The 288358-nt window shown below is 45.9% G+C and overlaps 7 protein-coding genes and 1 pseudogene across 15 annotated transcripts in view; 4 read left to right on the top strand and 4 right to left on the bottom strand.

The window, feature by feature from the left end:
* Positions 1-19985, top strand: part of LOC142578845 (lysosome membrane protein 2-like) — a 68141-nt gene extending 48156 nt beyond the window's left edge. Inside the window, exons 4-12 of the mRNA XM_075688479.1 lie at positions 3161-3400; positions 8148-8239; positions 8768-8817; positions 9881-9950; positions 15111-15408; positions 17312-17385; positions 17844-17895; positions 18293-18445; positions 19035-19985. Of these exons, the coding sequence (XP_075544594.1) occupies positions 3161-3400; positions 8148-8239; positions 8768-8817; positions 9881-9950; positions 15111-15408; positions 17312-17385; positions 17844-17895; positions 18293-18445; positions 19035-19103 (1098 nt within the window). The 3' untranslated portion in view covers positions 19104-19985. The remainder of the gene's footprint in view (positions 1-3160; positions 3401-8147; positions 8240-8767; positions 8818-9880; positions 9951-15110; positions 15409-17311; positions 17386-17843; positions 17896-18292; positions 18446-19034) is intronic.
* Positions 19986-59852: 39867 nt separating this feature from the next.
* LOC142578166 (anoctamin-7-like) lies at positions 59853-154099 on the top strand. Its single transcript, XM_075687566.1, has 20 exons — positions 59853-60239; positions 67757-67773; positions 71605-71732; positions 71976-72313; positions 88159-88243; positions 90402-90502; positions 93057-93132; positions 94443-94833; positions 96199-96252; positions 97194-97288; positions 105214-105425; positions 110110-110262; positions 110540-110576; positions 110811-110920; positions 113099-113250; positions 114613-114775; positions 121654-121783; positions 129069-129205; positions 148438-148518; positions 152491-154099. Exons 1-20 carry the CDS (start codon positions 59853-59855, stop codon positions 152674-152676), a joined length of 3033 nt encoding a protein of 1010 aa, XP_075543681.1. The 3' UTR covers positions 152677-154099.
* On the top strand, positions 71266-71447 carry LOC142580583 (U2 spliceosomal RNA; annotated as a pseudogene).
* Positions 154100-156234: 2135 nt separating the features above from the next.
* On the bottom strand, positions 156235-185022 carry LOC142578844 (uncharacterized). Its single transcript, XM_075688477.1, has 5 exons — positions 183642-185022; positions 182883-183015; positions 177747-177853; positions 170907-171003; positions 156235-161028 (listed from the first exon to the last, which is right to left on the bottom strand). Exons 1-5 carry the CDS (start codon positions 184712-184714, stop codon positions 160915-160917), a joined length of 1524 nt encoding a protein of 507 aa, XP_075544592.1. The 5' UTR covers positions 184715-185022; the 3' UTR covers positions 156235-160914.
* Positions 185023-202838: 17816 nt separating this feature from the next.
* LOC142578843 (beta-1,4-glucuronyltransferase 1-like) lies at positions 202839-225489 on the bottom strand. 4 transcript variants are annotated; one of them, XM_075688474.1, is made up of 6 exons: positions 225051-225487; positions 214591-214650; positions 213911-213969; positions 208880-209793; positions 207859-208084; positions 202839-203101 (listed from the first exon to the last, which is right to left on the bottom strand). In XM_075688474.1, exons 4-6 carry the CDS (start codon positions 209707-209709, stop codon positions 202910-202912), a joined length of 1248 nt encoding a protein of 415 aa, XP_075544589.1. In that variant the 5' UTR covers positions 209710-209793; positions 213911-213969; positions 214591-214650; positions 225051-225487; the 3' UTR covers positions 202839-202909. The 4 variants fall into 4 exon arrangements, with proteins under 4 accessions (XP_075544589.1, XP_075544588.1, XP_075544590.1 ...); XM_075688473.1 differs by lacking the exon at positions 214591-214650; XM_075688476.1 differs by lacking the exons at positions 202839-203101; positions 214591-214650 and adding an exon at positions 206494-207696 and having other exon boundaries at positions 225051-225489.
* A 27433-nt stretch (positions 225490-252922) lies between these two features.
* Positions 252923-264659, bottom strand: LOC142578842 (protein THEM6-like). 2 transcript variants are annotated; one of them, XM_075688472.1, is made up of 4 exons: positions 264535-264659; positions 264259-264337; positions 263084-263295; positions 252923-253206 (listed from the first exon to the last, which is right to left on the bottom strand). In XM_075688472.1, exons 1-4 carry the CDS (start codon positions 264562-264564, stop codon positions 252940-252942), a joined length of 588 nt encoding a protein of 195 aa, XP_075544587.1. In that variant the 5' UTR covers positions 264565-264659; the 3' UTR covers positions 252923-252939. The 2 variants fall into 2 exon arrangements, with proteins under 2 accessions (XP_075544587.1, XP_075544586.1); XM_075688471.1 differs by having other exon boundaries at positions 264259-264659.
* Positions 264660-267827: 3168 nt separating this feature from the next.
* On the top strand, positions 267828-272527 carry LOC142578841 (MIT domain-containing protein 1-like). 2 transcript variants are annotated; one of them, XM_075688468.1, is made up of 6 exons: positions 267830-267998; positions 268073-268174; positions 268259-268395; positions 268483-268569; positions 269783-269895; positions 272305-272527. In XM_075688468.1, the coding sequence occupies exons 1-6, from the start codon at positions 267854-267856 to the stop codon at positions 272459-272461; spliced, it is 741 nt and encodes a 246-aa protein (XP_075544583.1). In that variant the 5' UTR covers positions 267830-267853; the 3' UTR covers positions 272462-272527. The 2 variants fall into 2 exon arrangements, with proteins under 2 accessions (XP_075544585.1, XP_075544583.1); XM_075688470.1 differs by lacking the exon at positions 268483-268569 and having other exon boundaries at positions 267828-267998.
* A 120-nt stretch (positions 272528-272647) lies between these two features.
* LOC142578839 (uncharacterized) overlaps positions 272648-288358 on the bottom strand; it is a 332468-nt gene continuing 316757 nt past the window's right edge. For all 4 annotated transcript variants that reach the window (XM_075688466.1, XM_075688465.1, XM_075688464.1 and 1 more), the window contains one exon: positions 272648-278974. In XM_075688466.1, the coding sequence (XP_075544581.1) occupies positions 276846-278897 (2052 nt within the window). In that variant the 5' untranslated portion in view covers positions 278898-278974 and the 3' untranslated portion in view covers positions 272648-276845. The remainder of the gene's footprint in view (positions 278975-288358) is intronic.

Below are 288358 nucleotides of genomic sequence, written 5' to 3'. Positions count from 1 at the left end.
TGGCGAAGTGTTATTTAAAAAAATTATTGTTATGACCATGGTGCTCAGGGTACAATCATATTTCAGTTTTTTCTTATTTGCGATATTTGACATCCGCTTGTGCACAGGATTAGATCGATAAAATAATATAAATAAGTTATTTTCTTAACTGCGGAGTATATATATCTCGTTCTGTTTAGAAATAAGAAAACAATTTATATTTATTCTTATATTGCAAGGCAGCATTCCTCGAACATTCTCGATTTCATTCGGAAATTTCGCTTTTCAAACATCATTACATCTCAAGGTTATTCTAGCGTGCCAGGTTAAAAAAGAAAAGAAAAAGGAACGACGATTCAATAATACGCTATGTCTGACGTAAGTTCTGTTACACGTGTTTGACAGCAAGTTGGCAGAATCCCCTAGCCACAAAACGATTCTGCTCGGCGCAATTTTCACGTCCCACAGTTGTCGAGTGCATTGACAACAGAGACAGCAGAAACGCCATGACGACAGCGAATACACGTCACCGTTGTGAGGCGCGCAGAATTGTACTTCAATCAAGGGGGAAATTATCAAGCGACAGAAAGCACAGCTTCCTGTTTCAAAACTACTCTGGCTTGAACAGTGACACTTAAAAATTTATAAATATAAATTCTCGGGTTTTACGTGCCAGAACCACGGTATGATTATGAGATATGCCGCAGTGGAGGACTGCGGATTAATTTTGATCACCTGGGGTTCTTCAACGTACACCCAATGCACGGTACTCGGGCGTTACTGCATTTCGACCCCATCTAAATTCGGCCGCCGCGGCCGGGGCTTAATCACGTGCCCTCGAGCTTAGCGGCGCAACGCCAAAGCCACTATAGGTGCCACCTCAGCGGGTCAGTGATATTTTCTAGGTTAGTTGAACTATGTAGATTATATGTAGTTTGTCTGCCAATGAAACAGAGAACTGCAAACGTTCCGTGAGTGGCAGCAATGAGCTGGAAGGGCTTTAACGGTAGCAGAAGTTTTGTTAATACACTGAAGGCGCAATACTGTACCAGCTGTAAATTGTACAGGTACGCAAAGAAGGAGAGCAAGCTTAAATAAATTAACACCAAGAAGTACATATGGTATACCAAATTTCGCCGAAGATCTGCATGACTGAATAAAAAACAAATTCCATTGGCACACTTCAACACTCGCATTGACATTGCATACTCATCTGAGAAAAAAAAAAAGTTATACCGCCACACTGACGTATGGCTATAACTGCTGACACGCGAAAGAATGATGCACAGTTAAGCATGATGCTTTATTGACTCAACGTCTTATATAGGTGTTCCGTGTGCAGTTTACGATGAGTCTCATTTATACATGTAAAAACCAAACAGAGACACTGGATACTGCGCTAACACTCACTGAAGGTTCGTTGAGCACGAAACTGTGTTTTGGTTCAAATAGAACGTCAACATTCAGTTTTAAATTAAAGGACAGACACCGAAAACCCATTTTGACGTTTGACGAAGTCATAGACGGTGTCTTCCTGGGAATTCAATTAAGATGTGAAGGGGAGACACAGAATGGCCATTTCTTCCACAAGTCACCACTGCATAGACACAAGATCTGCGTCTTGGTAGGAATTCCACGTACACGCGATGTCGAGCCTATCATTGAAAGGTATTCGTATAGCGCTATGCAGATACCTTTCAATAATGACCGACCAACAAGCCCATATCGCCACCATCGTCGAGCCTATCGCCTCTTCTGAGACAGTGGAGTCACACAGATAACGGCGACGACAGCCGCTATTCTTCCATTGCGCAGGTGATTAAAGACGAAACTGCCAAGGTCGACTTTGATCAGGATGACGCCACGTCATCCTGCCTGCACTTAGGGTAGGATTGTATCAGTTCGCTTTCCGCAGGCAGCATTATTTCGATTAACATTCCTTCCTGCTAGGCGTCGTAATATCGCACCATTTGGTTGGTAACAACTTTATTTATAGGCCTGCAGAGCTTTCGCCGACGAGGCCTTAAGTCCCCCACGTGGGGACGTCGAGGTGTTGCGTCGTCGCCATCTCGAGGGCCTGCTGGACGGCCCAGAGTGGGTCGCCGAGGCTGGGGCTGCGCGAGGCAGCGGCCCACTTCGGCGGCAGGGTTCCGGAGTTTTCACCGTGCGGGTTCAGTCTCGAACTATTCAATTTATTTGTCCACGATGTGATAAGGATTTCAGTATGCTCAGAAGAACTGGTTGAGAAAGTTGGCTGAAACTTATTTCGTAGAAGACATGCTAAGGCGAATAAAACGGTAACAAGGAGCAGTACCGTCTTCTGTTTTTGTGACCGTCTTATCTGCCCTACGACGGCTTCTTCAGCATACCCTGGCGATGTACGAACTGAGGGTTGTTAGAACACAATACTTTGAGAATATGCGCACTTAGATTCTGATTAGGGCGCTCAGTAAAAATAATTGGACGCGTTTATACATATGTAAATACGTGTGCGGTAAACACTGATCACATTAGCAAGTTTTGTCACTGCTTGTTGTATTTCTTGTAGCGTTTTTATGAGCTGTGCATAAAGGTTTGTTAATACTATATTTTCCTCTTAAACTCGTGGTTAGGGTCGAATTCAAAGGGTCAGCAACAATGGTCTTCCACTTCGACCGTTGCTCTTTCTCAACACGTTCTTATTAGACAATGACAGGAAACTAAAAATTCGGCCTCTTTTCGTGTGCGCGGCACGGGCACAGCGCCATTGCCCCTGCGCGCAACCGCGTCGCACTCGTCGGCGCTTGCGCAGTATAGCTTTGTGCTCCTCACTGCGCCACGACCGACTCAGGGCTTTCTACAACCCTCTGCGCACCACGAGAATGCTATTAAAGTACTATCACCGCCATTCTTGACGTGATTTTACCTTTTTCTTGTGTTTGACATCATAACCAACATCATGACCATCGTCGCATGCCCCAGCCCTTAATAATTTATTTAAAACAAATTATCATTGCATCTAATTCTCTCGTCCGCAAGCACGCTTCTCAGTTTGGCATTACGCACTGATATTCGAACTTCGCACAGTGTGCGTGCGTGCGTGTGTGCGTGTGTGTGCGTGACTATGTGTGTGTGCAAGAGAGAGAGAGAGCAGATCCCACGATGTTCTTACGAACGGGGTGCACCCTTCTGCGGCATGCAGGCGATCGCAGCGCTGACCCGGAAGAAGGTTCCCGAGGTGGCCGCGCCGCTGATCATGCCCGTCCTGGACTCCATGATGCGCAAACACAACGAGACGCTAGCCACCAGGCGCAGCATTCGCGAGATTCTCTTCGAAGGCTACCAGGTGGGGCTCATGCGGGATCTGATCCGGTTGGCCAAGGCCTTCCTGCCCAAACTGGAGAATCCACTCAAGAACAACACGTTCGGACTTTTCTTCGAGGTGAGCGCTTATTGCCACTACGTGTCGTCGCCGTGTACGTCAGCCACAGCGTGTATGTCAGCCGCCTGTCCATTATGAGGTTACTGCAGTCTTTTTCATGAGGCCTACCTCAGAAGCTAGGTTATCAGCCGGGTGACAATTTAGCAACTTGAAAGGGTCACGAATACAATCGTTCAAATACTCTGCAGCTACGAAGTGCGAGATGTTCCTGAACGAAAAAGAGATAGCGAAGGTTTAAAGAAGAAATCTACAGGGATGAAGGCTTTTAAGAGCAAAAATACAAGTGCGCCTGTAATGAGCGTTATGATATGCATAATGCATAGACATTATGACTATGCATTATGACTGTGAGTGCAGAAGGAGAAGCAAGGCTCATTTATGTTCTTCAAAACACAATGCCGCTAACAAGCAAAGGGGCCTGAAAATGCTCTCGGTTAGCATGCACGTAAGGGATCCATAATAAAATGTACATAAATTTGTGATGACCATTTCATTTCCTCATCTTAATGCCAGCTCCAGTAATGTTACGGGAGCCGCATGTTTGAGTACAAGCGAATCGAGTATCTCGATCGCGAATACAATGCGGATCGAACAACACGAAGCATACTATGCTTATTGGAAACCTCGAATACGCACACATCATACTCAATGAATAGCTTGCGGGAAAGCTTGATGCTGTGAAATTCAGGGCAGCACTGAATCTTTATGCATTTTTGTTGTGTCCGCGATAACCGTCAGTGTCTCCTCTCACGCGCTGCTTAACTGGCGCTAATAGCTGCGTGCATGCAAGCACTGTGGTGCTAGAGGACACCCTCTATAGTAGCAGCGAATGAGGCAAATTAAGTGCGCCCAGAAACTTGTTGCCTGCATCAGCCTTTAAACCATTGCTTTCGTGTGTGATTATGTGCCGGACCGAATCGACGTATCGTTCCTGGCGGTGTTATCTTCCGCGTAAGTTACAGACATAGACAGCATTGGTAAGATGTATTTTTAATATGCGTTTATTGTATTTTGCCATGTTAAGTGTACATCGATTTGTTCGTGGCTTGATGATGATTCATATTCAAGAAGGCAGCAGCTTCACCAACTTGCCTAGCAGTGGCTATTTCTTTCAGTCTTTCTGTTGTATACAATACATTAAGTAAGCTACCATCGCTGGTTCTACAATATTTATTCCTGGTGCGTAGCCTAAAAAAGCGCATCCATGGAGCTTTTGCTTGAAACCAATGAAATAAGTTGCATTTAAGAGCGCAAGCTCATTACTGAAGAGTACAGTGAGTGTGTCAGCGATGACTGTTTCTGTTTATCTAAGAGCTTTGTGCCCTCCCACTCTGTGAAGAAGGATGACCAGCGAAGCTTTGTATTTGGGCCCCTTAATGGGGAATTGCATCCCCGCCGCGAGTCGACCCGGTATTGTACTATCTTCCCGATGGGCCCACCTATGGGGAATTCTTAACGCCTGCTTCACGTCCGCCGCGGGTCGGCCCGGCATTGCACTGTCTTCGGGATCGGCCCACGTACGGGGAGTGTTTAACGCCTGCTTCACCTCCGCCGCGGGTCGGCCTGGTATCGCCCTATCTTCGTGTTCGGCAGACGTAAGAAAAATTGTTGGTCTACGCGCAGACACGACCTTCTGGATCCTAGCCATAGACAGGTTCGCTGTAAAACAGCTCATGCGAGGCAAAAATGAAAAGTTTTGCCGGCTTAATTTTCAAGCTGCGTCGGACGTCCGAGAGTGCGGGAATCGCCAATGAAGTGACAAGTTAACATGATTCCAGCATATGGCTTTTCAGTTGTGCATTGGAGCCGACATGCTTCAATCGCTGAACTCAAGCCGTTTGATGAGTGCTTAATGTATCTCCACTTGAGTGCAACCTGAGGATTAGCACCGGTTTACTTGGCAACTGTTCGGTTAACGTCCAACCGACTCTTTTTCCACCATTTTCACCCTTGAAAATTGTTGTAGGTTTAACGTAGCAATCCACCTTTCAGCGTCTACGCTATAGAAAGGCGTGATAGCTATCGGTTGCGACGCATGCTGTTGTGCCATTACCACAAGCCCGGATTCCGAATCTGCAAGGTGCAGAATTTATCCTGCGAGTGCCCTTTGGACAAACCCGGGGCTGCGCCGAAAGGCACAGCGCCCTAATTCTCCCTTGACAAGTCAAGATGCTGAGCCGTCAGGCAGTGGTGTCCTCCGGAGAAGCATCGGCGGGCAACATGTTCAAACGTGTCGTCAAGTGCCAGACAGCCCGGCGCCGTACCTCCCCTTCCCTGGAGGTCACCGCGCCCGCCAACTTTGAACGGGGTGGCCAGCGTGGTCGCTGGTTGGATCCCTCCGACGACCGTCGAGTGCTCACTTTGTATTGGGCCGTTTGAGTGACAATGGTTTCTGGGGGCTTATAAGCCGCGGCGCGCCGCCTGGAAAACCGGATCCGCCGACCCACCGGGAGCAGAGTGCCGCTCTCGACTGGAGTGAGATGTGTCACGCGTTTTCGCCGGACGTCGCCGTGCGGGAACAGTCGCGTTTGCTGTGAGCTCTCGGCCCCAGTGCCGATCCCTTCATGTCCTGTATAATGACCTGTATATAGTGTATAAAGTCCCTTTTGTTATTCTCACCGACGCCTGACTCGGAGTCTTCGCTACCAACGCTCTGTCACGAAACGGGTGACGAGCGCTACGGGACCACCTCAAAGTCGTAACAATGCATAAATGAAATAGAAAGTTCATACAAGCACTTATCCCTCATCTTCGTGAAGGTGTTTTCCCTCTTGTGTTTCGCTGCGCATTTTGCACGCGTTGCATGTTGAAAAACTGTGAGAATAAAACCATTCGCAATGGCCAAATCGTGAAGAGACAATGAATTGTGTGCTCGAACATCAGTTTTTCATGCTGCTGTTCACAAGCATCGTAAATTTCCACTGCCACCCTTGTTGGCAATCTCAGCAGGATGGTGAATGCGTGCGACACGCAAGCGCCGGGCGAAGCCACAATCAAGACGCATCTAAAGTGCCGACCTTTAGTGACAGCCACGAAGCCACCGCTGACACCCGCTCAAGGCCGCCGTCGACCTGGCGGTCGTGTGTGGCAATAGGTAGTTTTTCTCCGGCTATAGAAGGAGACAGCCGACATACATTTCGCGGGCTGCAGCCGGCGCCCATCACTGCTCTTCGCCGCGCCGGGTAAGAGTGAGGTCGAATCCGCCGAATGCACGCGTTCGAATCCTTGGCTTCTGCGGGGGGGCGTCGCGCTCGGCGACGGCTAATCCACGCCGTCTTTAGAAGGTTGCCTCTCCTCGCTGCTGCGTCACGTATTGGAAGAATTACGTGGCCAGACGCAGCAGCCCCGAATTGCACGCTTTGTCGTCCCTGAGCACCGGTCGCCTGTGACGATCGCCACCGAATCGCCCTTGAGGCTAGAGTGCGCCCCGCCACGAAGGTTACGTACGAAAAAATAAAAAAAAAAAGGACGCGCACCACCCGATGGGCACTCGCCGCTTTTTGTGCCAATGCGCGTTACGAACCAAAGCGTGGCTTGCCGTGCCCGTTGCGATGAGACGGGTACGGGAAAGCATGACTGTTCTGCTTGTAGGACAGCCGATGGCGGCGCGCGATCAACGTATACATAAATACGAGATGGTCGCTTGAGTCTCGCACTTACACGCTTGATCTCCGGATGACCTTCGAGAAAAAGGTTGCTTCCGCGCAGTCTCCAGCAGTCGACAGCTGTATTACAAAATCTCCTTGCGCAACCCTGATGTGTCAGTAATAGAAGGAAGGCAAGAAAGGCAAGCGTTGTGAAGCAGCGATACGTAAGAATTCGCTCTCCTTTTTTTTTTTCTCAGAGGCACAGAACGCTTCCGGTCCCTACTTCGCCACACGTGTACAGTGTGAAGAATTACGGGGATTCGTTAGAATGTACGAATGGGCATGTTGGGGGGGGGGGGGGGTGATATATACCGAATTGAACAGTTTGAACCGAGGACGGGACGTGACAAGGCCAAGTGCTTCGTCTCTTGCCACCTGCACATCCTCGTCTTCTGTTGGCGCTGTTCAATTCAGCACCTCGATATATTAGGCATTTATTAATACATTGACTTGCGTTTAATGCTCGAAGGCTACACGTACTTGCGTATCGCGTCCATTAAAATGCGACCCCGGCTGCCTTGAGTTGAACCGTCGACTTTGTGCTCTACGGAAGAACGCCGTAGCCTCTAAGCTAGCGCAGCGGGTTCTTAGTAGATAGAGGGAACATTTATTGCAACTTTAAAAAATTTCAGCGCCTGCCGTTGCAACAGCTCAGTTCAGACGTCTTATGTTTTTTTTTTCTACTGTGGAGAATTTCTTCCATGTAAAAATTGCTCTATGCTCACTTTGCGCGGAAATGAAGGCATGTGTCCAAGTTTTACAGGTAAAGGTGTTTTTTTTTTTACAAATAACAGGGAAATATATGCGTAATTTCTCGACTATTATCCTCTATGGCTAGCTGTCGCTCGAACTTGATGTATGTATTTTCCAGTCGCAAAAGAGTACGAACAGCGGATACAAATAACTGTCTTAAAGTAAAGAATTGCCCCCTATTGTTGCGCACGAATACAGAAGATGATAATGTTCCTAATTCTACAATAAACTAAACAATGTTTCATACAACATCTAACAACGTCTGAAAAACACGCGCGGAGGAAAAAGAAAGTGCTAGGCATAGCAAGCGTAACTTAACATTCCATTTTTTTATTTCGTCCAAACAGAGGAACAACAGCCATGACGGCCTGTACTCCGTGTACACCGGTGAAGACGATCCTGCGAAATTCGCCAAGCTGGAACAGTGGAACAACCATAGGTGCGCTATTGATGATGAACCACTTTTGCTCGCGTGCTTTGCTGCCCCTGTTCTGTTAGCTTACAATAAATTGACATGTGACCTTGTACAGCGAATGGACGCAACTGGTGACGTGTCCCTTCTGGGCACGCGTCGAGGCATCGTCATTAGAGAGAACAATTAATGAGAAAAAAGAATGTTATAAAGGAGAAGAAACGTCGTCCATCGGGGCACACACTGCAGAGCTTGTTTGATGGCGTTAAAATTCAAACCTGTGCGATAATCTCTGGGTCAATACTTCAGTATATTCGCAGCTTTTGGAAGTAAACTATAGGAATAATATGAAAAATCGTGTGCGAATGCCTTATCTCTATAGGTGCGCCAGTAGTGTAACATATTTTACACTCATTTATGCGTAAATTGAGAGCAACCGGCTATTTGATGGCAAAATTTTCCTATGTTGCTAGGGTGTTATTTCTGCTCTAGTGCGGTCTTGGAGTGTTCGTCGTGACAAAAATTTATACATGTGTTCACCCTATAACCGCGCAGGTCTCTCAACTACTGGGCCGGTCCCACCTGCAACATGATCAACGGGACCGGTGAGTAGCCACGTTTTGAATATTGTAAACGTTTAATATTTTGGTGTCGGTTTCACGAAATCAGACCATTTTCTGTACGGCGGAATTATTTTACGGAAGTTTCTTCCAGCGCCAAACCTATACCTTGGCATTTGTGTTTAATTACACCATCGAAACATGTAAGCAAGCCTCGCGCCTATGGACGGTGAGAAGAGAGAGAGAGAGAGAGATAGCAAAGAGAGGAAAGGCAGGGAGGTCAACCAGACGAGCGTTCGGTTTGCTACCCTACACTGTGGGAAGGGAAAGGGGGAACAGAAAGAGGAAAGCGGGATAGAGGGAACACTGTCTGTGCACGTAGCAAAGTGCTTGCAAATAAGTCAAGTCAAAGCAAGTGCTCCGTCGATACGTTCATAGCTGGTGATGCACGTTGAAGGTACCAGTGAAGACCTAAGATCCGGTGGGCGTCAGCAGTACGTTGCAGTGCGTGGTAGTATATTTTTAAGCTAAACCCCAGCCGTTCTGACTTCAATGCGAATATAATGATGCGGGTGAGCCACGATGCTTACTCAAGAGTTGCAAGTGCTGAATTGAGAGCACCTAGCACTTGCATTGCACTTCGCGCTGACGGAGTGTGCAGGTTATTTAAGAGTACTCGAAGGGTATTCATCAGAGACCGGAGCATCATAACGACTTGCCGGTCTTCTTCAGGCAATTCAGGTGAGAAGAGATGTTCGTAGGAGAATAGGAGGTTCAATTTCATAGTCGCAGTCAGAAACGCCACGAACTGTGGTGTTTTTGCACAAGTAGAGTGTTTCGGCGCTGGGGACACCGAGAAGTGAGGATCAGGACGACGCAAGTGGAAGCCAAGATAGCCTAACGCCGTCTGCGATATTAGCGAAAACCATGCTCATGATTTAGCGTTTGCGAATAGCCGTTAAAAGGCGTTTTCTAATGCGCTACTTTTTCTTTCAGCGTTTGAAAGCTCTTTAAGCTTGATGTGACGTCACAATGTACTGATCTGGTGCCAAGGGAATGCGGTAAGAGAGTGGAATCGTTCATTATCGTTATTTATTTTTTCGCACAGATGGGGGCCAGTTCGCACCTTTCCTTTCCAAGGACAGCACACTGTACGTGTTCTCGACGGATCTGTGCCGGTGAGTTTTGCACCGACCACTCTCCGCTGCAGTAGACTTCAGACGGCTAAGATGAAAGTGTTAGCAATAAGATAATAAATAATCGAGGTATAGCGCACGCGCCTTCATTCTTTCCCAGGCAACGAGTCGAGTGAATGTCACATTACCGCAACACTAAGCGCTCCCCGTCATTCATTTATTGTACAAATATTAAAGCTTAAAAACGCAGCCGGCTTCCTGAGGATTTCCGAGCAAGCTTTCGCTCTAAAGGAATCGCAGACCGTCAATCCAAGGAAATCTTTGCGTGTCGCCCAAGATGGCCACAGCTGACGTGACAGGAACACCAAAAATTAGATGACGACGAAGACATCAAGGCGGCTACACGTCGTTGTAGCAGGTTCGAATCATGGATGGCAGCAAATACATCTTCTTCTTTTGACGAATTCGCCCAATGAATAACGTTGTCTGCGACTGACACTGCGAAATCTGGATGAAGCACCATTAGCAGTTGTAAACCGTGAAAACCTGTTGCCTGCGGTGGAGTGCGTCTTTCCATTCTTAAAAGGAAGCCTTGCCAAGAGCTCGTGTCTGAACAAGTAGGAATAAAAGACTGGCTTTAATGATATTCACTCAATTAATTTCGATGAAGATTGTTGCATTTAAAAGAAAGCGACGAACTCCCAACTGTCGAGACCGGATTTTTATTTCAGGTCATCAGTTCTTTTTTTTTTACCTTGGCAAAAATTATCGAAGGCTAGAAGTGAAAAGAAAGAGTGAAACATCACGTTGTCGGCTCAGTAACTCAGAAGCAAAAGATGCCATTGCGATCTGTGAACGGCAAGACTCCGTACATACAAAGTGGACTAAACTAATATATCTTATACACCGCTCTGCAGTGCACCACGATTTCTGAACAAGACCTTTGAGGCGGTCGTGTGAACGATATTATAATTGCACGTGAGCTGCAAACTAATGCATCGCACTTGTGCGCTTTGGGATAGCTTACCGACAGAGTCGCGATGTTTTCTTTTTCTGCTTTTTTTCTTTTAGTGTGCGTTGTTAGAGCTTTAATTTCCGTGCTTATTTCTAATTGTTACAATTTCCGTAAACATCTCCGGGCCGCAATAAAGATTCTAATTCCTTAATATCAACACGATGTTATTTTCTTTCTTAAACGCAACGCATTTCATTCAAATCAGTTTTCTGCGTTTAACGTGTACTTTTATTGAAAAACCAGCGTTGGGCCCAGTGTTTGTATAGCTGCCTCCTAATATTTGTCTGTCTCACTAGTGCTAGTCAGCATCATTTAAATACGGCGAGGTCCGCAAATAACGTGCGTTCAGAATCGTAAAGCCTCTGGCCGTCTTGTTGCTAAATAAGCTTGACAAGGAAATATAATTAATGCGCTATATGTAAGTCATGAAAAAAAAACAGCGGGGGGGGGGGGGGGGGGAGCAAGGAAGCGGAAAGGAGTCGCGCGCGCCGCTCATCAGCGATGCCTTCAAGGCGACAGCACTTCAAGGAGTCCTGCCCCGAAAAGTGCGAGGCACGCGCCCAGCTATCGAGGACGTTTGCGCACCTTGCGAGGCAACCCCCGCTGCCCTTGAAGCGTCGCGGTATAGGCGTCAACGCCATCAGTCTCTCGTCTCTTCTTGCTGCTGGCCGTGGCAAAGTGAGCGCTCGCATAAGTGAGCGGATGGAGTGCAGCCCTTTATGTGTGTGTGTGTGTGTATATATATATACATATATATATATATATATATATATATATATATATATATATATATATATATATATATATATATATATATATATATATATATGTATATATATATATATATATAGTCTTGCAGTTAGCTAGGAAAAAAAAAAGACAGCAAAGCTAGTCCCCGTGTGTCCTCTATCGCTACCAGAAAATGTGAATGGGAAACTGAATATATAAAATCATGCACTAATGTGCGGAGCATATTAAAGCAACAAAACATACTAATAATGTCCTCTGTACAGTATATCTACCTGCGTTGAAGGCTATTTTATTCGTATATGCGCGTCTTTTTTGTCTTGATATTAGGCAGGTACTAGGAAGATTCTCTCTTGCCTAGTGTATCTGAATATCTCAAGGCTCTCTCTCAAATGACACGCATACATTCTTGTCTTTCTACGTGACAAACGAATAAATGGTTTGTTACGCGTGTAAGGACAAACTATGGTAATAGAGCCTATATATACATGTATTGCCTACGGCGTTAACTAAATATGATGCCTAGCGTATTTTCTTTCTTTCTTTATTTATTTATTTATTTATTTATTTATTTATTTACACATACTGTCAATCCCAATGGGGATTACAGCAGGAGAGCGAACAGTCAGAGAATGGGAATGTATGCAATATCAGTGGCGGTATTGCAAAGAGGTGCAGTTATTAAGTCTACACCAGCAGAAATATCTTCTATTGCTGTAAAGTGTAATGCAATAGTCAAAGCTTTAACATAATCAAAGTGTAGGACGCAGCCTTGAAAACATTAAAAGGCAAATGGTCTCGAGTTCCCGGCTGCAAGGTATGCAATTAATTCATTTCAAAACACAAGAATAAAAACACTTTCTGTCACTAGCAGTGAACTGGATATAAATAACAACAAAAGAAAAAAAGGTAATACAGAGCTTTGCCATACAGAGTTTGCCTAGTAATACATACCTTGCATCCCGCATACTTTAAGCTATATTGTATTAAAAGTGTCGAACAATACTGCTTTCTGAAACTTATTTTTTTTTTTACATGCATTCACAGTGTGCGGTCTTGCTATAGATCTTTAATTTTCCAATATTTATTATTAAATGTTGTGTCCTTTTGAAGTTTTATTTCGTCATTTCCTGCTGACATAAACTGGACCTGCGTGCCGCCCTTGTATGATGTATGCAAACTTGTTTTCAGGTCCCCGGATGTACTCAAGCTACTTTCTTGTCTTTTATCCGGGGTCCGCTCCGTAATTGGCCAGGACAAATAAAACATTAATTAATTGATTTGCGTCTTCTCAGACCTACAAACGACGCAGCTATTTATATTGTTTTAGCACGGTGTTGCCGGCGCGGATTCAGTCCAGTCATGGCGCGCCACAGCGATGGTATTTGTCATGAAACGGGTCATCCGAATAGTCGCAACGACCATTCTTACGATCATTGGCGGTTTACATGAACACATTGCAGAGCACACGCGAAAGAGTGGCCATGGGTGCGTTACAGTTCTTGTTCGCCTTTTGACATGTCGCACTTAATTAGCCTTGGAAGGCCATTTGTAAAGTTACAATTTACTGAAAGGCTAATTTAGAACATGCTACTTATTGATTTTCTTGTTTTTCAAGACCAGTGAGCGCCAGGAGTCTCGAATTTGTGTTGTTTCCTTCGAAGTCATGACAGGTATCTCAAATTTGTGCTGTAACAAGTTGACACAACAGCTACGCACAGAGATTGCTAAAAAAATAAAAGAATGAATCAAGTTGAAGGGAGAATTTCAATCACTCCCATCAGCGAACACCTCCCATCTTCTAAATCAGTAGCAAGCAAGTAGTAATAAAACAAAAACAAAACCTATCAAGATTATGGGATGCTTCCTATTATCTCATTTGTTTTATATTCCAGCTCGTTTTTTTCTTTTCTTCAAGACACAATACAAACTTGTTATTTTAGGCTCTTTCCGTGAATGCCATGACACCTTGCATCGCTTGGGACGTGGACTCGTGAGAGATTCCGTGAATTCCCTCTTCTTATCGACGACGGATATAGAGAATTGAATCAGAATTAGGAACTAAATTATTGGCTGTTCTCGTTTCTGACGAAAACGCTGAGTTAAGACAAGTAAGCAGGGTCGCATATTTCGTCACGCGTTCATCTTCACCGAAGACGGGGTGCGATAAAACAAGATCGCGTTTAACAGAAAATTACTATTAAGACTGCGCATACATGTGCTTGAAGCGTTATCAACCATGTATTTTGACGCATGAGAAATGCCCTTTTCATTTGCGTGAAAAATGAGTCGGACGTTCGGGGGTCCAGTCGCCTACTATCTGCCCTCACTGCCTCTTCATGCATGGTGGCGTAGGAAGAGTGTGCGAGGTTAACGCATTGTAAGAAGCTGCACGGCAGCAGACCACATATTTTCTCGGTGATTTATTGATGTGCCTTAGTATGTGAACATGCGATTGCATGTGATTCAATAAGGACTTCGTTAATCTTGAAAAAACATTTGGAGCCACTACTGAAGCATCCTGCAAGTATTTCGAACGAAACTGTCAACCAATTCCGCAGTTTTCAGTGCTTGTATGGCTATAAATAGACAAAAATTCTTGATTATGCGTGGAAAATGTAACAACAACAACAACAAAAAAAAAGAAACAACACAGGGGGAGGCGAGACTTAGCGCTGAGTCATGTCGCTGTGTTTGTCTCATCGCTGCCCCTGCGCCGTCGCATAGCCTTCTCTACCTTGTTTATTTTGTAACTGTTGATCGAATTGCGAACAGGTCTTTCTTTGCCGCGCTGACTAAAGTGCGATAGTGAATACGCGAGCGCGTGTCATTCTGCATCGGCGGTGTAAGCTGACAGTGGCTGTTCGCAAAGCCGTTGACACGCTCCCTCGCGCCGTGACGTAGCGGCTTGCAACTTGCGCATGGATGAATGTGCTCGCCGATGCGCGGTCGCCTTCCCGTGTAACCTGACGGACACGCTGAGTCATGCCGCCATCGACGCGCGCTCACGTGCCGTCTTCTCCGCGGGCGGCCAAGCTAATGCGTCATCTTCTTGTGGGAAGAGCCTCTGGTTCAGGAACAGCCACTGACGGGTTGGTGTTTCGGGCAATTAAGTTATCGTTAGTAGCCGCGATCATGCTCCAGCATCTTGTCAATTTCGTGCATCTTGTCTTCTCTGATTGGCTCCAATTTCGGTCATATCATCACTGATCGGCTCAGATTAGCTAAGCAGAATACGTTGTTGGGCAAGTTGGTTCATTGTATTTGGAAAGTTTGGATGCGCTTTGTAGACGATCACAAGGGACAGGCCTGTCCCGTCTGATCGTCTACAAAGGGCATCCAATCTTTCCGAAAAATCAGATTAGCTAGCATGACCGATTTTGAGAGCACTCACAGTACCGCCCCAGGCAGAAAATAAAGGCGCTTTAATGGCGCCGCAGGTCCATGTACTTCCGCTACGAGAAGGAAACCGAGGTTCACGGCATCCGTGCCTGGCGCTTCACCATCCCGGCGTCGCTGTTCGAGTCTGCGGACATCCGCGAGGAGAACCGCTGCTTCTGCCTCACGGCACCCGTGTGCCCCAAGAGCGGCATCACGCACGTGGCCGCCTGCCGCAAGGGGGCACCCATCGTGCTCTCTTCGCCGCACTTCTACAACGGCGACGAGGGCTTTGTGCGTGCCGTTCACGGACTCAGGCCCGTCAAGGAGATGCACGAGACCTTCCTCGACATACACCCGGTGAGCTGGCTGCTGCAACAGATCGAGGCACCGCGCCTTCTTCGCTGAGCTATGAGTCACGCTACATGGCGTGTCCTTGACGAGTGTCTTCCACTTTGGACGGGAGGCTGGATGGTGCGGCCACAGGAATTGCGGTCGCTTACCTCTCTACTCATAGTGTTTAGTAACGCATGCAAGAAAATAAAGGGAAGAGGCGCTTCTTGCATATATTGTACGGTGGATCGGTAAAGCAAACCACCTTCAAGCAATCGTAGAAAGTGTGAAAGCCTTGGCCCACCAGCTTCACGCTTCGTGGTGCGTGGTGCCCAGCAGGGGCTTTGCATCGTTCACTGTCCTGTGTGGCAACGTCTAAGAGTTCTTCTCTGATGTTTGCATCTGCCGACTTGTCATAAAGCACTAAGATCTTAACACGTACGCAATACTGTGTGGTACGTGCAGCGTTCACGCATGGTTGCCGTGGCAGTACCCAGTGGAAACAAAACAAAACCACGGCAACAAAACAACAACATTTGCCAGTGCAGGACAACACGGGTCGCGTAAGGCCTCGCGTGAACAGTGTCCAGAGAGCTCTTAGCCGTTGGTATACTTGGTATTGCATGCACCGACTTGGAAACTGCTCTAGGATGATGTTGCATTTCTCTCACAAAGAGAGAGCAATGTCGGTCGCATGACGTAGGGTACCGCGAACTTGGTGTTTGCACATAAAGCTTTGTGAGAAATTGTTGAAGCCTGCTATATTTGCGATGAGCGCGACAGTTTCTTTGGCGGTCCTCTGCGTAACCGGTCGTTGCATCGAAAAAAGTGATCATTCAGTTCCCGGTAGGAAAAACGGCAGCGATCGCCTTTCCCCTTAGTTTTGGATGCTGGCGTGAGACGTTTTTAGATAGCTTCATTACGCTTTCATATATGCTGTGTTTCTACGCGAACAACCACCGTCCTCAAGTTGACGCGTTTTTTCGCACACAGGGTAACACTCGCTTGTCTTGGTAAGGGTTAACCTCCCTGCCTTTCTATGCATCATTTATTTCTCTCTATCTTGGTAAGCGCTTGCTAGAAAAGAAAAAAGAAAACGCTTAGCTCTTGGTGTCCTGCTGGTCTCCTCTGCATTACAGCGGTGAGCCACCGTGTTGATACCAAAACATTACGAGTTTCGTAGTGATCAATTACGTACCTACCGGAAAAGTCAGTGTCAGTCGGCAGGGTGGTTTATGCCACTGCACTAGCTTAGAAAGCAGCGGTTGCTGGCAGGGGCTAACTGGCGAACACAGGAGCCATATTCTCGATCACCTCAATGCCTAAAAAATCATCGACCCAGAATGCGGACATTGGGCGAGTGCAATGAGGCAACGTTGGGTCAACTCTGATTTACGGCGATGCATATAATGACCACCGTCGTTTACCAGGAACGACGCTGGAGTCACATCTTTTACATGCACGGAACGGCACTGGTTCCAATAGAACTGCGCGTAGTTCCTTGACATACTAGAGAAATAGCGCCTGCCTGACACCAACAACAGTTTCGGTATAACAAAATGCAAGAGCGTTCTCATCTATGCAGTGTGATGCCACTGCGAGAATCGTACAGACGGTGAACTACAGAGAGATCGTGGAGCTATTGTCAGCCGGTGCTCAGCCTTTGTCGTACTCGGCGTTCGTACGCTTCTCTGCTCAGTAGAGAATTTTTGTAGTGGAAGGGCTCAGCAAGGCGCGAACGCTGGTTTGAAGAAGTGCGCGGTTTCCCCCAAAACGAATGCATCGCGCAGAAAGGCAGGCCATTTATTTTCGGTAAGGTTCTGACGCTGGAAGAAGTAGTACCAAATGAGTCATTTTATCTCTTTCTTACAATTAAGTAGCTACGCTTGATGTCAATTGATCACCGACATTGTTTCTTTTGCTCCCGCAGCTGACGGGCCTTGTAATGCGGGCATCGAAGAGGCTTCAAATCAACGTGGATCTCAGGAGCAACGAGAGACTGGCGTAAGTGACGACGAAGCCGTGCATGTGACCTGAACGCATGCCAAGTGCCCGGTTTCGGGCCGCACTCATGAGCGTGTGTTGTGTGTGTGCCGGGTTCAGCGTCCGGGATCAGCGGAGGGTCGCAGGGGTGGTGATGCACTGCGTGACAAACAAAAATAAGTAAAGCTTCGCGAAACAGACTAACGTGCGAGGGGGCGTCACCGCATACGATCTCTAAAATGCATCCGCCCCGGCCGGAAATCGAGCCCACGAACCAACGGGAGCGCAGTGACCCGAATGCTGCGCGACAAGAATATACACGCGCGAGGAGCGACCGGCGCTCCTTGACGTGAGCGTCTTGCTCTGCAGAAGGAAACTTTCGATTAAAAAGTGTTAGATATGACAAATACCATTCTCTCTTTTATTTGTAGGAGATCAGAACTGGCTGAATTACATATGTTGATGCGGTCTTTCCGCAGGTTGTTGAAAAACGTGCAAGACACCATATTTCCAGTCGTCTGGATTGAAGAGGTAAGGAAAAGGGAGACGTGCGTCCATTTTTGTTCGTGCTGGTTCGTGAATGCTAAAATATTTCACGAATAACCAAATGAATGCATCGGCGCCAAAAAAACCTTTACAGAAGCAAATTTAATTGAGCCACGAATGCAGTTTGCAATCAGCCTGAAATTTGAACTTTACTTTTGCACTTGTATATGCGACGAACACATCGCACCACGCGATCTTGGGCCACTTCCGTAGTCCACATTAAAAGTCAGCCTTTTCGCGAACCTCGCAGCCGGCAAGGTTTCTCGCCTATAATACAATCCCCATTCTCCTAGGTGAATTAACTTCGCGCAATCCTGGTTAACTTCTCTGCCTTCGTCCGCTTCCTCTCGCGTTAAATTATTCCTCATTTGCTTCTGTGCAGCGGGCAGAGCTTGCACCTTCCATGGCAGAAGAGTTCCGGCAGAAGGTGGAGTTCCCGCAGAAAGTGGGCAACGCAACGATCGCATCTGGCCTCATCATTGGTGGCATCGGCTCGTGCATCTGCGCCATCATGGTGTTCATCTTTTACATGCAGGTGAGGTAGCGACTGCTGGAAACTAATGCGCCCTGTAAGCCCCAGCTAACCTCTGTTGCACTGGGAAGGTTTTAACACCTATAGCTATATAAGGAACGTAAAGATATAGTGCTCGAAGTGCCATATTTGGGGAAGCGTGCATCTTACATATAATCAAAAGCTTTATGGCAATATGCATAGCGGATACGTACTAGTGTATCCGGATATTGGAATACACAGACCATATATATACAAACGACTGCGCTGACGCTGTTCAACAAAACTACGCATAATCTTTGTTTTAAAGACGGACTTATACTACTAGTGTTAACATGTCGGCAGCGACGCACTAGTCGCGAAAGTATTTTTGAATGCCTTCTTTCCAGAAGAGTCGTGTAATTAACAGATAAATGGCTATAAGGTGTTGTGGTGTCAACATCACACGATGTCGCCATCAAGAAGAGATGGCACTTAATATGTCTTCCGACATCTTTGTTATAAGTTTGCACTAGTAAGTGACCACCGTGCTAAAATTTCCTAATGTCTTGTAAACCCGGACACAACTGACTGTGTCGGCGACCGATTCTTATGTGTGATCTTCGTTATGCAGGGCAAATCCAGGACGGCTGGCATCAATTCCGCACAGATGAAAGGACTGAAGAAAGCTCCACGCGCGTAGCTTCTATAATTTTCTTCTTTCGACGTGTTCACGTGACTGTGTGACAAGCCTCACTGTAGTGCAGCACACCGTCAACTTGGTCGTCAGCTCGTTGCCCCACCACCGGATGGACGGCTGTAGACTTTGTCACTAGTGAGGGGACACTAGCACGTTTCATCGCAGTATGTGCGACTGCTCATTTTACATAGTTCAAATATGCGCGAAGACGCCCATGCCAGAGTGTAAACTTAGTCAACGCATCACACTACGAGCTTGTGAGAATATTTTATTTCATGTTTGCGATGAACCACCGCCGTCCAAAATGCACCGTGGGAGTAAAAACGAATGAGATTCATCACGTCAAGCATCCAGAAGACTTTGAAGCCATGCGCCCACTGCTTACAAGTGAACCGACCCAACGACTTCGTGGCACGCTGACGACGTTTTGTGAACTCTTGACGGGCACGGCAGAGTCGCTGCGCTCAACGGCAGCGATCTTCCGCTGTTCCTCACCGCACTCATCGCCCCTTCACGAAGCTAGCTAGTAACCTTACGGCTGAGCCCCAGCCTTACGTCCTATGGCTCAGCCTTATGGCTGAGCTGAGGCTAGTAGCCTTATGGCGGGGACCAACACTTCAAGATATCTGTACAGGATAACAGTGACCATTATGCACCGTTCAATGGTACTCAATGGTCGTATTGTGATCACTGCTCGTGATAGCATTTCCCTCAGCCAAGTTGGATATGTACGGGAAGACTGCGCGTGTCATCAGGCATGGCGAGTTTACACCGCGCTCTGACCTCAGTGAACTCGCACAGCATTCAGCTGCTGAGCAGTCAGTTCTTGCAAGCATGTCGTTATTTTCGTTAATGATGATGGCAATAAACTTGTTATCGTTTGGACTTGTTATTCAAGGCTATTCGGGGAAAACAACTTTTTCTGAGGCAACCGCGAAAAAGATAGTGGCAAATGAAACTTTCGTTGTCTCCTTTCGCTGTCTTTCAGTGATGTGCCTGTTTCAAATTTTGGTGGTTTCAAGAGACATTCTAACGCCCGCTACCTGCCGTGTAGCTAACTGTAGAACAAAACGCAGTTGAGGTGAGTGAGCTGGCTAGGTCATGCACACTCGCGCAAAGCTTGTGGTATTTCCTACCAGCCTGCTTCTGGCTAACAACCCTAATTATAAAGAATTGCAAGGGGTCACTCACAATAAAACAGTCTTAAGTGCAACCGAAAACAACAAGAGCTGGCGTGACGAGAACGACGAGATAACGTCGTTACGGTGACAGTGGTGGCGCAAAGAAAACGATGGCGTGCCGACTGTGTATTAGTTTGTGCAAGCTGTTTCTCATTAGACGTGGCTGTGACTACAACGAACGCTGATGACAGTTCGACGGTGCGGGTTTACACTTTGCGGATTGATTACTAGGTGGGTTTAAAAAAATGCTAATCTGGGAGTGCCCACCGCAATAGAAGCTAGCAGCGCAAATAACGAGATAACATGGATGCTATTAGTCTCATGGTACTTCACGTACTTGCAACGTCCGACTAACCAGCCAAAAATAGATTTTTTACAGTATCGTACAAATGTTCAATGTACGGCAGCTCATTCAGTCGCAAGATTGCCAAATTCAATTGGTTGGCGGAGATATTTCAATTTCCTGAAATTTATGTTGTGTTAGGTCAAGGTAGTCTGGACAAGATTACGCTTCATAATGTGGGGGCCTAAAGGGGCCAGTAAGCAGCCAGCCATTCATTGTACCAGGATGTTCGCATGGACGATGGAACGAATACATTGAATAGCAGTATTCGTTGCATTCAGTTACGCGAGAGTATTCAAGAGAGATAGATAGATTATGAAATTGCTGTATATCCAATTCTCTGTTTGAATGCGGTTCAAATAACATCATGTGTTCGTGTACACTTTGGCTCTCTCTTATATCGATGACGTTTCTTCATGGTCACGACACCAAAATTTTGTCAATCTTAACGCAATATCTATGCAACAAAAGCTTTCCCCAGGCAAGCTTTAATGTGAGAATTTGGCTCCGATTCCCGCGCATCGCATCCTTACGTAAAACTTAGAAATTCCTGTAACATCACAAACACTGACGTATAGATCAGTCTGTTTAATCAGTCGATGGACGTAATCAACGACGCGGTGCAAAGGTGAGAGCCCTGTATCGCGACAAGACTAATTGACTGTAGTTCGCGTTATCACAATATTAGCAGTAAGTGAAACCGTCCGGCCACAAATTATTGTAAAATGCAAGGAGAAAAACATTCAAGAAAGACAAAACGTTTACTATTTGTCTTGGCATTCAATATTAAGGCGTACACCTTTTTACTTACGTCAGAGCGAAGTCATTTGCACGTGTGCTTGTTTCAGTGCGCACTGCCTGTTAAGCCGAAAAAAGGAAACGCTAGAGAGAGGCCAATTATCGCAGCCGCATTTCTCAGTTAATCATTCTTTAAAATATTGATTATGTGCGCCTCTTGACTGTGTCTGTGGAAGTGGGCGTGACGAAGGAAAAGTGTCGGCAGGTATATTTTGCGTCAGCGTTGATATCGCGTCACACCATTCACGTCGTTTCGTTCGATGTGCTGACAGGATTGGAAGCAGAGAAGTCACGACGACAACGGGTGTTCTTAGCTGGCAATCGGCATCGTGTGTTGTGTTAAGGAACACTGCCTCGATATATTTCTTAGATCATTAAAGTTATGCAGTTCTAGAAATCGGCGCACATCCTATAGTCCAGTCTGCACAAGTTAGCTGCCGACGTTCTACCACCGAGCAACGAAATCAAAACCACGTTCATGGGTTGTGGCTTATTGCCTTGTAAGAATTCGAAATGGCAAGGCTGGATAGAGAGGGTAACCAGGAATATTTATTCAGGGCAGATAGTTGATGTGGGGTGGTAGCAGCTACTGCTGAGAGGGAGTAGCATATGAACGAAGTTTTCAGTGCGTTCACGGCGCTTGTATTCGGTGCTTAGTTCTCTCATGCACAGCGCTGCCAGGACAGACTTGACTGTTCTTTGAGTCTGTCTACTCTGCTTTTATAATATATAAATTTTGCACACCGTTATTCGAGTCGGACGTACTGTGGCCGTAGGTGGCCGAGGTACGTCAGGTATCGTATTTAACTTGTATGAGAACGAGAGAAGTGGGAACCGGAGGGGTCATCGTCGCAACCATATGACGCCAACAGATAATGAAGCCAAGGAATCCATAGGAGAAATACTTGTTTCTAATTGAAATGAAAACGTAAAAATCGCAAGTGTAGAACCACAGAAAGTTGAGCTTGCTGGCAGGGATTCATTTTGAAAGAAGGCAGGCGTGCAAACACGGACACAAGAGATTCAGATAACGAACGCCGACTATCAATTGAAGGGTGCACTGTGGCGGAAATACCTGAGCATGCGCAGATAAGTTTTGTGTCTACTTTCTTTTGCGCCACAGTGCGCCCTTCAATTGATAGTCGGCGTTTGTGTTGTATGGTTCTTTTGTGTCCGTGTTTGCACGCCTTACCTTCTTGAAGATGCAAGGTAAGTTGTAAGGCTTCATTATCTGTTCGCTTTGTATACATTTGTATGAGATGTGTGAATGGTGCTCAGCTGTGACTACGCGCACGTCTGCTCACGCGACCGGAGGTAAACTACCTCCTGGCGAAGATTTCGATGACGTTTTGTTGATGTCTACCCGTGAGGTGTGCGCGTACTGTTTGGATCGCACCGCTGGCGCGAGTTGTTGTGGTCGCACCGATGGTACGATCTGTTGGGAACTCGGCGCTGACGCCCGTGGTTGTACCTGGGTCGCAAGCCCCAAGGGTAGCGTTGGCCTGGCGGCCTGGGGTACAACTGGAAGCATCCGAAGGTCCCGGCAAAGCATGAGTCGACTGGTAACAACAAAACAACTTGTTTATTTTAACATTGCAAAGAGTTGGCGGTCAGGTTGACCGAAGTAGAGAGACGGGAGAGCACTTTACTCAACAGAAGAAATCGGAGCCCTCCCTTTTTGGCGTCCGGGGGCAGCTGTTTTTATACTCTCGCAGTTGAGGGCAAGAAGGAACCCCTCAATAGACGAGCACGTGATTGTACAATGGGCTAATGGTGACGCACACTGTCGTAGCGCCGCCGGTCGGGCACAAAGACTGGGAGGAGAAGGTAACTTCGGCTCTCGTAGCGCCTCTGGTCGGGCACAATGACTGGAAGGAGAGGGTGACCCCCTGCTGTCGCATCGCCGCCGTTCGGGCACAATGGCACATACACTCACACACGCACATGAAGACACGTGGCATCGGAACATGCCTGGAAACGCCTGGAAACGCCTGGAAATGCCTGGAAACGCCTGGAAACGCCTGGCGGGGAGCGTTGCGGCGACGCCGAACGGGCCAAAATGTCTGCCGCCCCGCCGCAGTCGCGCCGGCAAAACCGCGCGTCGCAGGCGAAACGCAACAGACCGCCCCGCCGGGGGAAGGAGATCCCGATGGACAGGGGACTGCATCCGCTGTCCGGAGGGATGTCGCTCGATGATGCTCATAACCGAAGTCGGGCGTCCCTCGACGTTTCTTGAGCGCAGCGCGCAGAGAAGGCCTCGTTCTCTCGTTCAGGTTCGCACAGGACACTGCAAAGTGACTTGGGAGAGTTCACATTTTTGTTCTCGTTCCCGGCAAGCGTTAGAACTACGCTGAAACTCAACCGCTCAGTCAGCAAGCACGGCACAACCCTCACTAAGCCCTGCCAGGCTCTTTCCCCTTTTATACCACTGCCTAGTTCCTTACAGTAGTCTAGCATCACTCAGAACGCGTCCACAAATTGGAAAATTGCACTAGAAAGCATATCATCACTTTGAAACACTAAACAAAAGCAATATGTTAAACAATCCTGCCTCAGGAAGAAAAACATCAGTAACAAACAATTTTGAGGCTGATTCCTACGTTAGGGGCTTCGACTTAAGCCATCGGCGTTACCGTTGAGACTCCCCTTTTTGTAACACACCTCAAAGGAATATTGTTGCAAAGCGAGGCTCCAGCGCAGGAGGCGGCCATTTTTGGGAGAGATGGTCTGCAGCCATTGGAGAGGGCAGTGATCCGTCTCAATGATAAACCTCGAGCCGGCTAGATAGCATGACAATTTCTGAACGGCCCACACGAGACATGCACACTCTTTCTCGGTGGCGCTATACGCCTGCTCACGACTGGTCAGCTTACGACTAGCATACAGGACGGGGTGTTCTACTTCTCCCTTTTCCCGTTGGCACAGTACAACGCCCATGCCTCGCTCACTAGCATCGCACTGAACAACGAACCCTTTTGTATAGTCTGGCGATCGTAGCACAGGCTGGCTTGTTAGGGCACTCTTTAGGGCGCTAAAAGCTCTTTCCTTTGTCTCGTCCCAGACGACTGTTTGGGGCTCTGTCTTTCTTAGAGCATCCGTCAGGGGAGCCGCGATATCAGAGTACCTGGGGATGTACCTCTGATAGTAGCCGGCGACACCTAAGAACGACCGAATATCGGTCTTCGTGCGCGGTTGCGGGAAGTCTCGCACAGCGGCCACCTTTATTTCAGAGGGGCGGCGACGACCCTGACCAATCACGTGACCGAGGTAGACAACCTCGGCCTGTGCTAACTGGCACTTAGGAGCCTTTACTGTCAAGCCCGCTTCGCGCAGGCGGGTTAGCACTGCCCGCAAGTGTGCCATATGCTCAGACCAGGATGCGGAGAATATCGCTACGTCGTCTAGATACAGTAAAGCGAATTCTTGCTGTCCCCGCAACACTTTATCCATGAGGCTTGAAAAACAGTATGGCGCGTTCTTCAAACCAAAACTCAACACTTTAGGACGGAATGTTCCCATTGGTGAAATGAACGCCGCATACCTACTAGCCTCTTTTGTAAGTGGAACCTGCCAATAACCCCTGACAAGATCTAGGGTGGAAATAAACTGAGCGCTACTAACTTTCTCAAGGCGCTCCTCGATGTTAGGGATCGGATAAATTTGATCCTTAGTGATGGAATTAAGCCTGCGGTAGTCGACGCAAGGACGAGGTTCCTTGCCCGGTACCTCAACTAAAATCAAAGGGGAGGTATAATCACTCTCACCTGCCTCAATAACACCGAGCTGTAGCATTTTCTTTACCTCAGCCTCCATAATATCGCTCTGGCGGGGTGACACCCGATACGCCTTGGATCGTACTGGCTCTGGGGAGGTAAGTTCTATATCATGAGTAAGGACAGAAGTCCTACCAGGCCTCTCAGAGAACAGACCTTGAAACTCTTGTAATAGCTGGTGTAGTTCGGTTTTCTGCTCAGGCGACAGCGATGCTCCACTGACTAAGTCACTAATGACTTGACCGGTGTCTTCCCTGTTCGTCACTGAGCCTAGTCCCGGAAGCTCGACCGGAAGCTCTTCAGGAACGTTTACCATCATGCACACCACTGCTTCCCTTTGTCTATAAGGTTTGAGCAGATTACAGTGGTAAACTTGCTGTGCTTTCCACTTTCCTGGCAGACTTACTACGTAGTTAACGTCCGACAGTTTCTGAACAATTCGTGCTGGGCCCTCCCACTGCACGTCTAGTTTGTTGTTTAGCGATGTGCGCAATATCATGACCTCATCGCCCACCTCAAAACGACGGGCCCTGGCGGTCCGATCATAATAAACCTTGGCCCTCTGCTGGGCCTTTGTCATTGCTTCACCTGACAACTCCTGTGCCCTTCTTAAGCGTTCGAGGAGCTTAAGCACGTACTCCACCACGACTGGGTCGTCGCCCCTGCCTTCCCACGATTCTCGAAGCATGCGAAGCGGAGACCGAAGCGAGCGACCGTACACCAGCTCAGCTGGCGAAACCCCGTAGCTGCATGCGGCGCGGTCCTTAAAGCAAACATCACCCCAGGCAGACACAGCTCCCAGTCAGTTCGATGTTCAAAACACAAGGCTCTCAACACGCGCTTCATGACGGCGTGGAGCTTCTCAACGGAATTCGACTGTGGGTGGTACACTCAGCTGTGTAGCAGCTTTACCCCACACCTTTCGAGAAAAGTTGTCGTCAAAGCGCTAGTAAACACTGTGCCCTGATCTGATTGGATTTCCGCAGGAAAACCAACTCGCGCAAATATGGACAGTAGTGCATTGACTATCTCAACTGAGCTGAGTTCTTTAAGCGGCACTGCTTCAGGGAACTTTGTCGCTGGGCAGATCACAGTCAAAATGTGTCTGTACCCCGTGGCTGTTACCGGCAGAGGTCCCACTGTATCAATAACGAGCCGTCTAAAAGGCTCCGTAATGATAGGTACCAATTTCAACGGCGCCCTCGATTTGTCCCCTGGTTTGCCCACCCGCTGACAGGTGTCACATGACCTCACGAAGTGGTCTGCGTCCCGAAAACACCCTGGCCAATAGTACTCTTGCAAGAGACGGTCCTTAGTTTTCTTAACTCCTAGGTGTCCGGACCACGAACCCCCATGCGTCAAGCGCAACAGATCCTGACGATAGCATTGAGGCACGATCAGCTGATCGAACTCCACTCCTCTGCGGTCTAGATACTTCCGGTACAGGACTCCACCTCTTTCCACAAAACGCGCATTTTTCCTGGCGATACCTTCCTTGACATTGCAGCGTATGTTTTCTAGGCTACCATCCTTCTTTTGCTCGGCTATCAAAGCCGACCGGCTGACTTTTAGCAACCTATCAAGTCCGTCTGACGTAGGCGTGATGAGCAAATCAGTAGATAGCTCTTCTAACTTTCCCGAATCGGGATTTTCCTCTCCAGTATCTGGCGCCTTCAACGCTACAGGCTCAATTTTATTCAGTTCGGGCGTGCTCTGAATATCGGCTTGCTGCGCCTCTGACCCTTTTTCGTTGTTTGATAACATCGGCCCCGCAACTACCGCCTTTGCAGCGAGCTCCCGAACCTTCGATCTGGTTAAGGCCTGAACGGTAGCCTCACCAAACAAAAGCCCCTTCTCGCGCAGGAGGTGATCGGACCTGTTTGAAAATAGGTACGGGTACTGGGGGGGCAGCATAGATGACACTGCCGCCTCCGTCTCAAGCGCTCCGAAAGGTCCTTCAATAAGCACTTTTGCTACCGGCAGACACACGCTATGAGCTTCCACGGCTTGCTTGATCCACGCGCACTCGCCCGTGAGCATATGGGGTTCTACGTAAGAGGGGTGAACTACATCCATCGTAGCTGCGGAATCGCGAAGCACTCGGCACTCTTTCCCGTTCACGAGGAGGTCTCGCATGTAAGGCTCGAGAAGCTTCATGTTCTCGTCAGTGCTGCCTATTGAAAAAAAACACAACTTTTGGTGTTGTTTCCGGACACTGCGCCGAAAAGTGACCCGGCTTCTGGCACGTATAACAAACGCGCGCTCGCCTCATCTCGAACCGCTTTCTGCGTTTGGCTTCGGCTGCCGCCGTCTCTTTACGTTTGGTCGGACTGCTTTCACTCGCATCCTCACTACGCGTGTCCCTCTTTAATCTCATGGGCGTGAATTTCGGCCTCTCAAACTTCGAGCCAAATTCACCCTTTTGACCGTCCTTAGCTCCGCGAGCCCGACGCGTCACAAACTCCTCGGCTAGCTCAGCGGCTTTAGCCACCGTACAAACGTCTGGCCTATCCAAGACCCAGTACCGCACGTTCTCCGGTAACCGACTATAAAACTGTTCTAGCCCGAAACACTGCAGAACTTTATCGTGGTCACCAAACGCTTTCTCTTCTTTGAGCCACTCCTGCATGTTTGACATTAGCCTGTACGCAAACTCTGTGTATGACTCACTTCTGCCTTTCTCATTTTCCCGAAACTTCCGACGGAACGCCTCCGCAGACAGCCGGTACTTTTTTAGCAGACTCGATTTCACTTTGTCGAAATCCTCTGCCTCCTCTCTATCCAAGCGAGCGACTACGTCGGCCGCCTCGCCGGGTAACAAAGTGAGCAAGCGCTGTGGCCACGTTTCCCGAGAGAACCCCTGCTTCTCGCACGTTCGCTCAAAGTTAACCAGGAACAAACCAATGTCCTCTCCAAGCTTAAACGGCCGCATCAGGTCAGTCATTTTGAACAATACGCGTTCTCCTGCACCGTGTGCCTGACTTCCATTACGAGCGCGTTCCATCTCTATCTCGAGACGCTTCATTTCCAAAGCGTGTTGACGGTCACGCTCTTCTTTTTTCTCTTGTTGCTCTCGCTCTTTCTGTTCTTTACTTTCGCGCTCTTCTTTTTCTTTCTGTTCTTTAAGTTCGCGCTCCTGTCTTTTTGCAGTCTCCCTTTCCTCAATGGTCTCAAGGCATTCCGACAGCTCGTCATCCTCAGCTTCTAACTCAAGAATAGCCTTTAGCAGTTCCGGTTTTCTGAGTTTGTCTGAGACATCCAGACCCAACTCTCTTGCAAGCTCCAACAATTTCGGTTTGCGCAACGACTTCAAATCCATGGCTGCTCTGAATGCTGCTTTCTCTACTGCCTATTATTGTCTTGCCGCAAACTAACCCGGCAGCAACGACAACCACAATTACCAGCTCTGTTTCTAACACTAACAAAAGCCTGGCAAAGCTCAGAAGAAGAAAGTCCCGCACTCACCAAACCTCGCAGCCAAGAGTTCAGCGCAGTCGTTCCGCTGCAGGCAACCAGTCATCACACAGGGCTCGTTGCACTGCTCCCGGATCGTTGTTGAGCTGTTCAGCATACAGTCAACTGCATCTCTTCGTTGCTGGCCTCCGTTGTCGCGATCTCATCGCTGGCAGACAGTTGTTTTGAATCGCACCGCTGGCGCGAGTTGTTGTGGTCGCACCGATGGTACGATCTGTTGGGAACTCGGCGCTGACGCCCGTGGTTGTACCTGGGTCGCAAGCCCCAAGGGTAGCGTTGGCCTGGCGGCCTGGGGTACAACTGGAAGCATCCGAAGGTCCCGGCAAAGCATGAGTCGACTGGTAACAACAAAACAACTTGTTTATTTTAACATTGCAAAGAGTTGGCGGTCAGGTTGACCGAAGTAGAGAGACGGGAGAGCACTTTACTCAACAGAAGAAATCGGAGCCCTCCCTTTTTGGCGTCCGGGGGCAGCTGTTTTTATACTCTCGCAGTTGAGGGCAAGAAGGAACCCCTCAATAGACGAGCACGTGATTGTACAATGGGCTAATGGTGACGCACACTGTCGTAGCGCCGCCGGTCGGGCACAAAGACTGGGAGGAGAAGGTAACTTCGGCTCTCGTAGCGCCTCTGGTCGGGCACAATGACTGGAAGGAGAGGGTGACCCCCTGCTGTCGCATCGCCGCCGTTCGGGCACAATGGCACATACACTCACACACGCACATGAAGACACGTGGCATCGGAACATGCCTGGAAACGCCTGGAAACGCCTGGAAATGCCTGGAAACGCCTGGAAACGCCTGGCGGGGAGCGTTGCGGCGACGCCGAACGGGCCAAAATGTCTGCCGCCCCGCCGCAGTCGCGCCGGCAAAACCGCGCGTCGCAGGCGAAACGCAACAGTACGCTTTCTCTTGCGAGCTGAGCAGATCAGCAGGATGAGGTTGGCGCGCTTCGCTGCAATATTTTCTGCGAGTGTCTGCACCACGGTGCACTACTGTAATACGTCATTGTAGCGAAGCCTACCTGCAGGAGAAAGGAGGATGTGGAGAAAGTGTCTATAAAAAGAGGGAAACCGTGGTAACGGTCTCATACACTGGTGGACACCTCAAGGACGGTTTTGGGGAAAGGGAATGGTGAAAGAATAAGAGTAGAAGGAGATGAGCAAAGTAGTAGTAGTATAAGACTTTTATTCAGCCCAAAATTACAGGCCGAGCATATCGACCGCCTGGTTACCCGGCCAGTCGACGCTGTTCTTCTTCGCCTTCAGCGCCAAGCCAGTCGAGTCAGGTGGTGATGGAAAGGGAAGGGGGAGGATAGGAACTTGATTGCTGAGCAGCCGGACAGTAGAATAGGCAATGGGATAGGTCCGCATAAATAGAGGGGCAGTTGGGACAGGGGAGGTCGGAACGACAGCGATAGAGAAAGAGTCGGGAAGGGGTAACCAGTGCATTCATTTGGATGTGCCGCAGAAGGCGAGCCTCTGGCACAGTGAGTGATGAATTAGGGGGAGGGTAGAGTCGCTTGTCGAGACGGAGCTGCAGGTAAACTTCCGAACCGCACCCTACCACATTCACTCCAACAGGAGGTCGAACAAGCGGTCTCCGCACTTCAACTTTCCACCATTTTCCTCCTCTGGGTCCCAGGGCATTCGGGGATTGACGGTAATGAGCTGGCCCATCAGCTCGCTGGTGACGCTTTTAACCGGGCACCGTTGATCCCCTGGTCCCGGCCCTCGGAGGATTCTGGGGGTCTCGCCGTACTATGAGATGAACAAACATAAGTGCGGCTCGTGGCCAGCTCGACGACAAGGAACATCGCAGACTAGTAGAGAGAGAAAAGAATGTAGAAAAGACAGGGAGGTTAGCCAGTGTAAGTGCCAGCTGGCTACCCTGTGCTGGGGAAACAGGTAAATTGAACAAAATGTGATAAAAGAAACAAAAAAATAAAGAGAAAATTTCAGACACTAACGCGATGCGACATGCTACGATCTCGAAAGTCAGTAGCAGAATTCACAAGCCCTTAAGAACTTGACCAGAGCACTTGAGACCTTGAGTGCCGAAACCCGTCTGGACCAGTGTCATATAACTTTTTCCTCTGTTAAGGGGCGATCGCCCAGTTTTTCTAGCGTGGTCGCGAGCACTTTTCTTTCCACATTGTAACGGGGGCACTCACAGAGGAGGTGCCTGATCGCCTCTTCGCAGCCAAAGTTGTCGCAAGCAGGGCTGGCAGCCATTCCAATGCGGAATGAATAGGAGTTCGTGAATGCCACGCCGAGCCACAGGTGGCACAGAAGTGTTGCTTCCGCTTGCGGTATCCCTGGTGGAAGACAAGGTTGGAGACATGGATCCAGTTTGCGGAGACGTGCCTTGGTGAATTCACTGGGGTTCCACAGAGCCTGTGTAAGCTCACGTGCGGGACAGTGAAACCCTGTGGACGCATCTGGTTCTCAACGATGGTATTGGCATAGTATGGGCATCGTGGTAGGCCAATCGGGCAGCATCATCCGCACTGTGATTTCCCGAAATTCCGCAGTGACCCGGTACCCAGTGGTAGATGTTGTTGTGCCTCTTGTCGATTGCGTGATGGTGAAGTAGTCGGATGCCTGCGACTAATTGCGCGTTAGATCCTTGGCTGAAAGGGGACGGCAGACACTGGAGAGCTGCCTTCTAGTCCATGTACCATGACTGAGATGATTCGTGACCAATAAACTCCGGAGCAGCACGGATAGCTGCGAGTTCTGCCGCCGTCGATGATGTAGTGTGAGACGTCTTGAACTGAATGATGACGAGTGGAGTTGGGGTAGGGGCAAGGGGACCGCAAGAGTGGAGCGCGCCACGAGGCTGCTCACTGTATCCGTTAACATCGCCACATAGTGGTGGCGGCGCTGCTAAGAGACACAGATATCTTACTGAATCTCGCCAGCAGCTGTGGCTCAGCGGCTATGGCGTTATGCTGTTGAGCACGCGGTCACGTGTCCTAATCTCGACCGTGGCGGCGACACTTAGATAGGTACATGGTGCAGAAATGCTCCTGTACCCGTACTTTGGGCAGTGGCGTAGCAACAGGGGGGGCCGGGGGCCCCGGGTGCACGGGGCCAGTAGGGGGGGGGGGGTTGTCATATACGTCTGAAGACACCCGAAAATTGTCGATATCCTCGCCTTCCTCGACTACACCCGGGGAGGGGGGTGACAGAAGAGCTAAGGGCCCCGGGTGCCAGACGACCTAGCTACGCAACTGACTTTGGGTACACGTTAAAATGAACACGGTCGAAATAAACCCGGTGTTCCCCACAACATCGTCTCTGCTAGAGCCTTTGAGTTGATTTTGGACGTTAAGCACGGTAACGTTTTTACTCATCTCTTCGGCTTTTGAAAGTTATTGGCGGCGGCTACTGTAAGCGTAGTTAGGACAGTCTTTAATCGAATGGTCTTCTTTTCCTCACTCTCGTTATCATCATGAAAATATAGTTCAGTGTCAAGCCACGTCCTCGTTATTAATACATGCACCTTTCGAAGACTGCCCCTCTTTTCGAACCTACGCACAAAAGAAACAATGTGACAATTTTATTATTATTATTATTATTATTATTATTATTATTATTATTATTATTATTATTATTATTATTATTATTATTATTATTATTATTATTATTATTATTATTATTATTATTATTATTATTATTATTATTATGTTAGTACTACGCTATGCTTTTCTCGCCGCTGCCCTTATCGCTCTCTCTGCCGAAGCACATCTGAACGGCAAGAAAATGACGCCGTTCTCTGCCTGGTTTCACTCGCCAATGCGCGCTTCGCGTGTTGAATCCTTGTGCTGTTCGCGTGGTCCGCACACACATTAGCGCTGCTGCTGAGCCGCTCTGTGCATATATCGCACCCTGGTGCGTCTGAGGGGAAATGACAGTGAAGGCCAAAGTAAATCTATACCTAATCCTTTCATTGGGCGCAGGTTTAGGTGCACGTTAAAGAACCCCAGGTAGTCTAAATTTCCCGAGTCCCCCATTACGGCACGCCTCATAAGCAGATCGTGGTTTTGGTACTATAACCCCATAATTTAATTATTTTTTGACAAACGGAGGCGGTCTTCCGTCAGTCTCAACTTGTGTACCACCGAGTTGCGACGCCAGCGTTGTAACATGCCATGGTATCAGCCTGGGCGCCGTGCTGCAGAGCAGCAGGTGCATCGGGCCATGTTCTCTCCACTTATTGTCGGAACATCGTGCGAGGAGCTCGAAGGCAACGCTAAATCTTGGTATGGCTTTAAATGCTTTTCTTTTTCTTTTTTAATTTTCTCTTGTTTTCTTGTCTTTTCTGCCCCTTACCACATCCCCCTGTGCAGAGTAGCCAACCGGACACTTCAGCTGGTTAACCTCTCTGCCTTAGACCTCTTGTTTTCCTTCCTTCTTTGGCCTTAGGTGAAAGTGCCAATTTTTTAATGACTAGGCCTGAATGTTTTCACGTGATGCTTTTTCTAACGTTTTTCTTTTTCTCTGTGAAACGACCAATCAAATTCGATGTCTCAGCCACTTCCGCTTCTCACGGCCAGTGAAGCTAGACGCGGCGACCGTATTGACAGTTGAGATTAACGGTAACTGAGGCACACTGTTGCCAACAATAGAACAATTTTCGTAAATAAAGCAATTTTAGACCTTATTCGGGAAATATTTTTCAAACCTAAGGTAAATTTGTGCTGATAAGTGGAGGAAGAAAGAAACGTGAGAAACCACTGATGCTAACCTGCGATGACCGATGCGTGTAACTGCTGACGTGACTGCGTGTTTTGATATCAGTCAGCGCAGGTTACCTTCGCACTAGCATGCAAACTATTACTTGCGGTCGTACTGCCGGTGTTGCAAATGCCTCTCGCCAAGCAAATGACAAAGTGTGGACGTTTTGGGCTCGGTAATGGAGCACATGCAGCTATGCTGCCAGTTTAGACGCCCTTTTAATGAAATATTTATCTGTAACCGGCAAAACAAACGAGCTGCAATATAAAACATCGCAGCAGATGCAAATCTCGACATAAGTGTACACAATTACCCCGCGCTCAACATGACAAGACGGTCGGCGATCTGCGTTCTCATGAATGCATGTAAATGTATCCTCAACCGTCTATAGGCTGATCAACTTCGTACAGAGTCGCATAGCAGAGCTCCAGTGCTCATGTTTGGGTGAGTTTCGGCAAGGAGGAAAGGAAAAAAAAGAAGAACGTGTATCTGCAGGCTACGCCAGTAAACCACGACATGCAAGCAAATCTACTTCATATACCTTATATTGGTGTCGTGAAGTGGCACACTCTTTTGACACTGTTGCACTATGGTCGTTCAGTGCCAGCTCCTTCAAAATTCGGTCAATCTTCCCTGTGAATATTTCCATTTTGCTGCTGCCCAAGTTAGTTTTGCACGTTTAGAGAAGTATAAATATGCTGATGTCATATTTCGTGCGAGCAGAAGGCAGTGTTGTTGACGTGAGAAGAGAAACTGCGGTTAGCACAACTTGCACTGCAACATCATTTCAGCTTGAGTGCAGTGATTTCATATCTAAATTCATAAAAACGAGCTTGGAAATAAATTTAAACTAAGTTTGCGCTCCGTTTTTATCACAAATAAGCGTACCTTTACAAAACCACACTGACAAATTGAACAATGTCTTACAAAATCTGGAAAAATGTGGGGTTTTCTTATTTGAATTGGGGAAAACAGACTTCGCAGGTTAGCACCACTGCCGAGGGACGCCGTTCATCGAGCCACACCCAAGGTTTTTTATCACTGTGTCCCGAGAAATATCCCAGTGAACAAGATTACAACGAAAGCGCCAAATAACAGAACGGACGAAGGAAGGCGACGCGGGACAACCACGTAGGCGCCGTGTCGCCTTCCTTCGTCCGTTGTGTTATTTGGCGCCTTCGTTGTAATCATGTGTAACCTACTCGCCCATCAACACGTGTGCCCAATGAACAAGGCAGGCTGCCTCTTTCTTTCTTTCTTTCTTTCTTTCTTTCTTTCTTTCTTTCTTTCTTTCTTTCTTTCTTTCTTTCTTTCTTTCTTTCTTTCTTTCTTTCTTTCTTTCTTTCTTTCTTTCTTTTCATGTACTGCGCTGTTCTTTGTTGAGCCATTAATGGAACACGAAAAGACACACTCAATTCTTTCCCAAGCAAAAATCTTGCATGACATTATGTTGCATCTCAACCGCCATGGTTGCTTAGTGGCTATGGTGTCGGGCTGCTGTTGGGCTGCTATGGTGGCAGGTCGCAGGATCGAATGCCGACCACGGCGGCCGTATTTCAATAGGGGCGAAATGCGATGACACCCACGAACTTGGATTTAGGGGTACGTTAAAGAACCCCTGGTGGCCCAAATTTCCGGAGCCCTCCACTACGGCGTGCCTCACAATCAGATCGGGGTTTCGGCCCGTAAAACCCCATTATTTTAATTATGTTGCATCTACACGAAATATTTACTGAGGACAAAATAACGTCAATAGGTGGTCAACAAATTATTATTTGTAATTTGTAACATTTATAAAGGCGTGCGAAGTGCATTTCACAGGTATCTCGTGCTTACCTCACAACTGCGATTTGACAACATAGAGAGAAAGCGAGGCCGAGATGCATTTAAAAAAAAATGCCGGGAATGTTTGCCCGGCCTTACGCCCAGCAAGCTACGGTGAAAATTGTTGTTCATATGACATTTCATGCGCTCGTGATAACATAGTTCACAGCTGAATCCTGCTAACATTACGGTGGACAGCAGATGGCCAGACTACGCATCATGATCAGTATGCATGATCATCATGATCAGGCATCATGCGTGAAGCATGAGGTAATGCGTCACGGCAACTCGACTTGTAGACAGCGCATTGCTGTCTTATTTCCCGCCACAAATGTTAATGCAAGGTTAAACATTTCTGAAAACAACATAAGAAGGCTTTCTTCAAGACCCTTGACGTCGCTAAATAGAATTGAAACTTATGAGGCAGTGGCAAAGAAACAAGATCAAGTTTGGTAAGAAAGCTGCGATGCAGAAAAATTGAGAGAAGAGGAAATATTGTTAACGGTAAGAGTAGATTTTCATATGAAAGTCTATTGATGCAATCCAAACGAGGCAGGTGATTAAGAGGAGATGGAAACTTCATGCGATCAGCAGTGGTCGAACCAAAGAATCTCTCAAGCCGGAGCCCCAAATGTACCAGGCCTTGTTCGACCGCTGTTAATCTATTGCAGTTAGAAGTGAATGGCGGCATAGAAAAACCGAGATTATTGCAAAAGTTGGCGCTATTCGATAAAGCCTAGAGAAAACGTACGTCAAAGTAGAAATGACTTATGGAAGGAGCAATTTCATAGTATAATAATTCTACATGCGGAGCTGCTTGGAAATTGAGTTTCAGGTCAACCAGCTAAGGACAATAAATGTAAAGCATTCGGCTATTAAGGGATATATTTTTTTTAATATCCCGCGCTTCGAAAGTTTTCTGGCTCGCATAACAGGTGGCGTTGATTGCATGGTGTTCCCGTCATGAGGATCGATCGGTAATACAGGCTCAATGGACATTACGTGTTTCATACTTCGGGCATTCGGGCAACACGTTTGTACATAGCGTATGTACCAGAGCTACGTTTTTCGTTATCTCACTTGCCAGCTTCATTACGATATAGGAGAATAAACCGGCCTTGTGTGGCGTACGTCTAGCGCTGAATTTTGTCTACCAAATCTGTGCGTGGGCGCGCGCGCGCGCGTGTGTGTTTGCGCGTCACTTTAGTTAGAACACATTTTTCATAAATCCCGTGTAAGAAATAGCGCTGTGCCGCTTTTTAGGTGGATTGCTGAAAGAGGCGTTAATAATCTGCATGAGAAATTGTAATGTACAGAGATAGCCAATAACACATTATGTTAATTGGTGATTTAACTATTCATGATAGGGCCCATGTTGCAACAGTGAAAAAATGGCGAGCAGTACTGCAGTCACGCACGGCTCAGCAGAAATGATAAGATTACAGCCCTTTTCGAGGTATTTACCCACAAATTCTGCTATAAAACGCGGTGATGTTCAAATTATAATCATCTCGAACCGTTGAGTAGTGGTACTGAGGAACTCTTAAATGGAACGTGAATATACTTTGTATGTTATAGAAAAGCATGTTATAAACACGAATTTTGAAACACGAATTGGGAAGAATTGGGGATAGAAGTTTATGGAGAATACCTTAGTAACTTGCGATTCGCTGATGATATTGCGTTGCTTAGTAACTCAGGGGACCAATTGCAATGCATGCTCACTGACCTGGAGTGGCAAAGCAGAAGAGTGGGTCTGAAAATTAATCTGCAGAAAACTAAAGTAATGTTTAACAGTCTCGGAAGAGAACAGCAATTTACAATAGGTAGCGAGGCACTGGAAGTGGTAAGGGAATACATCTACTTAGGGCAGGTAGTGACGGCGGATCCGGATCATGAGACGGAAATAATCAGAAGAATAAGAATGGGCTGGGGTGCGTTTGGCAGACATTCTCAGATCATGAACAGCAGGTTACCATTATCCCTCAAGAGAAAAGTGTATAATAGCTGTGTCTTACCAGTACTCACCTACGGGGCAGAAGCCTGGAGGCTTGCGAAAAGGGTTCTACTTAAACTCAGGACGACGCAACGAGCTATGGAAAGAAGAATGATGGCTGTAACGTTAAGGGTAAGAAACGATAAGAAAAGAGCAGATTGGGTGAGGGAGCAAACGCGAGTTAATGACATCTTAGTTGAAATCAAGAAAAAGAAATGGGGCATGGGCAGGACATGTAATGAGGAGGGAAGATAACCGATGGTCATTAAGGGTTACGGACTGGATGCCAAGGGAAGGGAAGCGTAGCAGGGGGCGACAGAAAGTTAGGTGGGCGGATGAGATTAAAAAGTTTGCAGGGACGACATGGCCACAATTAGTACATGACCGGGGTTGTTGGAGAAGTATGGGAGAGGCCTTTGCCCTGCAGTGGGCGTAACCAGGCTGATGATGATGGTGATGATGATGATGATGATGATGACTTTAGATGACGAGTGGAAGTGTGCGCTGCGGTATTGCAAAGCCAAAGTGTTATGCACCACGTGTGCAGAGAAATGTCACGCGTGTTTTAAAACTGTTAAAATTGAGAAGACACGTACGTACGCGTGTCCAACGCGTTTTTCTTGTGCACGTACTCTGATGTGTTCGCTGGTACCCCCCGTTTTTGGTTTCATCATGCACCAACTGGTCCAAGAGTTTGCACTAATGAAAACTTTTAGGTACGCTTGTCACGTTATTCGAGCTCCCTGCCGAGCAGTTGGCTAATAAATGTGAGAAAAATCTTTCTGCAACGCGAACAGTTTGTAGTCGAATTGCACTGCAAATGTTAGGAAGGAAAAATACTCGTCAGGTAGACAAGACGCATGTCTTCTTTTGTGAGCAAAAAAGCAGCATGACACAGAAACTTTTCCGGAGCGCTAGTTCATAAAATGTCACAAGATGTCGCCGCAAGTGGTCCTACATGTTTCCGGATACACGTAAACTCTATTAAATTAAATCTTGACATTTGTGGAATGCGTAGATGTAATGGAGGTATCTATTTTGAACAGCGTGAAATAAAGTAACGTGCAGAAGTGCGACGGGAGACAGTACTTACTATCAATTGACAATTTTATTGAAGGAAACAGAAAATGAAAGCTGATTTCCTGTAGGTGGTAATAGCTGCAACAGCAAACCAAACCAAACCAAACGTAACAAATAGCTAGCTTAAAAATCAAGACAAATCTATAAATTACATTTCATCTTTTGATATAGTGAAACGGAGTTAGTTTACAGAAATTTCAGCTTTTTTTTTCTATGTGATATGCCTCAATGATTTCGCATGTGGGCTGGTGGAGATCCACTCGCAAATGATATTGTTATTTGATGGGATGTTTAACGTGTTGTTTAAGGATCGTCTTTGCTGAATGCAGAACCATAAATCCAGAAAACTACTCTTGAGATTACTGCTGGGCGATTATAAACTGATAAAGCACGGTGTCGCAACATCCTGTGTCCCGTGTTCGCTAGATCAAGCATGAAGAATTGCAAGATAGTTTCAGTTCTCAGACGACAAGTCAGTGGTCGTCTGAATACTCAGAATACGTGATAGCTCAGTTGTGCGAGAAGCTAACCAAGTAAGCCAATATAAACGGAAGGCAACCGTAGAAAGAGAGAAAGCAAATAAAATACTAAGGCTGCGATCCCATACGTGCATAGATTTTCATAGAGCATTAAGAAGTTTGCAGAGCGTTTTGTCGTCGATGTGGTTTTTTCGGCAAGTGTTCATCTACGAAAAGTATGCCGGCTCGACGAACGAAGAAAAGCAAAATATGGCAGGGATGTGCGTGAGTGCACGGTGAATCACAGAAATAAGTGCGTTACTCAGTATTCAGTGTAAGTGTTGTCCATAGAATTCCGCCACCATGTTGCTATGGATGCAATCTTTTGTGTTCGCACACGGCGCTCTTCGACAATCTCATGTTTGGCGACCGGCTATACGCAGAGAGAAGGTGTTAATCCATTTATACCTATTCCTGTTTGAATTCAGGAAATTACATTAGCATAACTAGTTTGCTGTTTGTGTGCGCCTACTTGCACCATGCGCTAGGTAAGCATACTAGAAAAGTAGCTTACGTATGTTGAACCTGCTCAAGAAAGCGGCACATAAGAAGCAGTAAATGAAATGAAAACACACCATTATACCTATATTGCTCCAAAACGTCTTATACTGTATTTTATTACACATGACACGGCAAAGGGCGGATTCATTATATACGGGCTCTGGCAGCTGAGGGATAAAGTTAGTCCAGCCCGTGCTACATATGGTTAGCGAGCCGTGACAGGTGTTTTGAAGAATCGCAATTTCTTTCTTCTCTTTTCTTTCTGTCAAATATACTTTCAGCTCGACCTGAGCACAGTACAAGTTAATTTCGGGGAGCGTTCGACGTCGTCATGACAACAACGCAGTGGCGACACAAAGCTGTCACGTCAGTTTCTATACTGCTCAAAACCGCGCGTGACATGACAGTAATTAAAGCTCGTGTCGTCCCGCAGCGCAGTTGTGCCGTTGAACGCGGTTAAATATGCAGCCACACATCTGAAGTTGGCTTTCGTAGTTGGCACGAGCTTTCTTGACCGAGAAAATCAATGTTTAAAGCAATAATCAGGCTTTTTGTCCGACGGCGGGATAACAAAGCAGGTCAGATGTAGCATGGCGCACAGCTGCATGTGTTGAACAAAGGGGTTAGTTATTATCGATCGTGCTAGTGCTGTTTCAAAGCAGCTTTCTTTTTCTGTTCTTCAACGGACATCTGAATATTTGTAGACTGTATAAGCCGCTTACATCTAGCGGCACGGCGCTTGGAGATTGGTTCTGAATGTCCAGCAGTTTGATATAGTGGAATCTGAATAAACGACCCTCTCCTTCTTCGGTCACAACGAAAAGGTTTGTCTGATAACAAAAGCAAACCGAAAAACGCTCTTTGCACTCTTCGAAGAGCTGAACCAATAAATCAAACTTGCCATACCATCAAACAGCACCATCAACCTTGCCATCAATCAGCACTATCAAACTTGCCATAAATCTGCACTGTTGTTCCACTTATTTCTTTAACAAAACGCTCTTTTATGCACTGAAGCACAAACAAAAGTAACTGGAACAGCGTACGTCCGGAATCTGGTGTCATCCTGGAAATTAAGGTCAATACGTCTTGCAAGTTCGCCGGCTACCATTCGTAAATTGTTACCTGTGCCGTAAATTAACAAAGGGAAAATCAGACATCCACCCATTCGTAGCATTTGCTACAAAGGAAACAAACCACTACGGGTTCCTCGAAAGAAAAGCCTCGCCGTTGAAGAATAAAAATTCATCCTGGTCCTGGACGAATTTTCCTTCAACTGCAACGCTTTTCTTTCGAGGAAACTGTATGGGTTTTCCTTGTAGCAGTTACTAGGAACGAGTGGATGTCTGATTTTCTCTTTATTAATTACTCCTCCCCAACGTGCGGGTTTCCGCAGAACTATTACATCAAACTCATGTGCCGTTAAGTATTGAATTCAAAAGATGCTTAGTGGTTTTTCATTAAGTAATTGAATGTGTGTTTCAATTTCTTGTGCCAGTAACGTCCGCCTCTTCACGTAATCCAGCTCAAGGACAAGAATTATGCTGCCACAGGCAATTCTTAAAAATTCAATAAAACTTAAAAATAATTATCCTGTAGGAAGTATTTTTGCCGCATTGCAACTGGCATCCAGTAGATCATTATCAAACACTTACCTAACGTGGACACGTGTTCTCGATATAAATTTATCTGTTCATACCTGTACCATTGTTAATCACACACATTGGCTTTCTACCCTTTTCCTCTTTCTATTCCCCCTTCCCCCACCCCCAGTGTAGGGTAGCAAACCGGATGCTCTCCTGGTTGACCTCCCTGCCTTTCCTATCCTTGCTTTCTTTTTCTCTCTCTCTCTTGGCTGTTAATGCCAGTGTTCACGAATTTGTGCCGGTGTTCCCATCCCACGTGAGCAGGTCTTTTGCGTTTACTCTTAGATACTTCTGCCACTGAACGTTTTTCGCTTGCGCATCTGTTTGGTTCACCATGCGTCTTCAGACATGATTGTTATAACAGTATTGGAGCCAAGCTTTAATTGGTTTTAGCAGTAACGAGTACATACTGTGTTACTTTCAGTTTCAGTAATTTCGTAATGTACTGTTTCCAGGTGGTTCGAATACCGTCCCGAATATTTTTTGGCTTCGAAATTGGAATTCGGCAATCTCTGCAAAGAGACCCAGGTAGTCCGCCAAAACTTTCCAAGTTATTGGGCTTAGGACGACAGCCATCGAAGAATCGCATACTAGCTTATGGTTCTCCAAAGCTGTGTAAGGGGGACAGTTTCTCTCACTCTTCGGAATTTTGGAGCCTCCGTCAAGAGTACCGTACCAGTCTCGCTGCATGACCCGAGGACACCTTTTATCCCTCAGGCAAATGAAACCTTCTAGCAGTAGAGAGGGAAGGAGAAGCAGGGAGGTCAGCCAGACGCGCGTCTGGTTTGCTACCCTTCACTGGGCGAAAGGAGTAAAAGGAGTGAGACAGAGAAAGAAGGGAAGAGTCGTACGCACACTCGAAGGAGCCCACCAAGCGTGCAAAGAGTTGCAGATACCTGTCGACTTCAAGTACTGCAACAACGCCTTCGTTGCTTTCTGCGCAAGTGACGCGCATGGCCATGGTCCAATTCTCTTGGCTTCTGGTAACGGTATTGAGTCTAGTCGGTTGAATGCTGTCCGGAGAGGGCGGAGCTGGACGTCAAAGCGAGAACAAAAGCACAGTACGTCTTCAGTATTGTCTCGATACCGCAGCAGTAGCACGTAGTGTGTCAGATATTCCACTGGAGAACGAGCATGCTTTCGCGAATGCAACTCCGATCCGGAGGCGGCACAACAACGTTGCATTAGAGCGGGAAGTTTTTCACGGTAATTGCAGCTTTAACGAAAGATGAATTTTATGTAGGCGACACTTCTGGGAACTAGAAGGCGTCCAATAAGCGTACGTGATAGCCTGAGCGAGGAAATAAGGTCGCCTTGCAGTGTCCGCTCCTGATAGTGGAATCGGAACGACACGAGTCTCCTCATGGGAGGACCGGGCTGCGTCATCGGAGAAGTCGTTACCAGTGATACCGTTATGTCCTGGCAGCCACTGAAATACTATGCCGTGCCTATTCTCACGAGCTTTTTTCCACCAAGACTTCCCCGAAGAGACGCGACCCTTTTGTGTAGACTGTGGTTGGGCGTCACGTTTACCAATGCCTACGCGTTTCGCATAGGGATGGCCAACACCGCATCATGCGGCGATTGCGGCGACGCGGAAGCAATTCGTCATGTTCCTTGCCAGTGCCCACAGTACAGTGTGCAGAGACAATCGCTTTCCGTTGTGCTGAACCAGTTTGACGACCAGCCTCTGTCGCAAGAAAGAAAGCTGAAACATCGACGCGACTTAACATCGTATCGGAAGGCCGTGCAAGCGCTGCTGCGCTTCTTGAAATCGACAGACCTGTGTGGACGCCTGTGATCGGAACGCCTTTTCTGTTACCTGCTTTTAGTTTATTTTCTCTTATTTCTTTATTTTTTCTTGTTCTTTTTCTCATCTCACTTTTTGTCGTCTTTACAACCTCTATACCCCCCGCCCCACTGCAGGGTAGCAAACCGGAAACTCGTCTCTATAGTTAACCTCCTCTCTCTCTCTCTTTCTCTCGCTTGGTGGTGATCATTTCTTATCTCCTGTGCCAGTGGACCGCGACCTCCTAGCAAAGAGCCTGACCAACTGTCTAAACGAAATACTCCCGTCCATGAGTCTTACAGCTACTGCAGGTTCCCCATCTGCTCTCTGAGCCTTGCTCATTCACTGACATCGGGAGGTGTTGTGGCAGTGCAGATGTCGACCCTTTGATTTCGTGCCCATAAAATCGTGCATGGTTGACTCTATACTATTGCCCCGTGTTCCTGTATCCGATCCCTCCTACGGGAGCCTACACCGCGACATTATAGCGTTGCCATAAGCGGCATGCCGCCGCTTATACTCACAGTGGAAAAATCAATTGTACACGAGTTATCATAGATGCGATCGAGCTTCGGTGCACCGCAAACGTGTACGTATGCACAATCGACGTATCTGCTCCTGAGTTCGGTCACGCTGGTCGGACACAAACCAGGTTTGGTTAATGTAAGCGATTGTGCGACGCTTACCAGAAACGACTATTGACATACTGGAACGCCTTACTAGTTACCCGATCAGTCCTCGGCGGACATAAAACTTGCATTAGTCAAGGACAAGTCTACCGCACCGTTGTTCTTGGCCTGAAAATGAACGATCGACTTAGTTACTTCATAGGTTATTAGGAGGCTTATTTTGGGGCCCTCACCATAACGATACCCTATGACCGTATGTCCTTTCTGCTGCTATGTTATTATTTCAGCTTAATAGAAATTACGTATGTGTGTCAAAAAGAAGGAAAGTAAACCGAAATATTTGGTCTGGAGCGACCACTTTCACGTACGCGTCCAGGCATTGATACCTGCAGGACGCACGCATGACGTTATAAAACTTGAAAAAACTTGATAATTAACTCTTGGCGTCCGTCCAAACGAGAAGAGAGCAAAGAAAGTAGAACGTGACGGACGCTCTCTTTCTTTTTATCTCTGTGTGACCGCGTCTTTCTCTGTAGCGTTTATTCCTGAGCTTTATCCACGATTGTCACTGTCTAAACGAAATCATATTACGCATTCACAATCTAATCCGTGAATGTTTAATCTTCTGGCTCTCTCCCCTGACTCTCCTCACTGAGCACCACCCGATCGCCGTGGCCAGGAGAGTACAAGTGGATTCGCAAAAAAGGATTCGCTTTAAGAAGTGAACGCACTCATATTCTAGATTACGATGCACGTTCGTCGCCGAAATTAGCTGCGCGTCTTTCATCATACGGTGGCGCTGGACGCGTTTCTACAAAATAAAGCACGTCGTGTCATTTTATTCAACACGTTTTGATGCCTAATAAAAGTTACACTTTCTCTGCAAGGTCCACAATGGTGGCGGAGGGACGTGTTCGTTATGGAAACCTGCAGCATGCCTGTTGTCGTAGTACGCAATTTTGCCTTGCTGGCTCATGAAGGCTTACCAGCCGGTATTTACACTGGCTAACCTCCCTGTCTTTCCTTCCCTTTTGTCTCTCTCTCTTTCGCTTACTTTGATCCCCACAGTGCGTGGTGGTCTGCATAATTTTTTTTTCTTTCTACTAGCTTTTATTACACGCGCCTTGTAGCCGCGGTAACAGGCTTTTAAATATTCAAAAGCAGGACTACATTTGCCAGTGATTCAATATTCGTCTTTCTGAAGAGCGACTTTTGTGAATGACAGTCTGCCAACTGTTAAAAAAATGCGAGTATATCAGCTCTCATTCTGGTCACAACCATATACTTAGGAATCAGTATGGTCAAAATATGCAGGCATGGAACATGCAAAACAGGCTGCTAGTGCAAGAGAAAAATGCAAATATTTTCTTTTCTTCCAATAACGTCACGCAATCGACGAAAGACGTTTCAATACTAAAATATCCTTCGATATTTTCCCGGTGTTTAACTTCAGGATCGGCTTCTCAGTCCTTTTGTGTGCCTGTAGGCGGGAGAGCAGGAACCAGGGGAATTTCTCTCGCCAGTTTGTCTAAACCAACATAGTTTTTCAAGTTTGCAAAAACTCCATGTCCTGCGTTCTTATTGCTCAAAGGGGTCACGTATATTCGCTTTTCGATTAGCACTAGAAACACGCGCGAAAGTGACCAGGAAGGCTCCTCTCCGTGGATTAAAAAATTAATTAAGTTCTGGAGTTTTACGTGCCAAACCACAATCTCATTATGAGGCACGCCACTCTGGATTAGTTTCGACCACCTGGGATTCTTTAGCATGCACCCAATGCACAGTACATGGGTGTCCTTGCATTTCGCCACCATATAAATGCAAAAACGCCCAGTCTACTGTGCATTGGGTGCAGATCCCGGCCACGGCCCCTCGTGCTTAGTGTGCATGACCCTTCGTGCGTGATCGCGACCCCTCGTGCTTAGCAGTGCAGCATCATAGCCACTAGGCCACCACGTCGGCTGCCGCTCTTTGGATGCCGCATGGAGTGCGGAGAACTCTGGCGCGAGCCTCGAATGGTAGACCTGTCCAATCGGCAATATCGTGTCGTGTTCCCATCAGCATTCCTGGCTTTAGCAGAGCGTTCTTTTTCCTTCTTGGAAATCTCATAAAGTTTCGCCAAACAACGTTCGCCACTGGTCACTTGTTCAAAAACAAGAAAGCGAACGGCACAGAAACAAAGCTCATGTGCCTTACTCATTGAGCCAAAAATCGAATACACCCCTACAACAGAAAGTTTAAGCAGGCCTCTTTATACCTTTCTTAGACTGGCTTGCCCTTCTTTATATATATATAAAAAATTTATTTTTTCAGACATCCAAACTGTTAACATGTTAACATGCCAAAGTTATTAACAAGGCTGTTTCATTTGGTGCATAGTGGTACAAAGACTTCCAAATGGTTTCCTTACAGAAAGTTTGTAGGCATCAACCGAGAGGCAATGTAAGGTCATAAGTTCAGATGATGTTTATAGAAAGGTATGGACCTTATATAGAGTGCATAAGCAAAATTTTGTAAGCGTAGGTGCCTAGAGCGCGAATTCTTCAATGTCATGGGGTCACGTGAGGAGAGCAAGGTGGATAGTGCATTTAACGCGTAAAACAGCGTATAACATGTGCCCTGTGGTATGTTAGCCTAAAAGATAGATGGCAGTGAGAAAAAGCGTAGTCGAGGCAGATAATTGCATTGGGTGAAGTGATTAGGAAGTCAGCAGGTATAAGACAATTTCAGTTTGTGCTATGCAAGAATGAGTCCATTGAAAAGTGTTTTCTGCAGTACGATTAATTAGGCTAGCGGTCATTATGATGAAGATGGCGAAGATGACCTTGGCTGTGAGCCAGACGCTCGACCAGTTGAGCCCCAAGCTCAACAACCGTAGTACATGCTTGGAGAAGATACTGATGCTTGCAGCAACATTTTTCATGAGGTGGTTGGTATGTTGCGAATAGCAAGAATGCGACAAAAAGAAAGAAAGATGTAGCGACGAAGAAATACAAAGCAAAAACGTCCTGTGCAAGATGTTCATGTCTTCCTTCTTTTGTTAGGTGTACTGCGGTTTTCGTCAGTTGCCTCTTGCAAAAGCTCCAGGTGCGTGCTGGATGATGAAGGCGTACCTAAACCATAGCACTACGAAAATCAGGAGTAATCATGAGGGTGGAAAGAGGATGAAGAAGACTCAACAAACAAACAAATTATGCATAAAAAGTACCCCTCAGTGCAGTGTGCGGTAAGGAAGGCATTGCATTATGTTTTCATTGGGAACTTTGGGCGATCCCCCTCGTGGGTAAATGCCATGTGCTAAAGACAACAAAACGGCAAATGCTTATGTACAGTTTGAGATCATCATCACCATAATCAACTGCCGTTGTAAGAAAGCCCTATAGGCTGTCTCAAGGAAGCACCAGCGAGTGTCGTCGTCTCCGTCTGAAAAGCAGCCAAATCCTGCAGGGCAACAGCTGAAGAACCGACTGCCTTCCTTAAACGCTAATCTTGTGCTGATACCTTGGCGCAGACTGGATGCATGATTTCAGCATAAATGGGAACTAAGGTGTTCGAGTTGATCATGTAATAAGCATAATTTCATGACGACATACACTCACAGCATGAGCAATAGTCTTCACTGATTGAAAAGTTTCATTGCTTTATTCATTTTATTGCGAATCATTCTTTGCCACATTCCATGAAATCTGTGGTGGGTATAGGAAGGTATACGTAGAGGGGTAGATTCCTGTTTAACCTTATTTTGAACCACTCTAATGAAAGGACAGTGGAATCGAGCCTTGGAGCAGAGCAGCTCAATACTCTAATCAATGTTTTCCTGTTAACGCGCTCGAATTATTAGACTACGATATCTTTTTCCTCTCGTGCCAGAGCAGAGGCTAGCTCTTTGAGACGTTAGGTGCGTGCACCAAGTGCCAGTTTTCGTGTTCTTTCATCATGACAGCTGGAGCTTTGAGACGTCACCGTGTATTTTAGACTGCACACCCGTATTCGATATCGGCCCACAATCTCCAGTAGTTTCCTCGTAGCCGCTTACGCTACGTACAAATAGTGCGACGTTGTATCATCTTCATGATAGGCCCTGGTTGAACACTTTCTAACGTTTCTTCGCTGGAGTACCAACGCCATTACCGTTTTAAGACAGACCACATGACATAGACTTAGGCACGCGCCATCGTACAAAACTAAGTAGAACATCACGTCACAATCCATGCATATGTCGCTTAACACCGTTCAACACCTGTTCAGAACCCAGCAACCGGTACGTCGTATAAAGTCGCGTCGAACGGGTGCAGTAGGAATCATGACGTTGCCGTCATGCGATCGTCGTACTTCTGCTGTCATCACACACAGGTCCGTTCGCATCACATACGCGACTACTCGATTTAAATAAACGCGTCGGTCCACCTGGTAAGGTTTTGCGGGAACACAAGCAATGCTGGATAGCCAACTACCTGCAAAATGCTTCGCATAACATTGATTCCCACAGTGCGCCGGATCTGTGCAGTCTTTTCAAGCTTGAAGACAGTCAGCAATTTGTTACCTTTAATTTCTTCTTTCTCTTTATCTCAGTATTTTTTTTTTCACTCATGCAACCAAGGGCTCTTGCGGGCACGTGGAGTTAGGTCGTAACGTATTACTCCTAACGCGTCACCACCCGCCTCCTTCTCCTCTCCGCCGCCCTCTTCTTTCTAATTTATTCTGAATCAGAATCAGATGGCAATTAAAATCATGGGAGCGTTCACTTTATTATAGTCCCTGTTTATCCATTCCTACTACTAACTTTCTTTCCACTTCTGTGGCTCATATCAGTGGAAGAGCAATGCGAGCTTTAAAGTAGGATGACATCTTTAGTCACGATCAGAGCTTCCTTTTCTTCTAGTAGAGGGTATGGCATTTTGAAAACCTTTTCAATGATCCTAATCAAACGCCGGCAAGTCTGAAGGCCACGAGCTGAACATGCCAATTCCCGCATCGACCAGGTTGCAAGTATAGCTTCGCAGCTGGCGATCTCGTGGTGATAAAGGCACCATGTCAGTTCGCGACGGACACAGAATTTTCTCTTCCTGCCGCTGAGCTGTGCACGTCCCGTTCCTATAGGGACGCTTGAGGAGCTGTTTTATCGTTGGGCCACCTTTGAATAAGAGCAGCAAATAATGGATCGACCGCAAGGCGGTATAGTTACGAGGCGGAGTGATTGAGTGAGTGAGTGAGTGAGTGAGTGAGTGAGTGAGTGAGTGAGTGAGTGAGTGAGTGAGTGAGTGAGTGAGTGAGTGAGTGAGTGAGTGAGTGAGTGAGTGAGTGAGTGAGTGAGTGAGTGAGTGAGTGAGTGAGTGAGTGAGTGAGTGAGTGAGTGAGTGAGCGAGCGAGCTTTTGGAACTCCTGTCAATCAACTGGATGCCTGGATGACAAATCAGCCGGATGCCTCCATGGACACTTTCACTGTTCGTGTGTTCCTGTTCCTCGCGTTCTGTCCTTGAACAAGCATTCTCGAAGCTCTGACGCAGACTCTTGTTCGTAACTTGAAATATCCAATCAAGAAAGGAAGAAATGCGCGGTTCAAAGTACTTTTGTTTGGTGTGCTTTTTTGGTCAACAGTAATTTCAAGCTCTACCGCCAAGGGGTCGTTCTGCTTGAATAATCATGGATGCGAAAAGGGTACGCGATATTGCTTAAAAGCGGACGACTGCTCATTAAGGTGTTCCCATCACAGTGGTCTAGACGGCGCACGACAGCCTGGCGATATTCCAGAATAAGAGCGTATTGATAAGTCTGTGTTTCACAGTGATTTTTTAAAGCAAAGCTTTCTTTGCCTCTTGCTCTGCTCGCTGCTGCTGCTACGGGTGGCTCTCTTGCCGAGTAGACACAAGCCCCTTACCCACTATCCATTACCAAACTACAGAAGTGGAAACCAAAATAAATTTTTTATTCAGGAACCTACGTCGCCCAACTGGGCCTCATTGTAGGGGGTCGAAAGAAAAGCAGGAATGAAAAAGAAACGCAAACAAACAGGCACAGTTATCACTTGGGCATTGAACTAAAACATAGATTTTGAAAGGATGCGCAAAACATATTTGCGGGAACATCCACAGTACTCGCATCCAACTGATTCCACTTGCAAATCGTAAAAGAAAAAAAAAAGAATGCGCAAATACATCCGTGCGACATTATATTTCTCGAACCATTTTAGCGTGATAATTTTTGTGCGATAAGTAGTATGAGCTCATCATGTAGGAAGGTTTATCAATGCCAGTTTCATCGTGAAAAATCGAATGAAAGAAATTTCTTGCTAATGTTTTCTTCGTTGCTGAACAACTTTCCAACGTACTTCATTCTCAATGTGACTTATACTGGAAATAATGTTATAACGACAACACAGAAAGTGTGCAGCATGGTTTTATAGGTGTTCAAGTTTATATATTTAATATTTGGCCATGAGGATTGCTACTGTACAAGCATATTCAAGGGTTGGTCATACATATTGATAACGTAGAGCCCCTTTAGCAATTTTTGGGACAGATTTGATTTTATGTTCAAGAAAATTACACACCATTGCCTTTGACAGTTATATCAGCTGTATGTTTATTCCAAGATAAGTCAGAAGATAGACACCAAGGTATTTAAAATGTTCAACGCGGTTAAGGAGGGTACCAGAGAGGGTATAACAAGAATTGAAGGGCTTGCGTTTTCTGATAAAACTGATAAAGCAACACTTAATTACATTCAAGCGCATTTTTCATTTTTTGCATCATCAAACCACAGTGTCAAGATCACTTTGTAAGACATCAATATCATCCATACCGTGTATGGATTTATAGATGAAACAGTCAACCCCGCAGAGCCTGACATTTGAAGTTAACAGCTCTCTCTCTCTCTCTCTATATATATATATATATATATATATATACATATATATATATATATATATAAAAGGGACCCTGCAACGATTTTGACGATTTTCTACAAACGTACTGAATCGTTAGAGTAGGTCCTTCTGATCATAAATTGAGACGTCTAAGTGCTCCACGTAAAGCGTGTAATTTATTATAAAGGTTTTAAAAATGCACATCGCTGCCGATTGCAGCGCACTGCTCGGCGGAATCTTAAGCCGCTCCTACCCATATGACGGAAATCTCCCATATGACGTCAGTGGGGCGAGCTATCCGATTAGCTGACCAGGGCGCGTGATCGATAAATTTTCCAACTTTATGGTAAACAAATGATGTTCGTAATATTTGGAATGTTAGTTAACTTGTTTTTATAAAAAGAAAGTAACATAAAGAGAATGCACAAGAACAATTTTTCAGTACACTTAAGCACTTCCGGCGCACAGCAAGTGTCGTCTGCTTGTGTTACAACGTGCTCCGTTCTTGGCAAGAGCTCCGCCGTCAGTGTCGGTCTGTCTTTTCGCGAGCGCTATGGTTCGACTTTGTTGCGTTGTGGACTGCAAAAGTAGGGACTGGCTATATGCCCAGCTGCGACATCGTGTCTCTCTGCAAGCCAGTAGACGAGCGGACTGGCTGCAGCGCATCGGAGTGCCGCTATCCGATCGGCGCCAGGATTTGCGCGATTGCGGCCGTCACTTTACACCGGAAGATTACTAAAGCAATTACTAACTAACTAACTAACTAACTAACTAAGATTACTAACGTTTCGCGAGTCCGGTATTAGGGCAAACGCAAGCGCAAGGGGACAGGGCCTGGCCTCTTGACTGTGCCGTTTAACGGGTGAGCAGAAGCGCAAATGTGAATGGTCTGCACGGTGCAGCCACCTGGTGGCATACAGCTCAACCACACACAGTAGCAGTAACAAAACGTATTCTTCCTTGCTGGTGGTGTAAATTTTTCGCAGGAGTGTAATCATCAACACGTTGTTTTTGTAATGTTTAAAATGTTTTACACTTGGTTAGAGCAATATTAGCTCTTCGTTTGGCTGGTTAAGCTCTGCGCCAACAAGTGGCTGGACCGTGCAGACCGATCAGGCCGCTCACGTACGTCTATGCTAAAGTTCCTTCATCAGCTTGAGTTTATGCCTACAGCCATCTGCCGAAACACCCAGCTTGCCTGTGGTTACCAGAATACCAGACACGGTCGGCGCTACGACAGAATGCTCGCAACGCACGCTGCTTCGATAGCTCTCGTTTGGGGTCGACGGCCAAGCGGCTAGCGGAGAGGTTTCGCGCGGGCGGGGGCGGGCTCCAAAACAACCGGAAGTGGACGATGTCACGTCGCATCGTTACGCAGAACCAGTGAAGGCGGAGCTCAGCCCCGATCGCTCGGCGAACGAGTTGAGGAGGAAAAGCATGGCTAGGGAGGAGGGTAACTTGTAGTAACTTGTAGCTCCATTAATACGTAACGCTTCACTTAAATTGCGGTGTTAATGTTCTACTTAAGCTCTACCCTATGCGTCTGCACAATTTATCCGAACTGTTTCAAGGGCCCTTTAAGAAGTAGCGGTCCTAGCAGTGCATCTTGGGGCAGCCTGGAAGTCACGCCAACATACGAAGAAGAAGAACGATTTATGACAACAGACTGCGTTCTATAAGATAGATAATCCCTCAAACAACAAAGAAGGAGGCAGGCCTAAATGTGAAACTTTATGTAATAAAGGAGTATCCGGAACAGCATCGGATGCCTTCTGAACATCCAGTACATGAGCGAAACGTGAAGAAGGTGAATGCAGGAGCCAACGTTTCGACAAGTGGACTTGTCTTCTTCAAGGCGACGTATGCTTTCCTCGCCGCAGTATATATAGGTGGGGTTCTTCGAAAAGGGAGAGGGCGTGAGGCGGGAGGATGCGGAAACGAGGGAAAATGTGTTAGCGTGTCGAATTGAGAATAAAGGAACGCTGTGTACAAGGTCAAAGCCAGGGCACCCTCCCCCCCCCCCCCCCAACCCCGGTCTGTCAATGCACGGGAATTAGCCGGCGTGTTAAGGGCATCTGACACGCCAGCTGACAAAAAAAAAAGAAAGAAAGAAAAGGGAAGGGAAGGGAAGGAAAGGAAAAAAAAGGGGGGGGGGCATACGCCAAGAAATCAAACTAAGTGTTGTTGCCTATAGCTTGAAGTTTGTCATAGCGAATAGATTCTAAAGCTCCCTTTGAAACATTTATGGCTATTGGTTGCAATGTCTTGAACTTATGGGTAAGTACGTATGATTCTCTGTATTTCCTTTCTCGTTCCGAACGGAAATTCGACTGTAAGACGTAAAGTTTAAGTTCATCAAAGTTATGAACTGGTTGGTTGAAATGCTCGGCGACGGCTTTGGGAAGTTTTTTAGCTGTGTCCGCGCGATGTCCGTTTAATCTGACGTTCATTTATTGTCCTGTTTCACCGATATATTGTTTCTTACAGGAGGAACATTCAAGCATATAAATCACATCCGAACTTGTACAAGTGAAGCTAGATTTCACTTCATGTGTATAACTATTTGCGGTGCTTTTCATTTTAATGTCACTTTGAAGGTGCCTGCAGGTTTTGCACCTAGGGCGACAACATGCTTTTATTACGGGGGAATTCTGTTGGCTGACTTTTGCGTGCACTAACATGTCTTTAAAGTTCTTGTTTCGGTGATAGGTAACCCTGGGTACATCCGGGAACGCTTTTCCCAGACGCTCGTTACTTGATAATATTGGGTGGCATTTTCTTAGGATGTTGTTTATGTTTGGGATTGCATTAGAATATTTTGTTATAAAGGCCGGCGGTCTGTCAGATTCTAATGTGGGCTGTCTCTTCGCCAATTCCGACTGTCTCTCCAATTTTGAAGTGGCATCATAAGCTCTATCGAGAGCAACTTGGGGATAGTTCCTTTCCTCTAGCGTTGATTTAAGGTCATTTAGGTGGTGGATGTAATCGTGGTCTTCGCTGCAGATTCTTCTTATACGTTTCGCTTGTCCGACAAAAATTCCTTGCTTCCAATGTCGTGGGTGATGACTGTTGTAGTCTAAATATTGCTGGTATCTGTAGGCTTCCGGTAAAGTGTCGTTCTCAGTTTTCCGTTTTCTATGTAGACCGTCGTGTCCAGGAAGTTGATCTGACTAGGAGAGTGGTGAGCAGTAAATTTAATACTCGGGTGAAAGCGATTGAAATGGCTAATTAAGTCGATTAAGGCGCTTGTGCCGTGTTCCCATATTATAAGTATGTCGTCAATGTAACGAAGATAGGTGTGGGATTTTAAAGGGTAGAATTTCAGCAGGTCTGCTTCAAGCTGTCCCATGAAAATGTTCGCCTGCGTGGGAGCGAATGGCGTACCCATGCTAGTGCCGAAAATTTGCAGGTAGTGTATAGAATCGAATTCGAAATGGTTGAGCGTGAGAACTAACCTAAGGAGCGATAAGTAAACTTCAGGAGCGTGCGCTTGGGGATTGATTGCGAGGGATCTAGAAACGGCTTCAATTCCTTCACTCATGGGAATGTTGGTGTAAAGGGCAGAAACATCCAAAGTGACTAGAATAGCGGGGTCGGAAAGGATTTGGTTGGCGTTGATGCCGTCGATAATCCGAAGGAAGTGCGGCGTGTCTTGAACGAAAGGTGGGAGGGCGGTGCGTATGTTTGACAGGTGGGGATTTAAGAATTTAGATAGTGACTCAGTAAGTGTGTTGTTATTAGACACAATAGACCGACCTGGGATTTCTGCTGTAAATATTTCTTTGACCGGAACTTTGTGTATTTTAGGATGAAGATAAAAACGGCCTGCTGTTTTGTTTTTGGGCATCATGAAGCGATATTCAGATTGCGTGATTAGTTCCCTGGACAGGAGTTCCGCTATTGTGCTTATCACAATATTGCTGTAATCTGAAGTTGGGTTAGGGTCGAGTTTTCTGTAATGAGTGTGGTTGCTCATTTGTTTAGAGGCCTCATTCTTGTACTTTTCTATAGGCCAGATCACGATACTGCCGCCTTTGTCTGCTGGTTTTATTACAATATCATTCCTTTTCGCAAGTTCTTTAAGGATTTGGTGTTGAGCGGGGGTCAAATTTTTGCGTTTCCGGCAATGCCGCGTCGACTCTAGAATTTCCTTTGATATCAGTTTGGACGGCCGTGGTAGATCCAGCCACGGCCCTCTGGACGGCCGTGGCTGGATGTTGAGTTCGGTACTTGAGGTGGCCTCGTCTCAGTCCTGCTCGCTGGTGAGTGTCGTATCCCGTTATGCAGGACACTGCCAAGTACATTTTTTTTTCTTTGAAGGAACAAATTTTTGGTACAATGCGTCTCTTCCTTGTTGCAAAAAGACGAACTGTCCTGTGTGCGTGCTCAATAACTCTTGTCACCTGGACACCCAAATGATCTGCACAAACCGACAGCACTTGACGCTCACAATCTTCCCAAGCCTCACTCGATGTGGGACCATGACGAACGTGCCAGTAAGCGGCGAAGACCGGCTCCCGCTTCTGAAAATGATTTCGGTGATTTAATTTGAGCCCAGTTCGAAGATTTTGCTACCAACGAACTCGTTAAGTTGTGGCGATCCCGTAGACACCCGACTCTTGAAGGTGGGTGGTCTTGTTGCGATTTTATCGGCCTTTTCCGTCAAGACCACGCCGCTGCGACGCTAACCCTAGCGGCGCTTGGGTTAGCGCGGCGAAGTGCTGCTGCGGCACCAGCTTTTCTCGCCTGTGTCTGCAGTGATGGAATGTGAAGTGGAAGGGGAGCTTCTGACTCCCGAGGAATTTTCCAAGGATCTCGGATGGCAAACAGTTGCTGCCAGGCGCTCCGGAGCCAAATCAGCGCACATCGATCGAGTTGGTGCCATTTGTACCGGCGCTAAGCCAAATGACAACGTGACTGCAAAGGGTCGCCGAGACCACGGCAGCGCTAAAGCGAAAATTATTCGGGGTGGAAGGATGCCTCCGCTGCCCAAAGAAGACGCGAAGATCATCGTCAGGCCGAAGGGAGGTCTGAACATCAGCAAGGTGGGGCCTACATTTGTGGCCGAGGCCATTTCGAACGCTGTCGGTTTCAACGCGGCGAAGCGGGACTCGGACATGATGTGCCCGAATTTCAAACAAAATATCATGGTCATCAGCACCCCCAAAAGAGAGAATGCGACCCGCTACGTCAAAGTCGAGTGCACCACTGTTGGTGGTCAGCAGCATGAGGTGAACGCGTACGAAGCAGCGCCCAACTATACGTGCAAAGGCGTCATCCGCGGCATCGCACCGAGTGACGGCCCGGAGGAGCTCGACCGCAAGATTGTCAACTCGAAGAACCCGCTGGCCTTGGGAGCCAAACGAATCAAGAGCACGGGCACCGTGGTTGTGGTCTTCGATGGCTACAAGGTGCCAAACTACGTGTCGTACGGCGGTACACTTCTCAGGTGTGCATCACATAAGAATCAAGTGGAGGTCTGCTACGCCTGTGGCCGCCTCGGGCATCGAGCGGACGTCTGCCCCTCGCCGGACGAAACTATGTGCAGGGGATGCGGCATCGCCAACCCGGACGAACAACACAAGTGCGACCCCAAATGCAGGCAGTGCGGAGGCCGACACTTCACCGCTGCCAAGGAGTACAAGCAGAGGTACCAGACGCCGCACCTCGTCAGATGCAGGCGCGGGGACCGATCCCGAGCCAATAGAAGCAAGTCTCCGGCCCACGCCATGGGCGAGCGACAACTCCTGGCCGTCGCCGGTCGTTCCGCGGCTCGCGGGAGCTCTAAATCCAGGAGCCAGGAAGATCCGTGTCCAGGAAAATCCAGGAAGATCCGTGTCCAGGGGCAGATCTATGTCCAGGGGCAGATCCGGAAGACACTCCAGGAGCCGCTCTGTCTCCAGGGCCCGGTATGGGTCCAGTGCCGGCCAGCAGAGGAAGAGAAAGTCGACGCTATCGTGGACAGATACGGTTGCTGGTGGCGCCGACGCGAGGACCTCCCGGGGCCCACGCAACCCGCTTCCAGAGCAAGCCAGGGGCGCCGAGGTAGATCGCCTTCGGAAGAAAACGCGGACTTAAAGGAAATAGTCAGAAAGATGGCTAGCGAAATGATAGAGATTAAGAAATTGGTAATCAATCAGAGTGCTGCGTCCAACGCCTCGGCGCCGACCGCCACAGAAGCACCAGTTCCGGCCTGCGACTCGGCCGGCGCCGCCAAGCGTAGGGCAGTTTCCAGTAAAGACGTTTCAGATTCGCAAACTTATGAGATCAAAGGCATGCTGGCCACGCTCACTAAGAGCGTGCAGCAGTTCTAGGGCCCAGCAGCAGACCTCGATCTGGGCCCCAGACTATATAACTACGTCCGCTCGTTCCTGACGGGGAGGAAAGCGAAGCTGCGGATCGGCGACTTTTTCTCCGACGAGGTGCTCCTGGGCTCACGGGGCACGCCGCAAGGCTCGGTCATTTCGCCTGCTCTCTTCAACATATGCATGATCGGCCTCTCGAGGAATCTGGTCCAAGTTGAAGGTATCAATCGCACCATCTATGCAGATGACATCACGATCTGGTGCACCGGCGGTAGCGAAAAGCAAGTGGAAAGCGCCATGCAAGAGGCGGTAGACGTCACGGAGCAGTACTTGCTACCCACTGAACTCGTATGCTCCCCGACCAAATCTGAGCTTCTGCTTTATAGAAAAGAAAAAGGCCGCAGACCCAAGGGCTGGAAACTGGTCTCGGAAAGTGACATTCGCCTGTTCACTTGGAGCGGTGACCCGATACCCAGGGTCGACACCATCAGAGTCTTGGATATGTTCATCGAATCACGCGGCGGCAACGGCACTGCGTTACGCAAGATAATTGCGAAAACCGACAATGCTTTTCGCCTCGTCCGAAGGGTCACGAACGGACATCGTGGCCTCAAGGAGGACGACGTGCTTCGGCTCATCAACGCCTTTGTGCTGTGTCCCTTCACCTACACGGTGTTCATGCACAACTGACTCAGAGCCGAGCGGGACAAGCTTAATGCCCTTATTAGAAAATTTGTCAAGAGAGCCCTCGGGCTGCCCGTCAGAACGCATACCGAGGACCTCCTTGGGCTCGGCATACACAATACAATGGAGGAGATAGCCGAGGCTCAGGAACGCGCCTAGTTAACTCGGCTGTCCACCACGCCGGCCGGCAGGCGTATCCTCCAGGAGATCGGACTCGCGCCCACCAAGAACTTGGCTGAAAACACCCAAATCCCCAGATAAATAGGTTAGAAGATCGTGGTCACCCCTTTGCCCCGCAACGTTCATCCCGTTCACAACGCAGGTCGTAGCAAGGCAAGAGCATTGAATATACTAAAGCAAATAAACAACGACAAGATCGAAGCAAGCTTCGTGGACGTAGCTGCATACCGAGACGGCAAGGCTTTTGCGGTTTCCGTCGTGGACACGATGGGCAAAGTCATCAACCATGCTTCCGTACGACGGACGACGAACCCAGAGGTGGCCGAGCAAGTGGTCATAACACTCGTCATGCAAGACGGTCGGAGATACAGGGTGTATAGTGATTCGAAAGCCGCCGTTAGGGCATTCCAGAAAGGCCGGGTAGCTCAGCAGGTAGTTCAAATTCTTAACGGCGCCAAACACGGCAACACCTCCATACACTCGATCCTTTGGTTCCCTGCACGCGTCGGGGCGATAGGGGGGGTGGGGGGCGGGTGTTCCTCTGAACCTCAACGAGTCTGCCAACGAGGCTGCGCGTGGCTTTACCGGCCGCGCTGCCCTCGGATCGGGCGACTCTCTCCCCGGACACAGAGAGGCTACTATCACGCACAACGAAATCACTAAATTATTTTACTTAGAGAGAAGGTTTTTCCCGCCGCCTCACTCCAAGCTAAGCAGGCCGCAGGCGGTCACACTCAGACTCCTACAAACGAACTCCTACCCAAATCCGGCGTCCCTTAATAATATATATCCCGAAATTTATCCGAATTGTTCTTGCGTGGCCTGTGGTGAGGTGGCTACGTTGCCTCATATGCTCTGGGAGTGCGGGTCGCTGGGCCCGAAGTTCACCAAGGAAGATTGGGACGCGCTCCTGCGAAGTCCCGTCTTTGAAGACCAAATCCTGGCCGTCCAGCGCGCCCGCGATCGGGCCGGCAGACTAGATTTGTCAGTGCCGTCGTGGGATTAGCAGGGTGCGCGTTTTATCGCGTTTTGCTGGACCAAATAAAAGTTTATTCACTCACTCACTCACTCACTCACTCACTCACTCACTCACTCACTCACTCACTCACTCACTCACTCACTCACTCACTCACTCACTCACTCACTCACTCACTCACTCACTCACTCACTCACTCACTCACTCACTCACTCACTCACTCGATGTGTCCCTTAAGCCCGAAATGACCAAGTTGTTTCTGCGTGGCCTATATTCAAGGTCATCCTGGTGCCTTACGACTTTGTCCAACTGCGCTGTTAACAAGCAGTTCTCATATTTGAGCTCGTGCAAATCGACTTCCAACTGATAATTTATTGAAGGCGAGACCCCTAAGCGGCTCCTTGCAATGGCTCATAACCCCCCAAAAAGCGGTGTTTGGTCCAATGACACTACAAAAAATATTATCATCAGCAATGACCGATACCCCTCCTCCCCCCTCCCTCCGAAAAGAAAAATCTGGAATGGCGCATATCTCCGTAAGGAAGCAAAGATAGAATGGCTGAATATGAAAGAAGTAACGAAACAAAGAAAGAACAAAAGCAGGAACGAAACAAACAACGAACGAAAGAAGAAAGAAAGAGAATAAAGAGAAAAAAGAATCATAGAATGAAACAGGAAGGAAGAAAACGAAAGAAAGAACAGAAGAACCTTTAGATAGTGCTCGCATGTGTCGCTGAGGAGATCGACCTACAACGCAACACGTTTACTTCCCACTGCGCAGCTCGTTTTGCCATGCAAGCAGTTTGACCCCTACGATCGGATAACTTAATGCATTACCACGCGTGCAGCAGGCTTTCACCTTCACCTGTTACAGGAGTGTAACGTGCTGCCAATCTTGTTTTTTAGGGCATGAGCCATTGCCGATGATATTTTTTGTACCACTCGTCAACTTATTTTGTGTCCCTGGACAAGATGCCGCTTTTTTCGGGTAAGAGCCATTGTAACGAGCTACTTAAGGCTTTAGCCATAAAATATGAAAATTGGAACCAACTGCTCGCACGCGCTTCTGTCCAGCCACATTGCGCATGTCACAGCAGCTGGCGTTACGCGATGACATCTGAGATTAAGCCAGTCAGCAACCGTACAGTCGCTTGCACGTAAATCAGCGTAAACAATTTATCACGACTTCTTTGCCGTTCGTACATTGACTTTGACGCCATTCGTAAGGCAGCACAGCTAAAGAACTTCTGAAATGAGAGTTTCATATGGCGCCGCTCCCAAGTTTTAAATGTCGCGATGAAGACCAAGTGAGCAGCGGCTTGATAGGGTGCTGCCATCATTCTCGATACGCGAAGGAGCGGACCACAAAGGAGTGGGGTCAGCAGATCTTTCATCCTTTATGATAACTTCACCGCAGCGCCCACGTTAGCTGACCATCGCACGTTGACAATGGGTGGTTCTCTCTCGGTGTCGGTGAAGAAGTACGCGCCGTGTTTCAACCCCAGCGGCGACGCGGGTCCGCCTGGCGGCGTCGTCAAGTGGTCTGGCGCTTTCGGCCGACAGGCTGCCCAGCGGCCAGTCGTCAGATCGATGCGGGGCCCCATACGCGGCCGCTGCTCAGAGCTGGCGGCGGTGCCGGGTGCCGGCGGAAGCCCGAGCCGTTGCAGCCCCGATGCCTGTCGGCGGCACCACGTGCTGGGAAGAGACCTCACAGTGGGCACTGGAGGCGCGCTCCAAGGTCACGCTGCCTGCGGCCTCTGCCGCCGCCGCGGCAGCCAAGCGCAAGAACTCGCTGGCCAGCGTGCTACGCGACGCAGAAGTGGCTCTCAACCACAGGTGACATTTGCGTGACGCCTTGCGTGGCTGCATCACGCTCGTGGGTCGATGAGCGTCTGAAAGCTCTTCAGTGCGCGTCGAGGCACGCAACCGTGAAAGCGGTGTGACGCCATGCGCCCTGATCGGGATACTATCCGGGAGCAGCGAAGCCCGTCCGTGTTTCCGCTGTAAGAGCGCCTCGCCCATAGCAAACAGCGCGTTGATTTGGCGGCGACGTGCTCCGCTTAGTTGTGACATCGTGCGTACCCCTTTGCTAAATGGGCAGCCAACTTGTTGCACAGGCGGGAAGCAGCAGTCGAGCAGGCTGGTATGTCTGAGGCGCGGTGATAGAGAATGCTGCTGCTGCTACTGCTGCTGATGGCGATTTCTGTTACTGTGTTGTCTACGTCGCTCCCTCGCTGTCATGAGCTGTATACCGCATACCACATAACAAAATCAGGTCTACGCGCCTTCATCTTTACGTGTACACAGCAAACACAATGACTTCGTACCGAAGTGAGCTCTTCCGAAAACAACTTCCGGTATATATATATGTGTGAGGCCGATTGCGAGAACATTGGTGTTCCACTGGGATGAACCTGTTGCTTATGTCTGGAACTTGGTTGCGCCGGTGCTTAGGGTGCCCTTCCACTTAGTACGTGTAGAGTTAAATCACCTGTCCAAGACCACAACTGGCGGTATGGATAGAGTCATGCAAGGAAGCGGGAACGACGTGATGCAAAACAAGCAGCTGAGACAATAATAATTGGTGACTGAGACATTGTGCAAGGCACTATACACATAACGTACTCGCAGTGCGTTTGGGATAGGTCCGTGCCGCGCTACATCACAATCACCAGCATTGTAACGTACAAGTAGACTTGTACGTTACAATGCCTACTTTTTCATTCATTGTATTGCAATACTCCCCGCACCACCGAATTGCCTGTCCTGAGGAGTGGGCTGAATTGGACTGGCTGGTTGGTTCATGACGAAGGGGGTAAAAACAGCGGGAAGGACTGGACGAAACCAGAGACGACGTACACAGCGCTGACTGACGACCACTCTTTAATACATTTTCATTTGCAATATATTCAATTCCTACATCGCAGCAAAATGCGTGACTTATGAAATGTATGATAAACTGCAGACAACAGTGGTATGTCACATATACATATTTGTAACTTTCTGCGCGAATTCCAACCCAACTTTCTGAATTCCAACGCAACGTGACTTTCTACGCAACTGAAAATACAATAAAGACTGATTGTCAGTCAGCGCTGCCTACGTTGTCTTTGCGTTAGTCCTATCCTTCGCGCTGTTTTTACCCCAGAAAGCTAGCGCTCCGTCCTGTCCCACCCATTTTATCGTTAATCTTGTTCGCGCTAGTAACTATGTCACATAACTGCTTTTAGCCCCTTTGGCTATCCTGGCAGCGTTACAGACAAGGCACCGCTCAAGCCATTAAAGAGGGCGCCATTATTTAGAATAGGAAAACGATCATAGTGTCATCAGGCCCTCGTTGCCATGACCTGAACTCGCGCTTTTGTTTTTGCATAAGGCTCAACATATCAGACCAATTACCATAGGCGCCGACTACGGGGGGGGGGGGCGGCAGAGCTACCCCCTCCCCCTCACACACATAAGGTGTCATTACTATAGCTTTTTCAACCACACCATTTGAGGTTTCTTTTGACTCGCCTCTACCTTTTCACTTAAAATATTATTCTGGCTAATAGCTTACAACATCGTTTCTGGCGCCGACGTTCATGGCTTTTGATTCATAATTTCGCTTTATTTCTTCAAATCCTTACAATAGGAGGACAAGCTTATTAAAAGCACCAGCGGTGGCTGCCCCATCTGTATTTTCTCCATTCAACATTGTTTTAAATTTACGCTGTAAACACTCTGCACATACACAATATATTTAAATACATCCACAGGGAAAAATTCATTATATGTTTGAAAGAGAAGGAGGTAGCCAATTAACAATTACTTCTAGAGGTACGCACAGCTTATGCCTAGAGAATGAACATGTTGGTGTATGTTCACCTCGCTTCAAGTTGCTTTGTGTGCTTTTTTTTGGCCCTGAAAAAAGACTATAGACATCAGTGACCCCCTTCGGCAGAGCCTTTATTAAATGGCGCGCTAAATGCGCGGGAATATTGATCTGTGTCTCAGTATCACTTCTCTTTCCAATAAACAATGCTAACGACTCATCAAAAATACCTAATAATTTATAACATTTATTAGGGATGGAAACATCGTCACTTGCATGCAGAGGTCATAAACATATAAAGGGTGCCCAATGAACTATCATTCATCAAGATTAAAAAAAAAACAATGCGTTACTCGAAGAAAGCCTAGTGCACATTGTTTCCAGTACAGTGGAGTAGCTGCCTTTTGGTACTGACATTTAATTAGGCCATTGTAATTAATTATCTAACTAGAGACGTACTATCCTAATTATCAAAGTGTCAATGAGGCATTTGTAGGCACAGCTAAGGGACATCTAACTGAGGTATATTCAGCGACGTCCTAATTTCGTACTAATCCTTTACGAGTGATAAGTAAACACTGCGAAATATGGAGAACACCACGTGACTGCGCTCCCACCCGCATCATAAAGCAGCTCCCTCGAGCATGCTCCCTCTGAATTAGCAAGGACGCAATCAAGGAAATAAAGGAAAACATCGTGATCGAGCTAGTGCCTTATCTGCCGCGCCCGGGCCGAAGTAACACGTCACGTTTGGTGTTAGTTGGAAAGGAGCTGTGATAGCTGTTGCCTTGGCGTAAAGTGCGCAGTTTTTTTTTTTTTTTTTGCCACGAATCACCACAAAAGCGAATTGACAACGTCAGTGCAAATGTTTAGGGTTGCGTTTTGTTTCGTCCCAGTCGCCATGTCTGTCTTTAATGAGCAGAAGGAAAAAATTGGCAGTGGCTTAGCTCGGCTATGCCAGGATATACGTAGCGAAAGCTATGGGATAGCATGGTTAGCCTTGGTTAATCTTGATTGCAGTACAGGTTAGTTTGGTTGTCTAGCTATGTTGCGGCGTTTAGCCAGTCGTTCGGTGCGCTGTTCGTCTGTTTCTTGGGCGATTCGTTTCCTCTTCAACCAAACCGTTCGCTACTGGGGGTAGCAAACCCCTGTGCTGCAATGAAGTGCAAAGCAGTGCTCCAGGCCTCCTCCTGCTTATCAGAATTGTCGCCGTCCATACTGCCGTCTTAATTCTGGTTGCGGCGCACACGAGCTCTCATTTTCAATGCTCCGACATGTTATCAGGCATGCGACGCAGCTGGCGAGCGAGCGGAGGCGAGCGCAATGACGAGGAACGCGGTGTGACGTCATACCAAACGGCAGTAGCGGTAAGGCGCGGCGTTGCGCAGCGGCGGAACACCTGTGGCTCGATGCTACTAGTGGCGCATGCGCAGTGGTGAATAGGGAGTGAGAGAGAGAGAAATATCCGCGACGAGGCGCGCGTTGTGACGTCATGTGTCTCCTCGGAGCACCGCCACAGCGAAATTGCAAGTTCGCGGCCAGTAAGGCTTTCGCTTTAAAAGCATGACCCTTGCAAATGGTAACAAGAGGAAGGCCGCAAGTATATATCAGTCATAGAAGTGTGACTGACCTAACGCGTCGAATATCATAAGAAATTATGAAAACCTCAGACAAACCCGCAGCTTCAAAAAGCAGTGATAGCCGACCACGGATGTTCTACCCTTCATGGCCTCAAACCCTCATGCTAGCGTGCGGGACGTGGCCGCCCAAGTACCAATTCCCAAGTCATCAATTTGGGGGATTCTAAATGACGGCCTTTCAGCGTACCATCTTAAACAGCACCACTGCTTGGAAGAAATAGAATCCCCTAGATTTCTCGAATTGGGTCCTCACAAAAGCCGATGCGTCACTGGACTTTTTGAGCAACATCGTGTACACAGATTAAGCCAACTTTCGCAGACATGCCCAGATAAATTTGCATAATGCATACTATTAAATTAAATTATGCGGTTTTAGGTGCCAAAACCACTTTCTGATTATGAGGCACGCAGTAGTGGAGGATTCCGGAACGACCACCTGGGATTCTTTAACGTGCACCTAAATCTAACTACAGGGGCGTTTTCGCATTTCGCACCCATCGAAATGCGGCCGCCGTGGCCGGGATTCGATCCCACGACCTCGTGCTCAGCAGCCCAACACCATAGCCACTGAGCCACAGCGGGTATAATGCATACTATTGGAGTGACTCCAATCCATACTGGATAAAGCGCAATTGGCACCAGTACCAGTGGTCGTTCAATGTGTGGTGCGGAATTTAGGCCGGTGCCATAATCGGTCCCCTCGTCTTCGATCCCACACTGAGTGGACAACGTTACATGGATGGTATCCTTGAAGGAGTGCATGGTGGATGAGTTTCTCAGCGAAGTCCGATGTGAAGTCGTCCATTTCTGTGGCATCAGCAAGATGGGGCACCCACACACAGCAGCAGCCGAGCACGAAAGTGACTGGATGCGGCTTTTCATGCGCAATAGATTATAGAAGACACGGGCCTGTAAATTGGCCGGCTAGGTCACCTGACCTCCCTCCACTCGATTTCTTTCTTTGGCGTTATGTGAAAGATCGCGCCTACATGACCAAACGAACGTCAGATTAGCTCAAGGCAAGGATAACGGATGCCTGCCGTAGAATTCCAGCGTCAGTCATCAAGAAAGTCACTGAAGATGCGATAAAGCATACTCAGTACTGCTTAGCTGCAGAAGGAGGCCTATTCGAACACGTCCTCTAAACAATAGCTGGTGTTCAACTGGGCTTACGATTTGATATATAATAAGGGTACACTGAAACCCGCCGTGGTTGCTCAGTGGCTATGGTGTTGGGCTGCTGAGCACGAGGTCGCGGGATCAGATCCCGAACACGGCGGCCGCATTTCGATGGGGGCGAAAACACCCGTGTACTTAGATTTTAGGTGCACGTTAAAGAACTCCACGTGGTCGTAATTTCCGGAGTCCTCCCCTACGGCGTGCCTCATTATCAGAAAGTGGTTTTGGCACGTAAAAACCTGTAATTTTAAAAATGTCATTTTAAATTGGCTTCAGTCCGAAGCAAGTTTCTGGCGCACAATGTAGCTGTGCGTGCAGTGTTTCGATGCGGTGCGAGCAAAGCAGAGATTTTAAAGCATTCCAAGCCTATTCCATTGTTTTTCGCGTTTCGTGCATGGTCAGAGCGGCCCCTCGCACGCGTTATCAAGGGGCTTTTGTTATCAATGTGATCAGTCGGCCTTGAGAGACAGATATTAAGTGTGCCGTAGAAACGATAGCAATGAATAGCTGCAAAACCTGCTGTGGATGCTCCTTTCGTGCCATTATCAAGGTGATGCGCTGTCTCTTCGGGTTTGCGGCAGGCAAAGCAGTTGCTTTCAATCCGCTTATTTTAAAGCGCTGCTTTATGATGTGGGTGGGAGCCCAGTGACGTGGTATCTTTATATTTCGTGAGGTTTCTTTGCCAGCCGGAAAGTATCATACGCAATTAGCACGTCGCTGGAAACACCGCAGTTAGATGTCATTTGGGGGTGCCTACAAAAGTCCCATTGTGCACTTTGATAATTAGGACAGTACTTGTCGAGTTAAATAAATAATTGTAATTACCGAAATAAATCTTAGTAACAAAAAATTACTGGTGGCTGCGGTAACGCTACTGCTCTTTTTTTAAGTCTTGGTGCATGATAGTTGGAGCACACTGTATAATTTACTCAGTAACTGAGATGAGGCCAAGCCGGATTCACAGGAAATCAGAATCAACAGCAGCCCCCAAGCGCAGCAGCGCTTATACTCTAACTTAAAGAAAGAAAGAAAGAAAGAAAGAAAGAAAGAAAGAAAGAAAGAAAGAAAGAAAGAAAGAAAGAAAGAAAGAAAGAAAGAAAGAAAGAAAGGCTGCAGTTTCGCCGGAAAAGCGCAGCAGTATTAATGATAGCGAAGTATCCGACAAGAACACGAAGGCAGATTACACCACCGAGAGACGCCAGATTCTTGGTGGCGCGAGAGGACTCAGGCTATGAAAAACTGAACTGTCTCTGCTATGATGTCTTGCAGATTCTCATTCTCATATGATCCGACAGGTGATATATATATATATATATATATATATATATATATATCGATAGGAGCTCCTCTCATCTGCGTATGAGGGGCAGTCACATAAGAGATGTTTGGTGGTTCGCTGAACACCACATGTGCTGCAATTGGCACTGTTCACCATTCCAATTAGGTATGAGTACGCATTTGTAACAGAAACTCCTATTCAGAGGCGGCACAGTAATGTTTCTTCCCGTCGATTAAAACCCGGTAAGAGTTGTAATTTCATATGTAGGTCCATGGCATATAGGCGCAAATAGGTAATCTCCAGTGTGTTCCATTTTCTTAGAGTTATAATACAGGAAAGACCACTGAGGTGCTACGCTGCACCCGTTCTCGACAATGGTGTCGAGGTTATTTCACATTCTCCATGTGCCTCATGAGCAGCTTTGTTGGCACAATCATTGCCAGTGATGTTGCAGTTCCCTGGTAGACATTGAAATACAATGTCGTGGCCTCTGCCCACCGATTGATGATAGCGTAATCGTATCTCTGCTACCAATAGTTTACGTGGGCCGTGACGCAGCTGCGCTACGGAGGGCGACAAGTTCAGACCCTGTCGATGTTGTGACGTGGCTGATCTTGAACTTCCTGCAGAATGATGTGGACGGAATAACTACTGCACCAGTGGAGCTGATTAGAGAGGAAATGGTTATTAACGTGAATTCAATTGGAATAGGGATCATGCAGTAGACGTAAAGTGGCTTGATTCAGGGCACAAGTTGGCAAATCGGACTTCTTTGCAACTCCTGGAATGGAACGCCGCACTCGTTGCTGCCGGAGGCACCCTAAAGGACAAGGTGATCTTGCTGCAGGTGCGAAATCGGATGGAAGGTAGGATTGGTACGAGGCTAAAATTCCCCAAAAAGTTGTATATGGTGTACTTTCCGAGAAAGAAGCAAGGCGTTGAGACTGTAATCGGAAAAGGCGTCGAAGATTATTTCTAAGGATGTCTATGGCGACATACGTACTGATGGGATGTTCCCTAGCGATGGCAATTGCAGCTGTTGAAGCGCATCGCGGTAGACCAAGACCGGTTCTAAGTGTTTGAGCTTGCCTGCTCTCAAGCACTCTAAGATTTGTTCTCCGGTTGCTAGACAGCACCGGAGCCCTCTAACGCAAGGAACCCACGAAGAGCGCTTGTACAGTTGAAACATAGAGCACACCGAGGGTACCCATGCTTTTCCAGCGATGGCTTTGGAAAGGTGACTGATCGATAAGTGTCTTTTTCTTAGGTAGGATACATGGGGGCTCAGGAGAGGTCGCGGTCAACAAGGATCCCTAAAAATCGGTGCGTTTTTTTTGTACAGGATAGGCTGGATGTAGAAGACCAAACAGTAATGTCATTTAAAGGTAGTTCAAAAAACTAGAGTCCACAAAAAAATTCAGTTCCATTACACCCTGTGCAGGTAGATGACCAGCGAAGGTGAGTGAGTGAAGTAACTTTATTTCGGTCCAAAGAAGACGCAGGGGAGACCCCGCGCCACCCCGCTAGTCCCAGCTATAGGGACCGCCAAACCGAGCTTGACGGTCCGATCGCGGGCACTCTGGACGGCCAGGGTTTGGTCGTTGAGTTCGGGGCTGCCCAAGAGCGCAGCCCACCTATCCTCGCTGAAGGAGGAGCCGATGGGCTTCACACTCCCACAAATTTGGTCCAATGTTGCCATTCGTCCACGGGCAGGGCAGTCCGCACTGGGATATCTTTCGGGGTATATGGCATGAAGAACCGCAAGGTTAGGGTACGCACGGGCTTGTAAACGTCGAAGAGTAACCGCCTGCGCCCTGCATAAGGCGGGGTGCGGGAGGGGGAATACCCGTCTTGACAGATAGTAGTGTGTGGTGATTTCACTAAACGTGAGCAAGGGTTCCTCGAGGGGCAGGGGGACTGCTGAGGCGCCGCGGTCAGTGAGTCCTCGCGCGGCCTCGTGCGCGCCCTCGTTAGGGTTTGAGGGAAAACCCTCAATCGACCCCAAGTGAGCGGGAAACCCAATGAGAGCATGCGGAGAGATACTTTTGGCGCTTCGGAGAATGCGTAGGGCCTGGGCGGAGACCATACCGGTTTGGTAGGCCTTAATGGCTGCCTTGGAATCCCTATATATTGTCTCTCTGCGACCATCGAGCACAGCCAGCGCGACTGTAACCTGTTCGGCTACCACGGGCCTCGAAGTGCGTACCGTAGCACAGCAAGTGAGCCTTGAATTGGAGTCGACGCTGGAGACGTCGAATGCCTCTTGTTGGACATATGCCGTGGCATCCACGAAGCTTGCCTCAATGTGGTTATTGCGGACATGCTCGAGTAGAGCTGTACCCTTGGCCCCATGTCTGCCGACGTTGTTTGCGGGGTGCATATTGCGGAGAAGGGGCGCGATGTGCAGTTGAGACCTGATGTCGCTTGGAATCCGCACGGCGTCGGGGCACGGGTCGAAAGGATTGAGGCCCATCTCGTCGAGTATTTTGCGGCCCGTCGGGGTGCCGGATACCCTGAGCAGCTGTGAGTGCTCTTGTGCCTCGATAATTTCTTCGAGCGTGTTGTGGACTCCGAGCTTCAACAGGTTTTCGGTGTGGGTGCTTGCAAGTAAGGCGAGGGCAAGCTTAAAGGCCTTTCTGATGAGTGAATTGAGCTTGTTCCCCTCTGCAAAATGAAAATTATGCATGGCCGCCGAATATGAAAGGTGGCAGAGAACAAAAGCGTGTATAATGCGAATGAGATTGTCTTCCTTGATTCCCCGGTGCCTGTTGGCGATCCTCCGAATGAGGCCGAGAGCACTGTCCGTCTTGGCGGTGATCTTTATGAGTGCGGTTACATTGGCACCGTTATACTCGATATACATCCCCAATACTCGGAGCGAGTCCACTCTGGGCACCGGAGACCCATCACCAGTGAAAAGCCGTATTTCGCTTTCGGACGCCGGTTTCCAATCACGATGGCCGCCACCTCTGGGTCTTTTCTTGTAGAGAAGTAGCTCAGATTTCGATGGAGAACATATGAGCCCAGTGGGGCGGAGGAAGCGCTCGGTCGCATCGATGGCGCTCTGCATGGCGGCTTCAACTTGGCTGAGTATGTGGGTCCCTTCATGGCGAACTGTCCAATGCCGTGCGTCAAACGCCGTATGCACATAAATGGAAAGCGAGGCGCGACTAGTCGCTCCTCTACGATGTTGAACCTCGGAAGATGACGAGGCACCCGGCAGTATGCATACCCGTGTATTGTTGCAAAACGCGGCACGACACCTTTTACTAACGAATCCCGGCACGTAGAACAAAAACGCACCTTGCCGCACTCCTAGGGCTCGCACTGTTTCACCGTAGCCAAGGCTATAGTGCGTTGGTCGACGACCCGCAGTGCAGTAATGGTTGTAAGGTCACTCGAAAGCCACAAGGGGTCACCACAACACAGGCCACACAAAAATGGTTCCCCACAAACTCCCTCTGAAACCTGGCTGTTCCACCGGTGAAACGTTCCTAGTTTGCGGGATCGGGGCCTCATGGACGGTTCGCGTTTCCTAGCACCTCCCGGTCCTGGCGGGTATCACGCTCTCGGGGCCGCCACCACGGGTGAGCGGAAGGATTTAAAGAAAACCTTCGACCCAGTCATTCAGTCCATACTTCTAAAAAAATTACAGGTCTGCGGCTTTAACCCAACTATACTATGAACCTCTTTTCTATCTACTTAAGCGGATGTAAGCAACATGTAAGTCATGGCCCCTTTTCCTCTCAATAAAACACTATTGTTACAAGTTTTCCAAAAAGATCAGTTTTGGGGCCCATACTCTTCTCGCTATATATTAATGACCTTCCATCAGCACTAATATTATCAAAAGCTGTTATTTACGCTGACGATTCCGCGCTAATCTTTTAAGGTAAATCCTTTAAGGAATTGCAGAACAGTATATATAACATATCAACTTGGTTTACGTGGAATAAATTAACATGAAGCGAAATACGTGGTATTACACTCCCGATATTCGCAACGTGGCACAACAGGTATGCAAATTTATGTTGAAGCTAGGTGGTACTATTTAACAATTAGACACCATAAAATATTTAGAAGTGTTATTAGATCGCAACCTAAACTAGAGACTACATGTATCCAGTATATACTCGAAATTAGCCTCTGTTTGCTATGTACTAATTAAATGTAGAGCATGTAGAGTAATCTTAGCATACTTACGATTATCTACTTTTCTCTCTTCCATTGCCACATAATATACTGCTTTTAATCATGGGCTGGTACAAATAAAGCCTAGATAGATCTGTTTATTCGGTTGCAAAAAATGGCCTTGCGTATTGTAACGTACACAGGCCCACATGATAATAACACCATGCTATTCCGCCGTCTCGGCATACTACCATGTTCTCTGGCATCCGAACTGAAAGTTGCGATTCTGATAAACCGCATTATAAGCGGTTTATCATTGCTGCCAGACTTGTTCACTATACCTAATCGTGATACAAGGAATAGAACAAATATAAATTTTAACTTACATTTCTCTCCTATAGCACGTATGATCAACAACTAATTGAGTTTCATGGTGCCGAAATTTCGAATTCAATTCCTCATGAAGTAAGAATGGCACAAAATTTTGTAATCGCTTCCAAAAAGCTGTACCAATCTAAAATTATTTCATTCATTTTTTATAATACACTGTATTTTTTGTTAGTTTCATCTGTTTGTGATCGTTGAAGGGTTTTAAATTTTATCACTAGGAAGTAGATGTGTACTAAATTTTGTAGCTGCTGATATAAGCATATTGACTGTGGGTCGACACGTGCCTTTGGCTACAGGCCCAATAGTTTTTTGTACAATTGGTGTAACAATGAGAAATAAATAAATTAAATGAATGAATGAATGAATGAATGAAAAAGGAGATACGCAAGCGCTTGGAATTCCGCCAAAGAGAGGGCGATGCGAACGTAGATATGGTCGACGCGGGTCAGAGTGTAGTATCTGTTCTTATGAGCTCAATATCTGATATGGGTTGTACTTGGACCTAAGATATTAAACTTATTTTTGCAACTTGGCGGAGTGCTTAAAGCCTGCTTCACCTCCGTCGCAGGTCAGTCCGATATTGCACTATCTTAGGGATTGGCCCACGTATGGGGAGAAATTATTTATCTACACGGCTCGATAGACACGCAATTTTTTCCAGAACCTAGCCATATACAGCTTTGCTGTAAAAATTGCGAAAGGCACTCACGCCATGCACTTGTTTATCAGGGCATGACCACGGTCCAAGCATTTTGCTCCCTGTGACAGGACGTCTCTCAACGGTGTTCAAGTGATAATGCAGATGAACCAGCTGTTGTTCATATTGAGGACACTGAAGCGCCGGAGTTATCCTATTAACTACAATGGCAGAACATTCTTCTTTCGTGCGAGACAAGGTGCGTGGCATGTAGGCTTCGTCTAAGAGTAGGCGCTAGAGGAGCGTGTCGAACATGCATTCGATCTTCTAGCGCGGCCGAAATCGCAGGAATGGATCGCGCCAACACTTGTTATAGTGCAGAAAAATATGCCTGCCACCTATGATTTCCCTGGTTGGCGAACGACTGCAGCACAAGGTATGAAACTCCACCAATTTTAGTATAAAACTGTAGCTGCAAAATTTACAAGCTCATAATGTGTAGTTGTCGGTCACACGAACTCATATCGTAACAGCTTCTACAGAAATCCGAAATTGAGCGCACGAGGAGTTGCGTCAGGAGTTGCGTTCATCGCTCGCAGTGCCAGAGAGGTGGACTACGTGCTGGTCTACGAGTGCGACGATGTGAGTCGGAGCTACCAGGAGGCCGAGTGGGAGTTGCATCGACACTATCGCGAGCTCTACGAGAACGCCATGCGCAGCGAGGGGCTGCAGATGGACCAGGAGCACATCGGCGAGTACGTCTTCCTCAAGGTGCACTGCCCCGTGCAGAGGCTCTGCCAGGAGGCCGAGAACGTGCGCCTGGACCTGCCACTAGACGGCGTGAGTGATGCACTATACTACTCGCATTACTCGTCATCACGTCTACCTGAGTTACGGAGACATCAGTAATCTAACGGACTTAAGAGGCAGACAATAAGACGGTTAGGAAACGAAAAAGATAAAAAGAGTGTAAGTCAGCAGCGCACAAGTTTGGCCTTGTAGATGATCCACGACCGAGTGTACCACACGACAGAACAATGTTAGGTTAAGAAACCACACGGAGAAGCGCTAAGAAAAATAATTGTGCGAGCACACACCACTACACATTAGGCAACCTGCAGCAGCCATTACACAGTGTTCTCGTATTTTCTCGATACAGTAACTCTAATTGTGGCATGTGACGCAGCCGAAGTGTCCACAAAAAGCGCAAAAACGCTTTTAATGCAACCAACGCCAATTTAATGCGTGTTCAGTACCTGAGAACACACTTCTACAACAAGCAGTCATATAGCATATCCAGCACGATGGAAAACAATTTGTTTTTTAAATGCATTCATAAATACAGCCATATATGTGCAGTTGCTCACCAGAGTCACTGGCGATCCGGTGTCAGTTGCAAATAATGGCTGCTCAGTGGTATGAAGACGACGTGAACAGAAAACTCGTCACTGGGGTGTAAGTATGCAACTTCGTGGTAACGTGCGAATGCTACTGACATAGCCACGCGGTAATAACGCTCTATTGGATAAGGTCATTATTAGGTTAACGCCCCATTTACAAGAAAAGACAAAGATATCATCGCACTGGTGCCTCGCTATTTTTGCGAAATATTAACAGCGCGACAAGCAAATTGTATATGAATTGAAAATGACTCTCCCTAGTTTATTCTCCAGCTCCCTAGCACTCCTAGATGCTGCGCCTACTAGTATTTGCCACATGTAGTTCCAAGAATATAGAACGTGAAACTCAATGCCAAGGTATCAGAGCAGCTATCCGCAGGGCTTGCTACTTAAGATGGATATGAATAATGTGAACAGAAAGAAAAGGTACATAAGACAAAAGTCACGCTACACGTAGACAAAAAAATTCACCAATGATTACGATACTCCTTAATGTGAAACTTGAGCGCAGCTCTATACGTGTTTTCATTTCGCGTCATGTTGGCTGGCGCAGAGAATGTGTCTCGTGTGGCACGTTGCAAACGGGGCGAAGTGTGGTGCGACTGCCTCGATAATCGGGGTATCGCGAGAGGCAGCCCGTGGTTGACGTGTGGGCGCGATTCAGAGCAGCCGCTGCAGACAGACCTCCACTCATGCAGTGCTTTCTTTCCATATAAACGACGCGCGTAATTCTGGTGCCATCTCGTAGCCATCGTCGCCGCAGAGACAGTCTTGCGCGGCACCACGGTTTCTTAATCAACAATTAATCAACAAGCGCAAGACAGCTGACATAAGGAAGTATAATATGGAAGGAATTGAGCATGCTCTCATAAACGGAGGAAGCCTAAAAGCAGTGAAGAAGAAACTAGGAATTGGCAAGAATCAGATGTATGCATTAAGAAACAAAGCCGGCAATATCATTACTAATATGGATGAGATAGTTCAAGTGGCTGAGGAGATCTATAGAGATTTATACAGTACCAGTGGTACCCACGACGATAATGGAAGAGAAAATAGTCTAGAGGAATTCGAAATCCCACAGGTAACGCCGGAAGAAGTAAAGAAAGCCTTGGGAGATATGCAAAGGGGGAAGGCAACTGGGGAGGATCAGGTAACAGCAGATTTGTTGAAGGATGGTGGGCAGACTGTTCTAGAAAGACTGGTCACTCTGTATACGCAATGCCTCATGACCTCGAGCGTACCGGATTCTTGGAAGAACGCTAATATATTCCTAATCCATAAGAAAGGGGACGCCAAAGAGTTGAAAAATTATAGACCGATCAGCTTACTGTCAGTTGCCTACGAACTCTTTACTAAGGTAATCTCAAATAGAATCAGGAACACCATAGACTTCCGTCAAGCAAAGGACCAGGCAGGATTCCGTAAAGGCTACTCTACAATAGACCATATTCACACTATCAATCAGGTGATAGAGAAATGTGCGGAATATAACCAACACTTATATATAGCTTTCATTGATTACGAGAAAGCGTTTGATTCTGTCGAAACCTCAGCAGTCATGGAGGCATTACGGAATCAGGGCGTAGACGAGCCGTATGTAAAAATACTGAAAGATATCTATAGCGGCTCCACAGCCACCATAGTCCTCCATAAGCAAAGCAACAAAATCACAATAAAAAAGGCGTCAGGCAGGGAGATACGATCTCTCCAATGCTATTCACAGCGTGTTTACAGGAGGTATTCAGAGACCTGGATTGGGAAGAATTGGGGATAAAAGTTAATGGAGAATACCTTAGTAACTTGCGATTCGCTGATGATATTGCCTTGCCTAGTAACTCAGGGGACCAATTGCAATGCATGCTCACTGACCTGGAGAGGCAAAGCAGAAGAGTGGGTCTAAAAATTAATCTGCAGAAAACTAAAGTAATGTTTAACAGTCTCGGAAGAGAACAGCAATTTACAATAGGTAGCGAGGAACTGGAAGTGGTAAGGGAATACATCTACTTAGGGCAGGTAGTGACGGCGGATCCGGATCATGAGAGGGAAATAATCAGAAGAATAAGAATGCGCTGGGGTGCGTTTGGCAGGCATTCTCAGATCATGAACAGCAGGTTGCCATTATCCCTCAAGACAAAAGTGTATGATAGCTGTGTCTTACCAGTACTCACCTACGGGGCAGAAACCTGGAGGCTTACGAAAAGGGTTCTACTCAAATTGAGGACGACGCAACGAGCTATGGAAAGAAGAATGATGGGTGTAACGTTAAGGGATAAGAAAAGAGCAGATTGGGTGAAGGAACAAACGCGAGGTGATGACATCTTAGTTGAAATCAAGAAAAAGAAATGGGGGCATGGGCAGGACATGCAATGAGGAGGGAAGATAACCGATGGTCGTTAAGAATTACGGACTGGATTCCAAGGGAAGGGAAGCGTAGCAGGGGGCGGCAGAAAGTTAGGTGGGCGGATGAGATTAAGTTTGCAGGGACGACATGGCCACAATTAGTACATGACCGGGGTTGTTGGAGAAGTATGGGAGAGGCCTTTGCCCTGCAGTGGGCGTAACCAGGATGGTGATGATGATGATGATGATGATGATGATGATGATGATGATGATTTTCTTCTCATGCTTCCGCCACACCCTCCCCTTCCAATTTCCGCCTCATAGTTCCGCTTGACCCTCATTATCCGCTTTCCTCCTCGCGCTCTCTTCGCTATCGCCGTCTTTCATCTCCCGCTGCGCTCCCTGTTAGCTTTCTCATGCTTTGCTGTGGTCCTTCGCTCGGTTAAGAGGGACGCCGACGCTCGCCCCAGGAACGGGCGCCTAGGAGCTGCGCTCTAAAATGAAAAAAAGAAGGTTATGCTATTTCCACTGTAAGAATCGATTTCGCTCAAAGCATCTTTTACTGATTATATTTTATGCACATTTCACGGCGCACGACTGCGTATACGCCACCAGCTACAGCGCTTAAAGCCGGATGAACGTGTCCAGAAGTAAGCGTACCCTATACACTAGTCTGTGGCAGTGTTTTGATTCGCCACCGCAGGTCTCTATTGCTTGAGTTACGCAGCGGACGTGTAAATGTAGCCCATCGCTTTCACGGACATGGACATGCGTCGGACACTACAACGGAACGCTTGCGCACTTGCTCTTTGAAGGTCCAGCTTTCCGCAGCTGTGGCTGTGTGCTGCTGAGAACATTCCAGCAACTGAATCTTGCTCTAACTGTGCATAATGATCTATTGTTTACAGAAAGTCGTGCTTGAATTCGATACGATGCTCACAAAGCTGTGCTGGAATGCTTGTCAACCGCGGGGCCAGACTCTCGTCTGTAACGCTCGTGCCCTGCATGTGACTGTGTGATGTGTTGTGGCGTTCGTCTGTCTTTTTTTCCTTTCTTTATCTCCTTCCCCTTCTATTTCCTATTTTATTTGTTTCTCCTCTTCAACGGGATGGGAATGTTGTTCCTATTACGGGACAATTTCTACATCGCTTCTCTTTCTTAGTTTGTGGTGTTTACATATGTTTACATACTAACTGATAATAACTAATAATAACTAATAAGGCTTTTTGCAGTAACTGCTGTTTAGCATAGTTTAGATTTGCGCAATTACCAGATGGTGCTACATGTCATACACAGAAGGTCCCTCGGTTGATGTATGCGGACGACATAGAGCTACTAGCGGACAATGCAAGATATTTACAGACTTGAGAATATAAGTGGCAATGAGGCAACTAATCTAGGCCTTAAGTTTACCACAGAGAAATCATAAATTGTGATCTTTAACGAAGATATGTGTAATAACGTGATTTAAATTCAACAGGAAGTCATATCCATTGACAAGCAATATAAATGCCTGGGTGTAAGCATAAACGAAGGAAATACCTCCTCAAGCTTTCAGCAAGATAATTTAAAAATCAAAGGGAAGCGGAATGCAGCAATAATGAAACATACAGTACTTCGGGGCTACAATAAATACGAGGGGATGAGAGGTAAATATGTTAGGAAGCCAGCGCTAACGTTCGCCAATGCAATTCCGTGCTATAATTCAGAAATCTTGTCGGGGTTGGAGATTAACCAGAGGACGGCGGGCCGACTGGCTTTGGGGGCCCACTGTAAAACCACAAATGAGGCCGTGCAAGGCGATATGGGCTTGTTCTTCCTTTGAAGTCAGAGAAGCGCAGAGCAATATTAGTTTTGAAGAGAGACTAAAGAACATATATGAAAATAAATGGCCGCCTAACGTTCGCGATTTCTCTACCTCAAAAGCGTGACACGGATAGAGGAAGAGGTAAAAAAAAGCTTGGCACCCAGCTACAAAGCAATTTAAAGTTTAAATAGACAAACAGGAGACACAAATAGAAAGTGGGATAAACAGATAGGGCAAACTGGATGTAAATTATGGAAACAAAAAAGACCATTGAGATTTAGAAAAACGGCATCGTACAAATCAGGAGGGAAAATCTATATGATAAGGCAGTGGGGAGTGCCTTAGCGTTTTAGGCTCAAGCTAGCCTCTTGAGCACAAAAACATACAGGAACAAATATGCGCCACATGATGAGGCATGTGCGTGTTGAAAAAAAAAAAGGAAAAGAGAAAGCCCGGTAACGACTCGGCACAGCTTAATGGAATGCCAAGATATTTACCCAGGGAGATGCGTAGGGAGTGTCCGCCTTCCTGAAGCATTGGGATTCAAGGAAGGAAGGAAGGAAAAAGTGAAGAAGGAAAGGCAGGGAGGTTAAGCAGTTTAACTCAACCGGTTTGCTACCCTACACGTGGGAGCGGGATGGGGGGATGAAAGATAGGGAGGAGAGAAAGAGCACATAGCACAGCACACACATCGTCAGTTACAGTCCGTCACTCTTGCGTGGTAGTAGGATTACAAGATAGTAGGATTAGCTGATCAGCAATAGCGATAAGTAAGAGACGATTAGAGTATTGGTGGAAGGAAAACAGGGAATACGTTTATATAACCGGAGTTATTGTAAGTGTAAGTCATGGTACAGTATGGTAGGGATTTTAAATACAAAAGTTAAGATCGATATCAGATAGGAAAAAGGCTAGATATCCATAGATATAGTAAAACTTGATTAAATAAAGCGGGCTAGGTGACTACGTGTCCCCGCCTCGTTTCAAAGTGGATGCCAGTCATCATCATCATGCGAACAATGGTGCGTGACGCGATCTTGTGTGTGACGACAATGGCAAGGTGACGGCACCACTACGACGATGGCATGGCGATTGATTTATTGAGCTCCGGCCAAGAAACACTGGAACTCGTGCCGTTGCGACCTCACTCGATTCCGAAGGCGGTGCAATGACCCGAGGGAAGGAGAGATATAAGGTTGTTACTGTGTCATATTAACACTTTACCCTAAATAGGGCACGGCCCTCTTAGGTCGCCGTGACCCATGTTCAATGGCCGAGCTAAGGAAAAAGTTGAAAACCGCGTTCTTCCGCGACTGTTAGTTCGATGGGAAACCAAAGAAGACCTGTGGGATGTCTAAACATTTATTTGTTGCTGTTGTCATTAAAGAAAGTTTTGTTCATCATTTTCATTGGAAGCATGTACGCCACTTATTCCAAGGCGATGACCTTTCTTGCTCCCGACTCACAAGACTAAGCTCGTATTTGCCCAAATGGAAGACATGGCTAATTCTAGCGATATGATTTATTGTATGGTCTCGAGCCAGAAACTTCTCAGGCGGTGAGATGATTTCCTGTAATAAGGGCACAAGCCCTTCAAGCATGGATACCGCCCAGTCTTGTCGTCAGCAGCGATGGCGGTTGGCTTTCTTAACCTCTCCAACCACTCATAATAATTCCTTCTTAATATTGATAATGCCCATTGTACTTATGCATACATAGCAAGGAGTCGGCTGATAAGGCAACTGGATATCTCAGAAAGAAGCTTTTGTGCTCCAGGCATAACTATGATGAAAATTCAGGATTATTTTCGATTGTCGTCGCAACTCGTAGCTCGTCGTGTTTGCCGAGCTGTTTTCTAGCATTTAACCTATTCTACCATCAGTGCTGACTTTTTTATGAGTTTACATTACACAACTAGCCCGAGCCAACACCTTACTCGTAGCGTGCCGTCTAGTTTAGTAGTACTTCTTGTATTCCACTTGTCACTATGTCCATGCAGAAAGCGACGTATATTCATTCTTAAAAAGAAATCCGCCTTACGCAGCGATTTTCTGGATCGCAAAGCCTCACATGCGGATCACGAGAGATAGATATAAAGACGAGATGTACAAAGCCAGTAGCAACTTCACGAGTAGCCGATAACTCTCTCTACATTCTTCTGGCGTATATGTTGATGACTATACTTACGGCCTTACAGGTTCATGATTCCCATTATTATTCAGAATGAAAAAGAATAAGTCGGCGGATGTGAAGGAAGACTTGGTGTGCTCTGTATTCATGCCTTTGGGAAAAGGTTGCGAAAGGGTGCCGCAGACCGAACGTGTACGAGACACGATGACTCGGCTGAGCTCTGCTATGGCGACGTCAACGTCTTATGCAGTGACTTCATGATGGAAGCACGGCTTCGTTGCTAAGTCAGTCCCGAGATTTTGATCTCAAGGTTTAAACGAGCGGCAACATTCAGTATCGACTGCTTCGTCCGTGTTCCACGAACTCGCGGTGCGCAATCTAGGTTGACGTCGAAACCGTTCGACCCGAACTGTGTGTACCGGGACGCGCGTGTGTGCGTTGCCTGTCCGTGTTGTCCACGTCCGCTCGTCGGGCGGCGTCACACGTTACACTCGAGCGATCGTCACACGTCGCGTTGCTTTGCTTTAGTTTCCCTTCGAAATTTGCGCAGTTTTGCTGGTTGAGCTCTGCAACCAGTGGTTAAACTTACTTCTTTTGGCCCGTTTTCTGGAACCTTCAAGCAGCAAACAATGGTGTCTTGGAAGCACTGTTTGCAAAAGCACTAATTTCGCAAATGTCATCTTGGCAAGTCACCAGGATATTTCATAGGCATGCACAGTAATTACTACGCATTAAGTTGCACTAAAAAGAGCTGAGAATAATTTCCGAGTTACAGAAATTGTTAAAGTGTTTATTTACAGGGCACGAGAGAGAGGGGAGGTCGAACTCGTTGCGGATATTTATCCCTGCGAGCCGCAAGAACTGTCCCCGACCGTAATGTCCCCGAAATGTACTTTTCTTTTACTGCCATGCTGCCTTAGTGAACCGGGGACGTGGGGCTTGTCAAGCTGAGTTTAATGCAGCTTTTTTACCCTCGTCCCAACCACTTATGTGAAACTCCAGGTATATGGTAAATTAATGAACTTGAACTTAAACGTAGGCGATGCGTCTGGGGGACCTAAGCTTCTTGTTAGTTATGTTTGAAACGCTGAAACGCTGGCGACGGCGCCTGCCTGACCGGCAGTTCTTCTTCGTTACAAAGTATAAACATGACGCTTCATTTTAACGCGATAGCGTTAAGGGCCCCGTGTCGTAAAAATCCGGGGTCGACGCCTTGCATCGGACGTCGTATGGCGAAAAATCGTTCCGAACCACAACTGCGTGGCGCAGAGGCGTTACTAAACTCATTGTATTCCTCAAAGTAAGCTGCGTCAGAAAATCGTAAAGTAAGACCTGAACACGACCTACAGACATGACAGCGTCGGATTTTAATTTGAATATACCACAAAACATAATTTTGTTACGTGGAAACTCAAACATAAATCCCTCTTCTAGCGTTTATAGCATTCATAGAGCAGTGCGCCACGCCCGGTTCCTTGCAACAACGTCATTGAGATGGCGCTCGCCTCCCCGCATCCGCCGTCAACGCAAGAGGCCGCGCTTCTACCAGAAAGATCTCTCGCTCGCCTTAATGCATAGCGTTCGCCGCCAGCGTTTCCCGGTAAACATCGCGGTTACATAAGCTAGCTGCAGTTGCCGGAACGCGTGAGAAATAGTCAGAGATCTTCGAACGCTATCGCGTTTCCCTCTTAAAGGCGAAGCTTAAGCGTCATCCAAATTTTACAAGAATTTTTTTCTCTTTAAGGAATTTTTATGAATGAAATAACGGCAAGAAATCTGATCCCAAGAATAAATGAATCTTAAGTTACTCGTTTATATCACACAAAACTTATTATTATTGGTTCCGTCGAGGCTGAGCAAAATTGTGTCTGTTCCTACGAATTTTCGTAGAAGCTCTAAATACAGAACGCCATGTTGAGACTACAAAGATAACTATATTTGGCGCATATATAGCTTGTCTGATATCTTCGCGTCAGTTCTGCCAAGCTCTTCATTGCTCATTCGTGTCCACTGTCAACTAATATTAAAGTGTTCGGTATAAACTGTGTATAAATTAGCAGGGAAATATGCAGAATAACAAAATAAAGGGGGGGGGGGGCACAGGAATAACCAATCCTCACTATATATTTAAAAATAATCATAGCAGATGTTAAAACAGTTGTAAGTGAGGTTCAGCTGTAGTTGGCAATTTCTATGTAATTGGCTAGGACGCGAGATAATTTTCTACCGTGGATTTTGATTTCGAAAAGAAAGAAATAGTTCCACAGAACTAGCGGACCCATTCAAGTGTTACAGACCGGTCTTACAAGCTATCTGTCTGTGCACCAGCGGACTTGTCTTCACGATGTGGCCCAGTCCAACAGTAAACTCGCTGTAGTTAGATAGACTCGCGGACCTTCCTTCCGTTCCCACTTCTTTTTTTTTTCTATGTCCTTAAAGGCTTGCTCACAGGTAAAGAATACGGATAAAAGACATGAAAACCTTCCAACGTGTGATCAGAGCTATCTGACCATGCCACCCGAGACATAAAAGGGGTTGCGATTCCCTCTGTTCTTTGCAAAAGGCAACGTTCGCTGCCTCGCGTTTCTCATTGTGTTTCCGTTGCAAAGCGAACGCGTTGGCCACGAAAAAGGAATTCCTACCGCCTACATCTGCTTGTCTTTTTTGCTTGTCGTCGTGCAGTAGTGCAGTCACGATAGCACACGACATATCGAGATATCGATCCGGCAGATGCGCAAGATTGCGAAACACTGCTAGAGGAAAGCCTCGTCCCTCTCTTTGTGACGACAAAAAAAAGAAAAAGAGGGCAAAAAGACGGCGAAGCACGGGCCGCCTTCATATTTAGTGTCAGCCGGTCGCGGCGTTCTGCGACTTTCCGTGGGTGGCCCGCAGTATTTGCAAAGCACTATGCGAAAGCGAGAAGAGGCGCAAGAATGTGAAGCAAGAAAACAAGAAAGCAGCTTGAGCACGTGCCGTTTGAATCGATCTGTTTGGGCCGACACGCCACGTCAGCTTCGTAGCCATCGCGGGAAAGTTACCCCAGTAAAGCGCCTTCCCAGCAGCGCTTCGTCCATTCGTACACGTTGCACCTGTAGCCCGCGGTCTGTATCGAACGCCGCTCCTCTCTACACAAGCGGCACCTAGACACACACGCCCGCGGTGGCATTTGGGTATACATTGAGTCGTGGTCCCCAGCCCGTACGCCGCGCGCTCGATGCTATCGTCGTAACGAAGAATACATGTCTACGCAGAGGACAGCTACGTATGGTAAAATCTGCGCCATTACAGCAATTGCGAGATTACAGTGACGGGCAAGCGCTGTGTGGCACACGGGGATTTCGATGAAGGACGCTGATGGTCGTCTCCGTGTCTATGCTTGTTTACCTTGAAGTGACAGGAAAACGTCACTTGTGCAAACATATGCAAGCAGCGATGGCTAAACACCTCAGCGACAGAAGAAAATGTCAATCGGAAGTGCGTCGGGCAACACGATGCGAGCTGTTTCTTGTCTCAAAATTTGCAAATGCGTTTGTGACTATGCGTCCTTGGTACCCTTCGAACACAACACGAAAATAAAAAAGATATTGTACTGAACTATAGCGCACAAAAGTGGGTGAAACGTGAAATAAGGGCGGTTCCACGCCGAAACTTAACGACTTGCGGAAATAATAATTGTTCGTGTTCGACATCCCATAGCGAATAGGAGAAAGAACTGGACAATTTAGTATGCCGGTTCGTGGATAAAACTAAAAGCGACGCAGCGAAGACGAAGGCGAGCGATACAACACGAGCGCTGACTATATGCAGCTATCGACCAGATATTTATGCCGGAAAACGACTTAATCTATACACCTTACTGCACGTCTTGCTGCACAGGATAGTCACCACTTCTTTTCTATTGCTTGCCTTTGTCTTTGCCGCGCTGTTAGTTTTTACCATGTCCCAGAACAACACTTTCGAATATTATGGGTGCCATAATAGAGGATTCCGCATTATTAACGCGTTAGCAATAGGTGCTTCAGAGTGCGGAAAAAGTGTATGTATGTCAAGTGTGGGGTTTATTATATATATGCGCCTAAGTCTACCCACACGAGCGTTCTTTATCAGCCTATACATTGCAATGCGGCCGCCGCGATAGGTATTTGCAATATCGAGATTTTGTACTCAGCAGCAAAACGTCCGAACTCCTGCGCCACTCCGGCAGTACATAGACGTAAACTACCACGTACTCGAAATCTTGTTGTCTCCTTCGCTATGAGCAGTTGACAAATAGAAAGCGGAACACGCGCTATTAGCGAGATGTCTTCGGCGTAGTAATGAACATGAGGCTTCGAAATTGGAAGAGGCAAAACAACACAGCTTTCGTCGTAGCTTGACGACGTCGTCGCTGCATGAGGCTTAGTAGTCCTAAACAAGATTCGCTCCAGGATCTGATCAATTCTATTTATCTATTTATTTATTTTTTCCTGCACACACCGTGAAATTATGGGAATCTGGCTTGCATATTGCCTTCCATCTTCGCCGAGGTCACGTTCGCGCCTTATCGCAAATGTGGACCTTAAGTATACAGTCGTTACAGTCGGAACTTTTACTACGACACCTACGCTAGCAGGTCTCTAAGCGGTCAGATTTACGCCTGCACTACCGCAACATTTTGTGGCCATGTTTTCAAAAGCCAGCTTACTGAACTGCGACTATCTGCTTTGGAGGCGACCTGTAACATAAGAAGAAAAAAAATGAGAGCAATTGCTTTTGTATGCTTAAACCCTTCACTTCGTGCGGTACATCCATTCATCGCAAATCGTTCTTTCGTCCGCGTAATTTAACGGGGATGTTTCCGGGATTCTCGTACTTCGCAAGCACTTGCACATAAAATTTGGTAACGAGAGATAGCGCTGCGGCATGTGTGATATAGAGCTGCACGAACAGAATCGATTCCCTCACCTAAACCACGGTATGTTCCGTATTTTATTGCTATTCACGAAAGACAACGTTGCAGTCCTTGTTCCCAGCTCATGGTGGATGAATGCGCTGGCTGTTAATATTCAGAATTTATTCCCATGGATTTTGATATCCATGTCTACATTCTACAGCCCGTCTCCTTGTCGCTTAGGAAGGCATTTGGGTAACACACACGCAACATATATATGTTGGCAACTACGTGAGTTTGCGTATTTCTTTCTTTTATTTTCACTTTAAGGTCTCGAAGCCATTACATTAAAGAGAGGGGGGGAAAGGGGGCTGAGTTCTATGGGAAAGTAATAACTGCAAAAACATGGTAAAAGGCAAGGTAAAGAATAAAAAAGGCAAGCACCATGAGGCACTTATAAATTGTAACAAAGGTAACAGTGTTCACAAGATTCTGTGAAAACAAACTGTACATAAAAAACACAAGATGCATAAAAAGTAATGATTGCCCAGAAAAATGTGTACTAGGTTGGTGCTTGCACTGTAACGGCAAATAACAAGCAATGCGAGGCCTCAGAATGACTGTGACTGATGTGGGAAGATCTGCTTAATGGTTGTTTTAGTAGCGGATTCCGACAGTTTGGGTTATAATAGAAGGCGCGCAAAAGGCGCAGTCGAGAGATGACGCGGTGTGAGGCGATGAGAGGGAGCTAGCGATAAGTTTAATAGTGTGATGCTGGTATCGTTCGCATAGTTCTACGTTGTAAAACGTGCCGCACGGTTCTGAATTGCTTCCAAGTCCGTAGTGAGTTAAGACTGTGATGTATGCCAGACGGATGACACGTACTGTAATTTAGGTCGAATGACCGTCGTGTAGGCAAGTTTCTTAACTTCCGGAGAAGTACTGTGCTCGGTGAAAAGTGATGGTTGTTAGCTGAGAGGAATTGCGTATGGTCAGTAAAAAATGTTGCAGCCAAGACACCAGAATTTAGGGGATACAGAGACACGAAAGTTTGTGAGAAGGCGGTCTTGGAGGACATGGTCAAATATTTCACGAAGTAAAGAAAAATAGTATCTACTCGAAGATGGTCATCCATGTACGTGCGTGAACTCGCCTATCTGGGTGTCGCAGGAAAGAAATATCCTGAAACCGGCGTTAACGAAGTAAAAAGAAGTTCGTTGATTCCAGATGAGTCGTCAGGTTTGATTCAATGACATCTTCAATTAGTTTTGAGGGAATGCTTGTAAGTGATATCACGCGGTAATCACTTGTTAGGGCAGGGTTACCTGCTTTGAAGATTGGCACAGTCGGGGCTTTCTTTCAATCATTAGGAACAGTATCAAATTCTGACTATTAAAGGTTGCTTCTCCATAATTTCCTGTTTTTGCTGTATTTAGGTTGTAAAGATAATTTTGCATTCAGAGTGTTTGTGACATTTATTTTGAAACGTAAAATAATTTTTTTTTAAATTCAGGCTGAAGCTCCTCCGGGAGTTGTCTAAGTATGCCTAAGCATTTTGCCACTTCCTCATTTCCACGCAGCCCGGTGTCATCATCAGTGCTATGGAACTTGGTCCGTCTAGTACAAACGACAGCGCTGTGGCGACACGAACTGGCGCGGATGGCGGCGCGAGGTGCACTGATGACGTTCCGATTAGTATAAGCAGTTATCGCTCTTTAGCTCCTTATTCCTCGGACCAAACGTACCTCCCCCGGCGGCTGCATATGGCGCGGCCGCGCGGACCGTATCTTGAAAGCGATCCGCGATGCCGACAGAGTGCCCACTGCTGATACCTCAGCGCACTGTGCTCTCGCCGCTTACTTAGCGTTGAAGGGAGACGCGCGGTCCCGTATCTTGAAGGCGATCTGCGAAAGGGGCAGAGTGCCGCGTGCGCGAGAGCCCCGTGAGCGCTGTGTTCTCGTCGCTTCGTTCGCGTTGAAGCGACAGGCAGCACGAATGTAAAGTCGCTCGTTGCTGCGGGCTCTATCTTGAAAGCGATCGTCTTACGTGATGGACGGACGGACGGTTTTCTCGTTGGCTAAGCAAAGAAATGCTTACGCATTTGGTAAAACGACTTCACAAAAGTTATTGCGCATGGAAGAATTCTGGGCGTAAAACCATCGGGTGATTGGAAATTCCTCTGGAAAGCGTGCTTTACCGTTAAGTAACAGTGACTTAAGGTGAAGACAACATTCTGCTCCAGGCATTCGTCTAACGCAGATCAACCACGCGCAATTATCGAGCTGCGCAAGCCAGAGTAGTTAAATAGCTGTCGTTTAAATATATTTCAATATATTCATTTTATGCGACAACATTTGCAAACAAATATCACAGGGTAACTATTCACATGCTGAAGTTGCCACGTAGAAGACCCGCACAAACTAAACCTCTTCTGTAGGGGCCATATTTAACAAAAGTACGCGGGGACAGGTTCGAAGCCCTTTCCCGGTCACAACATTGTATTTGTTAGTGGATACGTGAATACAATACCTTAAGCATGTGGAACATGCCAGAACTGAGAAACGTGAGGACTGAAGTGTTATGCATGATTAAACATCAGAGGTGAATACTCTAGAAAGACTAGCAAAACGAGAACAAAGAGAAAAGTAGAGGAACGGTCAGAATTTCCTTTTTTTTTTCAGCATCCTTTACCTTCGGATCTGGCGATTTACTGCGATATGTCGCTTTTGATAGTAGCATATGTAATCGGCGCCATCAACTTGGTAGTGATCTGCTACAAAAGTGAGTAATATACTCAATGAAATGAACGTTAAGAAGGGAAACCGAGGGGGCACGGTTCTTGTTTTTTCCAACCATATGAAGGAAACATACAACGATGCTAAGGAAGGCATATGAGAAACTGTTCGGTGTTTTGATTGAAATGTAAGAAGGTTAAGGTAAAGGGAAATGAAAGTGGACGAATAGACAAGTTGCCGTCGGTGGAATTCAAACCCAAATCTTGGCATTACGCTGGCGATGCTTTACCAATTTATCCACGGAGACGGCTGTTCTTACGTCCAAATACCTTTGTTATGTATGTATGTGTACAAGATCTTACTCTGGTGATGTTAGCCATGCAGCGCTACTCATGGCCATGGCGGAGGATGTGGCACATCCTTAATTATCTTCATATGGCTATGCTCAATGAAAGTGTTTTGCAAGGGCTTAGCGCCGCCTATGCGTTCTTCCTCAAGTGTACAGAGAGCGACGTTGTGGAAGCATAGAAAATGCGGATACCTACGCATACTGTACGCTAACCACAGCACACGAAGTCATTGACGATTGACTGCTGTATGCATACATTCTTAACGTCTCAAAGTAACACAGGGTCTCAGAAGCTCTAAAAATATGCCATAGTAAAGGACTCCGAAACAATCTTAACAACCTTGCGGTCCTTTAGCGAGCAGCTAAATCTAAACAAATACGGGTTTCCGCATTCTGTCCCCATCAAAAAACGGTCGCAGCTAAGATATTGATGTTTAAGAAAGTCACTCTCAACCAGGCTTTCTGTCCCATGTACGCTTTCTTAGCTTTTCGAACCGACACTCACATCATTTGAGCGTTTAGTGGGACAGTTTCCCTTGAGGGAAATTTTCTTCTCATGCCAGACTTGCTTGACTGCAATGTCGCGCACCGGTTGCACAAAGTGGCAGTCGACCTGTGCGCTGATACGGCTCACGTGCTTTTCACTTGTCGGTACTAACAATCTGCGTATGGCACAGTGATAGACCAGGGGCCAAATTCGCTAATTCTTTGTTCGTAAGGGCTATCAGCCATCGGTCGGCCGTCTTCGCTAGTGACATGTGCAACACCCTGATTGGCTGACATTTGCGCTTACTAACAATTCTAGCACATGTACTGTTTCTGAATATACGGGCCGAGATCGGTCTCATACGAATCTATATAGTTAGACGGCTAAGCAGACACGAGAGACATTTTTCTATGCTCTTTTACTTACACACGTACTGTTCATTCGTTCATTTATTTCAGGAATAGGTATGTATTTCTGTGGCTAGGACACGCGCTTAATGGTTACACCCTTTCCGTACCTACATAAAAGAGAAGGAAAATATGAACTCACGTTCGTTTTTCAACGCAGCTTCTCATCGAAGAAACCGAAGACGACGAAGAACAGCAATGGATACACGAGAAAGTAGCGGCAATATTCGACATGGGTGTAAACTGTAAGTAGATGCAACGTTTCTTTTTACCTTGCCTTCAAACAAATAAGACCAACAAGAACGATCACTTTGTTATGCCTAATCTACAGAGTCGTGTATATCGTAGAAGGAAATAACAGCGCGTGTAGACGAGACAGAAGGGAGAAGGCAAAACGGATATCTTGAGGAATCTCCCATAGTGGGTATGAGCCACCAACAGAGAGCAAAAAAAAGAAAGATAAGAAACAGACAAATTGAATTGCCGACTAGCAACTCAATGACTTGGTTGCGCTCGAGGGCTTTTATCGTGGAAGGCACTTCATTTATCGGTGCACATTCGATCGCTCTGCTTGGTAGAGTTACGTGTGAATTCTCGGCTCTGCATTCACGTAATCGGTAGAATCAGCTTCTCTGATAGTCAATCACGTCGTAGTCTGTTGTATTTAACTGCTTTTCTTCTTCCGCTTTTAGATGTTTCCTTCGCATTCGTTGGAATGGCGCCATAAAGCTTTTTATTTGTTATTCAGCGTTTGTGTATTGGCTTTCCCCAGCTGCGCCGTCCTCGCCCGCTGTTATTTTCTTCGAAGATCTGAAACCAGGGGCGCTGTAATGTAAGGCTATGACAAAATTTTTTGTTCTATTTCAGCAACCAGCCCTCCACAGTTGGTTTATTTTTTCGGGACACCCCCAGTTCGCCTGTCTGTCATGCGACGTCAGAAAAACCATGAAAGCTCCTCATCTGATATGACGTATACTCACTGACTATGCATGGGTAAACCGAACAAATGAAAAGTAATTATTTGCGATTGTACACCCTTTTCACCATCAGCCCTCTGCAATAGGTCAATCGTTTTCAGGCTCTGTCCACTTCACCTCTCTGTCACGCGACGTCCCAAAACCGCGTAAACTTATTGCATCAAAGTGACGTATACGCATTAAAGATGCATTAATATGCCAAAAAAACTGCGTTTTAATCAGAATAGTCGGAGACTGCCCCGTTACAAAATGAATAGAACATGGCTGCCAACCTGAAACCTTGACCAATAGCAGAGGGTTAATGGCGAAAAGGCGTCGAATCAGAAACAATTATTTTTCTTTTGCTCGGTCGAATCATACATAATCAGTGCGTACGCGGGATCTCTTGTTGGGAGCTATCGCGGTTTTGGTGACGTCGCATGACATACAGGCGAAGTGGGGTGGTCCAAAAAAAGCTTTTGACCAATCGCGGAGGGCTGATTGCTGAATTGGAATAGAAAAGTTTAGAATAGCTTTACGTTATAGCGCCCTAGTTTTACGTTATCGGGCCCCACCTAAGGACAATTTGTATCATGTACGTCATCCTAACAAGCAAAGAAGAGTATTTCGTATTTTTCTTTCGCAGTGGCTATTTACGGATAGCTTTATTCAGAACGAATATCGAAGGTGGTGAACTGCTTTATAGCGTTTTTTAATATTTCTGACCAGTTTCAGTCTGTGTTAAAACATGACAAGAGTACAACTAGTCGGTCGCAGGCTAAATGTTTACAATATTGGCAGTGTTACGAGGAGATGAATCTAAGTTTCGCTTCAGCACACGATATTGTCTTGTAGGGCATGATTTATTAGGACATAAGGTATGATAATACTGCTGTTACGCACGCCAAATTGAATCTGCTTCATGAATAATTCTCCATGCCAGTCATTTCGCCGGGAAAGCAAGGTGAAAATCGGAGCCACCAGCTAGCGATGACAGTTAGCTCGAAAATTCCCGTGAAAACTGACACATTACATTTTCCTACGTCTGTCACTTACGCTTAGGGCTCGGATTTGATTCCGCTATTTTCTTTACAAATACGCACGTCTCAGTGTATGAAAGCATCATAAGTAAATTTGCTAAGGCTCTTGGTTTTTTCTAAAGCATGTCATTTAGCTGAAGCTGTATTCTATGACCGTTCTTTTTCCGTCTACGGAATCTTTATAAGAATGCATTCAAGATTTTGGTGCCTTATAGGCACAGCTTTACTAAATGCAAAATTAAGTTAGGCATTGTTTTGCTCAGACGGCTCTAGTTCTATATGTTCCTTCATTAATATCGACTATCGAAGCGGCTTTCTTAGCTTCGTGTATAGTTCAATTTTATTCGCTGCAGTGGCTGTTGCTACACAGTAAAACCTGTGTTTTTCTTTTTCTTGTTGTATCACAGCACGGACACTCAGCGCCCCATTCCAATGCCGGTGCAAAGACTGGTTTTTCGGTGGAAAAGAGCAAACGACCTACTTCCGATCATCCGTGCGGTGCCTTTTGGTAAGCGACAGAACGTGCTCGCTGATGCTGCTATCGGCTTTTATACGAATGCACAAATTTTTGAGAGAAGTACCTGTATCTTCAAAAGCGTTAAGACTTGGACAGCGTAAAAGGGAAGCCTTATGTTTTACTAGGACATTTCTACTGAGTATTATGTTGCACATAGGTCAAAAGTGCGCGGCTCTCTCAGTTTGATTTATTATACTCATATAAAAAAAAAACTCGGATGAGGCAACATATTTTTTACCTTTAGGTAATTATAAACTCTATTTTATTGCTTGTGTTCTCAACACAGGTAACAACATCGCACGCTAACGGGCAAACAAGGGAAGCCAGCGAAACACGGTTTCGGTCACAGCTCCACATGTGAACACCGTGCATAATTCCACACCTCAAGTTCCTAATGGTGACCAGCCATTTGACAAAAGCGAACCTATAGAACCTCTTCATACGGGAAGTTGTGTTCCCAGCGAAGCTTCGTAATTCAGGAAGGACGGGAAGTAAAATGGTAATGGTGCTAGGTAACAAGTGTGCGCCTGTAAGGACAAGGCTGCATGTGTTTTCTTTTCTTTCTGAAATGGTTTCAGCGTCTTAACGTAATTGGGCGTTACATCGTGTCTGCCGTGTTGCTGTTCCACACGAGGATTCCTCCGACCGCATGTAGGTATTTGTAGGTGCAGTAAGTGTTGTAGGTGCTGTAGGTGCTGTAAAAAATGTTTGTACGTGAGCTTTTAGGTGAAATAAGTTACCAAGACAGTCTCGTAGAAAATAACCTAAATTGAATTTATTTCACAAGTTATTCCTTAGCAGCCGATACAGCCGCATTTAATACATCGATACATCACATCCGCTGAGGCATTTCCTTTGGTCATAGAACGGGGGAAAAAAAGGATAGACACTTTGGCTGTTTATATGCTGACAGCGAGGCCGACGTTTTTTGTATAGCAGCCTTAAGGCGAAACAATGTATCCAGACAGTTTTATAGAAAATAAACTAAATTGAATTTCTTGGACAATTTATCACTTAGCAGCCGATACGTCGTATTATTTGTTTCCTGCAGCCACAGAACGTAAAGAAGAAAAATACGTTGCCACTGTACATGGCAACACCGATGCTGGAGGAAATAGCACTCATATCTGACAGTTCGTTTTCACACTCTGGTCAATTACCCAGTCATTGGCCTTGGCGTGTCTTCAGCAGAAACGATATGCTGCTATGAATGTATTCAGTGAATTCCCACAGCAATTTGGCTCCGGTTTCACGCAACCATGCGAATTATATGTAGCGTGCCTGTCACGCGAAACTACTGTGACAATATAGAAGCTCCCGAGCCGCGCCGCCCAACAATGAATTTTCTCGCATAAACGAATATCCGAATTCAGAGCTCGCGCAAACAGGGTTTGTTGACTACCACCAGTTCACCGCCCTCATCCAGCAGAGAGTATACCACCTATGCTTTTGCCATGCACGTGCCAAGACAACATCACCTAAATAAACGAAAAGGAGCACCTAAACGCTTTCTCATACATAGTAACGACAATGGGTCGAACCGATCGACCGGCCTTGCGAGCCACCTGGAAACCAAAGGGGATCCACGCAGTGGCGCGCTAAGCGCCCGCTCACTGGCATCGAAGCGCATTTCACGACGTCACCGCATGGCGACTGAATGACGTGCAAACACACCGCTTTCCATATGGGAGAGAGGCGGACCTCTGAATAGGCCTTGTGTATTGCGGGAAATGCTGCTTGATCCTTTTTATAGAAGCAACCCAAGCGCACGCAGGGCGCCTACTGCGCACCCCGCTTCTACGCCACTCATTGTTCCGTGTTCGTTGTTGCAATCGGTGCATAAAAATAGCTCCTAAACTGGGCAGCGCGTCATTTATATTTTTCGTTCCCTCACTTGCACTTACCTTCTTTCCCTGCGCTTGGCAGTGCACTGGGCGCCATCAGATTTTTCATACTTCTCTACCTTGAAAGAAAAGAGACAAGAAAGCTATGCTGATTTGATTGTTGATATCGCAAGCTCCGTTGTGAATGGAAGAGCGAGCGCTGGTTGCGCGCTGGCGTTTACCGCTCCCAGATTCGTCTCTTAATTCAGCAGCCCTGAGCAGTGGCTCAGTAGACGCGACTAAATAAGCGCAACACGTTGCCGGTAATCAGAACGTCGCAGCTCCCACGTGTGGTGGGAGCTTGTAGGAGTCCCACTTGTGGTGGGACTCCCACTTGTGGTGGCCGCATCGAGGAGGCGGCATATCGCAAAATCACAAAACTGCGATTGTGTGAACGTTTTGGTGCATGCTCAGGAACTTTAGCGGGACAAAACGACACCATAACCACTATGTGAAGTCCACCACAGCACTGGCATCGCTTTGCTTTTATGTGTTAAAGCCAACCAGTCAGGCACTCAGGCAAGCTAACACGCTTTTTAAATTGTGCAAAGCGCTCTCTGCCAACGACAACAGGCTCCATAGCGAGCATTTATTTAACCGCATCGCTTTACAAAGACTCGGACATGTGCGTTAGATCTGCACGATTCTTTTTTTTTTTTCAGACTCACCACGTACTTACGAACATCGACATTGCCAAAGACGAAACTTCGAACCCTGCAGAGTTCCACAAAAAGAAAGGTAACTCTTACCCTTTCGGCTGGCCAAACAGCACTGCCAGAATGCCGGGAGGCACCCACAGCGAGGGAACGGGACGAACGCGACATGCACGAAAACAACCCACTCCGCTGAGTAGCGTTACTTCATAGACACCTCATGTTATTTTAGTCACTGTTGTCACAACTTCTAGGGAGCCATATTGTCTCCTTACACCGGCTGCTGCTTGTATTTTCCACTGAACCTTTTAGTTATTTAGAAATGGCACCATTCGACCGAGATTTCGCAAAGATGTTAAGTTATCTCATAGTTATCTACGGTATAAACAAAAGAAATTTCTTACCTTAAGAACTAAATGCGAGAGTAAAGCGATTCCTTTGAGAACGTATTACGGTCTGTTTGCCGACCAAAAAACCTTTTACATTATCTATAATGGCTTCACCGCAGCACATTTGTGTAATGCAATGAAGCATACGCAATGTATCACGTATGCTGCATTGAATGGCGGACGTGAGTGAGTGTGAACAACTTGTCATTACTTGGCATACTTTGGTGGCGCCTCCAGCAAACAAAAGAGGCAACGGGTACACTAAATCTGGGACCGGGGCTGGCCAGTGGGTTGGGGGCTCCCGAAGCAGGATGCGCCGGGGGTTCATAACTGTTGTCCGTTATCGCACATACAAGCTTGATCACAATACATTACGTGAAGATTAATGAAACACGTTCATCATTATTGAACGCATATGAGACCCTTGCCATATTTGCCAGCACCATTACAATTCTGGGAGTGTTAATTTCCTTTGCTTTCCAGTGTCACGCCTTTAAATGGAATTTTGCTTGAAAAATTGCGGGAAATATTTACTCATTGATTCGCGTAGACGTAGATTCGCGCCGAAGTACCCAACCGCAGATTCGAGCAACCTGCTCGAGTCTGCCGGTACAGTGACAGAGTAGAAGTGAATAAGGAAAACATTACACACCTAATGAGAAAAGAGCCATAATTAGGTATAATTATTTCCAGAATATGAAGCCAGATTTCTTAAAGAAAACTTGATATCCATGTGAATCTAGCCAGAATCCACAAGGGAAACCTTTTGCGCTTCTCGCAAAGAAGCTTCCCATTGAAGAAAAAATCATCCTCATCCTGGTGTAGAACGTTGGGCGCCTTCTTGACCATGCAAGTCACTCTCTCAACCGATTTAACCATGAGGGGCCCACACGTGTACCTACACTCACATTCTTTGTAGGTGCATGCTACATTCTGGCGGCTTGCGTACGTAGAGACCGCGCCGTGTACAGTCGACAGCCGGTGAAACTGTGCCCTTCGTTGGCAGGGCTCTCGTACCTGCTGATGAAGAACGTGTACCTGGACGCGTTCGTGGTCCACGAGCGGTCTACGCTGGAGCCCGTGTGGGTGCCGGGCGAGGCGCCGCCTCCTCGGCCGCAGCCCCTGTCCGCCCTCAAAGTGACCGACTCGGTGCATGTCCTCGACGACGACCGCTTCTCGCCCATGGCGCCGGCCGCCGCCGCCGCATCCGGGGACACGCGCGCCGCGCTGGACCACCAGTGGCGCAAGCTGGTGGGCGGCCAGCCGCTGGACAGCATCCGGGACTACTTCGGAGAGAAGATCTCCTTCTACTTCGCGTGGGTGGGCACCTTCATCGCTTCCCTGGTCGTCCCCGCCGTCATCGGCCTCGGCGTCTTCTTCTTCGGCGTCATCGAGAAGTGAGTCGTCTCGCAGGCTTGGGGCGCGCCACAAGGCGAAGCAGTGCCACACTTGACGGCTGCCAACGAGCTTGCGCGGAAACTTTTATGAAGGCGAGCAACTTTTCACGTTTAAAGATGATAGCGGTGCTGTTAGTTTAAACTAAAGGTAGTAGTCGCGCTGCTTTTGAGTAGTAGGTTGCATCCGTTGAAGTAAAAATTACGGTGGGTAAGTTATAGGTAAACGCAACGGGCACGCGCCACGTTATAACGTGCGTGACACGACACGCAGCGCCATAGTTACCGATAAACTGTTGTTATAAATCATCTAACTTTCGGATGATGCTAAACAAAAATAATCTAAATATTCAAACCAGCATGGCTGAAACAAGTTTTTACGTGGCTAGAAAACTGTTGCCTTTAAATCTGAAAAGTTGCTCAGTTTAATATGTTAGCATGATAGCAGCATACAACTTGGAAGCGCAGTGCGTGGTTTACTAGGCTTAGAAATAAATTGGCGCCAGAAATACCATAGAATTTTTTTTTATGATTAAGTAAAGCACATTGTCACGTCTTTTAAAATATTGGAGGAACAAACTTGCCAGCTTGATCACTTCAGTCTATTTGCACTTGATGGGATACTTCTCACTTCATTCGGTGCCCGAGTGCGAATAAGTTTGCAAAGGTTAAACACATACCTCCGAATGCGGAAGTACGCAACCCTGGAGGCCCTCATATGTGCGCGGGAGGGCTTATTTCTTTAATGCGTCATCCCCTCATGTCTCTCTCATCCTTGTCCCGTTTGTTCTCTAATCACTTACTCCAGAACACCAGGATTTTTTATGCAAGTTATATATCCTTCTTATCGTGAATGTTTTGTTCTCTATCGGAAGCCTAATTCGGACTTTCATTTAAGGCCATGTAATTCTGATTAACTTCTGTAAACAGCACTTGTTTGGTGTTCTCATATGACACATCGAACCGTTTTAATGTTTGTTTGTACGTTATCTTTCTTTCTTTCTTTCTTTCTTTCTTTCTTTCTTTCTTTCTTTCTTTCTTTCTTTCTTTCTTTCTTTCTTTCTTTCAGATGCATCCTCTTGGAGCTTGTGTGATGTATTTCACATTCATGTGGTTAAAAAAAACTGTGCAACATATTGCATACAGTAATGAGCCCACATTTATCCTATATTCGCCATTTAAGTTTTCCGTCTTGGTGAATGTATTGTGGTATAGCATTTAGGTTGCTCTTTCAGCTGGCGCACGAAGGGTGCAACTGCTTTTCATGCGTTAAATATATAAACCTGTATTCATCGTCCAGTTTGTGCGCAAAAGCCTACCTTCAAATAAACCTGATATTACTAATATTGCCCTTTGTTATACTGGCAGAGTGACGAGTGATAAGGACGTCCTTAAAAACGACAGCAGCACCGTAAATTACACGTGAGTAAGCAATGACAATACTTTCGTTATCGTAGCTATCTCTCTCTTTTTTATTTGCGGTATATTACACGTGGAAATGCTTCTTTCTTATTAGATTTATTTTCCCGACTGGCAGTACCGCGAAACTCGAACACTCTCTCTATTCATGGCAAATAAGCAGCAGCGCACTGAAAACGAAGACGAAGGAAGACGTAGGCACAACACCAGTACTTGTGTTGTGTCTACGTCTTCCTTCCTCCTCGTCTTCAGTGCGCTGTTGCTCATTTGTCATTAATAAATACCAACTCGCCCAGTTTTCCATCCTCTTCACTCTCTCCAGCTGAGTCGGATGCGTATGATGCAATGAAATTGCTCACACGAAAATTATAATTTCAAGCATTGTTAAAAGCAGCTCCACGCGTAATACCACTTCTTCGTAGTATGTATCTGCATTTATTTCGTTGAACGATCTGCATGCACTATAGCAAAGAACACTTTTGGAGAATTAAACTAGTTGGATGGAATTCAGTAGTCGATCCACGATTGCGTGTGAGACACTGATGCGTCGCTATTGCTAAGCCGCGATATGCCTCAGGCTCCTCTCTTCCAATGTCTGTATCTATATTTCTTTCTGAAAAGAAATGAATTTCGAAGAACAGAGCGAGAGCTCAGTTGCCTGGTTCTTGAAAATCGAAGTACACTGGAAACTGAACAGAAGTGCCGGTCGTTTTGACACTCGGTCATTTTCGCAAGAAATACACGGTAGAAGAATGTCCGATTCGCCACTCCCATTAATCGCACTCAGCTGTGGTAACTCGAGCAGCATATAGACCGTCGACGCAGAAGTGGCGAGTCGTGTAGACGCAGGCCAATACCATGGAAGAGAGAGAGAGAGAGAATAACTAAAGCTGCCGTGTCACGCGGTCAATGCGCTGACGCTCATTCCGTGATTTCGCTCGCAGTGACGTGAACGCCATCATCTACACCGTGGACGTCATCAAGGCTGCCGGTGACACCTTCCTCACACCCTTCTTCGCTTTCACGGTCTGCCTGTGGGGTGAGTGGCTAGCACGGCTTTGTGTTTCCTTCCTCTCGCCCTCTCTCTTTCCTCGATTCCGCCGTGTGTCGAGTCCATTACCGGAGGTGCGCATCGACCGATCCTCCCGACAATTTGTCGAATGCAAGGCCACGGAAAATGGCCAAGTCCCACCGGTCGTTGAAGTGACGCTGCGCTGGTTCTCTCGCCAGCACGTTCGCCGTGAAATCGAGATGTTAGTTTACGGTGCACCCAGCGTGTGAAATATCGCGGTTTCGGCCCGGGTTATTGCTAAGCAAGAGGGAAGGGCCCCGTTAAAACTGTAGCTGTCCTTTTGGACTGCTTGATGACATTCACGTAGAAGGTGAATTACCTGCTTTGTATTGCTTACGCAGCCCTCTAGTGTTTGCGCTTCGGAGCGCAGGTCTGAGTAAACGACACCTATAGACGGGTGCTCCCCGAGTGTCACCGTAATTCGCACTGCACTGTTGCGAGCGTCCGTAAGCACCTACTCGATAGCGCCGGGCAGCTGGCTAGAGCACCTGCCTTCTGAATATGCTCGCAGCGTGCAATACGCACCTGTTCTGATGACCGAATATGCAGTTGCGCGCTCTCAAGCGCCATCATTTCCCCAGGCGCGACAAGAAAGGGGACGTTTCTCCGCAACACCACGTGTTCCAGCGCCTCAATACTTTCACGTGACTACGCGATGCTGTCGAAGCCTTTCAGTCTAAAGGCACGACATGGCTGCGCGTGCGTGTTTCGTGCCACTACAAGGCGTAGGCAGCGCGCTTATGAGAAATCACAAAATAATTATGCGCGCAGGAGAGAGCAACCGCTAGTCCGAACATATATGCGCGCGCGCTCATGCACACAAGCACAAACGCACAGACAGGCACGTGCACTGACATGCACGCAATGTTATGGTTAACATCCGTGCTTCAATGTTCCCATAGAAGTGGTTTATCTGGAGCTTGTGTCAATCTTTCCTTACAAAAAATTACCGTAGTCCATGAAACCGATTCAAGCTTTAGAATATGAACCGTAGCTGGCTGCTAGTGCTGCGAGAGCGTGCCTTTCCTCGCTCAGGGCACTATTAGCGCCTCCATGAATCCAGTGACCCGTAATCAGTAACTTCTTTCGTTGTATGGTGGCGCTGATCACTGTAAGCGAAGGGCCCCTCAGCCACTCGACAATTTCGTTTATTTGGAGACATTGCGCAGACTGAGTGTACATAGCCTTCCACGTGAGAAATCTGGAGTGCCCTCGGACCAAATAATGATTTCTTTTTTTTTCTTTCTTTCATGGTATTTATTACAGTAGTAATCAACCCGACATTCACCATTTGTGCATAGTCAGAGAATGGAGCGCATAATGAAAGTCACACAGAGAAAAGGCATCGTTCATACTGTGGGTAGAAACGTTGGTTTCACTTTAGAAAGGTGGTAAGGATAGGCACCTCACCAAGATGGCGTACCAGTCCGGTTGTGTATCAAGTCCATCATAAACCTGTTTTAGGTGTAGTGTCACTCGGATAAAATGTAACCTTGTAGGTACCACCGTTTCGACGTTTCGGTCCATCATTCGCGTTTTCTATAAACTGTGCATTCCCACGAGAAAAAACGTATCATAAGATGCACTGTTATCAAAGGTCGGCAGCAGGTATCGCACAGTATGACCGTTAATCTCAATGTCTTTTTTTAAAGCCCGTTGGAGGACATCCCAAAATAGGATTGCGTCGGTGCATCTAATAAAACAATGTTCAATTGTCTCTGGCACGTCACAAAGGCGACGGTTGAGAGAATAGACAAAGATACCCTTTTTCTGTAGCCATGTTTTTACCGGTATGGTTTCACTACGAAGTTTATAAAAGAATGTTTTGCAGCAAGGGGATAAATACATTTTGCGAAGCCGCTTTAGTACATCGTGGCCTGGCCATTTAGTGTCTAATTATCGGTAAAATGGAGGCGGAAATAGCATGGACCGTAAATCTTTGTATAAGGTTTTACGCGACACAGAGTACAAGTATTCAGTGGAAAACCGAACTGTCAGGACACGAACCGCCAAATAACCTTCTTGCATGAACCCTCTCACAAGCATAAACGCGAAGAAAAATTGGAAGAAACAATTAAATCAGGTAACGCATTAACAAGTGCGACTTGCATGAATGACCGAATTATAGGATGCGAAGTATCGCGAAAAAAGAAAAAACGAGACACTATTTGCTGCACATAAATATGTACTGAACCCAGCCCACCTTCAATAACGGGCCTGAATATATTGTCTCGCCTCATGGGCTCAAAAGTTGAAGACCATACGAAGGTTGCAAAGGTTCGGTGAAAGCGTTGGATGTAAAGCCTGGCACAATAAATAACTTGCAATACATAGTAAAATTTTGTGGCCAAGAACTTATTGCAGGCCTCGGCTTTACCAAAAATAGAAAGTTGGTGCGGAACGAATGCCTGGGCGTAACTTTGCAGGGCCGAACCCCGTTCTTTCCAATAGTGTGCGCTTAATTTATATGCGTCAAGCGACACGCCAAGAAACTTTGGCGGAACATCAGTCAATTTAACGCCTGCAAACTGTTCTGGTGTATAGCACCATGAGCCAAACCATAAGCCTAATCTTCTTAAGGAGTTCATTCGTGCTCCTGACACGCTGCCGAATTCCTCTGTTGTCGATACTACCTTTTCAACACTGGTCTTATCCGTGCAGAAGAACGCTCAATCATCTCCATAAGCTAAGACTTTTACTTCATTACCCAGTATATTGAAGCCATAAATGTAACTCGACTGAATTACGCTTAAGCATAGCGGTTCCAGGTAAATGGTGAATAGTAATGGGGACATCGGGCAAACTTGTTTTACTGAAGAGCAAATGGAAACGGGCTCAGAGAGTTGGCCATTAATAACTAAACGAGTAGTACAACAGGTGTAGCAAAGCTTAACGCCTTTAAGCACAGCGGAGCCAACACTGGCATGCTCCAGAAGAGAAAATAAATAGGAGTGACTGACACGATCAAAAGCTTTAGCAAGGCCTACCTGGAGCATTGCAAGCTGCTCAGTGGAACCATAACAGTAATGAAGAAGTGTATGGGCGATATGTATGTTGGTTTGAATTGATCGGCCCCTGATTCCACACGTCTGATGGGAACCAATTAGAATTTACATCGCAAATTGCAATCTACTAGATAGAACTTTCGCAAAAATTTTGTAATCCACGTTTGACAATGTGATTGGTCGGTAGCCTTCAACAGAACACAGTTTCTCATAATTTCACGCTTAAGAAGCGGCTTTCTTTTTTACTCTTTTTTTTCACTGACATACAATGAAGGCACTCTGCGATAAATAATAATACAAGCACAATAAGTACTTATATTTTGTTACAGCCCTTCCTGTTCTTGCAGGCAAGCCTAATGTCAAAAAGGAACCTACCAGAGACCACCATTTCCGACCGAAAGGGACGGAAACGGCTTACATGAGCATGGTCGCTGTTATTGTACCCTCTTCGTAATCGATATTTCGTAGAATGGGACCATGTCAAGAGCCCCGTCAATCCTATTTGGCACCGAAGCCATAAATAGGGCACAATAAGATCGAAGAGCGCTGCCGACACAGCATTCAAGGACGCAGATGTAAAAGCGATAGCACGCAGCCTGCTCCTCGAGCTGCTTCTGCTGAACGCAAGCAGGTGGCCCAGTAGTTTTTCATCGCTCGTGGGTGCCATACGCCAAGGCGACATATGCTTTCCTCCGCTCAGTATATATAGGTACAGTTCTAAAGAGGAGAGTGGAATAAGGTGGTTTGGCGAGGCAACGACCGAGGGTGTGTTAGCGGCGAGGGTATAGAATTTAATAGAAAGGTGTGCTATTCAACGTCGCGGGAGGAATGTGAGGTAGCGTCGTGTGTCAGTCGGTTGACGAGTCAACGTGGGTTCCTTTTTTCGTAGAAGGGGCCTGGACGATGACAAGAGGCAGAGAGGGTATTATCTGTTTTGTTAGAAGTCAGTCAACTATCGTGTCTCTGAAAGAGAGAATAAAAGTAGCGGCAGAAAATGGTACTCCTGGAATAAAAAGAAATGAATAAATATATAAATAAAAAAACAAAAAAAAATAAAAATAACTAGGTGCTGTTGTCTGTAATTTGAAATTTATTATAGCAAATAGATTCTAAAGCTCCCTTTGAAACAATGACATTGCAACCTATCGGTTGCACTGTCTTGAACTTGTTCTCTCTATTTTCTGTCTCGCACAGAACGGAAATTTGACTGTAGGATGTAGAGCTTAAGTTCATCAAAGTTATGACCTGATTGGTTGAAATGCTTGGTGACGGCTTTAGGAAGCTTTTTAGCTGTGTCTGCGCGATGTCCGTTGTATTTTTTATTGAAATGAAAATAAAAAGAAAGAGACGGTAGTCACCTTATAATTGTGACGGCTACTCCTTTTCTCATAGCAGAAACAACAATATAAACAAAATATGTTGGAAAATGAAAAAAAAAATAATCACACGATGTCACTAAGACATTCTTCCATTATTTGTAATTATTAGTGCTTGTATATTAAGTGTCATACATTTTTTGTTGTGCGTGAATTATTTTAACACTGTAATTCCTCATCTGTTTATATGCTCATCGAAGTCTACATCATGGCCGTTTGTGTGTGTTTGTGACTGTTTACGAACTCATTGTGGTGCAACTTGCACTTGACTTTTACACTGTTCATAGGCGTATAGGACTGTGCTGTGGCTTTCTCACCCTATGAAGCGATGTCCGTTAAACCTGACGTTCATTGATTTTCCCGTTTCGTCGAGATATTATTTTTTAAAGAAGGACCGTTCAAGCGTACAAATTACATCGGAACTAGCGCAAGGCAACCTAGTTTTCACTTCGTGTGTATAGCTGTTCGCGGTGCTTTTAATTTTAAGGTCACCTTGAAGGTGCCTGCAGGTGTTGCGCCAGGGGCGAGAACATGCTTTTATTACGGGGGAACGATGTCGGCTGACTTTTGCGCGCACTAACATGTCTTTAATGTTTCTGTTGCGGCAACAGGTCGCCCTTGGTACCACTGGGAAGGCTTTTCTCAGACACTCGTTACTTGATAATAGTGGGTGGTATTCTCGTAGGATTTTGTTTATGTTTGGGGGGCACCTGCACGTCAATCAGCGTAGTCTACTGTCTTCAATGTGCCACTTAAAGCAAATAATACATAGGTGGGACTGGACAACAAATTCATGCAAGATTCAACGGCAATCGCGCAGATACAAAACAGAATTTACTTGGAGCAGTAGCCAGCTACTTCAATGAACACGGCCTTATATTTGATAAAGCAAGGCTCTATATACTACAAGCAAATTTCCGTTCACCTTGCGAGAGTAAATATATAGAATCATGCCTCCCACACCCCTTGACACAAGTTTCAACGCCTACGCCCGACGGGGATCAATTTGGCGCATGACAACTTAGAATCGCTAAAAGCTGTAACTTGAACCAGAAATTGCCATATCATTAAAAAAGGCACAAAACACGTTATGCCACCAGCTAACCTAGATTCTCAATCTCACCTATTCCTCCATTTCCAGTTCATCCCCCCTCCCCCCTAACACTGAGTTTATTATCTGTTTCACGCTTTTACGCATCTATCAAACGCACGAGCCCTTTTCCCGTGTACACCTGGCCCCTCCAGTTTTTTGTCCTGTCGTCCTCCTATTTGTACTTTCTTTCATTTTCTTTCCCCTGTTCTTTCTTTCTTTTTCTTTTGCTCTGTTCTTTTATTTATTTTTTGTTTTAAAGACCGGCGCCACCACATTCTTAAGTCTCGGACGCCAGGATACCTTTTTTCGGCGCCTCGATCAAACCGGGTCGTGCCATTTCTGAATGCCGCTGCGACGACGCCTACGCCGAACTACTGAGTCCCTTGTAAGACCAAGCCGCTGCCTTCCAACTACCCTATCCATTTCCCCCAGACTGTGTGCTGCCATTATAGCACCTTGAATATGGCCCGACACATTGCTGCAATGCTACTCAAGTCATTCTTTCAACTCGTCTTTTTGTTACTCGCACACCGGCAGGCTCTTCTAAAACCAGATACGCACGCCACCTGCGATACCGTCGAAGGTTCCCTAACCTCTCGCTCTCCCAGCACCCCACCGTCCTATGTGCTTCTCTTTGTCTATTTTCTTTTTGTTTTATTTTTTTCTAGCGCCTTCCCACTCTCCTGTTCTTGTCCCCTCGTGTGAGAAAAAAATCACGCCTAGAGCCGTCAAACGACATTGCTGATTTTATTTTCAGTCTCCCTTTACAACCAACCGCCACCGACAACGACCGCACCTGACGTCACTCCACTAGCCTGTTAAAACAAACCTGCCGAGGATGACGCGACCGCCTTTGAAGGTCCTCCTATGGAAACGTTGGCCCGCCTTTCTGAGGCACCTTATCCCTGTTTATAACGTACTTAATTGTGAGCGTATCAATAAAGTTGAGCTAAAATATGGTTCTGCACCTATTACTAACACGCTATGAACACGCCAGTGCCAGTCATACCATGGCTATTGAAGTCAGGATAGAAAAAGTTCATAATTCTGACGAAATGGTTCGTGCGCATCGGTTTCACGTGGACTACCGTAACTCCAGTGTCCTGGGTGTAGTGATTAATCCCTTTGACAGAGGTGGCAGGCGACGCATGGTGCTAGTACCCTGGCATGATAATTGTGTATATGCAAGTATTTCAGTTTTATTCCCTCTTCCTGTTTTTCCTTCGTCCCAATTCGTTCTCTCCTTTCGCCGAGCACGCTCCTTACGGATTATATTAGTGCGGCCTTTTAGAATATTTTTTTGCATGCTGATTTATCCCTTTACAGCACACCCATCACTTTTCTAACAATATAAACGAGGACGAATAACTGGTTCAGTTGATCATGTGTGTTTAGTGCGTGGATTTGAAGAGAGTCCCGTGCCAAGACAGCACTGGGGCTGTGAGAGACGCCAGAGCGGAGGACTCTGGCTAAATTTTAGCTACCTGAAATTCTTCAACATACACAAACCTAAATGCACGAGCATTTTTGTATCGCGCATCCATTCTAGTGCGGCTGATGCGGTCGGTAATAAAACCTGCAGCAGGGGCCGCATTCCCAAAACTTTCCTTCGTAAGTATTCTTTGGCATTGGCCGGACACCTTCGCTAATAACATTTCCGACACCAGCATTGGCTGAAATGCTTTCTTACGAACAATTCTAGCGTAGAATTATAGCTTTGCCCATACTGATTCATGCACACAAAAAAAGAAGCCGACACGCCGGCGCGTTTGGTGCCTAATATTTGTTCTTTTACGAGTGACAACGTGGCCTGCAGGAAGATCAATGAACTGCTGGTCGCATTCCAATGTAAACGTTAAGGAAGTACATATGATTTTATGATATAATTGTTAGAAGGCTGACGTTGCGTCTGCGACAGCTTCAAATATCGTGGTACAGGTGGCTGTGAAGAAAGTCGGCTTCGAGGGTACTTGTAGCTTCTTATATTAGCTCTACTGAAGCAAATTTGCAGTCATAAATATGTTATTTTTCCAACTAGGTCAATCTGTACATCATTCCATTTCCCTTCGTTCTTCGTGCAGTGCATCTGAAGAGGCTACTATAGCGCTGCGTCGAGCTCCAATGCCACCCAGATAAAGCAATGTGTACACACCAAAGAATTCGCATTTCTGAAGACCTGTGACAAAACGAGTTGTAATTCTGAGTTGCTGCACAAAAAAATAATAAAAGACACTGCAGTTTAAACAAACAACGAGGTAAAACCCAAGATAATCACGGAAAACGCCATGCTTACGCTAAATGATCAAGCCGTGACAAAGTAAGGGACAAATATTTTTCCCGTGGTTGAGCTGTGCGAAACACTTTGGATGTGTCGTAAACGGCTCGCCTCCTCACCACGTTCTGCGCTCACGGGCACAGGCACCGTATTCCTGGAGATCTGGAAACGGCGCCAGGCGTCGCTGGCCCACCGCTGGAACGTGGACCACTTCTCGGCCGAGGAGCCCGAGATGCCGCAGTACTACGGCACCGTGGCAGTGCGGGACCCCATCACGGGCGAGCTCAGCTGGCATTACCCCATGTCGCACCGTATTGCCAAGTACTGCTGCTCGGTGGGATTCTTCGTGATGATGGTACGTCGGCAACATTGGCCAATGACTCATTGGTCAATGACGCGGGGCGCATTACATTTCGTGTCGTTTGTTCCAGATGTATTCATAATGTTTGTTATTATGTCTCCTTGGATGATGTAGTCACCTGAAAACAAGACTATTCGTCGTCGCACAGGTCTTGATACAGGGCCCGCGGCACTTGAGACATCCTGAGGTCGTCGTCATCGTTATGCCACCGTCAGGAGTCATCGTTGTCCTGTTAGACTTTCTCGTTGGGCTTGCTAATGCTGTTTTCCTTTCAATGACCACACACCTCTCATCCTCTCCCACTTCTCCCTCATCCTTAATTTTTTTTGCGATAGCAAATATATGTACACTTAAGGCACATTTTTGCCGTCGTCGTTGCCGTGATGTTTCGTATAAAGTCCAAGGGCGGTAACACCGTCGCCGTGCGTTGTAGGCTGTATGTGCGAGTGAAAGTACTCGAGGTAAGCCGACGATCGCGGCTCAATCTGGCGCGCGCGAAGGAAGAAAGCGGAAGAAAACGCGCCGTATTCCGTCGCGTTAAATACCATGGAGGGAGGGGGGAGGGGCGGTGCGTTGTGCTGCAGCAGTAATTGCGTATTTCGCGACGGGGTGCAAGGGAAACTGACGATCGCCACTTAATCTCGCGCGCCATATATGGGCGAAACCGCGGAGGCAGGGCGGGAGGGAGGAGGAAGTGGCTTCGACTCCGCCAAGTGCGTACTTTGCACGGCCGCGTGGCCGTATCTTGAAAAGCATCTGCAGACGGCTCATACGTTTGTGCGCGCTGCGTCCTCTTCGTTCTTGCGTTGAAGCGGTAGACCACACGAAAATCACTTCGCTCGCTGCTGCTGCCGTGCTTGCTCGCACCGGCGTTTTGACAGCGAGTATATCCGTGCTCATAGTGTAGGATGTGTTCATGTTCGCTTGTGCGCGCTGACACCATGCTAGTTAATTCACTTCGCAAGCGAATGTTTCCAAGTTATTACGGCGGATAAAACTACTGTCTTAACTTAGTATAGCTGTCTACTGATTTGCTATCGCAATCGATGCTTCGCCTTCCTGGCGAAACTGCGACTCTTTTTTTCACACCAGAGATGATTTTGTGTCGACGTAAGTAACATTTGTAATCCTGGAGACTTTGATCCCTTCGTCATATATAAGCACTCTTTTCATTTAGATCAAGGGGAACAATTCGAACAGCCTTAGTCCCCACTGCGACAGCACGCAACGTTACGTTCTTGGCCGTTCTGTGATTGAGCGGTAAAGAAGATAGAAAAGAGAAAAGAACTTGGGACACTTGCCACACTCCGCATGCAAAGTTTACTGTCTCCATGTTTAGTTCTTCTCTGCTATATTTTCTTCTCACCGAGAGAGCGTAGAGCAGTTCAGTTTTTGACGTCTTGATAGAACCAAATGGGCTACAGCACTTAGAATTGGCCACTGAATAATTTATTGTGGTATCTTTCGCATCGTTCCTTTCCAAGCAACAAAAATAATTTTTTGTCCTAATGCGGCAACGCGCATTCTCCCCCACGGATGGGCCTTATAACACGTGAGCACGAACATCAAATGTACACGGGCTAGTGGTGTGAACTGAAACTCGAACGTATTATTATGAAATATAATCCTACGTTTTCTCGCTTGTCAGTGTTTGTGACATTCGTGTGATCCGGGCTCGGACGCGGAGATGACACGGCATTCACTGATTCTCTGTGTGGAAATTTACAGCTTTCCGTTCTTATGTAAGGGTGCGGGACATGTGCGCGCGTTGTTGTCTTCCCTCTAGCACCGGTTGAATAAAAAAAGAAAAAGAAAGCAGCGGAGAATGTCCCAAAGTACAAGTATTTCTGTAAGCACGGTGCCTTGTCAACGACAGGATGCTAAACTGACTACGGCGACCTAAATGAGATCTTTTGTATATAAACAGACTTTTAACAGATAGAGAGATGAAAGAAAGGAGAAAAGCAGGGAGGTTAACCACAGCATAAAATACGATTTCCTACGTTGCACTGAAGGACAAGGCAAGGGGCTGCAGAAAGATAAGAGGGAAGTAGAGAGATGTAGCGTCAGAGGGCACAGTCACACGATCCCCACAGGAGGCGGTCAACTCAGGCTACCACAGCACATGGCCACGTACAGCACAATAAAGACCAGTTACTGATAAAACCGTTTTCGCAGATTTCTTGTCTTCAAGAATTGTAGCAATGCCTTCGACAACATCTGCTGTGATAGCTTGTGGTATCGGCCTTCAAGAATGGCGTGTTCTGACAATGGTAGTTTTCAAGTTATGGTGGGCGGAGACTTTTATTCCTTTGATATATCCTCTGAAATAGTGCTGCTGGAACTGACGAAAATGAACCATTCTAAAGAAGTATGATGCTTACATCCTCTACGACTCTGTTATGAAGACAGACATCTTAACTCCATAATCAGCTCACAGAGTGCACAGAGCGAGCAAACTTACTTTATTATTTTATGGTTTACTTAAAATACTGTCTTTGTTTGCACGGGTTATGCGATCGTGTTATGTACAAAATGGTAGTATTTGCTGGAGTAATATGAAATAAATAATTTTCTGCCTCTTGAACCATTTGAAACTGCAACATCTTTTTGTTGCAGAGTTAAGAGTTGTTAACTTCATACTCGAATTGTTCACATTTTCTCCGTTTCATCAATTTCTTTATTGAAATGAGTAACGTTTATCACTTTAGTTCGATTAGAGGTTGCCTAAAGAAAGCGTTTATGTGTATAAAACGTAGAACAAATTACAGCTAAACCATCCTTCATACCTCATGTGAGAGCTACGTCAATACGAGAAGTCCTTCCCGCTTTCTTTTTCCCATCCCATCCCATCTCCACTTTGCGTTATTAAGAGGAAGCTTTAGCTCGGGCGCTCCTATGTAAATACGTGTAAAAGGAGAATTCGTCTTTCTGGGCAACCACTGCACAAAATCTGACGAGGTGTGTTGCATTTAAAAGGAAAACCTAAAATCCAATGACTGTTGGTTTCGAATTTTTTATTTAGGTCCTCAATTTTTTATTAAAAGTGGGCGAAAATCGAAAATTTTCAAAAGACGATACTATCAAGTTTACAACACTGTGACTCAACAACGAAAAATGATAATACAATTCTGTAAATTGCGTGTAATAGTACATCTAAAGCGGACAAAATTTATGTGACACAAGAATCTAAAAAAAATTATTAATGTGTAAATGCAGCTTTTGCAGAACCCTTGTACACAACGTAACAAATTCATGTAAGATATAAGATGACATACCGAATGTGTGCGCGTTCAATGGTCTAATGGATGCCGGTTACAGAACCATGATGTCTGTTCTTGATGCAGAGCTATGAATTTGCAAACTTCGTACCGCAAATCTTTTTCAAATTTTCGAATTTTTTAAAATTGCTGTAACAACATTCAGGACCTAAATCGAAATTCCGCTTCCGACAGTCACTAGAATTTAACTTTCTCTCTCAAATGCAACAAATATCATTAAGATCGGTCCAGGGGTCATCTCAGAAAAACGTTTTTGAGTTTTACATATATTTGAATAGGCCGCGTCGGAGTTGGGCCCAAGCTAAAGCTTCCTCTTAAGAGGAAGCTTTAGCTCGGGTGCACCTATAAATACATGTAAAAGGAGAATTCATTTTTCTCGGCAACCACTGCACCAAATTTGACGAGGTTTGCTGCATTTAAAAGAAAAAATTATTATCTAGTGACTGTTGGCTTCCAATTTTTTATTTAGGTCGTAAAGGTTTTATTAAAAATTGGCGAAAATCAAAAATTTTCAAGAAGCAAACTATCAAGTTTACAGCTCTGTAACTCAGCAACGAAAAATGATAATGCAATTCTGTGAATTGCATGTAATAGTAAATCTAAAGCGGAGAAAATTGATAAGTTACAGATGAATCTGGAAAAATTTAGTAATATGGAAATACACCTTTTGCAGAACCCTTGTAAACAGCGTAACAAATTCACGTAAGATATAAAATGACGTATCGAATTTGTCCGCTTTGAATGATCTAACGGATGCCGTTTACAGAACCGCGATATCTGCTCTTGATGTAGAGCTATGAGTTTGTAAACTTCGTGCTTCTATTTCTTTTCCAACTTCCGAATTTTTGAAAATCTGTGTATCAAAATTCAGGATCTAAATCGAAATTCCGCTACCAATAGACACTAGAATTTAACTTTCTCTCTCAACTACAACACATTTAATTAAAATTGGTCCAGGGGTTTATCTCAGAAAAAACGTTCTTGCGTTTTGCATGTATTTGAATAGGCCGCATCGGAGTTTGGCACGAGCTAAAGCTTCCTCTTAACACTATGTAGAAAAAACTAATAACGCAAACCCCGTAACCGGCATATCTAATAATCCGATGAGATCATACATGTTTTGTGCAGGATACGTTATTATTCCACCGGATTACTGAAATTGGGCTTTTGGTGCATTTCCAAGAAGGAACTCTCAGATTTTTCTTCTAATAACTTATTCTTTTTATTTCAAGTACAAGTTAACTCCCGTTCGGTCGCGCTTCTAAATTTCTAAAATAAAATTAAAATGAAGCCTAATCGGGCATTGATAATAACATAGATCCGACTGCTCAGTCAGCATATTAAACAGCCTATCAGCGAGCCTAAATACTACGTTGCCCCATTTTTTTCTCTTTCAGTCCATCGTGGTACTAATCAGCGTGCTGGCCGTAACTTTATATCAAGTATACATGTACAACGCGTACTGCAACGGTGAGACAACTTGTGAAGTTGTGCACGGCTCCATCGTCGCACCGATGCTCAACACCATCTCCATCATGGTTTTGGGAAAGGTACGACGACCACCCAGACGCGCAATTCGCAGCCATTATGCATTTACTTCGCGAGAAGCCACGCTTCTTTCATTGAACTCTAGTAATTGAGTAGCAGTTCTGACAGCAACTAAATGAACTCAAGTATGCGTTTTAGACAATGTTTTTTTTTAAGTATATATAACACAGAAATTGTAATTCCTGCATACGTACAGTATTGTTTAAGCCCAAAAGCACATTATTAAACTTCTGACAATTTCTTACATGTTCTGACTGACTGCGGTTTTTTGTTCGGCAGATATATTCATACGCTGCAATCCAGCTGACAGAGTGGGGTAAGTCCAGCCAAAGTATGCTTAAATGCGTGATATAAGCGGCGTGGTTTTTGCTCGGGCCTAATCACACGCTTATTTAGAATAAATATAGAAACAAACTAAAAAATAAACAAATATTAATACACATTGTTCATGACGCGGACGGCAAATCTTCTGCTCAGACATGCGAGTCTTAAGGCTAAGTTTCACAATTATAAACGCACATTGGACTGAGTATTTCCTTTCATATTTCAGAAAACCACAGAACGAGAAGTATGTACAATGACGCATTGGTCATCAAGCTTTTTGCCTTCCAATTCACCAACACATACGCATCACTTTTCTACACTGCCTTCTTCAGGGAGGTAAGCAAATCTGGGGCGTCGCCATCGCACTTGCTTGACTAGCACGCGATTCATGCGCTATGCACGTGCAATCGTGCACCGTAGTACGAACACTGAAAGATACGCTACATAAGCTCAAAGCCATAGGTGCACTTGTAGCGCTTAGGTTGCCTTTGAATGATAGCCTGATATATGAGTCATAATAATACACGGTGTTATTATTAGATGTCACATTGCGACTAAAACATGTTTGAAAGATGTTCTACCGCAGTATGCAAGTGCTCGCTTTACATCGTTCTTGCAGCCCTCTCCTATACATGTTAATGTGCCATAACATAGCGGCTACGCGCCGTATATGCTGTGGGTGCAAGTGAAAGCGTGTAAGGGTGAGCCGAGAAGCATGGCGTTCGATCTGACGCGCGCAAGGGAGGAAGGTGGGAAGGAAACGCGCCGTCTTGCATCGCGCGCATAGCAGCAGGGGGCGCTCTACTCCGGCAGCGACAAAAAACAGAGACGTACAAAAGCACAGTTCGCAATAGGTGATCAGAAAATTTGGGTGTGGTAGTTCGTAGTGCTCTTTTCTTCTTTTTTATGGTTTAACCTAGGGAGGACACTAGGCAGTATAATAGCAAGAGCTTGGTGGCGCAACCCACCGCCCCGTTCCAAAGGGGACGCTTATAACATCCATCCATCCATCCATCCATCCGGGTTGCGTGTGGCGCGACTAAGCGTGGACGCGCGGGCCCTATCTGGAAAGCCATCTGCTGTGGGTTACAAAGTCCAGGCGAGCCGAGTGCGGTTCGCTCCGTGTGCGCTGTGTTCTCGCTGCTTAGTACACGTTGAAGCGAGAGGCAGCGCGAAGGGCGATTCGCTCGTTGCTGCTCCCACTCTTCCTCATGCCAGCGTCTTTTTTATTATTTATAAAATACTGCAGGCCCTACTTCGGGTCCTTGCAGCGAGTATCTGCGGTTATTGAGTGAGATGTGTTCATGTTTGCCTGTACGCATATGACACCATACTTGTTAATTTACGTATTTAGTAAGCGAATGTTTGCATATAAGGCCCAGAGAACTACAATATATGTTTACTTCGTATAGCTATCTAATAATTTGCTACCTCAATCGATGCTGCGCCTTTCGAGTGAAACTGCGACATTTTTTTAATAGTATGCAGCTTTTTGCATGTGCACGCAGAGGCGCGAAGGCACATGGTTACGGTTGGTTAGAGCAGCGAACCGCACGAAGTACAGCGCACCCCTCTAGCTACTTTTCTGGTAACGCGTTTTGGAGCCCGGCAGCGCGTGTCTGAATGTGGAAAGGGCGACTATAGTTCACGATACGCTTTACCATAAGCTCCGGCGCTCCTTGCTTTTGTCGCCACTATATACAGCCGCATCGAAGTGCGTGAGCAAATTCTCAGGAGGTCCTGCCAACGCACCAAAGCACAGTGCGCAACCCCTACAAGTGCTGGTCAGTGATCCCGTCTACATCCATTGGACAGGCACGCGAACCGCTTTGGCCGCTGTTTGAGCACCACTTGCTCTGGACTCGCACACTATGACTTACCGCCCTGGCACATGCAGACCTGCAGCCACTCGCGCGTCTGGCCGCGTGAGTCGCGTGCAGCACACACGCACTAACGCACACGTACGTATAGCACACAAGTAAAATGACGTAGTAGTTCTTCAGAAACCTGCAAAGGTTTCTCCACCTTGCGAGTTTCCGCAGAGCCTCTCCACCTCCCCACCTTGCGAGTTTCCGCACAACTACTACGTCAAACACTTGCCGCTGCTTCGTGTTGTCGACAAATTCGACTTCGCCCTGCCACCTGCTAGCCGCCTGGTTAGCTCAGATGGTATAGAGCGGCTGCCCCAGAAAGGTGGTGGTCCCGGGTTTGAATCCCGGACCAGGACGAATTTTTCTTCAACTCTGAGGCTTTTCTCTCGAGGAATCCGTATGGGTTTCCTTTGTAGCAATTTCTACGAACGGGTGGACGTCTGATTTTCCGTTTACACACGTACAATGCAGGCGCGTAGCCAGACGCGCACGTAACGCTCTGTGGGGGTAGGACTTAACGCTTGGCTGCGGTTACAGTCACAAGTCGTTTACGCAACACATAACTTCACTGCATGGTGTTTACATTTTCTTCTGCTATTGTATAACCGCCTCCATCTTGTGCGACCACTCCGCTCTCACTCAGGGTCGGTCGGGGCTGTTCGGACTGGGCGACCAGTTCAAAGACCGGTGCGGCCACCCGGGCAGGGACACGTGCATGTCTCTGCTGTCCCTGCAATTGCTCATCCTGATGATCGTCAAGCCCTTCCCCAAGTTCTGCTACGACGTCATCTGGCCGTAAGAACCGAAGCGCGTGCTTCGTGCAGATACGCTCACCCATGTACTGCTTTGTGCGAGCCACTGCACGGCATCGGACGCACGCGCGCACCCGGTCTGGGCGCGGTTGCCATTAGCGGGTCTTCTAGGCATTGATGTGGGCAAAGAAAAAGAAAAGAAGGCGTGGCGGGCAATATGCCAAGAAATAGTTTCAGCAGGCAACGTGTCAGGAGAAAGTCAACGTTCGCTTTCAAGAGGCCACAGCCCCCGGCTGAATTTCTACACCGAAGTAAAGTATTCCACAGCACAGAATATGCAGAGTGAAGCTTATACCATATTTATGATCCATATGCTTATGATCCATATTCACGTTGTCAGGTTCTAAGCAACGCGTCACGATGAATAGTTGCTTGAAAACAAATTTCGTGTTCCCTTTCATACTGCTAGCGAGTGTTACCTGCTTGCACGGCGCCCTTTGTTGAAACGAGTAGAGGTAAATAGTCCTTTTTTTACTTATAAACGAAATTAGGGGAACACGGAAGCTAAGTTCTCATCCTCGCTATTCCGTAGTCCCAGCTAAGGGAGCAAGGTGATTGAAACAGGCGTCAGCAGTGAGGTAAGTTACGCTACTTATTTGACAGCGGATTGTAGGAAACCCAAACACGAAAAATATATTTAACATAATGATAAAAATTATGCCTACCCAACGCATATGTTGGAAGCTACATGAAACGAAGCTTTAGTGCCGCATTTAGTGTCGAGGTGATAGGTAATAGAAGGTGATAGAAGAAGAGGATGAATAAAATATAGATAAAAATTCGCATACTAATGCAGAACTGCGTGAAATCTGACTTCCTATCACAGCGCAAGAAACGAAATGAAAAATCGTTAGAAGTGCCCAAGTGCAGTTTCATTCCACGATACTTTCAAGTTTTGCCAAAATCATGTGGTAACTTTTATAGTAAAGCGGGACCTATGTCGTATGACGTCGAATCAACTTGCAGTAGCATGTGAGGACATTATTCATGCAAGTACAATGGGATCTACTGTTAAAACGAACACTTGGGTGCAGCGCATGTTCAAATTTTGCTCTCCCGCAAAAGCACAATTGCCTGTATCTGCAGCAGATAACTTGCGATCGGTAGCGCTGACTTCTTTCGACGCTCCTGTGCCGAGCACTGATATTGCTTCCGCAACCACTTGCACATGGGGCACCAGCAAAGTAAGAACCGCACATTTGAGTGCTCCTTTCAACAACACTGTACACGGAGACTTAAGTTGAGTCTCAATAACTGCTTACAAGCAACTGCGCTGATCATCGCGCCAAGCGCACCACACAAGTGCAAATGTTTGGTGACACACTGGCGGGCGGCGCCTGTGCAGGCTGATGAAGAAGGTGCTCCGCAAGTGGGGAATCATGTACAGGGTGGCGGACGAGAAGGTCTCCGACCAGCACTTCCTGCTGCGCGAGCTGTACAAGCAAGACGATCCCGAGTTCCGCAGGGATGAGTTCGCCGAGAAGATCATCCAGTACGGATACTTGATGGTGAGCGCCCACTTCCCTTCCGGTTCACAGCGTCGCAGGTCCCGTTCACAAAACTTTTTTTTCTTCCGTAAGAATTATTTCACTTGCCGGCGCCTCTGCTATATTCTTGACTGGCACGGTTGGCCGGCACCAATTCTCACGAAGCAATATTGCGTAAAAACGGCTTTTTATATTTTGACACTCTGTGGAGAAAATGTGACTACCATATATGGTAGTCAAAACCAGAAGAGGAAAGAGCGAGCAGCCGCTGTCATGAGTAAATGCTAAAAGTTTTTTCCCCCTTTTTGTTTATATTGCAATAAAAAAAAGAAGACGTTTTCGCCAAGCAGCAGATACCCCTGGAAGAGTTTAGTTTGTTCAACACACGCTGAGTGGAGACGCTAACGTTTACGCTCTGCGCTTTGTGGGGAAGGAATGTTTTGCTAATTTGTGAGAAGTCTCTAGAGAATGTGTAGAGTTCAACAATCGGTGAGCTAGTGTAGTTGAGTGTGGAATGCTAAAATGTCGGGCTTTCTCTCATTGGAAAACAGAGCGTTCGTGCATCCTAACAAGGACGACAGCCTTGACTAAGATATATAGGACAATAATAAACTGGGCAAGTTGATAGCGGTTCATAAAAAGTCAGCGCCTTGTTCCTGTCGTTCTCGTGTCCTTCTCCGTCCCTGTTTGATTGTACTGTTGTAAATTATGAAGATATGTGCTTTTGCCGAAACGCTAGCACCGGTGTCAGGGTCGTCACTCGTCGTCCTCTATCACCGATCGATGTAGTTCCGCGGAGTGTAAGACGGATGTGCAAGAACACCCTGCTATCGAAACTTCAGCTCACGTGGTCAAAGTTATTCCTAGCGAACCGATGCGGCGTTTTGTTAGAAATAACGCAGAGCACAATATAAGAGAACTGGTGTTTGGTGAGAGCTGTGCTGTACGCAGGAAAGTCCGTGCCAGCATCAATTCTGGGAAAAACATTATGTGAGCTGTATGTTGTGTGCTGGTAACTCTAAGGACACGCTTGAAATAGAAAGAAATGTGACCAGTGCGTGAGTATAGAGCCGCGGGTGAAGAGCTTCATTTCACAGAATTCCCGCAGGATATTCGTAGCCATAATCGAAGAGTATTGGGGTCTAAAAGCTGCTAAGAGAAAATACTGTGAAGTACTTTGAGTTAAAATATCGGCGTATCTTTACCAACGCATGCAAACACGAAATATATAGCATTTAAGGGCACGCGTTTATGGAAACGAAACTTAATTTCAGCGCGCACTTCAGCCGGGCATCGTCATTACGTTGCACGCGCTGTAAGACCGGCCGCCCTGTGTTCACGAGGCCTTGACCATTACCCCCAATATCCCCGCTTCGCTCGAGAACCCGATTTAGTTTGATTGGAAACACTGATTGGGGTCCGCGTCCAGGTGTGTTGGCATTAGCGGCGGCTCCTCTCTCTCGCATGACACGCGGGGCGCATTCGTGAGGCAGAGAGTCCGGAAGTCGGGACCAATCAATGAGCGGCCATGAATCGTCATGGCGACAGCAGCGACCAACTTGCGCATCGACCACCCGAGCGCTTCTGTCCAAGCAGTGGACGACGCCCCCCTGATTTCGCGCCGCGTCGACCACCACTTGCTAGTAAGGTTCGGCGCAGCACGGGGGGAGACCGTCACGGGATGATTTTCCTCTTCGCTCTCATCCTGGCAAAGTGAAGCGTAGAAGGGCTGACTCGGTGTGCAAATAACTAATGGCTCGCACTGCATTCGTTCAACAACGAGTGATAGGGTCGATCAACTTTTAATCAACTTTTTTTTTGACGTAATAGTTCTGCGGAAACCCGTTAGGTGGAGACAAGTAATTAATAAGGGCAAATGAGACATCCACCCAAACCTAGCTAAGTGCTACAAAGGAAAGCCATATGGGTTCCTCGAAAGAAAAGCCTCGCAGTTGAAGGAAAATTCGTCCTGGTCCGGGACTCGAACCCGGGACCACCGCCTTTCCGGGCCAGCCGCTTTACCATCTGAGCTAGCGGCTAGTAGATGGCAGGGCGAAGTCGAATTTGTCACCAACTCGAGGCAAAGACAAGAGTTTGACGAAACAGCTCTGCGGAAACACGCAAGGTGGAGAGAAGTGATTAATAAGAGGAAATGAGACGTCCACCCAAACGTAGTTAGCTGCTACAAAGGAAACCCATACGGGTTCCTCGAAAGAAAAGCCTCGCAGTTGAAGAAAAATATTTCTTCAATTTTTCTTAACGCTGTTGCCCGTCTTTAAGAATGAAATGATGTTTGGGATTCAAATCCTACTGCGCAATTGCTGCGTGGGACACGTACGTAGAGATAAAGACGACGAACGTGGGCTCTTTGCATCCTTGAGTCATCACTTTCTGCGTTAATCAGTTTGACCTTAAGCTGCTTTCGCTAATTCTCCATAGTAAATGAGGCGCACTTATCCGGTGCCTCATCGGGACCTTACCAGAGAGTAGGCCACCGTTCGTCACCGGCTTTAGACAGACTCTTTTCTCAGTCCACATAGACTGGCGATTATCACTAATGGGGAATTTAACCCCACATGTCAAAACTGTAACATGAACGAATTGGCAACACAAGACCACATCCTCTGGGGATGCAGGTGTTCACCTCCCCCAAAAACGCTCTTGCCAGCCCCCTCTAAGTTTACATGGGAGTCCTTACTCAGGACTGCTGCCGAGCTCGGGGAACAACTGAAAATCGTCACTTGGGCCGAGGGAGTCACCCCCAACAGGGGCCACCCTGAGACTCCACCATGATTTTCAACAAAAATGTAACCACCACGAGGAGCTTGCGGAACACTCCTGCTCAATGCTGCGTCGATTCTCTAATATCTTTCTACATGAATTTTGTATTCACCCTGCCATCAAATAATCAATCCTTAGCATATAATTACACTGATATGGACTGCTTCACATGCTTCTGGTATATTTTAATATTTGTTACTCTCTAGATCTCAAACCCCATTTCCGTATCTCTTCCCGTGCACTCTTAACGACCATTCAAAGTTGGCGAAATGAGAGTGACGCCTACGTATACTTTGTGACGCAAAATACATTTCTTGAAAAGGGACAGAAGAAAGGAAGACAGTGAAGCGTAATAGTATCGGTAAGTGTGACAAGGCGCATCTTCCTACGCACTGTAAAGCCTGTCGTTGTACGCCATGCTTTGAACAAGCATTGATTCTTGGCAAAAGTAGGGACCAAACTGCAAGGGAGTTGTTGGAAGCGTTTTATATTAAAAAGAAAGGGTCTGGTTGTGTCAGCGATACATCTATCGCATTATATGCCGCAGAAATGTGCTTTATACAAAGTGTATTATCATGACCATGTTGTTCTGTCACACCTTGGCTCCCTGCGCATGAGCGGAAGTTGTCTTTTCTTCTATACGTTTTTTTCAGACTGTCATTAAACAGTTGGTAGTGTGCCTAGGAAACCTAATCACCAACTTGCCCAAGAAGTCCTTTTTAGAGAGACGCGCTACGTATACGCTATACTTAAGAACCCGATTTCCCGTGACTTAACTGCTTACTTCCGTAAAAGAGAGAATGAAAAAAATTAAGTCTTACGTTTCCGACAGGTCCGTAACGTAGTCTACATGAAAGGGAGACGTCAAAACATGGTAAAAGACAAATGAACATTCGGAGGCACTTTTGTTGTTTTGGTCTAAATTTGCATTTATTTTTCTTTCGCGGCTGAGATTATGCCAGCAAGATTTTGGCGACCATTTTTGTTATTTTACCGGAACCTTAAATGCAAAAGGCCAAGGTGTCAGACATGCTACTAATGGAGCTACTGTGCTCGCCGTTGACATTAACTATTTTGAGCGAGGCGAGACTCTCTCTAACGTTTACGAACGTAAACCGCCACAAAAAGCCTTGAAGCATATGCACAAATTAAGGAACGCTGTAAAAATAAGGAACTTATTTGAAATGAATTTTAATGATAAATGGCGTAGCGATAAAATGGTCTTAGCTCTGTAATCATAATAATAACACTCACGATGACAATCATGACATAATGACAATGTAATTATGAAGTAATGACAGAAAACAATCGTCGCCCGTTCTTCAACGTCTTGCGCCTTTTCGCGCTTCCATAGTCATGAGTGCAAAATCAGGATACTTCAGCGCCAGTGGACGGGCCACTTGAATCGACATATTAAAGCAGCATTGCTTGAAGGACAACGTACACGAGAACGCAAAACGAACGGCACGAGCGCTGAACTAAGAACTGATGTTTATGGTACACACCATAGGGTGTTGTCTTCGGAGGTGCTCGCGTATTTCCGGGGTGTTCATCCATCACTTGGACATGGGAGTAGAATCCTGAGCTCTGCGTGGAAGTACGTACGCCTCTTCCGTGACAATATGCAGCTTCTCCCAGAAGCAACGGACTTACAGTGGCTGCGATTATACTGACGCATCAGCAGGCAGAGAGGAAGCAAGGATTGGAAAGGCAGCGAGACCAACCGAATGAGTCTGCTTTGCTGCTCTACACTTGGCATGAGGGAAAAGGGGAAGAGTGAGAGAGAAATGAGGAGGCAGTGAGCACTGGGTACACGCAGGAGGGTGCACGGATCGGCTGTTATAAAGAGCAACTAAGGCACTTCACAAGGTGCACTGTAGTGTGCGAATAACTTTCTGCACATCACGTTTTCCGCGCAAGCATCAGCACGTAGCTGTGAAACACGAAGCTATGAAAGCCTTCGGCAACCATGCGCGCACAGCGGGTGACGTATGTCCGCATCCCTGACGAAGTGCTCCGTGTCGGCTGCGAGTATTAACCTACAAAGTCCTCTTATGAGCTTCTCGCGCTTGTTCTCAGTTTTACGATTTGACCCCGAGTCTGAGGCCGAGCGCTGCACATAAGGAGTCGACGTTATACTGCGCTGTCAGTTGTATTCGGGAAACTTTTCCCTTAGAGAGACTGTAGCATACTTTTTGCTGGCAGGAGACAATTCCTTGTCAACTGCTATAGCAAGAAAACTGAAACAAGAGGTCGTCCTCCACTGTAAGGCTTCTTTCTATGCTGTTTGAGCCTTAGACTTTGCCTCGTCAACTTATTGTCCAGGTGTTCCGCTGGACGAGGATAACAAAGGCGCAAAAAAGCCACGTAGAAAGTTTCCCGTTGTTAAGCTGTCTCCGTAATTTGATGCACTGTCCAGAACAATTTTTCACTGGTCGAACACGTGAAGTCAACTGTCTCACACACATAATTGTTTGGAAGAATTGGGACAAAAACTCTCGCTATGTTTTTCGAGCAACTTGAACACTTTACACGCAAACGATCCTTTTCATATGAAAAGGCCGGAAGTCTTTATCTTACCTTTTTTGCACGTATCTTTCTTTATGATTTACGTTCTAGAGTGTTTAATAATTTTCATTCGATGTAAAAGATGTTTATTGTTCCATCCCTTATAATGAACTGCCAGTAAGTATGACCAGTATAATTTGCGCACTAACATATTTATCATGTCAAAAAAAATAATAACTTGTGGAGATTATGGTTTCAAAACTTTTTCGCGGTGGGCACTGGTGGTTCTTCTTTTTATTAGTTTTGAAGAGAAACTCAGGAACGGGGATGAAATTAAATGACCGAATAAAATGCACAGATATCTGTACCTGAAAAGCTCGAGCACAGCATGGAAGAAGAGTTCATGAAAGTTGGCAATAGAGTGCAGGGAAACTGAAAGTGTAAATAGACACGAACAGACAAAAAAAAACGAGGCAAACATTTGGGGGAAATAAGCCCTTTAGGCGCAAAATCGCCGTGTGGCTGAGCGCTCCAGGCACTTTGCATTTATTTGCAGGCTTGTTTCACGCTCGAAAAAATACTTTTATTTAGCACGTTTTGAGCAACTTAAACATTATCAAGAGCTTTTCATGTTGCTTTAAAATTTTCTATTTGACACTTGGCATCTAATTGTAATATTCGAGTTGTTTAAGTAATTACGTATAATTATCTAATTAGACGGAATGACAAAAATAATCTGAGTATGTCCAAGCGACGGCAAACAACATTGCCTTGGTTCTGTTCAGCTACGTAGTCATTGCATACTTTTAAAGTTTGGCTCAACTTACGTGGGACACCCTGTATAGCTATGGTCAATGATGCACTTCAATGATGCACAACTGTTACTTGTGCAACGTCTTGTATTTTGAAATTCAAATTGTGGGATTTAACATCCCGAAACTGCAAATTGGGTTATGAGGGATGCTGTAGTTGAGGACTCCGCATTAACTTTGGAGTTGTTTAACCCGCACCCAAAGTACGGTACACGAGCGCTTTTGCATTTTGTCCCCGTTAGAATGCGGCCACTGTGGCTGAGAATCTAACCAGCAGTGTGTTCAGCAGCGCAACGGCGTAGCCATTGAGTCACCATGGCGGGTCTATTGCGAAAGTATATTGAAAATAACAAAATAATTTTATACTATTCCATAACTTTATACTCTACTCACACACTTTTGGGATTTCCTCAGTATTTAGTGTCTGATCCTCATACTTTCTTTGAGTACATTATACGTGTCTGGAATAGATGTTCTCAACCATGATGATTCCTCAAGCCATCTCCTCGAATGTTCGTTGTGGCCAGTCGCACAAAGTCTCTAAAGAAGGCGTCACGGTCATAGTGACGTCAACGCACGGTGAAACACAGGGGCACGATCTGCATCCGGAGAAAAATCACGGACAGGAGACTAAACATGCCCAAAGAACCTTTAACGACTGAGAAGTAACTTTCTAATGCTCATATGTCCTTCCACTACGCTTTTTTTGTTCTTTATTTCGCTATATGTCTCTGACAATGCCTTGCGTACAACACCACGGATGTCAACTTTTGGTATTCGTTTTTGCTTACGTGGCAGCTGTTCGCAGCTTCGTTCCCGCTGGCTCCACTCCTGGCGCTGCTGTACAACATGTTCGATCTTCGGATCGACGGCAACCGGCTTCTCTGGCTCAACCGAAGGCCCGTGCCCTTCAGAGACGACGACATTGGTAAGTTGAAGTCCACGTCACGTGCGGGGCTGTGCTTGCCTTAGCATATCCACACTGGTGCAGACTTCACTACTGGTGATTCACATGATTGCACTTTCACACCTTGCTTCTTGTGAAAACGGGATGCTTCGTGTACAGGGTAGCAAACCAGGCGGAACATGGTTAACCTAAAATTCATGGGGCTCAGATTAACTTCCCAGCCCTCTTTTCCTTTTCTCTCTCTTATTAACGGTTTTTGATTGAAAGATTGGTTTATCCACATATTTTTTGTTTCAGTTATTTTTTTATTATACTTTGACAGACAGACAGACAGACAGACAGACAGACAGACAGACAGACAGACAGACAGACAGACAGACAGACAGACAGACAGACAGACAGACAGACAGACAGACAGATAGATAGATAGATAGATAGATAGATAGATAGATAGATAGATAGATAGACAGACAGACAGACAGACAGACAGACAGACAGACAGACAGACAGACAGACAGACAGACAGACAGACAGACAGACAGACAGACAGACAGACAGACAGACAGATAGATAGATAGATAGATAGATAGATAGATAGATAGATAGATAGATAGATAGATAGATAGATAGATAGATAGATAGATAGATAGTGGGTGACCGGAAGAAAGACAAGGCGATTTACCAAGGCCGCGCATAGTTGACTAGTTGACTACCTAACACTTGGCGTAGGAGAAATCGGGTTAGAAAGGATACTGGACAGTAGGACCGCTTGTGACTGTCAGTTAACATTCCTCCGCGTGTGTTCACAATTACTGCTTCTTTCTTCCCTTTAGTCTGCAGTAATGTACGAAACTTAACTCGAAAAAGCTAGTCAAACTACACGGACACCTGCGGCGACGGCTTTGCTTTGCCCAGTCTTTTGCGCTGTTATTGCAATATTGATTATCTACTGCGAAAGCTCTTCTCACAATGGTCTATAGACTGCCGAACAGCAGTCAGTGTTATGCTCTCCGCCCGGTCTTATTGACTGGTTTCCAGGTTCGCGTATTGGCTGCCGCATACACTCAATTAGGATATCGGAAAATGGCATGGCCTGAATTTTGGCTAACCATCCTGTCCTCAGTATATCTCTGTTTAAAAATATTAATTCTACATGGGCCTAGTGTTAGTCTTGAAACCATCTGCGCCGGGCCACCGTTCTCACGCGTAACACGTCTCTATATCACGGTCCAAATGTTCATCTAATGCCTTTCAATCAAATAAAATCAAAAGAGCGTTTATTATTTACAAAGGTGGTACATATTGGGTTGAATATACAGAAGCAGGTCCTACAGCTTAAGACTGCAAGGGGACCTCCTGTTTTGAGGTGCATGAAGAGAAGTGAGTAAGCAACATTGATTATACATTAGCAACGACTAGCAAGCGCAACTATTAAATATAATTCCCATACAACAAAACAGTACTAGTAAACATGAAAATCGTGAAGTTAACCTTCTATTAGAAACATGATTAGTTTTTTTTCTTTAATGTAATGAAGGATACACATTGTTTTAAATCGTTAGGCAGGTTATTCCAGAATGCTACAGCTGCAAATTGGGCCGTGTGTTTCCCAAAGTTACTGCGTACGTCTGGTAGTGGAAGGTCGTTATTCGAAGCAAACGTGATGTTATTCGAATTATAAAGACATACCTTGTCAAATACATTAATTGGAGTGAGGTTGCTTATACTCTTGAATACTGTGATGCTTAGATGATATTCAACCATAGTGTTAACGGAAGGATCTTATATTCCCATAGGAGTGCAAGGTCGTTGGCGCGGAAAGGACGGAAGGTAATTAACCGGATGGCTTGGTTTTGTAAATGCTGTAATGTAAGTAAATGTGTGGGATACGTGTTACGCCAGAATGATACACAGTAAATAAAATGGCTGTGAATGAAGGCGTAGTATAATGACAGTGAAGTATGACCGCTAAAGTATCCTAGCACGTTTATTATCCCATAGGCCATTTTTGTTTTAGGTGCAAAATGTGCTTAGACTATATTAATTTTGAGTCTAAAACAACGCCTCAGAAGGAACATCGCTTAACAGCATATAATTTAAGTGATTGAAATATAATTGCTGGAGAATAGGTTGAAGTTTTAGAGGTAGAGCTGAACATCGTAAATGTAGTTTTAGAAGGGTTAATCTTACCACTGTCTGCGTAATACGTTTCCCAACAATTGCTTGTCCTTCCTGCAGTTCGATGAAAGAACTTTAAGGATTTTATTGCATGGGCTTGATGCATAAAATTGTAATTTCTTACTTATCTTGGTAGATAAAAAATAAACATGCTGCACAGTGAATGCCAAATGAAAAAGCTTCTGTATACTTGACAGTATACGAGGTGACGGTAGCAAAGAAAAAGAGAGAGAGAGACTCCATGATAATCTATGGACAGACAATGTTAAACATAGAACGTCGATTAGAAAGAACCCCGAATCCGTTAGCCCGCATAAATTTAGCAGCGCATAAAAGTAAGATAGAGAAACTGTGCCCCTGTCTTTACTTGGCCGCGATTGCGCAATAGGTAGCCACCACCCAAGTAGCACAGTGCAGCACATGGAGCAACTACGTCCTTCCGCAGATACTGGTCTGTCCTGGTCAACTACGACATGGGAAATGCACAGAGAAAGAACCCCTCGTAAAAAAATACTAATAAAAACAGATCGGTAAAGATGCACAACATGACTTAATCTGTCGCCATGGTAACGGCATTTCGGTGGCTTGCGTGCCCGGCTAGATCTCCGTCTATGCGCCGTAACGACCTCTGGAGCGCTACTGAGACAAAGCCGGCGGCACCGATAAGAAAGGTATCGATTTGGCGCGTCTCCCCACGGAAAGTCATTGTTTGCCTCGTGGGCCAGTCTCCCCATGCGGGCTCGCGCGTCCCCAGCTGCATGAGCAAATACGCGCGGTGCGTGGTGCGCGCGTGTACATTTCTCTCGTGGTCACGGCAGGACTGCGATCTATTGTGAAAGCCCGAAGCAGGCCGTTCATGCTAGGAAATGCTCGCGACCGGCAGACATGCCGTCTAGCTTGAGTTCTCAAATCAAGACACGTCGCTCCTATGAGGATCTCAAAAGACAAGAACGAGGAAGTCGTTAAAGACTTCCTCGTTTTGGGGAAAAGAAGAGTTCTCATGTGGACCGCAAGGAACGCGTGCTTCGCACCCGCATCGCTTCGCACCCCTCTCCCTTGTTTCTTTCCTTAAAAGGTGATCAAGGCCACGCTAGAAAACACAGTTGCTTCGCTACAGTGGATTTCGAAAAGCACCGGATATAACACCAATGTTCACACTTAGTACGTTCAATTCTCTACGGCGACACATTAATGGCTACAAACTGCGCTATCCAAGCATGTGCGTTATCAACTTAGCAGCAAACTTCTAACGAACAGTCAAAGGTTAAAAATAGATACGTAACGCAGAACGGCCAAATATACGCGACTAGAAACAAGATTACGGTGACATTTCAATTCATGAACGCGAGCTACGCGAAAGTGCATGGGTGCTATATTCCCTTTTTGTGTATTGCGCATCTAATGTTTTTAAAATGTTGTGATTGTGTGTAAGTGTGGCGGTCTTTTCAAGGCAAATTCTTATTTTGTACGCTTTTATTCCTTTTTATTTTAATTTTTACAAAGTTTAAAGTGTCATTTGGAAAGGTGGTAAGACATTGTAAGGAAATGCACAATCTTTATTATTTCAATAAATTTTCTAACGCACTATTCACACTATTCATTTCCCCCTTCTTCTCCTTCTTCTCCTTCTTGCTCTTCTTGTTAAGAGTCTTTGATTAAGGGTCAGTCTGTAGATCACCGAGCATTCTGTGTTTAAAATCGGATATCTTGTCGGGGCTGGAAATTAACCAAAAATCGGTAGGCCGGTTGACTTTGGGAGCCCACGACAAAACCACAAATGAGGTGGTGCAGGGTGACATAGGTTGGGCATCGTTTGAAGTCAGAGAAGCGCAGATAAATATTAGTTTTGAAGAAAGACTTGCGGACATGGATCAAAATAAATGGTGGCTAAAGTGCACAAGTACCTGTACCTGAAAGGCATGGACACAAAATTGAGGGAGAGGTCAAGAAAGTTGGAAACTTAGTACAGTATAATTGAAACTGTAAGTAGACGGCTAGGAGTCATCAGAAAGAAAATCAGACAAACCGAGACAGTGGATTGGGTGCAAAGAATTGAAACAAAAAAAACCATGGAGGTTTACAAGATTATGAAGAAAGAAATTAGAATGGAAAATCGGTAAGATAACACGAAGGGAAGTGCCTAGCTGTTTGAGGCTCAAGCTGGTTGCCTAAGGACAAAAACATACCGGAGCAAGCATTCGCAACTATATGACGCATGCGCCATATAGTTGCAGCAAAAATCCGGAGACCATTCATCGCATCCTAATGGAATGCGAAGGGATTCACCCAGTGAGAACCGTAGGCAACGTACACCTTCCAGAAGCGCTCGAGTTTAAGGTGGACGGAAACATGAACCGGTCAGCAGTCGAAATAAGCAAGAGGCGTTTTGACTATTGAGTGAAGAAAAGCAGGGAAGAGCAGGGAATACGACCGGATTAGTTACAGGAATGCGTGACGGTACCAAGTAGAGAAGTTTTGAGGAAGAGAAAAACTATCAAATAGATATGTACAAAAATGCTAGAATAAAAAGCATGAATAGCATACCTGAGTAACCCATGCGGGCTAGGTGGCTGTTTGTCACCACCTGTATCAAAGGGGATGCCAATAAATCATCATCATCATCATCATCATCATCATCATCATCATCATCATCGTCGCGTTCCGTACTTTCCCCGGCGCGCGGTTCTCTTCTCCACCTCCAGGCGCCTTCCTCCTCCGGCGCTCGCTTCCCTCGCGGCGACACACGTAGTCTCGCCGATTTCACAGACGGGGCATGTACGCGCGCGCGTAAAAATTGCGTTTCGCCCCAAGGGCGAAGCATTGACACATATAGCAAGGTTGAGCGTTGCGGCGACTTGCCGGCGACAAACAGCACGCGAGGCAACTGCTACGGCGCAGCAGAAACATCGCTCTGGGCGCTGTTAGGCGTCTCACAAAGGTGGCGTGAGGAGCCTTCACGCACACTCCCACACGCTCAAGCGATGGGAGTAGGCGTGCGTATGAAGGCTGGCGTAGATTTACTCTACATAACTTTAGGCTGGCTTGATCAGGAGCGCCGCGACCGGCGTCGCACCTCAATGGCGCACGAAACCAGACGGGAGAAAAATAAATTTGGAGGACGCTTAAGCTTCGCCTTTAAGAGTGGAACGCGATAGTATTCGAAGATACCTGACTGCTTCACCATAGTTTCTTTTTCTTTGTGGCTTTGGCTTCACACGCTGCTCACCCCCCCCCCCCCCCCTCAACCCCGGCAGCAGCAACTTATGAACCGTAATGTTTACCGGGAAACGCTGGCTGCGAACGCTATGCACGAAGGCCGATCCCGGAAGTAGTACACAGCCACGCCGAAGAAATTACATCATTTTCAGGTATCTGTTATTGTTTCGCACTATTAATATTTTAGTCTGAGGTGATTTAACACAAAAGGCATCTGCTGTCGGTGTTTTGTTTCATGACGTTTGTTCTTGGGCTGGCATTATCAAAATTCTGAGAAATAACTTTGTCAAGAATGAGAAGAAAGGGGGTTAACCGAGGGGCCCAATTTTTATCAATCATATAAGAAGCCAACAAACAATGACACCAAGGGCAACATAGGGGAAATTACTTGTACTTACCCAATTGAATTAAAGAAATGAAAAAAATTAATGGAAATGAAAGTGGATGAAAAAAAGAACGTGCGCAGCTTGCACTAGTGGTGCAAGGCAGGAGTCAACAGCGGAGCTTGTGATCACCCAGCTTTTACGTGGCTTGCCTAAGTTGCTTGTAGGTCTTGTGAGGTTACGCTAGGTTTTGCTAAGTTGTTGTCTCGACGGGCTTTACACTGGAAGTTTTCGAGCAGTCGCAGGCCGGAATCGCTTTCTCGGTGACATAGAACGTTCAGGCGCTGACTCTCGCGTTCCCTGGGCTGGAACTCGGGATCCTCGATTCGGCGTCGCCTCTTCTCAGCCGCAGCTTCGGCGCGGTGTCCCGGATCAGCTCGGCGGCGACGCATCGCTTCTCGCTTGGCAGTACGGCGCTCTTTTTGGTAAGCCGCTTATTCTTCGGGCGTCCGGAGTTCCTTCGGGGTTCCCATCGCAGCAGCACGTACGCACGGAGTAGAGGAGGCGAGAAGTCTGTCACCGTGCCGGCTGTTCCGAGCTTTTACCCGCCTGTGACGTCGCGACTCCGCCATATGCTCGTGGGGTGAGAGGAGGTTACGTGGCTCGGTGATTTCGCAGGTGATTCCTAGGCAACGCGAGGCGGAGCACAGTTGGGCTGAGTTTTCTGGTAACGCTCCACGGCGGAACTACAAGCTTAAACAGCTCTGCTGTTAAAAACAACTTAGCGCAGGAGGGGAACGATTCCACGTCTTCGCATTACGCGTGCGGTGCTCTGCCAATTGAGCTACCGTGGCGCCGTTTTCCGATCTACTTTCTTGGGTATTTATGTTTTTACTACTACAACCTTGGGAGTTTTAGCCAGCGCCAACACTCACAGACTTTGGCGGCTGATGTGGAACATCCTTTCTGCCGCAGGCGTCACGAGAACGTAATCTTCCACATCCGCCGCCCAGGTATGCGAGTGTTGACGCTGGCTAACACTCCCAAGGTTCTAGTAGTAAAAAATAAATGCCCAAAAAAGTAGATGGGAAAACGGCGCCGCGGTAGTTCAATTGGTAGAGCATCGCACGCGTAATGCGAAGACGTGGAATCGTTCCCCTCCTGCGCTAAGCTGTTTTTTCATCCGCGTTAACTTTCGATAATTTATCATTTCTTTAATTCAATTAGTAAGTGCAAGCAATTTTTCCTATGTTGTCCTTGGTGTCATTGTTTGTTGGCTTCTTATGATATGATTTGTCAAGAATGTGAGACAAGGTATGAGTAACTTTAGCGATAAAATGGTATGGCTATATAACCCGCATATACCGCATGACATAGCAAGGTGTGGCATACACATATACCTAAATATATAGGAAAATTTTTGCTCACGGGGACGCCGTCGCCCGACGCCGACTCCGACACCGGATTTTCTGCTGCACGGGACCATTAACGCTATCGCGTTATAACATCGTGGCAAAAATTACGCATATGAACTGCTTATCGTAATTTCAGCATATACTTGAATGCAATTGAATCTCACGCACTCGCAGGTATGTGGTTCCATCTGTTTGGCTTCATCAATGTTTGCGGTGTCGTCAGCAACGCGTTCCTCATAGCATTCACCTCCACCTTCGGAAGGAACCTCAAGAGCGACTACAGGCGGTTCATCTTCGTCATCGCATTCGAGGTCAGTGGTGAAAGGACAAAGACTTCAATAGGAGATACAACATGCTTCCCAAAAATCGCTACGCAGTGGAACTTGAACCGAAAGGCCCGTATAGTTCATTTGTCTACTACTCGTCGTTGGTGTGTTAGGAACTTGTATTGCGCTGTCACTCCGCGAACAGCGTAAGAAGCTTTTAATGATAATTAAAAAAAAATTGAATTGTATGGTTTTACGGCCCGAAACTGCACAGTGGATTATGAGCGACGCCGTATTGAAAGGCTTGGTTTTTTTTTTTTCATCTTTAAACGTGCGACTAAATCTGTGTACACGAGTCTCGAAGTCTTACTCGCCGAGCTGAGCAAGGAGTGACTTTCATCGGTCAGGAGAACGCGCAGGAGGAGATCAGGAGAGAAAAAGACAGATCAACGAGATTTAGCGATATTATAAAGTTGTATCAAAACCGGAGGCGAATATTACCACCGCCTCACACTAAACTGAACAGAGCTAAGTTTGTTGCTTGGAAGCAATTACCTATACGAGCCCCGTGCAATTAAAGACTTTCTACCCCGAGATATACGAGAACGATATATGCTAGCTATGCATGTGTGCTAGAGCCAACACGTGTTGTGGGGACGTAAAATATATCAAGATAAAATGGCAATCTCCCCGGAAAATCTACGGGCGCGGTGGTCGGCCGCGCTGCTCAGCTGAGAACTCCAAGATCAACTTTGGGCTGTCCAGCGAGCCATCGAGTCCGTACGGGAGCAACAATTCCCAGTGCCCACCTAACGACCCGGGCTTCCCAATCACCGCATTGCAAATAAAGTTATCTGACTCACTTGCTGCGGGATATGTTATAGAGTTCGACGATTACATTGGTGCAGGTTATTGTTCTTTTTTTTTTGCACAGTTTCTACGTTAGCATGTTGGCTGTAGAACGGAATCATGTGGACGACATTGCTGAGAAATCAAGGAAGCCGCATGCCACCGACGTCCTGCGCGATAAGAGACCGATGAAGCAGCAGCTACAACCAAGGCCGGCAGGCGTGCGCGGCAGCTAAGCCCAGTGGGGGTGGGAGAGAGAGATACTGACCGCGTGCCGGCTTCCGAAAGCCAGATGGTGGCACCCGCACGCGCGCGTCATGCGGCTGCCTCGCTGACGACCCGTCTCGCCCCGCGCGGTCGGGTCACCGTGTTTGCTCCGTCGAGGCGCACTGGTGACGTGGCGTCGCGGCGATGCCCTTTCCCTTCACCCAACACCTGGCGCGCCATCGCCCCAGCGAGTGTTCTGATTCGCCCGATCTGCTCCGTCGAGGCGTGCTCGTGACGTGGCGTCGCAGCCAGTGGAAATTTAGGTGCCGTTTCGCTGCTACAGACGCCGGCTTTTTCGCTCAACCGGCCATTTGATGCTCTCGCATGAATTTTTTTTCGCAATTTTTAATATATAATAATGTGATCACCGTAAAATACTCCCCATTAGATACACTCACTCACTGGTTCCATCTCTTCTTCCATTGCTGGAAGCACCCTTGCAAGTCCTTTTCTGTTCAGTGCTTTAGAAACGGTGTAACTTCCTTTTGAATTGTCTTTACATCCCCGAAATGTGATTCCCGGAGCACATGTTTGCACTTTGGGAACACAAAAAAAGTGGCAGGGGGCTGAGTCCCGTGAGTAGGAAGGGTGTTCCAGCACACTGACGGAATGCCGCGCAAAAAACTCACGCACTATTAATGCAGAGTTTTAATAGTGGAGAATTCAGCGCCCCCTCTCTAAACAAATTTAGTCGCACGCGGCGCACGCGATCTTTCAGACGCTTCAAAGCCACCAAGTAAAAAGCTGCATTGACAGTTTGACCTTCAGGTACAGATAGGCGGACCTCAACCACTTGGCAGGAATCCGTCTGACGAAAAGTATTTAACCAACCCCGAAGGCAGTGCAGTCTAACACAGCGTCTCAAAGGTATAGTTGTCATGAGGAAAGAATGCGAGAAAATGCCACGTGACATGCGCCAGACCTGTCAAAGAGCGAATTTGGTACGAAAGAAGCATGCGCTCGATCGTGGACTATAAAGCGGGAGACACACGGTACGATTCGGTGTCCGATCCGGCGTCCGACGCGCCGGAACGGCAGCCGGAATCGAGGTGTTTTGCCGTGCCGAAGCGCCGGATCGGACGTCCGGCGTGCGACGAACCGGGCAGATTTTTGTCTTCCGACGCGTCCGACAACCGCACCGTCGCGTGGCCTCAGCCAATGACAGAGCGGCTGGCATGTGACGTTCTCTGACGTTCCCTCCAAGGAGTCGGCGCTGGCTGGCCGGTTTCTCGCAGTCTTTTTGTTTTTTTTTTCCTTGCCTGCTGCAATTTGTTTCCGACGCGAAATAGTTACGAGTTCAGTAAAATTTATCTCGAACGTGTGCCTGTTATGCATAGCAGTGCCTATTACACTAGCACTAAGCTACTGGCGAGGTCGGGAGCCCCGACGCGAGGGCATTTCGTGGGCAGACATCACACACCGACCGTCTGAGCGAGGCTGCTCGCTTCGCTTCCACGTTTGCCCTTCGCAACGAATGCGTCGAGGAAACCATTTGTATTTAATTACGGGCGACTTAAGTGTACAGTGTTAATTGTTTTGGCAAACATAAGCGCTCTTCGACGAGCTCGGGTTGGATCGTAAGCGCCGTCGGCCTCGGCGTCTGCCTAGCTAGACCTACCGGCCCTATCGCTGGCTGTTAGCGGAGTTGTCAGTGGACAACGCGCCGTCGTGAAGTGTTCTTTATTTAATTTTATTTACAGTGTTCGCGTAAAGCGAAGCAGTGTTGTGCAGAGTCTCTTATATTGCGTTTCTCAACGTGGATATGAAGTCAAGCTGGGGGGGCTGGATATGGGCGGAGCTTACGTGCCGCTCGATCTTTCGGATTCACGCACCGTGCGCCCCGAATCGTCGTATGCCGCATGCCGGAGCATTCAGCATCGCACGTCGGATTGGACGCCGAATCGTACCGTGTGTCTCCTGCTTAATGGTTAGGGCACTGGGCTGCAGTTCTGAAAGATAGAGGTTCCATTTCACCATCGGTCACGCATTTCTTTATATCGGTATAGGCGGACTTCACCAACTTTGCAGGTGTACAACGGAAAACTCGAGTTGTGTTCATCTGAGCGTGCGCGAGCGGGGGCCTCACAGTGTGCACGAAACTGCAAGTTGTGAGAGATACGAAGTATAGAAACGTCACTTATCTAAATTAGAGCGTGCAAGTAGGTCTCTGGTGACGTGCGCGCGCACAGCTGTCGAGACGTCACAATAACCACTATTCTAGGGATGTCCTCGCAGTTAGTTGTGCTAAATAGTTCATTTGGCCCTGGCTCATCTTACTTTTTCGACTTCTTGCTTTGTGTCTTCCTTTCGCTGTCGTATTCGTAAGTCCAAATTTCATCTGCGACCCTTTGAAAGAATTCGTCGCTGTCGTCTAAAGTTTCCCAATCGATGCAGCATTTTTGGTCGTGCAATTTCAGAGCGCAGTTCTTAGGCGCTCGTTCCTGCGGTGAGCATCGGCGTCACTTGTAACCGAGCGGACGAGCACAGCGAAAGATGAGAGCAAATGAAAAAAAGCGGCGTGAGCGAAGAGGCGCGAGGAGGAAGGCGGAGAGTAGGGTTCAGCGAAACCATGAGACGGAAAGCGGAAGAGGGGATGGCGAAATGCTGAGGAGGAGAGGGGAGTGCCAGCGGCCACCAGGCATGCGGCCAGCGCGGAACGAATACGCTGGCACCCGCCGTGGTTGCTCAGTGGCTATCGTGCTGGGCTGCTGACCAAGAGGTCGCGGGATCGAATCCCAGCCACGGCGGCCGCATTTCGATGGGGGCGAAACGCGGAAACACCCGTGTACTTAGATTTAGGTACACGTCAAAGAACCCCAGGTGGTCCGGAGTCCCCCACTACGGCGTGCCTCATAACCAGATCGTGGTTTCGTCACGTAAAACCCTGTAACTTAATTTTTTAAAGCGCTGGAGTGGCCCACTGGCCATGAGCCACTTCGCCTGCAGCGCCGCCGTCGCTTCCCGTGTTCACGCTTTTTTTTTAATGAACAACGAGCGACCCAACCGGTGGAAAGGCTTCGTCTGCCGCTGGTGCTAAGCAAGCTGCCAGATCCCGACCACAGTCTGAGCGCCGCCGCCGAGAGCACCTTGTCCTTCAATATCAAATTATTTGCCACAATATCTCGCGAATTCTTAACACCTAAACAGCTGCATGCGCTCAAAATTCGCTTCATTGAGTATATTAATTGTCGATGAAATTAATTTTATAGAGCGCAGCTCTTAGGTGGCCATTGCTGCGTTGAGCGTCGGCGTGCCTAGGTGTATCTCGGCGTAACCGAGCGCACGAGCACAGGTAAAGATGAAAGCGAGCGCGCGTAGTTGAAAGCATTCGAAGACTTGCTGCGAGGCCTGGAATCCGGCTGCATTGATGCCTTTAGGTAGCATGTGTGGGTTTCCACATTTTCACATTTGGCTTCAAAGCCGCAAGGTGTAGCGCTGGCTAACACTCCTTGGGTTAGTCCCAGTAGATAAGCGTAAATACCCCACAAAAAGTAGACGGGAAATCGGCGCCGCGTTAGCTCTGTTGGTAAAATCGTGGCACGCGCAACGCGAAAACGTGGGTTCGGGCCCCACCTGCGGCCAGTTGATTTTTTTCGTCCACTTTCATTTCTATTAACTTATCATTTCTTTGATTCAATTATAAGTACATTTAATTTCACGTATGTTTTCCATGGTGTCGTTGCTTGTTCGCTTCTTATGATATGACTAATAAGAATTGGGCCCTCGGTTTCCTTTCTTCTCGTTCAATAATCCAAGACGTTACTTGGGAGGTCGTGCACGGTACACATACCTTCATTTAGGACTCTTTTGTTAATGGTCACTCAAGAGGGACACTAAATCAGCTAAGGCTCTTATTCTTTCTGAACTCTATTTTCCTTTATTTGATGCACAGGTGTACAAATGTTTGTAATTGAAAAAAATGAAGGCCGAACTTACTTTCCTTGCCTTCCGCACCGAATCCTCAGTGTCGTCGCGTCAGTGTGACGTCAACACTCTGATGTATATGCGCCAAACCAGAGCTTTCCCAGAAGGTGATTGGAACTAGTTGCGCCAACATCGTAACAGGCTACAGGTTTACCTTTTTTGCACGAAAACCAACCTGCGCATATTCATTTATTCATGGCGTAAATCGGCGTCATCCCGTGCAATAACACGTGGACGGACGCATATATACGCGCCGCACCAGTGGATTCCGAAAAAGTGATTTGAATTGGCTGTGCCGACATTATAGAAAGATGTAGGCTTATCTTTCTTGTGCAAAAAGCAACCTGTGCATATATTCGTTTATCGTTGGCGTAAATCGGTGCCAGCACGTTCAGTAGCACGTGAGGTGAAGTATACGCACCAAACCAGCGCTTTCCCGTAAAGTGATTGGAAAATGATGCGCCGACGTTGTCACAAGCTTAAGGCTCACCTTTTCTTGCGCGTATGCCAACCTGCGCATATTCATTTATTCATGGTGTAAATCGGCGTCAGCGCGTGCAATAGCACGTGGAGAGACGTATACGCGCCGCGCCAGCGCTTTCTGGAAAAGTGATGGGAATTGGCTGCGCCGACATTTTAACAAGCTATAGGCTTACCTTTCTTGTGCAAAAAGCAAGCTGCGCATATATTCGTTTCTTGAAGGTGTAAATCGGCGCCAGCAAGTTCAATAGCATGTAAAGTGACGTATATGCGCCGCGCCAGCGCTTTCTGGAAAAGTGATGGGAATTGGCTGCGCCGACATTTTAACAGGCTATAGGCTTACCTTTTCTTGTGCAAAAAGGAAGCTGCGCATATATTTGTTTATTGATGGCGTAATTAGGAGCCAGCTCATTGAGTAGCACGTGGAATGACGTCTATGCGCCACTCCAGCGCGTTCCCATAAAGTGAGTAGAATTGGCTGCGCCGACATTCTGACAGGCTATAGGCTTACTTTTCTTGTGCAAAAAGCAAGCTGGGCATATATTCGTTTATGGACGTAGTAGTTCTGCGGAAGCCCGCAAGGTGGGGAGAAGTGATTAATAAAGGAAAAATCAGACATCCACCCGTTCGTAGCAAGTGCTACAAACGAAACCCATACGGGTTCCTCGAAAGAAAAGCCGTAGAGTTGAAGAAAAATTCGTCCTGGTCCGGGACTCGAACCCAGAACCACCGCCTCTGCGGGACAGCCGTTCTACCATCTCAGCTAACCACGCGGGCTAGCAGATGGCAGGGCGAAGTCGAATGTGTCGACAAAACACGAAGCAAAGGCAAGTGTTTGACGTAGTAGTTATGCGGAAGCCCGGAAGCGGGGGAGAAGTAATTAATAAACGGAAAATCAGACATCCAGCCGTTCGCAAGTAAGGCTGCCTCGGAAAGGCGGTGGTCCCGTGTTCGAGTCCCGGACCAGGACGAATTTTTCTTCAACTCTGAGGCTTTTCTTTTGGAGGAACCCATATGGGTTTCCTTTGTAGCACTTTGCTTCATGTGTTGTCGACAAATTCGACTTCGCCCTGCCATCGGCTAGCCGCCTGGTTAGCTAAGATGGTAGAACAGCAGTCCCAGAAAGGCGGTGGTCCCGGGTTCGAGTTCCGTACCAGGACGAATTTTTCTTCAACTCTGAGGCTTTTCTTTCGAGGAACCCGGATGTATTTCCTTTGTAGCACTTGCTACGAATGGGCGGATGTCTGATTTTCCCTTTATTAATATTCGTTTATTGATGGCAAAACTAGGAGCCAGCGCGTTCAGTAGCACGTGGAATGACGTATATGCGCCACTCCAGCGCGTTCCCATAAAGTAAGTGGAATTGACTGCGCCGACATTCTAACAGGCTATAGGCTTACCTTTTTTGTGCAGAAAGCAACCTGCGCATATATTCGTTTCTTGAGGGTGTAAATCGGGGCCAGCAAGTTCAATAGCATGTAAGGTGACGTATATGCGCCGCGCCAGCGCTTTCTGGAAAAGTGATGGGAATTGGCTGCGCCGACATTTTAACAGGCTATAGGCTTACCTTTTCTTGTGCAAAAAGGAAGCTGCGCATACATTTCTTTATTGATGGCGTAACTAGTAGCCAGCTCATTCAGTGGCACGTGGAATGACGTCTATGCGCCACTCCAGCGCGTTCCCATAAAGTGAGTGGAATTGGCTGCGCCGACATTCTGACAGGCTATAGCATTACCTTTTTTCCGCGAAAGCCAACCTGTACATATTCGTTTATAGATGGCATAAATAGGCGTCAGCACGTGCTTTAATACGTGGAGTGACGTTTACGCGCAGAAGCAGCGCTTTCACGTAAAGTGATTGGAAATTTCTGCGCCGACGTTCTAACAGGCTATAGGCTTACCTTTTCTTGCGTGAAAGCCAACCTGTACATATTCCTTTATAGGTGGTATAAATAGGCGTCAGCACGTGCTTTAAAACGTGGAGTGACGTTTACGCACAGAAGCAGCGCTTTCCCGTAAAGGGATCGGAAATTTTTGCGCCCACGTTGTAACAGGCTATAGGCTTACCTTTTTCTTTTTGCGCGAAAGCCAACCTGTACATATTCGTTTATAGATGGCATAAATAGGCTTCAACACATGCTTTAACACGTGGAGTGACGTTTACGCACAGAAGCAGCGCTTTTCCGTAAAGTGATTGGAAATTTCTGCGCCGACGTTGTAACAGCCTATAGGCTTACCTTTTTTTTGCGCGAAAGCCAACCTGTACATATTCGTTTATAGATGGTATAAATAGGCGTCAGCACGTGCTTTTACACGTGCAGTGACGTTTACTCATAGAGGCAACACTTTCCCGTAAAGTGATTGGAAATTTCTGCGCCGACGTTGTAACAGGCTATAGGCTTACCTTTTTTGTGCAAAAAGCAACCTGCGCATATATTCGTTTATTGATGGTGTAAATCGGCGCCAGCAAGTTCAATAGCATGTAAGGTGACGTATATGCGCAGCGCCAGCGCTTTCTGGAAAAGTGATCGGAATTTGCTGCTCCGACATTTTATTGGAATGCATCATGTAACCGCACAAAAACAAGGGACAAAGAAGCAACACACAGGACAGGCGCGGAACTTCAACATGTTCAACAACAACTGTGTGTTCCTTCTTTGTCCCTTGTTTTTATGTGGTTACTTGATGCATTCCAATAACGACCACCAACTAGCCCGCTTATCCCTGTTAAATCCGACATTTTAACAGGCTATAGGCTCACTTTTCGTGTGAAAAAGCAAGCTGGGCATATATTCGTTTATTGATGGCGTAAATCGGCGCCAGCAAGTTCTATAGCACGTAAGGTGACGTATATGCGACACGCAAGCACTTTCTTGAAAAGTGATGGGAATTGTCTGCGCCGACACTTTAACAGGCTATAGGCTTACCTTTTCTTGTGCAAAAAGCAAGCTGCGCATATATTCATTTATTGATGGCGTAACTAGGAGCCAGCTCGTTCAGTAGCACGTGGAATGACGTATATGCGCCACTCCAGCGCGTTCCCATAAAGTGACTGGAATTGGCTACGCCGACATTCTAACAGGCTATAGGCTTACTTTTTTGTGCGAATGCCAATTGACCTGCACATATTCGTTTATAGGTGGCATAAATAGGCCTCAGCACGTGCTTTAACACGTGGAGTGACGTTTACGTACAGAAGCAGCTCTTTCCCGTAAAGTGATTGGAAATTTCTCCGCCGACGTTGTAACAGGCTATAGGCTTACCTTCTTTTGCGTGAAAACCAACCTGTTCATATTCATTTATAGATGGCAGAAATAGGCGTCAGCACTTGCTTTAACACGTGGAGTGACGTTTACGCACAGAAGCAGCACTTTCCCATAAAGTGATTGGAAAATATCTGCGCCGACGTTGTAACAGGCTATAGGCTTACCTTTTTTTGTCCAAAAAGCAACCTGAGCATATATTCGTTTATTGATGGTGTAAATCGGCGCCAGCAAGTTCAATAGCATGTAAGGTGCCGTATATGCGCCGCGCCAGCGCTTTCTGGAAAAGTGATGGGAATTGCCTGCGCCGACATTTTGACAGGCTATAGGCTTACCTTTTCTTGTGCAAAAAGCAAGCTGCGCATATATTCATTTATTGATGGCGTAACTAGGAGCCAGCTGATTCAGTAGCACGTGAAATGACGTATATGCGCCACTCCAGCGCGTTCCCATAAAGTGAGTGGAATTGGCTGCGCCGACATTCTAACAGGCTATAGGCTTACCTATCTTTTTTTTTGCGCGAAAGCCAACCTGTACATATTCGTTTATAGGTGGCATAAATAGGCGTCGGCACGTGCTTTAACACGTGGAGTGTCGTTTACGCACAGAAGCAGCGCTTTCCCTTAAAGTGATTGGAAATTTCTGCGCCTACGTTGTAACAGGCTATAGGCTTACCTTTTTTTTTTGCGCGAAAGCCAACCTGTACATATTCGTTTATAGATGGCATAAATAGGCGTCAGCACGTGCTTTAACACTTGGAGTGACGTTTACGCAGAGAAGCAGCGCTTTCCCATAAAGTGATTGGAAATTTCTGCGCCGACTTTGTTACAGGCTATAGGCTTACCTTTCTTTTTTTTTCGCGAAAGCCAACCTGTACATATTCGTTTATAGATGGCATAAATAGGCGTCAGCACGTGCTTTAACAGTTGGAGTGACGTTTACGCAGAGAAGCAGCGCTTTCCCTTAAAGTGATTGGAAATTTCTGCGCCTACGTTGTAACAGGCTATAGGCTTACCTTTCTTTTTTTTTCGCGAAAGCCAACCTGTACATATTCGTTTATAGATGGCATAAATAGGCGTCAGCACGTGCTTTAACAGTTGGAGTGACGTTTACGCAGAGAAGCAGCGCTTTCCCATAAAGTGATTGGAAATTTCTGCGCCGACTTTGTTACAGGCTATAGGCTTACCTTTTTTTTTGCGCGAAAGCCAACCTGTACATATTCGTTTATAGATGGCATAAATAGGCGTCAGCACGTGCTTTAACACTTGGAGTGACGTTTACGCAGAGAAGCAGCGCTTTCCCTTAAAGTGATTGGAAATTTCTGCGCCTACGTTGTAACAGGCTATAGGCTTACCTTTCTTTTTTTTTCGCGAAAGCCAACCTGTACATATTCGTTTATAGATGGCATAAATAGGCGTCAGCACGTGCTTTAACAGTTGGAGTGACGTTTACGCAGAGAAGCAGCGCTTTCCCTTAAAGTGATTGGAAATTTCTGCGCCTACGTTGTATCAGGCTATAGGCTTACCTTTCTTTTTTTTTCGCGAAAGCCAACCTGTACATATTCGTTTATAGATGGCATAAATAGGCGTCAGCACGTGCTTTAACACTTGGAGTGACGTTTACGCAGAGAAGCAGCGCTTTCCCATAAAGTGATTGGAAATTTCTGCGCCGACATTGTTACAGGCTATAGGCTTACCTTTTTTTTTTGCGCGAAAGCCAACCTGTACATATTCGTTTATAGATGGCATAAATAGGCGTCAGCACGTGCTTTAACACTTGGAGTGACGTTTACGCAGAGAAGCAGCGCTTTCCCTTAAAGTGATTGGAAATTTCTGCGCCTACGTTGTAACAGGCTATAGGCTTACCTTTCTTTTTTTTTCGCGAAAGCCAACCTGTACATATTCGTTTATAGATGGCATAAATAGGCGTCAGCACGTGCTTTAACAGTTGGAGTGACGTTTACGCAGAGAAGCAGCGCTTTCCCATAAAGTGATTGGAAATTTCTGCGCCGACTTTGTTACAGGCTATAGGCTTACCTTTTCTTGCGGGAAAGCCAACCTGTACATATTCGTTTATAGATGGCATAAATAGGCGTCAGCACGTGCTTTAACACTTGGAGTGACGTTTACGCAGTATAGCAGCGCTTTCCCGTAAAGTGATCGGAAATTTCTGCGCCGACTTTGTTACAGGCTATAGGCTTACCTTTTCTTGTGGGAAAGCCAACCTCTACATATTCGTTTATAGATGGCATAAATAGGCGCCAGCACGTGCTTTAACACTTGGAGTGACGTTTACGCAGACAAGCAGCGCTTTCCCGTAAAGTGATTGGAAATTTCTGCGCCGACTTTGTTACAGGCTATAGGCTTACCTTTTTTTGCGGGAAAGCCAACCTCTACATATTCGTTTATAGATGGCAGAAATAGGCGTTAGCTCATGCTTTAACACGTGGAGTGTCGTTTATGCACACAAGCGGCGCTTTCCCGTAAAGTGATTGGAAATTTCTGCGCCGACGTTGTAACCGGCTATAGGCTTACGTTTTTTTGTGCGAAAACCAACCTGTACATATTCGTTTATAGATGGCATAAATAGGCGTCAGCACGTGCTTTAACACGTGGAGTGTGTTTTACGTACAGAAGCAGCGCTTTGCCGTAAAGTGATTGGAAATTTCTGCGCCGACGTTGTAACAGGCTATAGGCTTACCTTTTTTGTCCAAAAAGCAACCTGCGCATATATTCGTTTATTGATGGTGTAAATCGGCGCCAGCAAGTTCAATAGCATGTAAGGTGACGTATATGCGCCGCGCCAGCGCTTTCTAGAAAAGTGATGGGAATTTGCTGCGGCGACATTTTAACAGGCTATAGGCTTACTTTTCTTGTGCAAAAAGCAAGCTGCGCATATATTCATTTATTGATGGCGTAAATTGGCGCCAGCAAGCTCAATAGCACGTAACGTGACGTATATGCGCCGTGCCAGCGCTTTCTGGAAAAGTGATGGGAATTTGCTGCGCCGATATTTGAACAGGCTATCGGCTTACTTTTCTTGTGCAAAATGCATGCTGGGCATATATTCGTTTATTTATGGCGTAAATCGGCGCCAGCAAGTTCAATAGCACGTAAGGTGACGTATATGCGCCGCGTCAGCGCTTTCTGGAAAAGTGATGCGAATTGCCTGCGCCGACATTTTGACAGGCTATAGGCTTACCTTTTCTTGTGCAAAAAGCAAGCTGCGCATATATTCATTTATTGATGGCGTAACTAGGAGCCAGCTCGTTCAGTAGCACGTGGAATGACGTATATGCGCCACTCCAGCGCGTTCCCATAAAGTGAGTGGAATTGGCTGCGCCGACATTCTAACCGGATATAGGCTTACCTATCTTTTCTTTTGCGCGAAAGCCAACCTGTACATATTCGTTTATAGATCGCATAAATAGGCGTCAGCACGTGCTTTAACACGTGGAGTGTCGTTTACGCACAGAAGCAGCGCTTTCCCGTAGATTGGAAATTTCTGCGCCTGCGTTGTGACAGGCTATAGGCTTACCTCTTCTTGCGGGAAAGCCAACCTGTACATATTCGTTTATAGATGGCATAAATAGGCGTCAGCACGTGCTTTAACACATGGAGTGACGTTTACGCAGAGAAGCAGCGCTTTCCCGTAAAGTGATTGGAAATTTCTGCGCCGACTTTTTTACAGGCTATAGGCTTACCTTTTCTTGCGGGAAAGCCAACCTCTAGATATTCGTTTATAGATGACATAAATAGGCGTCAGCACGTGTTTTAACACGTGGAGTGACGTGTACGCACAGAAGCAGCGCTTTCCCGTAAAGTGATCGGAAATTTCTCCGCCGACGTTGTAACAGGCTATAGGCTTACCTTTTTTTGCGCGGAAGCCAACCTGTACATATTCGTTTATATATGGCATAAATAGGCGTCAGCACGTGCTTTAACACTTGGAGTGACGTTTACGCAGAGAAGCAGCGCTTTCCCGTAAAGTGATCAGAAATTTCTGCGCCGACGTTGTAACAGGCTATTGGCTTACCTTGTTTTGCGCGAAAGCCAACCTGTACATATTCGTTTATAGATGGCATAAATAGGCGTCAGCACGTGCTTTAACACGTGAAGCGACGTTTACGCACAGAAGTAGCGCTTTCCCGTAAAGTGATTGGAAATTTCTGCGCCGACGTTGTAACAGGCTATAGGCTTACCTTTTTTTGCGCGAAAACCAACATGTTCATATTCGTTTATAGATGGCAGAAATAGGCGTGAGCACGTGCTTTAACACGTGGAGTGTGTTTTACGTACAGAAGCAGCGCTTTGCCGTAAAGTGATTGGAAATTTCTGCGCCGACGTTGTAACAGGCTATAGGCTTACCTTTTTTGTCCAAAAAGCAACCTGCGCATATATTCGTTTATTGATGGTGTAAATCGGCGCCAGCAAGTTCAATAGCATGTAAGGTGACGTATATGCGCCGCGCCAGCGCTTTCTAGAAAAGTGATGGGAATTTGCTGCGGCGACATTTTTACAGGCTATAGGCTTATTTTTCTTGTGCAAAAAGCAAGCTGCGCATATATTCATTTATTGATGGCGTAAATTGGCGCCAGCAAGCTCAATAGCACGTAACGTGACGTATATGCGCCGTGCCAGCGCTTTCTGGAAAAGTGATGGGAATTTGCTGCGCCGATATTTGAACAGGCTATCGGCTTACTTTTCTTGTGCAAAATGCAAGCTGGGCATATATTCGTTTATTTATGGCGTAAATCGGCGCCAGCAAGTTCAATAGCACGTAAGGTGACGTATATGCGCCGCGCCAGCGCTTTCTGGAAAAGTGATGCGAATTGCCTGCGCCGACATTTTGACAGGCTATAGGCTTACCTTTTCTTGTGCAAAAAGCAAGCTGCGCATATATTCATTTATTGATGGCGTAACTAGGAGCCAGCTCGTTCAGTAGCACGTGGAATGACGTATATGCGCCACTCCAGCGCGTTCCCATAAAGTGAGTGGAATTGGCTGCGCCGACATTCTAACCGGATATAGGCTTACCTATCTTTTCTTTTGCGCGAAAGCCAACCTGTACATATTCGTTTATAGATCGCATAAATAGGCGTCAGCACGTGCTTTAACACGTGGAGTGACGTGTACGCACAGAAGCAGCGCTTTCCCGTAAAGTGATCGGAAATTTCTCCGCCGACGTTGTAACAGGCTATAGGCTTACCTTTTTTTGCGCGGAAGCCAACCTGTACATATTCGTTTATAGATGGCATAAATAGGCGTCAGCACGTGCTTTAACACTTGGAGTGACGTTTACGCAGAGAAGCAGCGCTTTCCCGTAAAGTGATCAGAAATTTCTGCGCCGACGTTGTAACAGGCTATAGGCTTACCTTGTTTTGCGCGAAAGCCGACCTGTACATATTCGTTTATAGATGGCATAAATAGGCGTCAGCACGTGCTTTAACACGTGAAGCGACGTTTACGCACAGAAGTAGCGCTTTCCCGTAAAGTGATTGGAAATTTCTGCGCCGACGTTGTAACAGGCTATAGGCTTACCTTTTTTTGCGCGAAAACCAACATGTTCATATTCGTTTATAGATGGCAGAAATAGGCGTGAGCACTTGCTTTAACACGTGGAGTGACGTTTACGCACAGAAGCAGCACTTTCCCGTAAAGTGATTGGAAAATATCTGCGCCGACGTTGTAACAGTCTATAGGCTTACCTTTTTTGTCCAAAAAGCAACCTGCGCATATATTCGTTTATTGATGGTGTAAATCGGCGCCAGCAAGTTCAATAGCATGTAAGGTGCCGTATATGCGCCGCGCCAGCGCTTTCTGGAAAAGTGATGGGAATTTGCTGCGGCGACATTTTAACAGGCTACAGGCTTACTTTTCTTGTGCAAAAAGCAAGCTGGGCATATATTCGTTTATTGATGGCGTAAATTGGCGCCAGCAAGTTCAATAGCACGTAACGTGACGTATATGCGCCGCGCCAGCGCTTTCTGGAAAAGTGATGGGAATTTGCTGCGCCGACATTTGAACAGGCTATCGGCTTACTTTTCTTGTGCAAAATGCAAGCTGGGCATATATTCGTTTATTGATGGCGTAAATCGGCGCCAGCAAGTTCAATAGCACGTAAGGTGACGTATATGCGCCGCGCCAGCGCTTTCTGGAAAAGTGATGGAATTGCCTGCGCCGACATTTTAACAGGCTATAGGCTTACCTTTTCTTGTGCAAAAAGCAAGCTGCGCATATATTCATTTATTGATGGCGTAACTAGGAGCCAGCTCGTTCAGTAGCACGTGGAATCACGTATATGCGCCACTCCAGCGCGTTCCCATAAAGTGAGTGGAATTGGCTGCGCCGACATTCTAACAGGCTATAGGCTTACCTATTTTTTTTTTTTGCGCGAAAGCCAACCTGTACATATTCGTTCATAGGTGGCATAAATAGGCTTCGGCACGTGCTTTAACACGTGGAGTGACGTTTACGCAGAGAAGCAGCGCTTTCCCGTAAAGTGATCGGAAATTTCTGCGCCGACTTTGTTACAGGCTATAGGCTTACCTTTCCTTGCGGGAAAGCCAACCTGTACATAGTCGTTTATAGATGGCATAAATCGGCGTCAGCACGTGCTTTAACACTTGGAGTGACGTTTACGCAGAGAAGCAGCGCTTTCCCTTAAAGTGATTGGAAATTTCTGCGCCGACTTTTTTACAGGCTATAGGCTTACCTTTTCTTGCGGGAAAGCCAACCTGTACATATTCGTTTATAGATGGCATAAATAGGCGTCAGCACGTGCTTTAACACGTGGAGTGTCTTTTACGTACAGAAGCAGCGCTTTCCCGTAAAGTGATTGGAAATTTCTGCGCCGATGTTGTAACAGTCTATAGGCTTACCTTTTTTGTCCAAAAAGCAACCTGCGCATATATTCGTTTATTGATGGTGTAAATCGGCGCCAGCAAGTTCAATAGCATGTAAGGTGCCGTATATGCGCCGCGCCAGCGCTTTCTGGAAAAGTGATGGGAATTTGCTGCGGCGACATTTTAACAGGCTATAGGCTTACTTTTCTTGTGCAAAAAGCAAGCTGGGCATATATTCGTTTATTGATGGCGTAAATTGGCGCCAGCAAGCTCAATAGCACGTAACGTGACGTATATGCGCCGCGCCAGCGCTTTCTGGAAAAGTGATGGGAATTTGCTCTGCCGACATTTGAACAGGCTATCGGCTTACTTTTCTTGTGCAAAATGCAAGCTGGGCATATATTCGTTTATTGATGGCGTAAATCGGCCCCAGCAAGTTCAATAGCACGTAAGGTGACGTATATGCGCCGCGTCAGCGCTTTCTGGAAAAGTGATGGAATTGCCTGCGCCGACATTTTAACAGGCTATAGGCTTACCTTTTCTTGTGCAAAAAGCAAGCTGCGCATATATTCATTTATTGATGGCGTAACTAGCAGCCAGCTCGTTCAGTAGCACGTGGAATCACGTATATGCGCCACTCCAGCGCGTTCCCATAAAGTGAGTGGAATTGGCTGCGCCGACATTCTAACAGGCTATAGGCTTACCTTTTTTTTTTTTGCGCGAAAGCCAGCCTGTACATATTCGTTCATAGGTGGCATAAATAGGCGTCGGCACGTGCTTTAACACGTGGAGTGACGTTTACGCAGAGAAGCAGCGCTTTCCCGTAAAGTGATCGGAAATTTCTGCGCCGACTTTGTTACAGGCTATAGGCTTACCTTTTCTTGCGGGAAAGCCAACCTGTACATAGTCGTTTATAGATGGCATAAATAGGCGTCAGCACGTGCTTTAACACTTGGAGTGACGTTTACGCAGAGAAGCAGCGCTTTCCCTTAAAGTGATTGGAAATTTCTGCGCCTACGTTGTAACAGGCTATAGGCTTACCTTTTTTTTTGCGCGAAAGCCAACCTGTACATATTCGTTTATAGATGGCATAAATAGGCGTCAGCACGTGCTTTAACACGCGGAGTGACGTTTACGCAGAGAAGCAGCGCTTTCCCGTAAAGTGATTGGAAATTTCTGCGCCGACTTTGTTACAGGCTATAGGCTTACCTATTTTTGCGGGAAAGCCAACCTCTACATATTCGTTTATAGATGGTAGAAATAGGCGTTAGCTTGTGCTTTAACACGTGGAGTGTCGTTTATGCACAGAAGCGGCGCTTTCCCGTAAAGTGATTGGAAATTTCTGCGCCGACGTTGTAACAGGCTATAGGCTTACGTTTTTTTGTGCGAAAACCAACCTGTACATATTCGTTTATAGATGGCATAAATAGGCGTCAGCGCGTACTTTAACACGTGGAGTGTCTTTTACGTACAGAAGCAGCGCTTTCCCGTAAAGTGATTGGAAATTTCTGCGCCGACGTTGTAACAGGCTATAGGCTTACCTTTTTTTGCGCGAAAACCAACCTGTTCATATTCGTTTATAGATGGCAGAAATAGGCGTCAGCACTTGCTTTAACTCGTGGAGTGATGTTTACGCACAGAAGCAGCACTTTCCCGTAAAGTGATTGGAAATTTCTGCGCCGACGTTGTAACAGGCTATAGGCTTACCTTTTTTGTCCAAAAAGCAACCTGCGCATATATTCGTTTATTGATGGTATAAATCGGCGCCAGCATGTTCAATAGCATGTAAGGTGACGTATATGCGCCGCGCCAGCGCTTTCTGGAAAAGTGATGGGAATTTGCTGCGGCGACATTTTGACAGGCTATAGGCTTACTTTTCTTGTGCAAAAAGCAAGCTGCGCATATATTCGTTTATTGATGGCGTAAATTGGCGCCAGCAAGCTCAATAGCACGTAACGTGACGTATATGCGCCGCGCCAGCGCTTTCTGGAAAAGTGATGGGAATTTGCTGCGCCGACATTTGAACAGGCTATCGGCTTACTTTTCTTGTGCAAAATGCAAGCTGGGCATATATTCGTTTATTGATGGCGTAAATCGGCGCCAGCAAGTTCAATAGCATGTAAGGTGCCGTATATGCGCCGCGCCAGCGCTTTCTGGAAAAGTGATGGGAATTGGCTGCGCCGACATTTTAACAGGCTATAGGCTTACCTTTTCTTGTGCAAAAAGCAAGCTGCGCATATATTCATTTATTGATGGCGTAACTAGGAGCCAGCTCGTTCAGTAGCACGTCGAATGACGTATATGCGCCACTCCAGCGCGTTCCCATAAAGTGAGTGGAATTGGCTGAGCCGACATTCTAACCGGCTATAGGCTTACCTATTTTTTTTGCGAGAAAGCCAACCTGTACATATTCGTTTATAGATGGCATAAATAGGCGTCAGCACGTGCTTTTACACGTGGAGTGTCGTTTACGCACAGAAGCAGCGCTTTCCCGTAAAGTGATCGGAAATTTCTGCGCCGACGTTGTAACAGGCTATAGGCTTACCTTTTTTTGCGCGAAAGCCAACCTGTACATATTCGTTTATAGATGGCATAAATAGGCGTCAGCACGTGCTTTAACACTTGGAGTGACGTTTACGCAGAGAAGCAGCGCTTTCCCGTAAAGTGATCGGAAATTTCTGCGCCGACGTTGTAACAGGCTATAGGCTTACCTTGTTTTGCGCGAAAGCCAACCTGTACATATTCGTTTATAGATGGCATAAATAGGCGTCAGCACGTGCTTTAACACGTGAAGCGACGTTTACGCACAGAAACGGCGCTTTCCCGTAAAGTGATTGGAAATTTGTGCGCCGACGTTGTAACAGGCTATAGGGTTACCTTTTCTTGCGCGAAAGCCAACCTGTACATATTCGTTTGTAGGTGGCATAAATAGGCATCAGCACGTGCTTGAACACGTGGAGTGACGTTTACGCACAGAAGCAGCGCTTTCCCATAAAGTTATTGGAAATTTCTGCGCCGACGTTGTAACAGGCTATAGGCTTAGCTTTTTTTGCGCGAAAGCCAACCTGTACATATTCGTGTACAGATGGCATAAATAGGCGTCAGCACGGGCAAAAACACGTGGAGTGACGTATATGCACCACACCAGCGTTTTCCAGAAAAGTGATTGGAATTGGCTGCACCGACATTGTAACAGGCTTACCTTCCTTGCGTGAAAACGAACCTGCACATATATTCGTTTACTCATGGCGTAAATCGGCGACAACACGTTCAGTAGCACGTGGAGTGACGTATATATGTGACTCAATACATTTATATCTTCTTGATTTGGGCTGCTTTGGAGCCGGAAAAAATCTTCAGTCTCGTGTTCTTTCAGGATGCAATGCATGGCTTCTTTTATATGACTTACCATCAATGATCGGAGGAGACACTGCCAAAATTTATGACGACACTGAAAGTAGGATCTTAAGGCTTCGGCGCCACCGGTATTTTTCGTTCGTGTTTTTTTTTTTTTTCTGGCTCACATAGCCTCCTTTCACAGTACAATTATAGAGATTAACAGCATTCCTCTTTACTGTTTTTTGAATGAAGGATGAGGAACGCGTCCGCATGAACGAATCAAATTGTTGTAAATTATATGCATTTGCGCAGCACCTCGTGTTCGGCGTCAAGTTTATCCTCACCCTCGCCATTCCTGACACTCCTGCTGCTGTGAAAAACGCCAAAACAAAGGTGAGCAACGTATTACGAGCACAGGCGACATTATATGGTAGATCGCGTTATGCACACAACAAGGAAGAAAGCCGGTCATTAATCAAACTGTGGGGGTGCGGGTTATTGTGTGCAATTAGGCAGACAAGTGGGAGCTCCCGCCTGATTCACAAGAGGCAAAGTAAGCAAGACGCCGAAGCATTTGTTGCCTTCAGTGTGCGTTGCTACATCGGCCGGTCATGTTTATTTAGCGTTGTGCAATTCGTGTCTTCGCACCTGGGGTCATACTGTGTGACAATGGGTCTCGTCCTCGCATTTATTTCTTCGTATGCGTTTAATTTTTGTATTCATTTCCTATCATCCGCCCCGCTGAGTGACCAATCGCGGAGATAGCGGGGCACAGCTTCGAGCACGCAAATGACAAAAGGCAAAAAGAATGAGAAAATTACAAGAATCCTTACATAATACGGGCTTTGGTATATTTTAGCCACACAAACACATGTATAGATAGGTCGCGTAATCTGCTGAAAGATAACTATAAATTTTGATTAAATATCTTTTTAGTGATATTACTGAAACTTACATCCGCGAATATGATGACAGAAAGAAAGTTCGTATCCTTAGGGTATTTTCTATATACAGACATGCCAACCTTAGAATTTGAAAAGCACTAGACCAAAAGCAAAGAAAGTACTGCAGTTTGGCGAAACAAACTAAATTTGTTTGATTATTCAATATGTTGACTTGTAAAGGATCGCAGAGCTTGTTCTATATACGGGGGGGTCTGTGAACAGACATAAAAATCAGTGCTACAGATAAGCAGAGAGGTTTGTGACGTTTATTAAGGAAATATTCACGTAACGATTATCGATGATTCGTTTGCCGTTATACGAAGGCGAAACAGAAAGTCTTTGCCCCTATTTTTTTAGCCAAATCACGGCTGTAAATGCGAAGCCAACATAACCATTTCCAGCGGTGGACTTTTCTTGGACCCGCCCAGCCTTGTCTGGCAGTAGCTCCACGGCACGACGCTGCCGTCGGTTGTGCTTCATGCACACGTCCACGACGAACGAGAAACGAAATGCGATTCGTTTTCTATGGAGCAATGGAGGAACGCCCATCGAAATTCACGGGGAAATGCAGTCCACGTATGGAGCAAGGTGTCTCGCTTTGAGAAGTGTGAGGTGGTGGTGTTGTGATATCGCAAAAGGGCCGTGAAAACTTACATGACAATGAGCATTCGGGGTGGCCGCGTGCGTTGCTGACTGACATTTCTCAAATTTAGTGCTGCCATGGGACAAATGTCTGAACCGATATGGCGAACACGTGGAAAAATACTAAGGTACGTAGAATAGTACGTATATTGGTAATTACGCGTATACCTTATGTTGGCTAATAACAAATAGGGGCATAGACTTTCTGATTCATCCTCCTACATTAGTTTCGTCAGCTGAGTTCGCTGCCGCGTGGTTTACTCCATAGAATCGACGGGTCCGAAAAATGGGCCGTAAAAGATCACTCGCGACTGTATTTGTCCATATTTAAATTGGTATGGCCCTAAATCACACGCAAGTGCAACAATCTGAAGATAATTTTCTCAATACGACAATCGTAGATGAGCGCTAAAGATCGGGCATTTTCGATAAAATCGTACATGTTTGCAGATATATTTGTGTACCACGTGCATATCATGAAAGCCTTAAGAGGAAGCTTTAGCTCGGGCCCAATTCCGTCACGGCCTATTCAAATACATGTACAAAGCAAAAACACTTTTATGAGATAATGCCTCGACCGATTTTAATGAAATTTGTTGTATTTGCGAGAGAAAGTTAAATTGTAGTGACTGTTGGAAGCGGATTTTCGATTTAGGGCTTAATTTTGTTGAAAAATGTTTCCAAAACTGGGAAGTTCGGAAAGAACAGAAGCACGAAGTTTACAAATATAGCTCTCCGTCAAGAACAGATATCGCGATTCTGTAAACGGTGTCCATTAGATGATTCAAAGCGGACAAATTCAGTATGTAAATTTATTTCTTACGTGAATATTTTACGTTGTGTATAGCGTTCCTGCAAAAGCTGTATTTTCATGGTACTAAATTTTTTTAGATTCATGTGTAACGCATCAATTTTGTCCCCTTTAGATGTACTATTAGATGCAATTGACAGAACTGTGATATCGTTTTTCATTGCTGAGATACAGAGTTGCAAACATAATAGTTTCGTTTTCTGAAAATTTGCGGTTTCTGCCAATTTTCAGCAAAAATTGACGACCTAAATCAATAATTCGAAACAAACAGTCACTAGATTTTAAGTTTTTCTGTTAAATGCAACAAACCTTGTCAAGTTTGGTGGAGTGGTTGCCGAGAAAAATGAATTCTCCTTTTACATGTACTTAGGAGCACCCGAGCTAAGGGTTCCGTTAACCACTGTGCGAATTCTTAAATTTGTCTGTTGCACACGTGTGTTTCCTGACGCTTTGCGCAGCTCTCCATTCCTTTATGGCATGCCAAATTGCACATAATCATGGTTATGCATTGCGCTCGAGCGTGCACGTTCGCTAACAGCGAGCGGTTTCATTTCAGAGTCTCAATGGGTATAAATGACGTGTAGTCCTCGCAGAACTGGACGAACCTGAGACCTTGAAATGGCTTTGGTACTTAGCATTGTGTCAGTAAAAGTTACTCTTAATTATTCAACAGTGCAAAACGCAACAGATAGACCGATAGTGAACAATGATCGGCGCACGGCGAATTACCCAATTACACATGAATGTGCCATTCGTTTAGAATTTCGTGCATGTTCACACGAACTGGCAAGTCAGTTGCCACACGATACTCGTATCAGATGCAGTGCCAGTGCCTGACGTCACTATATTCCGGCGGCGGCGCCGTCGCAGCTAGGTAAGGTCCTTTTTTTGTAAGGGTGGTTCACGTGATATCTGACGTCGTATACGGAAGGTACTTTAGTTCGGATCGGTGAACGAAATAAACACCGTTGTCGATAGTAGCGCTTGTGTGTCCATCGCATCTTCTTTTGTGCTTGTGTTCCTTTGCGCTTAATTACACTTACTTATCCTTTTGTTTGGGTAAAGTCCATACGGATAACTTGAGGAATAGTGCAAATGGGCACGCAGGACGACGGACGAGACAGATACATAGCACTGTGTTTTCGTCTTCTCCGTCACCCCCCCCCCCCCCCCCCCCCGCCATGCGTGCTCTTTTTGCACTATACCTGAAGTTATGCATATACCACTAGCCCACCGGTCTGTTCTTTCGAAGCCCGTCCTGCCTTGTATTATTGTCTGACAAGGCGAGGTTAATACGGCTGCCAAAGTATTCGAAAGTTACTCGGAAAATGTTATTTCACCCGTCGCGAACAGCGAAAATTTTCACTCTGCTCTATCTGCTTGCACTTAAAGGAACACTAAAGTGAAAAATGATTTCTTCTGCGTCAGCAAATTACCTTTCTACAATACCAAAAACACCACTCTTACAACGATAAGACGTTTGGTAAGCCAGAAAAAGCTCAAGAACGAAATACGGGTGGCGACGCCTACTTAAGTTCCCGCACCTGATGGTTGTGACGTCTTCGATATTGATGGCGTCCTCTAGGACCTACTAATTATATATAGCAGTACAGATTGACTACATTGTGTTCTAAAGGAACCAAATAGTAAACATGGCAAGTTTCGGGAACCTTTACTCAGCCAACGCGGCCCAAATGCGAAAACATACTTTGGAATCCCTGACGTCACGCTGACGTGCCGGCGCTGGGGTTTCGGCGCGAAATTCAAATACTGATACTTGGACCTTCATTTCCTCATCTAATAACAAAACTATTTTTTTGAAATGACTGCCTGCAGGGTTCTCAAACAATCCTTCATTAGTCTAAACTGATTTATTGTTTCGCTTTAGTGTCCCTTTAACTTCGTCCAGACGCACGCAGCTTGTCTATAACGCACGGCACTCGCCGCGTCGCCACTGCGTGCGTGCAGGAGCGGCAGTTGCTGTCGCACATGATGGCCAAGGTGGCCACGCTACAGGACAGACTCCTCGGTGGCTCGGCAGCCGCGACCTCCCAGTCGGGCAGCGCAGCAGCCACGGCCAACACCGTTGGCGAATCCGCGGCCGGTGCCGCGCAGCCACTGCGACGCAAGCTGTCGCTGACGCGCGAGGAATGACACGAGGACCGGGCAGCGCCACCGGTATCGTCCACCGGGAGCTGCTGCGAGAGCACCTCGTTCAGAACCGTCGCATGGATCCCCTTCGCCACAGCCTCGCTCCAGAGGACCGCGTCTGTCATCAAGAGGCGCCGCCGAAGCACGGTCATCTTCATGGACGCTTGAACAGTACAAACACCTGGAGTGCCAGCACTCTCTCACGGGCACCCGAATCCCCGGTTCGCGCGCTTGCAACCTGTCGGGCTACCCGTAATCGACTGGACAGACTGTTTGTGGTGTAACACTGCTCGTAAGAGGCAATGGTAGATTAATGTGGAAGCACCGACTAGTTAGTTGTTCACACTCGGGAGGGAACACTGCTAAGGACACGGACGAAGGTGAAGGCACATGAAAAAGCCCAACATGTCAGTTTTCTGCTGCCTTCACCTTTGTCCGTGTCCTTAGTGCCGTTGAATATGCAAAGCACTGGTGGAACTCGGGGTCGTTCCGTAGCGAGGTAGTTTTTCCAGTGTTAAAACAACCGAAACGTGCTTTTGAGGTTGATTGGCCCTACTACCACCGAACAAAGACCATCTCTTACCACTATTTCAACCCATTTTGTTAATTGAAAAGCTGAACTCCTGAGTGCATGAAGCTCCGATGTTTTCATTTAATTTCATTTTATTACCTTAAAAGCCCCATAGGGGCATTACATAAGGGGTGGGCGTACATATATTTATTATACATCAGTTTAAGAATAACAGAGCACAAGTTTTAAATACAACACACATGAAAATTAGGTACATAATTCCATCTAGTACAAACATAGCATATCCCGTACATTTTTTCTTATTCCGAAAAATGGTCCGCTAGTTTTTGCATGAATGTAGGTGCACAGGTTATGGCGGCAATTTGGTGAGGCAGGTTGTCCCAATCTGTTGCTGCGCAAATAAAAATGAGCCTAAAAAAGTGGTAGTACGAGTGCAAGGACGGCCAACTTGGCAAGCGTGGCGAGTGCGATGTGATATACGGGCAGTGGGAACAATTTATGGTGGTTTATTAAGGGAAGTATGATAAAACTTATGAAAAAGAAAGAGAGTTGAGATGCGACAGCAATCAGCGAGTGTAACCAATCCGGATTCTTTTTTCAATGATGACACGCTGACATCATATGAATACGTTGTTCAAATTATTTCATATTTGTTCTTGTTTCTTCAGTGACTTTCCTTACTTGGATTCTCTGCGCACTATCAGTTAACTACATTACCTGTTGCATTTTCTACTTATGTAGAAGCCTCGCAGCCACAAATAAAATGGAGTTAGGTTGTGGCTGCTAGGCATCTAACATGCCACTGAAAAGAAAAATGATGGCAACTAAAAGCCAGTGCAACTATGTTGTCTACTTCGTTAGATCAAACAAACCACTGTTACCTTTGTGCATTCGAAGTTAAGAACAAAAAGAAGAAGTAAAAAGAAAAAGCTAGATGATGAACATAGTGCATGGAAATCTCTCACAGGGCATTTGTGAGACACTATTGTTTAATATATCACCTCAGGAGACAGTAAGAAAGGAATAACATTAAAGGGACTCTGCAACACTTATAAACATGGACGAAGATACTGAAGAGCTGGGAGCCAGATACTTTCCTTGAAACGCTGCCAGCCCCTTCCTTCAGCTTTTCAAATCTTCCAACCACTTCTTTTAGTCAATTTTACATAATAAGAATATGTAATAGAAAAGTTTTACGTAATAGCAAGAAGCTTAGATTATGCTTCTGAAATAGTACCGATACTGTTGCTCTCGGAGGGACCCTGCAAAACCTTTTATGAAAAGTGTGCAATGAGCCTGGCGTTAAAAGCACCCCTTCACAAAACTTATTGCAACAAAATGTTTTTGCATGCACCTCACAATAGGGTGGTCTCGCACACTCCTGGCTTCCCCCTTAAAATTGCTCCTGAAGCTGCGGCACTGTGCCCAGGTGAAATCATGCTGCCACACTCATCCATTCATATTGTTAAGCTTATGTTTTGACTTGACCTTGGCAATGTATGGCACATCCCTATGTTACTCCTCTCGATCTTGGAGGCCATTTATCATTGATGCAGTGGTATTATTGTTTGCCACGATTTCCACTGCCTATATGTGATAAGAATTCATCACTTTTGCTGAAAGCACACATGAAAAGAAATCCAGCCACTGGCCACCGTGTTTAAATGCGTGAAGGGATACATGCAAAATGCAGCAGGGTTTCAGGAAGCTGAAGGGAAAAGCTGGCAGTCTTTTGAACAGAACTGTACACTTCCAGTTTAACGTAGAGGAATAATATTTACCTCAGCTGTTTATGAAGGTACTGCCTAGCAACTAAGCAGGTTACTTGCCACATTAAAAAAAAAGTTACAGGGCCCCTACTAAAAAGTGGAATGTTCATAAAGTAGAAATGATGCAAACAATTAAATGACATTAATTCTAGATTCCCACACCAGCATCCCTACACCATGATACATATTGAATTTTCGCAGCATCTCCTGGGGCCTACGTAATTGAATTAAAAGAAAACGTTTGAGAAAGCAAATATACTGGCAACTTTTCAGGGACTTTACTATAGAAAGTAACTGAATACTTGAAAATTTATTGAAATTTGTGAGGTCACGCTGGCACCATATTTGCCATGGTCATTACAAAGTTCAAGCTCAGAATTTTCTTCATTCATGGACAACCTTCTAGAAGAAAATGTAAATACATTTTTTAAGAGTACACTCTACTAGTCTACCTTAGCTGATTTAGTGTTTTGCTTTGGTAGCCTTTGAAGAATGTATAGAAACTTTCTGGTTAAGTGTTTGCAAAAGTACTTGAAGGCTGAACAGAGTGCTGTTATACATGACAAATCACATGAAATAGTTCGGTGTGTGCAACTGCTCATGCAAGAAAACGTCAATTCCGTCCAATGGTTGCATGAGCTGCAATCATGCCTTTTTAGCAGTTGTATGCACAATCTACAGTTACGTTGACAAAATGCTAAGGTGCATGGAGAATCTAGCTTGAGTACTTATGGCAGGTTCTATTCCCGACTATACAGTCATAAGGTCATTCAGTACATGTTGCTCTAGACAAGAAACACGATATTGTACGCCTAATGATTTTCGTGCCATTTTCGCGACTTGCCAACTGCAACGGAAGCACAATGTTGACAAAAGCTTCCCCAATATCACGATGGATGGCATACTCGTGTGTGCACAATAGGATTTTTGCCTACATTTGGTGCATTACAAGGGAGTGACACACAAAAATGCCTTCCTATATTCGCTCAAGAATGCACACCAGCTTGTACAATGTTGTAGCCCTGTTCTAAGGCAACCATCATACTTGCAGTGCTGCCTTAGGAGTTAAACTATAAGTATGACAAGATGTGTTCAATGAGCACTTGTTTTGTGTAAATAGCTCAAATGCCAACACTGCACAGTTCAACATCATCATATGAAATACAGTTGCAGGCAGCCCATTCGAAAACATTGTGGTGTTGGGCCAGCTGGTGTGTTCAGAATTGAACATGTTGAGCTTAGAAGAGACACCACAAGAGAGACAACGAACAACCAACTTGTTTTAATGCTGCTTCATTGACATCAATATATATAGGCACAGGCAGGTACATAGTGATACCAATTGTAAATTATTCAACAAAAAAAAAAGTCACAGGCCTGCATGGCACTTGCAGCACAGTCACAATGTAAGCTGGAGGAGCAGCTCCATAGGAGGTCCGTTTTCGCAACCACGCACTGCAGGGTTTTCGTGGCGAAGTTTTTTCGCGTCGTTTACACAAGAATGATCTGAGCTGTCCTCCCAGCGTCGATGGCGAGCTGTGGCTTGTGCTGCAGCTTGTCCTGCTCTCTGCATAGCAGTCTGCTGAGCCTGATGCTGCCTGGTTGCAGCCGTGTGCATAGCTCTACGATTCACTTCTTCAACAGTGGTTCATACCTTGCGAGGAGGCACCATAACATGTATTAAAGTAAACACAGGTATGCATGCTACGTGGCACACATCACATCCCTTGACCTGTGGCACACTATGTTGCTGTTGATGATGATGATGGTTTATTGGCATCCCCCTTGAAATGTGGTGGTTACAAATATTCACCTAGCCTGCTTGAGTTAAAGAGGTCCAGCTGCATGGAGCATGCAACTGCTACATAGAACTGTTACATGTTGAGACACCTGGTGGTATATAACGGAACTGCAATGTAAAACTTGTATGTGTCGACACTACGGGGCACACATGTCACATCACGTGTCAAATGGCATGATACTATGCTAATGATGATGATGATTTAATGGTATTTCGTTCGAAATGGGACGGTGACAAACAGTAGCCTAGCCTGCTTGAATTAATCAAGTACACCATATATGTTTTTCCTTACGTCAATTGCTTATACACCTCCACAACTTTCTTTTTGTTCAAGTCCTCTTTATCTACCTTGTAACGCTACCTATGCAATTGCTACATGGCGTGCCACTTGGTGTAATAATATGCAATTTGCTATGCATTAATGCTTGCTAGCAACTAATATGCTATGCGACGCACATGATACATTGCATTTCTCCTCACGCACTAGGACGTGTTTACAGGTCATTTTTGTACTGCATGCTCGCAAGAAGAAGAACCCTCCAGTGCATGGTACCTGCTGTGTATAAATAAACAAACAAACAAAAAAGGAAGTCGCAGAATTAAAAAAAAAAAAAGCACTGGCGTGGCTCAGTGGTAGAGTAGCTTACTCCCATGCAGCAGGCCTGGGTTAGATCCCGGCGGGAACTTGTTTTTCTTTTTTTTTTTCTCATTCCCGACAATAGCTGCTACAGACACTGGCGATGGAGGCAGTGGCAGTGCTGGACACCATCGCCAACCGAAACGGCTATTGGAATGAGCCCGTAACAGCTTATGCTGTAAAAAATGATGTTATTGCATATGGCAATATAAACAAAAACTTCCTATCATGTTTCTGTGCGTTATTGTTTCTTCTACCCTGGTGTGCTAATTTTCGTGCATATATATATATATATTGGTGTCGATCAAGTTGCATTAAAACCAGCTGGTAGTAATGCACCCTTGTCCGTCGTCTTTGTGGTGTGCCTTCCATGCCGAACATGTTCGATTCCAAATAGCCCACATCTGGCATTTATGTTGCAGCAATGTTTCACTGTTATAGTGCAACAATCACAAAAGTTACCAAAACATAATGTCCCACAATTTTTCTCTTGGTAAATGTTTGTTTATAGCTTACTTGATCTGCTAAGAGAGTAGCTGTATGTCTCCTACATATTGCATTCATCAACACAATCTCTGTGAAGGAGAACAGCTTTACGCCAGCTGCCAGTGCTTAAGTAAGGCCCATATCCATTTTCCGCAAGCTGTCGTATCCTGTACGTGAACCTATGTTCCCATTCTCCGAATAAGAGCTCAAACTTCTTTCCTTACAGTGCAACTTTTAGGAGCCCAAAAAAGATAAAACAGCAAAAATACTAGTATTTCAGAAAAACAGAGCAAATGGGGAAGCAATGTCCAGCGAAAATTTTGTGGTTGCCCCCTGTGTTTTCATTATTATGTTAGAACAGGCATTACAGTCCTAAAGCAATATGTTTTCTTAACTTGCTTTTTGATGCTCTCTTCAGTTCTTTCCACTACATTGTCCACTACAGTGTTGCACTGTCTTTAGATTAAATGCGTTACTTGAGCAGCCCACAGAGTTAATATCACCACCACTGATTGGTTTCCAGGCACTAAAGAGAACTGAAGAGAACACCAAAAAGCAAGTTAAGAAAACATATTGCTCTACGACTGTAATGCCTGTTGTAACATAATTACGAAAACACAGGGGGCAACCACAAAATTATCACTGGACATTGCTATATAGATTATATATATATATATAGGAAACATCAATGTTGCAAACTAAATTCTAATGTGGTTACTTCTATTCCATGAAAAAAAGAATGGGGCTCATTACAATTCAGGGCAATCCATGTTCAAATCTGTTTTTGTGCATGGTATTTTGCATGTGAATGATACAAATGCACGGTGGCTTGTACAGCATTGGCCACAAGCAACACTGAAACTGGCTGCATTATGCAGGCTTGCACAGTTTGGAAATTGACAGGTCAGCATGGCTGTTTGTCGAAAAGAGGGTGCCGGTGCTCTGCACTACACCTCTTTACAGGTACTGTTCATTAAAGAAATGCTGTTCAGAATGTAATCGACTGTAGAGGACAAATTGTTACTAAACCTCCGCTAACTTATGGTTGGATGTTAGTCACAACAATCCTGTAACAATCATGTTACTATATAAGATCAATATCTAAGCTAACAAGTTAATATTTTGTCAAGTTAAAATGTGACGATCACTGGAATGTATGTAGGGGACCTACTTCTGCCTACATGAAAATTGTTCAGAGTTTCTTAAACTGTAAAAAGAAATATACATACACACATTTGCAGGAGTGTGACAATTGATTTCAAGCAAGTGAAGAATCCTGCCAAAACTGGCAGCAGGTTGCATAAGATATTCAACAGCAACAAAAAAGACACTTACCAAGTTTGATTTTTGAATGCTGCCATCACTTTCAAATGGGCGTAGAATGCAAGAATGTAGATACAGAGTGCGCGAGGTATTTGAGGACACAGCTTAGAATCACCATAGAAATCAATAATATTATTCTATCAATCCAGGCACCTAGCTTCGTCTTCATTAATTCCTGTGACATCTATAAAGCAGATTTATTCCAAGGCAGCAGCTTCCAGTCTGACACAGGAGATAAAGTCATACACTGTCCTAATAGACCACGGTCATTTTGAGAGCTACCTTCTTGAATGTTCCGAAAGCTTTGCTTTATGGGTGTAGCAAGAGTTCATGGTCAATTATGTCTGACAATGAAAAATACCTGCTGCACCGTCAGATGTCATTCAGATGGCTCAGTTTCTCTAGCAGCTGCAAGCCACTATGAGTGAGAACTCGAAGAAGCCAACTATGGTATTGCTGAGCAGCTTCAGGTGGCAGAGCCAACAGCCAACCTTTATGTGCATGATGTCATTAGGCAGCACTCCTAAGTAATGAATTTGGTTTAAAGGGCCCGCGCGACCTAAGAGTGGCTGGCTGTGAACTTTGGCAGCTACGTCACCCTCAGTGTGTCGTCCATAGTTTTCATCAGAAACCTGCTACACTGATATTTACGAGGAGCATCACCGAAAAGGAGGTCAACAAACAACCACACTATACTGAAAATTCCCGAAAGGCTGAAACTGTGGAAGCGCAGCCCATCATCAATGCATGCTATCTAGCCTGAGCATGCAGTCATTATCGAAGCTGAATTCACTCAATAATTTAGGTTAAAGATTGTTTTATTCAGCTGTCTTAGCAAACAGCAGTATAAAAAACACCACAAGACATATTCCACGAATATATTGCATTCTGTCTCAAATATTGCTTATTCCTGAAGTCATTATGTTCTCAAATAACTCACACACTTGGTACATACCTGTATTTGAACGTATAATGAACAACCTCAGGTAGTAAAAATTGACCTGAAAACCTCTACTACAGCATTCCTTAGATACCAGGTGTAGTTTATGAATGTAAAACTGCATCAACTGTCTTAATAATCTAAATGATCACTGTCATGCAGCCTAAGCTCATTGAAAGAAGGTAGCACACAATGTACATTCTAAGTGCGTCAGAGGTATAAGCTTGTGAAAACAAGTAATTTGATTCAGCTGAGTCAAAACTGTGCAATTATATATTTCACAAATGCATTGTCTATAAGGAACAAGGATCATGGAGAATATCAGCATCTCATCTTTCACTACACAGACATTTTACATGTGTTTTTTTCCACTGTTTAGAACAGCAAATGAGTCCTGCTTTACACATTGAGTAGTTTGTGAGCCCACTGTGAGCTTTGTACATTGCAGCATGACACCTCATGAGTGCGACGCACAATAGAGAGTTACTGCTCATGCCTTAATATATTTTGTTACTGTCAAGCGAAAGTTATAACACGTTGATTACCAGTGTTCTCCACAAGGTGCTCACTCAGATCCAATAAACATGGCCATGATACTGAGATGGGCTCTGTTTTATCTGCATTTTCCACCACATCAGTCTCACTATTACATACAGGTTGAATAAAGCATGCGGGGCGTGTGCATAAAACATTTTCTTTTCACCATCTTCGGCTCACAGTGGTGTGAAACTCTTAACTTCACAGATGAACAATTCACCGCTTCTTGTACAGACAAGGCATCAACTTGAGTATTGGAAGATGCAGATGCTCTGTTGTGCTTCTGACTTTCTTGAAGTCAAACAATACAAACATCTTGTTGGATTCATCCTGTAAACAAATATTTATATTTGTAGCGGAACTAAGAACATCACAAGACTATTCTATTTTGATAGCTTATCATGCCTTTTTAAAGGGTTGAGTTTGTTAACAATCAACTTCAATATAACATGATATTCTTTGTAGTCTGCTGAAGTTCTGAAGAGGTTTAATATTTTAAAAATTTAATGACTACATATAAAGCCAAACCAAATTTTTTTTTTCCAGAAAAAGACAAACATTCTAGTTTGATTGCTATGCCCAAACACAGTGGGGGCATTTAACACATAGAATAATTCCTTTATTAACATGAAACCATCTCTGCCTATATTCTAAGCTTTTCACATTTCTTTCTTTCAATTTTAAGGTGCAGAAGTGAAATGCTATGTAAGGCTGTAATGTATAGAATGAATATTGTACAGGAGGTCCCAGCTAACTTTGGCAGAGGATTAAAAATAATCGGGTGCATTTTAGGAGGAAGTAACTAAACGAACATTCTCTTGTGACTCTACAAGGCAAACAACACTTCTTATGTTCTGTTTAGTAGCAAAGTTAGACAAGACTAACTAATTTCACAAGTCTTACAGTTAGACAAGTACATTCAATGAGAAAGTTGTATGGTGTCTTATGAAATGTTAAATTCAGCATTAACTTTGTACCTATTCTGCAATCATTTTTACCACATCATAAGAAAGGCAGAAAAGTATGAAAAGAAAAACATGTAATGATTTCTTTTTGTGCTGCAATCGCAGTGTTCTCATATGTTCCACGCATGAAATGGCACTTTTAATATAGCGCACTGCCACTAGGAAAGTGACAGGGCAGTGAAGCTGGCATTAGCTTCAAAATTAAAACCAGCAATTAGTCTCATTTGCATTGCTGAAAGCAACAGATGTGGCCTTTTGTGACAGAGATAAGCAGAATGACAACCTGTCACTTTCTGAATGGCAGTGCACTAGCTTAATGGCATCATTCATTCATGCGCTGCATGATAAAGAGAGTAGTACTAGGATCATGGCACGCAAGTGGGCAGCATTGTGCCACACCACTTCGAATGCGTCATCTCGGCAATGGAAGACTAGTGCTTCCCTGCAATCCTCAAGGAAGCTAACTGGCACCTGCGGAAATGCCTTTCACTCCCACAAACAGGATGCAGAAACCCAGTCATCACCCAGCACCCATGACTTTGTTTAACATTGTCAAGACTGACTACATTCCCTTGGAAAAAGAATCTGACCAGGGTCACATCACCACTTGCCCCGCCTTTGTAACACACAAAGATGGAGATGTCATAAAGGGTATTTAAGGTGAACCAGCACATAGTTAGACCAGAGAGACACCTGTAGTCAGCACAGTCAGCATGCTACAACCTGTCAGTGTCTTTCGTAAAACTATTTGTAAATAAAAGTAGAACGTCATCTTCATGGGAAGAACCGGTCGCATGCAAGTGGGACAACAAGAGTCAGACCAAATGAACATCGGGAGCTCAGGCACCACACAGGGCTCGGTGATCTCGCCGGTGCTCTTTAATCTCGTCCTGCTGGCGTTACCCGAGCGATTGCTTCAAATCGAAGGACTGCATCACTGCTATACGCAGATGATATTATGATCTGGACGACAACGGGCAGCGACGGAGCGATCGAGCAACGCTTACAGCAGGCCATCCAATGCATGGAAAACTACCTCCTGGGCACGGGACTTGCCTGCTGGGCCGAAAAATCCGAACTGCTGCTATATAGACCAGTCGGAAAGGGGCGCCCACCTAAAGGCTACATCCCCCCAGAGAAGGAAGAGATCCAATTAACGGCATCAAACAGCCTACCCATCCTATGGTAGACAAGATTCAGGTATTATGAATGGTGATAGAACACAAGGGCAGCAATAGCGAAGCACTTCGCAAGATAACGGCAAAGGCCACCAGCACGATGCAGCTCATTCGACGCATCACCAACAAACATGCAGGCATGCACGAAGGCAGTGTCATACGACTCATACAAGCCTTCATCATTACTCAAATAAAGTATATGGCAGCATTTCACAACTGGACGGTAGCAGAAAGAAACAAGCTCAGCGCCCTTATATGCAAGCTGTACAAATGTGCATTGGGACTTGCGCCCGGAGTCAGCACCACCAAGCTCTTAGAACTAGGCTTACACAATATGCTCAAAGAACACATGGAGGTGCAACAAGTATGCCAACTCGAGCGCCCATCCAAGACTCACCTGGGCAGACACACGCCCGAAAAGCTCGGCATCACATACCACAAACAGCACGGCATCAAAGTAGAAATTCCAAGAACCATACGCAAGCAACTATACGTACCCCCATTGCCTCGCAACATGCACCCCCAACACCAGACGGGAAGACGTAAAGCCAGGGCACAACACATGAACCAAAGTTACTCCACCAACAAGGAGGCAATCTTCACCGATGCAGCCCGTTATCGAGACAGGAAGAGTTTCGTGGCAGCAGTTATGAGCCATTGAGGCAACCATCTCACGAGCGTCACCGTGAATACGGCACATGCCAAAGTGGTAGAGGAAGCGGCCACAGCACTGGCCCTCACACAAACCAAAGTGACATACATGATCTGCTATTCGCAAACGACAATTCACAATTTTGCAAATGGGCGCATCTCATAAGAGGCGTATCACATACTCCAGCGACATCGCATACACCAGGGAGAGGCCAACTTGGATAACCGAAGGCATTTGCTATGGATCCCGGCACACACTGGGTTGAGCACCCCCCAACGAAGCAGCTCACCGCGTTGCTTGAAGCCTCACTCACTGAGCATCATCGCAGGAAGAGCCCCCACGGGGTACTGCAAACGTCTGGGCATGGGAGGATCATATGACCAGGTTCCATGACATCATGACACACTACCAGTTACAAAGAAGCGTATACCCATTCCCTTATGCTAGTTTAGACAGGACGCAGGCAGTACACTTCAGAGAATTACAAACAGATTCTTATAGAAACCCCAGACTCAGGCACGCCATGTATCTAGACATGTACACTACAAACAGATGCACGTCGTGCGGCGAGGTTGCCACACTTAATCACATGTTATGGGAGTGGCAGCACTTAACAAGTAGGGTAGTGTCGACCCCTCTATCTCTTCCACCGCCAGCTTCCGCTCGTGCTTGAAGACCGCACTGCTCAGCTCGAACCTGACAGCACAACTCTGGGCCGTCCAGCGAGCTGAAGAAGCCGCTTCAAGACAAGGTCTAGGAACTGCATCTGTGGCGGGTGCCCAGACCCACTAAAAAGACGCCGGGCTCTAATCTTATTGATTTGAAAATAAAGTTTACGCTCTCTCTCTCTCTTCTCCTTCACCAACTCCAACAATAAGTCTATCTGTGCGACCACTTTAGGGATAAAGACAGGCTATAATTCATCTATATGCTGCCGATTCAACCCTGCTCGATGCACCCTCTGAACTCCCCAGCAGTGGTGGCAGCTCTAAGGTTCGAGACCCTAAGTCACAACGACAGTCACAGAGGTTCTTTTTATATTTCAGAGGCTTTCTTTATAAGGAAAAAATTATTGCGTAACAGGTAGCAATTTAAATATTGCTGAATCAGGCATTTCCTAGAATGCCCTAAAATTTCTTTGTGGAAGCATTTCTGTAAATTTAGGACTTGTGCAGTTGATTCATCAATCATGGCTAATCATACAATTAAAAAGAATGCAAGCAATCTTGTAATATTTGATCTATAGAAAGGTCAACAACATGCTTTCAGTCACATCATCCTGTAGTGAACTTGAATATTACTAAATACTGGCTAAATCTGGCCAGGACAACCTGTATATAGTATACTTGTTCTACTTTAATTTCCTCGACACAGACTGTTGTGCGACATCCCCTAAACATGGCAACAAGACCCACGAGAAAAGCTACCATAAAACAACTTCTGCACTTGCTTCCAAAAAAAACTGAGCAGATTTGTACAACTTTGAAGTATCACAAACTGAACTCCCATGAAGCAGTGTTAAAGATAAGTCATCACGGCACCCAGCATGCTGAAACAGGTTTCTGGTTCTAATGGAATTTTTTTACAGCCTCTGTACACCTTCTTGACCATCTTCGTTTGCTGCACTGCACCACACGTGTCATGACAGTGCCAGCACCTTCTAACACACAACTGGTAACAATTAAGGCTCATAAAGTAACCCTTTTGAACTTGGAAATATACATTCAACAGTTGAGTAAGTGTAGAGGGTTTCCAGTACATATATGAGCACAGTTTAAAGCAGCAATGTTAAACCATTTGCTTGCAATAGCAATTCAAGAATTTAAATCACTGCTCAAAGGATCATTTGATAGGCTCCTATGACACTTATGAAAACTTGCTCTTGAGCGTGTTTCAAGCGCTGGAATTCTTTACTGTTCGACACTTATGAAATTTTCTATGGTACCATGTACCTACAATATTGAAATTTATCCAGCACTTTCCTATATTTGTGTAATTAATTCGTAGGAAATTATTATCTCAATATGCCTAACTGCTAATTTTTAGTTCCTAACATTTTAATTCCAACAAACATTGTGAGGAATAGCAACGGGAATCAATTTGATTAATTCCCTACAACCCCCCCCCCCCCACAAAGCACCACACCGCTACAAACTTCATCGAGTTTTATAGTGCAATAAGAAAATTTCCTATAATTTTTCATAAGCTTCTAACTATTGCACGCAATGTTCCTCATACATTACCCTTAACAAGCCCGACAACCCCTTCAAATTTCATTACGCTAGCTCAATTTGTTCTCTCAATGAATTTTTATCAGCAATCTGAACAGACATTTCACCAAGCTTTAATGTAAAGAACCTCAAGGGCTTTCAAGCATATGTGTTGCAGTGAGTTTATTGGGAAGAAGTATCATGAATCAACATGAATCAACAGCAGTCTATAATTACTTTGTTTAGCGCAAAACAACGGATACAAGAAAGATGACCCAGGACAAGGCGCTACTCTCAACTGACATCATTTTTATTGCTTCACTCCTTTATAGAGAGCAAAATCTAGAATAATATGCAGAGTGAGCACCATGTGCAGGAACCAGCAACAACCGATCAGCAGAGCACGCTCATGCGACAGAATCCAAAAAACCATATTCAGCACTGTACAAGGTTAAAGAAGGCACACTAATGCACTGTGACCCCATTGACTGTATGAAGAAAGCTTCCGATAATTGTCAGGCAGTGGTAACACAGCTCTTTTTCAAAATCGTAGTATCACAAAACATAGCTTTGCACTTGCATATTTTACAATGTTGAGCCAAATGGGAACCTGTGCCTGTCGGTATGGATCGCTCATGTTCTCTAAGGCGCTCGTTAACCCAGCGGCCTTTGACATACACTTTGCCACATGACAACGGAATCTTATATACCACACCCACACTGCAATCTACAAACTTCGCATGGTTCTTTTCACAATCTGGTTTTTTACATGTTTTATAAATATGGCTGCACAACATTGACAGTTTCTGAGGAGCAGAAAACGCTACTGGGATTTGGTATCCAGTGGCGACATTCTTGAGATTGTGAGCCACTCTATGGCAATACAGTCGAACCCGGATATATTGAATTTGACGGTGATCGGAAAATGGTTCGATATAGCGAAAATTCTATATACAGATATAGGCCAAAAAAGCACTCGCGATCATAAAAAATTGTGGCTTACCGATTGGAACAGCCGCGAATCACATAGCATGTGCACACGATATGAAAGGGCTTTATTTCATGGAAAAAAAATCAATAATTTTGGGCTGCTTTTTCCTCTGGGAAATGAAGTTTAAAACACTAGTCTCAATCTTCTCGAGACTGTTCAGGTGCGAGAGCCCAGTGCCTTCCATTTCGCCACAACAGCACCGAATTGGGCTGAATGCTGACACCAGTTCAGTGGCTGTGCACGGTTGCGTTTCTTCGAAAACACAGTTGCCCTCGTCGCCGCTGGAATCGCCGCCTTGAACGCCAGCTATTCCGGCCACAATGTCCTCATCAGCGAGGTCGGCTACCACTTGAACTTCACTGTCAGTGTTAATGAAGTCATCAACAGTAACTTCGGATGGGACGGCACCGGGAAAATTGGACAAGTCGCGGAACGCGTCCTCCAAGCACTCATCGTCATCTAAAGCTTCCAGACATTCATCTCCGGCCACTTCAAGGCCTGCCTTGCCGAAACAGTTGGCCTGCTTCACGTCGCCCCAAGCGCCGGTAATCATCTGGATCGCGCCAAGCAGGTCAATCTTGAGATCGGTTCCCATGCGGAGGTTTATGAGGAGCCGTTGAATAAGTTGCTTCCGATAGCCTACCATGAATGCCTTTATGATACCCTGGTCGACAGGCTGCAGTCTCGCTGTGGTGTTCGGCGGGAGAAACTTCAATTTGATGTGCTGCAGCTTGCAAGTCGTTTGTTGGGCCGAACAGTTGTCTACCAGAAGGCAAACTCGGCGGCCCGACTTACCCAACTCAGTGTCCCAAGCCTGCAGCCATTCAACAAAAAGTTGACGTGACATCCAGGCCTTCCTATTACAGCCGTAGCAGACGGGAAGCTGTTTACAGTTCTTAAAGCAGCGCGGTGACTTGCTCTTCCCGATCACGAATGGCCATAGCTTGCACGAGCTGTCCATGTTGGCTGCAAGCAGCACTGACACACGCACTTTGCTCATTTTACCACCGTGGCATGAGGTTCCACGAAGAACGAGTGTCTTATTCGGCAACATTTGCCAAGAGAGACCAGTTTCGTCTGCATTTAAGATTTCTGCAGGCGAAAACTCAGTGATCTTCGGCCACTCCTCAGAAAGCCACTGCTGCATCTCCTGGCTGCTGACAGCCCCACTTGCGCCTGAAATGGCCTTTCCTACAATGCCGTGGCGGTGTTTAAACCGTTGCAGCTATCCAGTGCCACTGCAAAAGTTCTCTTCGCCAGGAGCCGTAGGAAGCCATTTGGCCTTTTTGATTAACATCGGGCCATCCACGGGAATATTTTTCGCTCGGATTTCAAGAAACCACGTATAGAGTGCCTTCTCCACTTTGTCAAAAGCAGCAGGGCGCACATGACATGCTCCCGAGCGACTTTCCTCACCTGCTTTAAGCTTGATGTCCTGCTTGTTTTTTAACAACATACTTAAAGTACTCCGCGGAATGCCGAATGCGTCTGCCACGGAGGACTTCTTTTCTCCATTCTCGACACGCCGGATTACTTCAAGCTTTCTTGCAAAGTCCAGATTCTTCCTCTTTTTTATGTCCGCAGATGCCATAGCTTACCAGATGACCACAATCACACACGCTACACACGGCACGTTGAAACAGAGGTACGCACAACAAAACGCGCGATGCGCAGATCGAGCAGTCCGAGCGAAGCCTGCTCGAGCGGCAGTCAACGGGGCTGCGAAGGAACGACAAAGGGAAAAGAAAGAAGAGAGCGGGGAAAAAGATCGGTGGAATATGCTGTCGAAGGCACTGTGTTCGTTTTTTGAGCCCTCTCTGGCTCTCTTGTCTCCACTGGCCCACGAGCGACCGTGCCGACCCCCCACTCTCTCTCTCTCCCTTTACCCAGGAAGCGTGGCTTGGAAACGTCGCCGCGTCTCCATGCCGCGCACTCTCTTCGCTGAGCTCCAATGCCCTTGCCCAATGCACACACCGGCGGTAGAGGAGGAGCGAGAGAGCTCGTGCCGGTGGGGCACAAGAATGGGGGAAAGGCTCTGCGTCTCCGTCACTAGGCGACGGCCGCGCATGCGCAGAGGAGGAGCCTGCTGACTGACTCTGCGGAAATGTTCTCCGCTGAAGACCGGACACGAATGTCTTTGGGAAAAGTGCACCTTCCAGGGGCGTGGCGCGGCGTTTGATGTATCGAATGCTTGACGAAAATGGAATTCGATATACTACGCAATTGTCCTATACTTTTACATAGTATTTTCAAGGGGGTAATCTGTGTGTTCAATATAGCCAATAATTCGAAATATGCGGGTTCGATATATCCGGGTTCGACTGTATGGCACAACTTCAGGCCTCTTCTTTTGCGTGATACAGTTACTTTTGTGCCGCTTCCCTTTCAGTTTCTGAAGCAATACCTCCGAGACTGACGTCACCACCACACTTGGGTAACCTGCTGCTCGCAGCCTATTTAACTGTGCAACGAAACTGTGGTTCGCAGTGTGATGACAGGATCTCATTAATGAAGATTCTAGACATATCAACGCAATTGCACGTTTCACAATCTTTGAGTGCGCAGATGCTTAAGGTAAAAGTTCCTTACGTGCACGTGGCAAGTACATCCAACAGGAGTGACCTGTTTGGAAGGATAGCTGCAAATCTAAAAACTGGAGTTTACCGTCCCTAGATAGCTCATGTGTGAAAGTTAAACCTTTGCCATTGTCATTGAACAGAGTTAAAATGTCAGCTACTGTAACGGAGCACTCGCTGTTAGTCTGTTTTATCACAACAAGAAAATCGTCAACATATCTAAAAATGTGAACCAAGTCATTCTTTAAAGCACTCTTAATAGTGCGGTCGACAAATGATAACATGAACCACACATGAACCAATACACACACCATTTTTCTGAATAGCTTATTTCCGAACCAAATAAAAGTTGCACTGAGGTAAAATTCGAGAAGGTACATGAAATTTGCCAAGGACAACCCGGTTGCATTGCGAAAATCTACCTCGCCACTTTCTTCGATGCACGTCATCACACTACGACATAGCTCATCGTGCGGTATTGAGTAATAAAGATCTTAGACGTCCACAGAAAAAATTTCGGCTACTGAATGGTTGTCTTCCAGAAAGGAAACAACATTGATGCTGTTTCCTTTCTGGAAGACAACCTTTCAGTAGCCAACCTTCTTGATGTGTCTAGAATCTTCGTTAATGAAATCCTGCCATCACACTGCGAACCACAGTTTCCTTGCACAGTTAAATAGGCTGCAGGCTGCTGTTTACCCAAGTGTGGTGGTGACGTCAGTCTCGGAGGTATTGCTTCAGAAACTGAAAGGGAAGCAGCACAAAAGTAACTGTATTACACAAAAGAGGCCTGAAATTGTGCCGTATTGCCATAGAGTGGCTCACAATCTAAAGAATGTCGCCACTAGATGCCAAATCCTAGTAGTGTGTTCTGCTCCTCAGAAACTGTCAATGTTGAGCAGCCATATTTCTAAAACAAGTAAAAAATCAGATTGTGTAAAGAACCATGCGAAGTTTGTAGATTGCAACGTCGGTGCGGTATATAGGATTTCATTGACATGTGGCAAAGTGTATGTCAAAAGCTGCTGGGTTAACGAGTGCCTTAGAGAACATGAGCGATCCATACCGACAGGCACAAGTTCCCATTTGGCTCAATATTGTAAAATATGCAAGTGCAAAGCTATGTTTCGTGATACTATGATTTCGAAAAAGAGCCATGGTACCACCGCCTGAGAATTATCAGAAGCTTTCTTCATACAGTCATGGGGTTCACAGTGCATTAGTGTGCCTTCTTTAACCTTGTAAAGTGCTGAATATGGTTTTTTGGATTCTGTCGCATGAGTGTGCTCTGGTGATCGGTTGTTGGTGGTTCCTGCACATGGCGCTTGCTCGCTGCGCATGTTCTTCTAGATTTTGCTCTCTATAAAGCAGTGACGCAATAAGAATGATGTCAGGTGAGAGTAGCGCCTTGTCCTGTCTTTCTTGTGTCTGTTGTTTTGCGCTAAACAAAGTAATTATGGATTTGCACAAACTAGCCCGCCAACACATTGTGCTGAGCATCAGTGTCATTTGCGCCTATTCCAAATTTCAAAGCCATGCACACATACCCACTCTATATGCAAATATATAAAAAATAAACTGTCACATATATGAAGCAACATAATTCAATAAAAAAAACTAATATAAACTGGTTTACCAGATGTTCAAGCTGAAACCCAAACTTTTTCATGGTCTTTGCAAATCCTTGAGTCGTTGAAAATCTGCTTTTCACCTCTGCGACCTTCAAAATACCACTGTAAGAAGGAAAATACAATAAGGTCACACTTTTGCAATACAAGGATAAAATAAAAGACTGCTGTTCAGCCTGGAAACTGACCTTTGCAACGTTTAACACCCGAACCCTCTCAAGTGTAGCTAGCCGAGCAGGACTCTTTGAGGAACTATTAGGCATTGTTTGCAGTATCATTGGCCTTAGTGAGATTAGAAGAAATGATGAGGCTTATACAGTACTGACAAATGGCCATGTCATCTGCTATAGAGGACTACCAGATAAGAAGCAGTTCGAAGTAGGATTCCTAATCCACAAGGACATAGCGGGCAACATTGACAAATTTTAGAACATTAATGACAGGGTAGCAGTAGTTTTAATAAAGCTAAATATTAGGTATAGAATAAAGGTAGCACAAACCTACGCTCTAAACTCCAGTCACGATGATGAAGAAATAGAACAGTTTTATGAAGGCATTAAATTAGCGATGCAAAAAGTACAAACTCAGTATACTGAAGTCATGGGCGACTTGAATGCAAAAGCAGGGAAAAAGCAGACTGGTGAACAAGCAATTGGCAACTACCGCGTGGATTCTAGGAACACTCGAGGAGAGATGTTGGTAGAATTCACAGAAAGGAATAAGCTGTGAATAATGAACACCTTTCTCAGGAAGCATTGGAACAAAAAGTGGACCTGGAAAAGTCCTAATGGTGAAACAAGAAATTAAATTGATTTCATTCTTTCTGCCAATACCAGCATAGTGCAGGATATGAAAATGTTAGGTAGGGTAAAGTGCAGTGATCATAGGTTAGTGAGGGCCAGACTCAATTTGACGAGAGAAAGAATAAAATTGGTTAAGAAGAAACAGGCCAAGTTAGAGAGAGTAAGCATAAAAGGAGACCAATTCAGGTTGGCACTTGCAACAAATATGCAGCCTGAGAACAGAGGGATGAAGATGGCACAGAGGCAATGAATGAAACTGTAACTAGGCTGGCTTCGGAAGCAGCAATTCAAGTGGGAGGTAAGGCACCAAGGCAACCAGTAGGTAAGCTTTCCTAAGTAACAAAGGACCAAATAAAGAAGCAACAAAGAATGAAAGTGTCCAACTCAAGAGATCAGATAGAATTCGCAGAACTGTCAAAACTGATCAACAAGGAGAAAATAAGGGATATTAGAAATTATAACATGAGAAAGACTGAGGAAGCAGTAAAATATGGACACAGCCTGAAATCAGTGAGAAGGAAACTTGGCATCGGAAAAAACAGATATATGCACTGAAATATAAGCAGAGTAATATCAGCAATCTCGAAGATGTAGCAAAAGCAGCAGAAGAATTCTATACTGACCTGTACAGTACCCAAAGCAGCCACGATACCTCCATTTGAGGTAATAATGAGCTGGTTAAAGAGGCTTCTTCTATACCTAGCGATGAATTTAGACAAGCCTTGCAAGACGTGAAACGAGGAAAAGCAGCAGAAGAAGATGGGCTATCAGTCGATTTAATCACAGACGGAGGAGACATAATGCTTGAAAAACTAGCGGCCCTTTATACAAACTCTCTATCGACTTCAAGTGCCCCAGAGAACTGGAAGAATGCCAACATTATACTAATCCACAAAAGGGGAGACATTAAAGAATTGAGAAAGTATAGGGCCATTAGCTTACTTGAGGTATTATATAAAATATTCACCAAGATAATCTCCAATAGAATAAAGGGCAACACTGGATTTTAGTCAACCACGGGAACAGGCAGGTTTCAGGAAGGGATACTCTACAATGGATCACATCTGTGTCATCAATCAGATAATCGAGAAATCTGCAGAGTACAATCAGCCTCTCTATATGGCTATCATAGATTACGAAAAGGCATTTGATGCAGTAGAGATAGCAGCAGTCATAAAGGCATTATGCACTCAAGGAGTATAGGATGCTTACCTAAATAACATGGAAAGTATCTACAGAGATTCCACAGCTACCTTAATTCTACACAGGAAAAGTAGGAAGATACCTATAAAGAAAGTGGTCAGACAAGGAGACACAATCTCTCCAATGCTATTTACTGCGTGCTTGGATGAAATATTCAAGCTATTAAACTGGGAAGGTTTAAGAGTAAGGAACAACTGTGAATATCTCGGCAACCTTCGATTTGCAGATGACATTGTCCTGTTCAGCAACACTAGGGACGAGTTACAACAAATGAAGAGGAGCTTAACAAAGAGTATAAGAACAGGGTTGGACGATTAATATGCAGAAGACAAAGATAATGATCAATAGCCGGGCAAGGGAACAAGAGTTCAGGATCGCCAGTCAGCCTCTAATGTCTGTGAAGGAGTATGTTTACCTAGGTCGATTATCACAGGGGACCCTATTCATGAGAGGGAAAGTTACAGAAGAATAAAAATGGTTGGGGTGCAATCAGCAGATATTGTCAGATCCTGACTGGAAGCTTACCATTATCATTAAAAAGAAAGGTGTACAATCAATGCATTCTACAGGTGCTGACATATGGGGCAGAAGCCTGGAGACTGACAAAGAAGCTACTGCACAAAGAGCAACGGAACAAAGAATGTTAGGTGTAATGTTAAGAGACTGGAAGAGAGCAGTGTGGATAAGAGAGCAAAAGGGGACAGCCAATATTATAATTGACATTAAGAGAAAGAAATGGAGCTGGGCAGGTCATGTAATGCATAGGTTAGATAACTGGTTACAGAATGGGTGCCAAGAGAAGGAAAGCGCAGTCGAGGACGGCAGAAGACTAGGTGGGATGATGAAATTAGGAATTTGCAGGCACTAGCTGAAATTGGTTGGCGCAGAACAGGGGTAATTGGAGATCGCAGGGAGAGTCCTTTGTCCTGCAGTGGACATAATATATGCTGTCGATGCTGATGACGACGATGTTCAGCCGTATTTTGTCTAATATGTAATACCATTACAATCTCTGGTAGAAAAAAGCAATAAGGTTTGGCCTCTGCAGTACAGTGCTACTTTGTGAATAACCAGTGTACAAAAACACAGCCCAAGAAGGAAGAAAGACACTTTGCTGAACTCACAACTAACTTCAATTGAAAAAATAAAGGGTCAACTAAGTGCTGACACTAAAGAAGACAAGGTCAATGTATATGGTGCTTCAACATATTCGATGATCAAATCTTGATTATATGTTTCTATTCTATCTCTTCTTCGTGTTTATTTGTCCCTCATTTCGTATCTTAAACATATCGCATTTCACGTGCAATTGCGTCGACCCCAATCAAGACTTCCTGGCCGTTCTGGAATGTAGACGACACCTGCTGTATTTTTCAGAAGTCTCAGCAGCCATGCATCTGTGTAAGGTGACACTGTTCTGCTCCAGGGCTTCCAAACACTACTTGTCATTCTGCCGCTACTGCTGAGCACAATAGCAATAATGCGTTTGGGCGAGACAGGCCTTGCGAGTTTTAGCCGTCTTGGCATGGCTGGCGCGTTCTCTGGCGAGAGAAGATTCAGGTGTGACAGTACTCTTATTGGCCCATCGAGCTATGCACCCTCAGAGTGCTTGCATATCCTCTCTTCAGTGCCGACAGTTGTCTTGCGACGTGGTGCGATGTTACTGACTGAGTTACCATACCACACTAGGGCCCTTACAGCTGCGTCAAGAATGACCCAATGTATGCACTTAAGGGCCACGCACATGTACATTCAGGCATGCTTCTTTGAGCCAGCTCTCCCATGCGCCAACTCTAGAGTTGGGTCTCTAGTTCCCAACTAGAGATGGAACTCTAGTTGGGACAGTTGGGACCTTCGCAACCTTCAACTGGTAGAGCATCGCACACGAAATGCAAAGGTTGTGGGATCGTTCCCCACCTGCGGCAAGTTGTTTTTTCATCCACTTTCATTTCCATTAATTTATCGTTTTTTTATTTCATTTATTAAGCATAAGTAATTTCCCATATGTTGTCATTGGTGTCAGTGTTTGCTGGCTTCTTGTGGTATGACTAATAAAAATTGGGTCCCTCGGTTAGCCCCCTCTCTTTTCGTTTATTACATAACGAGGGTCTTGAATCTGGCAATGTTGATGCCGTCAGGTAGCATGTGTGAGTTTATTGACCAGTTGCCTTTACCCAAAAACGATCACGTTCTTGTGACGCCTGCGGCAGAAAGGATGTTCCAAATACGCCGCCAAGGTCTGTGAGTGGTGGCACTGGCTAACACTTCCAGTGTTCTATTAGGAAACATGAATACCCAAGAAAGTGGATGGGGAAACGGTGCCCCGGTATCTTAATTGGTAGAGCATCCATGCGAAATGCAAAGGTTGTGGGATCGTTCCCCACCTGCGGCAAGTTGTTTTTTTCATCCTCTTTCATTTCCATTTATTTATCATTTCTTTGTTTCATTTACTAAGCACAAGTAATTTCCCCTATGTTGTCCTTGGTGTAAGTGTTCGTTGGCTTCTTGTGATATGACTAATAAAAATCTGGCCCCTCTATTAAGCCCTCGACTTCCCAGTGTATCATAGACTCAGTATGCTTGCTTTCAAACAAGTTTAGCACATCATGCAGACTTCAAAATATGGCTTCCATCCTTGGACTCCTACTTCTTCTTTGCTTTCTAAATGATCTCTCGTTTGACACTCCTGTACAAAGCAGATTCTTTGCCAATGGCTGCGTCTTTCATGTCTAAAGATTACCAGTTAACCTTAACCAATTATTTACTTCAATGTCTAGTTGGTGCCACACCTGGAAGATGAGTCTAAACATTTCTAAATGCGCCAAGTGACTATAACAAGAAAAAGAAACCTACTATTGCATGCATACAAAATTAGCAACCCTGACATCAAGTCTGTTAAAGCATCTAAATATCTGGGGATTGTAATAGCTGATAATTTAAAATGGAGTGCAAACATTAAATGCATAGTTTCGCCATCATCAAAAGGACTGATTGCTTCATCATCATCAGAAGCACCGCACAAGTAGAACAAAACATGTTTGTTACACTTCACTTGTCCTCTATGTGAACTTGAATGTGGCGACATTGTTTGGGAACCACACACAAAGGCTAATAAAGATAAGCTAAAAAAAGTACCAAAAAAGAAGAAGGCACTCAGGTTCATTTTTAACACCTATTGAAGACAAACGTCAATCTCTGATCTTTGTTCATGGTCTCGTCTCCCAACACTGCAGGAACGTTGTAAGTTACACTGTCCCAAGATGCCTCACACAGTAGTTAATGGTCAAACTGAAATGGATCTTGACAGTTATTTAGAGTTTAAAGTGTCTAGAAGTACTTACGCAAAACACAAGCATGCCTTCATTATATCCCAGGCTAGAACAAATGCTTACCATTTTCAGTTTTTCTTAGAACCATAAAAGACTGTAACATGCTTCCAAAATAAGTTGCAAATAGTCACTCAGTCACTCTTTCCTATCTGCAGTTGCTGGTCATTTGTGAGGGAAGCACATTATTTATTTATTTATTTATTTTTATTGAATACCGATTGTAAGAAAACTGCTGTCTTTCCAAGACATGTGCCAGTGATCTTACTATATCTTACATGCCATTTTTTTGCTTGTTTAATTGAACTATCATCCTTAGTAACTAGCACTATTCCTCTGCACAGTTGCATACATGTATCTTTACTTGTATTTTTGGTTTTGCTGTGTTTGAATTGTATTTCGACATTACTTTGCTTTATGAAAGTGTCCTCTTTCTTTTTTTTTTTTTGCCAGCTGCCAAAAACAGCTAGCAGTATTGTCAAATAAAATAAATAGTTATTAAATGCTACCTCAAAAATTAGCCCAAAAACACCACAACACATCTCAAACACATTAGCTTATTATGACATAACACAACACATGAAAATCTGTCATACCCTTGGCTAGTGCCAGCGCAACTATTTTGCAGGAAGTGCGAAGAGAATCAGGTTGTTTCCCCTATCAAGACAATGCATTGGCCTAGTTGTTTCTTAGCAACATCGTGCATCTACTGAGGTTATTGTTTGTGTCGCCGTGCCTTCATTTTCTGCTCTCTGTATACTTGACCCTACCTGAATAGATAGTAAGTTGACAGCACAGTTGAACCTCATTATGATGATGTCACATCTGACTTGAAAATGCTTTCATTTTAGATCCACCTCATCATGCAGTAAAAACACCTCATCATATGAGATAACTTGTTATATTTGTATTTATTAGTACGGATGTTGTATTGAGGCACTGATCTGAAACCAACTAACTTCTACACTTGTGCAGCACTGTTCTTCTGAATTGCATTCCATGAAGATGGCATGCCTGCATACTGTGTGACTAACACGCCAAAAGCAAAAGTGCAAGCCTTGTTGTGTTCTTTGCCACACAACTGCATACAACAGAGCGTGCCCAGTGCAAATTTATCTTGTTCCATACTTATGTAATCTCCACAACTTTGTCAGTATCAAGTGATGTTCTTGTAGCAGGGATCATGCCCTACTCCACAACCCCAACGTGTAGAAGATGCACTGGGACAGTGATTGTATCACCAGGCTTCATGAAATGGATGAGCAACAGATGAAACCTGCCTCAGTATGGTTGCAGTGAAGATGACTAGGAAGGCAAGCTCATTCTTATTCCTGCTCAATGTTATCCTGGTCGCGTTTGTGCCAGCATTGTAAATATACCTTGTCTATAACTTTCTGCCCGAGTTACCACAACAGTATGAATGATTAAACATAATCAGATAGTTTACCATATTGTGGAATGCCTTGAACATAATACATAATGTGAGTATGAAGAGCAGGCTCTCTTTGCCACTTACCCTTTCTTTAATATGCGGTTTGCCTCCAGAACAAACATGTTCAGATTGGTTCCCATCAGTGACAGACAAAACACGGCAACATCAATGGTTTGACTGGGAAGAGGAAGCTGGAAAGAAAATAAAATATTTTGATAGTTTGCGGAAATTGTTCATTAATCTAGAATACAACACAGAAGTGCCAACACATCTGTTTGCCTGCAGAGAACTAAACAAATGTGGCAGTGTCGCAGTGGTTTACCTTCACCACAAGAAACAGAAACAACTTGCACAGTAGTGTCAAACACATACACATTGTAATAAATGTGAGCTTGATTTCAATATCTGATGTGGCTTTAGTATTCCACTAGTGTGAGTCTGTTGCCTATTATGGTTGTGAAGAACGATTGCCTTGCCACTGTTACAAAAAAAAGCTTCAGTTGAGAAGCTCCTTTCATTATTACCTTTCTTCTTCAGTATTTGCATTGTGTCATGTGGATTTTTCTACAGCTTCAATGAATTCATTCAACAGAAATCACAGACCCAATGTTGCAGCATTGGACTGAAATGCATGACAACAAGCTCATGGTTTCATTGTTGTCATTGGTTCAGACAGGGTTCACTGTGCTGTCGACAGTTACGTATTTGATACATACACAAGTGACTTGGTCAAGCTCTTGTGTTACAGAATTTCTATGTTGTCTATGTTTACAGCAATTCGATTTCAGACAAAAAATTCGAATTAAATTATGAGGTTTTACATGCCAAAACCACTCTCTGATTATGAGGCACGCCGTAGTGGAGGACTCCGAAAATTTCGACCACCTGGGGCTCTTTAACATGCACCTAAATCTAAGTGCACGGGTGTTTTCGCATTTTGCCCCCTTCGAAACGCGGCCACCGTGGCCGGGATTCAATCCCACGACCTCGTGTTCGGCAGCCCAACACCATAGTCACTGAGTAACAACCACAGCGGGTGATTTCAGACAATGATTTTCTACTGAACTCACATTAGTAGCTTGAAATGACAAAATTAAACTTGCTACTGATGCAGGTACTTTTGTTGGTGCATTATGTATAGATCTGACGAAAGCATTTGATTCTATTGTCCACAAAGTACTGTTTAACAAATTAAACGCCACTGAGATCACTGGTCCAGCCTCAAGATGAATCCGCAACTACTTATTGAACAGGCACAAATTGTGTTTGTATGAGGAAGTTATTCTCAGCGTATTAGAACTAACACCGGTGTCCTACAAGGTCCGATACTTGGACTACTTTTATTCTTAATTTATATTAATGGCCTACCCCGTGTTTAACTGGATACTCTATGCTGACGACACTACCAATTTTTATTCTCATAAACATGTAGATATTTTGTTGTCCAAACTTAATACCGATGCAGAGAATATAATAAACTGGTGTCGAACAAATGGACATTTAATTCACACTAAAATATCTTGCCTTATAATTTTCACATCTCCATAGAGAAGGGGAGTGTGGTAGCGCGTTACCATTAACGCATTACCAACAAGCCCACATTGCAACCCTCGTGAACTTCATAGAGAAAGGTCCTTGGAAGTCCCGCTATATGTAATGACAACAGTGTTCTTATTGCGTCTAGCTATGCTAAGGTTTCAGGCTCAAACTGAACAAACATTTAATATCTTATATACATATTTCCATAAGCCATATACATATCTCCATACATGGTCATAAGCGGAACTCATTAAAGTTTGATCATACTTTACATTGACGGTCCTTATCTCGCTTTACTATGGCTTTACTCACAGTCGTATAAATTATTGCATTTCCTTCTGAGGTAATACATGTGTCACACTTTTGCTCATTGCAACATACGCAAAACCAAGCACTGTGCATCATAAACTTTGGCAGTTCAACGACTGATGTCACCCCACTTCTACATAGCCACAACATATTATCTGTGCAAAACCCTCACAAATTCTCACTAGGTGTTCTGATGCAAAATTCAATGGAAAACTTATCGCTAACTGAAAAAAAATTCACCAATGATTACGATACTCACTAATGCGAAATTTGAGCACAGCTATATATGTGGTTTCATTTCGCGATACATTGACGCAAAGAATTTAAGAGAGACATGTAACAGAGTCAGCAATTGTTGAAAATCTGATCTGCGGGTCAAGCGCATTGGCTTTTATACATGACTCTTCGAACGCTCCAGTGTAATCGGTGGTTCTGCTTTGCTTTCGGAAAGTACAGCACAATTTCTTGCAAGTTTTCCTGCGTTAAGAGTATTTTGTGTTCTTAATAGCATGCTGATACTTTCAGTCGGCCTTGTACACTAAAATGAGTGTACCCGGCTGTACAGAGCTTAAAAATTACAAATATGCACAGGCAATCTTGACACAACTGGCACAGGCTGCTGATCGTGAGTAATGCGCATTGGTCTTTCCGGAAGTGCGAAAATTCCTACCAGTGAGCACACACTGCCAAACATAATTGGCTTACACCTTATTGTACGCAGTATTGACCTTGTGGATAATGTTGCCTTACGCAAGAGTGCAAGTAAATTACTCAGTTGTGCAGTCAGCACTTGTTAAACTGTTGTTAAGCTAACTAAAGAAGCAGAAGAATAACCTGCTAAAACATAAGAAACAAACAATTTTATTGGTTACATGGTACTTAATTGTGAGTACACTAAGAATACACTGGTAAACGAATAATTGTTCAAGCTTTCACAATGCACAATGAAAACAAATGGTGCGGATATAACAGCGCTGCGAGTTAGTTATGCCTACTGTTGCAAAGCACCAGTTTACGCCATTTTGGCAGCTTCCCGAGGGTTATAAGTTTTGTCCTCTGCTTTTCGATTTCTTCTTTTGCATACTGGCTGGCGCATTCTCATTCACACGAAATCGTGCAGCACATTAACTATCATGACTTGCTTGTTAACTTACAAGGATAACTTATACATATGTACAACTAACACGACACTAATAATATAGAATTTTTATTCCAGCCCCACATAAACAATAAATTTGACGAGAGAGGTCCTCAATTTCATGTCCAAAATTTGCAATATTATCCTGCTCCATTTCCTGAAAGTTGGAAGCTTGAACATGAAATACAACTCTGGTCATCACACTCACTTATAATCAGCATTGTACAACCTTGCAATTGTGAAGTGCTTCATAGTTTCTAATACCCTTGCTTGCTCTCTAAAGAATGCAAACAGCGGCTTCAACAACAACAACAACAACAACAACAACAACAACAACAACAACAACAACAACAACAACAACATAATAATAATAATAATAATAATAATAATAATTAAGTATAGAAATAATACTATTATTAACAATAATGTAGTTTTAACTAACACATGTTACTACTAATGTTTCTAGTAAGCAGTTAAGAATGGCTATTATTCAAGTTTGCACTTTACAAACTTGCGACAAAGATGCACTTGATCATGAACATATTGATCATGAACGGCGCAGTTCAGCCCCTAGAAACAATCTGTATCAAGAAAAATAAATAAATAAATAAATGTAAACAAGCAAGAAGGAAACATCCAGTCTACAGGCACAACATTTGTGCAAATCTGTGCTAGCAGTTTGTTTTAAGCAATGGAAACTATGCAGTGTTCTTTAACATCTCTTTAGTATAACAAGACGTGAAGTTCCATCTCAAACAGCCGAAACGTAAAAATACAATTTGACGGCTCGCAACTGTGCACATTCACATACGGGGAAATGGAGGAATGGGCCTGGACTACTCATGCTGCCACCTTGTGCAAAGCAGCAGCAACTTGAGAGCAGTCGCGAAACGCTTGGAGCATTGGTAAAGTGGCGCCGTTTGGCACCTGTCCTATTCTACCACCATGCCAAAGAAGCTGCATCACATAAACAATTAATTCGTGTTATAGGAAGTCCCCACCCCCCCCTCTTCAAGTTTTACTACTGGACCTCCTACTGTATATACCATGTACATGCAACATATCCAATGCATAAGAAACAATTCTGGTTTCCACTTTCCCAATAACTTCATTCTCTGGCAAGCCTTTACTACCACATTACAACATGGCTAAAAGCCACCAAAGCCTGTTACGATGCATACATCTGACAAACGCAGTTTAGTGAACATTGCACATGCAAGCTCTATAGGTGTCAATTTGTTTGGCTAGTGCCCTAATGTTCTAAATATGCATGCAGTATATTAAAGCAGACATTACCCATCATGGCTTTATGAGCTTGGCTCCGCATGCAGTCAAACATCACCAATTTTTGCAACCATGTAATAAAACAAAATGAACAAAAGTGCCATTTACAGAACTGTGAAACTCGCTGCATGCTCAGTACTGCCAGCTAGCATGCCTCAAAGGGGACCCAGGCCCTTAGGGTACCCCTCTGAATCTGCCACTGTTGAGTGGGTATAACTGCTATAGCTGCAAGATATGTAGCCCACCATTACCCACGGTGGGGATGAGGATTTGTGGTAGTACTGCACTAGCTGATGTTAACATAGTTTGTATGTAGGCACAGTCGTAATATCTCTTGACAGAAGCTGTGTGGGTCACTGCAATTATGGGCCACACAATTTTGGGAGATGGCAGATCACTGCTCACACCAAGCAATGCCCTATCTGCTTCTTGTACTCTCTCTCACACACACACGCATACACACATAAATGTGACATGTCACCATGCACACTGCTCTTAAATGGTGCATGCTACAATGCTAAACAGCTTTTAGCAAATAGCTATGACCTTGCAAGCACTCGTTAAACATAGCATTATGATGCTACATCATAACAGAAAATTTTGCCTCATGTCAGCTTGTGTATGAACACCAAAGTCTTTCAAATTATTGCAACAGTATTGAGGCACAGCAGTGAACTGCACAATGTGCGTGCACTTGGTACAAGTCACTAGCCTGCTAGGCTGTTCCATTCACTGCAACACATTTGACCTGCCATAAGGCAATGACACTTTCTGGCCAGCACTTGTAAGACATATTATTAAACAATTGGGTGGCTGTACATAATGGCAAACAAAGGGAAGCTTCTGCAAACTGTTCTGCAGACTAGAATGACTTCCAGAACACCCACATTGTAATGATTAATGTAAATTTTGTTACAAGAGACATTTTGTAACGACAACAGCGAACTTACCTTACTCATGTCACAGACTGTGACGTGATCGTTCAAAGCAATGAGATCAAATGAATGGACTTTGTTTCTTGTGAGCTCTTGAGCTATCTTTGCTTCACCACAGCCAAGGTCCGCAATAACAATTGACTTAGGCCTGAAGAAAACATTGCAATGAGCTATTAGCTTCATGGCAGCATCTACTCTTAAATGCGATTGGCATATTTTACATGCTGCCCAACAGTGAGCACTGTCGTTAGAATCAATTCAATCAAACAGTTGTGCCTGCACATTTAATTTTGTGACCTGAACAACAGCATCGACAAAAAGCCAACAAACTGGAGCCCTACAACATGAGCACTTGGAGCAGTCCATAAGGTTAAAGGACCATCAATTTATTACAGGGTAGCTCTGCATAAACAATGTCATTGCTGTGCAAGTAGATGGACTAACAAACCTGCTGTTTAGTAGTTATTCAGTCTTGTGGGTTTGCACAAGCTTTTGGCCCGATTCTGGCTAGAGCAGACGTAATGTGCGTTTTACTTGCTCTTAACTGATCTAAATTAATTGGCATTCAAGATTGTGGTGACCAGTAATGGTGCGCTAAACTCAGTACAAAAGACGAGCACAACCACATACTCGACCCCTTACATCCTTTGTTCCAAGTTTAATGCACTGGTCCCAACAACGCAAGGCCAACTAGCCCAAAGCTACATTTTACTGTCACTGAAACTCACTGCGGCGCCGAGATACACAAGGTGAAGCAAATAGAATGCAACCTACATGCTACGCAAGCTCTCAATGATGACATCCACAGGGTTCACTGGCCACTTGGATACTTGCTGCTCAAAACCTTCATGGTAAACTTGAAATGACTGTGGATCACTTTCAAATGACTGCACTGCGTCCTCACTCGCTGTTGTGTAAAGTTCTTCATTCAACATACGAAATTGCGCTGCCCGTATTACGGCCAGTGCCCTTTCTCGAACATCGGCAGACGATGCTAGGGAAAGGGCACGTCTCTTTTTACTCGCGGCCTTCCCCGCTCCAGAGTTTGGGACGAGCTGCTTGGCAACTATTTGTGGTCCTTGAGAAACTTCCTTGCGAGTACTAAATTCAATGTGGGTACTTGGCAGTGCCTTTTCACTTCTCTCTTCTAATGTAAAGTCACTGAAGCACTTGCGTGTTTCTTCTTCCGCTGATGATTTTTCCTTGTTTATCCTTTTCGTTTTTTGCTTCTTTGCCTTGCATTCATTAGTTGATACTGACGACGTATTCTTAGGGTATGTACCACAACTTCCCTGAGTCAACGTGTCGTTTTCTGGCGGCTTCTTTTTCCTTTTCTTCCTTTTCTTTTTTCGTTTCTCGCTTTCCATAACTCCACCGGCACTGTCCCGTAACACAGCGATACCGGACGAAGTGGTAGTCATTTCATCTGGCTCCAAGCCCCTCAAGATTGACGTGACACCATTTCTGAGCTCTTCGATTAGCTGGGCATCGTCTGCGTCGCTTTTTGGACTGCGCACCTGCTTTTTTGCATGACAGGTTACTTTCTTCTTGCGCTCGCAAGACCGCGCGGCGCTGGAGGCATTATCTTCAACGCTAGTTTCTCGTCTCGCTTTCTTTTTTTTCTCGACGTAGTCACTCGTCTGGCTAACTCCTCTACGCTTCGGAGCTAGCAGGCTAGGTTTCAGACTCGTCACGTCAAGGTCGTCATTCGCTTTTGCCTTTCTGGAGTGCTTGCCAATGGCAAAACGTCGACGCTTGCACTTCCGAATTGTAGAATTTTCCGACTCACTTTCAACGGACGAGAGCATCTTTCTTTTCTTCTGAAAAGACACCTGTGCGACATCCATATCGGGGTATTGGTGCGACTTCAGTTACTCTGCCATCAGAAGTTTTCCTATGGCTCTTCACAGAAAGTTATTCACACGACGACACGTTTCCAAAGAATGCGTGTTGTCGACAGAACCACCGAGCTGAATCGGCCACGTTACTGGCAACACGCGCTGCTGCTTTAGGCCCCGGGTTTAGCCATTTAGCCACCAAACACCACACCGCACCAAGTTCACCAGCCAAAGGTCAACACACAAAACTGCCAAAACAACGAAACACCGACGTGCCCCACGTGTCCTTGTGCGTATGCATTGCTGGACAAATACCTTCAATGAAACTTTAAGGCCTTAAGTAGCTAGATCAATAAGCACTTAGACGCCTACTTTTGTTAGTGCTGTACTGCCATCTATTGCTAACCAAAAGTACAGACCGTGGCACAGATCACGACCTACTGAATAACAAACCTGCACAGATCTCCCTGCTCCAGCACGCCTGGTCTAGTTCACCTCTTTCGCCACTAGAGACAGAACGTACGAGCAGAGTGGCGCTAGTTATAACCTGTTCGCTGTCGTCTGCTTCTGCGAGCTGCTCAGCGCTCGTGTTGCCATTTCGGCAGGCACGAACCTGGTAGTGGCGGTCAATGAATAAATTAACAAATATACAAAAGAAAACAGATATTTGCGAATGATTTGCCTTTGAATAGTGAAACTAGAAGAGGAGGACCAGCGCAAGAAATGTAAACAACGAGCGTAGGTGGCAACTGCAATGCTAGATCGACGGCATATATTTCCCTTTCCTAGCCTCCGTAAGACACTGAAAAAATGCTTTTAAAAGATTCATAGGATAATCTAGCTTTTTTGAGTTGATTACAGATAACCTAATGTCGTAGATGACATTAGGATTTACTGCTGTGTGCCGTAGTGAAAGGCAGATGATCTGGTAAAAGTATAGTAAACGTATTCATGAGTAAGTCCTCCGCCCCATAAGAGCAATAGGCTGATCGATTCTGTTTCAAGAAAAGGTGAGCATATCTTGTTTTTATTGTCGTTGGATGTCTAGCTCAGTAGAAAGCTTGCAAAAGCGATCCAAGTGCTTTAATACGTGCTGCTCTGCAGGCCTTAAATCGTGTCACGGAACTCTTTTCAAACTGTAAAGCTAGCTTTTCTGTGTGGTACGGCGGCAGCATAATGGTGGCGCCTAAGATACGTATGCATTGAAGCTGTGTGCGTAATTCACTTTTTGAACTCACGACGCATTCACGGACAACTTTTAAGTGGTTACCACTAGTGGTAACCATTCTGTCGTTAAACACTATGGTGGTTTCAATTTTCCAAAGAGCGCAGAAACGCATTTTACAATATATGCAATGAAACTTGTGTACTTTACGAACTCTATAAGCAATGTGATTTATAATTGCTTGAAAAAGGCAATAGGAGCGGCTATTTAACGCTACACGCTCCGACATTTTTTAGGTTAGCACAGTCGACTTTTGAAGCCAAGTTACCGATCAAAGCCTTGTAACATCACTGTCACTGTGTTAGTAAAAATCATCATCTAAACAAGCAGTTCGTCACAACACAACAGCCGCCGTACTAATTACAACGCCACACCAGTCAACGGTAGAGTAGCAGACGAACAGGTTATAAAAGCGACACCAACGGCCAATGGTTGAACGAGAGTGCGCGCAAGTGGCTCCCATAGAAACCGGATATCTGTTCAGGTCTGGAATTCCAGTAGGTCGTGGTCACGGAGGAAGGAAACTGGTCGTGGTACAAACCACCAAGAAGCACGGCTACTTAGATCGGCGCCCAATCCAGGCGGCCATGCAAGAAGCAAAAATAAGTTTTACGGTAGGAAATTTCTTCTAATGTTTTCACAATTCTAAATGTTTAAACACAGTTGTTGCTTAAGTTTTTAGGACTGTAAAAAAGCGTTAATCAGTGATAGTACTTGCTTTTATCGCGGAGGCTATGTTAGCGCTGCTGATATATGGTCCACACTTCCATAGATGTCGCTAAATGCCTGCGCACCGTAAAACCAGTGGCTTTGGTAAAACCCATGGAGGAAGGAAACTGAGGAGAGGCCCTACCCCCTCCGCGCGCTAGGAGAAAAGTGTGGAGGAAATGACGTAGTAGGTTCGCCTTTGTTTTGCTGTTTTTTTTTCTTTGCTGTAGTGGCCCCGCCTTTCGGGCCATAATGGCGGCTTTGTTATTGTTCTGTGCGCTCACACGTGTTGCTCCGTAGGTTTCGTACCGTTGCAAAGGCGCCGTGCGGGCAGGTTCGCGTTGGTCTCCATGTTTTATTGCGCTGCGTTATCTGGACCATGCTCTACCGGATGTTGCTGGGGCCAGGTGGGACAGGAGGAACTAAAGTTCGTGAAATGAACGCGCATGCAACTCTGTACGCAATGTACAGCGCCACGGTAATGGCAACGGACGAAGGAATATCCGCGGGAAATTTTGCCCTCTTTTGCGGAATCATGCTAACGTGCTAACGATTGTTTAGTATTGCTGCGGAGCGCGCGGGCCCGAGCAGCACGGTTGCACGCAGCGCGGCGTGATTTCGCGAGAAATGTAAACAAGAGAGGAGAGCTGGCCCGATAGGCGGAGCAACGCCATGAGCAACGCCAACTTCCGGCTTCACTTTTGCTTCACAACGAGTGACGTCAGGGCCTCTCCTGAGTTTCCTTCCTCCGTGGTAAAACCCCTTGATAATTTCAAAGTAGTGACACTCTTTGAACTCTGCCGCCGCCGCGCGACCTCCTCGCCTCCTCCTCGCCCCTTGCGCGTTCCCCAGTTTTGGCCCCGTTTTTCTGGGCGACGATTGGTCTCCCTGCCGTTGCCCTTGGAAACGCGCGGATCTTGAGTTTTGCTTGTGTTTTTCTTTTTCGTTCGCGCCATTTTCCTCCTCAGCACGGCTGGCTAGGCGGTTTAGCTCGGCGTAGCGAAGGTTGTACTCTGTGTTTCCTGCTCTATGTGCTAGCGCTATGCTGGGCTGTTGCATATATAACTGCAGCAAGAAGCCGGAAGATGGTTATGCCGTTTATGATACCACAAGGAAAGCGTGACGGCTTGCGCAGGAAGCAGTGGCCAACGTTACTAGATAGAACCCTATCTAGTAACGATGGCAGTGGCTGCAGACATTGGCCGAAAGAACTTCGTTCCGACAAAGAACAGCGTTGTTTGCGAGCTGAGGCGTCTTTCTTATAGCTCGTAGCAAAGCATCCCGTAATGCTGCATTTTTTTTTTATTCTTCCGGCCTGCTCACCAGCGTTTTTGTTGCGGTTTTCCTCAGTATGTTTAATATTCTGGGGGGCTCCATCACCTCGCACGTCGCTAACTGTTGTTATTCAGGCGGAAGTGCAGCATTATAGATTCTGCTTCGCGCCCTGAAAAAAATTAGTGGCAAGTATACCCATGGTATTGCAGGTGATGAGCGTTAGCTAGTCAACATTGAGTTTTCTTATAGTTTTAATGCGAAAGCCTTTAGATCTCTGTTTCAAGGTCGCGTTGTAAACTGGAAGTATCACGTGACCCACGGAAGGCCAGAGGTGACCCAAAGCATGTCCACCCCTGTATAAGAGAATGATTACCCAAGTTAATTAATGAATCATTAGTGATTGACATAAGGTGGATTAGGGAGGATTAAGGTTGATTAAAGTGTATTCAAGAAGATTAGGGTGGATTAGAGTGCATTAAGAAGGATTAAGATGCATGAATAAAGATTAAGGTGGGTGGAGGATTGAGGCGGATTATGGTGGATTAATGTGAAGGGTTGATGAAACTGTATTAAGAATGATTAGGCAGATTAGAGTCATGAACAAGGATTAGGGAGGATTAAGGTGGATAAAGGAAGATTAAGGTCGATTAATGTGGATTAAGGTTAATTACGGTTGATAAAGGAGGCATAAGACCGCTTAGGATGGACTAGGGTAGATTAAGGTGGATTAGGGACCAAGGAGCTGGATTAGGTTTGATAGAGGTGGATTAGGGTGTATTAATGTAGATTGTGAATATTAAGCAGGATTAAGTTGGATTCAGGTGCATGAATAAGAATTAAGGTGGATGAAGGAAGATTAAGGCGGATTATGATGGATAATGGTTGATAAAGGAGGATTAAGACCGTATACGGTAGGCTAAGGAGCATTAGGGGCGATGTAGGTTGATTAGGTTGTATTAAGGTGGATTGGGAGTATTAGGCTGCATTAAGGTAGATGAAGGAGCATTAAGGTGGACTAAGGTGAATTAGGGTTCATTGATTATTAAGACCAATTAGTCTACCATATTCCTCCTAATGCACATTAATCCACCGAATCCACATTCACCGACCTTAATGCTCCTTCATTCCCTTTATGCCACCATAATCCACGAATCCACGAAAGTCCTCCTTAATGCACCCTAATCCACCTTCATCGACCCTAATCTACTCTAACCCTCCTTAGTGTACTTTAATCCTCCTTAATCAAGCCTAATGCTTCCTCATTCACTTTAATCCACCCTAATCCACCACAATCGTCCTTAATTCACCTTAATCCACCAGAATCCACATTCATCTACCTTAGTCCACCCTAATCTTCCTTCATCATTATCATCATCATCAGCCTAGTTACGCCCACTGCAGGGCAAAGGCCTCTCCCATACTTCTCCAACTACCCCGGTCATGTACTAATTGTGGCCATGTTGTCCCTGCAAACGTCTTAATGTCATCCGCCCACCTAACTTTCTGCCGCCCCCTGGTACGCTTCCCTTCCCTTGGAATCCAGTCCGTAACCCTTAATGACCATCGGTTATCTTCCCTCCTCATTACATGTCCGGCCCATGCCCATTTCTTTTTCTTGATTTCAACTAAGATGTCATTTACCCGCGTTTGTTGCCTCACCCAATCTGCTCTTTTCTTATCCCTTAACGTTACACCCATCATTCTTCTTTCCATAGCTCGTTGCGTCGTCCTCAATTTCAGCAGAACCCTTTTCGTAAGCCTCCAGGTTTCTGCCCCATATGTGAGTACTGGTAACACACAGCTGTTATACACTTTCCTTTTGAGGAATAGTGGCAACCTGCTGTTCATGATTTGAGAATGCCTGCCAAACGCACCCCAGCCCATTCTTATTCTTCTGGTTATTTCAGTCTCATGATCCGGATCCGTGGTCACTACCTGCCCTAAGTAGATGTATTCCCTTACCACTTCCAGTGCCTCGCTACCTATCGTAAACTGCTGTTCTCTTCCGAGACTGTTAAACATTACTTTAGTTTTCTGCAGATTAATTTTCAGACCCACCCTTCTGCTTTGCCTCTCCAGGTGAGTGAGCATCATCACGGAATCGCAAGTTACTAAGATATTCTCCATTACCTTTCATCCCCAATTCTTCCCACTCCAGGTCTCTGAATACCTCCTGTAAACATGCTGTGAATAGCATTGGAGAGATCGTATCTCCCTGTCTGACGCCTTTCTTTATTGGGATTTTGTTGCTTTCTTTGTGGAGGACTACGGTGGCTGTGGAGCCGCTATAGATATCTTCCAGTATTTTTACATATGGCTCATCTACACCCTGATTCTGTAATGCCTCCATGACTGCTGAGGTTTCGACTGAATCAAACGCTTTCTCGTAATCAATGAAAGCTATATATAAGGGTTGGTTATATTCTGCACATTTCTCTATCACTTGATTGATAGTGTGAATATGGTCTATTGTTGAGTAGCCTTTACGGAATCCTGCCTGGTCCTTTGGTTGACAGAAGTCTAAGGTGTTCCTGATTCTATTTGCGATTACCTTAGTAAATACTTTGTAGGCAACGGACAGTAAGCTGATCGGTCTATAATTTTTCAAGTCTTTGGCGTCCCCTTTCTTATGGATTATAAGATTATGTTAGCGTTCTTCCAAGATTCCGGTACGCTCGAGGTTATGAGGCATTGCGTATACAGGGTGGCCAGTTTCTCTAGAACAATCTGACCACCATCCTTTAACAAATCTGCTGTTACCTGATCCTCCCCAGCTGCCTTCCCCCTTTCCATAGCTCCTAAGGCTTTCTTTACTTCTTCTGGCGTTACCTGTGGGATTTCGAATTCCTCTAGGCTATTCTCTCTTCCACTATCGTCGTGGGTGCCACTGGTACTGTATAAATCTCTATAGAACTCCTCAGCCACTTGAACTATCTCATCCATATTAGTAACGATATTGCTGGCTTTGTCTCTTAACGCACACATCTGATTCTTGCCTATTCCTAGCTTCTTCTTCACTGTTTTTAGGCTTCCTCCGCTCCTGAGAGCCTGTTCAATTCTATCCATATTATAGTTCCTGATGTCCGCAGTCTTACGCTTGTTGACTAGCTTAGAAAGTTCTGCCAGTTCTGTTCTAGCTGTAGGGTTAGAGGCTTTCATACATTGGCGCTTCTTGATCAGATCTTTCGTCTCCTGCGATAGCTTACTGGTTTCCTGTCTAACGGCGTTACCACCGACTTCTATTGCGCACTCCTTAATGATGCCCATGAGATTGTCGTTCATTGCTTCAACACTAAGGTCCTCTTCCTGAGTTAAAGCCGAATACCTGTTCTGTAGCTTGATCCGGAATTCCTCTAGTTTCCCTCGTACCGCTAACTCATTGATTGGCTTCTTGTGTACCAGTTTCTTCCGTTGCCTCCTCAAGTCTAGGCTAATTCGAGTTCTTACCATCCTATGGTCACTGCAGCGTACCTTGCCGAGCACGTCTACATCTTGTATGATGCCAGGGTTCGCGCAGAGTATGAAGTCCATTTCATTTCTAGTCTCACCATTCGGGCTCCTCCACGTCCACTTTCGGCTAACCCGCTTGCGGAAAAAGGTATTCATTATCCGCATATTATTCTGTTTTGCAAACTCTACTAATAACTCTCCTCTGCTATTCCTAGAGCCTATGCCATATTCCCCCACTGACTTGTCTCCAGCCTGCTTCTTGCCTACCCTGGCATTGAAGTCGCCCATCAGTATAGTGTATTTTGTTTTGACTTTACCCATCGCCGATTCCACGTCTTCATAAAAGCTTTCGACTTCCTGGTCATCATGACTGCATGTAGGGGCATAGACTTGTACCACCTTCAATTTGTACCTCTTATTAAGTTTCACAACAAGACCTGCCACCGTTTCGTTAATGCTATAGAATTCCTGTATGTTACCCGCTATTTCCTTATTAATCAGGAATCCGACTCCTAGTTCTCGTCTCTCCGCTAAGCCCCGGTAGCACAGTACGTGCCCGCTTTTTAGCACTGTATATGCTTCTTTTGTCCTCCTAACCTCACTGAGCCCTATTATATCCCATTTAATACCCTCTAATTCCTCCAATAACACTGCTAGACTCGCCTCACTAGATAACGTTCTAACGTTAAACGTTGCCAGGTTCAGATTCCAATGGCGGCCTGTCCGGAGCCAGGTATTCTTAGCACCCTCTGCAGCGTCACAGATCTGACCGCCGCCGTGGTCAGTTGCTTCGCGGCTGCTGGGGACTGAGGGCCGGGGTTTGATTGTTGTATTCGTATAGGAGGTTGTGGCCAAGTACTGCACCAGGGTGGCCAATGCTGCTCTGGTGAGAGAGTGCGTTACTGGTTCTGGTCACCGGGATCACACCGTACTCCAGGCCTGTTTGTGCAATTTTCTCAACACACGGTTTTTTTTTTTTGTATTTTCCGGTGGAGAATTGCGCGGCACCGGGATTTGAACCACGGTCCTCTTGCACGGGAGGCGGATACTCTACCGTCCCCGCAGGAGTTAAATTAAAAATTAAATTATGGGGTTTTACGTGACAAAACCACTTTCTGATTATGAGGCACGCCGTAGTGGAGGACTCCGGAAATTTCGACCACCTGGGGTTCTTTAACGTGCACCTAATTCTAAGTACACGGGTGTTTTCGCATTTCACCCCCATCGAAATGCGGCCGCCGTGGCCGGGATACGATCCCGCGACCTCGTGCTCAGCAGTCTAACACCATAGCCACTGAGCAACCACGGCGGGTACCGCAGGAGTTGTGCGCCTCATTTCACCTACAGTGGTGCCCTCTTCCTTAATCCTCCCTAATCCTCCTTCATTCACTTTAATTCACCCTTGCCCACCATAATCCTCCTTAATGCACCTTAATACTTAATCCACCCTTATCCTTCTTCATGCACTTTAATCCACTATAATCGTCCTTAATGCACCTCAACGCACCTTCATTCACCCTAATCCACCTTCATCGACCTTAATCCAACCTAGTCCACCTCTATGCACCTTAATCCACCTTCATTCGCCCTAATGCACCTTCATCGACTTTAATCCACCTTAATCCTCCTTAATACACCCGAATTCATCTTAATCCAATCACTAATCAATAATTACTTTGCTAATCATTAATCATCTCTTATACGCGGCTGCACATGCTTTGGTTCGCTTGCCGCCTTCTTTCGGTCACGTGATATTTTCTGTAGCTCACAACGGGACCTTGAAAGAGAGGTCCAAGGCTTTCGCTTAATGAGGCACACACAAAGGGATGTGTCACAAGCAATACTAGATCAGACGCACGAAGTAAAGCATTTGATCATGTGGCAGAAAAATTGTCTGGAGTATAGAACTCTCCTCAAAGCTCCCTTTACATCGGTATACCCTGTTCATACGGCTTTAAGAAAAAAACCAACCTCCTCATAAACGTTGCCTCCAGGATTATCGATGCTGTTAGCATTTCTCAAAATTTTCAACCCCACTGGGGCGCGCAACTGGCCCAAAATAACGCGCTTCCATAGAATCGTGCGGCCCGTCTGCGGGAGCCCAGGAGGAAAAGCGCGCCGTGCGTAGCCGCCGGGCGAGGAGAATTGAGGAGTAAAGCGCCGTGAGGAGGACAGTGTCGCTACTTTCAAATTATCAAGGGGTTTTAGCGCACCGTTAGAGTTATGACTATGTTCATAGACAACCGCGTTGACCGCGCCGTCTGCTACAGCAGTTGCCATTGTCCCCACTCATCACGGTGCGCACTGCCAGCGCGCGGATTTGCAGCCATTTGTAAAGGCGTTTTGTGCCAGGCTAGTCTTCGCAAACGCAATATCATTCACAGAAATCGCTGTCAGTAGGTTTCCAAACACGCATTATAATAAGTAATCGGATGTATAACGTCTAACGGTGTCGCAGAAAGTAATCGTCCTGAATGCCGGCGCGGCCGCTGGACAGCTGTAGCTGCCTTAGCGGCTACGTGGTCCACAGCTGCTTTGGGTTTACTTTAAGTGTGTGTGCGTTGCGTGTGTGCGTGTGTGTGCGTGCGCGTGTGCGCGTGTTAGCGTCATGTTTAGCTTTTTTCATGCAAGTGAGAGCTGCGAATACTCTCCGTTACAAAGCAATAGTGAACACGTATTTTTCACGGGACTGTATAATACGGAAGAGCAACGCACATTGAAGCACGCAGTGCACATTTGCCAGTCTCTCTTGATTTCAACAAGCAAGGCAACTATACCAGCAAGCGAATTAGCGGGAATAAAGAAGTAAATCACTGCACTCGCAGATACCTATATACTACAGATATGGTCAGAAAATAAACTGAAATGGAATAATTATGTGGATCACAACAGTTCCGTCTCGGTTCTAAATACGGGCTCGATCCAGCAGGTCCTGGCTAGGATATAAATATGCATATGCCATTTCAGACACGTTGTACCGTAATCCGATTCTCTCCCCGTCCAATTAAAAGCCGTCAGCATGTGTTTAAGAGAACCACCGACATGAAAAAATGCTGTTTATTTTTTTGCATGACAGAGTGCAAAAGGTGACTGTGGTTGCCAATATGCGACTTGTCAATGAAAGCGCTAATTCATCGGAGAGAAGTGAGAGATCGCCTTCCCTTACAATGAGTTATCTGTCCCCCCATACTAACTTCCTTTACATTAAGCTACGCGATCACTTTCAAGTTTACGCCAAATGGTGTCAGCCCTGCCCTGTTGTATTTCGAAGTGAGTTTGAAGGTGAAACCTCACTTCCACAGTTGTAAGTGAGGCTTGAAGTTGAAATTGTTCTACATAAGGGTACAAAAATGTAAAATTGAAAGCATGTATAGGTCAGTTCATTGGCGCAGTGAAAAAAATGCACGAAGCACAAAAATGTCATTTACCTATCGCAGCAAGAGCGACCGTACTTGTATGATGTTTCATAATTTTTTTCCGCGCCACCGATTCCGCTTTGAAATTGTAGAAACGAAAGTGTCTGCTCATGGTGAAACTACTTCTGGGAACTCATTCCACCGAATAACGCAAAAAAAAGTTTTCTCATTGGATTTGGTGCTAAGCAAAAGACTCTTTTCGGAGTGAACGCTCACAGTTCAGTAATAACGTGAAAACGTGCCACTTCGGGTGCCGACAGATTACAGTGCTAGGCGATCTCTTCGATGCTTCCGGAGTACCACCCGACCCGGAGAAGGTTCGAGCAGTAACGGCTTTCCCTGTACCTCAGTCTGTCAAAGACGTCCGGAGTTTTGTGGGGATCTGTTCTTATTCCCGACTGTTCGTGAAAGATTTCGCAGCAATCGCTCGACCACTCACTGAACTTTTGAAAAAAAGACGTGCCTTTTACGTGGGGTTCCCCTCAGGCTGCCGCATTTTTACGCCTTATCACGATTCTTACCAATCCATCGGTCTCGGCCCACTTTGACCCGCCCGCACCTACAGAGGTCCGAACCGATGCCAGTGGTTATGGGATCGGCGCTGTCTTATCGCAGCGCCAACACTGACACGACTGCGTTATATAGCCTACGCTAGCCGGCTCCTGACAACTGCAGAGCGTAACTATTCGATCACCGAGCACGAATGTCTTGCTCTCGTCTGGGCTGTTTCAAAGTTTCGCCCATATTTACATGGCAAGCCCTTCTCAGTAATCGCAGACCATCACGCGCTCTGTTGGCTTTCGTCGCTCAAGGATCCTACTGGCCGGCTCAGTCATAATCCTACATAGTGACTTACAAGTCGGGACGCCAACACCAGGACGCAGATTGCCTCTCTCGCTACCCAGTCGAAGACGCGACCTCTACGTCTGATACTCACACCGACGCACGTGTTCTCTCTGCTTTTTCCACTGCTCCATGTTGCCAACGAGCAGCGCCGTGACCCGTCCTTGCGTATCATCATTGACCGCCTGGAATCGTCACTTGCCGACAGTTCCCTTCGCTTATTCACACTTCAAGATGGCGTACTCTACCGCCACAACGTTCACCCCGACGGCCCTGCATTACTCCTTGTGATCCCTATACACCTTCGCTCGGCTGTTTTCCACGAACTTCACGGCTTCCCCACTGCCGGTCACCTGGGTGTGCCACGTACCTACGACCGGATCCGCCGACGCTTCTTTTGGCCAGGGTTTGCTCGCTCCGTTCGAAGATACGTAGCTGCGTGTGAGAAATGCCAGAGACGGATGACACCATCGACGCTCCCTGATGGGTACCTTCAACCACTCGACATTCCCGCGGATCCATTCTTTCGGGTTGGTTTGAACTTACTTGCCTTTTTCCTCTTTCTACCTCTGGAAACAGGTGGATCGCCGTGGACACGGATTACGCCACGCACTACGCCATCACCCGAGCGCTTCCTACAAGCTGCGCCACATATGTCGCCGATTTTCTACTACGCGACGTGATTTTATTACATGGCGCTCCGCGACTTCTCACAGACCCTGGCCGGACATTCCTATCAAAAGTTATCACGGACAACCTGCAGTCCTGTGCCACGAGGCACAAGCTATCCATGTCGTACCATCCGCAAACAAATGGCCTCACGGTGCGTCTCAATCAGACGTAGTCTCACAGACATGCTCGCGAAATATGTCTCTTCAGACCACACTGACTGGGACCTCGCTCTAGCGTTTGTCACATTTGCTTATATTTCCTCGCGTCACGACACAGCCCGTTATTCCCCATTTGTCCTTCTGTTCGGCCGAGAGCAAGCACTGCCCCTCGTGTCCCTCCCTGTTCACGCGGCACCGACTAGTGAATATGCACTTGACTCCATCGCCCGCTGTGCCCACGCAAGGGAACTTGCCCGTGACCGCCTTCTGAAATCCCAAGAGAGCCAAAGGCGTTTGTACGATCGGCGACACCGAGACGTGCACTTCCCACCTGGTTCTTTGGTGCTTCTATGGTCTCCGTCGCGTGAGGTCGGCCTGTCAGAAAAGCTGCTGTCTTGTTACACAGGCCCATACAGAGTGCTTCGTGCCGTGACTCCCGTCACCTACGAGATCGTCCCTGACATCCCATCTGCTTCCCAGTACAGCGATATCGTGCACGTTACACGACTGAAGCAGTATAACCCTGCCAGTGATGACATTTAGACGCTCCGGGGAGTCCCTTCTGCCGCCGGGGGATTATGCTACACGTGTGTGGTATTTGATTGTTTGAACGATGCGCGTGGGCGCCATCACTCGAGAAAAGACGAGGAAAAACGAACTGGGCTCGCGCTGGGAATCTAATCGGTCAGCGTTGCAACCGCTGTTGCAAATATAACCTGTAAATAGTAGCTCGTCTTACTGACTCGTCCTTCGCGTAACAATTTATCTATAATCATACCTTCGTGAAGGAAGAAAAACTAAAAGACCGCAGACGATCTGAGCTCTCTCTCTGTGTATATATATATATATATATATATATATATATATATATATATATATATATATATATATATATATATATATATATATATATATATATATATATATATGTTGAGAATTACTATTACAATAAGTGAAATAGCCTGGAAATGCTTCTTTCAGTTATTTTTATATTTAACAGACATACACATATTTATCAATCACATATGGCGAACCTTGGGGACCCGAGAAATTATCTGAATTTGCATTTATCTCTTGCAACTATATAAAATCTCAAGAGAATGAAGGGACAAAAGGCAATGAGTGCCCCACATAGGTATCGGCTCCCGTCCAGTAGCCACAGTACAGCGCACATAAAAAATGCACATTTGCTACAATGAATTTGAATAATTCAACAAAGAATTGCACTTGGTGTTCAAGTCTATAGCAGAAATGTATCGCTAGTTCAGGCAACGGTATTGTTGAGGTTATGCGCAACGACGCTCAGTCAACATAAATTGCTTGTAATATTTAAAAAAATGACTCGCCATCCCTGCCCTGCGAAAGTGGATGTCCAGCGAAGCTGTTGGAAACCACCACTACAATTGCTGAGGGGGGGGGGGGGTATGCAATGCTTTATTGCCTCATAGCACCCCCCCACCCCTTCAAATCCCGCTAGATTTCATATCTGATGAGTGCACAGTTCTTCCAGGGCAACGGGATAAATTCTTCGTTTGCAAAAGCACATTCCTTAAACTCCGTATAGCTTATGTGTAATTTACTGCAAATATCATAAGTCCCTTGTCGTTGATGTTTACGTATACATTGCTCATAACGCGCCCTTTATTTACCCCAAATATAAACAAAATATCTTGTTTAGTTCACTGTGGACATCGCTAAAACTAAGTCGGAACGTGTTATTACACCCGATAATAGGGAAAGAAAAACAACGGCTCAGTAATTATTTGCAACGTTTCTATAACCGGACCAGAGACGTAAAAATTTTGTCGCACATTGAACGTACCATGTCCCCCCCCCCCCTTTCCACAAAATATAGACTTGTTGTAAACTACAGCTATGTCGGGACACTGGGAGGCATAGCTGAGAGCGGCCATATCACACGCTGTAACATTTGAATAAGAATTCTTTTACAAGGGTTGCGTTTGATCCAACCGCATTTATCTTCGCACAGTGAGTTTCCATAGTGTACCACCAATTTTTGTTTGGTTTTGGCGGCTTTTATAGTTCTGACAGGGCAGCGGCCTCAACTCTTCCCCGCTCTTTAGACACGCTCAAACACACTGGAGCGCTTGCATACGTAAATTATTACGAAAGCCCCAATTACCCATCTATTTTAAACTTCACGTCACCCATTAACTTGTCCTTACAATCACCAAACAAAACGAAGCTGCCTCCTTTAGTTCGGTGAGGACATCAGGCGAAATTAATATATCACGCATGAAAAAGTAAGAAAGAAAAGATTAGGGTTCAATAATTATTCGTAACGCTTCTAAACAAGATAGAAACGTTAAAATTACGCGACACATTGCACTTAAAATGCTGCCCATTCCTCCACAGTATAAAATATCTGAAACGCAGCGTTCTCTTAGGAGAGTGGGGAACCTATAGCTAATAGCAGCAGCGCGATACTCTCGAGCACTTGCTTACATTTTTTTTTAACCCTGTGCTTGATCAACACGCCTTTACGATCCCACATAAACTTAGCGTATTGTTCCCCTTATGTTCGCAAAGTTTGACCTCAGTTGTTGTAATTTTGCCAGCGCAGTCGTCTAAGTCTTATTCCGCTCGTAAAACAGACTATGGACCACTTGCATGCGTATTCTACTGGCAAAATGCGTATTTAACCCACCCATTTGGAACATGGCCCCAACACATTATCCATACCATACCCTTAATTTTCAGACATAAACAAGATGCCTTGCTTAGCTCACCGAAAACACCCGAGAAACAAACTATGAGTCTCGTACCATCCCCTTCTGTCAAGGTGTACACGCAGGCCCTCCGCGCGGCGCAGATGCGTTACTGAACTAATTGAACTCCCCAAAGTAAAATACGTCAGAAAAAACGTAAAGTACGACCTAAACAGAACCTACAGACACGATAGCGTCGGAGTTTTATTTGAATATACCAGAAAACAATTCTGTTACGCAGGAACTCAAACACAAACCCATTTTCCGAGCGGCGCGGCCCGCTCGGTTCCTTGCAGCATCACCACTGCGCGAGCTCCGCCCAACCGCAAGAAAGCTGCGGTTGCCGGGAAGCATGACAAGCAGTCAGGGATCTTTGAAATCTATCGCGTTCCACTCTTAAAGAGGAAGCTTAAGCATCCTCCAAATATTTTTTTTGTCATTACGGTGCTGTAGTTTCAAGGAATAGGCTATTAGCATTAAGCTTTGAGTAAATTGATTGTTCTGTATTTTTAAAGTACACCCATTTCACTTCTAGTGAAATGTATCGCAGACAACCACTTTGATGAAGGCACTACCATGTTTGACTGGACGTTTAAAGTGGGACGTTACTAGATACTTGCGGAGAAACAGTCAAAAGAGACTGTTTAGGATGTGTTTACAAGAGCAGCGCAGCCTGAGACCAAGCTGGAAACAGCTCGCGTCCTCTTTTGCATTGCAATATGTTGATCCATTAAGGCGCTTCGCTGTTTGAGTGCTGACTTTGCGATGATAGACATAATGGAGTAAATTAAAGTCTTCTGTTCTTTCTGAGTTCCTGTAAGTTTGGCTAATGATGTGTATGTTTACACTCTGTCCTGTTACATTTTACTCCAGCTGATTCACCCTTCGTTAATTCAACTTTTCGGTCAATTCGAACGCAAACGCTTGCCGATTCTGCTCATTCGACCTCCACTAGCGTTGGCCCCTTCATGCGCGCAGCGGTTACTAAAAGCTTGAGAACAGAAGAAAATCAGCAGACAGCACTATTGCTTCCATAGGCGACGGCGGTGCCGGCTGCAACCTTTAGTGCAGTGATGACTTGCGCTGTACTCTGGGCGACGTCTGTTTTGGCGATCGTATCCGCGCCGACGAGTGTTGAGGCCTGTTACCGACTGACCGACGACATGTACAGCTGTCTTAATACTGTATGGTAGTAGCCTGTTGACGACAGTATACTTGAAGCAATAAAAAAATTTAATCCGTTCATTTTGCCACCTTGTAATAAGGGGTCTACTGCGCTGTAAACACACGGACAACAGAATTAGAAGTGGACAGGACGCGCGCATTCCTGTCCACTTCTACTTCTGTTGTCCGTTTGATGATAGCGCAGTAACCCCCTTATTACAATATGAACTTCCACCAACTAGCCCAACTTGCTGCTCTCCTGCAATACATTTTGTCACCATTTGTCAATTGGGCATTTCGGATAATTAGACCAGAAATTCGGTAAGCCATGTACGATCAGATTTTTGAAGGTCACAAAACAGCAATTGCAAAAGGCTGATGTTCTCTCCTGTAGCATAAGTGATTATATGCCGATATTTTTAAGCGTCAGTCGCTACATCAAAGCTCGTCACCTCAAACTACCGCTCATCTAATTACGCTTTCGCGGCTTCAGGGATTTCAGGAAGAACTAAAGCGCCCTAACTGTGGTGCTGTTTACAGTGCTCAAGAGCCAAATTGACCATATGTCTTCCTCGATAAATTCTGACATTCTTATCAGAAACACTTCCCACAGCACGCTAGCCCTAAACGTTCAGCCAAAATCCGTAAGCCATAGGCTACTCATTAAGTTAAAAAAAATTAAGTTAGACAGGTCCTGTTCGATAGGTTTATTAGGTCACATGAAAACGTAATTTAGACTCATTTAAGCATTTTCGAAATCAATTAACAAACGAACTGCGCCCAGCTATGGAGCTAGTTGCAACGAGCGATACGTTTTCACTTGCGGAAAAGATGAAAGACAGATTGTGGAGCAGAGGGAATACATTAATGAATAGGACACCTAGCACACATTTGGTTGAACATATGATGAAAGAAAGCGAAGAAATCCGGAGCGAATCCTTACCTGATGCCTTCAATGAGTACTTTACTAATATTGACAGTATCACAGTCGACTGAAATTCCTGTAATTTTATTCTTTGTCCCGAATCCATTTTCGAGAAATTTCTTGGGTATTGTAAACATTCGTTTTCTGACGCACGCTGACAGTGACTGAGGAGCGCGCACTAAACCTTCAGTGTCCGATATAGGACCTGCAGCCACTGCAGGACGCCGACTTCGGTGTGGTGGATCCTTTCAGGTCTGAAAACTGCTTAGAATTCTGGTGCCTCACGCTGCAAAACCGCGACATCATTATGACGAACGCCATATAGTGGGGGACTCCGTAATAATTATGGCTACCTGGAGTTCTTCAACGTACACCACTTCACTGTACAAGGGCATTTTTGCATATGGCTTCCATCGAAATAGGGCCGCCGCAGGCGGGATTTGAACCCACGCCCTCGGGCTCAGCCGCGCTACGCCAAAGCCACTACGCCACCACGGCGGGTTAGGTTTCTGAAAATCGCCTTCCCCGCTGCTTTTTCTGGCATACGGAAGCTGCTGCTGTGTTAGTAGTGCATAAGCTCGCGCTCCAAGGATATTTCCGCTCATGGCGTCCTGCAACTATACAAAAAGCTGCTACCAGTATGCCGACCCCATTCTGTACAGAAATCGGTAGCTTTCCACAGACATCACACTCCCAGTGTCTATGTGAGGATGCATTCATTTATATGCATAGGTTGTCCCATTTTGTTGCACGATGGCACAGATGACGCGTGATGTCAAGGTTTCGGCGGCAGAAGATAAACATCGACAACCATTCAAGGTGAAGCATGGAAGCCGACAAAGGAAGATGTTTACCATTTGCTCGTGACACTGTTTACTACGGTTTGTCCTCGTAAGCGTTGCAAATTTCCAGTAAATAGCCTATCGGCGGCCAATAGTCCTCGTTCATTATCCGGATGATTGTTCTTGCCCGTGGGGAAGGGGTAAAGATGCAATGGAGTTTCTGTGTGCAGGGTAAAACCTAAGAGAAGTGGGACGTTTCGGCCGGATTACAAGACGATAAGCCTCGATAAGTATCTCGCCTAAACCTATATAAGTACTATATTGTCACGGTTCAGCGACGAAGACGATGTGGACATGACTGAACGCTCGAGCTAGGTCTGTTTCTTGTGCTCAGTAGATTGACAAGTATACGAACTAGCTACTGTAGGCTAAGTACTCCTCGTATAACCATATGTATATAGGGAGGAGATTTGGGAGTTTTTAGCCCTCGCCGGCAAATTCTGTTTCCAAATTGCATGCAACCCTTATCCGCTAGAAAATGATGAAATACAAGTGAAATATGAAATACAAGCACAACTCCTGCACAAACGACATATGCTGAGATGGCAAAACATCCGCTTCCACAAATAAGTTGCAACTTTCATGAAGTGCCCTTTTCGAAGTACCTTCTTTACAGCAGGGACACCCTAGGGACATAATCCACGTTTCACTGTAGCTAAAGGCGAGTGACGCGTGTTCTGGCAGTTCAGTCAGCCATTTGCAATATTTTATAGAGATAGGGCAAAATAAAGATTTAAGGTTTATTTACAGGACAGTGGGGATAGTGGGGGATAGTGGATAGCGAGGACCAGCGGCCGTCACGAGAACTCTCGCCCTTTGCCGTAGCGCTGCTGGAGCGTCTTGCGGAAGCCGAGGAATATGCGGTAGTTGTGCATCTTTTCCGCGTTGCGGACGCTGTCGTTGGTGGTGGTGTTGCGCATGCCCCGGTGGATGGCGAACGCGTCACTCAGCACCAGGAACCGGAAGCCGGCCAGGTGTGCCTCCAGGGTCTGCGATGGTCAGCGTCGAGCAGAAGAAGCGAACGTCAGTGAGCTACTGCAGCTCCGGCGAGATCAACAAGACCTTTTTCACTCTAGGCTGGTTTCTGGCAGTTCCGCATACAAGATGGGGCCACACGATATACCCCCACCTACCTGGACACGGTCGATGTGCGTGCACGGCGTTTCGAAGTGTTGGGTACAAGCGTCTGTTTTCTGTTAGGCTTGGGCAGCAGGATTCGGGAAGTGGTATACATAGGTCATACGAAAGCATGGTGCAAGAAGCAGGGGGGATAATGGTATAACCATAAAATAACTGTTCTAAGGACAAATGTGTGCAGAGAAATTTTTCGCCTTGTAAACACGATACAATCCGTTCTGTCTCAAAGACAGCAATTTGTGTAGTAAGCCCGATATCTTTTTGTTATATATAAAACCAACCCTGTTGTGCCTACACAAGCATTTGTCACTGTTACATAAATAGAGAAGGAAGGGAAAAGCAAGGAGGTTAAAATTAGGTTAAGATGGAAATGGTTAAAATGGATGACAATTAGGTTAAAATGAAAAATCATTAAAATGAGATAGGGAGAACGAAAGTTCACAATATGTAGGCATAGACACGTGCATGCGTGCGTGCATAATTAAGGCAAAATTTCGTTGTATGTTGGAACCTCCTCTGTTGCCCCTTTCGACTGAGAATTGCAAGATGGCATAATAAATTTGCAGCACTTCTGGCACCATGCACACAACACAAGAAATGCTAACTTCAGAAATAATCGTTTTTTTTTGTTTTGTTTTTATGGTAGGAACTGCCTTGCGTTCACTATAGTATAATCAAGAAGAGTCTCCACACAACCTTAGTGCTAGTCCTTGAAGTACATCAGTAGATGTACCCCCAAACCACCACGCATGCGTAAACTCAACGTATTCACCCCGGCCTTTTGTCCGAACCGAGTCTGAACTTACGAACGCATTTACCTGGAACTGAACTCAAGAAATGTGATCAATCCATGCACCAACCAAAAGCATGTCCGAAAGCTAGGTCCAATATGGAAAGCATACCTATACAAGCTGTCATAAGAGCATTTCCGTTACGACAGACAGTCATTTACGCAACAGTGCCGTGAAATTTGGTTTGTGTGCGTGGTCGTGTGCGTATACATTAGCGGTGAATATTTCAAAGGAAACTCAGGTTCAGTTCAGCAGGTACAGATTGAGTTCTCTTGTGCTCAGCACTAGCTAAATATTCAAGTTACCTCGGACCAAATTATACTTTATAATGGTCTCCAGCGAGACACGTCACCTGCACGAGAAAATTCGTCCGGAACGCGGCGTGCGCAGCTGCCCTGTCCAAAGTTACACTCGCCAGCTAAGACGCGCGGAAATAATGGATACACGTCGGGAGGGCGAAAACGAGTGAACGAGATGTCTCGAAGAATGCATGCATGAAATATACATCCCCGAAAACCGTTGGCCGCAGAGAAACAAAATGAAGCGGACTGCTCTCGACAAGGCGGAGCGCAGAAACGTATGGTGGTCATAAATATTATTGCGCGCTCCTTCTGTCTGCTCACGAACTCACGCGAGAGGGGAGCCGTCAATTAGACTCTCGAAGAGCACCGCAGCAGGCTAAACAAAATAAAGAAACCGCATTTAGTCTATAGTCGAAGTAGCCAGCCTTTACGTCAGTGCTCTTTCTCTTGGTTACGTCGTGGCTCTTGCCTCTGCGCGGACTTTTCTTTCTTTACTTTTTTTTTTGTGGTGTAGAAAGCAAGAAAGATTTTCTTCGAGCATAAGGACAGGTCTTTACCACAGTTGTACAATCATGAAATAGGTTTTTAAAAAAAATACTAAAGAGCCTCTAACTTCAGTGATCCTCGCATTCCTCTTAATAGTTGCAACAGTCGTAAGGGCACCGTGCGACGGCAAAGGATGCATTGGACAACTGTCGCCCTAGTTCCTTTTGACGTTCAGTATAAGTCCTTGCCTTGACGATAAAGCCGTTGGTCATTATTTTTTTTCTCCCCTCCCTTTCTCCCTTTGGCGCACTTCAGATTGTACCGAACTCCATACTGTGTCTAGGAAAGCATAAGTCGCCGCGAAAAAGACAAGCCCACTTGTCGAAACACGTTGGCTCCCTCTTTTACCTTGTTCTCGTTTTGCTTATCGTCAGGCGCACAGCTGCGACGCCTGCACAGTTATATGGCTATCGGAAGGATAAAACCGCAGCAATTCTATACGGTGGTCACCTCAGCCACGGCGTCGGGAGAAGGGAGTGGTGAAAAAAAAGAGAGAGAGAAAGGCAAGAGGCGGCAGTGCGCTGCCACCTCGATGGCGGGGTGAAAGCAAGGATGGGACGAGGAAATGTTCTGCGAGAGAACCGAAACCTGAGCCAGTTGGTGTACACATTCGTATATTCACAACAGCGTAGGGCCGGCCAGTGTTTGCTTTTCTAGGTCCCTTGTCTGTTGGAGCTTTGTTCTGAATATGGAATGTTCGTCTAACTACGCCTTTCTATGTGGATCAGTAACATAAATAAAGAAACGGATCTGGGCACGTCACGTAAAGCGTATAGAACAAATAGCCGGTAGCCCAGAGTAACAACATTGGAACAGCGGGAAGGGAAACGTAGCTGCAAAGGCTTACGCATGGGGAGAAGAAACTATGAAGTACAGAAGTATAAAGTCTGTTCTGTTCATACGCCGGGCTATATCTGGGGTGGGTGGTGAGGTGAGCAGTACAATGGATGACAACGACGACGGTGGTGGTGACGATGATCCTTCCGGTAGTAGAGGTTAATGATGAACAACCCTACAAGGCTAACCTGTCGAGTTTTAATGAATGTAGTAAAACGATAAATTGCTAATTTCTTGCTTCGCAAACTTGTATCAATCGATCAATCCGTTCGCTCACCTGCGTACACGTTCGCTCGAATACGCAGGCTTGTAAGTTCGGCCACCACAGAACGACTTCTCAGACTACACTTCTGCCGATAAAAAGTCACAGGATCGAGGGTAGTCGATTAGACAAGAACCTTTCCTTCACATCGTGCTAAAAAAAAAAAAAAGAAAGTCGGGCTATATTTGAATTTCATTCAGGCGTTTCACGTGTCAAAACCGCGATTTGATTATGAGGCACGCCATAGCGCGCACAAGGGGGGGGGGAGGCGAGGAGTGAGAGAAAGAGAGACTCCGGATTAATTTTGACCACCTGGGGATCTTTACCGGGCCCCCAATGCACGAGACAGGGGCGTTTTTGCATTGCGCCGCCGCGGCTGGTATTCGATCCGCGACCTCGTGCTTAGCAGCGCAGCACCATAGCCGCTTAGCCATCACGGCGGGTAGCCAGGTTATATATATATATATATATATATATATATATATAACATACATGCGTTAGGGCATTAGAGGCGTGGGGCAAACCTGCTCAGTGAATGCTACGCCTGAAGTACCAAGGAAATTACGCGATTTTTCCTCCCCGAGTTGCGCATATGGAATTCCCCGGTTGCCTCTTGGATATTTAAGGCATGAACTCGATGGCCATTTTTTTTCTTTTTTCTTTTTACTTGCAATGATAGTTGTATGGATTATCGCCACGGAAAGTGTTTTGGATGAATAAATTACTAGTTTAACTAAAACAAACGCACTGACCGATATTCGTGCAATTCATTGCAAATACGGACCACCGAAATGATATCCCTTTAATAGAGTGGCTCCCTAAAAAGTAATGGTCAACATTTAATGGTCGTCACTTTCTAATAGAGCGAGCCATTTTCCTGTTTTCTAACGTTCTTTGTGCATACGTCACAGCAGTGCGCATGGCAGTATATAGACTTCCTGTAGGCACCTGTAAACAAGTGAGAGTAGATGTATGTACACAGGAACTGGACGCAGGATATGTAGACGATGCCAGAAGTTGAATTGGCAGTTCTCATAATGGCCACATTATCGCCTCAAGGAGCCATGACATGACATTGCCCAGAATACAAACATTAAGCCTAGTGGCACATTCCACTGGTCTTGTCGAATGTCGATGAAGCTGTATATATATAGACAGACGAATATAGTAGCCGGCTTTGTTAACACTACAGTAGCGTACTTATTGCCACGATAAAGATGACACACTTGGTTGAACGCCTTTTTAAACTTCGCAGGAGCACTCGGAATGGTTATGGTGATGGGCTGCTGAACACGAGGTTGCGGAATCAAATCCCGGCCATGGTGGCCGCATTTCGATAGAAGCGAAATGCGGAAACACCCGTGTACGTAGATTTAGGTGCACGTTAAAGAACCCCATGTGGACGAAATTTCCGGTATCCTCCACTATGGCGTGCCTCATAATCAGAAAGTGGTTTCGGCACGTAAAACCCCATAATTTTAGGAGCCCTCGGAAATGACCACGAGTGGACGACGACAACAACGTCACTGTGCACTGGCTGTAGGTAAACACAATGCGGCACGTTTTTGAGAATAATTTCAGTGTGAACAAGGCTTCACCGTTGTTGGACAGTCATCAGTTTAATATGTAAGGGTCGTGCGCAATGTCCTAATGTCATCGTAAAGCAGTCCAACTTCGGTACTTCTGCATTAAATTTATGAGATTGCTTTCTGGAAAGATAAAATGATGCAGGCTTTCAATTACTTTGCTTATATAGAAAGCAAATGAACCTTTTTAAGAGCAGTTCAGCACATGCGGCATATGTATGTACAGTAAGGTTTCTAAATACTCGACTATCAAATTACGAACACTTCACAACGACTGACAAGTACCTGTACGTTTCTCGTGAATCCATAACCGATGAATATCTCGCGAAACTTGGGTACGTCGTGAGGACCGATGTAGAAGCACTCATAGCCGAATTCGAAGGCTGCTTCGTAAGCTACGAAGAGCTCACTCTTGCTCGGGATTTTCCTCCACTTGTTGAAATTCGTAGCCCGCTGGTTTTTGCTGAACGCCACAGCGTGATATACTCGGAAGTCCTTCCTGTTTCCTGTTCTAGGGTAGGGAGGTGTTGGTTGCGAGAATGGGAGGTTAAAAAGACAAAATCAATCGATAAATCAACATAAATGCAAGGTATCCCCAGATGCGACAAAAATAAGCAATGAAATATCAAGCAATGTTTTAGAATAGAGAAGAGTGGTCGAGTTGCAAAAAAAAAAGGAAACATTAAGAAAAGGCAGCAATAATTGTCACGTGTGGAGCGCCTAAGGAACAACAAGAACAAAAGCATTCTTGGAACACTCGGCTGCGTGAGTCAGTATGGTCCTGACATAGATGAGACTAGAAAACTAACGCCCAACACAGCGCGAACACTCAGTATCTAACTCGATGTCTATCGCACCTTCGTTTTTAAGATGCTTCAAAAGCTTTCAGTTAAAAATCCACTTCGTTGGGGCTGTTTCTTCATTGTGTGCGCAGAGATGTACATAGTTAGGTGCACCGAGGCAGATGTCTTCAGTTTATAACCTGCATATATGATAAATTAACCACTTAATGAACGATATTCTAAAACTAGAGTTTTGATAAATATTTAAAAGTCGAAGCGAGAAAAGCCGGTTTGAAGGTCACACAAACTACCTGAAATTTCTCAGGGCACACGCGGTGAGCTTGGGAAGTTAAACGCCATTGATTCCTCGTTTTTGGCCAGTTTTCATTCGCTAACAGTAAACTCGTATGAGGCATTTCCTTTCGCATATGAACATGCTTAAGCATATGGCGCGTTTTTACAGTCAACAAACCTTTTTCATTTCTCCTAACGTCAACGTTCACTGCTGCCTTGCTTTCGCTTACCTACTGAGCAAAGCGTTCTTGGTCCTCGGATGGGGAACAAACTCGGTGCCTTCGAAAGCAGGCACGACGTAAAGACACTTCGTACAAGGCGGCTGCCGCAGCAGGAACGCGGAGAGCCGCTCATACAGTCCGTACTGCGGCATAACGTCCACGTCCGTCGCATAGAAATACGGGCTGGAAACGCAGCCATCACGCGCAACGTTTCTTAAGTGGTTCTGCGGGAAGAGCAAGCGAGGCCAGCCTCGCGTCCGCTGGATAGACAGAAGGGCACGCAACAGAGCGCGGTGGTTGTCACAGAACAGCGGTTTGTCTACGTCTTCCCACGCGAACGTGTCTTTCGCACCACTGTCGTTCCTCTCTGCAGGCGACACAAAGTGAAAACTGAAGTTCTCCCTGATTGCCGGGAAGCACACCCTAAGCACGTGCAGGTACGTCACCATGAGCTGCAGGTCGAAGTTCTCCCTGAAGAACACAGCCACCGACACCGGGCCGGCCCAGTGCTCAGAGAGCTCGCGTAGCCAGTGCAGATGGTCCAGCGAAGCGATGGTGGACAAACACACGAGCGCTCTGTCGGGCGCTCGCTTTTCGCCCTCGATAGCCTTCTCGTGGACTCGGTACAGAGACTGCGAGTCCAGCCTGAACGGCGGTAGCGTGAAGACGTCGGTGTAAGTGGACAGGATGCTCCGGAGGTCGGGAACCTCGAGAGGGCTCTTCTGACGCGCTCCATAGCGCCGGATGCAGGTCTTGAAGGTGGTGCAGGTGAACAGTAGCGTGACTGCGCTCGCGCCGAGAGCCGTCCAGATGAGGCTCTTGCGCAGCTTCCGGTGCATCCCGTCAGGAGTACGTGGCTCAGGGCAGACGCCGCTCGAAGTCGCTCGCCGTAGCTCGCGAAGATGCCATGTGATGCAGTGTCCCTATTTTGTTACAGTATAACAAGGCAAAGAGGAGGAACACGTGGTTAAGAGTATAGTCTTCAATTTACAGAGTAATATACACGGTAACTGCCATTCACACGAAAGCAAAAGATAGCATTATGACATTCTGAACGGGTCGCTCTGAACACGTAATCTTAAAGGGGCCCTGAAACGATTTTGACGATTTTCTACAAACGTACTGAGTCGTTAGAGCAGGTCCTTCTGATAATTAATTGACACATCTAAGTGACCTGCGTAAAGCGTGTAATTTATTATAAGGTTTTAAGAAGGCACATCGCTGTCGATCGCAGCACACTGCGCGGCGGAATTTTAAACCGCCCCTACCCATATGACGGAAATCCCCCATATGATGTCAGTGGGGCGAGCTATCCGATTGGCTGACCAGGGCGCGTGATCAATAATTTTTCCAACTTTATGGTAAACAAATGATGTTCGTAATAGTTGAAATGTTAGTTAATTTGATTTATAAAAAAGAAAGTAACAGAAAGGGAATGCACAAGAACAATTTTTCAGTGCACTTAAGCACTTCTGGCACACAGCAAGTGTCGTCTGCTTGTGTTACAACGTGCTCCGTCTTTGACGAGAACTCCGCCGTCAGTGTCGGTCCGTCTTTTCGCGAGCGCTATGATTCGACTTTGTTGCGTTGTGGACTGCAAACGTAGCGAATGGCAATATGTCAAGCTGCGGCATCGTGTCCCTCTGCAAGCCAGTAGACGAGCGGACTGGCTGCAGCGCATCGGACTGCCGCTATCCGATCGGCGCCAGGATTTGCGCGATTGCGGCCGTCAATTTACACCGGAAGATTGCTAACGCAATAGCGTTTCGCGAGTCCGGTATTAGGGTAAACGCAAGCGCAAAGGGGACAGGGCGTGGCCCTGTCCCCTTGCGTGTCGTTTCATGGGATGAACAGAAGCGCCAATGTGAATGGTCTGCACGGTGCAGCCACCTGATGGCATAGCGCTCAACCAGACACAGTAGCAGTAACAAAATGTATTCTTTGTTGCTGGTGTAAATTTTTCGCAGGAGTGTAATCGTTAACACGTTGTTTATGTAAATGTTTAAAATGTTTTACACTTGGTTAGAGCAATATTAGTTCTTTCTTTGGCTGGTTAAGCGTAGAGACCACTCAGGCAGCTCATGTACGTCTACGGTAACGTTCCTTCATCAGCTTGAGTTTATGCTTCCACCGTTCAGTTGAAACGTTCCGCTAGTGTGTGGTTAACGGAATATCAGACACGTTCGGCGCTGCGACAGAATGCTCGCAACGCACGCTGCTTCGATAGCTCTCGATTGCGGTCGACGGTCAAGCGGCTAGCGGAGAGGCTTCGCGTGGGCAGGGGCGGGCTCCAAAACAACCGGAAGTGGACAATGTGACGTCGCATCGTGACGCAAACCAGTGAAGGCGGAGCTAGCCCCGGAGGCTCGGTGAACGAGTTGAGGAGGAAAAGCATGGCTAGGAAGGAGGGTAACTTTAATCGCTTGTAGCTCCATTAATACATAGCGCTTCACTTAAATTGTGGTGCGGATGTTCTACTTAAGCTGTACCCTACGCATCTACAAAATTTGTCCGAAGCGTTTCAGGGGCCCTTTAAGAGAGAGGGAAGGAAAGGCATGGATATTAAGCATTTATTATCATCATTGATATTATGAATCATATAAACACATATAAACAGACACACTGTGAAAGGATCAAGCTAGCAGTTGCCTCCTGAAAAGGACACCGGACTCGCCAAATTGAAAAGGATATAAAAGAGGATCAGAAATTAAGAGAAACAATAGAAGACACTAAAATAACTAATGTAGCACGTAGTGTGCTAGAAGTGACCGTGCACAGTGTGAATCATGTGGTGCGAGGCATAACGCATGAACATAAATTGTAATCTGCGAAAAGTAACCTACTGTAGACAATAGTCATTGAAGTCGAAACTGCATCGCCTTACAACCGTCAGGTCGTGACTCCATCGGTCGAGACAGGCAGTTTTCGTTTCCTACATATAAAAAGATACTATCGCATACAACTGTTAAGCATCTGGACTGGTATCATTAATGACTATCGTTCAAAGTGGGCTTCCTTCTTAGTGCCCAACACATAACATCGACGCCGATAGGTGGGGACGACCAACACCGCACTAATTAACCAACGTGCGCTGCCGGCGGCTTCGCCTGCTTCCGCGAAACGATGATTGCAGCAGACGTGGAAACTCTCGTCGCAAGATCTGTTCTGGAGTGGAAACAATGGCTAGTGCTAGATATCGCATGCATAAATGGAGCAAAAAGAAAGAGTAACACCGACCGGACATTTCACTCTTCCGAAACAGGTGTTGCGGGCGCGCATGAGCAATGAACAAATGCGCCGGCCGTCAACCGTGAAGAGCTCGACGGGCACAACAGCAAGAGTACGGAATTATGAGACCAGGTACCCGCGGCTGAACGACTGTTTTTCTCATACGGGCATGGTTTGCGGAACTTGATTTACTCAGCGAGTACCCTGTATACGCGCGTGAGTGGGATGTCTGTTGTATACGGGCGATGTAAGGATAACCGACCTCACATTCATCCACTGGCAGCTGCAGACCTACGCCGAAGAAAAGCTCTTGCTGCGTGAACGGCGGTGCATTGCCATTGGTGAACGTACCGTATACTTTAATTAAATATACATGAAATTCGTGTGGCAACTACATCTTTACAACTGTAACGTAACTGACATCACATGAATAGGAAACAAAATGAGCACAATGCAAAGATGAGGAAGACAGCAAGACGACTTGTCCGTGTACTCATACTTCTTTTTTTTTTCGAGCTCATCTTTCTTATTTAATTATTATTCATGGGCATGTACCAACTCGCACAATTTAATTTGCCAACTGACGTTCCCTTCGCGGCGTGCCCACTTCAGCCTTCTCTCAGGTGCACTATTTTTTTGAAATCACAACGCATCGCTTTACTTATCCGACAAACTGCTGAGATGCAGGAAGCACCTTTCTCATTGTTTCCCGACACCCTACAACTGACAGCTGTGCTGATGCTTGTACCCTCAAGCTTTTGCCCCTTTGGCTGAATAACAACATTCGCAGAATAGACTTTGTTGCATACACTCTTGTTGAAGCGGATACGCGCTTTTCACAAAAGGGAAACAGTGACAGACGATGATGGCATCGCTTCCAATTATAAACGACTAGGTGCGGGGGTATGCATCGTGACACATATGCCGTTCTCGATATTTTTGAAGTTGAAAGCGTGCATCTCACTGGGTGCTCCCGTTTTTCTTATCTTCACGCAAGCATGTCCACATGCCTAGCTATTGCAAGATAGCTCATTTAGCTACTTAATTACAGTGGTGTATGGTTCGGTAGGTAAAAGTTTGTAAATCGTCGCCACATCGGGAATGCTCACATTCCAGACAACTTCGATGCACAAGAGCGCTATATGTAGACATGTGGTTATTCTCATATTAAGCATATTTAAGGCTACAGATGCAAATCAGCTTCCATAAGATGAGAGAACATTACGTATGTAAAAGCATAAGGACGAAATACGAAAATTAGTAAACCACACTGCAATAGGAAAAAGACGCACATGAAAGGTATAGAGAGACATTCTGGAACAACAAGGAAATACTAGTGGGAACCTCAACAGTGCTAAAAATACGAGGATAGACATAGAAATGACAACACGTGGCACCATGTGTTGTTGTTCCCAAGTCTGTGCCTGTCCTTTTAGCGCTATTGATAATCCCAGTATGACAGAGGAACTAGCCCGAATCAATGCCTCCGAAAAAAAGAAAAGAGCTAGTGCTTTATTGCTTTTTTTTTGTTATCGGAACATAAAATTTACCAGACGGATCTAACAGCTGGCGGATTTATCCACATCTACGACAGATGCTACGCGTGCAGACCACACATTTACGTCAAATGAAGAGTGCGTAACCCCGACAAATTTTGCAGTCTCCAGCGTTCACGATTTTAGCGCACGCACTTTACACTACATGTATTCTAGTTCGAACTTGATTGACCTGTTTACGTGAAAGAGCAGGCTTTTCAAGCATACTAAGGCAGGTAAGAAAACTGCAACGGAAATTTTCAAGAGGTATACTTACGTCGATGTGAGGATTCTGCTTGAGGTATCAGTGGGAGAAGACAAGCCGGAACGGCACATCTGGTGGATGTGGGAAGCGAAAGTAAGAAGATAAATTCGAAACCAGAAATGTAATTTCACTTGTAGTAATACTGCACCCTGTCGTACTGTGAAATGGGTTGGATTAAATGAGTTAATGCGAGTCGCTCGCGGCACGTTTAAACGGTGAAGGAATCCATTTATACAGTACGCTCCTGTTGTATAATTGCATAAGTGCGAACGATTGTAACATTGTGCATTAATTATTAAAGTTTAAGCGCTGATACTTAATGAACCGACTTTCGCAATTCACAATTTTATAACATTGTAAACTTACTTGGCAAACTCGGTACTATTTGCTGCGGCGACAATTCGAACGTTAAATGGCCGTAAAAACTTCGTCGTTCTGCTTTTTGTTTTTAAGAAGTCGCGGTCACTGGCCAAGCCAAAGTGAAAAGCCACTAACGTAGAACCCGTACGGGTTTCTTGGTCACACGAAACCAGACAAGAGCCGTATTTTTTTTATGCCAACATATGACGTAGTACGCGGTGGCAGACAGCAGATAGGTTTCCATCTGCCCTGTTGATGGTGTTAACTAGCCGTCGTTAGGATCAATAAAGATCCCATCATGAGAAGCAGAGTCTTCCTATCTTTTTTCTTACCTTTCGTTTTCTTGCTTGCTTACATGCCAGTCGTGAATACTAATACTTGTTCGTCTGCAGCTGCTTGGAATAAAATCGCCTTTAAAACAGTGCATCAATTTTCATGGGAGCTGTTGATGCTAGTAATTTACTCAGTGCTTTGTAATATCGTAATATTAAAGAAAACGAGATGGCTATCACGTCGGCAAAATCAGCCGATGACCAAACATTTTATTCGCCACTTTGAAACCAGAACAATGTTTAATGCGTTCTGCAAGGTGACTGCTAGGAATTTCCCTATAATACACCTATTTGCGCGTAATGCAAAAGTAACTACAGGTCCAATAAATCTGACTATACAAGGAAGTACAGACACCGCACCGTTCCTGGGCGAGCACAGATGACACGGGAGACTTTTCGCATCGCGTATATATAGTTCATGTGCTATACAAAAAGCACTTCCTCGGCTATAAAGACGGGCACAAACGTCGACAGAAATATATATCTAATGTTCTCTATATTTCTCTTTCAACGGGCCTGTATTACACAACAACGATCCTTGAATCGTTTGCGATTAGCCACGGAATGACGGCCGCAGACGAAGAGCCTTGCAACGACAAGCTTGACACCGCCAGGTCATTAAAAGTAAGCAAAGATTGAAGCTTAGAGTACCCGAATTTGCTGGAGCCGTCAGAAACCACAAGAAAGCAATGTAAAAAAGAACTACGTTTCTAAAACAGTATAGGGGTTGAAATATGTTCTTAATTATACCAGTGTATATATTGGGAGGGCTTGCTTACACGACTGCTTTATAAGCTAAGGATCCATAGGCCGTTCGGCGCGCATCTTTGAGCCTAGCATTACAACCCCGAGACTCGCACAGACTGTAGAATATCGCTCTCTATTTTGGCACCGGAAGCATGCTTCCGCCTTAATGGGAGCAACCCATATATAGCCGGAATTTCTTTGCACGCGTTCTTCCATCAACTGCCGGAAGTGGCCAACGGCATTGAGGTCGGAGCTCGTATAGGACCGAATATAATTATCGCTATCGTAGGCTTGCGTCAAGAGCCTCGATTTTTGTATATTGAAACTCAAAAAGCAAAATGTGAGATTGCATGCAGTCCATAAATATCCAACGTTCCTCGGGTGCTTCGCCCACCTTCCAGATAACACAGAGGCTGTTTTCTCCCCTATAACTACTGCCATTTACTCCCATAAAATCACGCGTAACTACCGGCGGTGCAGTCATTTCACTGTGAATTTGTGCCAGCAAGAGGAAGGTGTGCGACAACTCCATGCAGCGTTTACCGTGTGCCGTTTCTAGAACTGCTGTCAAATATTTCTTTTATCCGAAAGGCTGTGCTTCAAGTCAATGCGAGGTTCACAACAACTGGACTCCGCGTGTGATGTGTTGTCTTTTCTTCCCTTTCCTTTTTTTTCTTTCTCCTCTTAAGGCATGTGGGCATAGCATCTCTTTCAGGAGACAATTGCTAGCCAGCTTTTCTGTCTTTCTGCTATGTGTACTAATGCTGCCTTTAATGAAACTTTCATTCCGTCCTTTCCCTAGCCCAGATATTCCTCTGCAGATACCCCTTCATATACTCATGCCACCTTTGATGTGTTCCCGTGACCATACTATCGAAGCGGAATTGATGCAAAAAAAAAAGGAAATTTTTTTTTTTTTGTCTGTGTGCGTACTGTAAGTTAAACGGAACGTTACGATAAAAAAAAATTCACTCCGAAACGAAGTCAAAAAAAAAAAGAAAACCTGTTTTCGGTTTAGCTTGCATACTTTCTCAGGAGTTCATCATCCACGCATTGTCTGCACTAGTGGCTCAGCCATGCTGCCTGACTTGTAAATTAAAAAAAAAAAAACGAGAAGGAAAAGCAAGGAAAATTAAACAAATGGACTTTATGTGCCGAACCCAGATCTGATTATGAGGCACGCCGTATAGTGGGGGACTCCGCAAATTCGGACAATCTGGACCACCTGGGTTTCTTTAACGTGCACCTAAATCTAAGCACAACGGTGTTTTCGCATTGCGCTCCCATCGAGATGCGGCCGCCATGGCCGGTATTCGATCCCCCGAACTCGTGCTGAGCAGCCCAAGACTGCCTTATTTGTGAAATGCACACGATCTTTGCTATATGTGGCCGAATATTTTGCGGCTTTCATCAAGGCGCGTCGGGAGGCAGGCGCGTTAGTAATTCATGGTAATACAGCCTGGACCCATCACTGAAACTTAAAATTACTAGCGAACCTTTCACGACGTGACGCAACACTGCTTTGTCGGCTGTGGGTAGGAGTAGCACTCACCAACTCCTACAGCTATCGTATTGGAATGGCGGACTCACCAATGTGCCCTAAGTGCAAGTGTGAAAAGACCATCAGTCATCTTCTGTGCCACTGTTCTCGCTTCGATAATCAACGTCAGACTCTCCAGCGTGCCTTGAATAGACTGGATAACAGGCCATTTACGGAAGCGAAGATCTTCGGAGCCTGGCCTCACAGTTCATTAGCCCAGAATGCAGTTCGAGCGCTTTTTCACTACCTGAAGGAAACAGACTTGAGTGCCCGACTATAGACATCCTACACCTAAGTTTTCTCTCACTTTCACTCCCCATTCCCCTTCCCACGTGTAGAATAGCCAACTGGACTGAGTCTGGTTAACCTCCCTGCCTTTCCTTCTCCCCTTCTCTCTCATGTTAATACACTCGTGAGCGTTTTAAATTGCTGCCTCTACCGGAATTGGCTGGGGCCGTCAGAAAGACCAAGAAAGCAATGTGCGCGTGTATATATATATATATATATATATATATATATATATATATATATATATATATATATATATATATATATACACACACACACACACACACACACACACACACACACACACACACACACACACACACACACACACACACACACACACACACACACACACACACACACACACACACACACACACACACACACACACAATCGCTGAAATGAAGCGCTTATATACTTAAGCGGTCGATTATGATCCCACTGGTATGTCAACTGCAGTAGGGGCGGTTGAAATGATGCACTGTTTCCACAATGTCGTAGTTTCTTTTTGCGGCATGCATGAAGAAAAGCCGGCGTACATTTTTATTTGTCTTCCTTTTTTCAATCTTCCGCGCCGCTCAGGAGCATAGTTGAGGTCTTGTACAATATATTTGTAATGTTGCTATGAAATTGCCCTTAGGTTCTGCATACAAACGCGCATAAAACGGTTCAAGCCGGTTTGAACCGTTTTTTTCTCGTCCCGGAGTTCAACTGGGAATGAACTGTTTTCGCTGAACTGGAACGACAAAAAATTGCGGTTCTAAACTCTGCTTGGCATCACAGTCAATCACCGTCACCTTTTTTATTTTAACGATATAGCTCTTTCGAGCCTTCATTCGTGGCCAAGCCACCGCATCTCTTAATGAGCACGTGCTGCACATTCTTTCGTTTTTCGTTATATTATAATTCGAAGGATTCCCTCGTTGATACGCATTTCACCCGCTTAGATTGAATGTCGGATTTGGTCAGAATCACACCACCTGCGCACACCAACAAAGCTGTTAGCTTAAAAAGGCGCGGTTTTTGTTACGGTCTCTTTTTTTTTCACCGATAGTGTCCACAGTTAAGAATATGCAGATCCCACGCACTGTGGCAATCGATCTAAGCGAAGCTTTGTGTGGTGGTTCCTTTTATTAGCGATAATTAGCGGTGATGATTAACGGCGTTTAGTCTAACAGGAGAGTGCTGGGTAGATGCTAAACGCTACCTTGCGTGCACCACTGCTGTTTGCCTGCGTAGTACACAGAACACAAACGGAGAGGTGTTTGCTTGCGGCGTTGTTGTGCGCCATATTTCATAACCTCCGAGAGGGTTGAGCATTGTCATTGCCTCGCATCGCACATTGCATCGTGGCAGAAGTGTTGAACCTGAATTGGATTACGGGGCTGTACGTGCCAAAACCACAATCGGATTATGAGGCAGGCCGTAGTGGCGCACTCAGGAATAATTTTTGCACCACGGTGTTCTTTAATGTGCCCCCAAATCAAAGTGCGCGAGCGTTTTTTTATTTTGCCCCCGTCGATATGCGACTGGCTCGGAAAAATCCGCGACCTCGAGCAATACCATAGAAGGAAAGATATCGCGGCGGGCACGGCGTGTTGATTTGACGTGCGGCTGCTTCCGTTGTGTCGCCTAGACCCTGCCGTGCGCTTTAATTAATGCGGCTCTGCCTCTGCACGCCCTTCGTAAGTTGTCCGCTAGACATATTTGCATGGTTTTATTTTTCAGAAATTGCAGAAACGCACCGCACCATACCTTGAACTTAAAGGGCCCCTTACCAGGTCTGGCCATTTTGAGCTGACTAGGGCAGAGCTTACAATGCGTGCTAATGAACGTATTTGCAAAGAATTACATTGCTACGTGCCGCGGAAAAGTCTGAAATTTCAATCCGAACGCCGTTTTCCCTTTCCCTCGCGGCGACCGCGCTCCAAGCCGGACGGTGACGTACGCGTGTCCCTGCGCCTACGTACTCGCGTCCGCTGTGTGACGTTGCTCGTGGTGGAGCGTGTCCTCGAGAATTATTCAAGGCAACGTCCGTTATTTGTGCGACCTGTAGCTTGAATTGACGAATTGAAGTTTAGAAAAATAAAAATTCAAACAGAATGTCTGTGCGTTTTTTGTTTTACTTCGCACCGAAGTAATAGTGATGTACTTCCTCTTCGTCTACTTGTTCCCACGGTCGTGCAGTCACGTGCGCAGGTAGCCATTTTCTACCGTGCTCCAGCGCGTCATCATGCTCTGCGATCCGCTTTTTCTGCCTGAGTATTCGAGTAGCACTGAATTATACTGCTAGTCATGTGTCCTTGTGCACAGCGCGCAAAATCGTGCGCTGCGCGAAACCAGACAATCAGAACAGCTAGCGCGCAACGCCGTCAGCGGAAGTGCGCCGCACGAAAAAAGAAAAGAAAAAGCGAGGAGGAATGAACGTTTATTGTAAGAAACAGCGAGAAAGTGTCCTTTCTTCGCCCTAGGTGGGCGGCTCTCTTAGTCCAGAAAGCCGTTGGCTAATGCTGCAGCCCGGGCCCGGTCCACCAGACTTCGCTGATCTTCCAGGCTCTGTGCCTTTAACATTGCCTCCCACGTTTCTTCGATCGCTTGTAGCGGTTCTGAGGCATCATCTTCACTGTTTTTCTCAAGCGAGGATAAAAAAAAAAACTGAAGGCGGTGCCCGTGACGTATGCGTCACGCGATCCTCGAGGCCCGCTATAGGAGAACGCAGGGAAGGAATTTCGCTTGAGGAGGCTATACGGGACGAGTGGAGAGTGTCTTGCCTGGCAGTCGAGGTCGCCTCCTGAAATCATGGGTTCGCGGCACTGAATATTTCTAGCTAGATTATTAATGAGCCGATTTGAAAAATGTTTGCGATAGAACCCTCCCTAGAGCACGCGTAACAACCTTTAGCGTATAACCAAAATTTTATATGGGGCCTGGTGAGAGGCCCCCTATAAGCTTATCCAGCGTTTTCTTCCCTTCTCACGTCAAGATTTCCCTATCTACCCCCTCCCCCTTTGTATGGGAACTGCGAGCGAAGAGTGAGTGGCAAGGCTGTTATTCACTCGTTTCGCGACTGCGTGAGTTCTACTCATTCTATGCCTCTTCTCCCCCTCCTCTCGTCCATTCTATCTAGCACCCTTCTCGACTTGCACGTTGGTAGGAAGGTAAGCGCTTGCGGGTGGTCGCGGATGGTTACAGCTGTCAAGAGGCTAAGGTGGCGACAACCCAGGAGCTCCAGATGGCATGTGTACATTCGAGGCGGCGCGGTTCAAGGAGTTCCTCGCGTCTTTGCCACGCTCCTTCAATGTATGTACACATTCTAACCCCCCCCCCCCCCCCACGCCGTGTGCCAGATAACAGCAGCAGCATTGTGAAAGTCAAAGGAAACGGCAAAGAAAGCTTCGCCTTAAAACCGTGTAGCTGTATACCAGTTGCTAGCTCTTGGGCTCTAGATAATGACAAATATTAATGTTCGCGGCCAAGAAATGTTAGTAACATCGTGTTGGAGGGATACGGCATACCGGACTGCAGAAAGGCGAGAGCGTTCGCCACGCGGCTGAATTGCAGCCTCGACGGCAGCAGAACCGCATAACTAGAGCTCGTGCGCGATCTCGAAGTCGTTCTTCTGATCATCTCGTGCACATCAGGAGCAGGACGGTTTTACCGCCGAGCCATCGTCGGTGATACGGACTTCTTAATAATCTTACCGACTGCCAAATGCTTGCTTAACAATAAGCGTTAGAACACGTTTGTATCTGTAGGCCGTAAGAAGGGCAAACCTCAGTTGTACATTTCCGGCAGGCCATGTTCGAAACGTTTCCACTTAATGGATGGAGAGATAACGTGAATTTCCTATTTTCACTTGGTAATGACCGTGCGTGCTGTGGCGTGCGCTAAAACGAGACCTTAGTTCGCAGCTGTGCTGGCCCTCACGTTGTTGGGTAGCAGGCGCCACAGCTGTAAACAAGAGGCAACCGTCTAGTAGCATTGCGCTCGACGTGACCTTATAGATCAGCTCAGCTGACGTAACTGCACACGTATTCGTAAATGCTCTTATGCCGACGACCTCACCTGGCGACTGCGCACCGAGAAAAAGAAGGGCTCCCTCACGCGCTGGCGCTTTTGTCCGCAGAATTTACGAGCTATATTCCCGCTAGTGTCCTCAGCACGACTTTCTTTGTTCCGTTGGCTCGTTTTCGACTGCGAGCAATTCGCTCCCGACAGAACAAGATAATCGTTGGCACCGCATTGCCCCTGTTCATTCACACGGCATCCGTCGCATCACGCGTGCAAGGGCGCAGCTGCTTCGCTGTGATGGCGACCTTTGTTCGAGCCTTGAAGCAAACCTTTGTCTTTGACGCGTCAACATTCGCCAAGGGCAAAAGTTTTCGAGCCACCCACCTGTGCCCAATAAAACACTGGGCAAAGAAGAGCACGGCCTATATTGGACTGTGGCGAGCTCCGTTGCGTTTCTTCACAGCGCATACTCTCGCCTCTCGACCGAATGCAACCTGTCCAGCGAATCAAAAATGGAAATGAGGCGCTTGCCAGTGTGATAGGGAAAATATAAATATACACTCGAAGCGACAACTGCGCTAACAAGCCTGATTTATGCAACTTATACAGAAAACCAATGTCCGATCGGATGCTGGCCTTTCTCCGTGATAACTGTTCTGTATATACGGGAGAATATTCAGGTGGCCTATAGTGAATGTCGGCCGGCCGTGCGCCGGCCGTGACGTTTGGATGAAAACAGCGCGCGAGGGGAGGGCGTTAAAGAAGCCGACAAAAGCCTCGTCGACTAGTGAGTGCTGCATTATGTGGCGCATACTACGGGCAAGAAATATGTTGGGAGAGAGCTAGAGAACGACAACGTAATTTCGCCAGAGGCACGAAAGGATAACTTGCCCCATAAGTTAAAATATATATATATATATATATATAAACACGCAGTAAGGGAAATACGTTAGGCTATATACCGATGTAATTATTTAACCGCAAGAAGTGCAAGAGGCCCGCTAACACGGGTTTCCCTCACCTGCTACGGCTACGTTCTATACGTTCACGCGCATCGCATGAACGCAAGCAAGGAAAACAGCGTTTGACGATTAGGCCTGGCTCTTACATAATAACGCGGTATTCCGACAGCTTTCTGAATTTCATGACGTTCATACCCGCCCGCCAATCTTTTTTTTTTATTTATGTTTGCATACGATACTTATATGTAGCACGGCTCGCGTGCAGAACTTTTGAATGGGAATATTTCTTGGGTAAATGAACCTTTCGAAATTGCTGGGCTGGTATTAGCATTCTGTAGAACAGGCCTCTTGAACGAATCGTATCTTAGAAGCGAAGCACGTTTTACAGCGCAATAACCATCCACACGACGCGCGATGGGCTAATCTGTATATGGTTGACGTTGTCAAGAATTGTGTAGGCGTGATGCGATAGCGAATCTTACTGAGTTTGCAAACGCTCTTAGCTCGACACAATCGCAGCTGTTACTTCGTCGCACAGTGTCGAAAGCCGTACGCACATGTTCCCTGACTATTTCAAGCACTCAGAGTTAGAATTCTCAGGCAAGTTTATAAGACAAGGTCGCGTAAACGTTTTAGGTGGGTAGAAAGCTGCAGGTGGGGGGCTTCTAAATCAAGCCTAGCGTTTCAAAGCTTTTCTAAACACATAAATGCCTTCATGATAGCTCATCATCCCTTCTATACCTCTTACATTTCTTAGTCTTGTTGTTACGTACCAATATTTACTTGATAGTTTAATTTCTTTCTTCACGTTAATTCTTTACTTCCTCGTAAAACTTCACTTTTCTTTCATACACGCTTCTTGTATTCAAAAGACTTAATTAAGCGTACAACGGCGGAGTTCACCGATACGGTCTTTTGAAGCAAGGAATTACGCGTGCCCATACATCTTTTCTGAGCCCTCCAACTATCTTTCTTTTTTCCACCTATCACGCCTGTCCGCACAACATTTCTCTCTTTCAATCACCCTTTTCGTTCCGGTCGCCTTTCTGTTGTGTCTATTTTTGTTATCTTTTATTTTTACAGCAGCGGTTCCATCCCTCATACGACACCGTCTTGGTGGCGTCAACGGAAGAGTGGTCTTACAACAGACCGCTCTTCCATTACATTATCGTTCCTTTCACATCATGTCAGATGTAAATAAACCACAGGAACGAACGTAATTATCAGATATACCACGCCGCAACATTAACACTGCGCTGCTATGACAAGATTTACCTAATGCCCATGTTCGATCATTATCCCGAAACATTCCTGACAATTTTTTTAATGGTGAGCTCTTACATTTAAAAATACATTTGGGTCACCCGACCCATCAACATCTTATTTTTATCGGTTTCAGGCCTGCGATACCTCGGTGGTGCGGTTCGAGGTATCCCCCCCCCCTTTTTTTTTTTCTACACGACGGTCTCCAATACTACCGTGCAGTGAAAGTCTCCGGATTCATTCTGACCACCTAAGTCGGTTTCCTTAACCTGCGTAATGAGCGTTTTCGCATTTCGACACCCATCCAAATGCAGCAGACGCAGCAGGGAACCGAACCCGCCACCTTGTGCTCAGCATCAGAGCGTCCCATAGCCACGAAACACCGCATTTCGGGCGGAAGTGTTTCGAACTTCGCATAGCATACGTATAGTGAAGCTTGGGGTGCATAGCGCGAATCACTCGATGGCCCACGAGTATACTTTACTGGCCTGTCATCAGATGGGCATGGAAGTATAACAGACCATTCTAAATTGATCGATTACCTCGTGTTCTTTTTTTTTAACCATTGACTGTGTACGGACTGGCCCAAATAAAAAGAAAGTTTCAGCTAAGAACAAAAATTAACGAATAAGTAGGGGTTCTTCGTCTTGCAAATTTTCTGGAATGATGAAAATGCTGCCTATAACGTGTCGTTGACTCAGGTTAAAATTTATTGAACAAACGAGACGTTGCAGCAGCACGGGGATCCCAGATACCCGTGCGATCAAATGAAGGCCCTTTCTGACTGCCAGGAAGTGCAGGTACGCGCCTATTTATTTAAGTGCTAATATAACAATGTTAAGGGAATGTAACGAGAAAAAAAAAAGAATAGGCAGCACCATATATGAGAGTCACTGTCTATAATGCAGTCGAAAAGCTACGACATGGTAATCGTTCCTTCAATACTGCTCTGAAACAGAAGTGATACCGACGGTACTGCGTGATTTGCGATGCCACATGGGTCTTTTTTTCCCACCTCTAACGCCTGTCCGCACAAGAATGCAAACTAAACTATCCCCATTTTTGGTGCCGCTGAAAGACAATGCAGCGAAATCTCAATGCAAAGGTTAAATGTGTGCAAAAAGGCAGACAGCACGGATACACACTTGTGTTTTAGACGTATGTCTTCCAGTCACGTAAGATAAGCATAGCGGTTTGGGTGGGCTGGTAACGAATGATTTGGCGTAGGTATAGGGCGGAGAACCACAGCACAAAGGGAGATACACGCACACCAACAGCGCTGTGTGCTACATGTGACCGCGCCTCTTCGATTGTGTTTATTTTCCTGTGCGCTACCCACACAATCACATTTTGCAGCCAGCAGCAACAAGTGCTATAAAGCACCATGCGACGTTGTCTGCTATTCCTATGCGTGTTATAAGTTATGCAGGGACCTTAATTAGGAAATATTTTTGGGTTCAGAAAGCCACTTTCCCTATCGTGTGCAGCAGTGTTCTTTTTTGCAAGCAAAATACTCAATAAAATGAAAACTTGTCATGAGCGAATAATAACAATAGATAACGCAAGGCTTAAAAAGTCCCATCGTTATTATTCAGCGGTACGTTTTCATTATTTTATACCTGCACGCGAACGGAAAGGGGTTGACTCACCTTAAGACAAAAACGATGCTTTTCGTAGAAAGCGAACAGCCCAGTGCGATGAAGGTTTCTCGGAGAAGTTGGCCATGACGGACGTGACAGTGATGGCCGTCCAACGACGCTCCAATGTCGTCCCGTATCGGCGGGCGTCTTCGGCAAAGTTTTGCCGGAGCTCGCTCGGTGCTGCCCGTTCTAGTGCCCGCACTGCGGAGCTCGGCGCGCATGTCACGCGTCCGGACGGCGTGTGCGAGTCGAGAGCGTCAAGAACCCCGAGCTGCGCCGTTGGTTGACTCCCTCCGCTGCTCGGACCCACGTCCGGGAGAGGGCAGAGCACACAAGCGACGCAATCACCGACGCGCAAGAGAAACGGAAGCGGCAATGAGGACGTCAGGAGGGGGAAGGGCGCCGCTGAACGCGAGGACGGCTCCGCAAGCTCCAGTTATACCGAACGCGTACATCCAGCTAAAGGTCGCATGTACGATTAAATCATGCGCGCTGCCACGACACGCTGACGTTTTCGGCTGTGGGCGCGTGAGGAGCGCCAGCATAGCGGCAAGCGCACAGCGCACGAACGCACATTGCATGCGCTGTGTAGGTAAATAGATGTGTCGAAAGGTGGCGATCAACGTGTCACGGTGCTCATTTGACCTCGCACTGCGAGGACTTACGTGGCAGCGGTAGTGCGCACGTGTAAAAAGGAGCGAGCCAGTGCATGCTATGGCAAGCGGCCGTGACCAGGCAAGCATGCATTCAACTGCAGACCTATATGGATAAGGTGGGGGGGGGGGGGGGGGTATTGAAGGCCATCGTGAAAATGTGGAACTGCAAGGACGATTACTACTTAGTATACGGAGCGTATGTTCACGTGAGCAGATATTCATTTCACTTTGTGCTATGATGCATACCCACCCTCTCGAAGCGCTTGCAGGTTACAGCTTGCTACTTTGGTCCCGTCTTATGCCATAGCTCGGTTAGACGATTACTATATGCATGAGCATATCTGGATGATGTCTTTACGACAGCGCCCATGCAAACCACGTATTACGGCAAACCTGTTACAGTATGGCGCAAAGAAAGTAAATGTCGAGAAAAGCGTGAAGAGAAAAAAAGATTGTGTAACGGTAAGCTGGTAGCTAAGCGTGCAGCTGCAAATTTCGCAAAAGACTTGAGAACTATGCACGTATGAGACTCCTCGCTATATAGCGTGAGACTAGTGCGCTTGTAACTGCAGACCCGCTTGTGTATTTCACTCTCTCCGTTAAAGCAATAAGGCACAATTTTTGTTTATTTGCAGATGCCGTTACACAAACAATAGCGCGGGAAAGAAAACAAAGAAGATGCAGATTCAACGCCAATGTTGGTATTTGTGTCAATCGTAGTTTTCGTAAAGCGGTTTAAACTAAATTGTAATACTTTATATACGTGACCAAACCACGGTCGGATTATGAGCCACGTCGTAGTGGACTCCGAATCAGTTTTGACCATCTGGGGTTCTTTAACATGTCCCTAACCCTACGTACACAAGCGGTTTTGCACTTCGCTCCCATCGAAATGCGGCCAACGCGGCGGTGATCGAAATCGCAACCTCAAGCTCAGCAGCACAACACCATTAGCCACTGAGCTACCGCGGCAGGTTCATGAAGCGGTCAATTAGATTCCATATAAAAATGTTCACATTTTGCACCGCGTTTTGCTGCATAGCAATTACGTGCCTGCTTTGCAAGGCGGAAAGCGCAGATACTCCCAGCACGGGACCCAGGCACTCTATTAGATCGGCCCACTTGGCGAGAAACGGACCGATTTGTTGCGAAGAACCACGGAAAAGAAGGCGAAAAATACAGGAATTATGGGCTTTAAAGCGCGTATTTGTTGCAGTGATGATATTTAGGCACCGTCTGTTGTTTCACCGCGTAATTCGGCAGAGAAGAGAGCCAGCAAGCAGCACATCTGTAGAGGCAGTACAGATGACTTTAAATATAAGCCTATTCGTATGCGCGCCGATGGACGCGCCACTGGGGGCGGCCTTGCGCAGAACACTCGTGAAAGGAGCCAGCCGCGTGGCGTAGTTTGCTGCGTCGTTGATCGTGCTTCTCTGCCTCATTCACGTTTTCAGAGTAAAATAAGCAACACCCTTCGCATGTGCGGGGTGCCCAAAGCTTCAAGGAATGTCGAAGAAGAATTGTTGCACGTTGGGGGGCTCAGATACCGGCGAAAACGTGCAGGCGATACGGTTATAATCATTCCTCGCAAAAGCCTAATCAGTGGGAGCAGCGGTAGCAATGGATCGCCGCCGTTCGGCGGGAAATTTCTTGTTTTCATCCCTTCCTTTCTCGTGTCACTGTTTTTTCCACTCGATCATATTTAGATGGGTAAGCGACGAAGTTCGTCTGCAGTGCAGCATGCGGTTTAAAGGCATTTCGTCAAAGTTCTGAATGCCGTTTACCGCTTCTAGTGTTAGTCGCCTCTTTACCGCGTTGCGCTTGCTATGCAGCACGACTGCACGAGCGCATTGTGTTGTTGATAAAGCTACTGAAGCTTGCAAGAACTGAAATTGCTGGTTTTATGCGGCTCGGTAAATCCTCGCACCAGCTGTCGCGCACTTCATGTTTTTACATCTATTTTATGCATGCATGGTTCCGCGTATGTTGAACTGTTGCTAGTTGCTTCACGCGTAACTGTCGTTGATGTTTTGGGGGGTGCGAGGTTTTCACCCTGCCTCGTTTGTAAAGAGTCTAAATTACGCTGTGTGTTATCGGAATGACAACAAGCAAGTGCTGCTTTAAAGCTTCCTTCTTTTCGTCCGAAGGCATCTTAGATATTGTTTATTCAATTTTTTTTGTAGGGCGGATGTGTTCAGAAAATATAGGTAGTGCAGGGCGAGAATTGCTAATAGTTGTTGCACATGGTATTTTTGTTCCATTTTCACTGAAAAGTTCGCGTCACGTTTGGGAAGTCATCACACCTCAAGGTTGTCTGAGTAGACTTACCACGCCGAGTGATTTGTTTGTTTCACAACGTAGTCCCTTTTTACATGTGAATTTTGAGCTCAACTGACTTTTTTCTTATTCTGCTTACGCCGCAGAGGACTAAACCCGACCTTGCCGCCAGCGCTGCATCTACTTTGACTGGCGCTGCTTTGCCTTTAAGTATATCATGTCGCATCTCTCTCTAGTAACATTAAAAAAATTCCTGAAAAGTTGGTCAGACTTTAGCTTTGTACGTTTCCAAGCAGCTTCCTTGGGGAATTTAAAATTGCAAGAACTGCAGCAGGAACGAAAGTTCGTTGGCGTATGCAGCAGAATTGCATCGGCGGTACAGCGCTAACACGGGTTCTTATTAACCCGTGCGTTTGGTGATATTGTTCAATATAGTGTACGCGTTTCCGTCAATAAATTCGCAATTACTCTTCTTGAGGTGACTTTGACTGCATTTATTCGGCGATGTCATGTGCATTCATCGGCAGAAAGATCACAACGGCATGTGCAGACATCGCACAGTGAGGATTTGTTTGAGATATAAGTCTGCATTAACCACGGGTGCTTATTATTGAGATACAGAAGCAGCATTACGGCAAGGGTAGAATTTAAAGAAAACGATCGAGACATCGCATTACTCAACAAAATTTAAGGGCTAGTTAACATGAGCTCCACTTCATGTAAATGGGGTTCATGGCGTTTGTCTGCGGGACGCATCTGGAACGCATGTCGACCGGGTTTTCTCAAACACCGGTAACGTCGCGTTCATACCCGCTCCCACAGAGACCAGCGTGTTCACTACAGTTGTCACCGCAGAAGAACCAGTCTGGTACCCGAACAAAGGAGAAATCGCAGCCGCGAACTTCAGCCATTCTTGCTGCAAATGGTTGCCGTCTGCTACTGCTTTCGAGCGTACTGTTGGAAACGCCCGCTAGGTGGCTATGCCACGTAGGTGGGAACACCTACGTGGCAGTCGCATACTTTTAAGATTTGGCTCAAGTTACGTGAAACACCCGGTATTCGCCCAGGCGGCAGATCACGCACACGACGGCTCATCCAGCGCACCCCATTCTCCCGGCGCCTCTGATGTCCTTGTTTCATCTCTTTCTACCATATTCCTTGTCCTCGTCGGGACATTCTGTCTGTGCAAGAAATCTCGCTTGGTCGCTTCACTCACCATCCAGCTGATTCGCACAGGAGTCCATTTTTCCATTCACAGAAGACGCCTGTCTTGTGTCGAAGAAATGAAAAGAAACGTAACATATAGCCATCTGTGTTCTGAAGAGATCGTGCATAACGCTTCTCTCCCCTTGCGCCCCTTCCCCCTACACACACGTTTACGCAAACACGACCACGCACGCACGAACACACGCACGCTCGAAATATTGCACAATAGCGGGGTGTTGGAAATAGGGGACCCAATGTTAGGGGAAGCTATTATTGGCTGAGCAAAAGTACGAAAGAGTACAAGAGTTCTGCGCATGTGCAGCCTCGTTGATGCTATTCTTGATTTTTGGATTATCTTCTGGGCACACTGCTCTCTGATCCCATCCGATTATCTGGCTACGAATCAATTACGTCCTCGAACAACAAAGATAGTAGCGAGGTCGTCGTCTTCATTCCCCGTGAGCTTACTTACGTCTACGTCGTCCAGCCTGCGCAACCTCATGACCATAATCAGTATGCCTACGGAAGCTTTAGCTTGCGCCCAACTCCGATGTGGCCTATTCAAGTACATGTAAGACGCAAAAACGCTTTTGTGAGATAACCCCACACCGATTTTAATGAAATTTGTTGCATTTGAGAGAGAAAGTTAAATTCTAGTGACTGTTGGAAGCGGAATTTCAAAATAGGGCCTGAATTTTGTTGAAAGAATTTTAAAGGATTCGAAAGTTCGAAAGAAATAGACGCACGAGGTTTATAAATTAATAGATCTGCGTCAAGAACAGATAGCGCGGTTCTGTAAAAGGTATCCATTATATCATTCAAAGCAGAGAAACTCTATATGTAAATTTACATCTTCGGTGAATTTGTTACGTTGTGTGCAAGGGTTCTGCGAGAGCTCTATTTTCATAGTACTGAATTTTTTAGATTCATGCGTAACATATCAGTTTTGTCCATCTTAGATGTACTACCATATACAATTCACAGAATTGTGATACAATTCTTCCTTGCTGAGTTAGTTATAAGCTTGATAGTTTCGTTTTCTGAAAATTTTCGATTTTTGCAAACTTTCAATAAAAAATTGATGAGCTAAATAAAAACTTCGAAACCAACATTCACTAGATTTTAAGTTCTTCTTTTAAATGCAACACACCTCGTCAAATTTGATGCAGTGGTTGCCGAGAAAAACGAATTCACCTTTTACATGTATAGAAGGACCCGAGCTAAAGCTTCCTCTTAAGATCGACAGGATGTCTACACTCATCCGCCTAACGTACTACAAAGAATAGAATGGACTGTATTTAAAAACATACCGGGGGACGCTTGTCATAAAGGTTTGTCCTCTGTACCGCAAGAAGCTATTAAAGAAGCGGCACAGACTGCTATGCGCACGTTCATGTGCTCGCCGAATAACTCGCACTTCCACCTGGAGCTACAGCGACCTCGCGCGATTTGTCGTCGCGCCGAACTAAGATACCGACGCACGAAGTCCATCCATGATCTAAGGTCAGCCCACCGCACTCAGAAGAAGACAATGGATAAACTGGAATGCGAGTGATGGAGAAAATATTGAGAATCCCTTGACCCCCGTAAAAAATTGTCTCAAATATGGAGAACTGTGACAGGCCTACGTTCTGTTCCGGAACAACGCTTCCCATTGAAAACCCTAGCGCTCTTCCAACGCTGACAAGACCTCGACGTAGCGGATGATTTCTGTGCTATGCTTGCAGGCCAGTCAACGGGCTCAAGTTTCCTTACGTTTAACTACGTTCCAGGCACACGAGATTCAAGCATGGATCTGCCATTCACCACTCAAGAGCTCGACGCGGCACTTGCCTTATGTAATCAATCGTCATCACCTGGCCCATGGGATGGTATATCTTGCCGTATATTGCGCCACCTCGGTGAAAAGGCGCGACGTGCATTGTTGCACATCTTCAATCAGTCCTGCCAGGCTGGAGACTTTCCTCAATAATGGCAGACCAGTCGCCTGGTACCGCCCCTCAAACCTGGCAAGTCTCTTTTAGAGGTTACTTCTTGCCGCCCAATCGCGCTGGACAGTTGCATTGAGAAAGGGATGGAACGAGTGATCCTCGCCAGACTTGAATGGTACCTTGAACGCTATGAAGTTTACCCAGACGCCATTGCTGGATTTCGACGGCACCGATGCTCCATTGACAACGCCATCGATTTGGTCACGTACGTTGAACATCAAAATGTGTGTGAGTGATTAACTGTCACCATGTTCCTCGACGTCTCAGGAGTATATGATAATGTTCTGCATGAGGCTATATTAGAGGCTCTGGAAATGGTTGGCCTCGGTGGCCGACTCTATCCTTGGACATGCAGTTATTTACACATGCGGTGTCCCTTTGTGAATACCGAAGACGGCCCAAATTCTAAACATTATACACACCGTGGAGTACGACAGGGTGGTGTGTTGAGCCCAAAAGTCTTCAACCTTGTGCTTATTAGTCTCACAGAATGTCTACCAAATACGGTGAAGTTGTCAATCTATATGCAGATGACATCTGCGTCTGGGCACCTGGTGTGACGCGTCCTCAAGTGCGTGCAAGGTTACGAAAATCTGCGACGTTTATATCGACGTACCTTAGGGAACAAGGCCTCAGTATATCTCCAGATAAATGTGCATTGGTGGCGTTTAGCCGGAAGCCAATGACTACGTACGCCATATCCATCGATGAACAAATTATCTCCTATATGTAAGGACGCACAGGTTTCTAGGGGTAATCATCGACAGTTACCTCTGTTGGAGTCCCCATGTGGCCTACCTAAAGAAGCGCCTGATAGCCATCTCTCATCTTTTCAAGTTTCTTGGAGGAAAAGCCTGGGGTACTTCAGTGCACATGATGATGCAACTGTACCGGACGCTGTTTCTCGGGTATCTGAGGGCTTGGCAGTGCTGACCAATGCCCGCAGAACCAACATCCGTACACTCGAAAGTGCTCAGGCCAAGGCGCTTAGGGCTTGCCTAGGGCTGCCACGATGTGCATCAACATCCGAAACCACTGCAATTGCACATGACTACCTAGCCAAGATCAACATTGTTATGGAAGCGCCCATAGCACACGTCAGGCACCTTGCTCGCGCCCCTCTCCACTATTTCGCCTGACTGCCAGAAGACCGACCACGTGCCTCTTTTTGTCAGACGATACTGCCTTATCGTGTATAAGATTATACATAGCTGCAACGAGAGTTTGGTTACCCATTTGATGCTTGGCTCAGCCACAAGTTCGAATGACAGTACCAGAGACTCGGACGAATGATATCTCCAGATGTACTATCATATGCAATTGACAAAATTGTGATATTGAGAGCTGGTGATGATATCTAATCACCAGCCCTCAAGCAACTTTCGTTGCTCTTGCTGTACGAACAATACAACGATCATACCCGTATATACACTGACAGTTCAACCACCGTGAACGGATCTGCAGAATCATTAATATTTCCTGCGAAAGTCACCACCTTCAAGTTCAAGACATCGCATCAGACTACATTGACAGCCGCAGAGCTTGCTGCTCTACCGATAGCATATTACGAATAATTCAAGAGGAGTCACCTCAAAAGTGGAGCATTTTCAGCGACTCTAAGGCAGCTCTACATTGCTTGCTTTCCACCTTATACCGCGGTCCTTACGGACTAGTGCTACAAATCCGAGAGCTCCTTCATCGCCTCGTCGAGCGTAGACACGATGTCATATTTCAGTGGCTCCGTATAGCCACTGTGGCATAATGGGTAATGAACAGGCCAATGAAGCTGCTCGATCTGCTCATGAAGCCGGCGTGCAGGAGCCAATCCGGCTGTCAATCGTTGTGGAACACACCTAGTTTTGAGCAACACACGTCTACATCGACTGGACCCGTGCCTGCAACTTCAGCTTCCACCTGGACTATCCTGACCCGAGACAACGTACGGTACCTTACCGATTGCAGCTTGGCGTCGCATTTACGTAGTCGTTTGCTTTCCGCATCAGATGGTAGGATAGTGCTGCGTGTGACTGCTGCGGCGACGAGAAACTATCGAACACGTTCTTTGTTATCATCCCCGATACAGCGCACACAGGCAGTCACTCGCGACCGCGCTGAATGGCGCGTCTTGACGAACGACCGTTTTCGGAGCAGATAGTCCTGGAACGCTGGCCTATACAGTCGTCACACAACAAGACAGTGAAGGCACTCTTGAAATCTTTACGTTCTAGTGGTCTATTGGAGAGACTAATTATCATGGACGTTACCGACCTTCCCTACATTCTTTTTCGTTTCTTTTTCTCTCCGCTGTTCTTTCCGTCTTTCATTTCCCCTTACCCTTACCCCAGTGCAGGGTAGCAAACCAGAATCTCAAGTTAACCTTCCTGCCTTTCCTATCCTGTTTATCTATCTCCCTCTGCTCGCGACACTGCCTTGGGTAGGTTATATTTCAATCATTTCCTATACAAGTGCTAGCACAGAAGAAATTGTTTTCATCTTAAATAATTTCTGCGCTAGTCCGTTTCCTCCCTCCTGCTATATGCAGAAAGTGAAAATGCGCTTTTCCAGTTCCTTTTTTCATTGCCTCACGAAGTCAGTAAACAAACCTGTTCACTCTCTCTCTCTCTTATTTTTTTTTTTTTTTGCTTAGGCGCGTAAAACAAGGAGCAACTACGTGCGGATGTTTAGCTGTGGAAGAGTTTACGAGTGGGAGTCTCAGAGCCTGTAAATTACAGAAGTCATTTTGTGGCGCTCCTGTCGTGACACTTAGGTCTTTGTATAGGAGTTAATAGACATACGTGCATAGGGGAATGGCTAAAAGTTGTCTTGAGTGGTAAGTGTTGGATGAGGTTAGAACGCAGTATTTTAAAGGCTATTTAAAAATAGCTAGGAAGCAAGTACATTTGTATATTCATAGGGTATATCGAAGAAAGCAAGTTGTCTTTCAGACTGAATCTATGCATATACCGTTCATGTTGAAACACTGAAGGCTACAGCTAGAGTGGGGGGGGGGGGGTAAATGTTGTACTTTGTAAGAAATTACGGTTCGCCGGAACGACGCTGTGCGAAATAATCGAAACAACTGCTGAATGTTACTGCCTCTGTGAATTTAATGCTTCGGAATGTGGTTTAAGAAAGCTTTCGCTTCTCATTGGCAACAGCCGGATGGCCGTAAGCTCAGAATAACAATGAGTTTATGTAACGGAACGTAGCCGGTATCTATGGCAGCTGGGCACCAAAGAAGGTAGTAGCCGTGATGGGTCTCAGATACATACATACTAGGGTTGTACGAATATTCCAAATTTCGAATACAAATCGAATGATCTCTGCTATTCGAATCGTATTCGATACGATAATTCAATGTTCGGTACTGTCGAATATTCGTTTCCTTCGTATAGTGGACCCTCGAGAGAAAAAGAACGATGGAAGTGAGGACCGTTCCGAATGATTCTATAAACTATAAAGGTTACTTGCTCGCCGGGAAAGCTAATGTCAAAATTTTCCTTTATGAATTTGGCGCCCTAACCGCAGCACTGCTGCGTTAATGCAACGTCACAGATTTCAAAAAAAATTTTTTTCGCAAGGGCAGTTTCTTGTTGAGAAAAAGTTATAAAAGCTCACTACTTCGAACCTTTAATTCGTTTAGAATGCGATGCCATCTTTATTGATCGATAAACTGTGAACGAGTCGCAAGCAGACGCTGACAGAATACATGACGTCACAATGAGTTTGTACGGCAACTTCAAGGTGGTGTCGCCACCGGTGTATACCTTTCTGGCTTACCAAGATTATGATAACCGAAGACTGACGCTTCCCTCATTCAAGAAGTGTATCTTACCAATACAACATAGTTCCTCTAGAATTGTGATAAAGTTTAGTGGTTTTACTCCACGCTGCTTACCTTCCAAAAAGCTGCTGTGGAAGCCAGAAGAGAAAGCACCGCCAAATCCGCCTTCGGAAAGCTTACCGCAAGCTTACGTAAGTATCAACGAACACTGCTGTTGGAGAGTGACGTCTGAGAAAAGTAAAACTGAGAAGCGCTGAGCGGCAAGCGTGATAGCCGACTAGCAAGTAGTGATTGTGTAACATTGGTTGCAATAGCGCATTTGGGATGAGCCCCCTTTGGTACGGGAAGGACGAACGAACCCGTCCGCCGCATGCGTTGCTCTCCGAGTGCAACACCGCTTAGAAGTAACGCAGAAGCATGTTGCGTGTACGAAACTTTGCAGACATGCAGTTAAACACGCAGCGCGACTGCGCACTCATGCTGTGAAACGACAGATAACCTGCACCCGCGCACGTTGCCAAACATTCATTTCAATGGATGCTGCACTTCCAACGCTCTGGAAGGTCTATGTATACACTGTTCACTAGAGAGGGAAGCTACATGTACATCGACTCAAGTTTTTGTATACGTTGATAGATTTAGCCTATCGGCCGGGCGACTCTCGCCGACTGTTGGGAGAATGGTTGACGGTGGCACGCGGCACGTTCAATAATAGCTTCCTTGGGCATGTCTGCGCTCTCGTGCGCCCGCCCAGAACGCATAACGGTCAGATATATCCTGGCTTCGCCGGAAGATTAAACCTTGGATGTTGCGGTCTTGACGTCTTTCTTGAGGGCCACAGCCGAGCCCGCGTTCCCACACGCAATATAGCTTCAAAAGTCCGACTTACCACTTCAAGGATATTAATGCGACCCAATTTGCGATACGTACCTAACCTCTTTCACATACCCAGTGACCCAAGATGTCGACGAGTTTGGGCACTGGGCACCTGCTGGCTCCTGTCGTGCCGAGTAGACAACTTGGCTCACTGCGCCCGAACAGACAACTGCGGCACTACCCGCCGTGGTGGCGTAGCGGCTTTGGCGTTGCGCTGCTAAGCCAGAGGGCCCCGGCGTCCGCCCAACGGTGTGCCTCATAATGATATCGTGGTTTTTGCACGTAAACCCCAACAAATTATTAAAAAAAAAACTTCGGCACTGCGCATCCATTTGGAAGGCCAATCATCCCGAATGGATGCGCCAAGGTGACAGATGGGGCATGCGGCCTTAAAAGTATCAAATAACGCTCCGTCCGCGTTGAGCGCGGCTACCTGGTACTGCGTGTCTAGAGAAAAGCGCCAGAGAGGAGCCCGGTTGGAGCACACGCCTCATACATGATGATGTCACTCCGTGCCTCTTTCAGTGAGCCCTCTTGCCGTCTCCGTAGCTGCTTACTGCTCAAAAGTTTGAAGAACGAAAGCGCCGCTAGGCCGAAGCCACTCGCCGCCGCCATGAGGCAGAGGCCCGTGTTATGAAACAATGGACACTTATTAATGTGCGTCTGTACATATGTATGTAGAGAAAATGTATATATAGAAATGTATACAGGGAGAAAGTGCGTGCAGAACAATTGAAGACAGAACGTCAAGCTCTTTAATAAACACTCGTTGTACATAACACAGCTCCAGCTGTCTGGTTACTTCCTACATCACAGATACACAGCCATCCCAATAATCATAACATATAAAACGTACACCATCACCATTTACACACCAGTTATAAGAAACAATGTTAATCCGATTAACGTCACCAATTATCTCCAAAGAATGGACGCGCAGTCAATTTCTTTGCCAAGCGACCGTTGTCGTGCATGACTTACAACAGCAGTTCATAACCTTTGTGATAATTGACACCTCGAACGTAACGTGATAATACGAAGCTTCTCTGATGAATACCAGTAGTGCATATATACTATAGACTCCAAGAAAAGTTTGTCCTCTTTGGGGCTTATCTTGTTCGAATGATCAATGAAAGAATGATCATCATCTGCCTTGAGTGCTTTCCTTTTAAACGTTGCACGCCCCAGTACTAAGTCAGGAACGGCTTGTGCACAACAGCGCGGCAATGTTCTTGCCAGGAACTTTGCGAGCGTTAAAACATAAAAAAAGAAAGAAAAAAAAAAGAAATGCGTGCAATATAGATGACAATTACTGTTTGGGTACAAGCCACGATGGATATAAACTTTCATTAGAGTGTCATCATCATCATCATCAGCCTAGTTACGCCTACTGCAGGGCAAAGGCCTCTCCCATACTTCTCCAACTACCCCGGTCATGTACTAATTGTGGCCATGTTGTCCCTGCAAACGTCTTAATGTCATCCGCCCACCTAACTTTCTGCCGCCCCCTGCTACGCTTCCCTTCCCTTGGAATCCAGTCCGTAACCCTTAATGACCATCGGTTATCTTCCCTCCTCATTACATGTCCGGCCCATGCCCATTTCTTTTTCTTGATTTCAACTAGGATGTCATTTACCCGCGTTTGTTGTCTCACCCAATCTGCTCTTTTCTTATCCCTTAACGTTACACCCATCATTCTTCTTTCCATAGCTCGTTGCGTCGTCCTCAATTTCAGCAGAACCCTTTCCGTAAGCCTCCAGGTTTCTGCCCCATATGTGAGTACTGGTAACACACAGCTGTTATACACTTTCCTTTTGAGGGATAGTGGCAACCTGCTGTTCAGGATTTGAGAATGCCTGCCAAACGCACCCCAGCCCATTCTTATTCTTCTGGTTATTTCAGTCTCATGATCCGGATCCGTGGTCACTACCTGCCCTAAGTAGATGTATTCCCTTACCACTTCCAGTGCCTCGCTACCTATCGTAAACTGCTGTGCTCTTCCGAGACTGTTAAACATTACTTTAGTTTTCTGCAGATTAATTTTCAGACCCACCCTTCTGCTTTGCCTCTCCAGGTCAGTGAGCATGCATTGCAATTGGTCTCCTGAGTTACTAATCAAGGCAATATCATCAGCGAATCGCAAGTTGCTAAGGTATTCTCCATCAACTTTTATCCCCAATTCTTCCCACTCCAGGTCTCTGAATACCTCCTGTAAACATGCTGTGAATAGCATTGGAGAGATCGTATCTCCCTGTCTGACGCCTTTCTTTATTGGGATTTTGTTGCTTTCTTTGTGGAGGACTACGGTGGCTGTGGAGCCGCTATAGATATCTTCCAGTATTTTTACATATGGCTCATCTACACCCTGATTCCGTAATGCCTCCATGACTGCTGAGGTTTCGACTGAATCAAACGCTTTCTCGTTATCAATGAAAGCTACATATAAGGGTTGGTTATATTCTGCACATTTCTCTATCACTTGATTGATAGTGTGAATATGGTCTATTGTTGAGTAGCCTTTACGGAATCCTGCCTGGTCCTTTGGTTGACAGAAGTCTAAGGTGTTCCTGATTCTATTTGCGATTACCTTAGTAAATACTTTGTAGGCAACGGACAGTAAGCTGATCGGTCTATAATTTTTCAAGTCTTTGGCGTCCCCTTTCTTAAGGATTAGGATTATGTTAGCGTTCTTCCAAGATTCCGGTACGCTCGAGGTTATGAGGCCATTGCGTATACAGGGTGGCCAGTTTCTCTAGAACAATCTGACCACCACCCTTCAACAAATCTGCTGTTACCTGATCCTCCCCAGCTGCCTTCCCCCTTTGCATAGCTCCTAAGGCTTTCTTTACTTCTTCTGGCGTTACCTGTGCGATTTCGAATTCCTCTAGGCTATTCTCTCTTCCACTATCGTCGTGGGTGCCACTGGTACTGTATAAATCTCTATAGAACTCCTCAGCCACTTGAACTATCTCATCCATATTAGTAACGATATTGCCGGCTTTGTCTCTTAACGCACACATCTGATTCTTGCCTATTCCTAGTTTCTTCTTCACTGTTTTTAGGCTTCCTCCGTTCCTGAGAGCCTGTTCAATTCTATCCATATTATAGTTCCTGATGTCCGCAATCTTACGCTTGTTGATTAGCTTAGAAAGTTCTGCCAGTTCTATTCTAGCTGTAGGGTTAGAGGCTTTCATACATTGGCGTTTCTTGATCAGATCTTTCGTCTCCTGCGATAGCTTACTGGTTTCCTGTCTAACGGCGTTACCACCGACTTCTATTGCGCACTCCTTAATGATGCCCATGAGATTGTCGTTCATTGCTTCAACACTAAGGTCCTCTTCCTGAGTTAAAGCCGAATACCTGTTCTGTAGCTTGATCCGGAATTTCTCTAGTTTCCCTCTTACCGCTAACTCATTGATTGGCTTCTTGTGTACCAGTTTCTTCCGTTCCCTCCTCAAGTCTAGGCTAATTCGAGTTCTTACCATCCTATGATCACTGCAGCGTACCTACCGAGCACGTCTACATCTTGTACGATGCCAGGGTTCGCGCAGAGTATGAAGTCGATTTCATTTCTAGTCTCACCATTCGGGCTCCTCCACGTCCACTTTCGGCTAACCCGGTTGCGGAAAAAGGTATTCATTATCCGCATATTATTCTGTTCTGCAAACTCTACTAATAACTCTCCTCTGCTATTCCTAGAGCCTATGCCATATTCCCCCACTGACTTGTCTCCAGCCTGCTTCTTGCCTACCCTGGCATTGAAGTCGCCCATCAGTATAGTGTATTTTGTTTTGACTTTACCCATCGCCGATTCCACGTCTTCATAAAAGCTTTCGACTTCCTGGTCATCCCGACTGCATGTAGGGGCATAGACTTGTACCACCTTCAATTTGTACCTCTTATTAAGTTTCACAACAAGACCTGCCACCCTCTCGTTAATGCTATAGAATTCCTGTATGTTACCAGCTATTTCCTTATTAATCAGGAATCCGACTCCTAGTTCTCGTCTCTCCGCTAAGCCCCGGTAGCACAGTACGTGCCCGCTTTTTAGCACTGTATATGCTTCTTTTGTCCTCCTAACCTCACTGAGCACTATTATATCCCATTTACTACCCTCTAATTCCTCCAATAACACTGCTAGACTCGCCTCACTAGATAACGTTCTAACGTTAAACGTTGCCAGGTTCAGATTCCAATGGCGGCCTGTCCGGTTCTCCAGCCGAGTGCCATCCGTGCGGTATAACCGAGCTCAGATTGGTCCACCTTGACTGATAGCGTACCTTTATTAAATCTTACAATTACGCCAGCTTTCGCGCACCCCGATGCGCGCTCTGCAGAACGAGAATGTGTGCATTTCAGAGCGTGTGCTGAACGCAGGGCCCCGAGCTAGGCCGACGCGCACAGACTGGTGCCGCCTGCTATCCCCATCCTTCGCCTCTTTCACAATCTACGCGGAGCTGCTGCCGTGTCACTTCGGGGCTAAGCTGAACTACTGGTTTCATTGCTAAATTGCCGCGAGCATAAATGACGTAGGAAATAGGCGACGGTCACAGGCACAGGGGCTCTGTGCGCGCCGCCTTTGAATTTGCCCGTGTGCAGTTTACCAATGAATCACACCAACCAACATAGAGTTGAATTGGAGTTCATTAACTGTTCGTTTTAGCGACACCTGGCTGAGGTCGAGCGGCGCGGTATCTCGTTCACAAAGTAACAAGGGCGTACCATCTAGCCTCGGAAGCCATGTCTCGGTAGGTTATATATAGAAACATAGCAAAATAAACAAGAATACATTGACTTGTTTATTCGCCATCGCCAACGCAAATGCGGAGATTACGTGAGCGCGCCCTACCGTGCCCTTTTTCAGTCAAGAAGCGAACGGCATGCAAACTCAGGTCGCACGAACGCCGCCACAATCGCTCTCCACAAAGATTCGTTACGGTGGCAAGTCTAGCGACCAGCGCCAAAACATCCCGACTCGAGGGAAAAAGGGCCGCGAACGCGCGGACGGCGAACATGGATCGGAGCCAACAGACCCTGTTTTGATCGCACCGCTGGCGCGATCTGTTGGGAACTCGGCGCTGACGCCCGTGGTTGTACCTGGGTCGCAAGCCCCAAGGGTAGCGTTGGCCTGGCGGCCTGGGGTACAACTGGAAGCATCCGAAGGTCCCGGCAAAGCATGAGTCGACTGGTAACAACAAAACAACTTGTTTATTTTAACATCGCAAAGAGTTGGCGGTCAGGTTGACCGAAGTAGAGAGACGGGAGAGCACTTCACTCAACAGAAGAAATCGGAGCCCTCCCTTTTGGCGTCCGGGGGCAGCTGTTTTTATACTCTCGCAGTTGAGGGCAAGAAGGAACCCCTCAAAAGACGAGCACGTGAATGTACAATGGGCTAATGGTGACGCACACTGTCGTAGCGATGCCGTAGCACCATGTTGTAGCGCTGCCGGTCGGGCACAATGACTGTAATGAGAGGATGGTCCCTGCTTTGGCATCGCCTGTTTCGGGCACAATGGCTGTAATGAGGGGACGATCCCTGCTTTGGCATCGCCTGTTTCGGGCACAATGACTGGAATGCGAGGGTGATCCTTTGCGGTCGCATCGCCGCAGTCGCGCCTGGAAACACCTGGCGATGAGTGTTGCGGCGACGACGATCGGGCCAAAATGTCTGCCGCCCTGCCGCAGTCGCGCCGGCAAAACCACGTGTCGCAGGCGAAACGCAACAGACCGCCCCGCCGGGGGAAGGAGATCCCGATGGACAGGGGACTGCATCCGCTGGCCGGAGGGATGTCGCTCGATGATGCTCATAACCGAAGTCGGGCGTCCCTCGACGTTTCTTGAGCGCAGCGCACAGAGAAGGCCTCGTTCTCTCGTTCAGGTTCGCACGGGACACTGCAAAGTGACTTCGGGAGAGTTCACATTTTTGTTCTCGTTCCCGGCAAGCGTTAGAACTACGCTGAAACTCAACCGCTCAGTCCGCAAGCACGGCACAACCCTCACTAAGCCCTGCCAGGCTCTTTCCCCTTTTTATACCACTGCCTAGTTCCTTACAGTAGTCTAGCATCACTCAGAACGCGTCCACAAATTGAAAAATTGCACTAGAAAGCATATCATCACTTTGAAACACTAAACAAAAGCAATATGTTAAAAAAAAATCCTGCCTCAGGAAGAAAAACATCAGTAACCAACAATTTTGAGGCTGATTCCTACGTTAGGGGCTTCGACTTAAGCCATCGGCGTTACCGTTGAGACTCCCCTTTTTGTAACGCACCTCAAAGGAATATTGTTGTAAAGCGAGGCTCCAGCGCAGGAGGCGGCCATTTTTGGGAGAGATGGTCTGCAGCCATTGGAGAGGGCAGTGATCCGTCTCAATGATAAACCTCGAGCCGGCTAGATAGCATGACAATTTCTGAACGGCCCACACGAGACACGCACACTCTTTCTCGGTGGCGCTATACGCCTGCTCACGACTGGTCAGCTTACGACTAGCATACAGGACGGGGTGTTCTACTTCTCCATTTTCCCGTTGGCACAGTACAACGCCCATGCCTCGCTCACTAGCATCGCACTGAACAATGAACCCTTTTGTATAGTCTGGCGATCGTAGCACAGGCTGGTTTGTTAGGGCACTCTTTAGGGCGCTAAAAGCTCTTTCCTTTGTCTCGTCCCAGACGACTGTTTGAGGCTCTGTCTTTCTTAGAGCATCCGTCAGGGGAGCCGCGATATCAGAGTACCTAGGGATGTACCTCTGATAGTAGCCGGCGACACCCAAGAACGACCGAATATCGGTCTTTGTGCGCGGTTGCGGAAAGTCTCGCACAGCGGCCACTTTTATTTCAGAGGGGCGGCGACGACCCTGACCAATCACGTGACCGAGGTAGACAACCTCGGCCTGTGCTAACTGGCACTTAGGAGCCTTGACTGTCAAGCCCGCTTCGCGCAGGCGGGTTAGCACTGCCCGCAAGTGTGCCATATGCTCAGACCAGGATGCGGAGAATATCGCTACGTCGTCTAGATACGGTAAAGCGAATTCTTGCTGTCCCCGCAACACTTTATCCATGAGGCTTGAAAAACAGTATGGCGCGTTCTTCAAACCAAAACTCAACACTTTAGGACGGAATGTTCCCATTGGTGAAATGAACGCCGCATACCTACTAGCCTCTTCTGTAAGTGGAACCTGCCAATAACCCCTGACAAGATCTAGGGTGGAAATAAACTGAGCGCTACTAACTTTCTCAAGGCGCTCCTCGATGTTAGGGATCGGATAAATTTGATCCTTAGTGATGGAATTAAGCCTGCGGTAGTCGACGCAAGGACGAGGTTCCTTGCCCGGTACCTCAACTAAAATCAAAGGGGAGGTATAATCACTCTCACCTGCCTCAATAACACCGAGCCGTAGCATTTTCTTTACCTCCGCCTCCATAATATCGCTCTGGCGGGGTGACACCCGATACGCCTTGGATCGTACTGGCTCTGGGGAGGTAAGTTCTATATCATGAGTAAGTACAGAAGTCCTACCAGGCCTCTCAGAGAACAGACCTTGAAACTCTTGTAATAGCTGGTGTAGTTCGGTTTTCTGCTCGGGCGACAGCGGTGCTTTACTGATAAGGTCACTAATGACTTGACCGGTGTCTTCCCTGTTCGTCACTGAGCCTAGTCCTGGAAGCTCGACCGGAAGCTCTTCAGGAACGTTTATCATCATGCACACCACTGCTTCCCTTTGTCTATAAGGTTTGAGCAGATTACAGTGGTAAACTTGCTGTGCTTTCCGCTTTCCTGGCAGACTTACCACGTAGTTAACGTCCGACAGTTTCTGAACAATTCGTGCTGGGCCCTCCCACTGCACGTCTAGTTTGTTGTTTAGCGATGTGCGCAATATCATGACCTCATCGCCAACCTCAAAACGACGGGCCCTGGCTGTCCGATCATAATAAACCTTGGCCCTCTGCTGGGCCTTTGTCATTGCTTCACCTGACAACTCCTGTGCCCTTCTTAAGCGTTCGAGGAGCTTAAGCACGTACTCCACCACGACTGGGTCGTCGCCCCTACCTTCCCACGATTCTCGAAGCATGCGAAGCGGAGATCGAAGCGAGCGACCGTACACCAGTTCAGCTGGCGAAAACCCCGTAGCCGCATGCGGCGCGGTTCTTAACGCAAACATCACCCCAGGCAAACACAGCTCCCAGTCAGTTCGATGTTCAAAACACAACGCTCTCAACACGCGCTTCATGACGGAGTGGAGCTTCTCAACGGAATTCGACTGTGGGTGGTACACTGAGCTGTGTAGCAGCTTTACCCCACACCTTTCGAGAAAAGTTGTCGTCAAAGCGCTAGTAAACACTGTGCCCTGATCTGATTGAATTTCTGCAGGAAAACCAACTCGCGCAAATATGGACAGTAGTGCATTAACTATCTCAACTGAGCTGAGTTCTTTAAGCGGCACTGCTTCAGGGAACTTTGTCGCTGGGCAGATCACAGTCAAAATGTGTCTGTACCCCGTGGCTGTTACCGGCAGAGGTCCCACAGTATCAATAACGAGCCGTCTAAAAGGCTCCGTAATGATAGGTACCAATTTCAACGGCGCCCTCGATTTGTCCCCTGGTTTGCCCACCCGCTGACAAGTGTCACATGTCCTCACGAAATGGTCTGCGTCCCGAAAACACCCTGGCCAATAGTACTCTTGCAAGAGACGGTCCTTAGTTTTCTTAACTCCTAGGTGTCCGGACCACGAACCCCCGTGTGACAAGCGCAACAGATCCTGACGATAGCATTGAGGCACGACCAGCTGATCGAACTCCACTCCTCTGCGGTCTAGATACTTCCGGTACAGGACTCCACCCCTTTCCACAAAACGCGCAGTTTTCCTGGCGATACCTTCTTTGACATTGCAGCGCACGTTTTCCAGGCTGCCATCCTTTTTTTGCTCGGCTATCAAAGCCGTCCGGCTGACTTTTAGCAACCTATCAAGTCCGTCTGACGTAGGCGCGATGAGCAAATCAGTAGATAGCTCTTCTAACTTTCCCGCGTCGGGCGTTTCCTCTCCAGTATCTGGCGCCTTTAACGTTACAGACTCAAGTTTATTCAGTTCGGGCGTGCTCGGAATATCAGCTTGCTGCGCCTCTGACCCTTTTTCGTTGTTTGATAACGTCGGCCCCGCAACTACCGCCTTTGCAGCGAGCTCCCGAACCTTCGATCTGGTTAAGGCCTGAACACTAGCTTCACCAAACAAAAGCCCCTTCTCGCGCAGGAGGTGATCGGACCTGTTTGAAAATAGGTACGGGTACTGGGGTGGCAGCATAGGTGACACTGCCGCCTCTGTCTCAAGCGCTCCGAAAGGTCCTTCAATAAGCACCTTTGCTACTGGCAGACACACGCTATGAGCTTCCACGGCTTGCTTGATCCATGCGCACTCGCCCGTGAACATATGGGGTTCTACGTAAGACGGGTGAACTACATCCATCGTAGCTGCGGAATCGCGAAGCACTCGGCACTCTTTCCCGTTCACGAGGAGGTCTCGCATGTAAGGCTCGAGAACCTTCATGTTCTCGTCAGTGCTGCCTATTGAAAAAAACACAACTTTTGGTGTTGTTTCCGGACACTGCGCCGAAAAGTGACCCGGCTTCTGGCACGTATAACACAAGCGCGCTCGCCTCATCTCGAACCGCTTTCTGCGTTTGGCTGCCGCCGTCTCTTTACGTTTGGTCGGACTGCTTTCGCTCGCATCCGCACTACGCGTGTCCCCCTTTAATCTCATGGGTGTGAACTTCGGCCTCTCAAACTTCGAGCCAAATTCACCCTTTTGACCGTCCTTAGCTCCGCGAGCCCGACGCGTCACAAACTCCTCGGCTAGCTCAGCGGCTTTAGCCACCGTACAAACGTCTGGCCTATCCAAGACCCAGTATCGCACGTTCTCCGGTAACCGACTATAAAACTGTTCTAGCCCGAAACACTGCAGAACTTTATCGTGGTCACCAAACGCTTTCTCTTCTTTGAGCCACTCCTGCATGTTCGACATAAGCCTATACGCAAACTCTGTATATGACTCACTTTTGCCTTTCTCATTTTCCCGAAACTTCCGACGGAACGCCTCCGCAGACAGCCGGTACTTTTTTAGCAGACTCGATTTTACTTTGTCGAAATCCTCTGCCTCCTCTCTATCCAAGCGAGCGACTACGTCGGCCGCCTCGCCGGGTAACAAAGTGAGCAAGCGCTGTGGCCACGTTTCCCGAGAGAACCCCTGCTTCTCGCACGTTCGCTCAAAGTTAACCAGGAACAAACCAATGTCCTCTCCAAGCTTAAATGGCCGCATCAGGTCAGTCATTTTGAACAATACGCGTTCTCCTGCACCGTGTGCCTGACTTCCATTACGAGCGCGTTCCATCTCTACCTCAAGACGCTTCATTTCCAAAGCGTGTTCGCGCTCTTCTTTTTCTTTCTGTTCTTTAAGTTCACGCTCTTCTTTTTCTTTCTGTTCTTTAAGTTCGCGCTCCTGTCTTTTTGACCTCTCCTCAATAGTCTCAAGGCATTCCGACAGCTCGTCATCCTCAGCCTCTAACTCAAGAATAGCCTTTAGCAGTTCAGGTTTTCTTAGTTTGTCTGAGACATCCAGACCCAACTCTCTTGCAAGCTCCAACAATTTCGGTTTGCGCAACGACTTCAAATCCATGGCTGCTCTGAATGCTGCTTTCTCTACTGCTTACTATTGTCTTGCCGCAAACTAACCCGGCAGCAACGACAACCACAATTACCAGCTCTGTTTCTGACACTAACAAAAGCCTGGCAAAGCTCAGAAGAAGAAAGTCCCGCACTCACCAAACCTCGCAGGCAGGAATTCCGCGCAGTCGTTCCGCTGCAGGCAACCAGTCGTCACACAGGGCTCGTTGCACTGCTCCCGGATCGTCGTTGAGCTGCTCAGCATACCGTCAACTGCATCTCTTCGCTGCTGGCCTCCGTTGTCGCGATCTCACCGCTGGCAGACAGTTGTTTGAAGTCGGAGGCGATCTCACCGCTGCCAACCAGATGTTTGGAGTCGGACTGCTGGTACGATCTGTTGGGAACTCGGCGCTGACGCCCGTGGTTGTACCTGGGTCGCAAGCCCCAAGGGTAGCGTTGGCCTGGCGGCCTGGGGTACAACTGGAAGCATCCGAAGGTCCCGGCAAAGCATGAGTCGACTGGTAACAACAAAACAACTTGTTTATTTTAACATCGCAAAGAGTTGGCGGTCAGGTTGACCGAAGTAGAGAGACGGGAGAGCACTTCACTCAACAGAAGAAATCGGAGCCCTCCCTTTTGGCGTCCGGGGGCAGCTGTTTTTATACTCTCGCAGTTGAGGGCAAGAAGGAACCCCTCAAAAGACGAGCACGTGAATGTACAATGGGCTAATGGTGACGCACACTGTCGTAGCGATGCCGTAGCACCATGTTGTAGCGCTGCCGGTCGGGCACAATGACTGTAATGAGAGGATGGTCCCTGCTTTGGCATCGCCTGTTTCGGGCACAATGGCTGTAATGAGGGGACGATCCCTGCTTTGGCATCGCCTGTTTCGGGCACAATGACTGGAATGCGAGGGTGATCCTTTGCGGTCGCATCGCCGCAGTCGCGCCTGGAAACACCTGGCGATGAGTGTTGCGGCGACGACGATCGGGCCAAAATGTCTGCCGCCCTGCCGCAGTCGCGCCGGCAAAACCACGTGTCGCAGGCGAAACGCAACAACCCCCTGTCGCAGTACTGCTGTTCATGGGGTCGCAGAAATTCAGCGGCAACCTATCGGCCACCACGAATCGCAGACATGGCACTTTCAAGGGTGGCTCAAGCTCGTCGACAGGAATTATACCCTACAATATACGCCTCCTGCACCGCCTATGGAGGGATGGATGTGGATGGATGTTATGAGCGTTCCCTTTGGAACGGGGCGGTGGCTTGCGCCACCAAGCTCTTGCTATTATACTGCCTAATGTCCGACCTATAGGTTAAACAATAAAACAAAAACAAAAAACCACCATGCCACAACCAAATTTTCCGATCCCCTTTTAATTGCGAACTGTGCTTTTGTACATCTCCATTTTTTTGTCGTTTCCTTACTTTTCTTCCACCAATCCTCCAATCGCCTCTTACTAATGCCTATTGCGGACATGTTTGCTTTACCACTGCTCTCGCTGAACCCAACGGCTTTGAGGAGGCCAGTGGTGCCTAAATCGACCACTGGGTAGACATCTTCACATTCTAATAAAATATGCTCCATAGTTTTCCTAGCTTTACCGCGGCAAGCACATGCTTCTTCTTCCTTCTTATATCTCGCTTTATAGGTGCGTGTTCTAAGGCCTCCCGATCTCCCTTCGAAAAGTAATGAGCTTCCCTTTGAGTTATCATAAATTGTTTCTTTCCTGATTTCGTTTTTCCTTTTAAGTAGTTATTCATGGCAGGTTTCTTTTCCATTGCCGCCACCCATGAGATTATTTCAGCCTCTCAAACTTTCCGCTTGACGTTCTTTGTTGCTGTGTTGCCCATCCTACAGGCCGCGTACTTGCTGGTGAGCTTTCTAGTTCTTTTCCTCCACTGTGAATCAATGTTTTTCCTGTACAGATACCTCAACACTCTCCCAGCCCATTTACTTTCTTCCATATTCCTCAGTCGTTCTTCATACTCAATTTTACTGCGAGCGTCCCTCACTTCAAAACTAGCTCAGCCCACCCTGCACCCTGCACAACTTCATTTGTAGTCTTCCCGTGAGCGCCCAACGCGAGGCGACCCACCGACCTTTGGTTCCCATCGAGTCCTGATTGTACCCTTATTTAAAGCAAACAACCGCATTTCTAAAAGTAAGTCCTGGAACCATTACATATATTAGAGTTTCCGCAGCGCCGCCTGGGCCGCCTGGGCAGCCCGTCAGGCCCATAGCGTCCGCGGCCAGCGTTTCCCGGTAGACATACATACGCTCCAGTTGCCGGGAAGCGTGAGAAGCAGTCAGGGATTTTTTAATGCTATCGCGTTCCACTCTTAAGAGGAAGCTTTAGCTCGGGCCCAACTACGATTCGGCCTATTCAAATACATGTAAAACGCAAAAACGCTTTTCTGAGGTAACCCCTGGACCGATTTCAATAAAATTTGTTGCATTTGAGAGAGAAAGTCGAATTGTAGTGACTGTTGGAAGCAGAGCACAGGACCTGAATTTTGTTGAAAGAATTTTTAAAAATTCGAAAGCTAAAAAAATACAAGCACGAAGTTCTTGTGGTCCAAAGCGACGTACACTGATAGCAGGTTTATCAGTGTTCGGTTTGTGCGCTCGGTGGGTCCATTAGTTCATGGATGATAAGCTGTTGAGTGTCGAAAAGTGGAGGCCCACGAACGCAGTAATTCTTCCACAATATCGGCAATAAATTGGCGACCCTTATTAACACGCGAGGCGGTCTGTGTCCGAGTATGATCGAATGCAGCAAAAACTGGGAAACTTGGACTGCATTGGCGGAGGATAGAGCTGCCGTCTCACAATAGCGCGTCAGGTAGTCAGCACACACAATGATCCATTGGTTGCCTCTTGAAGAACGGAGAAACGGTCCGATCAGGTCTATGCCGACTTTTTCAAAAGGGGAACTGGGGGGCTTTACTGGCTGCAGGTGACCGACTCGAGCTGGGGTAGGTCGCTTGTGGCTCTGACACTGTATACAACTGTTCACATAGGTGTCAATTGTTTTGCGCATTTTAGGCTGGTAGAATCGTTGTTTGGTGCAATTAGGTGATCGCTCGGTCCCTAAATGGCCTGAGGTCGGGTCATCGTGCGTAACACACAGAACAGATGTGTAAAGAGACTCCGGAACCACCAGTAGAAAGTGGGCGTCCGTCGCTGAGAAGTTCCTCTTGTGAAGAAGACCATCTCAGACGCAAGATCAACCTACGGTTATAGGCCTTTGTGTGGCAGAGAAAAGAGCATTTAAGCTTGGGTCTTTGCGCTGCTCTATCACGAACGTCAAGGTATCGGGAAAGTCAGGCGACATTGTGCTGACACTGGCCACTGTTGGGACGTTTGACAGACGGCCAGTTTTCGGAGCTATCCGTCGCATTTTCAGCGTTTCGAATGTGCCACTGTGCTGAATTGCTTCGGACACAGAGTTCAGGTCCTTTTTGCCAATCAGGAAATCGCACGCGTCTTCGGCCATCCCCTTAAGAATGTGTCCAACCTTATCCTCATCACGCATCCTGGGATTCACTATCTTGCACAACTTCAAAATTTCTTCTATATATGTGGTACATGTCTTCCCTGCAAGCTGTGCCCTTTGAGCCAATGTCTGCTCCGCTCGCTTCTTCTTCGCATTAGAATCGCTGAAGCATCTCTGCACTTCCTCAACAGAACAATCCCGGGTTGTGAACATGTCCTCATGGTTTCCATACCATGCGAGAGCGGTGTTAGCCAAAATATAACATGACTGAGCTGCGCTGCCAAGTCCCAGCCGTTGCTTCTGCTCACCTGCTTGTAGCTCTTGAGCCACTCAACGACGTCTTCTCCCGAGTTCCCGCCGAAGTTCGACGGCACTCGGTGGTATGGCAAGGAACCTGTAGGAGTTGCCCCCATCCAGGCACATACCCAGGATTTATTTTCGGGGGAGGGGGGGGGGCAACCCAAGGTAACCTTCTATGCAAATGAGGGGGGGGGTACCTTTACTAGTACGAATATGAATAACGCCCACCATTCGCCATAATGACGCGTAAACCCGCACAAGAGAAATGAAATAAGGTGTATCTAACAGGTACGCCTGTGATACACCTCTCCTTTACTTAGCAAACAAGGAACCACATCAAATGGACTCGCGCAGGAAAGAAGCGCAGAACAAGTAAACAAGCGAAAGTGTAAAATAAGGATTTCTACAGTAGAAAACAACTTAAAAAAAACAGCATTTAGCAACCAAGGCAAACGGACCGCGCAGGGTTCTGCTACTCTGTCAGTCAATCGCAAAAGCAAACAAAATCATCGCCATGCGGCTTTTTCAAAATGGTGTCGTGCTTGATTGTTCCGGAGTGTCCGCTGTTCTTGAAGTCTTTTCATCGGCGGAAGCAATGAGGTGTCCAACAGACATGGATAAAGTGTATGGAGCCTGAGTATATTTCACTCTTCAAAAGTCTGCGGTGCAGTTCATTTCACTGCCGAGCCCGTTTTACTCATGAAACTTCCCTGCCAACTGAACTGAAACTTGACCATAAATAGTTGCAGCGAAGCAAGCATTTTATTTCAGTTCAATAAAGAATTAATCTTTCGTCATTTCGCTGTAATATGCGAGGGAAAACATAAAATTACGTGCTAATAATTTTATTTTTGTGCTTACCGCCTTATTTGTGTAACGGGAAAAGTTTGAAGTACGGATTATTTGCAGTCTCTCGGAGGAACAGTGGCTGGCGGTTACGAGGGCGGGAGCAGAGCTTCCCTGCAGACTTAAGTTGTATATGACTATAGTAGAATTTTGTGAATTAGCACTGGAAGAATTATAGAGAAATATATATTTGCGGAACAATCACAGTTCTTGTGGATTCCTCATTTACTGCTATACCAAGTGCCAAAACCGGCTCGTATTGCTATTTGGGAAGTTGCATAACGATGTGTGGCCGCCAGTCCCATACAACCGCGTAGAGCGCAGGACGCTGCGGTTCTAGACGTACGTACTGCGCCCACCGCGAAAGGTTATAAAAACACCCTCACAAGCACAGCAGAGAAGTGGCTACGTCAGGCGGTTCCTATGATAACTGTAGAAGAGTCATTCGAAACACACTTAATTGTCTCCACTTCTGGCGGCGTTTTCTCTACTTCCTTATAAAATAAAAGTTGTTGATCCATAAATATTTTTGTAAACAATGGTTAAATTTGTTATTTTTCGCTTTTCCTTCCAGTTTCGCTGTTGCCTTGGCTCTCTTTTAGTAGATCGCTTAATTTTTCAACTCCTTGCGATTTTTGTTTTTTCACGACAGGTGCTGTACAATTAGGGAAAAACCAGACGAGGTAACGGGTGACAGTCATATTGCTTATGTGTTTAAGGGTTATTGCAGGGTTTCATGATGAACGCTGTTTCACATTATTTTATTCCCCCCTCCCCTTTTATCTAAACCATATAACGTGTATATCGTTCCGGGGATCTGCCAGCGTCGCGGCGAGCCGTCACTCGAGGAAATAATGAAGCAAAAGAAAAAGTTAAACGCAATTGGCGTTTTCTCCGGCCGCAACTCGTTCCACGAGCATACAGACCAGCTGAATAAGAACTGAATCCCTTTCCTGGTCCCAGAATCAGCCTAAGCAAAGAAGGTTGAACTAACGAAGCAACAGCGACAGTTGCTTCGCATGACAGTTGAATAGATGGTGACAACTGAACGCATCTAGAGTTAATCGCGCGGGCGCCGAATCTATGAGAAAACTAGCCTTCACATCCCAAGAGATGCCGCTAACTACCGCCATCCAAATGGAGTGAAAAAGGCAGCAAAATGTTGACTGCTGAATAGCTGCCAATTAAGTCTCAACATTGATCTGGCGGCGCTTTAGGAATGTGTGAGAAGTGGTGGCGTGGGTGGGGATGGGGGTGGGTGGGTATGCCGCTTGATTTAGGGGGAGTGGGGCGTAAGTGGCGTAATTGCGAACACGATTACGCCAGTGTCGAAAATTTACACCAGCAGCTAAGCAGAATATAGTAATTAGCTTTGTGTTTTTGTGGTTGAGCTTTGCGCCACCAGCTGGCGCCACCAATCTGGCCGCTCACGTTTACGCCTCCGCTAACAAAAACCGTGGAAATCGTAAGAGCAATGTCGTCCTCCTCTTTCTCCACTCTCAATTCCCCCGTGTTTACTTGCAGTGACCCTTCGTAACAATATTGCACCTTGTTGAGCATGACAACCAGAGTTGGTGATATACGACCATCCACATGAAAGGACAACTGGCTGTGCTGGTTGGAGACTGCTTATGGTATGCTGTATTGAGCCTGATATGTTCAAGACTTCACATTATATCATTGGCAGTGTCCACTGTCCTGGTCCCTCAGGCACCTCAGCCCACGAGTTGATAGTGCTGCCACTGCAATCTTTTTGATGACTACTATAACTAATGAGTTTCAAGGATTCCAGCATGTTTTGTGAAAAATTTACTCCGAACGCTTAAGGTTCAGAAGCCTATCTTTTTCTGCGTTTAGCTTTGCACTGCTAGCACAATTATAGTCCATGAAGAGCTGAATATCCCGAGGAACTGGTGCGGGCTTGGAGTTTGGATCAACATCCAGAGATGCCAGCAGGTCATTCAACGATCCATCCACAAGTGTCATTTTCACCATGCAAACTGCTCGAATGAAATTGTCCCCGACTGTAATCAACTGCTGTTCAATGTAGACATCTCTGTCTTCCCAGTACACAATCTGTAAAAAAGGGGATGCAATAGATATAAATTATAGGCTATTTATGCTAAATTTACCAGATTTTAGCAGATTAGCTATTATCAGAAAAGCACATCATATTGTCCTGTTCACAATATTTTTTTTTCGAGCTCTGTGCAAGGACTAAGCTGCACTTTCCAACTCATTAAAGCCACTTCAAAGGATCTGAATTTACTACCTGTCAATCTTGTTGAATGCAAAAGGTCGTAATGAAATGCAACCTTCCGTAACAATATGCTTAATGTGCTATACCCAGGATGGAAAGAAAAAAGTATGCAGTGCATGACACCATTGCGGCAGACTTCTTGGGGGAAAGAATTTTTAGATATGCTCCGCATATTATGACTGACACAAAATTGTTCACCCTAACATTGCAATTCTCAGAACAAATGAATGGGAGCAGTCCATTGACTTTCTGCATTGAAGTTCATGGCTGCCACAATGTCATTTTTGCTCCATTTGCGATTACATATACCATAGCTTAAAAGAAATAATGTGTGCCGTGTCAATTTACGTTGTCATGTCAACTGCTTTTCTTACTCCTCTTACCTATCTGTACGTAGCTATTGGTCTCTACTAAAACAACCCTGTAGCTTCTTACTGCTGGATTCATACAGCTTTTCACAAATTTATATTTGGGCTGCCCAATTCAATAGGCCTCACACTATCCTTGAAGAAAACAAGATGACGTCAGCACCATCCAGTAAACATGAGATGAAGGCAAGCACTAGAAGACTAATAAAGTTGAAACAGATGCACTCAATTCTCGTCGCTACATGTAGAAGAAGAAAACTTATTTCACGACTGCCTGTGCAACTGGAAAAGCAACATTGTACAACACGAATAAAGCATAAACACCAGCTCTATCCAGTACACAGATGATGAGTGGGTGTTAGCCAATCATGGCAGCTGTTGGTGCGATCGTGCTCTCCAGCATCAGTATCCTCCATTGCTGTAGCATTGGTAGAGCAGCTGAGAGGTAGAACCTTGGACTGCCAATCTATTGGTCGCAAGTTTTAATCCTTGTGGTATAAAGAGAAATTTTCTTTGTTCTTGTTTTTCTTAAATATTTTCACAAAGAATTTCGAGATTCCAGCAATGACACATGCAGGCATCAAAACGACCAAGGGAGCTAGCCCATAACAGCTATTTCTGCAAAGTAACAAGCTCACTTAACTGGCGTGGTCATGTGCTAAAAGGAACTGCCGACTTTGCCAAAACACTTGGTACAGAATAAGAAACTACTGTGGCTTGCAAAAACAAAAGCTCAAGAAAGGTCAAGAGAAGGCAGGATTTTTGCCTGAAAGAAGTAAATTCGCAAGCAATTTGCATCACTTGTAAAAATGACTCAGAGTTGTCTAGAACTTACCTGGTGCTTATTTTTGGGACTGACAGTTTGCAATATGCCTTATAGTATTTCTCCTGATTCATAAAAAAATTTACTAGAAACAGCAGAGTACTATTCAAACAATAGCCTGTCTTATTACGTAAATGTGCAAAGCCTAAGGAACAAGAGAGAAAGAATTGACGCAAAAGTAAAGCAGTTGAAGTGTAGTTTTGATTTTCTGGCCTCTACAGAGACGTGGTTTTGTTCAGACACAGGTGCTGGTCAGTCCGTAGGTTGCAAGCACATAACCCAAGTCAGAATGGATAAATGAGCTGGTGGCATGCCCTTAAATAAATTATGCATTTCTTTACTTGGTGATTTCAACATTGATGCCCTTCCAACATCTCCTGCTCAAATAGCTTTGAGAGAAACAATGCTGCTGAATGTCTATGCTATACTATGGACGCACCAACATGTGTGGACAAATCATCGGCAACTTTGACTGATCTCTGCTGCACAAGCCTTAGACATGGTCCTTTTTGGCGTGTTTTCACCAGGTGTAAAGGGCTTCTGAAATACTTGAGCATAGTAAGAAAATATTGCCAATATGTACAAGAGGCTCCTGTGAACATCTGAGCCAAATATTATCGCACTGCACGCAACAGGCAATTTACAATCTCATGTCGAGAACAGCGCAAGATCACTTTCTCCTGCTTGCACAATGTTGTCAAGCAGCAGCATCACAAGCTGCTGGAACCACGAACAGCTATTGGCTAATTTCGTGATAGCAAGGGCATTCTCAGCAATACATAATTGGTAATTTTGAGTTGTTGACCGGGGCTGTTGACATGACCGGGGTTGTTGGAGAAGTATGGGTGAGGCCTTCGCCCTGCGGTGGGCGCAACCAGGCTGATGATGATGATGATGAATTTTGAGTTAAATAAATGAAGCATATATATGTCCATGATCTCAAAATGACAGAAAAATCATTCCATCTTTTCACTGCCGGTCTATATGCAGCTGTTGCGTGTAGCTGTGTCTCCTGCATGCGGACTCCAAGACAGCAGCAGCATGCTGCGTGGCGTAGTCTACCGCAGCTGCCACAGGGTGCCATGAAAAGCCCTTTCGCCGTAAAGACATTCGACATTTAGGTGTTTTGCCCCCTTGGCTCCTCCCCCGTGTAGCTTTAATGTACTAAATCAGATGAAAAGAGATAGAAATCCATGTACCGATGTGATAACTCCACTGACACTTGAAGGACTAAAAAAATTTTCTGCCATGAGATTCATGAGACATCATTCTTTAATAGTGAGGCTATATTATGATTAGTTAGAAAAGTGTTTGAGGGCCCTTTAAGTGATCATATGCCTTTCTTTACAATTTTTCCATCAGATAAGCAATGTTCTTTCTATATGCGGATGATGAATAATCCATACAACATAGCCATTTTCTGTGCACTTATGGTTGAAGCTGACTGGGCGGAGCTCTATGGTAAAAAATATAAACAATAATAAAAATAAAAGAAGAAGAAAAAAAGAAAGCTTATGATACATTTCGAACACAAACCCTTCAGAACTGCAGCCTTGCTTTCCCTGTCGCTGCAATAATAAATAGCGGAAAAGCTACAAAACAAGGATAACTAATAAACGTTACATGCAGATGAAAGGTAAGCATTTAATGTTCTCTGATTTCCTGAAAATCAGAAGTCGTAACATCTTAATCCAATATACACAGTTTTGAAATAAACTGAACGTGGACCTAATCTAGGTTAAGTCATCTTTGTATTACTATGTTTTCGCTCATAGCAAAAAAAACCAATGACTCTCTGGACAGGGATTACAATTCTAATTGTAATCAGCTTTTTGTTTCTTGGAGAAATAAATGAATTTTGAATCTTAATTGGCAACAGTAAAAGTATACTTCCTCTCGAAACGCTGATTAGTGCTATTAATCATAATAGCATTGCATTTGCTAACAAATCGAATGCACATTTTCTTGAAGCAGGCAATTTCACGGACTCAAATCTACTATCGAATACTTCCCTTGAGCCATACACTCATTTTAACTAATATACTGACTCTTTATTTTTGACACCTACTTCAGAAGAAGAAATCACTGCTATCATAGGTTCTCTTAAAAATGCTTGTGCACCAGGCAACAACACTGCTGCACTAGTAGTTACAATTAAAAGTGCCACTGTAAGTATTACTGGGCTGCTGACCAACACACTTAACCTAATGCTGGTTACAGGAGTGCTTTCAGATAAATAAATGATTGCTCATGTTGCTGTTATATTAGAGAAATAAAACTGGTCTTAAAATTTGCTGACCAATTTTAGTCCTGCGATTTTATAAGGTTGTTGGAAGAGTAATGCACAATTGCTTCTTTAATATTTTTCAGTCTAAGAGTGCAATCCGTAATTAGCAATATGGTTTCCAACCTGGAAAATCAAATGAAACAGCATTACTGCACATAAAAAATGATGTAATTCAAAACATTGAAATGAAACTGAATGGTGGTATAGCACTTTTTGAATTGGACGATTTACTGATCTCAGGTGCCATAATCTGTAACACTGCATGCGGCGTGTCTTACATATATGTGTGTGTGACCTTGACTCTGGCTGGAACCAGGGCTGCCTCAAGAAGAAGGGCTCTTGGTCTCCTCACTGAAATTTCAGTATTTTCATGCTGTGCAGCCGTTTGATACTTTGCAGACACAAATGCCACCATGTGATATACGTACCGCACTTGTCCGTTTGCAATGCTGAAACCCTGTGAGTGTCCCTTTAACCCTTTAAGAGCCATAGCCAAATCTTACTCGGTTAGAATTTCGTTTTTTCTTTTTTGTAGAAAGTGCCAAGGATTAGTCTGTCTTGTCTACAAGCTTGGGCACCCTTTCCAAGTGCCAGTAACAGGTCAGGCTTATCCAATCTATTTTGATGTTTTGGTGAGTTCCTGCTTTAGCCCTCCCGACTAGGGTTTAAAGATGGTGGCTGTCTGTCACATGTTGCTGGCCCCTTGGGTGTGCACATTCTTCAGAAGCAGGCTTTACCCATCTGATGGCATGGCACTTTGTGGACTTTGTCCCATCCACAGCAGGCATCCATAGAACATCGATAAAGGCAATGCGATGTCTGTTGCAAAGATCGAAGCAACACTGGGAATAAAGGGTACAAGAAAACATGCTTCCGGTGTAAGGATTGTGGTGTGGGATTTTGCCTCCTACCGTCATTTGTGATCTATCATATAAAAGCAATATTCTAATCCTTCAGGACGACTTTTCCACAACTTCGACTTTTTGCTTTTGCAAGCCTTTCTCCCCAAATGTTTGCTCTAAAATGTAAATGTTGCATCGAGTGATTGCGACAGAACTGAACAACCATCAACTCTGAAACTTTTAGTCCATAACATCATCTTCATCATCATCAGCCTGTTTTATGTCCACTGCAGGATGAAGGCCTCTCCCTGCGATCTTCAATTACCCCTGTCCTGCGGCAACCAATTCCAACTAGCGCCTGTGAATTCCCTAATTTCATCGCTCCACCTAGTCTTTTGTCATCCTCGATTGCGTTTACCTTCTCTTGGTACCCATTCTGTAACTCTATTGGTCCAACGGTTATCTAATCGGTGCATTACATGACCTGCCCAGATCCATTTCTTCCTCTTGATGTCAATTAGAATATCGTCTATACACGTTTGCTCTCTGATCCAAACCGCTCTCTTTCTGTCTCCTAACGTTATGCCTAGCAATCCTGTTTCCATCACTCTTTGCGCGGTCCTTAACTTGTTCTCAAGCTTCTTTGTCAGTCTCCAAGTCTCTGCCCCATACGTCAGCACTGGTAAAATGCACTGATTGTACACCTTTCTTTTCAGTGATAATGGTAAGCTTCCAGGCAGGAGCTCACAATGTCTGCCGTATGCGATCCAACCCTATTTTATTCTTCTGTGAATGTCCTTCTCATGATCAGTGTTCCCTGTGATTAATTGACCTAGGTAAATGTACTCCTTCACAGGTTCTAGAGGCCGACTGGTGATCTTGAACTCTTGTTCCTTTGCCCGGCTGTTTATCATTATCTTTGTCTTGTGCATATTTATCTTCAACCCCACTGTTACACTCTCTCTGTTAAGGTCCTCAATCATTTGTTGTAACTCGTCCGCATTGTTGCTGAATAGAACAATGTCATCGGCAAACCGAAGGTTGCTGAGATATTCGCCGTCAATCTTTACTCCTAAGCCTTCCCAGCTTAATAGCTTGACTACTTCTTCTAAGCACACAGTGAATAGCATTGGAGATTTTGCGTCTCCCTGTCTGATACCTTTCTTTATAGGTATCTTCCTGCTTTTCTTGTGTAGAATTAAGGTAGCTGTAGAGCTTCTGTAGATATTTCCCAAGGTATTTACGTAAGCGTTCCGTACTCCTTGATTACGTAATGCCTCTATGGCTGCGGGTATCTCTAATGAGTCAAATGCCTTTTCGTAATCTATGAAAGCCATATAGAGAGGCTTATTGTACTCTGCGGATTTCTCGATAACCTGATTGATGATGTGGATGTGATCCACTGTAGAGTATGCCTTCCTGAAGCCAGCCGGTTCCCTTCGTTGACTAAAGTCCAGTGTTGCCCTTATTCTATTGGAGAATATTTTGGTAAATATTTTATATTTCAGTTCATACTCAGTTCAGTTTCATGCACATATATGGTAATAGCATTTAATTCATCTGCACTACCTCGCGCCATTCGTCTCTGGGATGACCTCCCTGATAACATAGCCTCCATATCTAATCCCGACACGTTCCGCTATCAATTACTCACGCTTTTCCCATTTAATACCATTCACGAGTGCCCAATCTAGTGTATTTTATCGTGCAAATTAACCATGTTGTATATCATTTTCATAAATGGTATTCCTTTTGCTCTGTTAACAGTAACAAGTGTCCGCGTGCCTTCAGATGTTGCTTTGTATTCCTTGTGCCTTCAATATTGTGTAACACGGTAATCTTTTTATAGCACTGTTCCTGTTGGAAATTTGTACTTTTTATACCTTTACTGTTTAATATGCCCCCCTTACTTTATGCCCTGCCCTAGGGCCTGTAAGGTTCTTTTAAATAAATAAATAAATAAATAAATAAATAAATAAATAAATAAATAAGTAAATAAATATTATAATGGGAGTAAGCTAATGGGCCTGTAATTTTTCAATTGTTTAACATCTCCATTTTTGTGGATTAGTATAATGTTTGCATTCTTCCAGTTTTCTGGGACCCTTGCAGTCGATAGACACTTCGTATAAAGAGCTGCCAGTTTTTCAAGCATTAGGTCTCCTCCATCTTTGATTAAATCGACTGTTATTCCATCTTCCCCTGCTGCTCTTCGTTGTTTCATGTCTTGCAAGGCACTTCTGACCTCATCGCTAGTTACAGGAGGAGTTCCTGTATCCTGTTCATTACAGTTTCTAATTGAGATATCCTGACTCCTTTGGGTACTGTACAGGTCAGTATAGGATTCTTCCACTGGTTTTATTTTATCTTCAATATTGCTGATGATATTACCCTGCTTATCTTTTAGTGCATACATCTTTGTTTGTCCTATGCCAAGTTTCTTTCTCACCGATTTCAGGCTGCGTCCATTCTTTATGGCTTCTTCAGTCTTTCTAACGTTATAGTTTCGAATATCCCTTATTTTCGCCTTGTTGATCAGTTTTGACAGTTCCGTGAATTCTATCCTACCTTTTGAGTTGGACACTTTCATTTTCTGTCGTTTCTTTATTAGGTCCTTTGTTACTTGGGAGAGGTTGCCTACTGGTTGCCTTGGTGCCTTGCCTCCCACTTCAATTGCTGCCTCTGAAGCCAACCTAGTCACGGTTTCATTCATTAGCTCTATGTCATCATCACCGCTATGTTCTAAGGCAGCATATTTGTTTGCAAGTGCCAGCCTGAATTTGTCTGCTTTTACTCTTACTGCCTCTAGGTTGACCTGTTTCTTCTTGACCAATTTAGCTCTTTCTCTCTTCAAATTGCGGTGAATCCTACCTTCAATAACCTACGATCACTGCACTTTACCCTACCTATCACTTCTACATCCTGCACAATGCTGGGATTAGCAGAAAGTATGAAGTCAATTTCATTTCTTGTTTCACCATTAGGGCCTTTCCAGGTCCACTTTCTGTTGCTACGCTTCCTGAAAAAGGTGTACATTACTTGAAGCTTATTCTTTTCTGCGAATTCTACCAGCATCTCTCCTTTAGCGTTCCTAGAATCGACACCGTAGTTGCCAATTGCTTGTTCACCAGCCTGCTCTTTCCCCACTTTTGCATTGATGTCGCCCATTAGTACAGTATACTGAGTTTGCACGTTTCTCATCGCTAATTCAACATCTTCATAAAACTGATCTACTTCCTCATCATCATGACTGGATGCTAGAGCGTAGGCTTGTACTACCTTTAATCTATAACTTTTATTAAGTTTGATTACAACTACAGTTACACTCTCATTAATGCTGTAGAATTCGTCAATGTTGCCCGCTATGTCCTTATGGATTAGGAATCCTACCCCGTATTGCTTCTTATCTAGAAGACCTCTATAGCAGAGAACATGTCCATTATTCAGCAATGTATAAGCCTCACCAGTTCTTCTAATCTGAATAAGGCCGATGATATCCCAAACAATGTCTGATAGTTCCTCAAAGAGTCCTGCTAACCTAGCCTGACTCAAGAGGGTTCGGGTGTTAAACGTTGCAAGGGTCAGTTTTCATTGGCGGCCTGTCTGGCCCCAGAGATTCTTAGCACCCTCTGCGGCGTTACATGTCTGACCGCCGCCTTGGTCAGGTGCTCCGCAGCTGCTGGGGACTGAGGGCCATTGGGTAATGGAGTGAGCCATTTGGGAGGGGGTGGCTTAATACTGCACCAGAGAGGCCAATTCCTGATCTGGTGAGGGAGTGTCTTTTTGAAGCTTTGCAGGCCTTCCTAATTTGGTTGTACCTGGATTAGTATAGCCCCACTCGCTCTCGGCATCTTTTGTCGGTGACAGGCATCATTCCAAGCCTGCAGAAGTTGTGCACTGAAGGAGGTGAATTTCAAGATGACGGTGATGATGATTTCAAGATGATTTTATGATGGCGAGTCAATATACATGGTTCTTGTTACCTTGTATTTTCAGACAGAAATTGTGAATTTAATGTCCTCATGTTATATATATATTTCGAATCTGCAAAAAACTTGATATCCATATGCGTAAAAAAATGTAATCTTCTAAACACCTTTCTGGATTTTTCCCTGGCACTTAAAGGATTAAGTAACAGATTGCTGTTAAGTTTTTTAAAGCACTGCTGCCAATATGACTAATGCTGCCATAAAATGAGTTGTAGTATTAAATGGTGAAATTTCACATACACATTAGTGTACATTGTTGACCCAATAAAGACATTTGGTCACAGCCTTCTCATTTCGTAAGCAAGCTCTGCATGTCAGTGAGAAAGTGGACATGTAGCTGAATTGGCAGTGCAATGAAGATTACTAAGGTAAAGAGCTGATGGTAACACATGATTATTGGCCCTAGTCTGCTGATTAGCACACGAACTGCAGATCACAAACACAGGGACATGCGTTTTGTCTTATGTTTACATCTGTCATAATGCAAGTTGTGATTTTTGCCTCAGAGACATAAGAGATCCTTCCCATCAGAGCTGTAATTAAACCTTGCTCAAATATGCATCAGCTGGGTCTCACAGAAAACTTGCTAAAAATGATTTCTGTTGCTTTACAACCTTGTGAACATGCCACAGATTCAGATAATTATTAAATTTTTCTACTAACTGGATTTAACAAAAAATACATAGTGCTCCTCTGTTCCCCTTGTTCTTCTCACTGATTGCATGGCAGGGCTCTCAACATTGGCAGCCTTGGTGCCAAGCAGTAGCATACAATGGTTCCTTTTCCAATTTTCTGCTTCTAAGGCCACAATACTATGATGAAGCCTGTAGTTGAAAAGAAGTATGACATCTGCCGCCATGGCTGTGAGTGGTACAGGCTGGCACTCCCAGGGCTATATCTGGTACATATACACAAATGCACAAAAAGTAGCTGGGCAGACAGCCACCGCAGTGGTTATCCACACAACTTGTGGTGGAACACAGCATGCATAATGCATATATGGGTTCAGCTCCTTGCAGCAAGTTGTCCTTCTGTCCAGTTTCATTTTCCTTGTTCTTGTTATTTCTGCATTTTCATTAAAAAGAACAGTTACTTTTCCCTATGCTTTCCCTGGCTTTGTTGTCTGTTGGCTTCATGTGGTTTTAACTAGCTGACTGTCTCATTTGCGTGCATAGATAAAATGCACACAATTTTGTGCACTACTTGAGTGACCATATCTCGCAAGCTAAGTTTTTCAGTTGCCCTCAGTAAGTTGTCTGCTTGAAGCTTCCAAATGCACTAAAACAAGAAATAGATTTTTTTTTTCCACTGAGCAGGTGAAGTTAGGAACGCTGGTGTTAATAATGTGCACAGTAAGAAAATAGTAAGGAAGAAGTAAACTTGCCTTGGAATGAATTTCAAAGGCCTGGAAAAGTGTGACTGGCCTTCGGTAGCGCACCACTTGAGCACTGATGAGCAGGTGAGCTTTCAATTTCTTTGCATTATGCCACAGTCTATTCTTCAAACCAAATGCAGCTCGGCCAAACTCAAAGGCACGGAGGTACTTTACATTGTTCATGTGCATCATGTGATCAAGGTCACTTAGTGAGCACCTGCCTGCAAAATACCACGAAAAGATATGTGACAGTGCTGCGACATTTTACATGTACTTTCAAAATATTTGCACATATTTAGGGTTTCCTGACAAAATAATGTGGATAGTTCATAAGCAATAGCTTGGCTCTCCACAGTGATACTTCATTAAAATCGTCGTAAAGTGTTTGTGATAATATTATTACCTGAGCGGAAGTACTAGCTCGATAATTTCTTTTAAACAAATACGTAATCTACTTCCGAACCCTTAATAAAATTGGCTGCACCTATATATAATGACTACCAGGTTTTCTAATAGAAACTAATGTCGCTGTCACATGGCCATTTTCAATCGCGATCGAATTTTTCGACCGTGATTTCCTCCCTTCCCCAGCTTGTACAAAGGAGACAACTGCGATCAAGAAATTAGATCCGAATCAGGTTCGATCGCGATCGAAAGTGCACCGCGTGACACCCGTATAACAGCTGAGAAACTTTTAGAAATTTTAGAGCACCAATTTTGTATATGTCTATGCCTCAAAACAAAGCCGGGCCCAATGTAATACCGGCATCACACGGCCACCTTTGGTCGCGACTGAGCCCGATCAAGATCGGAATCCTCGACCGCGATTGGCGTTCTCCCGCAGTTGAGCAAAGAAGCCAATCGCGGCCGTGAAATTCGATCCGGATCGGGCTCGATGGCGATCAAAAGAGCATCGTGAAACACCCGTATAAGACTTTAAGAACATGCGATCTGCTTGATGCTGGCTACACATAAAGCCTTAAATGTTACATCGTAAACATTGCAAATAGTGTTCGATGAACCAGTATAATAAACTATGCAACAATTCTGGTCAACCTATACACATTTACATGCCTTGAATCAAGTGCACAGTGGTCGAAAATATTTATATATGGTTTCACATTTTCGATACATGACCGAAAGAAACAAACACCTTACCCTCTGAAGAAGGCATCGCAACTTACCAGTCGTGACGTCCGGCTCTAAGAGAGGCTTCTTCATGTGCCTCCATCGCAGAAAGCCACGTACCATAATGGCAATGTACTGTACGAAATAATTAACATCAAACAAGACATACAGAGTCAACGCTAGCACTGTGTAAAATCCCATTGCAGAGTCAGCGACAGTCAGATGATTGTCAGTGTCCTTTCTCTTAACACTAAGATTTTCCCTCGCGACCTACCAAGAATTAATGTAGGGCTGCAAACTTTCAGTAAAGCTCGCTAACTAAACAAATGCACCTGAAGACGGAAAGCTCCTCCCGCCTCCATTCAATCACGCTTGGCTGGTTCACGGTGGCATAATAACACAAGTGATCAAGCGGCGCATCTTCATGAAAGCTCCAAGTGCTCCGAATTATGTATTGCGTTTCAGTATTTTTGCGCGAGATGGCAGCAGAAGCACACGCAGTGTGCGCGTGCGGACACTCCGTGTGCCACACTTCTACGTGCCACACTTGTGCGGCAAAAATTACGTGTTACTTTTAGAAAACAAACACGTAATTTTTTCCACAGAAGTCACCTATCTGCAACATGAAACTACATAAGAAAATTTTATTGATTCCGTGTCACTTTACGCGCGTGTCTTGGGGGAATATTGACCAGGGACAATTATCAAATAGTATTTAGTGAAATAACCCAGGTTAACTGCGGGGCGCGAAAATACGCAAATGACCAATGCACTCCCAGGTAAATCTAAAGATACACAGAAATATATATCCACGGCATATATGTAAGAGAAAAATTATGAAGTATTCTGAACGTACTGATTGAAGAAGTGAGAACGCCCGACTGGAATAAGCGTGTTTCTTTTAAAAGCTGCACCAGCCCGAGGTGAACCAATCGACTTTCCGAGAAAAGGTATCAATGCAATTATCGGACGTTAAGATGAACAACAGCTTTCGGGAAAAAATATTGCCTGTGTACTCAAACTGACTCGGGGAGACCTTGAAGTCTTTACCAATGGAATCTCCGTGGCTTAATGTGGCGACCTCCTTCAACGTGCCAGCAGGCGAAACGAAGTAGAAACATATACCGTATTTACTCGATTCTAAGCACCCCCTTCCTTTCATGATCGCGATGCCCAAAGTGAGGGGGGTGCTTAGATTCGAAAAATCTAGAATGACCCCCCTCCCTCTTTTCGCTGCGACATGACGACGAGATAGGTGCGAGATATAACATCTTATTTTGCAAACATCCAAAAGAAAAAAAAATCGGTGAAGACAGTGAACCCACCGCTTGTGTCGGATGCTCAGTCACTATCCCTGCCGCTCACGAGTCCGCGCGGTTCTGCAGTCCGGCTGTGCGGCAAGATCGCGCCGCGGACGCCGTTCCACCTCGGGTCTCCGACGGCTCCGGCTCGATGACAGAGCGAGCAAGTGCGCTTGGCGGCCTTGGGTGCGCGCTCTTCCAAACAAATAGGGGGGTGCTTAGCAGTGGCGTAGCTAGGTCGTCTGGCACCCGGGGCCCATAGGTCTTCTGTCACCCCCCTCCCCGGGTGTAGCTGGCGGAAAGAGGGGTGTCTTCAGACGCATATGACCCCCCCCCCCCTCTCTGGCCCCTTGCACCCGGGGCCCACGGCCCCCCGGCCCCTCCTGTCGCTACGCCACTGGTGCTTAGATTCGCATGCAAACTTCTTTACCAATTTTTTCGCGAGAATAGAGGGGGGTGCTTACAATCGCGAAAATACGGTAGTCTATATAATCGAATGACATTTGCTATTCAGATCGTATTTGACTTCAGAATTCACTATTAATAAGTATCGAATAGCCGTTTCCATTCGAATGTAATACATATCAGCACTTTTGAAATCTCGAATGTTAGAGACCGACGCAAGTGAGCACTCTCATTCCGAATGGTTTTGTAGCTGGAGAGCCGTGGCTGTTGTGCAGAATTAAGTGCACCAGTTCCTCAGTGAATTAATTGACTAGTTGGCTCTGCTGAACAAGTTCCCAGGTGTCATTCAATATAAACGCCCCGTTTTTAGGCAGCCTGTAAATCTGCTAACTTGATTCAGGAAAGGAAAACATTTTTTTTTTGACAGGCACATATATGTAACTAATTAAAACTTGACGTCCAATGTGGTACCACACTTATCTTTTTCAACGAACACAGCAGATCTACAAAATATCTCTACGTGTATGTGAGGAATGAGATTCCTTTAACTGCTTCATTATTGTCCTTATGATTGTGCGCCGGATAACTTAAAGCAGCCGTTTATCATACAGAAGCTGCTTATAGTTGAGCTGACGTGCAGTTCGGAACGGCATTACATTTAGGTATGAAATATAAGACCCTACAAAAAAGCCGAAGAACGCAGCTACCTTCTTTTTCTTTGCGTTCTTTCTTTAAACAAATTGAGGCGTTTTACGTCTGGCGATCAGATTATGAAGCACCCTGGTCAGTTCTCACCACCTGGGGTTACTTAACGGGTACCTAAACAGAAGTACGCGAATGTTTTTCTATTTCGTTCCCGTCGAATCCCGCGTCCAGCTTTGAACCAGTGAGCTCGAGTTAAGCAGCACAACACCAAGAAGACGAAAACATGAATGAAATGATGCACTAATTTTTTTTTACTTTTTCTAAATAATATTTCCCATAAATCTGAGTACAGGGCGCCGGATGGGGCCGATATGTTTTATTTGTTTGAAGCGGCAAGCAGGAAGTTAACATATGTTTGTTTCTCTGCGTTTCGCAAGACCTACTGATGAAAAACTATACGCGCAAAAAAGGCACACGAGAGATGCGTGCTGCTTGGAGAACAAGAAAAATCATTGTTCTCGAAAGGGAACCGTACAATAACATAGTAGAATGAAAGCCGACACTGCGGCCGCAATGACCGCACAATCACTGAGTGGCGTTAAAAAAATAAAGTGAAATAAAGAAGAGAAAGAAAAGCATCCATTCCTAAGGCATAAATACACGTCCTATCCAATTATAAACAGCGTTTGAGCGGTCTGAACGCATATACCAGCGCGCGAAGTACTACGAATGACCCTTCCGAGAAGCATCGCCACAGAACACCGTATCGCCACAGAACACCTATACAAACTTGTATCGCCACCAGTTTCCAACCACTTTCCAACGGCGCGACGTTGATGCAGCCCCGATTTACTTCGATCGCAGCGCCGCCACAGTGTTTTTCGTCGTGCCGCGTCTCACTGCAAAGCAAGCGCCGCCTCAGTCGCTTGTCCCACTCAACCTTATTATTGCGGACTTGTTTTTGTAGAGGACGGAAATCTTTTTCCTTCTTCCATGGCTCTACATATATTTTCTATGTGGCTCTATATAGTACACTCTAGCTGAACTGGAGAAATGTTACAACTCTATGAATGTTACGAAAAGAACGTTGGTTACGAACGTGAACAAAGAATAGAATAACTCATCAGAAGTTCTATGCATTAGACAAAATACTAAGCTTAAGTAATGACTGTGAGAACTCCGTCAGAACTTGAGCAATAAAAATTGTTTGTATTATTGTAAGGCCCTATCTGATATTGTTTTATGACATGTGCAAGCTTGCAATTTCTATCGCAAGGTTCCCGGTGTCGCCAAATGCATCATGGCGGCGCCCAAGCACGGTGGTCTCGAGAAAGCAGCTGTTGGCGTTTTGACAAGAGCTGTTGAGCATGACCAAGCTTCGCGTTACACATCTGCACTGGTATGCTACCAGGAGGGAATACAGCTGCTTATGGACGCACTTAAAGGTAGGTCGTAAAGTCATGGCTTGTTAATTGTCGCGAAATAGCTGATGTAAAATCTTCAAATCTCTTCAATGCAGAAACTTCAGACGCTATCAAGCGAGATCATCTTAGGAATCGGGCGAAGGAATACATGGACAGGGCCGAAAAAATTAAAGAACAGGTCCGAAAGGAAAAGGCTGGTCAGTTGCGCGCTAAAATTGGGTCGGTCTTCTTGCGCGCACTGTACCTTTCTAAAGCACCGACAACCATTTTTCTGATTTCAGCTGGAACATACCACGAGCAAATCCATATCGAAAGCGGCTCTGCTGGCCATAGTTATGATCAAACGTTCGGACATTTACTGGATGACATGGTGACATCCGTGGAGGTCGACGATGCTTACGTTCGGTCGGTACACCAGGCAAGTGTTCCTTAAGTATGCATTTTGCTAGCTTGAAAGGCCTCGAAGGTGTGAAATATCTGCGACCCCTTTCCTTGTCGCAGGTAGGTTCAGAACTTTGTACGTCTCTGTGAGCTGCTGAAAAAAAAGTGCCCATGTTTTAAGCTAATAAAGCTGACGACGGGACTTGATCAGGTGAGACGAAGTAATTCTGTGTTCATAAAAGCGCTCATAACTTGCGTTTTTCGTTGTGTGAATGCCTTAACCATACGTTTTTAAAATAAATCGTTTTGAAGTATTTGTTGTGCATTGCGGTCGTATTTTGTTAACTGGGCGCCACGGGAGAACTGATTCCACGCCAGGCTTGAACATGTTACTAAAGTAGCGAATTACAGTTACTTCATTCAAAGATGTAATTTATTACAATGACCAATTACTACCCCGCGGAATTGACTGAGCAGTTACTAGGAAGTAATCTATTACTTTTACGCTACTTTCCACCCATTTTTTAAATAAATATTGTGCAAACACAGTAAATACAGTAATGAGCTGGCCTGGTTCTTTCAGTGCATCCTCTGCAGCCATTTATGCATTGTTTGTTTACTATCAATTGCTTTTCAAAATTTTCCTCAGTTATCTTACCTCTGCTTGTGAAAACATCAACAGTGACACTGCAAGCTCACTCATAGTACTCGCTGAAAGGAGGGCCGTGTTAAAGCGTTGTGTAACGTATGAACACCGGATATGAAAATTAGTGAACAAAGGTTGGGAACTATCCACTGACAATAGAAAAAGTGAAGTCTAAACTCCCTGAACATGACTGTTTTTACATGGTGGCACTCTTGCCAGAAAGAAATGTGGAATCATTGCGAGATGCAGAGGGCAATATTGACATTACAAACCACAATACATGCCTTTAATATGAGGAAAGAAATACTGGGCGCAGGGTTTGCCTGTGTGAACATGCGCATTTGCAACGTTGCTGCATGATGCGACTAGGTGCGGCTGCAGGCGTTCTACTGTATATGCCAAATTCAAGTCTTCAGAGCTGCGTTGCCGGTTACAGCTTATCTTTTCAATAAAGTAACTGGTTATGTGTAGATGGTTAGCGAAAAAGCAATTTAATTATATTTAGTGTTGCCAAGTAATTAATGTAATTGATTAATTACAGAATTGCCGGAATGTAATTGATTACTTGTAATTAATAAATGTAATTTGTTATGTACAAGTCTGTTCCATGCCGGCTTTTCTTTTGTGTTCGATGCAGTGCTAGGCAGACAAATATTTCGCATCATTCCGTACAAATTGCGGCTTGCACATTGCATCGATTCCTTTTGCATCGCCACATTTTAGTGTGTATATGTCGAAGGGCTGATGTCATTGTGCTTTTTGTGCTCTGTTTCACCAGCGTGACCAGCAGTCTCAGCTTGACAGGTTGTCACAAGTCAAGACTAGTCTTGCCGACAATGGCATCACCATGGCTATAGAGTATTCTGAAACCCTGCATGATCGAGAAATAAGGTAAGGTCATCAGGACATATTATTGCAGCTGGTTACTGGTTTGATTTAGACTTGACAAAATTTTAGGTCTGAGCTGCTTGGCGCAGGTTTTACTGAATCCAGCTCCAGAAATTCATTCATTTGAAAAGAGATTGAACAACGGTAGCATAAATGGCATTATAATAGTAAACTTCTCACATTTAATCAAACACCTAATACTTTTGAGTCTGAGCAGCCTTTGTTTGATTTAATGTGTATAGTCGTTTAACGATAGCTATAGTGGCTGATATACAGCAGTTGTAAGTTTGTCGAGACCCTTCAGTGGCAAGCAATATTTTTTTAGGAAGCCACACAGTTTAAATTTCTTTTTTTCTCTATATTATCATGCAGCTGGAGAAGCGTCTTCCTGGCCAGTTATCTGCTTCATAAACACCTTCCTGACACTGGTGTACAATATTTAAATAGAAAACTGTTAGCATTCTATATATGGTCATGGTGTGTCTAAAATACAATGCAGCTAATGACACTAAAGCACTTGAACTCAGCTGTATGCATTTCTGAGATGGTACTACTACTGCCGATATTTGTTGACCCTAGCCTCATGAGACTTTTCACATTTTTCTTTTTTAAGCTACGCTAGAAGGGGTCACTGAAAAAAAGAAAGTTTCGAGCTTAGCTAGAAACACACCGAGGGGGGGGGGGTCGGAGCAGCACTTCAGTCGATCAATAAAATTTTTACGAGCTACTTTTTGTAAAAGTGGCAGTGATGTATGCAACCTCAATATATTGGTTAACTGTGGGCAAATAAGGGAGGCCTTAGCTCAGAGCTGTTTCAACAAGGATACTTGTTTTTCATGAAGCCCCTGATGAAAAAGAAGTCTCCTTGTTGAAGCTGTAGCTCTAGGCTTATTTGTGCTATGTTCATCATTTAATGGCTCTATCTTCCTGTGACTCCCTTTTTCTTATTTAAATTCATTTTATTGAGAGTTTCACATGAATTGACTGCTTACTGTTAATGGTGGCACTTCAGTCACTATACAGTTCATGCATGCTAAATGTAGTGCAAATTAGCTAGCATGTGCAAAGGCTGACAGGTGGCTGGTACAGTAGTGGTAATGTTCATGTGATGGCACCAAGCTAAAGCCGTGCGTCAACGATGTGGCAAGAAGTGACATATGAAATCACAGAAGCGTGCAAGATTCGATAAGCTGGTGGCTGGAACCTAAAGGCATAGCACTGCTACATTGCCTGAGGTTCCTGTTAATCTATGTTTAAGTACACAGAAATTCTTTTTGCCAGTTTCACACCTAAGAAATAGATGTGGATGGGGCTTGTCTGTGTGTGGTGATGTGCTGCTGTATGGTCCATTGTTAAAGGGAACATGCTGCAGAGCAGGTGCGAATTTTTCCATCTGTCAGATGTACCATCAACTGGTTTTGTAGCAGGTGAATTGAGGTGGGTAGCACTGGTACCTTTATACATACCTGCGCTGTTCGTTGACATAGCTTCAGCCAGCGCTTCCAGCTAGAGAGCCGGCAAAGTAAAAGCCAGGGATTATAGTGCTCTCTTTAACAGTAGGCCACAGTACTGCGACACTGTCAATTGGTTGCCATATCAGCACTCTTTAATGGCGTTGAGTGATGAAATGAGCAAGAATAAGTTCATGTGCACAAATTTAACCTTCTGTATAACTGTTATCCACTAGGCTCTTCCAATAAATGCAATGCAGTCTTTGCCATGGTAAACTCTGTTTTCAGCCTTCTGGTGAAATGAAGATAGTATGTGCATGTGGGTCTAGTTTTCTTCCCTCTTTTTTTGTATTGTATGTTGCTGCAGTGCACATGCACGGAAAATACTGAACAAAATATTTTAAGATATGGTACAGCTACTTTGTGCATTTTATGCAATATTTTTCAGTGCACTTACATGCCCTGCAGCAACATGTGCTTAGAGAAAATGCACAATGCAGCTGCACATGTTTATGCTATCCCCAATCCAAGAGGAACCTGGCCACTGAGTTATCTGTGGAAGGGGCTGTATTGTTTGTGGGAAGAAACTAGCAGACGGCAGCTACACTTGGAGTAAACCTTGTGTGCAAGTAATCAGTCTCGCTGATTTCGTTGCACTTCACAATTATAAGCACTGACATGCCGACCAGTCGATGTTTGCCTGGCACTGTTACAAGAATTGGAAGTCTGTACATATGTATGCTGTGTTTATGGGGAAAAAAATTTTGCGCGATCATAAATACTGAGCTATAACTAAAACAATATGTGAGCTTCCTTACAGTATCTAAGAAGGGTTAGAAAGCATGCAAGAGTGGTCCATAAGCCATCCTGTGACTTCAGATTCTTACTGTTCAAGGCAGGATAACAGTTGTGGCACTCCATCTGGTGATTTCAACTTGGCAACTGTTATGTTTTTAAACAGGTTAGATACTGGCTGGATTATCAAGATAGGAAGAGGCCTGGATTACTTTCGCCCAACTGCCAACAAATTCAGTCTTGGGTTCTTTGACCATGACCTCAGAACTTGTCATGAGACAACCATTGACATTTTTCACAGAAACTATGTGCATACATCATAATAGTGCACTTGTTTTCAACATCTTTTCTATATGCATAAATAAATGTATGATTTTTTACCAATATTGGATTTCGTTTGCCTTAGTCATCTGCACTACCAGATCATTCAATGGTAGTTATGCTGCACACTTCACATCCTGTAATAAAAGTAGGCTCAGGTGGACAAACATAGGAAAGATACCATTCCATCCTGGAACACTGCCTTTCTTTATTTCAGTCCACTGTTCAATGCAGATTATTTACACACACATGCGCACACACGTAATGACATGGTTCACATATTTATACACATCGGTTGAGCTTGCAGTGCCTATTCAGAAGGGTTCCTCACATATGACTGTCCGGCAGCAGCAGCACTCCATGTGTCAAGTGTCCCTCATCTCTGCCTGCAAAAACTTCACACTTGTAAGGCACATCTTGTTGTCTTGCAGGAAAAGAACAATGGAGAACTGTTTCACTTGTGGGGTCACAAAAGAGCACTGTGCACTGCACAACAGCAAAACCTCATTGCACTGGCTTCCTGCTTGTGGGGAGAGACTTTGCATGCTTGGAAATGACCAATGCAGACAAGTCAGTCATCCCAGGTGTAACTAGGCCTGTCCAGTTTGCAGCAGTCAGCTGTATAGATGCACAGATCCTTTGGAGTAGGGAACTATAGTATACAGGTGGTGTCACTGGTATAGTAAACAGCAGTGTGTAACAATCAGAATTCAGCTTATTTCACTGTGCACATGGGCTCATGACATGGTTGGACAATGTGCTTCAAAATACCTAATGATTTGGAAGTGGGAATCTTTTTTCAATTAAATGTCCCAGAATGTTAAACTAGGATCTGCAAATAATTGCCTCATTAGTGTTCTTGCATGGAGTTGTGAGTGTGCTTCCCAGGGGATACAGTGGTACAATTTGATGGACAAAGCTTTTCCGGCAAGAAGTCTGTGCTACTGAAGTTACAAACGATGACATACATCAGATTTATGATTCTGCAGAAGAATCAAGTAACATAGCTCCAAACCCAGAAGTATTAAAATTTGTGAAAAATCGTGCAAACTCTAGTACAATATGGGGGAGTAACGTAATAGCACTTAAATTATGCTTGAGCACACACCTTTTCTGGACTACACTGTTCACTTTTAGACAAAGCAACACACATCAGCAGATATCAACAAGCAACATGTTGTTAGATCAGCAACATTTTCCGTGGTCTTGCTGCTGCTGATCCCGTCTGTTTAAGGAACTTTCCAGAATTAATTTGCTCAAACCAAGCACTCTCTGGCTTGTATGGCACCTTGCACTGCCTCAGGAGGGAGATACAGGTGCTGTCACAGTTTATTTCTTGCGTACATATATTTTTTATTTTTTTTACAAATCTGGTGCCTGTCGATAGTAAAAGGTGTAAAATTAAAATGCTGCTTTGAACATGGCGACATAATGTTTAAAAATAATGTACCAAATTCCAGGCATTGGCATTCTGCTTCTGCTGGAATAGATATATGATACTTGAGGCTTGTGCACACATTACCCTACTTCAAGAATGCCCTTTCTATATTTTAAGTTCAGCACATTCAGAAAAAATTAGCAATAGGATTTGTGCTACTAGACATATGTTCTATCTTGTTGTGAGGCAGGCAAGTGCACACTGTTCTCTCCGACTAGCTTTATTTGGCACTGTTAAATCAAGCTTTGCATTTAACAGCTTGGAGAGGTAAGTGGTCCAGATGCTGCATTTTTATCATAATATGTGGCCTTTGCTTCACTTCCACATGTGCTTTGTAAATGTAAAGGTGGTTGATAAGGTAGTTATAATTGAACAAAGCGTGGTTGAGCGCAAAGCACAGAATGAGCTGGAATACTGCCTTAATGCGAAACTGACTAGGTACACCATTAACCAAGTTAAGATGTGCCAACTATTATGTGGTAAACAGAAGTACGTTATGGTACTGTTTAAATTAATGGCACTCTGTGCTTGAATATTACAAAGTACATCTGATGATGAGCTTCATTAAGTATGACATTCGTTGATGGTACCTGCCTTTTTTCCCCAATGACGGATATCTGTGGTAAGCCTTCGTCTAGTCTGAAATGTGGAACCTTAAAGCAGAATAAGATTTACACTAGCATTTATGTGAGGGAGAATCTTTCCATCTCTCTGTCGTGTTAATTATTGAAACTGCTCTAAACAAACAGCTTTGCTGGAAATTTGGTTGTGATTCTGCTAGGTTTCACAAACCTGCTGTCTTTTGCTGCAGCAAGCGCTTGCAGACAATGGTGATGTTACACTTGGCATCCTAAAAAAATAATTAAATTATGGGGTTTTACGTGGCAAAACGACTTTGTGATTATGAGACATGCCATAGTGGAGGACTCTGAAAATTTCGAACACCGAGGGTTCTTTAACGTGCACCTAAGTACACAGGTGTTTTCGCATTTTGCCCCCATCGAAATGCGGCCGCTGTGGACTTGGCATCCTTTCAAGCATGAATGAGTTAGTGCTTTAGAAAAAGGAAGCATCTGAACCTTGTTCTCATTAATCATGCAGCAATTGCAGTGGGCTTCACTTATAATTTATATAAGATCATGATTTTGGCATGTAAAACCCCAGAATTTCTTTTAACATAATTTTTTAAATTGTAGCTTTGAATTTAATTAGCCCTATGATTCAGAAGCTGTGGCTTGTAGTGTATGTAATGTATTATGTAATGTAACGTAAAAGCAAATTAAAAGACCGTTTTACAGCCAGAATGAAGTAAATAAACAACTGGCTTGACCATCCAAATTCATTGCATTTTTTGATAGCACAAACTGTGCAATTCTACCCGCAGCGCTGGCGCAATAGCTATGGTAGTATGCTGTAGAGCATGAGGCTACGGGCTTGGTTCCCTGCAGTAGCAAGCATAATTGAATGAGAGAGAAATGCAAAATGCTTGTGTACTGAAATTTCGGAGCATTTTAAAGTACCCAAGGTGGCTAGATCGAGCCTGAAGTCCCATCATGCGGTGCAGCAACAGCAGAACTCTGACGTGGGGACGTAAAAATGTGTGGTCCCATGTGATAAAGTGTTCATTTTTCCTTGTGAAGCAGGCGAGTGAAGCACTGTTCAACCATGCCAAAATCTCATGTCGATGCGAAACATCTTTCTCACTTGCAGGCGTGAAACACACACACCCTATGAGAAGTGAGTGCAACATCCTGCCGCTGTACAAAAATGAATGAAATCTGCTTCTTCAGCTTCTCATGAAGACGAGTCACCGTTCGTCTTGATTGAACTGCCACGGCGCTTTTAAACTCTGCAACTAGTCAACCACTGCAAAGGTAAATGAGGCTAATCTAGTGATCCACCCCACATGGCACGATCAGCATATGTGTAAAATGAGAACAGCGGTGTGAGGGACGGTCGCAACTGACGATGTACCCACATCCTTGGTGGCGGCATCAGCTCCGTGCAAACACAATGCAATACTATGTGTGGTATGTGACGGGTTGTGTGGTTTTGGGAACAGAAACGACACAGCTTCACTTTAGGGAGTTACGTCCAAAACGAAACATGCACGAACGAATGCAGACTACAATCAAGGAACAAATGTAGAGGGAGACATTTCATTTCCCGCCCTCGGTCACAAAAAGTTAAGTGTCGAACGCCGCATCAGATCACCTTCTATGAGTTCACGCAGAGAAGTTTGGACATGTGAAAAGGTGCATGAGTGTCTCGTGGCTAACACCTTCAACAAAAAACAATCCCCGGGGCTCCATTGCAGGGACTGCATAAATCGAAAGCAAGTCCTACTGGTGCTGTCCGTCAGTTATGACAGGACAAGAATACCTGTTGTCAGCGCTTCGAGAGGTGACAAGATAACGTTGTTGCAACCACATTTTTTTTCCATTGCTGCTGTGAGTCCTGTAGGCCCTTCGAATACAAAATTCCTGGATTTAACATGGTTTTAGCCCTCCAAAGAGCCAATAAATTAATTGTGCTTTTTTGTTGTTGTTGGTTGCATTGTTCTCAATGTAATATCTAATCAGATAGCATCGTGGCTTCGTGTATTTGCTCTGGGAAAGTGCAGTCAATGAGGCGGGACATTGAACTGAAGACTTGCTTTGACAAGGAAGTTGAAATACCTAAGCTGTAGTTCAATCTCGGAAGCATGGGATGTCCTATGAACTATTCACGTCATGCTCAAATGCACTTCCCCACTTTGGTTAACACACCATTGTTTGAAGGTGCACCAATGTATGTGAGTAAACATCTTTGCTGCAGTGTTTAGAAACAGCGCAGAGACGATAGTGAAAGGGTGTTAGCCGCGAGTCAGCAACGCGCCTTTCCGTGACCCCCGGAGTGTTTGTTCAGCGTGCATCGTCCTGTCCGTGAGAAGCGTTGGGGCGCTCTGACTAGACCTCGGTGCCGTCCGCCGGCGCCTCGGGTATGCTGGGCGGGTAGCAGCTCTGGGGCGTGCCAGCCGCGGCGCGGTAGTATGCCGACGGGTGCTCGTACGGCGTCCATCGCGGTGACGGCGGGGGCTGGGCGGCGCCGCCGATCTGGTCGATGAGGTCGGGCCCGCGGGGCTCCAGGTCTCGCACACGCAGCGTCTCGAGGCCCGCGTACGGCTCGAGCGGACTCTGGGCATCGGGTCGCTCGACCAGGGGCCTCCGGTCGCCCTTGGTGCGACGCAGCGTGTCCGTCAGCTCACCGTGCAGGCGCGCGTGCAGGTCGTCCGTGGGCGGCGGCACGACGGGCATGGGCACCGGGATCGGGCTGCGCGCCAGTGAGCGACGGTCAATGGTGCCCGCGCGAGAAGGAATGGACGAGAGCACCGACTCGTCCGTCGAGTAGTCGTGCTCTTTGACTACCCAGACGCCCGAGGAAGACTCGACGCAGAGGCCCGGGTCCAGAGGCTCCAGCTCCGACGGCAGACCCTGGTAGCTGTTGGTCATGAGCAGGCGCGGCGGCTTCTGGATCGGGTTCACCAGCAGCTTCACGTCAGCCGCGTCGCCAGCCCCCGGCTGTGACTGCTGCTGCTGCTTGTCGTTGTGCAGCGCCTTGTGATTGCTGTTGGCCTCCGTGCGTTTGGACTTGCGCGAGCCCGTTGGCGCTCCTCGGCGGCGGCCTCGGCGCCGGCACAGCCACAAAGTAAGGCCGAACACGAGTAGCACGGCGAGGGCGCCGACCAAAATGCCGATGACCATGCCCAGCACGGGGTTCTCGGTGTACGAGCGCTGCTGCAGCTCGGTCGACTCGCGCGCCTGCTCCGTCATCTCCACCTCGGCCGTCGAGCCCCCGGCGGACGCACGAACTTCTGTCGGGCGTCGGTTCACCGCCAGCGTGAAATTTCGCACTACGCGGCCGGCTGCGTTCTGCGCGGCGCACGCGTACGGCCCCGCCAACGGCTCCTGCACGAAGCTGAGCGTGAGCCAGGAGAGACGCTCGCGGTCGCCGGCGTCCTGGGTGAGAACGAACGCCTGGCCCGGCTCGCTCTGGTTGGTCAGCGGCTTGTCCTTCCACAGCCAGGAGATGTGGGCCGCAGGGTCAGCGCGCACGCGGCATTCGAGCGTCACGTTGTTGTTCTCTTGCACCACGATCGCGTCCATCGTGCTCGTACTCGTGTTGAGGAATGCCGGCGGACAGGCCATGTCCTCGCTCGACAGGGTCTTCCACGGCCTGCCGCTCAACCGAAGTGGCTTGTGGCACGTGGGCGAGTAGAGGGAGATGTTGTTCCTCTCCAGCCACATGCGGAACGCCCGGAGCTCGCAGTCGCAGCGCCACTGGTTACCGTCTAGGGCGATCTCATGTAAAGACGGGAACGGCGCCATGGATCTGCCCGGCAGCGTTTCGAGGAGGTTGTGGTCCAGCTTCAGCACCTTTAGCTTGGATAGTCCTTCGAACGCACGAACAGCAATGGACTCCAAACGGCACTCGGTCAGCTCCAAGTGGGCCAGCTCGGTCAGTTCCGCAAAAGCCATGTCCGCAAGAGCTGTGATGGGATTGCGGTTAATGTAGAGGCTCCTCAGGTTGCGCGTGCTGCTGAGAGCAGCAGTCGGCACGGTGGTCAGCTTGTTGTCCGACAGGTCGAGCTCGATGAGGTTGGTCACTTTGAATAGCGCCGAGTCGTCGATGTGGCTCAGCTCGCAGCGGGACAGGTATAGCTTCTGGACGTTGACGAGTCCCGCGGAGAAAAACGCGCGCTTGGGCAGCGCCTGGATCAGGTTGTGGGTCAGGTTGAGCACTTGCAGGCTTTCATCCATGCCCGAGGGGAGCGCGGAGAGCCCCTGGAGAGCACACTCGCCGTACGTCTTGCCGTTGCGCCAGATGCACTTGCAGCGGTCGCTGCACGTGAAGCATTGGGTGCGCTGCGGCAGCTGGCACAGAGCCACGACCAGCCACAGCAGCTGCCACCCTGAAGGCATAGAGGCCGCGGCGCGGCCGTGCGCCGCACGGCGCTTCATGGACGCGCGCCGGCGGTCAGCGGGCCGCCGCTCCTCCGGCGGTCGTCGTCATAACCGCCGAGCATCGCTCGGGTGACCTGCGACAGGACAAAGGTGTCGGAGCGTTAGCCTATGACGAAGCCAGCGGTTTTTCTAACACTCTCTGTGCGACAATGAGATCTCTTATTGGCGGCGCACCTTGCAATATAAAAGAAAAAAAAAATACTGCGCACATGTGTTATTAAAAAAAGAAAAGGAAGTTCAAATAAATCGGGCCACCGTACGCACTGCAGCATGAAAGAGAACATCTAAATTTGAATTCGAAGTCAGTACCGACTCGACATTTATATGCGAAATTAAATGCGCTGAACATAAGCGCGGTGATGGCGCTCAGAAATCCGCCGGTGTTTCTGGCAATCGCCCTACAGGATCTGGACGCGAAGAGAGTCGCCACGACCCTTGAGTCGACGTCTAGGCGCACGGGTGATTCGGACACACTAAGTCAGAAGTTTGAATCCCAGCCAGGAATAGTCGGCGCGAGATTCTCTTGGTATGAACGTAAATAACACTCATTGGGCACATATATAGCGCTGTCACAAAGCCACCCATGACGCTACATGTGGACGATTACACACAGAGTCACACGCTTCTATAAGCGCTGTCGCATGAGCAGATACAAACAAGTTGGATGTATATTAGAACAAAGGTAATGGAGAAAGTAACAGCAAAACTACGCGCGAAATCGCAGAAACGGTTGAATGACGAACTTCCCAATTTTCTTCCTTGTTCGTGAGCTAGAGCATATTAGCGATGCCTCTGCGCTTGTTATACCGCCACGCGTCAAACTGCAACGCCCGCTTGACGAGCAGATGCAAGAGTCCCCTTTACTCTTGGTTTCAATATCACCGTTGCAAATATCTGTTGTGGGAAAGTATTTTCTACATAAATTGCGCGTATGGTGTTCAGTAAATATCGCTTGGAAGATACCGCGTGTGCAGCAATATACGTTGGCTTTTGACTTATTTCTTTTGTCCCTGTAACTTGTGCTCTTGTTGCACCGTCGCGCGTCCACCTATAAACAACGTGCGTGAAGAGCAGATACAAAGGAACTATAAGGACAATAAGGAAAACACGGGGATACATTGGGAGATAGAAATTCAAGACGATGAGTAAAACAAGAACAAGGTAAAAGCGGGAGCCAACGTTTCCACAAGTGGACTTGTCTTCTTCAAGGCGACATATGCTTTTCTTGGCACAGTATATAAAGATAGGTAGGGTTCTTCTAAAGGGAAGAGGGCGTAAGGCCGGTGGGCTAGGCAACGATCGAGGGTGTAGAATTAAAAAAAAAAGTGCGCTATTTAACATCGCTGGAGGAATGTGAGGTAGCGCCGTGTGTCAGCCGGCCATGTGTGTTTCCGTGGAAGGGGCCTGGACGACAAGGGGAGGGGTGCTGCTCCGCTGGTGGTCAGTGAGCTACCGTCTGAAAGAGTGAAAGAAGAAGCGGCAGGAAATAGTGCTCCTGGGAAAAGAAAATACTAACATGGAATAAATATATAAATAAAAGAAAGAAAGGAGGGGAAGAACACCAAGTAACCCAATGAAAAGCAACTAAGTGCTGTTGCCTATAGCTTGAAATTTATCATAGCGAGTAGATTATAAAGGTCCCTTTGAACCGTTTATGCCTATTGTTGCTATGTCTTGAACTTATGAATGAGGTAGCGTCGCGTTGTCGGAAGGCCGCAGGCGTCCAGCCTTCTGACAGTTTATTTCATTTTATTTTATTTTTCAGTTTCTCATTTTATTTAATGTAATTTATTTTCAACAGTTTATTTCATTTGCGAGCAATGAAGGATGTTTTTCTGTGGCAGACATGCTGAAGCTCATAATTCATGAAAATCTTGAAGGTTCATTCCCAGATGTCCACGTTGCTGTTAGAATTGGCATTGGCTGGAGCTATAAAATTTTCAATTTTCTAGCTCCTGCTAATGTTTATTGAAGGCCCAAAATGTTCTACGTTCCATTAAAGCTGCAATTTTGCTCCCCTTTCATCCTCCGATTATCTTGGTGGATGTCTGAGAAGCACTTCGTTTATTTATACCCCCATTTTCTGTTTCGCGCAGAACGGAAGTTTCACTGTATACGGTGTAGAGTTTAAGTTCATCAAATTTAAGAACTGGTTGGTTCGGCAACGGCTTTGTGAAGCTCTTTAGCTGTGTCCGCGCGATGTCCGTTTAACTTGACATTCATTGATTGTCCAGCTTCACCGATATATTGTTTTTTACAGAAAGGACATTCAAGCATATATATCACATTGAAACTAGTGCAAGTGAAGCTAGTTCTCACTTCGTGTGTATTACTATTTGTGGTACTTTTAATTTTAATGTCACTTTGACGATGCCTGTAGGCTTTGCACCTGGGACTACAACATGCTTTTACAAGAGAGGAATGAGGACAATAGCAAAAGCGGAGAGCAGCCAGAACCTATACGTCCTGCCGCTGAGACAGTGAAATTTCATTCCGACATAAACTTTTGGGTATATGATATCAATGTGTTATTCACAATCTTCTTTCGTTCACTCTGATGTTGATGATGATTTCTATTGGCATCGCCTTTGGAACGGGGTGGCGACAAATACGGTCACTTAGCCCGTTTGAACTAGTCAAGCTTCGCATATTTCACTCAAGCATTTTGCCGATCCCTCTCTTCATTAAAACCTCTATCTCTACATACATTGTATAGTTAGTTACTTATGCCTGTAACGGCTCTCGATCTCGTCCCTGCTTTTTTCCCACCACAACTCGAACTCCCCTGTTTACTACCCCTTAATTATGTTTTCTTTTACTCTTTTGCTTGCCGTTTCTTGTGAATTTGCATAGACCTTTTGTTTCCATCCCTTGCACCCAATTTACCGCATCTGTTTCTCCCACCTGTATTTTTTTTAAAGACTCCGGGTTGTCTACTTGCACTGAATTCCAACAATCCAGTACATAGTTAATAACTTCCTTGACCTCTTCTTCCATTCCGTGTCCACACTTTTAGGGTAGATTTATTTGTGCACTGTAGCCGCCCATTTCTTTTCATCGATGTTTCTGAGCTTTTCTTCAAAACTAAGGCTGCTCGGCGCTTCAGTTTAGGTCTGTCTTCAAAAGAAGCTCAACCCACTGTTGCGACGCCTGTTACTTGAACCTCGACTGGCGTTACTACAGGTTAGCGTGGCGTTGTCGGAAGGCCGTCCGGCCTTCCGACAGGTATAGGGAGAAAGACAGAATTAGGTAAGGGGGAGAAGGACAGAATTCACTCGTATAGACCGTTGGCCACTACATCGGTAATATACAGGCTAGCAATGCAGGCAATCAAATTAAAGCTTCAAGCATGGGCAGAGAATAATGTCATTTTGAGAGAGCTTTAGAATGGCTTCAGAATAGGTAGGCGTTTGGATGATAACTTGTTTGTTCCTACTTAAAAACACAAAGCAGACCGTTGTATGTGGCTTTTTTAGACATTACAGGAGCCTACGACAACGTAGATCGCAACATTTTGTGGGATATTCTGGGAAGGGGAAGGCTTAGGTAACGATTGTCTATACAGCTTTTGAGAGAGTTTTACCTAGAAAATAGCGTTTGCGTTGAATGAGAAGGGATGAGGAGCGAGGAGAAAGTCCATATCAACAAGGGACTGAGGCAGGGGTGCCCTTTATCCCCGCTGCTGTTTATGATGTACATGGTGAGTATGGAGAGGGCGCTAGAAGGAAGTAATATCGGGTTTAATTAATCTCTCATACAAACAGGCGGGTACAGTAGTAGAGCAGCAACTCCCAGGTTTATTTTATGCGGACGACATTGTGTTGCTAGCTAACAAGCAAAGTGATTTGCAACGTCTGGCCAATATCTGTGGGCAGGAAGGCAACAATTTAGGTTTGAAATTTAGTGTTAGAAAATCAGGTGTTATGGTACTCAATGAAAACAGTGAACAGACAGTGGAGATACAGGGCCAAGAAATACCTCAGGTAACAGAATATAAATACCTTGGTATATGGGTAAACGAATGCAATATATATATGGAAACACAGGAACAAACCATAACAGTAAAGGGGAAGAGAAATGCAGCCATAATGAAGCACAGAGCGTTATGGGGATACAATAGGTACGAGGTCCTCCGAGGTATGTGGAAAGGTGTAATGGTTCCAGGACTTACTTTTGGAAATGTGGTTGTTTGCTTTAAATCAGGGGTACAATCAGGACTCGACGGGAACCAAAGGTCAGTGGGTCGCCTCGCATTGGGCACTCACGGGAAGACTACAAATGAAGCTGTGCTGTATGGGCTGGACTACAGCTGGACTACAAATGAAGCTGTATGGGCTGGACTAGTTTTGAAGTGACGGAAGCTCGCAGTAAAATTAAGTGTGAATAACGGCTGAGGAATATGGAAGAAAGTAAATGGGCTGGGAAAGTGTTCAGGCATCTGTACAGGAAAAACATTGATTCACAGTGGAGGAAAAGAACTAGGAAGCTTACCAGCAAGTATGCGGCCTGTAGGATGGGCAACACAGCAACAAAGAAGGTCAAGCTGAAAGTCAGAGAGGCTGAAATATTCTCATGGGTGGTGCAATAGAAAACTGCCATGAGTAACTGCTTAAGACGAAAAAACGAAATCAGGAAAGAAACTATTTATGATAACTCAAAAGGGAAGCTCATTACTTTCCGAAGCGAGATCGGGATGCCTTAGAACACGCACCTATAAAGCGAGATATAAGAAGGAAGAAGAAGCATGTACTTGCTGCGGTAAAGCTAGGGAAACGAGGGAGCATGTTTTATTAGAATGTGAAGACATCTGCACAGCGGTCGATTTAGGCACCACTGGCCTCCTTGAAGCCCTTGGGTTCAGCGGGAGCAGTGGTAAGGCAAACATGTCCGCAATAGGCATTAGTAAGAGGCGATGGGAGGATTGGTGGAAGAAAAGTAGGGAGAGTGAGTGAGTGAGTAAAGACTTTATTTGAAAACAAGGTATTGACGGATGACCTTGTTGTTAGGCAGCCACGAGCCCCTGGGCCCGGGCGGCTTCTTCAGCTCTCTCGATGACCTTGGCCTGCAGGTCAGGGTCGGAGCTGAGCAACACGGCCTCCCACTGCTCAGTACTACTTATTTCGTGATTTGTGTGATTTTCGGCTGGGCACGACCACATAATATGGAATAGATCCGCCTTTTGCTTACAATGCTTACATGTATTAGGGTATTGGTCCGGGTAGTAGTAGTGATAGGCTACGGGGTTCGGGTAGGTGTTCGTCTGAAGTCGTCTCCAAGCTACTTCTTGTCGCTTGTTAAGCGATTTGTGTGCTGGCGGGTACACTTCCCTGGCTAACCTGTAGTGCTGAGTTATTTCCTGGTAACTGACCATGCGATCCCTCCCTGACCCTAGCGTGAGCCGTCCGGATGCTCGGTTGGCGAGTCCTCGAGCGGCGGTGTGGGCGGCATCGTTGCCGGGTAGGGAGGAGTGCGCTGGTGCCCAAATGATCTGGATTGGTCGTGGGTGTTGGTTTGTGTCTATTATGTGTTTTACGGGAGCCGAGACCCGACCTTTCGCAAAATTGCGTACTGCTGCTCTGGAATCGCTAATAATGTAATGACAATGTGTGGAGGCTATTGCCAGAGCGATAGCCGCCTCTTCCGCTGTTTCGGAGCTTCTGGTGCGAATTGAACCACCAGCGCGTATTTGACCTGAGGAGTCCACCACTGCAAGGGACATACAGTTGCGTTCTATGTATTCTGCTGCGTCGACATAGACTACGTCTTTGAAGGAGTGGAATTTCTGATGTAGGGCTTTGGACCGCTCGGCCCTCCTTTCCTTGTGGAATTCGGGGTGCATGTTTTTAGGGAGTGGATTAAAACGACAAAAGACGCACACGTACAAAAGCACAGTTCGCAATAGGGGATCAGAAAATTTGGGCGTGGTAGTTAACAGTGTTTTTCTTTCATTGTTTAACCTAGGTAGGACGTTAGGCAGTATAATAGCAAGAGCTTGGTCGCGCAACCCACCGCCCCGTTCCAAAGAGGACGCTCATAACATCCATCCATCCATCCATCCATCCATCCATCCATCCATCCATCCATCCATCCATCCGTCCGTCCGTCCGTCCGTCCGTCCGTCCGTCCGTCCGTCCATCCGTCCGTCCGTCCAGAGCTGTGGATTCGCCGCTGCAGCTGCTTTTTGGTCAAGCGGCGTAGACCGTTCGGGTATCCCATCACACTACATCACATGGAAGTTGAATACTCTGCTACTTGCAGTTTGTGCGATTTTTGCTAGCCAGCAGCGCAGCACTGCGCGATAATGAAACTATTGAAATGCGAAAGCGTGGGCGGCGCGGAGTCGAGCGAAAACGAAACCTTTCGATCCCCCGCGTCGATGTCAAGCGTAATTTCAATGAGTAGTTTTTGCTAAAAATTATATAGAGCTGAACAAGTAGCATTTCGTCTTATAATAGAATACAAGGTTGGTTTTTTGCAACGAGTGGTTGAGCACTAGTAACAGAATTTGACTCAGGAGTGCCTTCGTCATCGGGGAAGGATTTGAATGGCCCGGGGGAGTCTCTAATGCCCTGCAATCACCTCAATTTCTCGATTATTAAGGCTCTGTTCGCGATAACATTGACGCCTTAGAGATTCTCGAGCAATAATCTGTCACTTTAGCTTGATCTAATATGTGCCTCTAGTGTCCCTTTAAAGGGACACTAAAGGTTAATATTAAGTCAACGTGGACTGTTGAAATACCATCCCAGAAACCTCGAAACGCTTGTTTCATGCGAAGAAGATACTTAATTTAAGAGAAAATGCATTCTGAAGCGTCCGCATGCCTCTAGCGCAGTTCAAATCGCCCGCTCTCCGATTGAGGAGTGGTGACGGCATGGTCTCATAGTGACGTTGCGCCGTCGGTGAGTAAAACGGCGCCCGCAGACGGCGTTACGGCTTTTCTGTGCAAAAGGCAAACACGCGGCCAGAAACAGAGCCAAGACGGAGGAGACAGCAGCGCGAAAGCGGAACTATGGTGGCTATAGCGGAAGGGAAAGCGCGCGACGATAAGCTGGTTCTTTATTTTATGACGCCAACTTTGACGCTCGCTGCAATGGACGACCCTGACAACGACACATTGGCTCGCGATGCTGGGCTCCAGTTCAGCGATTTGAGCACTGATGAACGTGACCTGCTGCCGAGGGCTTGCGCTGCCGGCGATGTTGCGTACTACGACGGCAACTGTATGTCATGGCTGTACATATTCGCACATTGATAGCTTTTCCTTCGTGAAAACCAAATGCCGGACTCACCGCCCCGGGCGTCTTCGACCTGCAGTTGTTCTTGTGCTTCGGAGAATGCAAGCAAGACCGACAGAACAGCGCTACGGCAGGGAAAGCATTGCTTTGAAAGGTACTCCACACGACTTCAGTAAGTCGGCGTTGAAATCGTAATCCTCTGGACGAAAGTGCAGCGAGCACACTATGCGATTTTTCGGCTCTTTGCCAACGCGCTGTGGCAGAGGTACGGCACTTAACCACTTCAAACGGTGAGGTTCACTCGTTGGCACACAGTGGGCCTCTTCGATTTCCGGCGTTCTAGCAGCCCACTGGCAGCCAGATGGCAGCCAGCTAGTTCCGGTACCGATAGGAAGTCACGTGGGCTGGGATCCTAAGAGAACCCGAACCTGCCCGAAATAGAAACTTTGTTGCAATGGAAAATATTTGAAGGAGGGGTGGTCGGAGCCTCTCAGTCCAGGGCCCCACTGGCCTCTGCCGCCTGCCTGACCTGGCTAATTAAGGACTTTTGTCTTGCCAGGTCGGAGCGGGCGAGCTGTGCCTCCCACTTTTCCATTGTGTTGCTGGTATTTCGCTTATGAGGGTGCTTAGTACACTCCCAGGTGATATGTATTAGGCTAGGTATGCCACCGCACCAAGGACAGTTGGCCCTATAACGAGTGGGATACATGGCGTTTAGCAATTTTAAACAGGGGAATACCCCGGTCTGTATTTTACGCCAATCGGCGGCCTCTTCCCCGCTAAGTTGTGGGTGAGGCGGCGGGTATTTTCTGCGGACTCCGCGCTGATGAGCAAGGATGTCTTTGGCAAGTTTGCAAAATCGAACGCCGGTACAGCTGGGTAAATGTAAACATGCTACCAGCATGGCAGCGCCCGGCGAGGCCGGCGCGCGCTCGGCGTAGTCGGCCCATTTATGCGTTGCCAGCTTGAAAATGTATAGTTGCATTCAGGGCTACGATCACTTTTGCGCTACTCGGCGCAGGACGCTCACTGGGGCAACCTCACCTTGCGCAGCGCAACAGATGGCCTCAGGCGCGGTGCATGACAAGACGCGAAATCGCGCGTAAGTGATTGTATACTCGAAAGCGATATCTCGAGGATCCCTGCTCGCAGCGATCACGTCGCCCAGCGCGACATTGACGAGTTGGCGTTGTGTCATCACAAGACATGAAAAAGCAGGTTATCGGGTACGTCTGATACGCATAAAATTTCGTGCGGACTTGCTTGGGCTTCGATTTCAGAAAATTTGTTGTGGCTGATTGTGCTTCTCATTTTGACCCTAAGGAGCTGGGGACGCGGCTGGCGCATGAAAATGCACGCCGCCTGTGACCAGCGAAACGTTTCACACATTGGTCGCGATCATGAGAGCAATAAGCCAATGTACGTGTGTTTAATGTACCGAGTGCAATCAGTCCATTCTTATATCAACGGCCTGCAGTCGAACACATATCGGTTTCGAGCTGCCATCTAAGCATACGGCGGAGAGACGGAGCGAACACGGGCTAGCAGCAAAGCCTTCGCTAACTGCAGAAAAAGGAGATATATACATACGCCAGATATGTGAAAAGGAAGGCCACCAGAGAAAGACGAACCCAAAATGTACCGCAATGTGTGAATGAGCGTCTACAACTTGCGTGGAACACGATGCAGGTAACATGCACGCATGAGAGCGCAGCGCGCTGATCACCGCAGTGAAGAAGTCTTCAGGGGACACACACATACACACACGAAAGCTTCAAACGGTTCACCACTGCTCGTATCACACCGCTTCGCAATGCGGAACGGAGCGTAAGCACCTAAAAAAGATAACGCTAGAAGTAAGGAAATCCGAAGATGACCGTAGACAGTTGGCTGAGCGAGGTAAATTTGTCCCCAAGCGCCCGCGTTGCAATCCGTGAAGTCCCCGCAAAGATGGCGACGAGCGCCCATCGCCTCTTTTAGTCGTCTGCTAGCCAGAGAACTTCCAGAGAACTGCCAGACCAAAATCGTCCTGGCAGGTTCTGGTAGCCCGCGGGTAGCCAGAACCGTCCAGCGCGAGCAAAACGAACGCCCGGCGGAAGTGCGTATCGCGGTGGGCGGAGCAACCCGAGAAAAACGAAGATGCTCTGGCTGGCTCTGGCAGCCCGCGGATAGCCAGAAGTGGAAAATCGAAGAAGCCCAGTGATAAGTAACGCTGGATTT

Source organism: Dermacentor variabilis, chromosome 4, assembly GCF_050947875.1.
Source record: "Dermacentor variabilis isolate Ectoservices chromosome 4, ASM5094787v1, whole genome shotgun sequence".
NCBI classification, from domain to species: Eukaryota; Metazoa; Arthropoda; class Arachnida; order Ixodida; family Ixodidae; genus Dermacentor; species Dermacentor variabilis.
The sequence above is the reverse complement of the archived record's forward strand: the minus strand, read 5'-3'. Positions and strand labels throughout refer to the sequence as shown.

Coding starts and splice junctions, on each gene's coding strand:
- LOC142578166 (XM_075687566.1), top strand. CDS start 59,853: ATGGGTGGTTCTCTCTCGGTGTCGGTGAAGAAGTACGCGCCGTGTTTC. Junction 72,314..88,158: donor TGGACCTGCCACTAGACGGC/GTGAGTGATGCA, acceptor TTTTCAACGCAG/CTTCTCATCGAAGAAACCGA. Junction 93,133..94,442: donor AGAGTTCCACAAAAAGAAAG/GTAACTCTTACC, acceptor CTTCGTTGGCAG/GGCTCTCGTACCTGCTGATG.
- LOC142578844 (XM_075688477.1), bottom strand. CDS start 184,714: ATGGATGTCGCACAGGTGTCTTTTCAGAAGAAAAGAAAGATGCTCTCG. Junction 183,016..183,641: donor ATTGAGAGCTTGCGTAGCAT/GTAGGTTGCATT, acceptor TGTTTTCTTCAG/GCCTAAGTCAATTGTTATTG. Junction 171,004..177,746: donor AACCGCATATTAAAGAAAGG/GTAAGTGGCAAA, acceptor TCCTTCTTACAG/TGGTATTTTGAAGGTCGCAG.
- LOC142578843 (XM_075688474.1), bottom strand. CDS start 209,709: ATGCACCGGAAGCTGCGCAAGAGCCTCATCTGGACGGCTCTCGGCGCG. Junction 208,085..208,879: donor AAGAACGCTTTGCTCAGTAG/GTAAGCGAAAGC, acceptor TCCCTACCCTAG/AACAGGAAACAGGAAGGACT. Junction 203,102..207,858: donor GATTCACGAGAAACGTACAG/GTACTTGTCAGT, acceptor TGACCATCGCAG/ACCCTGGAGGCACACCTGGC.
- LOC142578841 (XM_075688468.1), top strand. CDS start 267,854: ATGGCGGCGCCCAAGCACGGTGGTCTCGAGAAAGCAGCTGTTGGCGTT. Junction 267,999..268,072: donor GCTTATGGACGCACTTAAAG/GTAGGTCGTAAA, acceptor TCTTCAATGCAG/AAACTTCAGACGCTATCAAG. Junction 269,896..272,304: donor CTGCATGATCGAGAAATAAG/GTAAGGTCATCA, acceptor GTTTTTAAACAG/GTTAGATACTGGCTGGATTA.
- LOC142578842 (XM_075688471.1), bottom strand. CDS start 264,403: ATGGGATTTTACACAGTGCTAGCGTTGACTCTGTATGTCTTGTTTGAT. Junction 263,296..264,258: donor AGAGCCGGACGTCACGACTG/GTAAGTTGCGAT, acceptor GGTATTTTGCAG/GCAGGTGCTCACTAAGTGAC. Junction 253,207..263,083: donor CCTTTGAAATTCATTCCAAG/GCAAGTTTACTT, acceptor CCTTTTTTACAG/ATTGTGTACTGGGAAGACAG.